Source organism: Columba livia, chromosome 2 (genome assembly GCF_036013475.1).
Source record: "Columba livia isolate bColLiv1 breed racing homer chromosome 2, bColLiv1.pat.W.v2, whole genome shotgun sequence".
Taxonomy (NCBI): domain Eukaryota; kingdom Metazoa; phylum Chordata; class Aves; order Columbiformes; family Columbidae; genus Columba; species Columba livia.
This window is the reverse complement of record NC_088603.1, coordinates 25,573,681-25,831,746: the sequence shown is the minus strand read 5'-3', so window position 1 is coordinate 25,831,746 and position 258,066 is coordinate 25,573,681. Positions and strand designations below refer to the sequence as shown.

Genomic DNA, 258,066 nt, shown 5'->3' with positions numbered 1-258,066 from the left:
ATGGTGTTACGTGATTATCACACATTCAACTATTTCATTAAACACATTATTTTAAACCATTTTAGTTTGTTTTGTTTTGTTTTATTTTGTTTTTTAATGATCCTTGCACAGTTTTAAAACTAAATATAAATCCTGTGACAAACTGGACAACAGGCTCTTCCACATATGAAAGAAATCCAAAAATATCTGCAAAGCTAACGAGCAAGAAGTTTAGCCAGCTTTTATATACAAGCACTGACAGCTCACAGCTTTTCTGAGAGCAGCACTGTTTGTAACTTAGGTTTCCTTTTTAGTCCAAATGAAGATAAATTTACATCATCTCCTTCTTCTCTCATACACACAGTTTCTCTCAGATCAAGCATTAACCGTTTCACAAATTTCTGCTCCACCAGCTGCTGTAGAGCAGTGAGGATGCAAACCCTCGCCCAGCATGTCAGCACAGGGTTTGTGCTGCAGATTACACTGGCTCAGCCTTCCCTTACTGCTACCCTATAGCAGGTGCTCCCATACATTATCATTGCTAATGTATGAACAGCTTGAAATATTTGTACTGAAAAAGCAGCAATGCGGCATGCTATATTAGCCATTATATTCTTTATGGCTCAAACCTGTCTTATATATTTAAAACTAGAGATCTTACGCATACTAAAAATTCAGTCAAATATCAAAGTGTTACAAACATGCCCACAGAGCTGTCAATCAATAAGGTTGAAGAACTATTTTACTTTTGTATTTAGAATTGCTGGGGTTTTTATATATTTGCAATGGTGTTCGTTAAATAAAAGAAAAGCAGCATTGTGGACAACTGCTATACATATATCTATGTACATATATATATATATATATATATGTTCTTTCCTAGATGTGTATGAAGACACAGGAACAGGAAATCAAAGCATCTGAAAATACCAATGTGATTTGGTTTTCTTTATTATATATTGAAAGGAAAAGCCAACAACTCCAAGAATGGCAAAGGCTTATGTCAGCTTTTCTTGAAATAGCAATTTCTCTTCAGACTGACAATCCCTTTCCTTTGGGTGCTACAACTTGCCCTTTTTTTTCTTCTTTTTATTAATAGTTTCTTGGAAAATATGGCAGTTTTTCCATCCCTTATGTTGTTTTACCTATTTGTGAATACAAAAGACAAAGGGACAGCTTAAAAATTGCCATATAAAATGGGTGGGAAGCACAGGGAATAATCAGGCCCTAGATGCCTCCCACACTTGTTTTACTAAAAAATGGCAAAAAAAAAAAAGTTTATGGGAATTTTTTATTTGGGTTGACTTTTACAAGAGAACGTCTCAATTTAGGCATGAAAAGTAATAAATACAGTATGACAGACTGCAAAATAAATTTGGGGTTTAAAATAAAGTCAATGTTATATCCTTTGATTTACAAACTAGAAACTGATCTGTCAGGCAGTTAACTGTTTAAAAATGTACATACGTGTATTATTCAAAATAATGTATTCTATTAAATTCTGTTTCCTTTGTATTTGAACTGGTTTTTTATTTGCTGCCAAAGAGCCTGTTTCTCATTGACTAGAAGAGCAAGTAATATTCAAGTAATTTCTGCAAGCTGAAGAATGTTAAGGTTATTTTACATTACAATTCTCCAGTGCAAATGAAGCCAATCTTACTCTGTTAAAACAGACAGTGTGCTACAAGCTGCTTCACAAATAGAGGAATCCTCTTCCAGAAGCTCCTGTTAGCAGGTGTCTCAATCCTGAAGGAAAATTCACTATTATTACCACAAGGTCAGCTACTAGATGGCATCAGTTAGCTCCAGCCAGGGGAAAAAAGGCAATAATGAGTTGAACTAGAGCTAGGATAAAGTAAATAGCAAAAAGGATACTTCACTAACAGCTGATTGTGTGGAAAATCATTAAGGTGATTAAAGAGAAAGTATATAGTGCATCCACCCTTTAAGACAGTCTGTCTGGGATTATATAAAGCACTCTGTATTACGAAAAATAATTTGCATTTATTTAAAATACCTCCCTGATCTGTTTACTAAACATTCTTCCCACCTCCTTCTTTCAAAGACAAGGAAAAATAATGTGGGTTTCAGTGAATATCCTGATCTTGTGATGCTGTAAAAAATGGAGAAGGACAGCTTCACTGTTGTGTGTGAGAAGAAGACATAGCACTTCACAGAGGCAGTTGGTGCTGCCCAGATTTGGTGTAAGTACTGAGGTGATCTGAAAAATAATGCAGTCACCAGATTTTCTCCTAGTAAATAACCCTCTGAAATGAAGGCGTCAGGCAGGGGCTGTAAGTAGAAACATTTGGGCAGAACTCTGAAGTACCGAAGTTGTCCTGGTGGATTGAGAGGCTCAGGAACCATCCCCACAAATTCCTGCATCATTCATTCAAGGCTGACGTCATTTGTGTGTTTCAAATTGGAACAGCCCTTTGGGATGTGCAAAGTCTGATTTTTGCCCTCTTTCCTCCTCCTCTTCTTGGCTGGAGTGGATATTTTAATTGCTCAGAAATCAGCATGCAGATTTCTGAAGTGCTTGACACCATTCCATCTTACCACACTTGATGTCACTGCAGGGCCACAGGGCAAAAAATGCAGATGAATTTACAGAAATAATTGTTTCTCCACCTCTGGAGCCTCTGTATTTAAAACTGCCAGTAGTATGCATTGTTCTAAGTATTTTCACGACAAACTTAAATAAATCAGCTCAGTATTGGTTTCCTTCTTTGTTCTTTTATGCTCACTGTAGGCACATTTTGCCTGTGCCAAAGTGCATTATAAGACTCCTGAAACATTTTGTTTCAGAATCTGTACTCATGTCTTGATAATAGATCAGCAAGCCATTTCAAATGATGCCATCTGTCAATAATGTGAGATGATTCAGCAATCTAAGACAGAAGTCCATCCTAACAGTCTCTTAAACTGCAAAATACCTGTACAACATTTTAATAAAACAATCTTATTTACGTAGCATGTAATATCTAATAGTTATTTGGGTCCAGGTATGGCTGTGCATTTTTACTGGAAAGGATGTGTATCATTAGATTTATAAATAAGGAAAATATCTGCCCATTGCTCTGGGAAGGTGAAGTAAAAGGTCCCCTGGATGCTGCCTCTGTTCCCCAGCCCCACCACCTCCCTGGGCTTCCTCTCTGCATCTGGCTACAACCCCTCTGTAAAATGCGGATGTGTATGCAGGTCATGGCAGCCACATTCCTCTTCCCCACTTACAAGTGACATTTACTGAAAAAAACTCAGCTGACAGGGAAAGTTATTCTGCTGTAGGAAGCAGAAAAGCTCATTGTCTGGCTTAAATAATTATTCCAGCTACAACAACACAACTAGCTCTGCAAACAGAAATATGTTATTGCAATGGACAGAGATCAAACACAGGCAAGTTGCCTTCCGCTTGTATTATGTTGTTCTCATCTATTTTTGTTTTGCCACATCTTGTATATTACTGACTGTTAAACAAAAACACACTAGTGGTTTAAATTCCTATTCAAACTATACTGATTCTTCATGATTTTTCCAAAATTTACACAGTGCATTTAGCTGCTTTTGGTGCATAAATCTGTTTGGTGGTGGTAGAAAAACAATAAACTGTGGTGAAAAAAACAGCTGTGAAACATCAGAGAATTTTAATAGGTGAAAAAGAAAACATTTTCATATTGGAATCTTGGCCTTTTCTCACTTGTGCTATGATATTCAAAAGAGATATTGCGAAGCTTTTCTCTATTGATGTAAGATCTATTCCAGATCTTACCAAAACCAATGGAGAGTTTTTCCATTAAATTAGATGATATATACATCAGGCTGTTCAAATGTGAGATGGGGATAATGAGAATGTAGCATTTCTTCAAAACTTGAAATAAGGGGAGGAAAATAGAAAAAGGTCTGTTACATTTTCTTCTCATTCGCTTTTGTGGAGGCTTTTGCCACTTCATTCGTCCACCGATGAGGGTGAGGAATGGCTTTCTTTGATGAATTGAGGCTGTGGACTTGAGGTAAGGAAGATGAACTGTACCTGGAAGCAGAGTGTAGGAAGAGCAACAGCGGTATGAGCAACTCCGGGCACTTGTACCAAATCACAAGGTGGTATGTACTATTTGGTCTTTTTCTACTATGTAGCTTAAAGGGAATTCGTAAGAATACTGAAGAATGTCACTTTGGACATTCACCACTCCTTATATGAGAATACTCCATTTTACACCTTGTTATGGCTTTGAAACATTAACCCCTTCTTTCAGGGCAACAGGCTAATATTCCACAATCCTATTAAGACTACAGCAGGACCAAGAGGGCCTATTGTATCCTGGGTGGCATTAGGAGAAGCATTGTCAGCAGGTTTAGGCAGGTAACCCCTCCCCTCTACTCAGCACTGGTGAGACACATCTGGGGTGCTGGGTCCAGTGCTGTGCTCCCCAGTACAAGACATGGACACATTGGAGTGAATCCAGCAAAGGCCCACGAAAATGGTGAAGGATCATCAGACATACAAGGGTGAACTGAGAGAGCTGGGACTGTTCAGCCTGAAGAAGCGAAGACTCAGAGGGATCTTAATGTTTATAAATACATGAAAAGGGGGTGAAAAGAAGACAGAGTAAGGCTCTTTTCAGTGGTGCCCAGCGACATGACAAGAGACAATGGGCACGAACTGAAACACAATAAATTCTATATAAATATAAGAAAAAGCTTTTTTACTGTCAAAGTGGTCACACACTGGAACTGCCTGTCCAGAGAGGCTGTGGAGTCTCCATCCTTGGAGATATTGTAAACCCAACTGGACAGCCAGTCCAAACTGGCTGTAGCTGAACCTTGTTAAGAAAATTTGCAACTGGCCTGTGCTGACTAAAGAGAAAGGCTAGGATGCAAAGCTTAGAGTTATAAGAGAAATTATTTTATTCATGCACGAGAAGTGTCCCATTCAAATTAGGGCACCCCAAATGCAGTTTTACAAGTGTTTCAAGCATTCAGGTGCAACATGATTTGGTTAACTGCTACTTAACAAACACGCGCTACCATTTACAAATCACAGTAAAACTTTGCAAAGCAACTGTATTTCTATGGTGTTATCATCCACCTGCTTCTCTATTGATCAGATGGCCCTGGAGTCAGTCTTGCTATAATTACTCATCTATGATGACAGACAGTGTTGGGAGGGTTTCAAAGGTATCTCACAGGGGCTGGAACGCTGGCCTTATCTTGGTTGTCCAGGCCTATCTTTTATCCTTCATGGACAGCTTTTAATATTCTGAGAAGCAAAGTGCTTATCTTGGGGGCTAGGCTGTTCTTCCCTTTATGATAAGCTGGGGTCTTTTAGTTTGCTTGCTTAGGCTTGGCTATTCAGTATACAATGTAAAATACATATATTTTTTAAAGAAAGTTAATACAATTTTATAGTATAAAGATTAACTGGTATAATAGTTAGGGAAAGAGATTTTTCTAACACCCTGCTTTCAGCAGGATTTGGACTAAATGATGTCCAGAGACACTTTCCAGCCTCAGCCATGCTGTGATTCTGTAAATAGGGGAAGGGACATGATTAGTAGGTAGTTCTCAGCAAAAATGACACTAGCAGTTATAATACAATGAGTTCATGGTAATGTAAAGATAATGTATGCTTCCATTAACCACCCCCATTAACCAAATGTATGGCCAACTAAGCTAGATATGAAGACAAAATCAATCACAGCTCTGTAAATGTACCTTCATGCTTTACCTGTAGAAAGCTGATTCTTGAAAAGGAAAGAGCTCATTGTTCAATAATCTCAGGTTAAAAAAACTCTTTGTTTTAAGTAGTTTAATTATTTTTTAATTTCTTTTTGCCTTAGATAAAATACGATCACATATTTTCTCTGGGCTTTCTTCAGTACTAGCATAACTCCTTTGGAAATCAGTCACCACATGGCTATCAATGCATCTGTATCATACGTCTTTCTGGGAGCTAGAGGGCAATGGCTTCTCACAGGAGATGGTAGGAGGTTCTGGGACACTGTGCTTGGGACAGGGAGAAGGAGAAAGGGAAAAGAGCTATATGCTAAAAAACAGTAACTTTTTCTGACTGTCATGTGTATTGAGTATGTCCCAAATGACTTGTACATTTGAAAGGGGACTGGTTCCTCAATCCTGCCTCCTATAAGAGGCTTCCTCATGTATAACAGCTGCTTTCTAGGGAGCTAAGTGGCTGCATTGACAATATTTTTGCAGCAACTATAGACTTTTTTTTTAATGCCATTGTATTAGAATGCCGTTGAACAGTAAGTCATGCTGTATTTTGAATGTATTATCTCCTCACACATGAAAAACTGCAGAATGCTGTTCATATCCATATCTTACACGTATCAAAGTGCAGGATCCAATCTTTGTCACTGGCTGAGAATTTAACAGTCTGTGTCAGTCTATACAGAAATGTTTGCTCAACAAGTAGTTCTTCATGAAGACTCCTAAGCATAAGAAATGAGCCCAGCTCCTATAGAGTAGAAGCCCTGCTCCCTTACTGCATTTCTATGGAAGCCATAAGGCTTTTCTAGAGAGCAAGAGAATTGCAGCAGAAGTTTCCAAACACTTCAGAGGCAGATAAAAAAGTATGACATTATAAGCAATGAAACTGATGCATCCTTGAGAGGGAAAGTGACAGTTGTGCTGTGTCATCAAGATAATGAGGAAAAAAGCAAAGGATCATTTCTTCATTAGAATCTGTGGTAAATAAACAATAGACAAAGAACGTAGAAGACAAATAAAAGATTAGGCATCTAAGGAGTCTGTTCAAGTATAAATTTGCATCACAGTTCAGTCAAACGTGCAATGCAAATACCAGTGTGTTGGAAATCCTGCTCCACCTAAAAAGATAACATGTATGTGTCTCTTCAGGCTATGTGCTGCATTCCAGGGCAAAGTACAAAGCTGCTGGTCACAGTGGATCTCATAACTCAGATAGAATTTAGTGTAGAAATATCAGGGCAGGTTTTCCAAACGAGAACCTCTCTATAGAGTAGCATATTCTGACCACAAATTAATACATGTTCTTATTTAGAAAAGAACTAATGTCATCACTGAGGTTTTCATCAAGGTACATCTTTTGTATTTCCTGTAGTTCTAAAAGCTAGCTTCTATATAACTATTTTTTTTCCATTTTAATAGTAAATGAAAAAGATTGTTTTGCTAAGTCAAAATAAAAGCTTACCTGGGAGAAAACCAAAATTGTGTTCGACACCATTCATGCATTTTCCTTAGAGCTACACTTTCCTCTCTAACTGCAACTTGCTGATTTTTTATATTTATCAAAACATATTCAATTAGAAACAGAAAATTCCAAATACATTCCAACATGCCAGATCACTATTCTAAACAGGAGGATAGAACAGTTAGAAAACTCTGTTCCATCTGAAATTCCTTTCAGATGTGTCTGAAAGATACAGTCAAAAGGTGGAAGCCTTTGATAAGCAACCTAAATGAGAAAAAAGGGCTTAGAAAAGGCCTAAAAAAGTGTTTTATGTTGGTGGGAAATGATACCAAGAAAGATGAGACAAGTCATCTTGTATGTAGAAAAAGAGACTGTGATCACTTTTCCTCCATTTCTAAGAGGACAAGGAAAATGAAAGACCTACTTAATATACATAGGAGGGCAACAAAGCTGGTGAAAGGGCTGGAAGGAAAGTCCCATAAGGAGCAGCTGAGGACTTTGAGCTTGTCTAGTTTGGAGAAAAGGAGTCTGAGGGGTGACTTCATTGGATGGGATGTGGGAAGGGAGGTGCTGAGCTCTTCTGGTATCCAGTAACAGGACACGTGGCGATGGTTCAAAGCTGTACAAGGAGAGGTTTAGACTGGACATTACAAAGCATTTCTTTACCGAAAAGGTGATTAAACACCAGAACAGGCTTCCCAGAGAGGTGGTCAATGCCCCAAGCCTGTCAGTGTTTAAGAGGCATTTTGGACAATGTCCTTAATAACATGCTTTAGCTTTTGGTCAGCCTTGAATTGGTCAGGCAGTTGAACTAGGTGATTGTTGTAGGTCCCTTCCAGCTGAAATTATTCTATTCTATTCTATTCTATTCTATTCTATTCTATTCTGTTCTGTTCTGTTCTGTTCTGTTCTGTTCTAATAGCTTGGGTCCTGCCTCTGAGAGGTTTGTTTCCTTGAGACACCTGGTAGCCTGGCTTCCTCCAATTCTCTGACTCCCCAAGTGCCTCAGACATAGGTGTTCAGTGCTGGCCACACATTTGAGGAGTAGTCTGAGTAACACACTGTCCTGCTTTTGGCTAGGATGGGGTTAATTTTCTTCCTGGTAGCTGGTATAGTGCTGTGTTTTGGATTTAATATGACGTTAATGTTGGTAACACACTGATATTTTAGTTGTTGCTAAGTAGTGCTTATTCTAAATCAAGGACTTTCCAGCCTCCCATGCTATGCCAGTGGGGGGGTGCACAAGAAGCTTGTTGGGAGCAAAGCCAGGACAGTTGACCCAAGCTGGCCCAAGAGATATTCCATACCACATGATGTCTTGTTTGGTGTATGAACTGAGGGGAGTTGGCTAGGGGGCTGGGATCACTGCTTGGGAAAGGGCTGAACATCAGTCAATAGGCAGTGAGCAATTGCACTCTGCAATACTTGTTTTGTATGTTCTATTCTGTGATTATAATTATCTCTCATTTTATGCCCTATTAAACTATCCATATCTTAATCCACTAATTTTACTTTTTTTTTTATTCTCCTCCCCATCCCACTGGCGCAAGAGGGAGTGAGAAAGCAGCAGTTTGGTGCTTGATCACCAGCTGGGGTTAAACCATGACAGTTCTTTTTGGCACCCTATGTGGGGCTTGAAGCGTTTGAGATTGTAACAGATAAACTAGAGCATATAATGGGATTTATATCTGTCAACAGTTGTGGGTCACAATATTTACTCATCTGTTCTTGATATTAGTATACCTGATCTGCACCATGCTCTTGCTTTTGTTGTACATGTTAAAGATTGGTGTTGGCTTTTGCAGTTTAGTGTGCTCTGCAATTATTAATTATGTTTTACATGGGACATCTTTTATTATAACACTGACCTTGAGCTTAATCTGGTATTTGAGCTTTGTACCAAAGCCATTACTGTACTTCGGGTACCACCTCATGGAGACAATTAGCAATTATACTTCTTCCTCTGAGATATTTTTTTATGGAGGAAATACAGAAGGGTACCTTCACTACCTTCTTCTGCAATGTTTCCTATGTCATTACAATAACTTTTTAGTATCATAAACATCTTTTGGTAGTTAAAATACTTCTATTGGTATTTCTTGGGAATATTGTTTCCATTTTGTCTATACTTAGCAAGCAATTTAAGAATAGAGATCTTAAGAAAAGAGATCTGCCCTGAGGCTGGATAGTATGAGTGACAGGGTGTGTGCGATAGCACGGGCAAATGTCTAGGGTGGTGCCCACCTCCAGTATTTTGGAATTTCACTCCTAAACAAGTGCAAAATCTTGATTAACTAGAAGAATATTTGGAGGAAGCATGCTGTCACCCTGGCAGTTCCAGGGAGATACAAATCACTGCAATGTGCTGAGGCCTGGCCCATGCCTACAAACCCCTCTTCAACACTATTCAATACCCTCAAAGGGAAGAGAGGGTCTCTGGATCTGACAACAACATGACAGGTACTGCATCTCTCCAGTCCTGGTGACAGGCACTGCAGTTACCCCAAGCCTCACAACAGGCGCTGTGACTACTCAAACCCCTGTGACAGACACTGTGGCTACTCAGACCCCTGTGACAGGCACTGCAGCTGAACCAGAGAACCAACCAATGTCAGCATCAGTCACCCCTATACATTAGAAGAGATCTTGGAAATGAAAATAAGATCATTTATTAAAGGATAAAGAAGTTTCTCCTAAGAGGGCACAGGAGGAAGAAGCATACCAAACCACCAGCAAGAAGGCATACTACTCTGAAGTAGGAAAAGAACAGGAGAAGGAAGAAGAAGGGGGAGAAAAACTCACGAGGAGGGTTCCTCCTCTTCCTCAGAATGGCAGCAGGGCTCCTCCTCTTCCTCAGAGGGAGAGGAAGAACTTACAAACACGGTAATAACCATCTGATCTCTATCCCTGAGTGAGCTACTAGATATGTGAAAGGATTTCAGCCATCGTCCAAGTGAACACGTTGTCACCTGGCTGCTCTGATGCTGGGGTGAGAGGGCCAGTAGCCTGGAATCAGGGGGTAGGGAAGCCAAGCAGCTGGGATCCCTTTCCAGGGAAAGGGACACTGACATAGCAATTGGAAAATGGGCACAAGTCCTCAGCCTCTGGAAGCAACTCCTGTCAGGTGTGAAGGAAAGGTACCCCCTCAAGGAAGACGTTATATGTCACCCAGGCAAGTGGACCACCATGGAGAGAGGTATCCAGTACCTGAGGGAATTAGCCATGCTGGAGGTAATTTATGATGACCTGAACAATGACCGATTATCCAAAGATCCAGATAAAGTCAAGTGCACTTGACCCATGTGGCAGAAGTTTGTATGGTGCGCATGATCGTCATATGCAAACTCATCGGCAGTAACAGCTTGGAAAGACAGGAAAAAATGGTGGATCGCCTGATGGCTGGCTGGCCAACTCTGGCAACACAAGGAAGTCTCCCTCCCTACAGGCCTGTGCCTCAGCTGTGGAGAAACTGTCTCAGCAGGTCCAGCAAATCAAAGAGGATATGTTGAGCTCCCTGCCTGTACGGACCAGTATCTCAGCTATTAGGAGTGAGTGTTCCCTGGCTCAAGAAAGAGGATATAGTGAGTACACACCATGGGCACTCTGTGGTGTTACCTTTGTGACCATGCAGAGTACATAAGGAAGTGCGATGGAAAACATAGTTCAACCATAGATGAACAGGTATGCCAGTTGCAAGGAAATAAATTACAAAAGGGGGTTCTTCCAGGACCTGGGTGTACTTGGTAGGTAATGCAGAAGAATGGGGAAGTCAAATGTGTACCTCAAGAAGATTAGGATTGGGTGAGAAAAGCCAGTTAATTAAATTGCATGATGTTGATTGCTGTATAACCCTGCCAATGTATATCATCACTACTATAGTTGCTATATGCCATATCAATGGTATTACAATAACAATCACCCAGATTAATAAAGAATGAACTTTGATGAAACCAAGAAAAGTGCAGTGGTGATGGAATCAGAGCTGGCTTCAGCGACTTCCTTTTGACATCTTCAATCCACAGGCCAGGGGAATGGGCTGCACCAGATACACCAGCTAAAAGCTCCGGGTGCAGTATGAAACAATCCACCATCACACACCATCTCCTGCCCTGAAAGACCATCTTGACAGATCCCAAAGTCACAGACTAAATGAAGTCAACAGACATTTTAGAGGGATGAGCCATAGACAAAGGGAATGATATCTGTGTGTGTATATCAAAAGACTGGAAAAGTGGTGGTGATTAATTGGAAAGTATTGGAAAGTGAAAGACCTGGGCATGATGTAGATCGTATAGAATAAGGGCTGGATACTGTCCTGGTTTTGGCTGGGATAGGGCTAATTTTCTTCCTGGTAGCCGGTATAGTGCTGTGTTTTGGATTTAATATGATGTTAATGTTGATAACACACTGATATTTTAGTTGTTGCTAAGTAGTACTTATTCTAAATAAAAGGAGTTTTCAGCCTCCCGTGCTCTGCCAGAAGGGAAGTGCAGAAGAAGCTTGGAGGGAGCAAAGCCAGGACAGGTGACCCAAGCTGGCCAAAGGGATATTCCATACCATATGATGTCATGCTCAGTATATACACTGAGGTGAGTTGGCCAGTGGGCTGGGATTGCTTCTCAGGGATGGGCTACTCATTGGTCAATGGTTAATGAGCAATTGCACTGTGCATCACTCATTTTGTTGTTTTTTTGGTGTTTTTTTTAATTATTATTATTAATTATTCTCTCTTCCTTTGCTGTCCTATTAAACTATCTTTATCTCAACCATGAGTTTTACTTTTTTTCACTGATGGGTAAGGAGGAATAAGCAAGCAGCTGTGTGGTGTTTAGTTGCCTGGTGAGGTTAAATCACAATGCACAGGTTGGGGTCCAGCCCCTTAAGAGTGTTTGCTGCTTGTCTGCACTGCTGCCAGCACTCAAGCTGGCTAATTCAGCTAGGTTTGCACAACTTGCAGTCCTGGCAGCATGTATCCTCTACTTAGTAGTTCCACCACAAGGAATATGAATAAAGGCTGTGATGTATCATTTTATGACAAAAAACATAAACAAAGAGGGAAATTGTGAGGGTTGGAAGGAAGCTGTGTATTTCCTAGAGCGGCAGCTAACCAGGTAACAGCAGTGTTTCAGATAACAAGCCCCAGGACTTTTAAGCAGGCAGTTACCTTACAAAAGATAACAGCAAAGAACAAGGCAAGTCAGGAGCAATTTGAGCCATTTCGCAACTACTTGTTAGGGACTTCCTGCACTTTGACTGACATTGCAGAACACGAACACACATACCAGTTTCAGTTGTTTGTGTAGATTTTGGTAACCTGCAAATGCACATATCCATATAAGTATGTGGTTTTACAGCACATTCCCCTCTGCCCACTGGTATGGTTTGGCCCATGCTAGTAAGGAGCTCAAGCAACCTTACAAAAAGCTGAACAGATCTGATCAGTCCACAGACTAAGCTAACATATAACACAGTGCTTCAGATCCTTGGACCAGCTCATCACACAATCATACAGTGCAAGAAAAGAGGCCAGACCTGGGAGAAGGATGGTGCTGCTTCAAACCCCACTGAGATCCCAAGCTGCCGGGGAGTATCAGGTTAAAAGCCACCTGTTGGAACATTGGTGCAGGGAAGGAATGGTTGTCACATCAACCCATACAACACAGCTCAGGGAAACACAGTACCACACCATACAATTAGCAAACAGTCAGCAGTTTAAGGAAATGAAACCACTACCCACAGCGTGGCTCAACAGATAACTGGCCTGCAATAATCAAAGGACTACAGCTGCTCTGCATTAAGATTATGTAGTTACAGGCTTATGCCTGTGGAGATTCCTTCAGACTGTGAGCTCGTCAGATCACACAATCAAGCAAGGCTGGTGTGAGTTTTGTAAAAGATCATGAAAATGTTTTTTTCACTAATAAGAAGAGCTCAAGGAGCTGATTGGATTATTTCAGGTGTTGGTACACGATATGACAGAAGGAATTATGAAAGTAAAAGAAACACAGTGAGATAATAATCATGGAATATAGGTGTCAAAAGATAAAGGTTGAAATGGCGGAATAATATTGTATGCATAATGATTTGACAAATATAAAGAAATTTGAGGAAACAGTAGGAATCAATATAATTCTAGAAACTCGCATAGCTGAAACTTGAGAACGGCTGGCAGTCTGATCTACAGATCACTCAGTGATTTTTAAGTTCAAGAGAAAAGAAAAAGGCAGAAGTAATGGTATCATTATGGGAATTTCTAATATACATTAGAGAACAAATCCTGTGAGTTACAGCAGGGAACAGGATTCAGGATTTCAGTAGTGAGTTTCCACACCAGTCACTGAGAAACAAGGTAGTATTTTTGACTCACTTTTGCTGGATAATGAGACTACAGGGAAAGACCTGATGTATAATAAAATCTTTTATTTTAATAAATAATGAAGTCATCCTAGAAGAGTTGATATTATACTGGAGAACCACATCAACATACTTCATGCTTAAATGTCTGCATCTGAAGGGAAAGAACATGTGAGAAAGCCATGCTGCTGATGGACAAACAGGTAAGGCATACCATACCAAAACAGTTAATGGAAATAGCTAACACACACAAAAAAAAAAAGCTAAAGCCTTGTGAAAACAGTGGATGAACAACTTAAGTCAAAGCACAGAGAGTAGAGCACCTAAGGAGATATCTGCCTCACAAGGCTGGTAGGACTGAAGCTGACTAGTGATAATGACAGATGAGAAAACACAGCTAGTCAGGTGTACCAGCAATGGTCTGGTTAATAGAAAGATATATTGCCTGCTCAACCTCCAAGCAGCAGCCCCAAACATAGGGTGGGTAACCTAGAACACCAGGCAAGTCCCCCTAACTGGCAGCAGAACTGTGACCCTATAAACTGGGATGAAGCCAGGAAAACTCCACAGCCCCTCTGAGGCAACAGCTCAATTTTGGCATTGCTTGGATTCCTACAGATGAGGGGTAACCAGCTGTCTCAGCCAGCACACACAGCTACAGGGAGAAAACTGCAGTGTTCTCCAGGGAAGCAGGCGATGCCTCTATAAACCCCAGGCAGAAGGGTGCCACAGAGGTTCACATCCACAGTGCTCATGATCAGTGGCATCTAAAGAAGATGCTGCACTTCACGGCACTTGGCCTACTCCAAGTCCCATGTGCTGAGTCAAAAACAGTATTATTATTTCTTATAATGTTTCATACCAGAATGCTTAAAATTATGTCAGACTTGCACCATAGCCTGGAAAGGTGTTTTTATTGCATCGCATCAAGCATTAGTTCTTATCCCTTTGCCCTGACATGAGAATATACAGGAGTGTTTCATATACAGCCATACTATTCTATCTGCTGTGGATGCATTACTGAAAAGTGCAGCAATTAGGGATTAAACAGGTAGTAATGTATTTTTGCAATAGCAGACGGTTGTATGCCAGGACATAAGAAATACACAGAGCTAAAGTACACAGGGAAGCATATAATGATAGAAAGCCCTGTAGGATCAGCATCAACAACTGGAAGAGATGCTGGCTTTTCCACAGCTGGCTTTGTGGCATCTGGAGATGCTGTTTGCTCTCTAAAACTTGCAGTATCCTGGTGACATCACCCAGCTGTTCTCAGAAGAGATATCATTCGGAAGGATTGTAGTCGGTTGACCTTTGCCAGCTGCCAGATGCCCACCCAGCCACCCTCTCACTCCCCCTCCTCAGCAGGAAAGAAGAAAATAAGATGCTAAAGCTCCTGCATCAAGAAAAAGACAGGGAGACAACTTACCAGTTACCATTATGGGAAAAACAGACTTGATTTGGAAAAAATTGATTTAATTAATTGCCAATTAAAATAGAGTCGGATGGTGAGAAACAAGGAAAAAACCTGCAACTTCCCCCCACCCTACTCCATTTTCCCAGGCTCAACTTCACTCCTTCTTTCCCAACTCTTCAACTTCCTCGCTCCTACACCCAAAGTGGTGCAGGGGGCTGAGGAATGGGCAACTGTCATTGGTTCATAAGTTTAGTCAATCCATAGCTGTTCCTCTCTGCTGCTCTTTCCCTCTCACACTTTTCCCCTGTCCCACCTTGAGTCCTTCCCACAGGCTGCAGTCCTTCATGAACTGCTCCAGTGTGGGTCCTTATACCCAACACAAGGATTTTCAATCTCTTCATCTGTGGGACTGGACACACAACTGTTAGTGTGAGCACTCTTGCTGCTACCCTTCTAAACAAAAGTATTTTTATGGTCGTCATTATCTTCCTTAGATGCCTACTGCTTATCATGATCAAGACAGTCAAGCACAAAGGATGAAAGAACAGGGTAATGGCAATGGTCAGTGGAGTAGGGTATGGTAAGATCAGTGTCGGTACTGTGAAACATTGGAAGTAGCAGCAGTCAACAGTGGAGTATTACAACATAAAGCTTGTTCCCTGCACATTGGAGGATGGTAGAGTGCAAGATGAGCACACTGCCTGAGAGAAAACATTTCTGAGTAAACTATCCACAGAGCTAAAACTAAGCTACACTGCAAATCAAACTAGCTAGTTGCTGCAAGGAAGGAGACCAAGAATAAACTAACATGCTTGCAGTGTGGGAAATCAAGCAACCCTGAGGAGCAAGTCAGTAAGCCTGACTACTCAAAAGTGCATATGTTGAAGAATACTCACACTTCTCAAAAGCATGTTCTGTACTACCTTCCTTTTCCTCCCCTCATTCCAGAAAAGTTCTGCTGGTTTAAGACCATATGTCTAATTAATTGCATTTTATTAGCCAAGTATTGCTCAGGTGGTGCTTCCTAATTGCTCAAGCTTCTGGAGAGCTGCTCAAGACAGTGCTGTGAAAGTGTTTTAATAAAAGTATCCTAGAACAGAATTCTTTCATTATTTTCCTAAAAGAAAAATGGTTTCCCAGGCAGAACATCATGAAGAGGGAAACCAGAAGCAACTTTGATTGGTTAAAGAGCCAGAGAAAGGGGAGGAGAGCGATAGAACCTCCCAAACACCCTGCAAGTATTTCCTCCTATTTCTCTGCAACACCCAAGTTTTGAATTGCCCAGTCCACAGCATTTAGACACAGTTTTGGAACGATCAGTTAGAAGCATGCAAGAAAGAGGTAAGGAACAATATTCTCTAACAGGCACTGCCATTTATTTCCTCTAGTGGTGTGTATTCACCACAGGGAAAAACTAACCATATGTCTATGGATGCTCTTTCCTTCCTACTATTTCTGACTCCAGACTTCTGTTAGAAGTTTATAAACTCATTTTAGTTTTGTTGTTTTTTCCCTCCCCATACTTTAGAAGAACAATTCAGCTGAATTTTAGCTGTTGGGTTTCCTGCTTGAACAAAATACATGTCTTGAGCAACTATAGGAAAAAACCTACAGAACAATTACAGTAAGTACCTGCATATTTACTTCTAGGATGGAATATTTTACGAAGACATGATGGCTTAGTCTCATACCTTTTTTTTTTCCTTTGAGACATTAATTCAAATCTGTTAAATGTCCATACATGAAAAGTGGTTGTTATGAGTTTGCAGTGAAATAATCTGAAAGAATATGCCCTCAAATTATTCTGCAGAAATAATACAATGGAGTTGTTTAATGTTGGAAAAAGGACATCTTTGAATATTTCAGTCAGCCAGAATCATTAACTCGCCAGCAAGATGAAACAGAGAAACACTGTGTCAAACCTAGAAAATGAAAGTATCCCATTCTGAAGCTTTATCCCATTAGGGGCGTTCTAAACACTAAAACATGGACTAAATGTTTTAAGGACCTAAACATGTTTGCCTTTGTATTAGGAGTAAGTTGTGCATCTATTAAAAAGTATAAGTTTGGTGGTGATTAAAACTGTACTTTTGCATTGCTGGGTTGAACATTGTCTCCGAGCAAAGTGCTTTAGTTTCAGTTTCTTTTCCCAGCTTTTAGATAATCTGGGCGGAGTTACTGGTGAATACGATAGCTACTTCTATCACAGAGAAAAACATTGAGCTTATTTCACCCTGCACTCCCATTTTTTCACAATATGTGCCTACTAGAAGGGAGGGTCTGTGAAGACAAAATGCAACTGCAGCTCCACTTTTTGCTCTGCTCTCATGGTTCCTTGGTTAAGTCAGGAGGCAGCTTGGTCAAAGGTTTTCCTGCATTAGCTATAAGAGATTTTTACTGTTGCTTCTCATTACAGTTTACAGTTTAGAAAATAAAGCAAAATAACAGATTGAGGAAAGCTTAGATAACCAAGTGTTTCTTCACAAAGAAAAATTTCACTGAAGAAAAATCTAAGAAGTTATTTTGTCTCAGGAACACCTGCTCTGAATAAGAAAAGGTGCATGGAGGAGACTGTTCCCACTAATGCAACAACTGTAGCTGAGTGCAATTCCATAGAGTAAAAATTTCAGATGAATTAATGTAATTCTCTCAAAGGGAGTAAGAAGACAAAGTAAATCAAACACTACTAAGGGTAAGTGTATTATTGTGTTTCTTTCTTTAAAGCTTTTGCAAATGGTCCGCATTTACTAAGACCAAGTGGATTGTAAGATGCTCTTCTTCTTGTCACTTATCTCCACAAATGCTGCTGAACTTTAATTTGAGAAACCTTAGTGAAGACAGAAGGTACTGAAAAAGTAATATGGAAAAAAAATTCCTTTCTTTTGCAATAGCAACAGCTAAGTAATCACAGCAGTATCTTTCCACCCCAACATCCCTTTGCAGTGTTACTCAAGCAAATTGTGTACCTAACCACATCTAGGATAAAAAAAAAAAAAAAAGACTGGATTTCTATGTGCAGTTGGTTTTGCTTCTTCAAACTGGAAACTTAATGAGAACCATTTGTGACATGTACACAACAGAATGGCTGAACAATTGGCTGAAGGTTTGGACTTAAAGCATTATTGTGACTTGTAGAATCACATAATTGTTTTGCTTGGAAAAGACCTATAATATCATTGAGTCCAACTGTTAATCTAACACTGCCAAGTCCACCTCTAAACCATGTCCCTAAGAACCTTGTCTAAACACCTTTTAAACTTCTCCAGGGATGGTGACTCCACCACTGCCCTGGGCAGCCTGTTCCAATGCCTGACAGCCCTTTCCAGGAAGAAATTTTTCCTAATATCCAATCTAAACCTCCTCTGATGCATGTTGAGGCCATTTCCTCTGGTGCTATCACTTGCTACTTGGGAGAAGAGACCAACACCCTCCATTCTACAAGCTCCTTTCAGGTAGTTGTAGACAGTGATAAGGTCTCGCCCCAGCCTCCTTTTCTCCAGGCTAAACAGTCACAGTTCCTTCAGCAACTCCTCATCAGACTTGTGCTCCAGACCACTCACCAGCTTTGTTGTCCTTCTCTGAACTCTCTCCAGCACCTCAATGTTGTTCTTGTAGTGAGGGGCCCAAAACCGAACAGAGGATTCAAGGTGGGGCCTCACCAGTGCTGAGTACAGGGGGTCGATCACTTCCCCCGTCCTGCTGGCCACACTATTCCTGGTACAAGCCAAGATGCTGTTGGCCTTTTTGGCCACCTGGGCACACTGCTGGCTCATGTTCAGCCAGCTGTCAATCAACACCCTCAGGTCCCTTTCTGCCGGCAGCTTTCCACAGAGTAATATCTGGCTGGTGGTCAGTCGCTAGTGGTGTACTCCAGGGCTCAGTTTTAGGGTTAGTTCTTTTCAGTGTTTTCATCAAAGACCCAGACACAGGAGCTGGGTACACACTAAGCTAGTTTTCCAATAATACTAAATTAGGAGGAGCCATTGATTGAGAGGCTTTACAGAGAGATCTTGATAGATTAGAGTGCTGTGCAGTCACCAACTATATGAAATTTAATGAGGACAAATGTCAGATTCTGCACCTGGAATAGTGTAATCCTGGATTTACATATAGATTGGAGGATAAGAGGCTGGAGTGCAGCTCTGCAGAATGGGATCTGGGGGTTTTGGTTGATGATAAATGCAATAAGAGTCAACACTGTGCCAAAAAGGCCAATCACATCCTCGAGTGTGTCAGGCACAATATAGCAAACTGGCAAAAAGAAGTGATTGTCCCACTGTAGTCAGCAGTGATGTGGCCTCACCTCAAGTACCACGTGCAGTTTTGGGCTCCACAATATAAAAATATAAAATATTAAAATGCATCCAAAGGAGGAGGAAAAAGATGGTGAAAGGACTAGAGGGCTTGACTTAAGAGGAGCATCTGAGGATACTAGGTTTGTTGAGCTTAGAAAAGGGGAGACTGAGAGGTGACCTTGTTGCTGACTGCAAACTCCTCATGAGAGGGAGCAGAGAGGAAGGTACTGATCTCTTCTGTCTAGTGTCCAGCAATAGGACACAAGGGAATGGCTTAAAGCTGTATCTGGAGAAGTTCACAATGAATATTAGGAAAAAGTTATTCACTGAGAGGTTGGTCAAGTACCGGAACCAGCTCCCCAGGGAAGTGGTCATGGCTCCAAGCCTGACAGTGTCCAAGAAGTGTTTGGACAACGCTCTTAGATACATGGTTTAACTTTTAGGTTGTCCTATGTGGAGTCCAGAGTTGGACCTGATGATCCTCATGTGTCTCCTGCAACTCAAGATCTTCTGTGATTCTATGACTATTTTTTTAATCATTGGATGGCCCATACAAACACGAATAGGTGTCCAAAAGACCACAAATAGGTATCAGTCACAATTTTCATGTAGTGTCCGCTACACAAGTGGTTTTAAACCAAATAAAATCATTCTGTCATAAAACTGTCTCTTGTGAGTAGCTACTGCCTTAAATATGATCTTACTTCACATTCCCATGATGTCCCCTAATTGAACTGTTGTATTTCATGTGACAGATCACACTGCTGAATAAATAAATGCTTAGCAAGGAAATATGTATTAATAGGCTATTATAAATCACTTGTTTAGTAATTGTTTTGTTTTTCCTTAAAGAATGGAAAATACAAACACTGAAAAAAATGAGAAATCACATTCATATCAGCCTATTGAAGAGTGGACAAAAGAGGAAGTCAAACACTGGGCAACTGAAGTTGTTAAGATTGACCAGAAATATGCAGAAATCCTGTTTAACCAAGAAGTGACTGGTTTTACTTTGAAACTGATGACTAAAGCAGATTTTGTGGATATGGGCATACCTCATGGGCCTGCTCTTCAAATAATGCATTTCCGGGAAAAGCATGACATTGTAGCTAAAGGTTCAAACCAGGCTGTGGAACAAGAAGGCACGGAGCAGAGTCTGGATGGAGAAGGAGAAGATGGAGACATTGCAAAGACAGAGTGCAAGAAGCAACATGGCTCATTTAATTCCAGTATACTGCAGGATTCTAAAACAGAGCCCACAGAAGACAAAAAAGCAATGGAGTCAGCTGACAAAGAGAATGGATCAGACACACCACTGCTGAGCAGCCAGCACCCAACTGGAAAAATGTGTATGCCATATCCTTTTGATAATTTCAGTGATGGTAGTCGATACACACAGCACAATATTCTTAATGTCCCTGAAACAGGGCCACTTAATCTCATTGATCCAGCACATGAATTCAAATTATTTACCAACACAGACAAGGCACAAGAAGAGGATATAATGATGAAATTTAGCAATGAAGTCTTTAAATTTGCTGCAGCCTGCATGAACTCCCGCACAAATGGCACTATTCATTTTGGAGTATGTGACAATCCACATGGGGAAATTGAAGGTGTAGAAGTTACCAAGAAAGAAGCATACATTGACCATTTTAAAAAATCCATCGAAAAGTACTTTTCTGAGCCATACACCAGCATCGCAAAAGCTTGCATTAGAGAACCTAGATTTGTGGAAGTATTATTACAAAATGGAAGTCCATCACATAGGTTTGTCATTGAAATAGATGTGGTTCCTAAACACTGCCTTTGTGATACAAAATATTTCTGTACAAACACATATGAATATATGAGTAAGAGTGAGAAAAAAGCTGTCTTCATCCGGGATGGAGCTAGTTCCAGAAATATTCTAAATACAAAAGATTTTGAAACTTTTAAAGGTAACTTGACATCTTTAGCAGATTCTCGTAAAAGAGCAGAGGAAGAATATAAACTGAAGCAAAAGAGGTCAATGAATGAAGGTCTAAAGCTAGTTAGTCTGCTCACAGGTAACAAGGACACACTGGATAGCTCTTATTATGACTACTACATTTTGGTAACAAACAAGTGCCACCCAAGTCAAACTTCACACTTAGACTTTTTACAAGAAATAAAATTGTTTGCTGTGCTTGACTTCGATTTTGAATCAGAAACGAATGGTGTGTTCAAGACTTACAAAGAAAATCGAAATGCCAAACTTTACTTCCCAGATCATTATGACAACAAGGTGGGTTCAGTTTCTGAACACGCTGAGAAGCTGAAACTTCATCAGGAAACCAACTGGATTTTCTGCAATGGTGGATCAGACTTCAAAGGCAATAGCGAACTGCCATTAGATCCCACTTCATGGCAACGAGAAAGAGCTGCTGGTGTCAGAAAAATGATTTCATTTCTTTTACACAAAGATGTCAAGCAAAATGGAAAGTTTTTAATAATATTTCTTTTGCTTTCCACAGTGGAAAATCCAGGGGATCCCCTTGCTGAGACTTTTGTGACATTTTACCAAGAATTAAAGGGATTAGAATACATAGTCAGCATTTGCATTGGTGCAGGTACATACCAGCGATGGAAAGATATTCTGCATGCTAGAAGCATTAGTGAGGAAGACATTTCAAACAAATGTGTTTCTAATTTAACCCTGCAAATGGTAAACGGTACCATTACAAAGTTAAAATCAGTGACACAGTCTTCTGAAAGACTTCTGCCCTCTGTTGGTCACTCTACTGTTCTTCTAAAGAAGCAAGAAGACTCGATGGCAGCATTGGAAATACTTTGTGAAAATGAATGCAAAGACACAGGAATAGAGAAGGATGAAGATAAATTTAGAAATTTCCTGAAAAAGCGGGAAGAAGATTTTTATCGAGGTGGTAAAGTATCGTGGTGGAATTTCTATTTTTCTTCTGAAAATTATACTTCAGATTTTATCAGAAGGGACAGTTATGAAAAGCTTGAGAACCTAATTGTGTCTTCATCTAACAGTCCTCATCAATCACCGGTAAAAATTATCAACCTTTACCACCACCCAGGCTGTGGTGGGACAACATTAGCTATGCATATCCTTTGGGATCTCCGGAAGCGATTCAGATGTGCTGTTCTGAAAAACAAGTCAAGTGATTTTGGAACACAGCTGACAGCCTTACTCACCTGTGGAGCAGACAACAGCACAGGATATTTACCAGTGTTACTTCTTGTGGATGATTTTGAAGAGCAAGAAAATGTCTATTTTCTGCAGAAAGAAATTCAGGCAGCTATAACCGAAAAATGCATCCACTATGTAACTCCATTAGTGATCATTCTAAACTGTATGAGATCTCAAAATCCTGATGAAAGTTCAACAATCAGTCCCTTGAATAGTATTTCCTTAAAACAGATGCTTTCTATAAAAGAGCAAAGGGCCTTTGATCAGAAACTAAAACATATTGAAGAGAAGCATTCAAATCCTGACAATTTTTATTCATTTATGATTATGAAGAGAAACTTTGATCCACAATACATAGAAAATGTGGTAAAAAATACCTTGCATAACTTGAATACCACCTCTAAACCAGCACAACTTTTTTGCTTTCTAACACTGTTGAACTCATATGTGGGAACATCTACAGTTTCAATATCATTATGTGAAGAATTCTTAGGAATTAATTCTCAAGAGATTGGCTACGGTAAAGATAAATTGATAGAAAATATGGGAATTTGTTCCAATATTCTAATATATGACCAGGTCCATGAATACAGGAGTTACAAAGGTCTTCGTATCATTCACCGATTGATAGCATCTCACTGCCTAACAGAACTGAAACTAACCTATGGCTTGCCTAAAAGTGAACTTACGTTGCAGTTACTGAAAGAAGATTTATTTTATAAGACTTCATTAAAGCAAGACAAACTTATTTGTGATATACGAACCCTGCTGATTACTAGACAGCACAGGGAACACGGCGATGAGTCAGACACATTGTTTTCCCCCTTAATTGAAGCCATTCATAAGGAAGAGAAACGTGGTAAAGTGGAATGTGTGTTAAAACAAGCATGTGCCAGATTTGACCAAGATGGCTACATTTGCCAAGCCTTAGCAAGATACTTGTACATTAAAGAAAGGAATTTTGACTCTGCATTATACTGGGCCAAAGCAGCCAAACAAAAAGCACAACACAATTCATTCATATCAGATACACTTGGTCAGGTCTTCAAAAGTGAGCTAAGATACCACATAGAGCACAAAGCAAAGACTGCAGACCTGACGGCTGAGCAATTGAAATTTTTGCTAGAGCTTGCTGAGAATGCTGCACAGGCTTTCAGAGAATCTCAGCAGCAAGCTGAAAATGCAGACAATGAGCGATATTTGCAGCATCAGAAGTTTAAAAGAAAGTTTCAAACATACAATACTGCTGGTTATTGGGGAGAGATAGAAACTGGTCTTCATGTTATTGATATCCTTTGGCGTGTTCCATTTTTCAGCAAAAAGGACTTATGCTGTAGAAAAATTATGACAAAGTATCTATCAGGAAATAGTGTTTTGAATGTAGATAACCTTAACAAAGAGAGTGAAATGTTCAAGGCTGTTAAATGTTATTCCAAGTTTTTATGTAGTTTACGATCACGGTTGAAAAGGGCATTTGACTTTTTTGAAGACTATTTTGTGTTTTTCAAAACACAGATGTGTGAAAAAGAAGTTGTAGAAGCCAAACTGTATGAGAAGCTTCAAGAACGTTTTACCAAATATACAGAAATATTTTGTGATTTCAGTTTTGAGCAGCTGAAAAGTAAACAGGTCTCAAACTGGCCAATGTCTCAGCATATAGAAGCATACAGGGACACTTTGGAGGCTTCCAAAGCAGGCTCATTTTCTGGCATTTTGGAGTACCTTCACAGAAATCATGGAAATGCTGGCAGAGAAATCGAAGACATAGTAGAGGCGTATACTTTTTTGTGTGAGGAGAATGCACAAGCAACTCTGAAAGACAGACAGAATTTGATTTTGGCAAATATTGTTCTGAACTGTATTAAACCCAAATCCAGTCATTTACATCGTTCTAAGAAGCTGAGAAGTCTGCTTCTAAGTGTTTTAGAAGAACTGAAACCAACTTCGCAGTGTGTAGAGCCTTTCTTCCTAGCCTCTCTGTTGTTCTGGCCCCAAAATACAGAACAACTAAATGAAGATTCCAGGAAAATGGAAACCTTTATTAGACGCTTAAGTGAGTCTTCCAAAGAGCTCTATGGAACCCTCCATCGTTCCAGGCAGCCTCTGGCTCTTTTCTATCTGGCTAGAGGCAGTGGCCTGGACAGATTTGTTCACAAAGGAAAAATAGATCAGCTTTTTAGTTCACTTTCAGAACAGGAATTGAATTCTCTCTGGCAGAATGGTAAGATCTGGAAGGAACAGGCTGTTCAAGATCTTTTGCTTCCTTTGCATGGAAGAGCTGAGGGTAAGGTTATCTACATAGACTATGGCAGCAATGAAACCTTTAGGATACCAGTGCAGCCTGACTCCTTATGCCTATGGAAAAATGGCCCAAACATAGAAAGAGTGTCTTTTTACCTTGCATTTTCCATTGCTGGTCTCCTGGCATTCAACATACAAAGTCTGTCATTAAAACAATAGGTATTGCAGTTTCTCACCTATGAGGCTTTTTTTGGTTTGGTGTTGGGGATTTTTTGGTCAACAATTGCAAATGACAACTTGAGGCCATTCATTTTATTTCCTTCCTCACTATGTTAGTCTTTCATTCCCAAACAGAATTGTCTCCCTACTGTCATAACTATTGTTTGGACAGTGAGGCAAACTGAAATGTTGGTGCAGTTAGTCCTGTACACTGGTCACTACTACTCGGAGTTCTTCAGTCGATAACAACAGGAGAAATTAAAAAAAAAAAAAAAAAAAAAAGAAGAAGAAAAAATATATATATAACTATAAAAAGAATATTTTGAAAATGTTATCTTTAAATGCCATCACTTTTAAGAACCCTACTCTCTTGCTTGCTCTTTTGCCATTGCTTATAATGATGGATGTCTCACCACAATTTTCCTACTCTTGTATAAGTAATGCATGAACAAGGATTGTATGTTAGAAAACATGTATTATGTAATGTTTCCTGATACTCCATTGTATCTGGTGTCATCTTGGCACAAGGGTAACATGAAAGGCCATTCAGTTACAAAGTGGCATTTTTTCTCTGTTATTATTGTACATGCTTGAATAATGTAATGCATTTGTATATGGGCCTGTATTAATAGCCAAGCTGTACACTCTGTGGGAGGACAGAAGCACTGGTCTTTCACATTCCCAGGGCATTTCTAAATATGTGATTATTAAAGATACCACTATTTTCTGATGTACGGTAAAAGCACACACCAGTTGATATTTTATGTTCATATTAAATAGATTTTATTCTTTTCTGGTGAGTCTGCTTCTGCTTTACATAAAATTGATCCAATTTTGTCATTCCTTTCCTTATAAATTCCATTAGTTTCTTCCAGTGATAGATTTCTTGTCAACTTTTTTTCCTTGCAAAAATAGGCAATTTAAATTCTTAAAGTGGTCATTCGTTGCATTAGCTTCCTCATATGTATAAAACTGCTATGTTCAGACACAAGTAATATTCCAAAAAGGGAAAATGCATTGGTGCAAAGCACCAGAAACAAGAGGTTGCTACTGTCCAAAGGGTGCGAAGTGTTGTACTTTGCACTATGTGCATACGATTCATGAAAACCAGAGGAGTTCAATGCAATTAACTGTCTGCAGGATGGCTCATCACCCCACAAGTCCCCTTTGCTCTCTGCGTCAGGCAAGGAGGCAGGCAAAAATAGCTGACATCTCAACAGATTAGTCAAAAAAATTGGCAAAAAGGAAAAGAACAAAGCAGCAGACCATTCTGCTCTAGTGCAGCTCTTCTTTTAGTTGTAAATACAGACAAGGAGTTTTATTATATAATCTGTGCTGCTTTTTAACTCTAGCCAAAATATATTTCTCTTGGAAAGAATGCACACTTCATTTTAACCTGTATCCATTTGTTTCTAACATTATACTTTTATTTCAGATAGGGTGCTGTAGGATCAATTTTCATGATCATTCATTATTTGTTCTGATTAGTCCTCAGGATATCACCATACAATTTATCAGTAACTAAAGCACCTACCCTTCCAAAAAATTGTTTACAACAAATAACTTGCCATGTCCTCATGGCAACTGAAGCCTTCAGTCTTCATCTTAGTCACATCTAAGAATGGCAAGTATTTTAATGTGCCCAAACTCAGCAGAGCTGTATGGGGTGGCACATTGGGCAGAGGGGCAGGGTATGGTGGTGGGGGCTGTGGTGTGCCCCATGGCAGGAAGCCAGGAGCTGCCCTGCGCTGGTCGCAGCCAATTCCAGCACCCCATCACTTGCCAAACTGCCACCATTCAGGGGAGCCCATGGCAATCAGGTAAGTTTAACAAAGAGCAGCAGCTGTGAGGGGCAGGAGAAATGGTAGAGGATGTGGTTGGAGACACGTGGAAGGGGACATTGTTAAGGCTTGGCCGAAGACACACTTCTGGCAAGGGGAAACCCACACCAGGGCAGGGACAGCCATGAGCAAACCATAGCAAGGCAGAGGAAACAAGAAGGAATGAGCAACAGAGAAGCTGAATCATAGAATCATTTTGGATGGAAGAGAGCCCCAGGATCATTGAGTCCAACCATAGCCTAACTCTGTCACTAAACCGTGTCCCTAAGAGCCTCATCTAAGTGCCTTTTAAACACCTCCAGGGATGGTGACTCCACCACTTCCCTGAGGAGCCTGTTCCAATGCCTGACAAACCCTTCCAGGAAGAATTTTTCTCCTATTATCCAATCTAAACCTCCCCTGGCGCAACATAAGGCCATTTCCTCTTGTCCTACTTGGGAGAAGAGACCAACACCCTCCATGCTACAATCTCCTTTTGAGTGGTTATAGAAAGTGATAAGGTCTCCCCTCAGCTTTCTTTTCTCCAGGCTAAACAGTCCCAGCTCCCTCAGTTGCTCCTCATCAGACTTGTGCTCCAGGTCCCCACCAGCTTCTTCACCCTCCTCTGCACTCTCTCTAGTACTTCAATAGAATCAGAAGCAAGGAGCGACAAAAATATACCAGTACACACTGAGATCAACCTGCTCTGCTGCAGTCCTGTCGCCTTGGCAGGGGGATTGGCAAGGACTGAGAATTGGTGAAAAGAAGGCAAGGAGTTGGACTGAAGCTGAACATGGGAAAAGGAGAAGAAAGGCATCTCCCTAAGTGTTTGTTTAGTTGTTTGTCTTCTGAGTTTCCTAATGTCCCAATCAGTAACTAAACATTTGTGTTCATTGGCAATAAATTAATTAAAACTCCCCAAGTTGAGACTGTTTTGTGTGTAACAAGTGTACGTGTACTAATAAGCCTTGGGATGTGGCACAGTGTATTACACACTAGACACTGCACAACATAACTATGTGAATTTATAGAAATACAGATTTTATTTTTTGTATATATCATGCTGTTTCTTGTAAAACTGTTTGGTTTTTTGTTGGTTGATTTTTTTTACCAGCAGTAACTCAGATTGTTGATAACATCCATAATTGCTCAGTGTGGAACTGTATTTGATGTTCTATATCACACACAAAGGCTGACATACTTGTTTCTTACAAGTATTTCCTATTTTATCTTACTTTGTAAAACCATTTTTTCATGGCTCATAACTTTGTTAATCTTTGTCTTTTGAAAATTAAGCTCTACCATGCCAAATATCTACCTCAGATGTATTTTGTGCTATTTAAAGCCAAAGGGCTCAATAGCTTCCAAGTGTGATGTCAAGAAAAAAAATGTCTTATAGCCTATGTTAAACAACTCTACCAGCTTTTCTCCAGCATGCTCAGGAATTCTTTGGAGCGGTGTTTAACAAAAGGCTTACTCTGGTAGGAGGAAAAAGGTAGAAGTGAGGACACATTTGCCTGCACAAGCCTAATTTTATCAAGTCTCAAGGCCTGAAAAGACTGCCATTTATATATGGGCATATGCAAACATGTTATAACAGCAGAGTCTATACACAGACAGCCCCAGATGTTGCAGGTCTGGGCTGCAATGGGCGAAGTCAAAGCTAAGAGCTCAGCCCTGCACTGTCCCTGCCAAGCCTAGAAACCTGGAGGAGACAACCTGATACAACTTGATTGTACAGGACCCAAAGCTGGGTCTGCTGAAGGAGGAGGGGTGAGGAGGCCCAGGAGGCTGTTTGACTTTCACGAACCATTGCAATGCTACCTCAGCAGCTGACGGAGCAACCAGGGTCCCTGCTGTGCCCATGCAGCGGTTGTGGACTGTGAACTCCTGCGTAGGAACAGGAGCTGAGGAACCCTCTGCTGAAGGAATGCAAGGTTTGTAAAAATCAATTTAGGGGGTGGAAGTTAGGAGTACTGTACATCCTTCTCTGCCTAAAATCAGAACTAGAAGTACAGAACATGGAGGAGGCTTCACAACTGGTAACAGACAGGAAAATTTCCGCTAAGAAGACCTTAGGAGAAACAGAGTGGAGCACGGCTGCTAAGATTTGGGGTAGGAACAGTGGCAGAGTCTAGACTAGGCAAAAGGGAACAAGAACTGAGAAACAGATATCAGAAGGTGATGAGACAAGAGGCAGATATGGAGGGCCATGATGCTCAAGAGAAAGAAGCTCAATGGAATAAAAAAAACACGCAAGGGGTCAGAGTGGGGCAGGACAGAGAAGAACAAGGTCAGCTACTGGCATGCAGACTAGCAATCATGATAGCTGATTGAGCCACAGAAACAATGTACAAAGTCCCTCAGCTCTGTGTCTGAAGGGGATTGTACCTCCTACAGGAAAACTTCCTGGGCTGAAGACTCTCAGAATGTGCCACCAGCTCAGGGACTGTTGGACAGACCAAAGAGATTGTCTGGAAAAGTGAATATGGAGGAGGACATGCTGTCTTCTAATAGATAAAAGGCTGCTGCAAAGAAGCTGATAAAAAGGAAGGTAGTAAAATGTTCTCTGGGCTTGATGTGGGTACGAAGTGAGGGTGAAAAGATACTGAGGCATAGGGAGCAGTTTAGCTGTATTTATATAATGCCGCAAGCAAATATTTTCCAAAGGAATTTTCGAACTTGGGACCAGCCCCACATGACCATATCCATAACCAAACACGCAACAAAAAGTGGAGTGACCGTACCCTACACACACACACGAGATGTGACATTGCTCCTGCACTATAGACAAGTACAAACGAATCATGTTAATTTGAGGGATTATGGCATGGAGGAGGTAGTTTGGTCTGGAAACCACACAGGCTGTACCAAAGCTGCTCAGCAAGGACTGCCTTCACCTTCTGTCTCTTTCTCTTCTTGGCTTTCTTCTGTTGCATCTCTGACTGTGAAATAACCAGATGCTTTCTTCCCACTCATTCCTCCAAAATCTGGGATCTGTTCAAATCTCCTGCCTCGATGCCACTCACAGTAGATGCAGTATAGAGGAGACTGAGAGCTGGCAAACCAAGTGTGTCAAATCATCTGTGCCATGTTGCATCCCTGGAGGCCCCCTGACAGTAATGACCATGCTCAGCTGGTCACAGAGCTTCCTGGATCCTTGACACAGGGCTAAGACAACTTTAGCATCATGCCATCCCAAATGTGTTCCTGGGAAAAGCAACCACAGAGGACATCTCCTGGATACTCAACATCAGAGTAGATTCCATCCACGTCTCAGAGACAGAGATGAAGATTGCTTTGGTGGTCCTGTCTTCTCTGCAGTTCTGCCATCTCCTGCTGATGCCATAGTCCTATCCCTAGATATTCAAAGACAAAGGTTAAGTAGCTCTATTGCCACACTCCTCTCCTTTGCCTATGCAAAGAATGTGTCTATCAAAATGAAAGATTTTCCTCTTTTCACTGTACAGTCTATAAGTAATTCAGTGTCAAAGTATGTGGCAACAGCATATCTTTCTTCATTGTGATGACAGACCATGCCAGTCTTGTCATCAGCACCTCTTTAACTCCAGCCATCCACTTGGAGATTTGAGCATATCTCTGTAAGAGTATATGATACATGTAAAAAAATATGATTCACACTCTTTTTGTTGATATTTATTTATAATTAATGTCTACTCAATAGGAAAAAACACTTTTTTCACAAATTTGAGGTGGGCAGACACATGCACCACATGTGTTATCTGGCAATGTCTGAACTGAAATCTCAAGTCTGTTGTTTATTTCCCATGTGACATAAGGTAAGCACATTTTTGCCAGTAGTTCTATCTGTAAAATGTAACATATTAATATGTACTCAGAGTAACAGTGTAATAATAACTTCATATTTGTGTGTTAAAATTTAACAAACTCTCGCTGTCCAGTCCTCCTCCCGCCTCTGTTGGACAGAAAGAGCAGTGTTTCCATCACTCACACCTCACACTTTTATTTCAAACTGAAACTGTGTGGCTCGGGGCTTTCTACAGAACAAATACACTTCTATTTATTTCCGTGTTGTTGGATTTTTTTTCCTCACACAAATATGCGTGAGGCTTAAAAGACTCAGGGCTGAAATAAACTGAAGTATCTGTGGAATGGCAAATTAAGGCATGAGGAATTTATCAGAAACGAGCGGCAGGCATTTCAGCACGGCCGATGCCGCAGGTGATGATGCGGCCTTGCGCGGCGGGAGCCAACCCAGGTGACTCACATAAAGACGCGGCCACGAGGTTGGCGCTGGGCCCGCGGGAGCAGCCCCGGCCCGGGGGAGCGGCTGTTCCCCGGCAGCCGCCGCACGCTCCACCCCGCGGGTGCTGGACGAGAGGCGCACATGGCGGCTTTAGGGACGCGCGGAGACCCGCGTTTCCACTGAACGCAAACAGACAGAGCACGCCGGGGATATCCAGTTCTCGGCCGCAGAACTGAAACAGGGTCAGGCACCGGCCCGTGCGGGCTCCGGACACAAAATGGCAGGAGCGGCGGGAGCTGCGGCCCGCGCGCGCCTCGGGCTCCCCGCCGCGGACAGCAGGCGGCGCTGTTGATCCGCGCGCGGCGCTGCCGCCCTCCCCGCGTGAGGTCCGCGTGGGCCGCGCGCCACGGGCACGCGCGTACCCGCGAGACGCCAGCGGCCACGGGGAAGGAGCGAGGGAACAGAAGAGGCTGGGTCTCCGCGGCAAGAAACCGCTCGTCCTGCGTGAGAGGGATAAGGAATATATTGCCCACTCGTTGCGGGGGGGGGCACCTCAGAGGAAGTCCCACAGCTCTGTGGGGGAATTTCTTTAGGAGCTGCACAAGCGCAATCACAAGGAAAACCCACCTGAAGTGAGGCAGTGCCTTCCCCTTCCCCAACACCTCGCTCCCGCCTCACAACCCCCACGAGGGGAACCCTGGGCGCTGTGGTGAGGGAACCGAGCCTGTCCCAGGGTGTCCCCAGGGCCGGGGCAGTGCCGGTCCCCCTCCATCGGTGCCGCGGTTTTGGCAGATGCTGAGCAGAAGGACCAGAGACAGAAGGGGCTGCAATGAGCCACCTGGACTATGTCTGACGGCAAAACACCTGAGCCAGGATGCTACACACAGGGTCCAACCCAGGTGGCTGTGTGGCAGGAACAAGTGCGTCCTGAGTGAAAAAGATGAGAGGAGGGTGGCTGGGCTCAGCTGGACGGACTTAACCTTGATCAAGGGGAGCGAGGAGAGCCAGAACCACATGAAGTTTCTTACTTTAGGTTGATCCCAGCTTGAAGCACAACCCACCTTCCAGTGAGGGGAGTGTTGGGTGGGACAAATCAGTATTGCTTTGAGGATATTTTGCCGCTGAAAGTTTCTTCTAGTTTCCTTTTGCCTATTGGAACCACAAACCTTCAGTTTATGTAACCCATCACAAGACAACTTCTGACTTCCTCTTTGTAGGCACTTGCTTGTTCCTGGATGTTGCTTAAAAGCTCAGAGTGAAAAATATGCTCTTTCCTACTCAGCATCTATGTTCCCTGACAGGAGCTTACAGGTCCATCACTCCTTGCTGAGACAGTGCTTTAGATGCTGTGTCTAAACACAGACTGAGCCAAACTGTAGCACCAGCTTCAGTGCAGCGATGGCTGCATTGGGAGACTTCACAGCAGATGTGGGACTGAAGGAGAAAGTTGCAATAGCAGGGAATACAATAACAGTTATTAATTACTAATGAAAGTAATGAGAAGGAGTGAAAAAGAAGAAAAAGACCTGCCCTCATGCTACCTTCCTGCCTTCTTCAATGATAAATCCTGTATGTTAAGTCTTGTACCTCAGGGAACTGGTGAAAGAGCACAAACTGACTTTTTTAGTTCAGGCAGTCAAGATGGATCCATCTTATGCGTATGATGGGATGTGTGTGTTCCAATGAAACTAAACGTAGGAAGAGTCACACAAAATGCCCCAGACATGCTCAATACTATGAATACGATGTTGCATGAGTTACCACCTCATGATAGACTGATCAGTGGACTGCACAGCAGAGAAATGTAACAATTCAGATCTTTTGTAAAACTCCCATTGGCAACAGCACGTAGGAGATTTCCAGATCATAGAATCATAGGTGTATAACAATGATCAGTGTGACCACAGGAATCATTTGGGAGTTACATGTGGTATATGGTTGTGGTTTCCCAAAAGGCCAAATAGAAGGCGAATATGGAGCAGGAATAAGAGTCTTGTTAAAAGGAGAAACAAAATGGCTTTTTAAGGTCCTGCCTGATTAAGATGTTTGTAACGATCCTGCAAGTAGGGTTTCTACAAAAGAACAAGATAATTCAACTCATCTTTATGGTTAAACTTCTTCAGCCTGAAGTTGTCACGACAAGGTAAGTATCAAAAGAAAAAAAAAAATCAGCATAATAGCAAAGAGAAGTCGTATTTCTTGAGAATGACAAGGATTCTCATTCTTGAGAAGGATTTAGGGTCTATAGTGTCCTGATAAGACACATCGATGTGTGAACTTACCCTCCCAGAGCCATCCATCTCTATTATCACTGCCAGGAGATGGTCCTGTGTCAACTTTGCATCTGCATCAGTAACTCATTCTGTTCAGCCATCTGTTCCACAGACATCAAACTGTTAAGAAGCCCCAGTACAGCACAATCTAGCCCAGTAACATAGAAACAGAAAAGATCTCATTACCATTTGAATTCACAAGCTCTCCTGTGATACACATACAGTATTTTTAATATTGACATGAACATGGTAATTTGGTGAGTAAATTCCTGGTTATAACAAAGGGATTAAAATCAAACACTTCAGATGCAACAGCTATGTTCAGAGGCAAATATATTATTGAGTTAAACTAGGTTGTAAAGTTACTCACTTTGCACTCTTTAACTGAGTTAAGAAAACATTCCTGTTAACTAGGATGACTATTACATCTTGCCATTTTAACTGCTGAAGAGTTCACCACTAATTTATAGTCTGTGATAGGCATTTAAAAGCCAAGCTCTCAGAAGAAAACTATGAGAGCAGATTGTTGACAGGTTTCTGGTGCAACTTGAGGTTTCTTGTTTTGTTTTTATTTACTCAAGTCCCTATATGATAGAAACTTGGGATTTTTTATTTCAGTTGGCCATGTGTCTTTCTCAATTAATATGTCCCAAGAGCTTATAAAGTTATATCCGCCTAATTCAGTGGCTTTTGATTTTTTTTTTTTTCCTAGGTTTTGTAGCACTATAGAGCTAGGATAATTAACGGCCAGAGAACTGGCCTGTAAATCTTCAGCAGAACTGGTGCTGAAGTTTCAATAACAAAATCATTATTGTGAATGATTACTGAGCCAGAGAAAACCATTGATTGACATTCAGATTCTTAACTGAATCTGCAGATGCTGCAAAGGAAGATTTGGTGGGAGGTCTGCAAGAGGCATTGAGATGGGATCTTTCCATCACATTTTTAGAGAGCTCTCCTTTAGAGAAGCACTGCACCCCAGCATTGCTTTTGGACTTGGGGAGACAGGGAATGCAGGAACATGCAGGAGCAACATGCTCAAGCTTCGTTCAAAGAAAAGCAAATGCTGTGTTTAAAATAAAAATCCCTTTGGCTAATTAACGTGGGATCTGATTGGTAAATTACACTGTATGAAGATTTTGCTAGCACAGCTCAAGTATTTTCAGTACCTAAGGGCTTTTATTTTTTGAAGGTAACTCTCCCAAGTGGGAGCCAAAGATTCTGCTTATACATTGGCCTCATATATTCTTCACACATTATTAAATGTAATAATCTGTTGTGACATAATCTTCAGCGAAGAGCGCTGGATATACAGCCTGATGCAGTCTGCAACTGTGTAGTATGCATCCCGTTATATATACCATACTCTAAGCCAGGTATTCAATTCTATTATATTCTAAAGGTTCAATAAAATCTTTCTGTTTTTACGTGATGCTCTGACGTGCTAACTCATTAGTAGTACACAAAGCCTGTCTTTGGAGCTGAGTCTTGCTCAGCCTTGTTGCATGTCTTTCATTTTACCACTATCTTTGTTTTATATAACTCTCCCCACACTGTCTCTTGGAAAGATATACACCAGACTTGTGTCCCCCAACAGAGCTGTGGTCTCTAAGGAAACTCGTGCATTAATTAAGGAGTAGTATAATTGGTATGGTTTTGTTTTGTTAACCAGTGCCCCAAAGAGCATCGTTTCACTTATATAAGCATTTTACCCCTCCCTCCACCAACAAATATCAGCGTATTTCTGTTAACTGTCATGTGGGTATGTTCAAAACAATACTTATGAGATAAAATTTTGTCTTTTGAAATAGCAAGCTAATTGGCACATGAATGTAATTTCTGTAGTAACTTGGCGCTGTCTTCTCTGGTTACTGGTTGTTGGCCTCCCCCTCAAAATGTTCTAGTATTGAAGCCAACACCCCTGGCCACACACTGGGTGTGCTTGGCAGCTGCAGGGCCCAGATGCCAACCACTGGAATGCATTTCATGTACCAGTGTCTCTGCCTGTGGCTTGGCTTCCTGGCCAGCCTTTAGCAAAGTCTCTGCTCTGGAGTCCTCTGGCTCCAGCGGTTGCTGTTCTTGCAGCTGTGGAACTGAAGCAAAAGCAATTTACAGATGAGCTGTCTCACCGTTCCAGGAACTGCTTGCCTGCACCAGCTCCTAGCAAGATACATACACTGAGTCTTTTTAGCATGTGAAATAGTGATCTCCCACTTGCCTGGATTCATTGTGGAGGACTGAGTGCGAGGACTGACACGAGCCTGAAATGGCAGAACACCCTGAGAAACCCGACAGTTGCCACTGAAAGGTACTTCTAGATGTCAGACATGGAAACCACTGTCCACAGAAGTCCCAAGAGAGGAAAACCTGCAAGAGACTCCAGTTGCTCTGTCAAGTGTCTATTTCAAATTCCTTTCAGCTAAGGCCCCTGAAAAGAACAATATTGGCTCAGCACCAGATATTTTGCATATATGGGCTTGTACCAGTCTCTTCAGTAATTAGAGTGGTGATGTAGGCATGGATTTATCTTTACTATTCTACAAGATTAAAAAAAAAAAAAAAAAAGAAGAAAGAAAATGAAAAAAAAAAAAAAGACACCTGGCAAGGAAGGTGTCTCATTGTCTGGATGTATTTAAAAAGTATGAGAGAAGAGTGTATTCCCACAGAAGAGCAGTTAGTGTAGCATGCAAAAATACAGCTTATAACCATATGTTATTTACTGGGTAGCTGTTTGTAGTACAATTATTAATGTTTTATATTTTGCAGTGCTTCCGATCTTAACCCTTTCATTGTAGCATTCCACTGTGGTTGCTCTGCTACAGTACCCTCCAGACTTTTACATTTGCATGGAAAGCTGGCAGCTCACTAAAGAGATGCCAAGCATAACACTGGAGGTGTGTTTTGCTACATGCCTTCAGTACAGTAATTGACATAGCTGCAGTTACATGCATCTAACTCTGCTAGAGAATCATACCCAGCTTCTGTTAAGAAGCTACAGTAAGAAAATGTTGATCTATCAGATACTGAAACACTCACCAAGCTGAGACTGAATTGCAGCCGTTGCCTGAAATACTTCCCAATGTCCACAACACTGCAGGGATTAATTTTACACCCTTTACTTGTACTTGCTTAGGTGTGCAGAAGGGTAAATCCATCGCAGGGTAATCTCTCAACTTCCCAGGTTGTAAGAATGGCTGTAAACTGAGAAAGTGCACAGTTAGATAACCTTCTCAGCTTCTGGACTGTATTTAAGAACAATCATGTTCACAATAGAAGACAACACATCCAGCACATACACTTTTGGACAACATATACACACATGGGAATGAAAAAGTGTACGATATATTACTTCATGCTCATCTGGAAGGTGTCCTTTAGAAAAAAAGTAACAATTTATGTTATATTCTTTGAATAATAGTATGGAAAAGTATAACCAAAGATTATGGAACTTATTATTTTCTGCCTTAGCACTGATACAGCTATGTCTAGTAACAATATTTACTTCAGTGCTGGCATTGATACCAGTGGGAGCACCATTATCTACCAGCATTCTAAGTAATCTTTGTGGAGATCTGTCAGTACACTTTTTTTTGGTGAGAGTTCCTCTCCTGATGTTTAACCTGGGAAAAAAAAAAAAAGAAAAAAAGGTCTTAAAAAAGGTCTTACAGATCCGTACAAGTGTTGATAGAAGATTGATAGAAGAGGGAAAATGTGTAGCAAAATGTCAAGAGGTTGAAAAATCTTCAAGAGTAGATAACAAAATGTGGAAACATGTTGACATATAGAATTCAGTGTAGATAAATCAAGGAAATCAAACTAGTTGTGCATGTTGATGTGCTATAAATCAGCTGGGGAAACCTATGCATTATTATAAACTAAAAAATCCAGTCCATTTATAGCACTCATTGAAAAGCAAGCAAGAAATTAAGTCATTCTTAGAAAAACATTGAGAATAATAGTATAAACATTTGAATGCCATGCAGGAACAGTTTTGCTTTCTCTAACCTGAGTGTTAAGATCACACAAGCTCAAAAAACAATATGATGTTATTTTTATTCTCTCATTAATACTTAGTAGGGCAGAGAAAGATTTCAGCACAAAGGCAGACTAAAACTTTTGAGGCAATTCAGTTTAGGGAGAAAGGATATGAGAAGACAAGGTGAAACATAGAAAATTATGGTGTAGACAAAACCATCTAGGCTTCTTTACTTTGCTTCTTATATCCCAAAGAGTATATCCAGTGAAATTAGTGATAAGGAATGAGTATCAGTGAGTGATTTTTTCTACATTATCAATGTCTGAAGCATGCTAATGGAATATCCACCAAGACAGAAAGGTTTGCAGTATTTTTTTACAAAATTATTCAGATAGTTGTTTGCATCATGTTTTCTATAAGGTTAAGCAAGACAAATTCTGTCAGAAATATCCACCTTCAGTTCATAAGGATGACATAAGCTTGCTATAGCATACATTCATGTGAAAGGCCTGTTGCAACACAGCTCTCAATGATGAGTGTTCCCTTTCTCCAGTTTTTTATTTTCACTACATTTAAGATTATGGCAATTATTCTGAACCTGTTTATCACAATTTACATCACATTTTCTCTTCATTCATTTAAATGCCTGAAAAGAAAAAGGTTGGTCTACATTAATATGTTTCTTTCCACCGGGTAAAAGTGAGCTCAATATAAAGTTATTCATGAAGGCATTAACTCTGCTTTTAACTTGTGCAAATTGATCACACAATCATTTGCATTTTGTCAGGAAGGATAAAATAAATAGAAAGCCCAACAAAACTTTAAACAGCCTCAGGGAACTTTGTTGAATGATCTCCCAGAGACAGAAGAGTCAAACCTTTCATTAAATAATATTGCTGTGGTTCGACAAGCACAGGATCCTTCTCAATTTGATATTTGATCTATTCTTTGAGCCCAATTGCACCTTCACATGCATAGAGGCAATTGGCACATGGGTCCAGTACTTTAAGCAGCAGGTGGGAAATGAAGTAGAAAAGTTATGGAGAAAAGGTGGGATTAAATAACAGGCATATTCTCTTGGCTTCTAATATTAAGAGAGCTCATCTCATAAGCAGGCCTACTTAGTATTTTAAATATAAACCTCTGAGGAACTGATATTCATGTTTGAGTGAGTGATACCCTGATATCATAGATCACAGAATCACAGAATGTTAGGGATTGGAAGGGCCCTCAAAAGATCATCTAGTCCAACCCCCTGCAGGAACACCTAGATGAGGCTACACAGGAACATGTCCAGGCGGACTCACTCATGCCATGAGTGAGTTGGAAAACAGTTTCTTTGCTGATGAGAGACACTGCAGTGTTCACTGTGACATTTTCTGACTGGCATATAAAACAGAGGTCTAGACTTCTATAGCAATCCTAGCAATACAGTGGTTCAACCAGTTCAAAAGGGCTGATCTCCAGTTCCAGTTACATCTTAACATTTCCTTACGTACAGTCTTAATTTCAGTAAAATGAAGTAGTCCTTCCATTCACACATTTGAAAGAATAGAACAAAGCCCTATCAGTATGAAATGGTAGAATGGAGACTCCAGGGTCTTCTTGCACTAGTTTTACCTCTGTGTGTTTGCATTACTTCAGTGGAAGCAATCATGGATTCATGCTAGATATCCTAATCTGAACTAGTAAGATCAGAAAAAACAGGCAGCATACTTCAAAGATATACAGCTGCTTTTCAAGTGTGAAGAAACAGTCCTCTTTATGTGCCACATACAGTAAAACTCAAAGTAGGTAAATCTCTTTTTCATATCTATTTTTCATATGAATTATGGGAACATACGCCAACAACTTTGAAGGTGAAAAGTTCATTCTGTTTATTCCGAATGGACATGAAGGATCCCAGGTCACCTTCTATTAAAGTAAAATTTGCTCAAAATCCCTGACTAAATTCTCCTTCCCTATTAAACACCACAGCTATCCCTTAGCAGTTGTATATACGTGCAATGTATATGTGTATGTTCATGGATATTGTATATGTAATGTACCTACGCATACAATTTTACACTATGTGGATAGATACTGTGTGTACATACAGTATTATCTTCATAGAAGTGTGTACAATATCTTGGTGCTATTAGTAAGGACAAACCATATTTTGTAAGTTGTGTAATGAAGGGATGGTATTGCATGGCGAATATGAAATCTGTCAGACTTCCAGCAAAGCCAGTTGCAGCAGGACAGCTTGCATCCATCTATTGTTTCTCAGAGGCAGCAACAACGGTGTGAGAGAATCTTCTAACAAGTCTCAGTAGACAAAGATTCTGTTCCCATTCTTCCTGCCTCATCCCCACAGATTCTTCTTCAGACTACTTTTACAAATTATTATAATACTTTTCCCTTTACATTGTCACTTCACCCAGTCCAGCCCTGAACCTTTACTGGTTTTCCATCTTCTCTAACGTTCTAAACCCTGGAACTTTCTGCTGAGTGTGCATGTGTACACATAGGTCTGCACATGTGCAACCATCGGAAATGGTCTTTTATATTTTTTATGTTATTGAACCTTTGAGATAAAATGAATGTTAAAAAGAAGGGGTCTCATCTAAACGCAGTCTTTCAGAGGCCACCATGGGTTTTACAGCTCACAGAAACATGCAGTCTGCCTGTATTTTTCTTCTTTTGTGAGAGAATATTGCATAGCAATTGGTTTGTGTTTGCTAGAGTTCACATTTCAGGAAGCAGTTCAAAACAAAATGCAAAAGAAACTAATGTGTTACCAGAGAGAAGAATACAGAGAAATTAAATAGTTAATTTTTAGTAGGCACAAATCACATTTCCATCAAGTGCAAACAGTCAGCTGTTATTGTAGGTCACTAAGATACAATGAATTATTTTCTGCAGTTCGTGGAAAACATTAGGCAGCTGTAATAAAGTCAATGGTATTTCCTTCCTTACTGAAACATTACTTCAGCAAATCCCCCTGTTTTGTTAAAACACCATTTCATGCTTGATAAAATTTCATTGATTTCTTCTTTTTGTATTTTATTTTATTTATTGATTGCTGCAGATAGAGAAAACACTGAAGGAGAAATATCAGAAGTGGCTTTTCATGTTCAGATGTATGATGATTGACCTAAACTTGAAAACCTATAAGTAGAAGGGGGAAGGGAGAACTTCAGTGGCCTTTATATAACATAGATATTCAGTCCAGGAAACATACCACAACATAAATGTCTTTTTAAGACATTAAAACTCAGCTTAAACAAAAGCTAGATTATTTTATAACATAGTTCTTCACTTTTATTTTTCCTTATGTATTTATCCATAGTTACCTGTAGTCACATACCAATTTACTGTTTTCAAAGTTTATCTTACATTATAAACATCTATTTAAATCCCACATAAAGTATCTTTAATAAATCCCTTTAGGTGAGACAGTAATACCTCTTTTACTCTTGTTTTCTTTTAAGGTCTGATGAGCATGAAGAATTTAAATGTGCCTGGGAATTCTGAGTGAGATGGTAAGTTCTCTTTTAGGACACGAATCAGTGGTGAATCTCTCGGAACTCTGTGAAATGAAGGACAATAGACCTTGACTGTACATATGCAAAAACTGTTTAGCCAACTGGTTGTGTATTATCAGGGCAGAACTTTTACTTTCTAGAGGGAAACAGCAGCTTCAGTGTTTCAAAACTATGCACAGTCCTATGGATTGGCTCACAAACAGTAGCAGCTGGACCTCAAGTTAGGTACCCACACTTTAGTAAGCAAACTGACATTATAGCAAGGAATGAGAAAAATGTAGAAATTAGTAAGGGTTAGAGGGGCATGTTTGGATGGGAGGTTACAGCATTTTCACTAGCTGGACAGGGATACAGCTTGGATAAAACCTGCAAAAGCTTTCATAAATGCTGCATTAACAGTTGGCATGCTCACTTTTTTTTAACATTGTTAGCCCAATATTAATAAGATGGAGTTTCCTTCCCCTCCTCCCTTTCAAACTACTGTAGCTACTTTACATGTATATTCAACTGAATATGAGTTGGAAATGCCAGATCCTGGAGAGAATCCTGGTGTGAATCAAGAGTGGCCAGAAGGACTAGGGAAGTGATCGTCCCCCTGTACTCAGGACTGGTGAGGCCCCACCTTGAATCCTATGTTCAGTTTTGGGCCCCTCATTACAGGAAAGACATTGAGGTGCTGGAGAGAGTTCAGAGAAGGGCAACGAAGCCGGTGATGGGTCTGGAGCACATGTCTGATGAGGAGCAGCTGAGGGAACTGGGGCTGTTTATCCTGGAGAAAAGGAGGCTGAGGGGAGACCTTATTGCTGTCTACAACTACCTGAAAGGAAGCTGTAGTGAGGTGTGTGTTGGTCTCTTCTCCCAAGTAACATGTGATAGGATGAGAGGAACTGTCCTCAAGTTGTGCCGGGGAAGGTTTAAATTGGATATTAGGAAAAATTTCTTCCTGGAAAGGGTTGTCAGGCATTGGAACAGGCTGCCCAGGGGAGCAGTTGAGTCACCATCCCTGGAGGTGTTTAGAAGACATGTAGATGTATTGCTTAGGGACATGGTTTAGTGGTGGACTTGGCAGTATTAGGTTAATGGTGGGACTCAATCTTAAAGGACTTTTTCAACCTAAATGATTTTATGATTCTGTTCTATAGAAGGGGTTATTAGTATCTCTCTCTAAAAAAATGTGTTGTGTTTGTGCCTAGGAAATAAACTGCCTAGCCTAGAACCTGGCTCTTTGCCACCTGTTTACACCATCACAGCATGGTGGCTTTCAGGAGAAGGTTTCCCTGACAGGGAGGAGCTCGTGTTTTGAGGAATTAATTCATTTGGCATTATACTTATTTCTGGTTAATAATGCGTGTGGCTGTTAATGCTCTGTCATTCCCAAACTAGTAGGACAAGGCAACTGGTGAAAATTGTAGAAACTGTGAGAAATACACCTTCTCATTCTGCTACCTCAGAGACTTCTTGGGTTTCTGCTAACCTGAAGCTGTGGATGTGAAACTGGCAGATGAGGAACTCAGATTCTAGTGTAATCACCAAGATAGAAGTGCCTAGTCAGCTACAGCATTTTTTAAACTCTTACTACAAATCTACTTGAGACTCTGAAGTATTTTGAATATCAGCACTCAGCTTCTTCCCTCACCCTAGTGAAGCAAGACCTTCCAACTCACATCCCACCTTTAGTCCATTTCAGCTACATTGTCTATTGCCATCTCTTTGAAGAAGAACTTCTCTTCCTTAGTGTATCTATGCAGCATATAACATCCACCCTGGGTAGTGAGCTCTTTTACATCCATTATCAGGTCTCCATTTGGCAACTACTTAACATCAGGAATGCTGAATAGAGCCATAGTCGTTCACACACAAGAAAAACTCTAAGCTGCATGACTGCAGAGAAGGGTTAGCATGGCCTGAAAGGGAACAGTATGAAGCAAAAAGGGTGGGTTACTTAAGCTAGTAAAACAGTGGTTGACACTTACTCCATATAAGAAAATATAGAATACAAGACTGAGGGCTGGGAAAAAATTGTGGAATCTGAAGACAGTGCAACTTGCTTTTGGAAACTTTTATTTTCTGACTATGTCTTTTATTTTCATTCAACTTTATATTTTAGAGTGGGATTGATGAATATAGAAATTAAAAAAACTGTGAATTGTGCTGTGAATTCTGGACTAGATATGTATCAGGAACAGCAGTGAATTAAGGGTAAATCAGTGTATATATCACGTTCAGATATGTTCTCTTCTGCTTTTTGTACTCACTGCTGAAATGCTTGTTCCCTATTGCCAGAGTTCTCTTTAAGTTTCTAGCAAGTGGCAGTGGCAAGTGACGAACTCTATGTCCATGCTACTTTGTGTGCAGATCCTAATCTGTTGTCTATTTTACAGGACCATGTGTAATGTAATGAAGTTAACAAAGGCAAACATACTACTGCAAAACTATTCTGCTCTTTTTTTCCTATCTACCATAACATTTCTTACTATCTTATTGAGCATTATGGATATGAACACCGCTTGCTGCAGTCTCTTAGAAAGAGCTGTTCCTTAGGAGGTTCATCTACCAGTAAAGCAACCAACTGAACTGAATTGCCCCATTTTACAGCTGGTGACATAACAGGAACAAACTTCAGCCCAATATGGAGCTCTGAAGGGACATGCACATACTGTCCTGAACCATAAGGCGAGCCTCAAGAGGTACAGCTGCAGCAATCTAGGCACACTTGACAGGGGTGTGCCTTGGTAATGTATTATTTGGTGCATAAATAACACAGAAGACTGCTTATCTTTAGCCAAACATTTCCATAATATAGGCAAGGAATTACTAGTTATAACTATTTATCAGACCAATATGGGAGTTATCAGCCTTTCATTATTACTTGTCTTCCACCTGCATTCTAAAATACTCATATAATATTTTTTTGTTCTGTTTGGTCCCTATCATAAAACCCTGTTTGTGCCATAGCTTTAGCACCTTGCAGACCCACAAAAAGCTGTGAAATTTGACTCTATTGAAAAAGCCAAATGGTGTTAACTAATGTGTAATAAACTTGCAATCACATTTTAAAAGTCACAAATTTGCAGCTTGTCTTGACCATTTGCCAATAAATATGTGTCCATTCTTATACTGAGAACATTTCTACATCAGACCCTTATCTTTCCTGCAGTAAAACTGAGCAACTCATTGTCTCGTCAAGGTTAAGATCACAAGAGATCATTAGACCATCCAGTCTAATCAGTACATCAGGGGCCATCTCTTCTCACTGATTCACTGCTGTATTCTACCCTGTCTTCAGCTAAATCATGTATTCTAAGAAGATATACTGTTGTTCTTCAAACAAGAGGTTTCTCCATTTCCCTGTGGTAGTTTGCCCCCTGTTCAGCTACCACCAATTAATACTTTTGTTATTCTGTTTCCTCTTTATTCTAAGCAAGTAATTTTTCATTCTTTTGATAACATAAACAATTGTGGAATCCTCTTCTTCTATGTGATTCTGAGGCAACCTGGAATAACTTTGTATGCTTTCCAGTTTCATTTCCATTAACTATGAAAGCCATCTAGAGATTAACATATGCAGAAGTTGATGTTTTGAACATCTGTGATTAAAAGAGACAAATTCCACCGCAGAACTCTGTGTAGTATCATAATGTTGGCCACATCAACATGATTCACAGAGGTGCCATCATCCCTCTTGTCCTGCTTAATACTCCAAATAAATGTATCCAAGTATGTATATATCACACTAGGTGTTCATGTGAGACATTATCGTCAGCACGACCTGTAACTTCTGAGAGCTTCTGCTTGAATAGACATTGTAGCTTTGCAATCCTGATTTAGTTAAGGATATGAGCAAGATAAGAAACAAGGACAAGTATTGTCTTTTTATTAGGACAGCTGAACTAACCTTTTTCCATGACAAATTTTCTTTGCTGTTCCCCAGTCAGAAGGTGGTGGTGTCATTCCTTCTTCTTCTATGTATGTCACCTATTTAGCTGTATTAAAATGCATTTTGCTGGGATGGGATCATCTTATTACTTAATCTGGTTCCTCTGCATTATTTCAGCAACCATTTCTTTGTCTGCTATCTTTAGCACAAGTGGTTTCATATTTACCTCCAGATCACTTACAAAACTGCTGAACAGCATGAGGCATAATAATGACAAAATGAAACTCCAGGGAAAAATGGTTCTGATTTGTCAGTTACTTTTTAAAACTCTTGTTAAACTTGTCTATAAACTGTTTTAACACATGATGCACTGAACAGTAGCAATACCCAGCAGAGTGCCAGGTAAGACTTAAACATCCTATGAATTACACTGTTCAAACTGCCCAGTTACCTTTACGAAGCAAATTTGGAATTTTGTTTAAAAATGGCAACAGTTTAAAATCCTTAATTTAAAGAACATAGAGCTTTACTGAAAAGTATTAATTCCATTCACTCTATTTACTGAATTGCACACCCTGCTTCCTATTATTCTGTTTGGGCCTGATGTCACAGCAGCATAATTATTTAGGTCTTCCTTTATGTCCTTTTTAATATTAGACCAATGTCAGCTCATTTCCATTCTTCTAGACCTTTATCATTATTCTAGGATTTATTAAAGAAAACATTGGCATACTGGACTCCTCAACCAACTCTTTAAGGGAATTTTGTGTGCTAGTTATCTAGCTTGCTGATTTAACATCCTCCATAGTTACTAATGGGCTGCAAACTACTCAGTCATCAATGCACGTGAAATGTGTAATCTTGCTTCTTTCCAGATACAGGGCAGAAATTTTTGTTGAGTATTTCTGAATTTTGCCCTATGTGCATCAATAATTTTGCTCATCTTTTAGAACTGAATCATAGAATTAAACTGCTCAAAGAGTTCTGAATTTTCAATAGCTCCTTATTGCCACTTTTTTAGCATAGCATTTCTTTATATATATTTATAAATGTGTATATGTGGCGTAACTGAACTCTCTAAAATGACAGCTACAGAGGGCATGCATTCTTTTAGTAGCTATCTATAGTGGTATTCACATCAAATATCTTAGAAGCTATCCTTATGTCTGGTTTTGGGTTCATGTGTAAGCAAATGGTGAAAGTAAATTTGCACCATATTTAAAATTATCCTATATCAAATACTGTGTTTAGAGTCATAAATGTGAAACAAGCCTTCATATATATATGTTAGATACCTAATTTTATATCTTCCCTTGGGAAAAAAACAAAACACACATCCACAAACACACACGCTGCCTTATGCTCCCACGCAAAATGCTCCATCACTGTTTCCTCATGGCAGTCAGCCTGGAGCAGTTTCTTCAGTCTCTATGCCTATAGGAAGAGCTATATCACAATAGTGCTGTTTTAGTAATGGGTAAGCAGTGATAGCTCTAACTGCACAAAACACCCTTAAAAGGATTTTAGTATAAAACTTAATCACACAAGATCACCACACACCGTAACAAATAGTAATTTTTCAGGAGTTCACCCACAGAAGTCAGCTGACAGCATGGAGGCCCCAGTACTTCACCTCACACATGATGGGGAGGTTAGATTTTAAATTGTCCAGTGTCAGTTGTTTGGGTACCTGGCTGGTCTCCCAGGACACCCTGGTCAATTGTGAAGAGACACTGGCTCCCTCAGTCAAAGCATATATTTCAGTCAGTGTCCTGTTGTGATCAGCTTCTAAATCCTCTCCTCTCATCTAGTTCTTGCTTATGACAAGAAAAACACAGATCTGTGGTGAGAAGCCTGAGCACTGGCTTTGACAAGGTTGTCATTGTCCTGCAGGTGAAGCAGTCACAGCTCCACACTGTCACATCAGGGCAGATCTGATACTGGTGTAGCTGGGAACGGACTGTCCTCTGGAAAGCTCTAGAAAGAGAAAATGACAAAAGTCAGCCTTGGTATTTGTGGCCAGTACTCCTTCGGGAGTTTTGTTTTCAGCAGTATAAGGTTGTTTAGTCTAACAGGTTATTTTGGTGATTATTTAAATGAAAGAAAATAGCACATCCCTGATTAGGTACAGACCATGTAAACAATGTGTTTTGTTAGAATCCATGCACACTTGCACACACACACATAACTCTGCAGTCAACTCTACAGGTATCAGAAGGCCTGTCAGCCAGGATAAATGCATTCATCAAATCTAAAGAGAAGGTGACCATCATCCAAAAGCAATAACAAAGACCTAAGAACCTCTGGAGAGCCAGAAAGCCTTTGTTATTTCAGAATCACTTGTTCCTAGAACAGGGTGTTAACTGTCCAACAAAAGGGTGAGATATACTTTTTTTCCAAACAAACAAGGTTAAAATTATGCCTGATTAAGAAGCAGATTTTTTTTTTTTAGTAGTCCTAAAATTGAACAGTTTACTGTGGCAATCTTTGAGAGGTATGTAGTAGCCCAGATGTGTAAATGTTAGTCAGGCTGCACTAGAAGAACCTGTTTGCACCTGAAAAGAAGCTAATACAGATTTGCATGTTCTTTGACAGTTCCATCTTCTGTGCAAACATTTTTCCCACCATTTTTCCTTTCTAAAAAAAGTTTATATAGAGGGAAAATAGTCTCAGATGTCTGCAGGTAGAATAAGTACTTCAGTATAACAAACCATGCTGATCTCATTAGTCCTAAGAGGGCTCAGGTTAAAAAAGGAAATGTTCACAAAGAGCATAAGAAAATATATATACCACATTAACATTTTTGTGTCCTAAAACTAAGTATCAATCATGCCTCTTGGCTGAGGGCTTAATCTTGAGTATAGGCCCCAGCAGATGGTTTAACTTTTGGATGCTTTCCTTTTGAGAGAAAGGCAGATTTTGACTGTTGTTACATGAGATCCTTCACAAACACAGGGAGTTCTTTTCTTTCTTCCTGAAATCTTACAGGTTCACTTACACAGCTTGCACACAACGTCCACTTAATTTATGGCTGTAGGAAATATCGGATCGTTTGATACAATTTTACAGTTGATGTTTGTAGAAAGCAAGGCCACTCTTTTCACACAAAGGGAACTTTAAATTAGTTTAATTTTAAGGTGGTCTTGTAACCCATTTCTGAGTGTCACAGTCTTTGGCATGTTTCACCAGTGAATGTGCGAAGGGGCAAGATGAGCCCTTTGTCCACCAAAGGGGTGTTTGTCAAAGGGAATTCTACCTGCAAAATGCTTATCAAGTCATGTTCAGAATACTTTTGCCTTTCAGTTTGTTTTTATATGAAGAATAATAAATCTCAGACAGTGCTGATTAGTTCAATGTCAAAACCATGTTTTGAGTGGTTCCTTTTCCTTCTGTGCCAGTGTGATTGCCCTGAAAACAGTATGTATTAAAAGGCTGTGTGTTTCTGAATGATGTGAAGCATGCATCCAAACAGTGTTGAGATAAAAGGTGCTATAGTGTAGTGTTTAGGGAATGGGATTTCTAAGGAACTGGTAAATAATCACTTTGGGATCCTAGATTCATATAATCAGACTGGCTTTGTCTAGATGTCATTCTAGCATCTGGATCCTAAAAGACTGAAGGCATTGAAAACCGTAACCTCGATAGTGCAAGGCACAGGATCAAGCCCTTACCTTGCAGACTCACTGTAGAGAAACTACCCTGCAATGCATGAAGTAATCTACAACTGTACATAGTAATGATCAGTGCCAATTCTGCACCATGAGCTTTACACCCATTTGCAAATAGTAGGTGCTAGATAGCATGAAATCAGTGTCAAGGTTACATTTTCTCTACAGATCTTTTTACATTGACTTAAGAGAGAGAGCAGCATAGGGGAAAGGGACCTGGGGGTTCTGGTGAACAGCAGGATGACCATGAGCCAGCACTGTGCCCTTGTGGCCAAGAAGGCCAATGGCATCCTGGGGTGTATTAGAAGGGGTTGGTCAGTAGGTCGAGAGGGGTTCTCCTCCCCCTCTACTCTGCCCTGGTGAGACCGCATCTGGAATATTGTGTTCAGTTCTGGGCCCCTCAGTTCAAAAAGGACAGGGAACTGCACAGGGCAGTCCAGCACAGGGCAACAAAGATGATGAAGGGAGTGGAGCATCTCCCATAGGAGGAAAGGCTGAGGAAGCTGGGTCTCTTTAGCTTGGAGGAGACTGAGGAGTGACCTCATTAACGTTTATGAATATGTAAAGGGTCAGTGTCACAAGGATGGAGCCAGGCTCTTCTTGGTGACAACCCATGATAGGACAAGGGGCAAAGGATACAAACTGGAACACAGAAGGTTCCACTTAAATATGAGAAGAAACTTCTTCTCAGTGAGGGTGACAGAACACTGGAACAGGCTGCCCAGGGAGGTTGTGGAGTCTCCTTCTCTGGAGACATTCAAAACCTGCCTGGCCATCTCCCTGTGTAACCTCATCTAGGTGTTCCTGCTCCGGCAGGGGGATTGGACTGGATGATCTTTCAAGGTCCCTTCCAATCCCTGACATTCTGTGATTCTGTGAATACATTTTTAGTCAACTGAAGAAACATACAATTTTATCACACTTAGCAAGCTTCCCATCCACTCAGTATTTTTCCAAGCTCTAGGGATTTTTAGGTTACCTTAACCTGCTCTCCAAAGGAAATTTTTAAAAAAGCATTTGAAACTTTAAACAAGCATCTGCAGAACATATCTACCTAGAGGAATACAGACAACTGCATGGTCATTTCCCCTTTGCTCTGAACTGCCTCGGGAAAAGGCAGCTCTGATCCAGAGGCCTTGTAATTACATTTCTCTAGCTTTGAATCAGACCTCATTTAATGGGATCTCAGCATCACAGTAATTGTTATAGGATCAGAGCTACTTTGTGTTTGGTTGACCTAGAGCAACTACCCAGTTATCTGTTGCTAGCTGAATAGCTAATGAATTCACTGCACCATGGAACTAGTAGATAAAAATGTTCACACATAACTCACACAAACACCATTCTCAGATGTTAGCTTTCCTCAGCCAGGGTCCATCATTTGGTGCTGTGTCTGTATAAAAGCATATACTTGTTCACCATTGGCTTCCAGGTGTTACCTTGATACATGGAAACAAATCCATGTAAGTTACATTCTAAACGTAAAAGTACCTTCACCATCCACTTTCCTAAGAGTGTAGCAGATGTTTTCAGTGATATTTGCTCAAGTAGCCTATATGATCTTTTAAGATCTAACTTTCTGAGGTGTTGTGCATCCACAACTAGTGCTGACTTTAGGAAAAGCTGACCTAAGCACCTTGCAATATCTGGCACTGAGCACAGGCAATTCCGCGGGGCATCCTGACCACTTTTGTGGTCAGTATGTTGCACAGAGATTTCTGTTTGAGTGATTTGCCTATTTTAATAAGTTGGCAGGTTAAACTGTCTTTATAGTCAACAGCAACTTATAGAGTAATTCAGAGCAGGCCCCCTAGGAGAGTATCTTCACTGATCAGCCATAAAAGGCCCATTCTTCTTTTTCCTCTCACTTGAGGACTATGTTTGTCAGAACCAAAAAAGATATTGACTCTGAAGCGAATTCTGTTTTATTCTGTTTCTTAGGTTCCCCTCACTGTTGCAGATGCCTTTCAGATGTACAAGAAACATTTTGGCTAGCTTTTGGCACATATGAACAAGTGAAGGTCAAAAACAGGACTTATCTGAAATGATAATACTAAGACAAAATATTGATATTTAAAATACTTGAAACTCTCCAGTCACACTGGTACTTTGATTTTAGCTTAATTGAATTTGTCCCTTTCCCAGTATTAGTAATTTCTGAATTGTTTCCATCAAGCTTCTTTATTTCCCCAATTGCAGTTTTTAAAAAATGCAGTATTAAAAGATTAAGAGAACAAGAAAGAGATCTTTTCATATAAAGTGCTGGGTGCTTCTTTGACAACTGCAATCAGGGAAAAAGATGCTTTTGAAAGGTCTGTTACCTCTGTACTCTTTGTTCATAAATTCTACTTCACATTGTTCAGAAAAATTTTCAGAGTGCAGATTGTTTTTATAAAGATGCACTTCTCTCCACAGTATTTCTAGATCTGGCAATTATTTGATCAGTAAGCTGCTTTGTTTAAGATCTTTGCATAGATGTCAGTTTCTACAAGATTTTAGTAGCCTGGGGAACATAAAATGATAGAATGGGTTTATGTTCAAAGAAGAAGGACAAGCAGCTAATTTATATCAGTTCACTTTCAGTCACACTTTTTAAGTGATATGTACTTTGTGCATGTTACAGATGCTGCGTTTTTTCTTCTAATGAACGTAATGCTTTCAGCAGAAGAAAATGCTATGTCTGCCTTTCTCTCACTAGCTGAACTGCCTTCATGATGCTCTTTCTGCTCCTGTAAAACTGGAATGCGATAACATTAGTTTATGGCACTGGATTTGCATTTGAGATCCAAGGACTGCGGGTGTACACAGCAATAGCACAACTAAGCTTGAAATAAATCTTGGATTTAAACACAATTTTAACTTTCACAAATGTTATATTACATTCTGTTCTGTTTCTTTCTTCTCTCTTCCCTTTTCTCAGTATCCCCTTCCCTATTTTCTGACTAATTTTTTCTGATGCTGTTTTCTTTCTCCTTTTATTGTTGTATCTTAATTCCTTTTATTCTTCTCTTAGTTATTTTCTTTTTCTCTCTTGTCACTTGTCTCTTGTCACTTTTTATTTCCCTTTCTCTGCTACTAGTTTTATGTCGATTGAAGGATCAAAACATTTTGCCAGAAAAAACTTACCTTTGCCCAGATCAGAGAGACAGCAGCAGTACCATACAAAGGTCTGATTTTCAGCTGTTAGGGGTTGTGTAGAGACTTGGCCAATACCAGCTTGCTCTCACCCTCTACTTCTGGCACAATTTTCTTTATTTGGCAGAGTGTATTCAGTGACAAAGTTACTGTGTTTCTCTCCATACATATATCTGAGGCCCAAAGTGGTGTGACCAGGAGTGGTAAGGAAAGAGCACCTGGAAAATGTTGGTGTAAATGTGTAGCATTAGCTACTGTGCTGTTCTACGCTGATACACGGTGCTGCCAAAGTCCTTCCACTAGTGCATGCTGGAAGAACAGAAGCAGCAAGTCAGATCCTCTGTTAACAAGCTAAACTTCCCACTTCTTCTGCCAGTAGATGCTTGTGTTACTGGAATCGTTTCTCTGCAGCAGTCCTAAGCCTTGCTCAAAGTGAAAACCATAAACTTACTTCAGCTCTCATGTGGCTGCAGCAACATACTACCTTGTTCTGCCTCTGCCTCATAACTTCTACACAAACCTAATTATCACTATTATTCTGACTTTTCATGAAACATATGTTGCATGGCATGTGGATGGACTCATAACACAGATGTGTCTTTCACTCTTAGACTGTAGATGACGTGATGACTTTCATTCTGTTCAGTTGTATAAATTGTGATTTGCTGCAGTACACTACTGTGCATTACTACGGGCCTGAAAAGGAGCACCGAACAAGATAATCCTGCACCACAGTGAAATCAAAAGGGAAAAATACATTATCCCATTTATATACTAACTGAGATTTGAAAGTTTGGAAGATGTTGTGTATCTAGGCAATGAAAGAGAAAGCTGTGTTTCTGATCCAGTGTGGCATGGGGACTTCAGCTTTATTAATAGTCTAATTCAGGAGGTTTCAACATGTCGAGGTTTAGATTGTGGGGTGACAATAAAACCCTGGCAGATGTATTGTTAACCTCCTCTCTCCCACTTCCACCTTCAGCTTCTCCCTCTCCCCCCTTCCCACTAAGGACTGAGAAGGAAAGAAGGACAGAGAGAAGAGAGTTGGAAAAATTAAAAAAGTGTTTTACCAATACTACTAATAAGAATAATAATACTACTAATAAGAATAGAGAAAATAATACAAAATATACAAAACCAATCTTGAAAGTCCCAGCAACAGCAGAGCCAGCACCCGAAGTCCTGAATTGGACTCTGCAGCCAATCGGAGCTGGATTCAGTCTCTCACTAGGCCTCAGTTCACAGGGATGACTAGCAAGGTCCTCTCCTAATGTTGGCCATAAGGAAAAGGGATGAGATCCTCATGATCTCCCACTTTTATATGAAGTATTCATGTGAACGGGATGTTATACTCTGTTGGTCAGTTTCTTGGTCACCTGTTTCTCGTTGCCCCTCTTGGGAGATGTGCATCAGTCCTTATCATAACCTCACATTCCATTGCTATGTTTACCAAAACATGTATCTGGTTTTCCAGGAAAATGCAGCTAATATGAAGGCTTTAGCTGACAGGCAAATTCACTAAAATTTTAACAAATTCACACCAATTTTAACAAAACCAGGACACAACCTTATTCTTACTGAAACTTTGTCAGTCCCTTAAAACTTCCTTCTTTTGATATTATTGAAAGAGCACAACACACAGTACTTTTAAGGGTTGCAATTCACCATCAAATACTATACACTTCAGCATTTCCAATTCCTTAATTTTTTTGAAATCTTCGTGCCGCCTTCTCTTTCCATGCATCTTCAAGCAGTTCCATCTGGACAGTCAAAGTCAAGGCAAAAGTTTTCATATAAAACTGCAGCACATCAGTAGAAAAATTCTAGTTTTATGATGTCTTACATCTGTATATGATTCACTACTACTATGAGGATTAGAAAACATACACAGAGGTTGTATAATATTTTGCTGTGGCTTTCCATTGCAGGTGTAATACCAGCACTTCTACAAGAGTAGCAATGCACCATTTTATTTGTACATGAGCAGTGTATATGAAACAAGATTAAAATAAGGAATCAGTAGAATGGGTGCAGTAAAAGGAGACAGGTATATGTGGGGCGGACTGTAACACAGGGGTAAAGAGAAAAAAAATGTTTGTTAAACTGGAATGTAGAACTGAGCTGGCAGATACGTCTTTGTGACTCCCACATACCGCACTAGGACAGCTAGCCTTGTACCCTGCTCACCAACTCAGACCTCATCATGAGATCTGAATATGTTTTTCTTCTTCTGTGTCGGAAGAAATGTACTGTTTCTATTTAATAACTTCACTTCTCACAATTCAGCGACACCTGTCTAAGTTAGTGCTTCATAAGAGGGAAGAAGCACTGGGGATTTGTGAGGGGAAGTCACAGCTCTACTACTGAAGAGAACAGGTTTGAGATTATTCTCTTGTTCTGATGCATATTTAAGCCACAAGGTTAAATGTGCATCATTTAAGCAAACAGAGTTAGCTATTTGTTCATGCATCTTATTTCTCCTTTGTCCAGCACAAGGTGGGCACATCTGAACTGTCTGCTACAGACAGTCACTATTACAGTGAATCACAGTGCATATCAAATGCCTTTCCCGGGCACTGGCTGAGGAGTTGCTGAATAGCACAAACCAAAACCAATATAACAGTATGGAAAATTGGGGATCCTGCCTCTGCTTAGATTAGTATAGGCAGAGCGAAAAGTACCAATAGCAGACTGTATGTAGACAGAACCAACCAGCACTATTTCTGAAGACAAAACTGTTGAGGCCTATGAAGCACTGGAGCAGGTTGTCTGGAGAGGCTGCAAAATCTTCAACCTCAGAGATATGCAAAACTTATCTTAAAAAACCCTATGCAACCTGATTGCATTTTGATATTCACCTTGCTCAAGCAGAGACTGCTCAGGACAACAGTGGTCGCTTTGAATTGGTTCTTCACTGCAAGATACTCACCAGCCCATAAAGTCAGGAGGGGCGATGGAGAAGCAGCCACACTATGCCTGGTGGATATCTTGGGTATTACAGTACGTTACTGAAAGAACAGATTATTCTGTGGCTTGCCATTATTAATTAAAACCAGTCAGGCATGGATATGCTACAGATCTAAAACTGCACTTCACTGTAAACATTATAATTATTGCTTCCAACATTTGGCCTTCATTAAAGACAGAAAAGTCTTTTAAAATTGTTTTTTATAGGACAAATACTGGTAACCCGGCTCTTGCAATAGTATTTTTTTTTTTTTTTAACTCTGTTAACTTTTTGGCTAGAGTTTTTCTGGGGGTTTGTTTGGTTGGTTTTTAAAAGTGTCAGAATAGTCTTTTTGCCTGTCCGTTTCTAAAGCTCTAAACCAGTGCATGGATTTGGGAGGAAAGGATCACAGAGCCACAGAAGAATTCAGATTGGAAGGGACAACTGAATCACACCTTGTAGATTTAGATGTCCTCCAGTGCTCAGGCACTTAGGTCAGGTTGCTTAGACCTTGTCTGGTTGAGTTTTGAATATCTTGAATGCTGGAGATTCCACATCACCCCTATTCCAGTATTTAACCACTGTCATAAGATTTTTTTTTTCTCCCCTTCTATCTTGTCAGAGTTTCCATGCTCCAGCTGATTTCTGTTGTCTCCTAGTACTGTCTCTACTCCTGCATTTTCTCTAAACCCTTCCATTGGGTAGGTGAAGATAATAAAATCCCCCTTAGATTTCTATTCTTAATGTGAAAACAAAACAGTTCTCTCAGCTTTCTCTTGAAATGGTGTGTTTCAGCCTCCGAACAGCTTCACAACCCACCACCAGATCCATGTTAGTACATCACTGACTTTCTGGTACTGAGGAGCCCTCAAACTGAACACAGTTCTACAAATGTGGTCTCACAAGTGCTGAACAGAAGAGAACAACTTACGTCAACTTGCCAGCTGCGCTCCTGCACAGGCCAATGGGCAGGTGACTTTCCTCACCTGAAGATCAACCCAAGTGTTCACACTCAACTTGTGTACTAGGGTTCCTAGGGCACCAAAGCTTTCTGTAGAGCTGCTTTCCAGCCTGTTGTCACTCATCCTGTCCTGCTGTGTCACTGCCTCCATTGAAGGTGCAGGACTCTGCCCTTAAGCATGAGATTCCTGTCAGTGCATTTCTCCAGATGCTCTAAATAGCAGAACTGCCTTTCACTGTATCTCACCTCACTTCCCTCAATCTATGGATCACAGAATCACAGAATCACAGAATGGTTGGGGTTGGAATGGACCTCTGGAGATCATCTAGTCCAACCCACCTGCTAAAGCAGGTACACCTAGAGCAGATAGCACAGGAATGTGTCCAGGAGGGTCTTGAATGTCTCCAGAGAAGGAGAGTCCGCAACCTCTCTGGGCAGCCTGTTCCAGTTCTCTGGCACCCTCAAAGTAAAGAAGTTTCTCCTCATATTCAGATAGAATCTTCTGTGCTTCAGTCTGTGCCCGATGAAGCACCTAGAGGTGCATTGCATGCCAACACGCAGGTCTTTATTAGACACTAAATAATATTGCCTTCAGTATCAGATTGTTCTCTGAAGATTATCACTAGTAACCAGCCACTGTTTGAACTTTGATCACAATGCTTTGAGCCTAGCAATCTAATCAGTGTTACAAATATCTTTTGTCCAACTAACCAAACAATATCTCATTGATTTGATTTTAGGAGGCCACACTGAAAGCCTTGCTGAAGTCAAGGTGAACATCATCCACTACTGTCCCTCTGTCCACAAAGCCAGTCATCTCATCATAGAAAGCAATCAGATTGGTCAGATTTATTTTGCCCATGCTGGCTGCTTCCAGTCACCCTCTTGTCTTTCATGTGCCCAGAAATGGCATTCAGGAGGATTTGTTTCATAGTCATTCTGGTATCAGAGGGGAAGCTGACTGGCCTATAAATCATCTTTTTTTTCAGTCATTAGAAATACCTATATTGCTTATTACCATCACGTTTGAAATAGAGCATTAAAGCCACTAGGTTGTGGTGACATAAACCAGCTTGTCAGGTTGACACAGTATCAAGATCCTTAGGAGAAAAACAGTAAAAGTATAAAATATGCTGATTGGTAGTAAGCTCAAGTATTTTTTCTTTTTCTTACTTAACATACAGATAATACTTCAGGCCTGTCTTACCTTTTATCTATCAGTCTCTGCATGTCTTTTTTTTTTTTTGGCTTCTCTAATAACAGTTTGAAATATTGAGCAGGCCATTTGTAAAAGTGGAAGATTGGAGCATTAGCTGATGATGAAAGTGAACCAACGTAGCGTGAACACCAGTGCTCAACACTATTCATATTTTTACAGTTTCTAAGACTGGACACTTGAGAACACCCTGAGAAGGGTTCGAGCACTGAGGGCAAGGAGGAAGAGTGGTAAACTGAGAAACTTGTTGGGAACAAAGTTAAGGAAAATTGATACTAATTTAGGGATGCACAGCTTAAAAAAACGTGGTCCTTCTTGCTTAAATTGTCTCACTGTTTTGTTCAGCTGATATAAGTAGTTCATGTATTTATTTCTGAAGTACAATTCACAAGGGTAACATTAAGCTAACAGATCTGTCTGGGGGGAAATCTGTATGCTCATTACTCATCTGAGTCAGGCCAAAGAAATGTCTTTAACTGTTCTTTTCACTTTTGATATTAGCTTTAGTTTTTGAATACAATGTGTTTGTTAGTTGGGGGAAGTCCAGCAATCTGAAGACAAATTGAAATGTACTACGCAAGAGCCAACTAGAGGTGAAACAATGCTATACCTAATAGTTGGAAATGAGGCAAGCATAACAAACTGGAGAGTTTGTTACATTCTGTGTAGCAGTCTTTGTTGCCTACTGTGAGCCAGAGGAGCCTCGCCTTGCTTTACACCCCTGTGAGTCAGAGGAAAATCCACTAATATCATTGAAATGACAAATGCAAAACCTACATGTGTTAAACCAGAATCTGACCTAAGAGGAAAGCACTTAGGCTTGAAAAACTTGATTGAGATTTATATAGATTGTATATCATAAAAGACATTGATATTTGTAAACAGATTCTGGAATGGTATTGAGAAGGTAAAGGAAATTTTTTGGATTTCAGTAATGCATGGGAATTCCATGGTTGGTCACTGAATTGGCACAGGTGGGGATTATACAAACTCTGAATCCAGTCACATACAATGGAAACCACCACGCCACATCAGAGCAAATGAGGAAAAATAGTAGGGTACTTTTAAATTATTAGAGAACTTGGGAAGAATAGATTTTGAGAATTACTTTTCTAGTTTCAGAAAAATACTGAAGGAAGAAAGTGAAGACACAAAAGAAAACAGTAAAGAGATGATAATAGAAGACAAATCACCAGATTAGAGGAAAAACTGGAAGATCAGAAAGATACATCTAAATCAGTGTAAAGTCAGTAAAACAAAAAAGAAAAACACTCATAAGTGGAAATTATTTATGATGGTAAAAATACAATGACTCAACTCAGTATTTTTAGGAAGCAGATCAATATCTGTTGAGAAGAGGCAGTTTTAGATATAGTGGGCGTGAGGCTGGAAAGTGGTGGATTGTGCAAACCAGAAGATTATAGGCACTAAAGAAAGAAAAATCATTAAGGACTAATAATGTCTATCTAAATATTCTAAATGAAATTATCAGGGAAGACTTGTACTTTTGACTATGGCAGGAAAATGACTGAAGGGGAACTGGCATGGAAATACATGAAAGTCTAAAATGAAAAATGTGAAAAATCACTGGAATCAGGACAAGTTCCTGGAAACTACATTATTTTTATCAATACATGCTTCCAAACCTTGAAAAGATAAACCAGGACACTGTAGATCAAGTGACTTAACTACATATGAGCATGTGAGAAAATCTTGGAAACAATCTGAAAAGATATTGTATGGCAGCAGGTGGAAAGTACATTTTATTGTCTCAGGCAGATGCTTAACAGTTTCACAGAACCCTGAAGGCACAGCCTCCTGCACTGAATGGGTGCAGTGACAGCAAATGTGCAAAAAAGCACTTGACAGAGCCCAAACCAGTGTCGATATTGAATGAACAAGGCATGAGCTAGAATAACAAACTATATGCTTAAATAAGAAGCAATCAGGCAGAAGATGAGGAAGAAGCAGGTCTGAAGAAAAGGTACCAAGAGCAATCACAAGTAGGACTGGAGCCTCACACCGTGGCCAGGACACTCTGCCATATAGTCCTGGCACAAACGGATTACTGTGGAAAAATCAGTCCACACCAAGCCTTTATGTGGCAGTAGGGTAAAAGAAGCTATGAAGAAGGAGAAATATTCATTTAAAATACTTGCTAGTAAGGTGAATTTAGATTTTTTTCACTGAAACAGTTTTGGGTTTAAAGCACCAGATGACACTTCAGCAAAAAGAGGTAACCAATGATTTTGTCAGATCCAAAGACCAGTTTGCCTGTGTTCACTGGAAAGTAAAATGTCTAAACAAATGCATACCCATGTGCCCATAGCAATGACTAAAGTTTTGTAACCCAGCTGGTAAAACAAAATATATCCTCAATCTGACAGGCCTTGAATAACTTGCACACAATGAAAGAATACCAAATATGTCTCTGCTGTTGAGGAGAAAGACATATTTCCTGGTCCTCATTGGATGTGAGTATTGGATATTTTCCCATGTATATTTGTCATCGGTATTCTGAATGGACAACAGGGCAAGATAACACACTGCACTCAGACATCACCCTCGCTTTAATAAAAGAAGCTTGCACTCTGCTGGCCACTGGAGACTCTTTTTCCTTACCTTTTTCTTTGCATTTTTGATATTTTTCTGCTAGATGTGATCATGTGTGATCAGCAGTGATCCCAAGTTGGTGAACAGGTAAGTTAATTGTATTTTTAGCCTACTGATAGTCATTCTGCCTACAACCTTCTGCTGAAGAGAGATTTGGGGTTCAAAGTGCAGTATTTGGGGAGCAGAGAAACAAATCATGCATTAAAACAGTGAGGATCCCATGATTGCAGCATTGACCTGGTGCAAGAAGATGGACTGTCTAGAGCTAAGAGTGTGAACTGAAAAGTACTTCTCCCAGCTGCAGTCTGGCACCACGACTCTTGAACAAACTACGAAAACTACCTCCCTTCTGCTCTGTACTGAGGTATGCTGCATGAATTCTCACACTTTTTTGTCTTACTTGTGCCTGTAAAGAGAAACTGATGCCTAAGTTGTACTCATGCAGCTTGGGTAACTCACGAGCCACTGTCTCAGATGGGGTGTTCAAAAATCACCCAGAGCTGTGGAGTTTGCCAAAATCTATGCTTGCATTCCTTTTGGTCAGTCCCAAACAACAAAAGTCTCCACCTGTGCCTTCCAGTTTACTCCTACAGAAACCAGCTAAGCATTCAGATTCTCATACGTGATGTTACTAGAGCTGTAAAAGTAAAATGCAAAAGCTTAAACTGAAGTTCTGCAGAGGTGGGTTACCACAGCTGGTACCTTCTGTGCACTGGGTTGAAAGTTTTTTTATTTTGGATTTGCAGAAGCATTTAAGCAACAAGAAATAAAAGGCTTTTGCACAGGCTTTTGCATAGTTGTGCACCTTACTTAGATCTTCGTTAGGTGTGAGGAAATATCAGATTCTTAGAAAATTTAATAAAAAACTGAGAACTTGTAACTGTACAGAGGTCACTGCTTCCTTACTCCAATTAGAGAACAGTTTGTACCATCTGGCAAAAAATACACGCTAATCAAGGTATCTTACGTTAAACACTGACACCAAACAGTGATTCCTTTAACAGACTGACCATGTTCTTTCACCATGGCAATTTTAAAACTTCCTCATAAATATTTATCATCCTTCCAATCTGAATCTCTGGAATAACTGCTGCAAACAAACTTGTTGGTCTTGCTTGTCAAGTCCACAGTCTTTGGACTACTTTGCCTCTTTTTATGTCACCTCATCACTCCATATGGTGCATCAAAGATGCCAGCCTTTGTTTTCCATTTATCTGCCTTGCTCAAATCTGTTTTGCATGCTTTCCTCCCTGGTGTTTCCTATGCGTAATCTTCATAAGCTTTGTCCTCAGCTGGGTCACAGGACTTTTATTTTTTGCACTGTAACTTCTCAAGACCTGTTTTCAGAAAAATATTTTATATCTACAATAAACTAAATGATTGAAAACAGCAAACCTGAGAGACAGTTTTGAAGTCACTTTTAGTTTTAGAGAAATATTCTCAAAATTGAAATTATATTTGGTTACTATATGGCAACTTTACTTGTACTTTGGTTTTTTCTCCTTCAATCTACCCAGGCAGTATTTACAATAGGACAAATTCTCCGGTGTTTGTATAGTATCCATGAAAACAAATGATGACTTGTTTTAGTAAATAGCTATGAAAAATGGAGAAATACTCAACTGTAATAACCCTAGAAAAATGCAAGCTCAGTCATTTCTATGGAAGTCATAGAAAGAATAGTAATTCAAAGCATTCAATTCCAAATGTGGTTTTACAGACTTCCTGTATTACAATTTGTTCTGGAAGAGCCCTGAGCACCACACTGGGTCTGAATTTTACTTGAAATCAATGTGACAAATTTATCTCTGGCCAATTTTGTGAGTGGAGTTAGGCCAGATAGAGAGTTGGCTCTGTGTCTGTAGTCCTAGCCTGCCTGGAACAAAAGTTAGACACCATAACAATTTCTGTTTAAAGGTCTTGGATTTGTCCTAGACATGTTCAAAAGCATCGAGAGGCAGTTATTTGTCTGAAATAACAAATAACTGAAATCACTGTTAACATTTATTCCTTCCAAATATAGGCACAGTGTAAGGATTTTGTGGATTTTATGCCTGTTAATTCCGCTGAATTCTATAAATGACATGATTTTAAAAATCATCACAGTAACTATTACTGTGAAGTTATAATAAATACTCCATTGTACCAAAATTTCTTTGAGATACCTATATTACCAGGTGACTTACTCCATATGTTATGGAGTATGCCAATTGTTGACATTTTTAGCAGTAAATTTGAATATTTTTGCATATAATTGCATTTGAAAATGTGCACATTTTCTGTCTTTCTCCATACCCCCTAAAGAGCTTTTTGCTGTCACAGAACCAATACTTTGTCTGAGATGTAACAATGCTAGTTTTTCATACTTGATTTTTAACACAAAAATCAACTACAGTTTAAATTTAAAAAAAAAAAAAAAAAAGGTATCTTACATCTTACATTGCAATTTAGGAAAGAAGCTGAGAAATATGGCTGTAGCCAGCTCTCTGCAACAGTGTTAACTGATCTTTTATTTGACAATGCAAATGCAGTTGAGAAAACTGTCCTCAAAAATCCGATGCCATGACAGCAGCTGAATTTAAGGAACCATCCGTTAACTGACTCTAGTGAAACCCATTTCTCTAAAGTTCTGTGGACATCGTTCTTCTAGTCATAGACAAATAAATGAAAATATTCTCTATTTTATTCTCACGTCAATATTGATCTGAAAGTGAATATGTGTCTTTTGTGGTTGCTATGAAATTGTACACATTAGAATTGTGTTGGGATTATATTTTAGTTATTTGCATTCATTCACAAGAACTTCATTTTTCAATGTTCAGTTCAGAAGCAGATAACCCTGACTTTTCCAGGTAGAGTAGTATGGTTTTAAATACAGATTGAACTACATTAGTTTCTTCTGTGCTAGCCAGTTTCTTTAAAATGTAGCTTTTTAATTTGTTTTTGAACAAAAATTCAGCCAACATGTCTGTTAACACAGGAATCTCCTAGCAAAGAATTTAGCAGTAGAAACTCAGCACAGATACAGCATCATGTTTAGGGACCATTCAGTTTAGCAGCACTTTGAGCTTAGTACACTGATACAGGGTTCTCAGTCTGCACATGCTGCACAGGTGTTTGCACCTTTCTCAGGCCATTTTTAGGCAGCACTGGTCCATATTATGGTAAACTGAACTTGAAGCACATTGTCAAACGGTGAGCTGAACCACAGAAGCTGTGATACAACCTTTTGTCACATTTTTGGCTTCAAATGTTAGCACGATTATACATGATAAAGAAGAACATGATCAAAACCTTATCACACAGATGGGCATTTTAAACAACCATTCACAGATCAACCACTGAGACATTAAGCATGTCCATCCTACTTCTGTGGATGATCTTCAGGGTCATTCACGTTCATAGTCATCATTGACAATAGTCACTACCTGGTACTGTTACAGAAGTGCTATGTATCTTTAGTTTTTTTGCTCTGCAATTGGATGTAAACCCAAATTATTTTAAAAAAACAAACATCACTCAGCTCTGCATAACCTTGTACCACTTCTCTCATACACAAAAACACACTGGTCTTCTACAAAATTACCATCCTTGTCCCCTTTCCATTTGATGTATCCTCTTGTGTCCCCTTCATAGGCCTGTGTCCATCTGCATCACTTTCTCTAATCTGTCTTAAATCAATCAGGTCAGGTAAAGCAGAATAACCAGAAATGGCAGGCTGACCACCACATGCTAGTTTATCAGCAGAAAGCTCTCACATGGTGAAAAACACCAGACTATTCTCTCAGAATAGGTTCCTATTTCCCTGCTGAAGAAAAAGTCAAATTATATTACCCAATCTATACATTCAGAGTAACTCGAGGGAGTCATATTCAGGATTTGCATCAGGATGGCCAATGTCAGAATGAGGTTTTTGCTGCCATCTTCATAGTAATTCTAGTCCTAGAATGGCAGGCAGTTTCCAGCGGGAAGATGGCTTCTTCTCCAAAACCAGTTTCTTCTGCAGCAACCCACCCAGCTGTGGGGGGAGATCTGCCAGCCAAAGTTCACAGATTTTACTCATATGTGACACAGAGGAATTCTGAGCGCAGTTGTGTGATTGGTCCTGTGCTTTAAAATTAGTAATAAGCAAACAATAGGACACGAATCAGTTACCACTGAGATAGGGACTGGAGAGAAAAAGAAAACACTGAGTGACAACACTGTAATATAACGCCAAATCACAAAATGGAGAGATGACACTTCTCTTCCATAGAGTTCAACATCTAGTTTTCAGATTCTTGCTTCCAAAACTTCTGGGTCTGATTCTTTGATTTGATTTAATAGCAGGCAAAGAGAAAGCATACAAGTTCATAGATACAATTTAATTTATAATTGAATACACATTTGTTATTTGTGTCTAGATTTTGAACCAAAAAGCCCAAGTGAACATGTATTGCTACCATCCTGGTCACTGGATTCTTCCTAAATCATGGAGAGGAAAAATAAGTGGTTATTGTTGGATTCTCTGCAGTACAATGTGTCCAAAACTGCACTGAGATGATGTCAGAAAATACTACATTTTTTCCCAATTATGAAATGAATTATGGGGCGCTAGTGCACTACAGCCAGAATTGTTAAAACAGCTATTTTGGCTGATACACTGTTGTCCAGCCAGAAAACACAGGTGCCTTGTTTTTGAGGTGGGTTTTGTTTTGTTTTGTTTTTTCAAATGCCGTGTTTCAGGGTTACATTGATCATCTCTTTCTCACTCTCTTCAGAATTTAAACAGTAAAAGTCCCATATGTTGAGAAATATCTGAAGAATTCAATCTTCTGCTATTTTCTGTTCTGAAAACAGATGAAAGGAAAAGCTACAGTGCTCAAGCAAGTATAAAATCCATGGTGGCCGGGGTAAATTTCTGTCTGACTTGTTTAGAAGGGAGTACAGTGTTATTTAATCATTTTTTACCTATTCAGCTTTTTAGTGGGAGATAGGAGGTGTATTTCCTCCAGTTTGACTTATGAGTTCATTAAATGTGTGACCTTTGTCTAACCACTCTCAGCTGTATTTAGGCCACTGTAATTCCAGAGAATTAAGAGCTCGAGTTATGTTAGAGGTGATGAACTCTGAACTAAGTGTTCATTCAGATGGTTTCAGATCAGCAAATTCAACTGGTTTCCTAAAAAGTTTTGTGCATATTTATTAAGTCAATTCAAATCTTCAGAATTCCTTGTTTGTTTTTTGTTGTTGTTTAAGGGGCTTTTTTTAAAGACATTTTCATTTTTCATTAGCTTTAAATCATCCTTAAACGAGACAGCTGGGTTAGGCTGATCCATTTTAGGAATTTGGTTATCTCACCCAGCTATGTCATCCTGAATGACATGTTAGTAGAATATTCAAGGAATTAAATTATTTTGTTTTCAACAAGGAGGCAAGTATCTCATGGTGCCTCCCTAGGTAAGGAGCGCTGGGCCAAGTCATCTACTGCTGTAGTACCTTCTCCCTTCTTATCATTATCAATCACGCCAAATATCACAAGAAGAACACAGACAGGGAGTTGTTATCTCTACTAGCAGGCGGTAACTGCCTAGAATGTAGGCCTCAGTCTGAGATGCCATTCTCCTGCCTCACAGGGAATAAGACACTTTAATGCCTACAGATGCAATAAAGGAAAGGCTAAACCTCCAGTTTCGGCACTCTTCTACCCTATCTTTATTCTCTGTTTATGAAATGTGAAGATGCCTTCATAAAAAATTTCTATGATCCATAGTTGCTCCTCCAAAGAAAATCCTGTCCTTGCTGAGCAATGCATAGGATTAAATTCTACTGCACCCAGAGAGGAAACAGTGTCCTGGTCAATTAAAAGATACTGGGTTGAGGTGAGGCTGGGTTTTGGTTGTTATCTTCTACAGCCTTGCTTTAAAAAAATAGTGAATCATCTGGTTAGTTTTTAGCCTTGTTTCCATTTTTTTTCTCATCTTCCGGTGACTCCAACTGGGCTGTACATTTTCCTGAAACTGTGCCATTAGTAGGAATAACATGTAAAACTTGTGGCCATCTTCTCTCCATCTGCCCAGACCTTCCTGATTCCCGTTTTACGCTGTGTAAGTGGCAACCCCCACCATATTTGCTCCAACTCTCCCATTCCATTACAGTGAGAAACATGTGGAGTCCAGCACCAGCCATGTAGCCAACAAAAAATATGTGTGGAGAGGAGAGAGCTTCTTGTCTAAATTGCACACTAACAATGAAATACTGATCTTAATAACATCTGTGAGAACTGAGAGTCTGAAGTCTGGGGTGTAAAGCTGGGAATTTGCACAAGCCATGAACACATTTGATCTCTGCTTGTAGATACATGCAGGATATTTTTTCTTATCTGCCTCAAAAAGAAAACCAGTATGGTCTTCTTTTAAAACAGGGACCTATGTATCTGAATCCTACCTCCTTGTGTTTTCCCTCTTCTGAACAGGCTGTTGTGTTCTAACCAACTAATACTGCAGTCAGTTGTGAAATAAACTAAAATTTGAGATTTTTCAGATCCCTCCCTGAAAAGATGATGGCTGAAATAGTCATTGGCAGTGTTCCTCAAGGGGGCATTCTAATACGTTATTTATACTGGATAAGAGAAAGCCATCAGGATATCTGTTCAAAACTCTGGTTTAAATTTAGAGTAATTTCTTTTTCTATTGATAGTGTAAATTAGTGGAAGGAAAATAAATATTAACGGAAAAACATAAACTTTCAATAAAATGCATCTGAGTCCGTACAAACCGTACAATCAAAGCCCAAATATTGTAATTGTGTTAGCAGAATTGGACTCTTTTTAGATTTTGTCAAAAAGAAAAAATATGTGAGTTACTGGACTATAGATGCACCCCTAATAAGGCTGAGTTGATCACATATAAGAAAACAATATTTAATTTTAAAAATATTTAAGACATTATCTGTGGAATCTACAGAAGAATATTGCTAAAGTGCAGAAAATTACAGTTTATTTAGTTTAGTAGAATGTTTATGTCTAAAAGGAGATAAAAAATACATTGTGAACTAGAGCATAGCAGAAAAAATAAGGGATGGAATTAAGTCCAAGAAAACTTCAGACTATATGAGATCTCAGAAAAAAAATTATCAGGCTTACAAACTGGTGTTAATGGCTGTTGTTAGACAAATAAGCAAATCAGTCTTGGATGATGCATCTTTATGAGTTAAATAAGAAAGAACTTCTTAAAATAATTCTAAATGCTGAATACTAGAGATATATGAGAGATATTTGCTTAAGAAAATATCCAATGCCATTAATAAATGCAGACTCCACCTACTGACAGATAATCTCACCGTTTTGAAATGGTCCCCAGGAACTTTGTTCATCTCAACCAAGAAGAATTAAATAATAGTAGATTGTTCTGTAGTACTTTGAAACAGATGTAAAAAAAAAAAAAAGGAAGGCATAACCCACAACTGATGTCTCTTGATCCTGAAGAGGCATTTGAATTAGTCAGCTTAAACTTTGTCTTCTATATTTCACAGTGGATCCAGCATCTTATGGTGACTAGTTTCTCACAAGAGCTTCTTTCATAGGACTGGACTTCTCTATAACAAGCATATTCATGTGTATCTGCAAAAGGAATAACACTGAACCCTTCAGTCCATATGGACGAACATGCCAAAAATATCACTTCCTCATTATCTTATTTTATATAGCCATCTTTTACATATGCATAAAATTATTGACTACAGGAAATTAGCAATACACTTATGGCTTTGATATAAAAAAGTCAATGTTAATATAAAGGGTGAGCACAGGCTAATGACACTTAAGAAAGTAGAACAAATGTTTCCCACAGCACTCACTGGTTACGAATTAATTGTGCTGTATTAGACATTTTAGCAGTCTCCAGTATATAAAAGATATGGATTTCAGCTCAGCTTGAAGTAGTTTAAGGTATCTGCTTTATCAAAAATGATAAATATTTTATAAACTAAGTTATTTTTAGGGGATTGCCATAAAAAGAATAGTATCTATTAAGGCAAAAGATATCATGAGGCAAATACTTCCTATAAAGGTGAATTCTCTTTCTGTTTTATGGGACTGAGTCCCATTTTTCATGAAATCCATGCCTGGCTAATTTATATTATCCTGAATAAGCTGAAATCCAATCTGCTTTCACACCTCTTTACAAGTTCTGCAGCATTATATGGGATAGGTTCCTCTGGAGAAAAATTAACCAGAAGCATTGAATGTGGCAGGTCCTCCATACGTAGGGTGACTATAAAAGGATCACACATTAATTTTACGGTAGTACTGTGCTTGCAAATAGTTAGGAAATGAAGGTGGACAGTCAGCACCTTTCATATGTTTACTTGAAGGGTTCCTAGGAAATAACTTCACAGAAACTAGCAATACTTCCAGAAAGTCTTCTGGCAACTCAGGAGTCCTTAAATTGTCCTTGGATGAACAGACTTCTTTTTTACTACTAAAATTTCTAATGATTTGGAAAAAAGTGAGCCAGATGTCGGTTGGATGTCCTGCACTACAAATTCGCAGCCATTCTTGAATTGGCAGCCATGCTCAGGGAGGACTCGCCTTTGAGGAACACCAGGACCAGAGCAAAACCAGCCTTAGAATTAAGCAGCTGCAAATGAATATAGCACTTGTACTTGCAGCTTTCATGTAAAAAGTCTACTCTTTGGTGAGATTTATGATGTGGTGTGGTTATTTTCTGGTAGCTTTCTGTTGTGATTTCAGAAGAAATGCTCAATAATTGACAGAAGTGGACTTTTTTTTCAGCAAACACAATCAGTATAACAGAGGTTTAAGATCATAACATTCTTCGGAGAAAGCAGTACTCCTGAAATCTAGAACTACGTTGCATCAGAAAAACTACCAGCCAGGTTCAGTCATGATTTGCTTTCCTAGCATGCCACAATGAGTGTGGTTAAGAAGTATCAACACAGTTTCATATATAAAGATAGGAACTGCACGCAAGGAGACTTTTCTTTTCAACTGGCCTTCTCACATAAACACTTTACATACAGTTACAATCATTTTAATCATGGACTTTGCCAATTTTAAATACCACTGTTCTTTTGCACAGTGTTTCATCTTAAACCCTGATGAAACACATCAGGCATGATAGGGTGGTAGCTGCTTTTGATTAATGCATGGACGAAGAACTCTTTCTTCTCTGATGCCTTTAGGCACACTTAGCAAACTGCATATCTATACTATACAGTGTAATGTTACCTAGGAATAAGGAATAAAAAGGATCACATGATTGGGAGCCATATAAAACTCTGGTGACTAGGCCACAGATTCCTCAACCTTGCTTCAGTCCAACAGACACACATTTACCTGGCTGGTGAGTAAAGATTTCCACGGACTGCATTTGGAGCCTGCTGTGGCAGGTAACATGTAGTACAGTTTCAGAGGATCATCATCAGTGATCCTAAATGGAGAAAGTAGTATACAACTATCGAAGAGTCTTTTTGGATGCTTTCAGAATACAGTGTGAAATACAACTACAGATTCTTGCAAGAGAGAACTTCACTGTCTCCACTAGAGTAACAGTTTTCTACATCTAAAACGGGGGCATCCAACTCATTTTCACAGAGGGCAACATCAGCCTTAAGGTTGCCTTTGAATGGCCGAATATAATTTTAGGGCTGTATAAATGTAGGAGTAGTAGGACTAGTTACATTTATAAATTACATGGATTTTGCTCTAGACCTGTGAGCTAGAACTAAAAATGTTTGTATACAACTAGCAAAATATAGCAACTATATATATCTCAACTAGGAAGATAGAAGTTGTATTACTCTTTCTGGGCCTTATCGTATGATATATTTAGCTTAATGTCAGATCTTCAGAACCAATGGCAACAAAGGTAGCTTGTCATAATTACAAGAGAGCAAATAATAACTGTCATGTCTGGCTAGCCACCTCTTCATTTCAAAAGTGAGCCCATGGTCAAACTGCAGAGATCCAGTGGTGTGAGATACCCCAGCTTAGTTCTGCATGGAAAATGTCTCTTGTCCCAAAAACACAATAACTACATTCAGCAGAGCTTGCAAGACAAGTGATGAAGGAGATATAGCATTTAATGAGTGCAGAAAAGAGTGATATGCGTTTTAATAGAAGGTATGGAAATATTTGTTGGCTGTGTGGTTTTGACAGCTCTGCAGAAGTGGCTACCACTTCAAAATTCACACTGGTAAATTTGGTATTGAGCTCCATGTAGAAACTGCAGCATGATGTAATGCTGCATGACTCAACTGGTAGCTGAACTCAATGGGCTAATTGCTAAAAGCTTGTGAGACAAGGTCCGAAACTAGATGACCAGCTACAGACATTTGACTTGAAATGTTTGATGCCTTTATTTTATGTTTCTTTAACAAATATGTAGTTCCCTTATGACAAAACATTTTTCAGGAAGAATAATCTAGAAATGGTAAGACAGAGGGAAATTCAGAAGCAGGGTTTTTTAAGCTAGAACGTTGGACAACTGACGTAGTAACACCCAAAGACATCATAGCTACATGGACAGACTAGCTCATTTACACCTGTCAAGGGACTCAGACTGCTGACATGAAAAGTGTAACAGTGTTTGCTCTACTTGCAGAAAGTTGAAATAACAATGACAGAAGCCTCTATCTGGTATATCTCTGTCTAGGGTAGTTCAGCTTTTGCAGTTCTTATAGAATGAATCCAAGAAGTCCATCTCCCTGCCTGTGCTGAGAAAATTGTTGTGAAGAGCGAAAGAACGAAAAGAGGGGTGGAAAAAAATAAAGTCCGATGGAAATGGAAGAGCTGACTGCAGTCTCACAGGATTTTTTTTGCTTGCCCCTGAATCTATCACCATAGATTATGTGGTTTAGGAACCTGATCAGAGCAAACTGACACTTCCCTCCTACCCACATATTAGTTTCCTTTGCCTAGAAAGGAAAAACTGGTGCCTGTCTACACCTTGTCCTAATACAGATTTTGTGCACAATTACATCAGACACCCAAACTGAACAACACAGAAGTGCTCTAAGAGCCTCTGCTGGACATAGCCATCATGGTATTTTTGGTTTGGAGAAGTGGAAAAGTTTGTTGGAAACAAGAAAATATTCGTTTTTTCTATTTCTTTTAAATAATGTCCCTGAGTGTGCAATTTAGGCAAATGTTCATTTTATTTAATATTAACCAAAGTAAAATTCATCCAAACTAGTTATCAGGCATGAGTGTTCCCACATGCTTGAGACATCCTACTGAGGTGGAAGGAATTTCCTTCTGTAGGCTGTCACTCCTCTCCAGGGAGTTAAAGGGTGCTTTGAAGGTTCTCTTAAAATAGACACCTCACTTCAGATAGCCAAAATCAGGTTAAACAAAACCTACCCATGACAGTTGAGACACAAACCAGTGAATCCAAAAGAAATATTCATGAAAACTAATAAAGTCAGCAGGACTGCTTAAATTTAACCATCTGACATAAGTTTTCATGGTTAATTTTAAAGGCAAGGCTGTTCAGCACTTTGCAGAACCGTTACTTGTTTTACACCTAAATCATACATAAAATGTAAGTACATGAATATTTATGTGCTGAAGAAAGATCAGGTCATAAAGACTTACAAGAAGTGCTGCAACCCAGCTGTCAGAAACTCCTGCCGAGCTAACCATCTGTCTATAATCACACATCTATCAGTTTTCTGTCTGTAATTACTTGTGTCTGTCAATGGCCTCCTCAACCCAAATGTGGACTTCAAAGAATTCAGATTTTTTTCCTGAAAAATCAGATCTTTCCTCTGCTTCCTCCTTCTCCCCTTTTCCCCTCCTCATGTAGGTATTTATGTACCTTGATTAGTTCTGCAATTTTCTGCGGGGGGGAGGTGGAGAGTGATTACACTGACATCATACAAATGGAGAATCTGTATTTATTCTAGGGAAAAAAGAGTCTTTTGAAGATGCCAAGACAGCATTTATTAGTAAGTTGAGATTTTTGTGGACCAAATTGGATTCGCCTTCTGCTTACAAATAAACTGCTATGAAAGCAATTGCCTGTACACTGAATGTCAGATTTTAAACACTTCTGTAGGATTCTGTTACATTTTACTATTGCTTTATGAGCTCTCAGATTCAACTAGATAGAAATGTGAAGGTACTGAATTAGTGCAACACAAAGATGATCTAGGATGTGTACAGTTGTTAGTAATTCACATAATATATACCATTCCAGTGCTGACAGGGGGTTATACCTTATATGATTAGTATTAAGGGAAAGCATGGAAAGTAATAAAATAAAATACAACACACACTGATTTATTGTTACTTAAAATATACACTGTTTGGAGACAGGACCTTCCAGAGCCTTTTCCGTTTCCACCTGGTAATCCCCACCTTGCTCAGTCAGAGCAGGCTGCATGTCTCTCCAGTACATTAACAGAGCTCCCAGGGCCACAGAGAAGAGCTGAGCTTGCAGCCTCTACCATGTTTTCTCATTCTCTTGCCCAGCAGCAAGGAAGTGAGCTCAGGACTCAGTTTCAGGTCTCCCATAAGACTCCTGCTGGCTTGTCCAACATCTCTTGGCTCTTTAAAAGAAACTGAAATAAACTCTGTTTCCTAATGGTTTGTATTGGATTCATGCTGAGAAATCCCAGTTCTGTGTCTGCCACTTGGATTGGTTGCACTCTCCAAGAAACATAAAAAACATCCTTCTTTTCTCTGGTCTAGATCCACATTCTTCATTAGCTTCAGCCCTCTTTTTTAATGACCTCCATTAGCCCATGCATGAAATGGCTACAAACGTTTTTCTGTCTTCTTCAAGGATTATCTTCAGCTTGGATTTCTCCTTTCATGCTTCCCATTAGGGCCCCATACCACTTGTTTGTGCTAGAAGAGAATCTAGCACTGAAGCATAAGAAGCCAAATGAAAACTAGAATTGTATTTTGTTTAGAATTAAAATCTGGAGGAAGTACGGGTCAGAGCTTTAAAGTGTGGTAGTACGCTAAAAAACAATTATCTTTAAAGGTTATAGAGTGTTCATTCACTCTTGGAACTCTACAACTCTACATTCTTTCCTAGGAGATATGGGATACAAGTTTATGTTGTGTACAATTGAAAAGGTTCCTGTCCTTCTACTCATTCATTCTAGGAGAGAAATAGAAGAGATTATTCCATTGTTTATTTGGAGCTTCTATTCAGCAATTTGAACAGGGAGGTGCAAATGATTGTTCCAAGTGACTTCTACATTTACCCCACTGATATGTTAAAAAGAAACTTTTTAGAGCTAATCACTGAAAATCCAGTGTGTGGATTGAAAATCTTTTAGCCTCATGCAGGAGGGACCCTATACCCTCCACAACTGAATAACAATTCATTTTTTTCATGATGAAGCTACAAAATCTGTCCCTGATATTGATGCAAAATAGAGAAGGAAAGGTTGGTGAAAACGCTGTGTATGAGTAACAGCACCTCTGTAGCAGGACCTTTTGGTTCCTGGAGTACCTCTTCATCCTCCCGGTATCCCTGCCTCTTATAGGATGTGAGGATTACACAGTAACATTACAAAAAATGATAGAGACAAGTAAAGTCCAAGCTCTAAGAACATTTGTTTGAAGAAGACAGTGGATCATATCCTGATGATCCTATGTATTAAAACTCTCAGACACTGGGATTGTTTGGGATATTGATTTAGATAAAGAAGGCATCCTTTTGTGTGTGCATGTGGTCATGAATCACCAAACGACAAACTTACCGTCACTCCCCACAAAACAGGGAATAATAGTAGCCATATTTATGAATTGTCCTTATTGACTCTTTGTGAAACTACCAAATGATCACCTTAACCCCAGATAACTGGTTTAGGTTTGGTTTGCATCAATTTTTTTAAATCAGAAGGATAGTAAGTGGAATGATCTTGTTTGATTACATTTGTCTGGGTGGTTAGGATTCATCACATCTACATTTAGTCACCTAAAAGTTAAGTGTCTAGTCTAAGTTCATCCTCAACACTTTCTCTACAGTGAGTGGAGGAAAAGAAGAACCCTAAGACCCCTGGAGCACAAGTCTGATGAGGAGCAGTTGAGGGAACTGGGGCAGTTTGTCCTGGAGAAAAGGAGGCTGAGGGGAGACCTTATCACTGTCTACAACTGCCTGAAAGGATGTTGTAGCATGGAAGGTGTTGGTCTCTTCTCCCACGTAGCAAGTGAAAGGACAAGAGGAAATGGCCTCAAGTTGCACCACAGAGGTTTAGATTGGGTATTAGGAAAAAATTCTTCATAGAAAGGGTTGTCAGACATTGGAACAGGCTGCCCAGGGCAGTGAGGAGTCACCATCCCTGGAGGTGTTTAAAAGGTGTTTAGATGAGGTTCTTAGGGACATGGTTTATTGCTAGAGTTAGGTTACGGTTGGACTCAATGATCCTGAGGGTCTTTTCCAACTGACATGATTCTACGATTCTAAGATAGTTGTGTAAGGTAGGTAGGATGAACCACATTCTGGAGTTAGCCATATACTTGCGTTAATTGTGGAAGGACTCTAGATGCCTGGCTACAGTCAGGTACAACTCTGTAATGGCTGAATCAATCTCTGCATCAATCTCTGCATGAGAGCTCAAATTCATGACCGCTGCTCAGTGGGAGGAGGCTCACCTCATGTTTTGCAATTTTATTTTATGACAATTAGCCATTTTGACCCTACTCCTCCTACCCAGAAGAGAAACAAACAGACAAAACCCTCAAAAGTTCCTGCATAGCAGTACGAATAAAGAGGTATTCAGAATGTAAAGGGCTCTGCACAAATACTCCTTGCAGTATTCACTTGGCTCCGCTGATGTCTATGTATATATAAACTGACTTCATGAACCAGTAAACTTTTCCATATTATGTTGTTCACATCCCTCAAGCCTGAAAGGTTGGGCTATCTCTGAGGAGTAAAACCAGCTAAATTTCCATGCCTGTTTCTTGGTTTTTGACACAGAGAGGATTGCCAGCAAATGTGTGGTGGTTGTGGTTTTTGTGATGTGGACGCTTGGACTGACACACGTATTTCACTTTGATGCTGTATGCTCCTTAGATAGCAATAACTTTCCATTGGTGTTACACTGTTCTACACACAAATCTGTGACCTGGACCAGGAAGTCTTCACAGTCTTCACTGACTGCCGGAGTGTTGCCATCTTCCTGTCTGTGATCACTTGTCATTAAAAGGGTTGATCTGGGCGCAGAATGGATCTTAAGAAAAAGAAACTAAAAAACTGCATGTGTTTATTTGCAAGATTGTGTGTTTTCACTTAATTGCACTACTACTGCTTTGGCATCAAATCAAATTACTAATCTTTGACTAGCCAGCCATCTGTATTTTTGTCACAAATGGATGGAAGATGCAAACCACATAAAAATGAGACTCTGACAGCTTTAATCTCCATCTCCAGATTAACCAGAAGAAATGTGCTTTGTCACTTACAAAATACACTGTAGTTCAGTTTGGGTTGGTGGAGAAACTATTGTTTTCCAAAAGAGTAAAGGAAGAGGACCAAGGCCCAAAAAGCATGACATTGTTATTAATTGGATACTTTCTTAGAATGGTTTGTTTTTCTGAACCTTGATGGTCCCAGATCTGTTTTGCATTTCACCTCATTCCTTGCCCTCTCTATGCATGGAAAAACCTCAAAAGTTTTAAATTAGTTGGTTCAGACAGTTGGGTGGAGAAGAATGAGCTGTTCTGAATTGCTCTCTGAGCTTTGCTCTTCTTGGAGCAGCTGCTAACAAACAGAAAACCGGTCTCCTTTGTAACTTCATTTTACTGTATGTCAAACCTCAACTGCAAATATTTTTTTTTAAATAATCAAGTGCAATCTGATATGCCTGAACAGCAGCACTTTATTGCCATTTTATCAGCCAGAGTTCCTTTGAAGAGATGCTGGTGACCAAGAAAATTTGCCAGATCAAAATGGTTATAATTGTGCACTTATTCAATCAAGTACTGAAACAATGCATGTAATTGTATTGCTAGTGATATATTATTAACAAAACATTTTGTTGCTATGCAGTTCTTCCTTATTGATGGTTCTTTTCTATCTCAGATTAGCAATAAGCCGTACAAGTAAATCTTACTTGCATGGATCAAGAAATTTAAAAGCATGAATTGCCTATTTGCTTTATTAGACATAGTAAATCTACTCGACAGAGACATCTTCCTTGCTTTTATGCGTTTCTTGTTGACAGCCTTTTCCAGTGTAGGTCTCTCAGAGCCACCATATCATATTACAGGTAGGTCATCATGAGCTTTTGCAGAAGGTTCCAGGCAGCAGTGGACATTCTGGTTTTGCTTCCCCCTGTGATTTGACTGTTATATTGCAGAGTTTCTATTGTAAGCATGACAACGATAAAAGTGTGCGGTTTTTTCTCTAAAATTTGGAACTGTTGGAATATCTGAAAGAAAAGTCTGACCAGCCTGAGAGCAGTCAGAAACCCCCAAAGCACAGGTCATGCAGCTTCCCCTCCAGCACAGCTATCTAGGCTTCTTCTCTGCAGTTTCAAGTCACATTCCCCAGCACTTCAGAAAAGGGAGAAGGAGCCCATCACAATATAAATGAAATATGTATTTTTCATTAATCCTGTCACTGGAAAGTGCCAACAATAACTGAGGGATTTACAAAGAAGAAAATCAGGTCCTTGTCCAGAGCGGTCAGCAGTCTGGAGTAGGTGTTTGTATATGCTGGAGATTACAGGCAAGCGAGTTACGTGAACATTGAATCACCAAAAGAGGGAGAATTAAATGGCACAGTTCATTAATTCTGCAGTCTTTAACTTTACTGTTAGTTTTGTCTCACTGGTTGTTAACAAGTCTGTCTGGAGAACATGCAGGCTGGCATGGAGAAGCCCTCTGCTAAGGCTACGTTTTGAGAAAGGTTCAAGCATGGAGAACGTGGCTTTATAGAAGGATGTCTAAAGACAAAAAATAAAGAGAAGGATTAAATAATAGATTTCAGACAGAAATCTGGAAAAAAAATCTGATTTAAGGGAGTTAAAAAAATCTAACTTAAGGGAAGTTAAAAAATCTGAACTTACGGAAACGCCAATGTAGACCATCCTGGGAAGTGTGAAATCACTGTTGTGGAAGGAAATAACAGGTTGGAAAACATCTGGTAGTGACGAGACAAGTCTATCTGATACTGCTTTGAGGAATGATTCTTTTTATGATTCTTTGCTAAATACTTCACAATGACAAAGTGGTCTGGATGTGGGACTGGTTTTAGCCTGGATCCATCTCAGTCCTGGCTTTGTAATGGAAGAAGTCAATGAAAGTTTTTGTTGTATTTAATGTAAAAATATTTCTTGCCCTAGAGCTGTCCAGGTTTAATTTTAAGAGTTCATATATAAATAAGATCATTTTGGAGATTCACAAATGCAGGCAATTCAAGAGGCTGCCCACCCTTAAGCAAAAATTTGTACTGTGTCCAAACCGCTGCTCATATCCACCTCTGAATCTGCTCTGACCTCCCTTCATACTGCTTTGGGAGAGGCATAGCAGAAAGCAGGCAGAATATTTTTCTGACCCTTTTTTGGTATTGCTTTGTTTTTCCACTACCTAGAGAATGGCATTCACATTGTGAGTGTCTAGAACTCTGTTCAGTGTTGGGAAAATGGGAAGAATTGGTTCAGTGTTCAGATTCATTCTGAAAGTTCATTCTGTGTGTTCAATTGCACTTGTTCATGACTATCCAAAATCTGCGTGTGATTTCAACCCACTGCTTCTCAGTGGTGCTCATTGCTGAATTTTGAAGCCTGTACAAAGACAACAGAGTAGGCTGTCAATTCTTATTATGATTCATGCCATTCTAACTGATTAATTTAGTGAAACATGGCATAATCACACCAGGCTAGACATATGTCAGCAAAACAACATTTGTGAAAAACACAGGACAGCCCCAGCGTTAGCCTGTTTTGGTGACTTTGTTTTTGAAGGGGCCTGAGGGAGCTTTCCTACCTTGACTACTTTCCTGGTCCTCTTTCCCCAAAATAGGAAGAAAATTAGATTCTCTCCGTAGTGATGACTTTAATGAAAAATAGTGGTTTCTTGCATACAGCAAATTTGCTTTTAGCTGTTTTTACCTCCTTCTCAAGGCAGGTACAGGGTACTCCTTTTCTCAAAGCAAACATTGAACAAGGATAAAAGCAAAGAGATCTCAGCAGCCTGATAGACTCCTTTTCCACATTCACCTTTCCTTCTTGTGCACAGCTCACCCAGGGAAGATGTCAAAAGTGACAGCTACTGGAATTTCGTAATTAAATATTTGTAAGAAAGTACCATTTCTTTCATTTCCAAGCTAGAAAATGACCACTTTGTTCCAAAATTCAGGATTCAAAAGATAATGGTGGCTTCTTTTTTTTTTTTTTTTTTACAGTGCAAGGGAAAATATTTATTTTTGGACACATGTTTTTATTATGAGCTGTGTCCTGTTGGCCTCTGTCTATGGTAGACATCCAGCACAACTAAACACAAGGGCTGAGCATTTGTTTCTGAGAGAAAAGATGAGTAAAGTGCAGACTTTACTCATGAGAAGAATTTCAAGTCATCAAGAGTTACTCTGAATCTTTCTCCTATCCCCTTAGATGTATTTTTCTATTTTTTAAAGAGGAAAAAATAGTTGGTATGTTAACAGTAATGGTAAGCATTTACAAAAAAAGAGACAAGGGAGAAACCTATGAATATATGAGGGAGAAAAAAAAAAAAGGTCTGTGTGAGGTTATTTGAAGTAACATAAAAGGGAGAGTACCTAACTAGTTCTTAATGAAATAACACAATGAAGCTTCAGACGTTTTTTATCTTCAGTAGAATAAAAGAGAAAAATGGGTAGATTTTTTTGTTCCATATCTTCATTGGTTGAATCACACTTAAAATAAAGAACTATCCTGGACATACAAAAAAAAATCATTAGAAGTCTTAAAAGTATCCATTAGCTATAAAATAAAATGACAATTTAGCTTATGAAATCCTTTCAGAATCTCAGCTAAAGCTTCTTGCCATGATATTTTGAAAGGCATGAACCTCAAAGCTGAGACCTCATTACCCTTCTGTTCTTTAGTCTTCCCAAAGACTAAAATTCCTATTCAGTATTATGACAACAAAAGTCTTTCCGTACTTCTCATGACCAGCTTCTCACACGGCCTCGGCTGAAACAAATCTATCTATTACATCTTGCTGTTGTCTCTTTATAAAATGTGTGCAGTCATGCATAGGGGTGCAGAGGAATGGGAGAGAAAATGGAAAAAGGAAATGCTATCATAAAAAAAAAAAACAACAAGAAGAAGAATACTCAAATACTCGTTGACCTCAGGCTAGGCTATCAACTACAACTTTCAAGATAAAACTATCCCGTGGTCTAACGATGCAGTGCATTAAGGGTGCCCAGGATGCTTCAACAACTGTGAAAGAAAAGTTCTCTGACTTCTAGAAGCAGCAAGAACTTCAGCAGAAGAGAGAGAAAGACTCTGGTCCAGGCCCTTTATTTCCTACCCAGGAGATGCAACAGCACTCACAAGTGAGGATATACGGGGCTTTGCCGCTTCCGAAGGGCATCCAGCTGGCAGAGGAAGGGCTGTGCGCTGTGAGGGGCCAGGACCCTGACAAAGGGCTCTCTTTTCTTAACACAGGCCAGGTGGACCAACATTTATGTAACATATTTAGCCTGCATTCAAACTATCCAACTTTTGACACATAACTGAAACAACCGAATTACAAGCTTAATTATTCTTGTTTAATCTTGGTTCTCACCTCTGGAGGCAATTCTGTTCATCTAACATCTAAATTGCCTTCTAGAAATTTCTAAGTCTTTCTGGGACAAGGAGTTTTGTCTCTTCCCCTAGCTTAATTCTAAGGTTAGGTCTGGAAAGTCCAGTCAGAAGCCACAGAGATTCAATTTTCTCCATGGAAAATAATGCAGAAATTACAGATCATTTGCTGTTGTACTATATACCAAGAGCTATAGACACAGTTTGTTCTTCTTTTTCTCTCCTTTTGTTTCTCTCCTTTCAAATTTCTTTTTAAAATGTGACCTTTTTTCACTCATAGTGCTTGCTTTGTTAAGTAAAAAGTTTAAAACATTTGACAGTAATTTGTCCTGTGTATACCATAAAGGGCAGACAAACTGTGCTGTGCAGCAGTTAACATACTCATGGCACTTAGGATATGAAACACCACAATGAATCCTGAACAATTCCTGCTTATCTTTCTGGTATGTAAACTAAAGCCATGCTTTATTTCTTTTGGAGTTTTGTTTTAGCAGGTGTATGTTCCTTATTTGAGCAAAGAACATTTTTCCAATCATTTTTATGATTGCTTCTTTGAAGGTAACTTCCTGGAGATAGACCCAATTGCAAAAACCACTCATGGGGTCCTTGTCAATCACTAAAAATTGAAGTTACTGATAGAAAACTGATGTGGTCAGAAGATGAAAGAGCTGTTTCTTCATTTTCCTGGGATCTCCAGATCCTTTGCTTTTCCTGAGCCCTTGGATCCTTTTATTCCTGCTTACATCTCAGGATTATAAACCTGAGAACAGATTGTTACTTTTTCAAATATAATCTTATTTAAGCAAAAAATAACCCCTGGGCAACATTTTCAAAAGCATGTCATTCACTTTGGAGCCTAAAAGCAAGGATGTTAAAGGCTCACGAAATGTGGTAAATAATTCTCATTAACTTTCAGTGGTCAACAGGCACATAACTAACATCTGTGCCTTCAAAAATACAAATTAGTCCCATCTTTAATAGTGCAAGGGGCAAAGGTAAAAGCCTGCTGGAACATTATGTTTGTATATTGACCTACACAGTGTTCCCTGTTCATGGTCGCAAGTATTTTCAGTTTAAACTTCCTGAGGGACTCTGGGTAAACTTGTACCAATAGTTTAGCTACTCAGAATCTAGAATTTTGCAGCTAAACCTTTTGGTGACTTCTGCTCCCAAAATTTTAATCTCTGACTTAGGAAACTGCTTAGACTAAAATCAATTTTTGAGTTTAACAAATTTTAAAACCTGCAAAAATAAATTTTAATTCTGCATCTTAGCCACTCTTCAGAAACATTTACATTCTAACCTTTATTTTCAGGGAAAGTTTGCAGGCTCCAAGTTGGGTCAGATTTTGACATATGCTAAGTTTGTACAATTTAACTTTGTGAAAGAAAAAATTACAGTTTGAACTCTAGTCTGTTAGGTTTTAGTAGATATTGAACCCTAGCAGTTGAACATCATAGACAAAAAGAAATCCACAGATTTCAAATACAGGTCTTAACTAATTTCAAACATTTCAATATCTGGAAAGTAACTCATGCTTCCTGCTGAGGTGCTGGACATTGTGGCAGCAGATCTATGTCACCATCAATGCAATCGGGGGGGAGGGAGAAAAATAAGAAAAGAAAGCTAAGTTTCAGTGCATGACAGTGAATGTAATAAAGGAAAGAAGGGTTTGATTTATGAGGGAAAATTTTTGAATAAATAGAGCAGGAAGGATGAACTTTGTGTAAACCAAAATTGAATCAAGCTGCTGACACTAAAAATAGAAAAGGTCATATGGAATTTTTTTAAGTTTGAAGGAAATCTGGCAGGTGAGGAAGATTCTGGGATGCTGCATCCTCTAGATATGAAGTTATAAAACCCTGTATCCTTGAACAAAATATACATCATGAGTTTATACAACTGAAGAAGGAAACAGTGAAGAACAGGTTCAAGTAAAGTCTTGTTGTCAAGGCTTGATTGCGGGGTGACAATACAACCATGGCAGATGTATTGTTAACCCCCTCTCCCCCTGCTCTCCCCCTTCAGCCCCTCCCTCTCCCCCCTTCCCACTCAGGACAGGTGATTGGGAGGGAAAGGAGGACAGAGAGAAGAGAGCTGGAAAAATTAAAAATGTTTTACTAATGCTACCAATTAAATAGAGAAAATAATACAAAATATATGAAACCAATCTTGAAATTCCTAGCAGCTGCAGAGCCGGCACCCAAAGTCCTGGATTGGACTCTCCAGCCAGTCGGAACTGGATTCAGCCTGTCACTAGGCCTCAGTTCGCAGGGGCGACTAGCAAGGTGCTCTCCCAATGTTGGCCATAAGGAAAAGGGACAAGATCCTCATGATCTCCCGCTTTTATTTGAAGTATCATGTGAATGGGATGGAATATTTCAGTTGGTCAGTGTTTGGTCACCTGTTTCTCGTTGCCCCTCTTGCGAGATATACATCCAGACTTATCAGTTTAGCGACCTTGCATACCATTGCTATGTCTGCCAAAGAATGTATCTGGCTTTCCAGGAAAGTGCAGCTAATATGAAAGCTTTAGCTGACAGGCAAATTCACTAAAAGAGAAGCTTGTTTTTAACAAAACCAGGACATTTGTTTAATCTGACAAAAAACAGACAAGCAGGCTGACAAGAAACTTCTATGTATTTCAACATATATGATACTAGTCTAAGAATAGCTGCATGAACTGGAATACTAGATAATAAATTAAGATATTAAAATGGCAGTTAGTAGGCAGACATTGGCAAAAGCGATGAGCCGGTGAAATATTGAGGTTGTAACATCAGGGCTATTCCACCAGCCACCCAGCTTGGAGAGTGACAATGGCTGTGACAGGCCAAGGGAGACAAGAGAGCCAACTGGGCAAAAAATACAGCAATAACTGGAGGGTTTGTTTATCCCCGTGTAAACTGAATAAATATCTTGGAAGGTTACAGTGCAGAGAACAAATTTTTACTGCCCTCCTCGACCAACTAGTTAGTGAATCGTAAAAGAAAAGGCAACTCTAGATGTAGTCCTAAGCAGAGCAAGGGGAGAGTGATGAAGAAGCCACAGGGTAGAAGAGACAACAACGTTTTTAGTTCAGGATCCTTGCAACAGCAAGAGTCAAAGTATGCTACCCTCTTCAGTAACATTTCATATCATTAAACTGAGAGCAGTTTTAAAAATGAAACTAAAATTTAATCTAAAAGGGTAAAAGGTTTGCATGTGGGATGGACATTGTTTACTGGCGTCACGTTATAATCTCAGGGTGAATTAACAATACCAATCCAAAGAGATACTTAAACAGTAACACAAAAAAGCCTGATCGACCCTTCCCCAAAAATTCAATGTATTTAAACAGTACAGGAGACTATTAGAAATTTAAAGAGAGTAGTTGGTCCTTCATAAAGTAGAAGTTGCATTTAGGTAGGGAAAATCTTGGAGTACATAAGAGTCAGCAAGTTAGCTGTAAAGCCATAATAAAACAAGCCTGATAATATTCTGAGGAATAACTAGCAGCTAGGATAATCACTACTAATGAAAACTTTTTCAGACGTCTCAGAAGTGGGAAGGTTGTCAAACTCTTCTAAATAGGTGATCACAATTTAAAAGAAGCTCTTGAGAAAGATATAGCCATAACAAAGTTAGTAAATGTGTTATTGTATTGGTATTCATCACAAAGAGCCTGAGGGAGAATCCACACAGGCTTTCTTCAGAAGTGAAGAGTTTGAGACACTGTATCAAATTGACATGTCAGCAGAAGAGGTTTCAAACAAATCTATCCAATAAACAGGAAGAAATCACTAGAACCAGATGTTCTCAAGGAACTCAGATTTAAAGTTGCTGAACTCTCAGATGTGCTATTTAGCAATGTCATCATTTAAGTTCAACCAATATCAAACTAAATTAAAGGAACTAAAGCTGCTCAATATACTTCAAGTTTTAAAGGGATTTCAATAAAGGTTTGAAGAACTGTTCCTTCTGTACTGGAAAAATGCTATAAAAATATAAAAATGTTGAATTAAAAGATATTAGAAGACACTACAAGAAGCTTCAACACACCTTTTGTAGAAAAAAAACATTGTAGAAAAAACCTTGCGGCCATTGAAGATTTTTGCAGGACTACGTTTTAGAAAAGCACTGATGGTTTATACTGCTTCAATGGATTTCCAAAAAGACTTTCACAATGCTCCTCAACAGAAATTATATAAATGCCATTGGAGGAAGATAATTCCATGAATCAAAAAGTAGTTAGCGATGAGGGACAAAGGTATGAGTAAATAGTTGGTCTTCACAAACTGCAGAGTCTCTAGGGATTTGTACTGCAAAGAGGAAAAGAGAAGGCTTTCATGATACCACTTGATAAAGTACATATGCACTAAAAATGGCACTGAAAAGAGAAATCTTGGGCTCATTTTGGTTACTTCCCTGAAGACATTGGTTCCATGCCTAAGACTGCTCAAAAAGAGAAAACACATATTGGGAAAGAAAGCAAGAATAGAGTGGGAAAACAACTTTATGCGACTTTATTATCATCTTCTGCCAAGAAAACTGAGCATTGTTTACTGTTCTGGGAAGCCTTTTCTAAACATTTATGAAAGAACTAGAAGAGGCACAGGGATACAATCTTGATAATCAGTGGTAGAGAAATACTTCAATGAATAGAGAGATGGCACAGGTTAGGACTTTTAGAACTACAGAAGAACAATTTAAGGAAGACAGAATAGAAATTCAAAGGGTGGTGAAAGAAGAGAATTACTAGAAGGAGTAATTTGCTCATTTACACCTATCTCAAGAATAAGTAATGACCAGATAAAGTTCTCACACAGCAGATTTAAAACAAACAAGAGGAATACAAAGCACATCATTTCATCACACAGCTCATTGTCCAAGGACAATTTAAGTACCAAAAGTATAAATGCCTTCAAAAAGCATTTACAGACAGTCTGATGAAAAGGCACCATGTAGTTCAGCAATTTCCCAAAGTACAGATTTCCAAATGCAACACTCCCAGGAACGGTATCTTCCCATATTCACCTCTTGTTCTACTATTTTCCACAGTCATTTACCTTTGGCCATGGGTTTAGTGAGACCATTGATTAACCCAGTGTCCTTATGATTTTTCTGAGGGATCTCCACACACCAGAGCCAAGGTATATATATTCTTCATTGCCGTATGTCTTTCAGGTGACACTTTCTCACTAGTGACTCTCTATGCAGCCTATAAATCCACAAGTGGGTTTACATGTTATCTTGGTGGAAGACAAGAAAAAGTCTCTGAAGCTGCTGGCTGCATTTTCCAAATTAAATAAATGCTTCCATTATAAGTTGGTCACATAAGATCTTTGGAGCAAAGGTCACTTTCTGCTGCTTTCTGTTTCCTTCATGTAGGGGACCTAATTTTGAGAAAGGAGAAGGCATCAATGTAATATCTCAAAGTTCAGAGGGAGATGTCTCTGATCCTCCAGCTCCCAAATAGCTCTGCAGTTACAAGTACAGATGTCCAGGCCTTAGATCAGAACTGTCTGTCTTCCTGTGCCGTGGCCATACTGCTCAGTGACTCCAGATGTTGCCGCAGATTCAGAAATACGTAGCAACAAATCTAAAATCAAACACTGTTGAGCATTAGGTTTTGTAAATCTGACATGAGCTTTTCTTCTTTTAACCAATCTAATCTGCCTCCAAGGGAGTATATTACTCTGTTTTACTTTTGGCCTTCTTTCGCTGGCTGACCTCCCCCTAATTAAGCCAACCCATTGGAGGGCCAGCATCTTACAGCTCCTAAGACATGCACGGCCAGAAAGTCATGTGTCTTTTCTGCTTGATCTGACCTTAAAATGAGAAGAAAAGGATTAAAAACAAGCAAATGACTCTCCGAAGAGAGAAGGGAGAAAATCCAGCTGCTGGCAGGCACAGAGCAGCAGCAGAGCAGGAGCGCTCTCCCCCTCGTCCTGGGCCCCCGAGTGAACACTCAGGGTGGTCCCTGGGGAGCTTGCATGGACACCACAGTCCATCTCACAGGACTGACTGCAGACGCACAGCAACAGCCTCATGATGTTACATGAATAGCTGCTATGTTACGTGATCATGATTTTTATGACTGTCAAGAGAAATAGTTCAAATAATTTAATTAAGCCATGCAGCACTGAGAACAGCTGAAATTACAGGACACCAGGTTTCCTATTGGCACTTCTGCCAGCATGTGTTGGAGAGAAAGCACTTCCAGCTACCTCCATATGAAGAAATCTCCAAATATAGCCACAGCACTTTTGACTTAAATGTGTTGTCTTTGATTGATCTGTTTAAGTCGAGGAAGTGATATTAAATCTGCAAGTCAAAGTACCATTTTTGCTAGAAGATTTTGCCAGTATCATGGTCTGGGTATGTCCACATTTCAATGTGGATCTGTCAAATAGGCCTTTGGTATTGTACTTTTAATCAGTTCTTCCAGAAAAAACAGACACAGAAAAAAAGCTTGTTTCATATAGATGCACCTACTTGAATGAATGATGACTTTGTTCCATTATTTTATCTCTACACTTATCTTTATTGCAACAAAGAAAAAATTATTGGAGAACAAAGTAAATTATTAAATGACTATGCACTTACAGTGCATAAAACCACTGAGAAATTTACCTACTGATTACCCAAGGCACATACTTCAATACTTCTCTAAATACAAGAGGCTAAGATAGAATATAGCTTTTACTTGAAATAAGACATCCAATGTTTCAGGCTGTTTCAAAACTATATTTCTTCTCCAGCAACAACGTGCTTTTGTGCCAACTCCTAAATAACCATAAATTTCTTTTTTATAAACCTTAATGAATACTTGGACAAGATGCTGTAACTATTGGCTTGTACCTTTAAGCAGAAATGGAAAAAAAGTGTACACTGAGTAAAACGGAAAAAAGATCACAGCAAGCCCAATGTTGCATTTCGCGTTTAACGTGAAGGAAGCCTTGTTTTCGTGGTGTTGCAGTTTTCAGTGTTTTTAATCTTAAAGTGGCTGATCAGTTTAAGGTAAGTGGCAGACTTTTGGCCTAGTTCCCAGGGTCTGCTTTCCTCCAAGAAAAGAAAGGATTCAGTCAGACACACAGACAAGGGGCATCATCGGTGGCTCTAACATTCCAAGCATTTTAGCACAGATTAAGTTGGAATGGTTTTACTGTTTACTGAAATCTCCTAGGTGTTGCATTTTATCCCCCTCTGGCTGTGGTTATCCAGGTTGAGCGTCTCAGGTCAGGACCTCCATAAGAAAAATGGCTTGTAGAGCCTTGAAGGGAAATACACAGCACAGGTCAAGACTCCTTATTAAAATGCAATTTCAGCAGCTTATTGCAAAATGTAAGTCCCCAGACAACAGGTAATTTAGCAGCGAACTTTTTCCTAAAGCTTGCAGCAAAGCAAGAGCTGTTTTACATGCATTCCAGAGGAAAAAGCGAAGATAATCTTCTTAACAAGGACAAAACCTCAGCACTTTGTGTGTCTGGAAATAACCAGCAGATAATTAAGTGTTATTTTTAGCCTTTTTGTTTTCGTTTTAGGTGCAATAAAGTATAGATTTCAATGTCTAATAACAAATTTATATTTGGCTTTATTATGTACTTGTGAAAATTTAATAGGTCCCTCTATGAGTTTGTGTCTTCGAACAACAATTTTTTATAAGTTATATGTTTCAATATTCTCACCCATTTTGCTGACACTCAGGGCCAGATTTTTGGAGATTTTAGGGTGAAAGATTAGCTCAGGCTTCCCGGAATTGCCCATGCACCAAGGGCACTGTGTGGGGGAGTTTGCACTATTGACGTTCATGGGAGTTATCAGATGTGAGACTGTTTGCTGTTTTGGGATCAGATGGATGAGTGTGAGGTTATGACAGTTGTTGGCTGTTTTCTTACTGATAGCTTTATCACAAAAAACCAAAACAAAACAAAACATTTCCTACTCTTTATTCAGTTAGTTATGCCTTTAAAACTAAATTGATCACCATATTGAAATGCCCAGCATTTTCCACCCGAAAGTGAATTGGTGGCTTTGAACATTTAAGCAGAATCAGAGCATGATAAAATAGGGGTGGGGCACTTTTTTTTAGAAGAGGAGACATTTCTCAGATATATGGTCTAGCAAATTTATAAACAGTTTCCTTTGAAAATGTCAGTCTTTCCACAGCTTGGTTTTTAATGACCCCTAATAACACATTTGAAGATATTCTGTTCCTTGAATGATATATTGAAGAATAATGTCCCAGATGTATACACGAGCATGCATATGCATGTCAGTGATTTGACTGAACTGAGCTGACCCTGTCGGGTACCTCTGGAGTCACGGCCTCCCAGAAACATTCTGGGAGGTATCAACACATTGCAACCAGGTGCCAGTGCCTTTCTGGAAAGCATCATTACATAGTCAAAGCCTCTGTCATCAATGCCTTTTTTCCCCAGTTCAGTCTTTAAAAAGCAAGGAGTACATTCAACCGGAAAAGGTGCTTGTTTAACCGAGCAAGTTAAATTATGGGGGCATACACTTGTAGTCTTTAGCTATGAAATGGTGAAGTGGTGGTGCAGTGGGAGGCCGTGCAGGCTCAGGTAGCCATCACAAGCAGGTAGGGCTGAGGAGCAGGAGGAGATGAGCAGAGTCCAGGCAGCCCAAGGCAGAGCAGGAGTTAACTGCAGCCCGAGGAGGGGCAGGAAGCCGACCAGCTGTGTGCAATTGCAGCTGCTGCTATAAAAAAAGCTTTGCCTCAGAGGATAAGGAGTCACACTAGAAGGAAAGGAAATTCTTCTTGTGAACTTAGTTCAGTTTTGAAACGGAAGGAAGTGGGTTCCTGATGGTTGGGTCTGGGGTCTCTGAAATTCGGAAGATCTTGCAAGTATCTGGTGGTTAGAGTGAATTTGTTTGTTTAGTCAACGGCTCTTGCTATTAAGGTTGTCTAGTCAATGTGTGTCTTGAGCTTTCTCGTCTGTTCCTGTTTAGCAGAAAATTGTTGAATATTGTATTGAACACTGTATCTCAGACTGATTTTACTGCTGTGCAGATGCCCAGTGCTGTCCCTTCTGTAAGGGGACATTGTTTTCTTATGGGACTGTTTTCATGAGGTCAGTGAAAGAGAACCAAGTTTAGGTAGGTCAGGAAGGGGTGTAAGATGCTGACCGGGTAAACTTGTAGCAACACTCTCCCAGAACAAGGCTACCCTTGATAGCATGTTCAGATGTAAAGGGAAGGAAGCATCTTCCTGTCAATTCTTGAGGAAATGACTTAACCCTTAAGAGAACAGAGGAAAAGGGTTGCTTTATATAGCCTGATAAATACTCTCATGCATACAGAAAAGTTTAGAAAAAAAACAGGGTTTTGACTTAACATTGATTTATTCCATGTGTTGCTGTCCTCTTCCTCCTCCCATAAATACTTCTGTGAGGGACAAAATCAGCTGAACCTATCCTAGTAGTAAAATTAGGGGGATTTTTTTCTACTCCAATAAAATATATTGGTGTGTTATCAGAAAGTATAGGTGGGATTCTTCCATCTCTGTTTTTAATTAGAAGGTATATATGCAGGTCAAGCAAACAGAAGAGCTGCAGGTAAATAAAAATAATTTCAAACCGTGATCACGCATTTCAGTTGCTGGAAGGCTGCAGGTATAGCACATGGCACACAAAGCCCTTCGCCATTCTTGGACACCAGCTTTCCTCTGCTGGCTCTACAGGCTGGCTGGCTCTTACTTTCCTTTGGCTAGTCTGTGGAAAACAGAGAGGGTTTTATTAACCAAGATTGCACTGCTCAGGAATGGTTTGTAGCTTGCCAAACTAATCACAGCAAAGTGTCGCAAGATTAGATTTGTCCTGGCTGACTAACCAAGACTCCTGTGAGACAGAAGGAAAAAAGTAGCAGAAAAGGACAAATAAGATCTAAATAGGAACTAGGGCTAGTTGTGCTGTGGGGTGCAAAAGAAACAGTGAGGCTGATTCCCATTTGTATTTGAGATCTTCTGATACCAGTAGAGTATAAACGAGTGCAGTATAAATGAGATGCTGATGTTTGCCTCTCAAATAGCTTGGGTTGTGAGTGGTCATGTCAGACACAGCTGTCTCAGAGAGAGCTAAAGAAGTCTGAGCTCCTTTCTTTTCCACTGCATGTGACTGGTCAGCAGGTAATTGTACCTCTAGCGTCGCATGAAATTTCCATGGCTGAACCTGCTTGTATCAAGGCATAGCATAATGGTAAAACCAACTCCAGACTCACAGTGTGTAGTGGAAATCACAATCTTACAGGCACCATGAATGGCATGTCTCATGGTGGCTATTATTTAAGGAGATGGAAGTCAGCAGATGACTGGCAGTTTTAGTTCCTTTGTTTTTCTAGCCCAGGTCTTCAGATAGGGCCCATTCAAAAGCGGTTTTTAAAGAAGGCTGCTCTTAGTTTGCTCAGGGTTTTTTTTTACACAGAGCTATGCTGTGCCTAAATCACTGTATGACGACCCTTGTGTAGTACAAGCGTGTAACTAAGATATCATGGATATAAAGGTATTACTGATCAGCTAAACTGCCACACAACCCACATGAATATTCTTTACCTATCCTGTATAGAGTATATGACTTACTATATTTTCTTAATTTTATTGTGTTCAATCATAAGTTTAATTATGGGCATACAAAGAGTTGTTCTGGTTAAACATCTGTTCAAATGGCAAGAATATGAGGAAAAATGACTTTGTCTTTAATTCACATCCTACTTTAATCTAAAGTAATATTCAACTGTGGACAACCTTGAGAACATTTGCCTAATGTTCTTATACTATTGAATAATTGCACTTAAAAAAAAGGAGTTAGGAGGAGAGGCCTAAACTCTCTTAAAGTGGTTTATTTATGTTGTTGGTGTTTTCTAACTTACTCAAGCAGGCTATGCTGAGTCACCCGGCTGTCTCTTACAGACCACATCTGAAGTTATAGAATGGTGAATGATATCAAAAAAACAAACATTAGATCAGACAGATGCTTTAATGGTTTGGTTGACAGAATAGCAGAAGAACAGCAGCCAAAAGACCTTCATTTAATCCCCAGTTAGGTCATTTATTATTATTTATTTCTCAAAAGAACATCATGATTAAAGAGGAGACTCATCATTTGGATTATACGGTTTAGTCACTTATTTGAAGAAAGCCAAAAAATAGGGTTGTTGATTGCTAATAACTGAGCTAATCTCCCAAGCTGTTGGCATGACAGGCAGTATTCTTTCTACTTCAGCCCAAATGTTCAACAGGGAAATCCTATGAAAGTTCTTTTTCTTCTGAGACCTTGGTAGGAGCAACGCTCTGCAGACATCTGGACTGCAATCATTAAGTCGGAAGGTCACTTACAACTTTACCAAGCTCCTGTATTATTTCAAATTAGTGTGTGGTATCCCCTTCAAAGGTATGATGGAATATAATATACTGTGTTTGAAATCTACACCCATGTACTTGTTTAATAACCTAAAACAATATTTTAACTATTGCATTCACTCTCAGAAAGTCTCTGTGATTGGTCACAAATAATTATATCCATATTTAAACCTACATTTTGGAACATAGGTCTCTCTTACAGGCAGTTTTCCATTAAGTTTGTTTTAAGTCTATAAAGCCTGACATTTCTCATGCTTCAGGTCACAATGCACACTTTCATAGGGATCTATAAAATGTATGGATAAGATTGCTTTTAGAAACATATGTTGACTTTCTGAGTACACAATGATTATGTTTTTTCTTAAAAAAAAAAAAAAAAAAAAGGTATCCTATTAGAAGGATCTTTGGGTGAATAGCAGGAAGTGCTTTAAATGCTCAGATGTTTGAAAGTAAGTCAAATAGTCCAGGATATTTGTTAATTAACTTCCCTGTCAAAAAGCTGGGAGAGTAACTGTGGAATTCAGATGTTAGCTTTGCTTTACTGTAACCATACCACACATTGCATCAACTTTTCCAGACAAAATTTAGAAGCTGAATGTTAAGACTCATACAGTTAGCTAAATCATCCAATGGAGAACTTGCAAGTAAATTTTTAATCTACAAAAAAAAAAAAATTTCATAAAATCTGTGGATCCCACCTCTGTTTGTACATCCTCTGTTCTTTTTTCTTTCTTCTTTTTTTTCTGTTTATTTCTTACAGTGAACGAGTTTTTACAGTTTTCAGGCCTCTAGCTTAATATTAAGGGGGGTGGGGAGAGAGAGAGAAAAAAATAAAGGAAGGAAAAAAAAAGAGAAAAAGAAAAGTACTCTGGCATGCAATTGTTAAGGTAGCTGATATGATAAACCCCACTTTTTCAACAATTTTATTTAATGAATCCAGTTCATCCTTTATCTATTTCAATTGACATTCAGTTCACAAAGGATTAAGTTATTATTGAGTGCCATAAAATGACCTTGCTGAAGTTCTTTCACAGACCAGTTTAATATTATTTCCTTACTGTTTATGCAGCAAACATAATGTTATCTTTATGTTTAAAGTTCTTGGAAGAAGGCAGCTAGCTTCTTGTTTGTTCCCACATCTATCTGCAATAAATTACAGATGCAACTGATGTCATCTGGGTATCTATCTGACTCAATGGTAGATGCCTAAATCTAGAAATTAGGCAATTACTTCTTCCCCCTTTTCTCCCCCGCTTTCCCCCCCCTTTTCTCTTTGCCTCCCCTCTTCAGAATTGTCATTTGTTGTTTTTTCTGTAAGTGACATTTTACTGATTTTTTTGAAAGCGGATCATCATTTGTTGTGCAGTGCTGGGATTTATCCAGCTGGTTGATCTTAGTCAGACAGTCTTGAAAGGCAATGGAGAAAAGAAAAAAGAAAGAGGCCAAGAAGCGATGCGCAACATAGATGAGCAAAAACTTCAGTTCATGAATGCAGGTAGAAAGCTTTAGGACAGCCTGTTAGCTTAACTACTTCATGGCACTGTCTGTGAGATCATGGGTTAACCTTGTGCAAAAGAAATAATTGATGTATCAAAATAAAGATTAGAAGTTTTAATGAAAATTACCATACAGTCAAAACCAAGGTATTAAGTCTGGCACAGGCTGAGTGACACAGACTGTGATGAAGGTAGTGAGAGTAAAAATATATGACTTGTGCTATATCAGAGGTCAAACAAAATCTCTCTGCCTCCTTCAGTTCTTAAAATTTGTCTGGAAATAGAGAACAGTCAGAATACAGGACATTGGTCCCAGTCAGAGCTTGGCTAAAAAAATGAGGTTGTTGTAACCTGACTTTTACAAGATGTCATAGGATTAATGGGCAAGATGTCTACTTACCTCTTATTCAAAATGCAGCATGTTTCCCTTAGTATTATCCCAAGCATAAACCAAGAGAGTAGAGAAACCTCCCACTGAAATATCTGTCCTTTAGCACCGTCGCTTGTTGTCTCACATCCCAGTGTTATCCTAGCTTAACTCTAGACCTAGAAGATGTCAACAGGTATAAATTAACCAAACTGATAAGTCAGTTAAAATATTTTGTATGAATATCAGAGCAGAAACTTCTAGACTATTACTATTGCAAAAACACATAGACTAATAATCTGAGTACATTTCATTCTGGAAGATATTCTGAAGCAACCTAAATTTAGGTGATATTACTCAATGGGGCAGGCAAGCATTGGCAATCTTAAGAAATTAAGTTGTGAAAAAGCTGAGATTTTAACATTATAAATTATATACTCTTCAGAGTAGAAGTCATATCTAGAATCTGAAAACTGCTGTTTTAATGTTATTGTATCAGTATGCATGTTAAAAAAAAAATTTAAGTATTTTGGAACAACAGGGCTACTCAACTGCAAAGTGCAAGTAAACATGATATAAACTGACAGAATTTGGTTAGGTTATAAATCTGTAGATAAAAACAACCTGGGAGATGTAATTTACATGAATTTCAAAAAGTTTTGGTAAGAAATTAATAAGGTAGTCAAATAATCATGGATCGTTGGACAAACAGCTTGTCTGGATTAAAAATTTGTTAAATGATAAAATCAAAGCAGTAATGAACCAGTGCTCTTCAGAGTGCTAACAAATAAGAGCAAGGTATGCCAGTTGCTGCTATGGGTGATGGTGTTATTTGATACGCTTAGAACTCATACCATGAAAGAGGAAGTAAATTTTCATTTTGAAAAGGTATTGCAATCAAAGTTAAACAACAGCTGGAAGAATGGGAGATATAGTTGGCTATTTTGAAAGCCTGTTGGCTTTGAAAAGGATTTTATAAAACCTGAAAAACGAAAGAAAATAAGCTGGTTTTCTAAGACATTTTTTCATTAGAACAAGATAAAAATGCGTATTACGGGGAGTGGCAAAGAAAAGGAAATCTTTTGTCAGCAGCGTTCAGTCAGACTAGAATTCAACACTTGCAGCAAGACTGCTGCAGTTGGATTTTTATGGCAGGATTGTGCATTAGTTGTTAGTTAGTTCAAGTTTGCAGCTACACAAGCCAACCCTGTGATAAGAGTGTGCAAACTTCCCACCTGAGGGCATAGGAAATCAATACTAAACCTTCCTGCATACAAAAGCAAGCAATGCCTCATTGGAAAGATTCTCAAACTACTAAATTTAGTGGCAGCTTTCAAATCTGATACTATACAACCTTGGAACCTGCTCTTGAGGGCAGACCACATGTGTGAATAGTTGCAGCAGCAGTTTTCAGGGTTCCCAGAGCTGGACTCACTGTGAGTCTGACCTGAGCCACTGACACAGTCAGCTTAAAGTTCAGTTCTCAGAGCAATTCCACAGAGAAGGGAATGTCTCTGTAAATGGATATTCAGTGGAGGTGGGAGAGGAAGATCTAATAATCAAACAGTGTGGTGTCTGCTAGGGTTGCTATCAGCTGCTTCAACATTCAAAGGCTCCTGAAATCACCATAATATACTTTTACCTCTTCTCTCTCTTTCAGTTGTCCAATCTGACCTGTTCCTCCAGGTACTAACTGTTGTCCTTATTCCCATGTTAAAACACATCTCCTCTTTCCACTTTCTAAACCTTCCACCCATGCCTTTGATACACAAAACCAGTGCCCTTTTTCATCAGTTATCACATCCCTATTTCCTGTGCTTTGTTTCCTGTTCACATCCTCTTCATTCCCCACAGAAGCTCTCTTCAGGCTATTTTCTTCATAATCTTAAACATCACTGTCAAAGGACTTTTCCCACTTTCTCTGTTCAGCTTGCCTCATTCCTGGGCATGAAAATGTGTATACCTGGTGTGGGAAATTATACCAAAGACCTAGTTTTCTAGAGTACTTCTTACACTCCATCATCTTCTAATAGCTCAGAAAAAGGTGTGACACTTGGTTTATTGCCTAGACAAGAAGTTGTCCAGGCATCTTTTTGCCTTTTAATCAGTTCTACATCTATAGGTTTACACTTCCTACCATGAACTTAATTGCATTTGTTTTGATACTGTGCCTATTGGGAATAATTCAAGGAGTGTTGCTCGAGATCACTATTCACCTGTTATATTCTTCTAGCTCCTTCTCATTTCCAGCATTTAAATCATGTTAAAATGCACGGAAGACATAAACTGGTTTGGCATTTTTTATTTCCTGTGAACAACATGGAGTGCTGAGCACAGGGCAAAGCATCCATATGTTAACCCCTCACTTTAGAGATGCCCATACTAATAAAGCAAACATCCCCATACAGAAAAAAAAATAGTTTGTGGCTCAGAAAAGCAGCTGAGAAGAATCAAGTGAAACTTGATCACACCAGGCAGCCCCAGCCACATTCAAATCTCTGATGAGTCACAAAATATTGTTATCAGTTTAGAGCCTTCTGTAAGAACTGAACTGCTTTGCAATTGTTCTGCATAATAGTTTACTTCTGTGTGTCCTGTACATTTTAAGCCTTTCATAGCAGGATCTGTGTTAACTTATGGCATTCCATAAGTGATTATGTCCCCAACAACATCTGGAGATGTACATGAACGGAGAGTTAGTAGGGACAAAACTGGCAGAGCAGAGTAGCTCATGCCCAGGTAAAAGTTGTCTCTAGGGTCTGTGCTCTTTAAATGTCCTAGAGCTTGGATGAAACTGTAAGTTTGAGGAAAAGATTTCATGGCAGAGTTGCATGTAAACAAAGCTAATATTGTTAATAGTTTGTGTTCTGTGGGATTCCACAAGTCTGGAAGTGCATAACATCACAGTTGCATCAAAAAATGTGAAAATACTACATTACATGCATGTTCTGCCTGCATGTAAGTGGAGATACAACAAACAATTGCAGAACAAAGCCAAAATATCTTTCCTTGCTCCTGCTTAGTGGATGTATTTGTTGAACTAACTTACTATAACGTTATATTCCCAGAAATTTCTATGCATTTCTCTGGAATACATTGTGGAATTCAGGTGAGTAGTTCATATACAACCTTACAGAATAAACTCTGCTGTTGAATACAGTTGTACTGGATCATCCCAGAGGTATTTCCAGCAACAGCACTGTGCTGTGGGCTGCACCACGACTTTGAGAGAGAGAGAAGAAAATCATCACAATATACTCAATTTAAACAAAGTGCAGTTAAATATAGCGCTGGCATGTTTTAGCAAGGCGACTGTTGGCTGACAGGAGCTCTGTCCCTTACACAAAACACAGCAGGCTTTATCTCTAGGAACAGCCCCTTTGACCAGGTATGCCAGTACAGATTTCTCAGATTTGTTGAGACGCTACAGCAAAGCCTCAAGACGGTATTGACAATCCAAAGGAATGCGAATCCTTCTGCAGGTTCTCCAGTCCTAGGTTAACAAGCCATCAGCATGAAAGTACAGTGAAAATTCATTCAGTAAAGTGAAAAAAAGATCCAGAATGAATGGTGCCTTGGGTCACTTTGACGAGGAAAAGAGGAGAAGAGAAGGAGAAGGATTTGTTTAGCATGTCCCATCTTGAATATTTGTTCTGGGTGCTAAGAGGTTGGCCAAGTGCACATTCAGCATTAGCAGATCTCAGGGAACTCTGGTGCGGAGCCAAAACTAAGTTGTGCCATCTGAAATACAGAAAAGGTCAGGATTTTTGACATCTTACAATTTGCCTAGTTTTGACCAGATCTGCATAGTTCCCACAAATAGCATTTTCTTGACTCAAGACTTTACCACTGCCAAATTCAAAACCTATTTGAAAACCATGGAGATATGGAAACTTTTCAAACAAAAGTAATGATATTTTAATGTAGCTGAAAGCATTAGGCATCCTACAGATAAGGGAAACTCTCACTGTCCCTGTGATATAGTTGAACCATTTATAAAACAACACAGCAGAGATCCTTAGAGAGCAAAGTTAGCCTTCCTCTTCATAGGCATTGTATAACTTTTTTTTTCAGAGCTGCTGTAATCCAGAAATAAAAAATCTATTATTACATCCCTGTTATATGTTATGATAGACTTGTTCATGTATAGCTGCGTGGAGCAGTGGAAAGTACAGGTTGAAGGGACAGGTAAAAAGATGGATACTTCTACTGTTTAAAGCCCAGGGATGAAACTCATTTAAGTCAAGAACACTTTGCTCTCAGATAGCTAATAGCAAGCAAATCAGGCAATGCAGAGGGAATTTGCAATGAAAAGGATCCCCTTCAGTCTATATTTCATGGTTCCCTTTAAGGAGGGGTACCCTCTTTTCTTTCATTTTTAAATCAATGTCTTTTACAGCAGTCATTGTGCTCCCTGTCCCCCCCCACTGCAACGACAGGATGGGTTTCAGTTCATCCCAGTGGGAGACCAGCAGCCTGGAAGCCAAGTAGTGGGATATCTTTGTAACTGCTTGACAATTCCAATCAGGACAAAAGTTCTCCAGCAGGTTAGAAGATGGATGCAACAACTATAGGGTCAAAACAAACTGCAAAACATTGGCCAAATTAAGCCTTTGGTATAACCAATTTCTTGAATCTGGTACCTGATGTCTGGCAGTTCTGTCTCAAGAGAATTCTAACCTAATTTTCAGAGGTACCCACGTCTCCTGCCGACATTTGCGGGAGCGCTAATCATTCAGCCCTCCTAAAAACCTGGCTAGTGATTAGCTGTAAATTTTCCCACAGTATAAGATGACTTCTAAAATGCTTTCTAAGGCACTTTTTTGAATTCTTTAAGATGTATCAAATCTGGAAAGGACTTTTGGGGAGGGGGGGAGCTGCATGCTTGTTCATTTAATTGCTGTGTTAACTGGAAAAATTGAACAGAAAACCAAAACAGTATACTACCCCTGAAGTCTCTAGCTCTTTCTGTACACGTATCAAGTACTTTTTTTTGGGGGGGTGGAAACACCAGACTCAAAACTTAGTTTTTCCTCAAGCAACTGCCCGTTCTCTGTTTTCCATGAAAATGTATTGGTATGCCCTGAGCTAGACATGCACCTGTGATTTGCTGCAGCTCTGTGCCATTACCTCATGGATAGAACCAGGTCTTTAGTTGGGATTATATTTGTCAAGGAAAATACATTTATTCCTGAACTAAAAGAGCAGATTTACATCCTCTAGGCTTTAAGACAGTTTGTTATGGTCTACTGAAGACACTGTGGAAAAAGCTGTATTTAAGCTACAGAAATATTTCAGTCCCAGGACAACTGTTATTGACAAATGAGTCACAGAAGCTGTAGAGGGATATTGGTTTTTTCATTTACTGGATCTAATGCATTACAGCTAAAACATTAATCATATTTAACATACAGCGTATTGTACATTTACTAATAACTAGTAGAGTACTTTTGTGCTTTTTAAGTTCCCTTTGTAACCGCACCTTAAAAATGCTAAACTTTTCAGGGCATACCGATTCAGTTCTTCCCTTGGACAAGAGTGGACTCTCTCCTATTTCCCCAATATTTCCCCTTTATTTCTTTGTGCACTGAAGCCATCATTCAGTTAACAGAAATGAATATGGTTCCAGGAGCAGTACTAATTTGAAAACTCTAGTCCAGAGCCAGAAGAGGGAGCCTAGAGAGCAAAACATTGTTATGATTTGTTTGCCACCAACTTCAAGGTTGAGGGGTTTTTGTTGTTTTCTAATAACTGTTCCCCAGTAGATCTCCATGGTGGCATATAAATGGGAATAATAAGAATTGTCCTCCTCAAGTTTCACTGTTATGCAAAATACCATCCAACACTAGAATGCATTGACTTTTGATCATCAGATTTGGAGAAGACACACAGATACCACAGCGTGAAGCTCAGCCTTCTGTTTTGGATCTCAAATGCTCCACTCACCATACTCTCACCTTCTTTTGCAGATGTTGGCAAGGAATAAAAAGAATTTCTATCCATAATCTTCATTTTCCCCAGTCTCACCTTCAAATTCTTATTGGAGTGTGTTTGTTGTTTTTTTTTTCTCCTTCATTGTCCTTTTCCTTATTTTGGCCACTTAAATAAATGAGGAAGGGTCCTCCCTGGTGCCACATTTGCTCAGCTGTCCCTGTCCTGTTTTATATGGGTCACAGGACTCACGCTTGTAACAAGCATAGTTCTCCTGCAGTCCCCAGCCACAGAGATTAATTCCCCCAGCTTCTCTAGATTCCATCAGAGCCACACACAATGGCCTGAAGCTGTATTTGCAGCTCCAGAGCCACAGACTCAGTATTATTTTGTGTGATGGAAGCCAAAGCTCCCTCTTAAGAAACAAATATCTTTAGACTAGATGTGAAGTTCACTAAAACCAGTTTTCCCTGTGTCTTGGGACCATCAGGTCATCAATATAAATCAAGCGTGAAGAAGCAGCAGAGGGAAAGAAACAGCTGATGAAATCCATCCTGAATCCTTGATTCACAAAAGTGAGGTGTATTTTTGTAATTCTTGGCAGAAACCAAGAACAGTGTGTTTCTTTTTGTTCATTTCTTTTCATCAGCAAATGCTACAGGTTGCCTGAAGAGGTCGTGGAGTTTCCATCCATGGAGATATTCACAGGTCATCTGGACATGATCCTCGGCAGCTAGCTCTACCATGCTTGAGCAGGGGGGTTGGAACAGGTGACCTCCAAATGTACCTTTCAACCTCAACCATTCCATGATTCTGTGGATATAATAAGAATCAACTTCAGTTTGTAGATAAAATTTAAATTTACTTGAAACTGAAAGGCAATTCTTGTTATTCTCAACCTAGGTTGGTTTATGGTTTTCACTATCTTGAAAAATGTGTTCAGCCTTCTCTTTCCTTCTCTTTAGTTTTAGCTTCTCTGCTTCTTAGTTGCCTTAGATATGAGATCTTGAAATGCCACAGGAACAATTCTCTGATGGGATTTCTGACCCAACTGAAAATGTAAAACATCTAGAAATCTCTTTTTTTTCCACGTTGCAGGGGGATTTCTAGATCAAGGGAGCTGAGAAGGAGTCTGGCCCAACTATAAAGCAAGACTCACCTGGAAAATAGCTTCTTTCCCAAGCTGATCACAGAATGTGATACCAACTTCAACAGTAATTCAGATGCCTGAAGAAACTGTCCACATGGTTTAATACAATTTTTTTTTTACATTTCCTAAGCCATGTGTTTTAAATTACTACAGTGCTTTGCAATACCATCAAATTTTGCAAGGTTGTCTCTCATGACCCACCATAACACTGTAAGTTCACCAAAAAGAAAAAAGAACAAACCTGATTCCTTCAATCAGGTTTCAGGAATCACATCAGGAATCACACTTATGAAAATCTGGTTTCTACACAGCTGACAAAAGGCTTGAACTGTAGGGTCCTGTTGTTTAAAGGCTAAATTATGCTAAACCTAATTGACCTAGGTTATTGTAATTCACAGTTTTCATGGGAATAGGTATAAATCACAAGAGGTTCCCTTCTAATATTAAATGGAGTCAACTTTTGAGTTGTACTCCTTCCACCTCTTATTGCAGCCAGTGGGTCTACCTAAAACGTAGTCGGTACAGATGTTTGCCCATAGAGTGCTAGTATTCAGCTACCTTTTTTGGAACACTTTGAGGCAAAGTATTTTTTCCCATTTTCTAACATTAATCTCTCATCCTTGGACAAACCAAACAAATTCAAGAAGATCGAAGAGTCCTGGCATCCATTGCAAAAGGTAGTTAGTGGAACTAGGAGCTAAAAGCAAGCCTTTGATAAGAAACAAACCATGCTGATTTAAAAGAATGATTAATATTTCCCAGAATTTGTAATCCCTACTTCCTTGAGTCTGAAGTACTCCTTTACATTTTATAATTCTCATTCTCCCTTCTGGGGTTCATGAAAGAAGATATCTTGTATAATTATTTCCCTTTAATTAAAATCAGAAACAGCCCAGAATTGAGAGATGCCTGAAAGGGCAAGGGAACAGAACACTATGGAAAACTGTGGGCACAGGTTCCTAGAGGCTACTCTGAATAACTTAATTTTAGGCATTTCAAAAAATCTATTTGGTTTTTGGAGTTGTGATCAGGCACCATTATTTCAAGCAACTGAAAGATTTTCAGACTGAAGCCATTAGTAACTTTCTGTTTGCATTGGAATAAGGATAAGTCTCTTTTAATTTTTTGATCTTTAAAAATTCCCAGAGGTTCAATTTTCCCTTAAAACTCCTAAGCACAGTCTTATTACCAATACCTCAGGTAATAGTCCTGGTAATAGAGTCCAGCATTTGAGGGTAAGTTTCTAAAGTTGAACTGCTCAGGTTAGTTTCCCCATCTTAAATGCTACAGTTTACCCACGCCCAAAAAAAATGACCAGTCAATTTTCACCCCCCTGACTTGGAGGGCACAGAGCATATATCGTATTTTTGGGCTTGGTGCAGTTCCTTTAAGGAAAGGCACAACAACAAAAGGGGCATTCATCTCACCTACATGTGGTGATCTCAAAGATAGGTGTTCAGTTTAGAAAGAGATAGATACTCCTAGCATGAGTCATCTTGCCTTAAAATAGATAGTGAACAGCAGGAGTATGAATAATTCTCTGGAAGTGCCCGGCCTCTGGTAACTACGGAGGGAAACAAGCTAGTTTGTTTAGAGTAGCTGCCTGAATTTCAGATAGCTAGAATTTGGGAAAATGGACCTCATTGTCATATCTGACTATTGCATGCTTTTCAGAATAGCTACATAAGCAGACAACTCCTATCAGAAAAAGGTCTGCAGCTACAGGAATGACACTTTGAAGGTGCTTTTTCCTGATGAAAATAGTCTTTGCTGGTGTGGCAGGGAGCTGGTACCTTTGCAGAACCATGGCAAATTCCTTGTTAACTTGTGTATCTGCTGTGCTAGAATACATCTTAGAGATCTGGTTTTACCCCTTTATATGCCAAAATGCTTATTTATTTAATAATAATATTTACTTATATGGTGTTTTCAATCCAGGGACCTTAAAACACAAATGGGGAAACTGAGGCTTAATGAAAATAAGTTCACACTTTTTCCTCAATTTCTGTTATTTTTATGCACTCCCCACACCTACTTTGATTAATTAGGACTGCCATATATTTCTGAGGCAACAAGAAAGGTCTAGCCTTTGACTTCAGTGGACTCCAACAGACCTGTTTACCTCATGGGATCTTGACTATCCAGATCCATTTTTTTCTCATATGTTTACCCATGGATTCAGCTCTGGCAGTTACAGGCTTTTAAACAGTACGATACAGATCTCCAGTGATGATGTTTCCAATCGGAAGATAGATAGTAATTAGCTTCTACATTCTGAGTGCCTGAACTGGTATGGATATACTGCGGGTGTCTTTTTTAGGCTTCTTCAGCTGCCAAGCCAGATGTTGAATTCATAGTAACTTTGTTCATTTACTTTAAAATTATAATTTTACAGACATATTGCAATGTGTAAACTTAGCAACAACTCACATGAACTCCATCTTTTTCCAGAATAATGTATATTACCCTTTCTGCTAAAAAATTGAACAACTAAATAAAAATCAGTTTCCAAATAGCCAAAGTCCAGTGCACGGGAAGACAGAGGCACTTCACATCAATAATGAAACTTTGCAGTTTTATTTTAAGTTTGTACATTGGTTATTACCCTGCAATAAAAGGCAGTTATATGATTAATCTGACGTGTGCGACACAGACAGCTTACTTTGCTGAGTCAAATTTCTTGTGTAGCTGATAAGCGATAACCACAGTTACTGGTTTCATTCCTATGTTTTTCTGTGCCGAATCATTAAGAGTTGATATAACACCGCTGAACAACGAGTCTGTTGCCGCAGTCTTAAATTTGTTCTTTTGGATGATGAGCACCAGAAGTTTCATTGATGGATGAGTGAAATTAGTCCATAATCTTTACCCTCAGACCTCTTTCTTTTGCTGCTTGAATAAGTCCCCAACCCATTATGGAGATATAAAACATGACTTTGGAAGCAGGAGCCTCAAGTTAGACATCTAAATAATAGACCTGGTTTTTTAAATCTTTAGAGTCCTTGAAAGCCTCTGAGTTCCCAGCAGCTCCCCTGGAAGCTCTTGCAAGCTGCTGGATGGACTTTTGAAAACCAGGCATCCCATTTGCATGCTTTTCTCCCTCAAACTTTAAATAGTTTTTTTAGAGGAGCTGTCACATCCGATACAAAAAGCTGTCGCTTTTGATGCATCCCAGTGTCTGTAGATTTCCAGCTAGCCCTGTGCCTTCTTCCCTCGTTACAGTGGCTCCTACTTTAATTAAAAAAAAAAAAAAAAAGAAAATAAAAGAAAAATAAAAAGAAAAAAAAAAGAGAAACATTTAAAAATCATAACCATATATGCAAATTGCCCCGTTAATTAACTGGGCACTGAGCTTCTTTTGGAGGCGCAAGAGCCTTAAACTTTCTTTGCTTTCGGTGAATGGGAGATCAGCTCCTCCTTGCAGTCCCCTGAGCACAATTTTGTGGCAGCCTGAACCCTAACTCTTCAAGAATGATTCCTTTTACTCTAGTGCATCAATGCTGGTTGCTGTGTAAGGTGAAAGAGGCTTTGACACACACAAGTGCTCTTTCCCTTTCTCTCCATCACTCAGAAAGCAGCTCTGCTTGTCACTATACTGTAGTTTCAAGGAGCTGAGTGTACAGCAAAATGGGAAAAAGTGGGACACAAGGCGAGGAAGGGTGCAGGAAAATGTCTGTGCTCCTGCTGCTAGCTTTGCCTGTGCCAGAAGACGGGGACAACCACTGGCAGGAAGGGGTGCGATGGCTGGTAGCCGTGCTGGGCCAGCTGGTCCCCAAGCCCTGCAAGTCTTTCCCTCCCATCCCACAGCAGCAGCTGGATCCAGCTCAGCTCTGCAGGCTCCTGTTCCAGCCCATCCCTCAGCCCTGCTGCTCACAGCCTGCTCACAGACCAAGGCGGCAAAATTCAGTTTTTCCTCCGCTGTCTCTGCCTTGCACTAGTCTTTCTTTACTCCATTTTCCTATCCATTAGTTTAATGCATTATCTTTACTGAGTTTTGCAGGGCTTCACAGTGTCTTTACAGAGTACACTGAGGTTAGGTATGAATGATCATTGCCTGGCCCTCAAAACTCACTGCATGTCTACCTAAAACACCAAATTAAGAGTTTTCAGGTGTTTTCCAGTTTTCTCTAATTCAGGGGTCTATCTCAATTTTTTCAGTAACACTGCAGGGGAACATTGATCTCCTACTGTTTTCTCCAGTGAAGTATGGCCAAAAGAAGAGGCCAGGGGATGCATTCTTTGGTGATGCAAAGCACAGTAAGAAAAACACCTGTCATACAATCCAAACTTTTCATACTGTTTTTAGAACAGCAAAGAAAAAAAAAAATCACATTTTCCTAAGGAGACCGAAGCTGATAGATGGAACCTTGACAGAAGCAGTATTTTCTGTGATGTCACATTACTATTTTTCCTTTAGGCATGGTTTCAAAAGAAAAGGCAGACCTATGTAGTGTGTTTGTATTTTAGCCACCGTGTGTTCACGCAATAAAAAAGTGAAAACTGCAATAAGATTCTTATCTTGCAATAAAATCCTTTAGATAATTAGTCTCTAAAAAACAGTGGTTTAAGTATTAAAAAGTACTCTAACTAAACAATAAATGTGAGAACACCTTTAGTTTTTAACTGCAACAATCTGGTTTTCTCTGAATGGCAGGTGTTACGGCAAAGCTGTTACTCGTAACCGTTAAGAGCTTTCAAGGACTGTGGAAACAATATGTAAACGTATACTTGGAAAGAAACCAGTCGAACTTCTGACTTCAGATAGACTTATGAGAAGCCTATTGTTCTTCGCAGTTTTTTAAAATTACAGTCTTACTGGCTTTTGTACTACGTTACTCTTGGACATTCTGGAAATAGCTGTATCCTCAAATGCAGAAACATGAGTTACTGAATTGGGTGGACTTCAGTTTAGGCAGTAGGAGAGTGGGAGTTTTGGGGACTGTGATTATAAATCTGCACATTCAAATTCCTCGCAAGTTACATTTTGATGCATTAGTCTTTCCTGGAATCGAGCTGTATATAGGAATAAACTGAAACATTCAGACATAGAATTAGTATGGAGAGGTTCACTTCTGAACTGTGCCAAAGGAGAGATCTGTTCGATGTTTTCAGTTGTGACATAAAAACAGATCAGGGAAGTTTAACCAGTGAAGCAGAGAGACTTAGAAAGAGTCCGGTAAGAGCTTCTCTTACACCAATAATGGACAGGCTGGATGAATCCGGCTGTATACATCTATCTCCTTTATTGGTTTCTGTTCTTACTTCTGGTTTGTCTTGTTGTTGTTGTTTTTTGTTTTGTTGGTTGGGTTTTTTGGGGGGTTGGTTTTATTTTTTGGTTTGGTTGGGGGGGGTTGTTTGTTGAGTTTTTTTGGTGTTGTTTTTACACGAGTACTTAGAAAATATGCGTAGTAAATTTTGAACATGGCAAAGATTTTAAGAAATAAAAAAGTAATAAAATAGCTGTGTTAGTCAGCTGTTAGAAATCTCAGAAGTACATCTAAGTTGATCTGCAGTGAGGAACTGCAGTAAGTCCCTGGTTCTGTTTCTCCATCCTGGCGGGAAGGTGCCGCAGGTCCCGTCCAGCCCAGAAATCTGGGTTTACTTTCTGCGGAAAGTGGGACATAGACAGTGGGGAAAGGAGGAGGAAGAGGGAGTTGTACACACCCTGGTCTTGCCCTGACATGGAGTACTGCAGCACTCCCAGGTCTCACAGTTTAGAAGGAACTCAAGTATTCAATAAAATTTTGTCTGTAATTTTGTTATTTATTAAATCTGATTTCAACATATTTACGTTATCACAAAATATGCAATTATACAGTTTAACTCTCAGGTAATTATTTTGCCATTTCATGTCATCTCTTTTTAACACCTGGTGAGGGTTTTGTAGCAATGTTAGATCTTGTTCAGTGCAGAATATTTGAGCTGTGTGTGTACATGCATGTGTGCCTATGTACACCCACGCTTAAAGGTGATGCAATTCCCCATTAAAGTTTGGGATATTCTTAGCTAGGAAGAGATAAATAAAGTTTTTACTTCACTGTCGTAAATAATGACAGTGCTCCCTTGTGTAGGAACCTTCACAGTCTTCACCCTGTGAAACAGGGATAAGGGAATCACATTAGCAATGGCTGGGCTGGTGCACACACTATTTCTTATTTGCTCAGCTTTATGTACTAATAGCAGAGGCAAGGCTAGGAACCTGAACTTTAGGGGTTTAATCCCTAGTTCTAGGTATCAGACAATTTCCTTTATCTTGAAAGAGTAATAGTAGAGCAGGGAACCAACAGTACTACACTTCAACTCTTCTCCTAGGCATACATTATTAAGCTCTGTCAGAGACTGCCCTACAGACATCTTTGTTCTGACCCATTGTAGCTGTTCATATATATATATATATATATATAAAAATATATATGTATATATTTCAATTGGCGGTTGCTATTATCTGGGACCTGAAATCCAATGTTTACCTCCTCTGCTTGGTGTAGAAATTAGAAGTGTGACATCCTGACCTAAATACTGGCTTTTAATAACTACTACACATTGCTTGCACCAGGCATGAAAACAATAAATTAATTTTCTAAAGCAGCTTAAGGAGAGTATCTCCTGATGAAGGCCAGACTGCATACTCAGAACTGACCATCCTATAATAGTGGTTGTACAAGTGGGGAATATTGGCAGGCATCCCTTGTACATAACCTACTGCATAATTATATTTCAGAGAAGCTTTCTGGTATGTGTGGATAGTAACCAGGTCATGTACTTATGAATCTGGAATGTTCCTAAAATGAGTTAGTACATGCTCTACATCAGTTTCCCAAGCCTTCTTCATACTCTAGTATTATGTTACATTTACAAACAGATTAAGCTAGATTGCAGCCTTAAGGGATACATTATTCCTGTGGACAAGCAAGGGCATTTATGCAAGTAACATTGATTGATTTTAATAGAAGTTATGCATGTAAATCTGTGTGCAATGAGATCACATTATCTTCTACAGAATACTGTCAGAAATGCTTTAACCTGAAAACATACCTGCCCACTATTTGCAAGATCTCATTTTCTTTTAAAACAGTGGACAGCAACATTTTATAGTTGCTGTTATCTACGTGACTCCAGCATACAATGCATTTTGTGCCTGCTGTAGAAATATTGAGGTATACACAAATGTGTAGCATAATAAAATAAATAAGTGACAATTTGGATTCAATAGCACCGTGTTCCTAAGCCTATGTCATGGGCAATGTTAAAGAATTGTTTACCAGAAGCCATCAGTCCCTACCTTATGGCACTATGGTGAAATGAAAGATCCACAACAGCCTCCACATCACTCGAACAGGCTACTATTCCTTCAGCATTACATGGATATAACTTCATAGAGATAAGAATAATATAGCCAATTTTGTAGGCAGTGTAATATATATAACATATAAATGTATCTCTTTAATAGAATTTCTAACTTAAATTGCATGAGTATTTTAGATGATGTGATAGGTAAGTTTATTGACATCATTTACCAAGATTTACAGCATTGTGCTTGTCATTTATAACAGTTTACACGTAAGTGGCATCACTGAATGCCAAATACAGGTAAATTATACCAGCTGGTAGTTTGTTGTCATTACTACTAATTTGAGTTGCTCTTAAAGTTTGCCTTCCTTCTTATCCCAGCTTTCTAATCCATGGAATTGGATAAAACAGACCAAGTTTTTCCCTTTCCAAATCATTGCTATATATTTACCAGCTAACTGGGAAGAAACGGATGGGTGCACTGATCAGACACTGTAGAGAGAGTGATCAGTATCAAACACTTGATATTAAATGCCAGAGAGCAGTTAGCTACAGAGTTTCCATATTCCCAGTGCTTTTCCACAATATATGAAAGGACTTTCTTATCCAAAATGCTATGCATTCTGTGACAGCTGTTGTTGATCCTTATACACTATTACTGTCTTTGTACTCAGGAATGGTACATAATCAGAAATGCATATGGCTGGATGAGAGATGATCTCAGAATGACCCAGTCCATCCTAGTTCTCTGGACCAGAATTAGATCATTCCCAAAAGATGTTTGCCTCTTGTGGGTGCCTGACCCTGTGCTTGAATACTTGTACTTAACTATATGCTTGTCTTCAGAAAATGTGCTTAATGCCTAAAATAGATCTGTGCTGTAAATTAAGCCAATTGTTTCTTGCTATAGGTCAATAAACAGCCTAGATCTGATAGACCCATATAAGTTAATTGATGATACAATGTAACGCTGAGTTATTTCTGCATAACAAAGCATAGCTCCCTATTACAGCTGCTGAATGTCAGCCATTCCTAACCCCCTCCATCACTTGACTGATATGGTGCAATGCCACTTTGGTGCTTTGCAGCAGCAGTTTCTCACCAGCTCCCAGCAGTTTTACACTATTCATATTTTTTTCTGCAATCAAATTCTGCATAATTTCAACTTAATTTTCATTACATTTATTTTTACTCAACCACACCAGAGACTGTATGTGGTCCTATTTCTATGTAATTTACTGGCTAAATGTTCATTAACTTACAGTGATATCATACTTTGGGTATGTTCGTATCTCATACACCAGTTTTTCTAGCATGCAATGACAAACGTTACTGCATTTGTCATTGAGCAGGAACAAATATGCAATTTCTCTCCAAAATGTGACTATACATATGGCACGCTGGGGTTCTGGGTCAACTGGCAATTTCCTGATCAAATTTACTTAGTTCTCAAGTGCAGCATAAAAAAAGGCTTACTGGCCACCCACCAGATAAACGCTCGGTGGGCTCTGGGACAAGGTAGGTTCTTTTTGCATTACAGAAGGAAACGCACAACTGGAACTTGGTCCATGCATTACCTGCATTCAAAGTCTGCGCCCTTTCTGTGAACCACTAAGAGAAGAAAAAATGATAAAATTTTGTATTAGTCTCACTGTTACCAACAGATATGTCTATGTTTTCTTGGGTTCAGATCAGCCAAGTAAAGTCCTGTTTTCTGTGGCAAACTTTCCGGATCACAGCTACACTCTAAAATAAGTCATATTGTGAGTCATTTTTTAAGACCTGACTGACACAAAAAGTTTAGGATTATGGTGTACAACTTAAACAGCGTTCTCTTTGAAAGCTTCCACAAACAACACCCATTTTCACAGCTAAAGATCTGTCTCTGCTTCTCTCCTACACTGAATGGAAAACAGAGATTAAGAATAAGCATTCTACAAAAGATGTGAAGAAATAAAAAATACAGCCATTCACTGAATATATATGCACAGATGTAAATACACAGATGTAAAAGCCACAGAAACAAATAAAGAGAGCAGAAAGGAAGAGGGAAGAATGTTACCCATGCTAAATATTGCTAAAAAAGTGTAGAATATAACACCAATGAGCAATTACTACAAATTAAGGAAAACACTTGGAAGAAAACAAAACAGACTGCTCTCTGCTATGTCCCTCAATCACCGGCTATTGCCAACTTCAGGGTGGCAGATATTTCTGCCCCTATGAGCCCCATTCAAAAAAAAACTTAATCTTGAGGCCAAGACAGACACTCCTGGGCTCAGCACTGAGCTGAGCGGGAGAGTGCCAGCAAGAGACCGCAGATGGGAGATGGCACCAGCTCCTCGGGAGCCCCGCTCGTCCCGGGATGAGCTGGCAGTGCCCGCCTGCAGCAGGTGTGCCACAGTCCATCTACCCCTCTGCTAGATCGTGGGATCAGAGCTCCAGAAATTTCCATCCTCTTGTTCTAGTTTTCCCCTACTGATCCGCAGTGTGATTTTCAGCAAATCTTTCCCCTTCTCTGTCTTTCCATTTCCCTGGCTCTGGCTGCAAGCAATTTAGTGCAAACTGCCATTCAGTGAGATGCCGCATGGCATGGAGTGCAAGAGTGGACCTGGTTCCTCACTAAAGCTTTGAAGGAACGATGCAAATACAAACAGCAAGCTGTTTTCTTGACAGCAGGTACACATTTTGCCCTTGATCTTCCATTGCATAATAATCCCCAAAAGTCAACTTTCTGAAGAAAGCCACTGCAGTTTGCTGGCTCTTGCCCTAAGAGCTGGGTAAGAAAATAGGGCTGGTGGATTCACTGAAGTGTGTTCTTTGGAGTGCCCAGAGACGGCTGGAGCAGACAGGCTTGCCTTGGGTGCAGGCACGCTTCTCACATGGCACGGTTCTTGGCCACTCCTGTGACTGGTAATTACTAAAGCATACACAAACAAATACGGGGAAAAATGTGTATGCTTAAATGCCTAACGTTATGTTATGGTTCTTTGTACTAAGGAACAACAGCCCCACAGTATAGTTTATTACTGTAATAACAGAAAGGTGCAACTTGTAAAACAAAATTATCTGATATAAACAAAGGCTCTGATTGAAAGAAAAATAAACTAAACAATCATACTATAATTGGCTTAGATGCCTTAAACACTGCCAATTACACAGTGGCTGCATATATTTTACATGAATTAGACAGTATTTTCTCTCACTTGAATTAGATAAATCATTATGTGAATGTTAATGAATTATTTTGCTCTAAACATGATTTAGATTTCTTTTGTGTTCTCGTTGCACTATCCAAGAAGGTACATGTGGAAAATATTTTGATATGTCACATTGGAATTAATTCTTAATGTTCAGCTACATCACATTACTCATAATACCCATGCTTCATTAAAAGTAGCTTTAAAATATTTGGTATATATTTATAGTTCATTTTCACACACATACAACACAGCTAATGACAGGTGAAAATAATTCTTTCTCAAGTTCGGTATGAGATGTAGTATCTGAAATACGTTTTCAGGAATAATTTCCTAGGCAGTATAAATATTAATTGTTTTGTTTATAAAACCTCTCTTGGCTTGCTAAAAGGAACTTCTAAAAAGCCATGATTTATGCTACCATTTTAAAACGAATTCTGGCTGCTGCAAGTTCTAAATATTCATATTCACAAGAGTTGACTAATGTCTCTACTACAACAATAGTTGGTCTCTGAGCAGTTCAGGTGTTTTCTTGAGGATAAGTCCCCAGAAAAAGTGGTTAAAAACCATATTAACTGAGGCTGAAGATGCAAGTTCACAACGAAAGCCTGGCAATGACACCCTAATCAAAGCAAACTATTTTCCAAAAGCTGTATGAAAATCTGTACTTTGAAAAGGAAGTTTCAAGCTGTTTAGCAGAACGCTTCTTGTAAGATCAAACTGTGAATCCCCAGCAGAAACTCAGCTGTTCCCAAAACACAGATAAAATACACAAAGCAAAACAATACCCTGTGTCTCATCCTTTCTGAAAGTACCGGTCTATTCATCACACTTCTTGGTACTGCCCACCACTACCAGCTTATTTTAATCAACTGCTTTATACTCATTCTGGTAACTGCTTGTTATCTATTTCCATGCCACTGGCTTATTCATTATTTCCAGCAAAATGTTACAGACCTCATTTTATGAAAATGATTTATATACAGCATATAACATAATTTCTTTTTAGTGTCAAATGAGTTTGATTGCAATTTAATTCCAATTCAAATAATACATTAGAATTTTTCCTTTTAAATGCATTTCAGCGTAAGTTGTTCCACTTTTTCACTGTGGTTAAAAAAAAATACTAGTATTAAAAATACTGGGGTGAAGATTTATTGAAAAACATATTTTCATGAAGAAAAGCTGATGGAAAATCAGCAAAAAGCAATGTAGAAAGAAGTTTCTTTTCTTCATATTTCGATACATATTCTCAAATGTTTGTTTTACCAAAACAAAAAATACTTTAGAATTAAATTAAATAAGTTAAATAAGTTAAAAATTAGCAACAAATAGTATTCAGAATTAATTTCATAACAATATTTAATAAGCTTCTTAAAATACTAATTTCTCAAAATAGCTGTGAATTTCTAAAAATTAAGATATTTTCGATTTTAAAATAAAGAAGGGATTTACTACCTTCTCTGTGGAGAAACCCCCATTGACAAAAAATAAATGCATACTTTCCTACTCTAAATCAAAAAGGTTAAAAGTACCATATTGCTTTCATGAAAACAAAAGATTACATGTTTTTAAGGTTGTTACAAAAAAACCTTTCTTTAAAATGTATTTTTGATGATTTATAACCATCTTTAAGTGTATATTATCTGAAACATCTTCAGAACTTTAAAACAAATGTAGTAGATCGTATTTCCAAATAACTCTGACAATTCAGGTAACTAATTTCAGCCTCTACAACAAATTATTTATAATATCACCCACTTTAGCTGATGTTTATATTTAATCATGTGTGGAAATTTCTTCCTGAAATCACTTAACTTTTACATAAAGAAAATTGAGAAAATTGGTTTAGGTCATTTTAGAGGTTTGTACATCTTCTTTGAACTCTGTACTCTGGGAGACAAACTAGTTTGATTACCTGATCTTCAGGTGGAGAGAAAGAAAAAAATAGTCACATGATTTTTTGGAAAAAGTCCCCGAAAAACAATTGAGGATCATATAAAGCCATATTAACTGTGTGGTACTTCTATGGTTTAAATTCATTGTTTGATAACATGAGCATTATCATCTCCCATGGCAATCTCTACTGACATCACCACACAGAAAGGCAGATGAAATGCTTCTGAAGGACAGAACCACTACATCTATTCCCTTCCAAATATTAGGAAAATATGGGATGAAAGGGTGAGGTTGTGTTGAAGACTGCTTATTAGTAGAATGAAAAATCAGCACATTTGAGCACAGAGCTAGATGCCAGGGGACTGCAGGAATCTTCCTTCCATGTTCATCCTGAATGTGAAGCTGCACATTTACCCGGCCAAAGGACGCGGTGCCCCTCTGTCCCTTCTTGCAAACAGAGCCCAACTGGAACTAAAAGGTCCAGAAATCTTCAGGGGGAGACAGCAAAATTGAAGACTTTTGCATGTCAAGTAAGACACCTAATGATCCTGAAACCTGAGGAGGGTTTTCTGTATCAAGCTTGATACAGCTGTCTAAATTTTAGGTTAGAAAAGAAAGCAAGGAAAGCAAGAAGGAAAGTGGAAAAGCAGGAAGGAAAGCAGAAAGAGAGGGAAGGAAGGGAAGGAAGGGAAGGAAGGGAAGAAAGGGAAGGAAGGGAGGAAGGGAAGAAGGGAGGAAGGAAGGAAGGAAGGAGGGAAGGAAGGAAGGAAGGAAGGAAGGAAGGAAGGAAGGAAGGAAGGAAGGAAGGAAGGAAGGAAGGAAGGAAGGAAGGAAGGAAGGAAGGAAGGAAGGAAGGAAGGAAGGAAGGAAGGAAGGAAGGAAGGAAAGAAGGAAGGAAGGAAGGAAGGAAGGAAGGAGGGAAGGAAAAGAGAGAAAGAAAGAAAGAAAGAGAAAACAGACACATTTAAGAAAATAAAAAATGTTGCACAAATAGAAGGAGGTAGTATATGTACATGTGAAACAAATAACATGATGTGATTTTTTCACATCCTTTTTTTTTTTTTTTTAATCTGTATATTTGAATCTTTGATACTTTCATATTGAGAGGTTTATGGGGTTTGCCATTCACTTCAGCATCTTTTTTCTGATAAATCGTGGGCTTCAGAGGTTGTTGAGGAATTTCTGCAATTTAAACTAAAATGTATTATGAGCATAAATTAAGTTCTTATAAAGTATGCAAGGTCTCCTGCGAACATCCACATGCCAGTGGCCGTTTCCTTGAAGGTGTGAATGGTACCATCTCCCTTTTCTCCAAGAGAAATGAGATGTCTCTCTCTGCTCTCAGCCACTGTCCCATCACCAGCCCATCGGGTGAAGGGCATGTGGAATTGCTGGGGCCGATTTTGAAGGAAGGAAAAGAAATTTTATTTAAGCTATAGGATTTCATCTATGCTTGCTAGCACTGCGAGTCCAGATAAAGCATTTACATTATATCCTGCTGATATTAATTCTTTTAATTTGTACAGTACTATAGCCTTTTTTTAGTTATTCCAAACCAGCATATGATACCAAGTTCTTGACACACACTTTTTGAGTTACAAATCCACTTAGTTATATTACACTTTCCATTGTAAGAGGGGATCTGGGTCCACTCTCTGACAGTTAAACCACCATAAGAGCTCTTTCTGGAGCTCAACTGTAATCACCCTTGAGGTCCTGGAAAGCATGTGCTGGAGGGTCCCAGGTAGGAGAACTGGGAATTAGGCACTCCAGGTGTGTTTTACACGGAGCAGATTGGCAACTGTCTTGTGATTTATTTTTTTTCTTTTCTGCGGTGAATTTCAGTGTTTGTAGGAATCGGGTCCATACAAAATGTTGTCCACGCCACAGAACGGGCAGACGACGTGCCCAGCTTCCCCGCACACCCTGCCCTCCTCGCCCCCGTGCCCCAGGCACCTCCAGCTGCAAGCCTGTCGGGGCAAAGACTTCGCGGGGGGGGGGGGGGTGGAGGGGTGGGTGTTCTTCAGCAACGAAGTTTCTTGAGGCTTCCTGAAAGCATTCATGGGCGCTTACTTCCTGTCGGAGCTCTGCGCCCTGTGAATGGAGAGTTGGAAAAAAAAAAAAAAAAAAAAAAAAAGGAACAGAAAAATCCGCGTTTTCCTGGAGGAAAAAAAAATCATTATTTCCCTGGAAGGGAAAAAAAAAATCACACCAGCTCCCCCCACCCCCAAAGAAAAAAGAAAAGAGGGGGTTATTTCCCAGCGCCGTGCACACTAAGCCCTAGGAATGAGTCAGGCTTCTCAGTGCTGCCGCAGCCGGCTGAGCCCGCGGCCGTGCAGCGCCGAGCAGGGCGGCGGGGCCGGGGCCGGGGCCGGGGCCGGGCCCTGCCGGGACCCCCCGGGGCGCCTCGCCCCGGGCCCTGCCTGGCCGCGGCGCTCGCGGCGACCCTTGCGGTATGCGGCTGCCTTTGGCAGAGGCACATGAAGGATTTCATTGAGTGTGAAGACAGAGAGCAGAGACAGAAAGCAGAAGGAGGCGGCTGCAGCCTTTGTAGTCGGAGAGGAATGCGGAAATGTTGAAGCACTGTGTCAAACTTTTTTGAAACGGGGTCAAGTCACATTCAGCCAGCGTGGGAAAGCAAGGGGAAAAAAAAAGTTGAGGAGAGGGAAAAAAAAAAAAAAGGCAGCAAGCTGCTGCTGCTCCCAGGCTGAACAGAGGCCGAGGGAGAGAGCGAGGAGAGGCACCGCAGCGCCGGGGGCGGCGGCGGAGCAGCGGCAGCGCCGAGGGCCGGTGCCCGAGCCCCGCACCGGCAGGCTGCAGCCGGCGGGGCTGCGGTCGCGGCGCTGCTGCTCCCCAGGGGCCGCCGGCCGCGATTTTTATTTCGCGTTTTCATTTTCCCCGGACAGGGTGGGGGCGGGAGGAACGGGCTGGGAGACGAGTGCGAGCTGCCTTCTGCGCCAAGGTGCAGCCCGGCGGCGGCAGGAGGATGCGAGCCGAGAGCGGCCGAGCCGCGGAGCAGCTACCTGTGTGGCCCGGGCGGCCGCTGCCGGGACCTGCCGGAGACATCGCCATGTGAATGGGCAGACCCCGGGCCGGCTCTCCACCCCGCCTTGCTCAATGGGAGGTTTGTTTTAGGGAGGACTCACCCCCTCCTTTCCCAACCCCCCCCCCCCCCCCCCCCCGGGGCTGAGGATTATTTGGGGATCTGGTGGCGGTGGAGGCGGCCGTGGCGCACACCAGGTAACGCGGGGCGCCCATGTGCTCCGCGCACCCGGCCCAGCGGCGTGGCCCATACGCTGCTCCCCGCCTGGCCCGGGGAGCCCACGCCGCGCACTCCCCGGAGGACGGCACCGCGGACGCGTCCCTCCGGCGGCCGGGGCCGGGGCAGATCGCCCCGCGGTGCCGCCGCACCCCCCTCGGTGTCGGCGTGGGGGCGCCCCCCGTGCCGGTGGCCGCAGGGAGGGGGCTGCCCTCCCGGGGAGCCGCCGCGGGGATTCCCTCAGCGCCCTACCGGAGCAGCCGAGCCGGGTCCCCCCCCACCCCGTACCCTGAAGGGGAAGCGGGGGAACGCGGTTCCCCGCGTGTCCCCCGCCGCCACCCCACGCCGCGTGCGAGGTGCCCGCGGAGGGGATGTCGGTGCCGAGGCGGGGGGTGGGGGCCGGGGTCTGCCTCCGCTATCCTGCCGTGCCTGGGGAGGGCGAGCGGTAACTTTCCGCCCGGTGCAGCTGCCGCGCCGAGCCAGGCCCGCCACCCCCGCGGCCACGCACAGCCGCCTCGCCACTGCCCGCCGCCGGGGGGCGCCCTCCGCAGCGGCGTGGGGCGGTGCGGGCCGGGCCGGGGCGGAGCGGGGCGGCCGGGGCTTCGGGGCAGGTGCCCCCGCGGCGGCGGGCGAGGCGCGGCCGCCCGGTGATGCTGCGGGCGCGGCGGGGGGCGCGGGGTCCCCCGCTGGATGGGGCGGGGCGGTGGCAGCTCTGGAGGTGGCAGCTGAAAGCGGTGGGGCAGGGTGGTGCCTCCGGCTGAAGCCGGGGAAAAGTGATGAGCAGCGGGTACAGTTTTCCTTCAGGCTGCTTTTCATCTGCAGCCGAAATGTAAGATCAGCATAAATGTAAAGAACTACCTCTGGCTTTATGCGTGGGTTGGAGTTGGGGGCCCCCGACTGAGCTATCTGGGGGAATTTAATCCTAGCATGGTAAAAATATGGTGTGGAAGAGCGTTACAGTCCTGGAGGTCACAATATCATTGCAGTAAAAAGGGGCAAGGGGAAAGGAGAGGATTCATATGGACTTTTGTGAGGGGGGGGGGGGTATCCACAGTCCTGCAGAAAGTGTGGATGAAACTGGATGCAGAACATAACACTTTTGCTCTCCAGCCTCATGCACTACACAGCAGAGCATGTTGTTCCTTGAAGACCATCTTTCCTCATGCAGCTCTGCAAGGAACTGCCAGTCACACATCCAGTGGTAGCAGTGCCTGCAGCCAAAAACCCATGCATGTTCATATGTTTGCTAAAGTCTGCATTTCTGAATCTATCTCTAGCACACAATGCTCGGTAACACTATTATTGTCATTTAAAGACGTATATATTTCTCCTCCCTACAGGTGCTTTGAGGCAGGATCTTGTCTCTTGCAATGCATTCATGCAGGGCTTAGTACAGAGGAGAGCAGACCAAGGCTGAAACCTCCAAATGCTGTCATTTGCAAATAAGTAACACTAGTAAAGCATGGGACATATTTCCAAGACAACCTTCGAGTCCTTTAATTCTGACATAAGCTCCTGGACATAACTTCCTCTCACACATGCATGGTTAGTTCTACCACCCCCAACATCTCACAGGGCTGTCGTGTTCAGCCCATTACTTGCTAAAATCCCACAGCACGCAGTTGCCCTATAGCTGTGTATTGTAGCCTTCTGTGCAGACCATGATAACTACATAGTGTTGTATCAGCCATGCAGGGTCGTTGATACATCTGTCACCCCGGTCGTTCATGTCTTTCTTTGCACCAGGTTTTTGCCTTGCATGTAGTTCTCTACTATATTAGCCTAATTTTCTCAGTTTTCAAATGATGCAAAGTAACACAGTAAACTGAACTTACTTTTCTTGCTTGGTTTGTCCTCCAGATCTAATTGGCTTTATACAGACAATGCTCCCAAAGACTGTATGATAATTCCTGGTGGCTGAGAGAGGAGGCACATTGGGGCCCATACAGAAGAAGAACGGGAACAGGAGGGTGAGAGCATCCTGCTGGCCCTCTGGCAGAGGTGCCAACTTTGCGGTGTATCTGCAACGCACACAAACTACTAGTTTTCAGAAAGCGAGCAAGACTGAGAGCTGCCCCGAGGCACTTGGAGTAAGAGGAGTGGTGCCAGCATGGATAAGGACAGCACAAACCTGGCTGACCAGCAGTATGAATGTGTGGCTGAGATTGGGGAAGGAGCCTATGGGAAGGTGTTCAAAGCCCGAGACTTGAAGAACGGAGGTCGCTTTGTTGCACTGAAGCGGGTGCGGGTGCAGACCAGCGAGGAGGGGATGCCGCTGTCCACCATCCGAGAGGTGGCAGTTTTGAGGCACCTGGAGACGTTCGAGCACCCCAACGTGGTCAGGTGAGGAAGTGGGGCAGGCATTCCAATCAGTGGGGTCCCGATTTTAGTACATGAATTGGGCTAGCAAGAGTTTGGGAACTGAAATGGACTGGACACCAGTCTGGGTTTGTGGATGAAGTGAGCACTAAACTGTGTACATGAAGTGTGGTTTGAGGTTTCAGCAGGCCATAGTGCTGCCTGCCAGACCTCACCTCATCCCTGTGCATTGCCTCCCACACACACAAACACCCATCTCCAGAGGCATAGGTGTGTGATTTAAGTGTTTGAGTGGATGGGCAAGGAGCCATATATACACCTTCCTCAGGCATGAGAGAGAATGAAAAAACACTAACAACTCCCTGGTTTTGTCTCTGGTATTAGTTTTACCAGCTGCAGCTGATTTTTAGCAGCTCTATTCATTATTAGAATGGCAAAGATTATGAAAGCAGTAGTAGAATGTGCGATCTACCTTTTTACATGCTTTTCTACATAGTTATAGATTATTGTGTTAAAGAGAAGTAACAGCTTACGACTTTAAGCTTTGCAGGCGGCCTCATGGTTGAATACTGTTTGACTGGTACTAACTTCTCTGCTAGCTGATAGTTGTGCTGCCGAGAGTGCAGCAGTACAGACATCAGGCCTTGCTTGCAAAATGTTGGCAGTGGCCGCAGGATGTCCTTTCTGTCGTGTCAGCAGCGTAAACCCTAGATAAATGATGTGTTCTTGAACATTCTCTCAATGGTAAGGCTGGCCCTACTGCGACCTCTTACATTTTTCTGAAGCTGGAAACCTCCAGCAGTCTGTGAGTGTCTTTTATTAATATCATGAACTTGAAGAAGTAAGCCTCACTTTGCAGACACCCAGGTAGGCAACAATTTGAAATGGGTCAGCATCTTGCTGATGGTGCTGTAATAACAAGAATATTTCCTGTTATTTCTGTTCTTGTACACACAAATTGCATAGCAGAAAGAAAATATTTAATACTTTGCTAACACCAAGCCCCATTCAGTCCTTGAGAAATAGACACTCTGAAGGCAGAGGTGACCTTCAGAATGGCTTGTAGCTGTGATCCTCCTGCTTTAGGGTCTGAGATGAGGGGTGTATAGCAGGTGCAAGAGGAAAGCTGAGACAGGGAATAATATTTAAAATACAAAAGTGAATAGCTAGAGAGAAATTAGTTTTTCTTCATCTCAAGGCAGTGTAATACCACAGTGTCATTTCTGCTTCAGCTGAACAGGTGAAGCATGCGTATTCTGTAATACTGATCATGGAGTCCATGTTGGTAGAATGTCATCAGTCTCTCTGCAGTCAGCAATGGGGTGCAGGCTGAAGCTCACACTTTTCCATTGCAGATCAAGCAAATCCACAATTTGGTTAATAACCGTTATTTTGACTGGCACCTCGTAGTGCCAAAGGTTTAGTCTATAAATTTAAGAAGTGGGGCATCTTAGTGTGGACAACATCTTAGTTTGATCACTGAATTAAGTGCCTTGGTTTACAGAGGAGCACACACAAGATTCTTCTTTGGCAGTAGAGATAACAGAGAGTTTTCAAAATCTCTGAAGTCCAGCCCAATAATTTATGACAGTAAATAAGAATTTAGGTGTTCAGGTTTAGATATTTATGTATTTGAGAATTGTGATCCTTGTTTGGGAATAATTCAGCATAACGGTACTTATTATTTTTTTTTCTGCCATTTAGATCTTTCCCTGTGAGGTAAAAAATTTATTTAAGAGCTTTCTAATCCTGAATTCAGCAAAATAATGAAAAGCAAAATTCTTGTCTATTTTATGATCTGACTATGTAGCTGCAGGCTTGTTTTGCTTGGTTTTAAGTGCAGTACAATCTTGACGTAGTGTTGCATAAATATATTGAAGCTTAAAATATTTTTTTAAAGTTTGAATGAAAATTCATTGTCTGCAAGCAGTAAGTATGTCAATCAGCAACATGAGAATGTAGTTTCAACATAAAAATATTTGAAAGTGTGTTCCAGGTCCTCATAGTGGTATTGTGAAGCCTGTACCTTTTGCCATAGGCAGCATTTCAGATGTGAGGGATTGGACTGTGATCTCTCAGGATGCTGGGGGCTGCAGCTGCACATCTTTCTCCATAAGCAGGCAGGGGAATATAAGACCAATTTCAAACACTATATTTTCTGAAATGAGAGGAATGATATTTAAAAGCTCAGCTCTGTTTTGCATGTTTTTAATCTGTAGAGCAGATGAAGCTATAAGTAGCACTTTGGAGTGACTGAAATCATACCCTTATAATGAAAGATTACTTGAAAATATTTAAATGCCCCAGTTCCGTTACAAAATACCGTAGAAGAGTTTGTAATTTATTGAAATTGAAGGTCTATTTTTGTGTTATGTAAATATACACAGAAAAGGAAATACCGTAACAGAAGATCTGCAATTTTAAGCAACTGATCTAGCTGTTCTTCATTATTGAACATATGATGCTCACTTATATGTTCATTGTTTGGGCATGCATTCTGGAAACTGGTATTATATGGCCAGGCCAGCGAATAAAGTTAATGGCAAATGCATTGTCTACAGATCGGATTGAAATGTCCATCATTTTGAGAGCACTGGGATAACAACACAAATATTTGAAATCAATGTGTTTTTATTTTGAGGGGACGTCTAGCTTTTTCTGTGAATAAAACAGGCAACTACCTTGAGAGAAATAATGAGAACTGCAGATATAATGCTGAATCTGTTACCTCTGAGTAATGGCGTGTGTGATCCATGAGTTGCTCAATGCAAACCGACAGTCAGTCTGTGAGTCAAAATTTAGACAGACTTCAGAGAGAGGAGCGGCGCACGCCCTGTGCTCGGCTGTGGCACTCTCACGTCAGCTGGCGGCAGGAGCAGAAGTCACAGGCCACACCTCATCGTGCTGGACTCAAATGGTGGATCTGGGCCTCTCCAGAGGGTGCAGTAAGGAGCTCAGCAGGCCAGGGCTTCTCTGTCTCCTAGAAGTGGTGCTGAACACAGGAATCATAGAATCACAGAATGTTAAGGATTGGAAGGAACCTTGAAAGATCATCTAGTCCAATCCCCCTGCCGGAGCAGGAACACACAGTTGCGTAAGGAAAAGACCCAGTACTTGCTAGGTAGGTAGAGCTCCATGGCTTTGTTGGCCACGGAGCCACGGTGCAGGACCAGCATTGCTACTGCAGCCCAGGGGTGTCAGAGCGGTTGTAGAGTCCCTTCCCCTTCAGTCCTGAGAGACACTTAAAGCCAAAACTGGTTGCCAGTGCTTGGCATTGGAGATGGAAGATGATTTTCTCCATAAAATGGAAATGTATAAATAGCATAGAGTAATTTTAAACAAAATATTTATCATATTTTTTCATGCTACTGCCTCCTGGTTGAGAGAGCTTTGTTTCGCATTTCCTCTGTCCAAGTCTATGGGTTCCATATTCGTACAATGAAGGGATTAATTTTTCACAGCACAGTTGCTTCTACAATGACAGATAATGAAGTTAGACAAGACTTCCCTGCAGGATAAAGCAAACTGAGGTGCAAGATAAGAAGTAAAAGGAAGTCTAATCTTCCTCAGAAAAGTAGAAGTCTCTGAACTATTGATTACAATGGAAATAAGGCCTGTAGGATTGTAAAATTTTGTAAGGCTGTCAAAAGTAGTATACAGAAAGGCATGGAAAAAATACAGTTTAAAGCATGACTGCTATGTCCTTAAAATATTATCCTGTTCACATTTGCTCTTATATAGTGTTTCTCTCCATCAGGACACCTTATTCTATTCTACTTATCTTCACAAAACAAAGCGAAAAGTAGAATCTTCAGGAGTAAGTCTTACTATGAATTGCTCGAAAATTAGCTACGTTGTAGGCTTTGGAATGTCTTTTGTAGCTGGTAGTGTGATCAAGGTGCTCCTCTAGCTCACTTTTCAGACACTAAGATGTAGTGATTTACTAGAGCTTTATTATATACAGTAGTTAAATTCGGCAACGTTGGTCTGGCACTTATGTGACTTAGTACTGTTCTGTTTGGGAAAAATAAAATATATGTAGACAAAAGACAGACTTTGCCAGGAATAAATGAAATATTAGATTCAGGAAATTCCTGTGTGTAAAACTGAGAGTATTCCCTGCTGCGATATATCTGTAAAAATTCTTCTTATTATTATAATGCTAAATTCAGTAATATATTGTGTTAATTTTATCTCTCTCCTGCTGGTAATCAGATGAATAATTTTCCCTTAATGTTAATCATCCATCAGACTGTGAATTTGCACTTGGGGAAGGTGAGGTACAAGACAGAATACTGTAGTTCTTGCTGTGCTTGCTTGCTAACATATATTTAACAGTTTTAATAGTGTTAAACCTTAAGCAAAAAGAGAAAACCTGCAAAGCTGGTTGTTTTTGCTTCCTGACCTGTACTTTTTTGATAAATACAGCTTTTTTGGTATTTTCATGGGTTAGTAAGTCTTCAACTTTAAAATAACCAAAATTATATTGAATATAATCTATTACAACATAACCTAGTCTATTTTTCCAAAGATACGTGTCAGAAATCTTGCCATTCAAGGTCATCATTACCATATCATAAGAAATTCAAAGTCTTAGTTCTCCCTTTCCTGTTCACTTGCAGAATAGGTGCCCCAGCTGATTGACTGAGGTTCAACAGAACAATCCACGTAGCTGGAAGTGTTGCTTTGTGCCTCAGTCTCTTTGGTATATGGATCAGTGCAGGGGAAACCCAGTAATTAGGAGTATTTGCACCATTATGCCATGTTCAAGGTTTTATTTTATTTTATATCCATTGAAATATAAATGATGCTGTAAACTGTCCTCTGTGGTACAGCAGTACTGTTTTTCCCTGCTTTTGCAGTCCAGTGGGCCATGCTCCTGTCTTGTGGTTTGCACTTGAGAACTTGATGGAGCCCATCAACTGGTTCCCTTGGCACGGCCACCTGCGTGTGGGGGAAGTGACTCTCCCATCCCATCATGCTCTGACATAATGACCAGTGCTTGACTCTGCTCAAATGTCCCAGAAGTGTATAATGGCTTGGTGCTTAAAATTGTGTTATACTAAGATACAAGATGTCTTTTTATAAGGGCCTTAAAATTCCCCCTTTAACCTGGTAGAGAGCACTCAGAACGTATCTGTAGCAGCTTGTCAATACACAGCTAACCTTTTGCAAGTCAATTTGAACTTGAGGTTGTTTTGCTTTGTTCTGTTTGATAAACTGAAATGATACGGGAACATACAGAGGGAAAATAATTTCAAAATGCAGTAGCTAATTTTGCTTCTCTTTACAGTTTGTGGTGACGCTGGTGGCTTTATTACTGCACTGTTAATAAGTTTAAAGGATAATCTTCTCTAAAGCACTAAGATGTTCCATCCCGTCAAGTGAAATATTTCTATTTTAGGGGGTGTTTTTCTCCAGTGAATTCTGCTTCCTTTCTCACTTCCCTTTTCTGCCAAGCTCATGTTAAACTTCTAGTGTGTGACGTTATCCTTACAGATCAGCAGTGTGCTGTATTGTGCGAGACAATTTATTTTTGTTTAGCCCCGCTCACATCTGTCAGGTCCCTGGAGAGAAAGAAATGGTTACCTCTGCTTTGCCAGGTACGGGGACTGTCTTGTACGTGGAAAGAGTAAAACCAGATGCAGAGGTGGAGTGAATCAGAAGAAACTGAACTTGAAACTTGCCAAGGTTAAAGGGATTACTGTGGCAGATGGGTCTCAGCTGAGGCAGAAGAGGTGGATGAGTAACGGGAAGGAAAAACTGAATGAACTTCAGAGTTGATTTGAGTCTAACACAAACAGGATGGTCTTCAAGGCAGATGTGAAGACGGGAAGTGCCTTGGCGGGAGAGGCATTTCCAGGCTGGGGAGCAGTGGTTGGAGTGGAAGGGAGATGGTCCCTGCTCTGACCAGCTACCGTGAGGAGAACAGTCTTGGGGAACAGAGAGAGAGGCTGTCTACCTGGATTATGACTTCTCTGATGGCAAGAGGACAAAGGAGAATGATGTAGCTGAACAGGGTTTGACAGTAGGAGGGATTTGGAGAAGTTTGTTAGGTTTGCAGAGGATGTTGTGAAGTGACTGCACATGAATTTCTGGCCTGTTGTCATCCGCCTGCAATCCTACAGCACACAGAATAAGCACATACAGGGAAAATAAGTGATATCCTTCTTGTCCTTATGACTGTTTATTAGTAATGGATGCGATGATTTAGTTTGAATACATGGTTTGCCAAAAACAGGACAAGATAAGAGCATGTCAGGAAGGAAGGGTTGAATATGGAATAGCCTTCTGAGCTTTAGGAAATTCAGTTTTTGGAGTGAGTACAAGCTTTCTTCAGAAAGTATTTTATCTTATTATGAATCTAAGCTTTTTACAAAAAAAAAAAAAGGTGTGTGCATAGATGTTAGTCATTTTAGATTCTGTCCAGTGCTCCCTTCCTTCTTTATGTGTGTGGGTTGTTGTCTCTGTGCTGTTCTTGGAGAGATCTAGTCTTGCTGGGTCCTGCCCACAATGGAAAACCAACTCATTTTGCCACAACCATTTCTGGTGACAGCCTATGACTGCCAGGCAAAGCGTCAGCAGCTCCTGGGTTAAGGGACTAGGGTCCAGGATTCAGAACTGAGCCTTGTAAAGGAGAGTGGATGCTCCATCCCAGCAAACAGGGGCCAGGGCAGATTCTTTGGGACTTTCCAGTTTGCTTCATGGTACCTACTGCCATCCAAGTGTGGAGCAAAGCAGGAGAAGGAAAGTTGTGACTTCCCAGGTGTTTGGAAGAGAGCAGGTTGGAGGCTGTGACTTAGCAAAACCCCAAGTGAGTCCCTCAGGTACACTCAGTTGGATTTAAGTCGTTGTTTGAGGTTTAGCACAGATATAAGTGCATTATCAAATATAAATAGTTATTATATTAAGTGTGCACTGGATTTTAAAATGCTTTTCTGAATAGAGTTCAGGGACAATATACCAAAGAATATGAATCACAGATATTGATTCTTATTCATGTATTGCATTAACTGAAGCCTTATTTCTAGAGACTTTTTCTATTAAAAGTTAAAATAAATCATGCAGAATAAATAATATCACTATCCTGATATAAAAGTAATGTGAATTTAGCATCAAGAGTGGTTATATGTCTTTGTAGTAATTCTTAGTTGACTTAATTTAGTTCTGAAGTTTTAAAATTATTTTATAAAGTTCCATAACACTAAATAAAATAGAAGTTGCCATTCATTCTAAAACTTTGTAGCTGTATATAGAGCATTTGGTTTTTACTCTGTATGAAATCTAGTTGTTTTCTAGTTTTGCTGAACAGGTTGATTCTTGATTATCTAAAGAATTATCAAAAGATAACTATGCCTATATACATACATAACTAAGCTGTATTTTTTCGTTCAAAAGAGAGGAAATTTCTCCTCCTATATCAGGTCTTCATATAGTTTTCCTATACGCCCCAAAATATTTTAAATTACGCATGCATGATTATTTAACAGCTGTACCTTTAAACACTTTATAAAGTGTTTGCATTTAATAAACAAACTACTTTAGAATTTTCCAGGGAGTGTCTTTTTCCATCATCTACTTTGACATTTTCCATTTGGGAAACCTCCATTTGGGAAGCTTTTGATGAGATGATCATCAAAGAGTGGAAACGTGACGATTTCCAAACTGTTTTAAAATACCTCATTACGTCCAAATTATTGCATTGATTTTCCTATTTATTTATTTACACTTCGCCTTTGAAAATGCATCCCATCCTTAGAAAATGTTCACAAGGAAATTTTCTGCTAAATAATAAATTTAAAATCAGGCCTTAAAATTCTAATAACACAATTGTGTTTTCTTTAGGCAGAACAAATCATGTTTTATATGAGTAATAAGAAACTCCTCAATATGATGCTTTAGGTTTCTTTCTGGGATTTTAGAAGAAGGTTGGTCTCTAGCCTAAGAAGCATCGCACATGATTTTAGGACCACGTGTTGATTTCAGATACCTAAACAGGGAGTGTAGTGGCCTGTGCCAATTTGCAGGTATTGGTAGAGTTGCCCTGGGGTAGATTTCCCATGACATACCCAGCCAACAATTTCCAAACTTAGCAAAAAGTTGCATACTGTTTTAAAGCATTCATAAAAACACTGGCTGGTTATCACTCTGGATTATCATTAACAGGTCTCTGATCTTTTCTTAGTAAAAGAAAATTAAAAAAAACAACTCGCATGTGAATTCATCTTTGCAGGAATTTCCCATGTTTAATGACTGAAAATTCCGTTCTGGTGCAGATGAATCATACAGAGTTTAGATGAAACCTGTTGAGTTTGGACTTTTGCAGCATTAGCCAGTGCAAAATGTTAGGTGTTTTGATAGGAACAGAGAAAGGAAGTGAGAAATAGAATGGAAAAGCCTATGTGATTTTTTTTGTCTCTTTTATGTGAAGCTCTGGCTAGTCTTTTAATATCTATTTGAAATACAGTCACTATAATAAATAACGTAAGGTGTCTGTTTCTGTTTAACGATGTCAGAGAATTCCCTGCTCCATTAAATAAATTAATTATAAACTTGAAATTCCAGTACTTTGTTCACTGTTCCTTAAGTTAGCATATTTCCAGGAGCTTTCTGTGAACGTAATTCCTGCTGCATTGGTGCTTTTGTTTCTCTTCATCTGTGGAGCTGGGGCTCTACTGTAAGGATAGAATTCTGTCAGTATTTTTGTTTCTTTTTTCACATTTGATGTGGTATTTTGCATACAGCTGCAGAGTAGACAGTTACCTTTGAAAAGAACATTTGGCTGGTTTAATTTGATTAGAGCAAACCACCTCAGTCATTTCTGAACGAAGACGGTTTTCATTTTAACTTGGCAGTCGGAGTCGGGAATGTCCTGACTGTGCTTAGATGTTTGGGGGAGGACTCGTTGGGACACAGAGCTACCGCCAAAGTGGAACAACCTTAGAGGACTTTGCTCACTCTTCTCCTTCCCCATAAAGAGGGATGGCTGCGAAGCCATTGAATGTCACATTTAACTTTTGCTCTTTACAACAAGGAATTGGCCTCCTTGGGAGTGTTTCTACAAAAAAATTGGAAACTTCTAATGCATAGAAATACGTTTTTAAAAACCCTCATGATATTAAAAACAGACATAGGAAATGACAGTCTTTTATTTACAACAAACTAAACATCCCTAGCAACAGCCATTTTGAATAAAATTATAATAAAATCCAGCATATAAATAGAAATATGGTGAGTTTCTCATGGATATATTCTATCAATGTTTAAATTGTATCCCTTTTAGTAAGTCTCAGTGAGATTGTCATTCTCCCAGCTTTGACTTTCTACACCCTTCCTCATATAAATATCTTCTGATGTTTTTTTATATTGCATATTAAAGATGAAATTAGATTCTTCAGATTTACGGTACTATGTATTATATGTGATTTTTGCTTTTCAGTTGCCCTCGCTGGTGATCAAATAATTTTCCTAGAAAAAGTCTTGTGGCTGTCTAGAATATCAGTATGTCTCTTAATAGATGACAGCCCTTCAATAAATTATAGCTGGGTGGCTCCAGAAAAGATGGTTCTGATCTTTAAGTGCTCTGACTTTGCACTAGTGGATCATCACATATACAGTATATTAACCAGAAGATTACAGTTGAAGGAAGATCTTCTGGTTATTCTTGTATTAAGCTCTGGAAAACAATATGCACAGTTATTTGTTCATCTATGTGAGCAGCCTAACATTTGCAACTAATTTGGGAATTGCATCCATGTCTGCCAGCTAATCCAGGAATGCAATTGTAAATTTAAGGCTTTAGTTTCTGCTGGTGTAGTTGAAGTCTGTAGAGCTACACTGATCAAACAGCTCTGGTTGTTCAACTCATAAATTCCTCATGTTAAAATGAACAAAAATGCATTAGGTCAGGCAGTCTGTGCAGAGGTGTCTCATCAAGCCTGCACATTTGAGACTTTTCCACTCAGATTTTAGATGCCGCAACTATTGAGTTTACCAAACTGGGTATAAATATAACTCTTTCATTTGGAGGCTTTTCACTGATAGTGAACTCAGAGCTTCTGTTGGCCTGTTTCACTCCTCCCAATTACATTCTCTTTTAGCACCACAAATAATTCTTCTCTACCTTAGTATATACCATCTGAACTCTTTACTGTCTACCTCTGTGTTGTCACCTGGTCAATTTATACAGTGCTGTGCTTACCCCCAAACTCCAGGTTGGGTCACAGTCATTTTGGTCCTATGTACAGGTCCCTACTTCAAGAGAAAATGCTTCTGTGGCTACAAGTAGAGACTTTCTGATTGTTGTACAGTACTGAAAGCTTATGTCTAACTTGTTATTCACTAGCACAGCACTAGAACCTGTGTTATTGATTTCCAGGTTTCTCCTGAACAGTGAAAGCTCATGACCTGTATTATTTTTCTCTGCTAGGAAGTAGGTTATAAGGTGAATCTGGTTTTGCTAATTTTATCTAACAGCATACTTTGTTTGTATTGGTGATCTTTATGACACAGAGATTGAGCAGCATCTGCACTTTTAATTAGTGTGCTGTTTATCCTTAGATAACCTTCTAGATTGTTAATGGAGATAGGCCTACCCACTGATTTTTGTGGTTTCGCTGCAGACATCTCTAATCAATTTGCTGCCTTAATGTTCATCTCTGCTTTTTAAGAAATGCTGAGCAACAAGTTTTGATCAAAGCACTAATACCGATATCTAGACAGGCTTGAATCAAAGACTAGATTCTGAAAATCGAAATTAAATGTCTCATTAAACTTCAGAGATTTGGCAGCCTGTATCTTTTCATTGCACGGGATCCTGTTTATCACATTGCCTTTACGTTTGTAACATCGTGTAAAAGAAAAAGAAAAAAGGAGAGTTACCTGGCATTACTTAATCCTATGCTGCTTATTATTCATCTTGTCTCTCTTCTTAAGAGATCAATAAGGTTTTATTACTTTTTAATTTTATTTGGTTAGATTAAAAACCATCATTTGGAGATGTCATTTATTTCAAAAGCAAATCTTTATGCAGTAGTGAAAAAATACAAACAGAAATGAGACTGGAACTGAAGACCACCGCAGTACTACAGCAATAGTTACGAGTTGCACAGAAGAGTCAAGTAACCCATCTGACTAAAAATGAAAGGTATTTGTGGCTATAGATAAAACCCAGATAGGTGAATAACAGTGATGAGGGAGTCTTATATTGGAATGTCCCAAATCAATAGGATATTGTGATGTCTGTAAGAAAATATATTTCAAAGACTGCTTGTTTTCCAGTAATCCAAAGCTGAGAGTGGACAAGTCCGTTCTGCAGAAACAAAGTGGAAGTCGTAAAAAGCAGATTTAAATCTTCTGCCATCCTCTAGATCAGAGAAAGGATGCTGAGCCCATAATTCTGGAAGAAGTAGGAAAGTCAGCTAAGTTTACTAAAATGCTAATAAAGGACAATTTAAGCCACTGTCCATAATGAAGTGGACAAATGAGACAAAGTTTAAAGACAAAACTTATAGACGCCGTCAAAGAAGCAGCTGTTCCTGGAGCACATGGAAAAGATATCACCCTCTGCATAGCCTGAAGTAACTTGCCATAGTTTAAAAAATTCTTACAGTCAAGACACATAGTCATAATGGCCACAATAATTAAATTTGATATATTTGGGAAAGGAGTGGTTCCCAAACTCGATGCAGTAACAATAGGCTTTAGAAAAGAAAGATTAAGAAACAGGAGGTAATAAAAAATTCAACAGTCAAAAGGAAGGATGGGAAAATGCTTAGGTTTAACATGGCAAGTACTTAAATAGAGATTTGCAGCAGCACATTTTGTCACTTGGGCCATACACCTTTCCCTGGAGTGATGCTTTGTCTGGTCACTGGAAGTCCTGGCTGTGCTTTGGATCTGTAGCCTCTTCCTGGGTGCTGTTTATAGCAGGACAATTTACATGTTGGTTCCCCAAACTCTCCGGAGGGGTGAGGAATGTGAAAGGGAGACAACAAACTTTCTCTACCCCTGTTATGGCTCTGCTCCAGTGCATCATGATGGACGCACAGAAGGTACACATAGCCGTGGATAAAAACATGAAACAGGAATGTAAGCTAGTTGTGAGCAGACAACTAACTGTAACCAACTGCATGTTAAAAGTATACTCCATCCTAGTCATTTAGAGTCTCCCCATAGTGAGTGCAGAGAGAGGATGCGCTTTCTGAGAATAATTCAACCCACACATCCTCCATACCCACCAAGGAGCAGAAGGAATTGTCCTCTGGAAGCTCCTGCCTGTCTCTTTTTGGCTGCAGAGAGAGCCCAGGTGGTTGGTGCAGAGGGGACACCCAACTGGAGCCTCCTGCAGCTGCGGGGGGTGAATGCCCGTCGCTCTGCTTCAAGCTTCAAGGCAGAAAGTGGAAACACTAGTAAGGAGATTGTACAGCAAATAAGAGAAATTACAAAGGCAAATAGGAAATTGTTTTGAGGGCAGGGAAACAAAAAGCTAGTCTTGAAATAAGGAGGCACTTCAACTATGAGAAATTAGAGGAGGTAATCAAATAACAAATTAGTATTGTAGGAGAACTTCTTTTTTTTACGAAGTCTGTAGTATAGGGGTTGTTGAAGGTAAGGGCTTATACAAGGCACTTTTGTTTTCATCAGCTACCAAAAATGATGTATTCTTCCCAATAAAGTGTGGGTTTCTGTGAAAGCTACTGACTTCAGACAATCTTCTCCTAGTTTACACTTGGCATTGAAATCCTAAGGGAACAGGATGTAGCTGGACTGGTGGGCACTGCCTGGTTACCCTCTACCCAAATTTAAGAAGGCATTTGATCAAAACTTGTTAATCTTTTACAAGAGGAAGAGTAGCTGAAGATGTGTGTTGGAGATGGCCAGTCTTGCAGCCTACCAGTGGTTTGAGGCACCTTTCAAAGCTTTCTCAGATGTAATGTCTCGTGTGTATTTTTCTAATTTCCTTCCATTCTGCCATCCTGGTCTCATACAGGATTTATCACTAAGTTGGATACTTATCTCATTATTGATAAAATTCTGATGTTACACGTAGTTTCATTGCCTCCAATTCCTTTTGAGCAAGTTACTTGATTGCACAGTGGCAAATAGTTGGAAAATTCTGATGTCTGACTTGTATTCTACTCTAATTACCTGAGTGCTTGGAAAACAGTGGTACTGTACCTTTATCTCTTGGATACTTTTTTTTTTCAAATTTCAAGTTTTATTTTTCTGTAATCTCAAAACATGTCAGCCCACATTGCTCAGTAATAGCCTGCAAAATTCAGATCAGTCAATAACGCTAACAGATTCTGCTCCATCATTTCTTATGTTGATGTATGTTTGAGTTAGTTTTTGTATAGCTTGATTTACAAGCTCGAAAACAGGGTTTTTTATATGCATATTACTCATGTGTGTATATGTGAAAAAGCATGGAAATTTCAAAATTTGACTGCTTTTGTACCAGGAAGTTCAGAACTAGTATTTTATAACATGGATGAAGATTGTTAGACATGTAGGACTGTAATTAGTTTAAAGTCTGTGCCTTTAAAATGTTTGAACAGATTTCTTTTTTAAAGTTAAAAGTAAAAACCGAAAGGGAATGAGGGCAAGCCAGGGAAAAAAAAAAAAAAAAGCCAATTGTTTTTAAAAAGTTACATGACATTGAAAATTGGAAGTTGGAATTGAAATGCTGTCTCACTCCTAAGTATAGTAAAATAGTAAATTTTATTTAATGTATTCTGGAAAGAGTAAATTAAAATTATAAAGCCTGATGTGAGTGGCAAAGAGCCCAGGCAATATCCAGAAGAGTAAACTTCTAATGGCTTAACCTAACTGGGGCACAGTCCACTGGAGCAGGCAATTGGACAGGAGATGTCAATGTTTAAAAGTACCAGAACTAATTTTTGAAACACGTGGCTTTTTTTCCTCCTATGTGGAGTAGAAATACATATTTTTAAAGGCTTTATGGAATATTTAGATGACGGGATTATGTGTTGCCTTTTAACATCAGCCCTTTTTTAATATTGACCCTTTTAAAAAATCTTTTAAAATCTTGTACATTTAAGGTCACTTTCAATTCTTTTATTTCAAACATGAAATTACCATCTTTAAAGTGCATTATTCCCTCAGTTCCAGAACTCTTTCATCCCAGAGCACATCCTTTATAAAAAAATATCTCCATATCCTCTTTTCAGCTTTTAAATGGAGTCTGAAAAAGACTGTTGAGTTCTTCAAATAATTTAACTAAAATTTTCTGAGTGGACATGGTTATCATGGCATTTCTAATATATTGATTGCTATCATTTTCATAAGCCTGAAAAAGTATTCTTGTGCTTTGGAAAATCTAAATCCATGTCACTTCTCTGCCTTCTCGAGTGAAATCACGTGGACTGTACCGCACTTAGATCAATAGTCCTATACTGTAGGAGACTTGCATGCAGAGGCTTTCATGGAAATGAAGACTACTATATCTTTCTAGATTTAGCCAAAAAAAAGGCTCTGCTGTGCCTGTTTCTTCCAAACGGATTTGAGACAGTTATTTCTCAGTCAAATATTTTCTTAATCCAGACATAGACTCTTATTTCAGAACATATAGATACCAGTTGTGATGTTGAAAACCAAAACATGCCTGCATGAAAAGTAGGTAAGGGAAATCACCAGAAAGTTTGACTTTTTCTTCACTGAAAGTCACTTCAGTTCAGTGATAACTCAGAAAGCAGCTGAATGGACCTTTATAAAACATATGAACTAAGTCACTTCTAAGTGGAGGCAGCTGGGTTCTATTTAATATCCTGTGTAAAATGGTAGAGGTCAACTTCCTGGAATAACTTTGGAGTTTTATTTCACGAGTATCCTACTGCTGCAGGGACCTGGGGTGGTGGAGAGGTGCTGGAACTGAAACGGGCCATAAGGGAAAGCTCCAGGCCTGTAGCTCTCGTTGTAGCTCTCTGCATTTGGTGTGGGATGGTAGGAAGCATCTTGTGGCCTGAGGTATCTGCATGCACATCCTCCTAAATGTCTGTTGCGTGGGTGCTTATTAATGCAGGCAACTGGTCTCATTTTTTTCTTCCAATCCTATATTCTTATGATTTGGAAATCACGGCGAAGTGACACTTTGGACAACAAGCGATTCTCAAATGTACTGATGACCCTAAATACCTAGGTTATTTTGTAATCGCTTATCTTGACAGTTTTATGATGTCTTTTTTTCCCCTTGCAATTAATGCAGCCATATCTTTACTATTTAAGGTCATACATTTCCTTAATGTGTTCCCTGTATCTATTCAATTTAATTACTCTTGGCTCCTTGAGTTTGGAATCTTATTTTTATTTCTAACTCCTGTTATTCCATTATGTATTGGCCATGTGGTAAAAAAAAATGTATTTGTCTTTGTAGGCCAGTGCCACTGGTAAGTGTTCGCACATGCATGCTAAAGTTACACAACGTAGCAATTTATGTAATTGGTAGTCCAGTGACAGCTTAATTAAAAGCCTGTGGTGCAATAAGCATGAAAATTCATATGAAATGGTACATAAATAAAGATGTCCGGTATCATTAGATACATTTCACAGTGTGGAAATTTGGGTTTTCCCTGAGTATGTATTTAAATAAAAGACAAATGGAAGCTCTAAAGAAGAACTAAAAGGGGTAATTGTTGCTGTTAGATGGAAAAAAGGTGGAAACAAAACAAACAAGAATTTAGTAGTATGCCAGTGGAATAGGCAAGCTGACCACTGCTAGAAAAGGTTTTGTTAGACTGTGCTGATTCTGTGGGCCCTGCATGGTGTGTAGTGTTGCCTGTTTAGACAACTGTACAAATGCTTGAGATCATCAGCTATGGTATAAGTTTATGTGCTATTTCTCTGAACAGAAGTAAATAGCTTGATTGTAGGGGTTGGGGATGGATTAGAGAAAATAATGAGGAGCAGCTCCTTCAGCCCTCAATATCTTTTGACTTATTCTTGAAATAAAAATAATTACATTAATAAAACAATTCATATATGGCTTAGAAAGGGTTAGAACATTTTCCATCTCACCCAGGGTTTTTCTGAAGCAAAACAAGAGCAGATAGCTTAGGGAACGGTGTAAGAGCAGGACAGACTTGAAGTGATAATTCCTGGCAAATTAAGACCCGGGACAGTTTTGATGCTGACTTACTGTATGATCTTAATTAATCTTTATCAGCTGCCTTGGAAGTCCATGCAGCATTTCCAGGCAGGTGTACGCCAGCACAGCCGCATCCCCAGGCATATGCCCCCTCGCTGGGCCGGTGCTCGGAGCCCGCTGGTGGTGTCAGCTCTGCTGAGGCTCCGCCATCCCCTCCGCTGGCCATAGATCTTCCCGTGCTCAGCCTGAACCGACACCGTCTGCGTGGACGGCGCAGAGCGTGCTCGTCTGTGCTTCCAGAGCTTGGGTAGATGTACTTTGGTTTCATTTGCCTGGACGTAAACAAGTTTTAGCGCTCCAGGAACCAGGCCTTGTTTTGCAAGATTTGTTGTAGTTTGCTCCTTTCTTTCAGAAGTGTGAAAGACATTGTCACAAAACAAACAAAATACGGTTTGGTCATGTATTTACATCTGGCATACACTATCATTTACAAAATACTGAATTTATTTCAAAACTATCCATGCATTAAAATGCAAACCCTAATCTCACGCTGCTAAAAGACACCCCAAAAGAAATAGTTGCCTTTGCTCTGAAGCAATAAAACAGTCGAATAAAATTTATTGCCAGCTCAAAATGCTACTAACACCTCATTTTCATTGCCAAACTCTGCAAATAATCTTTAATTTGTTTTCTTTTACATATGTGTGCAAGAGCTTAAAGGAAATACTTAAGGAGCTGTACAGCCTGCAGAATACTTCACTCTGTGTGCATTAATCTTTAAATGGCTGGCTTGCAGTGCCATGTAAATGGGCTGGAAAAGGAGGTAACGTGTATTAGACATCTACCTGAAGAACTGGAGGATGAAAGCACCTGAGAATCTTGCAGAAATAGACTTTTTTTGTTTTCTTTACATGTGCCATGAATTAATGTAAAAAAAAAAATAGTAGAAGAAATTAGTAGAAGAAATGACATGACAGCCAAGGAGCTTGTGTGGCCCCATGTGAATGACTGTGAACTGGAAACAGAGCAGCCATGAAGTCCACATTTTTAAAAACTTGTAAGATGTAATGCTTCAAATTCTGATGAAATGTGTAAGGAATTTGCATACTAATGGAAACGAGGATCCCTTTTTATGTATCGAGTGCTTAAGGGCAATTGCCCCCTGGCTAAATTTATTAAGCCAGAAAAATCTTGTAAATTTCTGTTGAAGATTTATTAGTCCCATTTGTTTCTGTTCTGTACAACATTAATATTAAACTCAATCCTGCAAGTTTGTCACAGGTGAAACTCCCTTTCAAATTAAAGGAAATTCTGGACCTGAGCCAAAGCCAGTTAAATACATGTACTGACTTTGTGAGGCTTAGGTAAAGGCTTCTGTGTGCAGAGCTTTTTAGGATTGATCCTGGTCTGTGGGGGTTAAGTCAATAGGGCAGAGGTGGTTTTGGTGTCTTTTTTTTTTTTCTTTCAACTTCTCTCTCACTTTGTTTGAAGTTCCTCATGAGAAGAAATATTTTTAAATATCTTCAAGAGTCAATTGAACGTAATCTGGAATCTCACCAAGTAAAATTACTCGATTTTAGTCTTCCTGGGAAAGAGTCATCCTTCATAAATTCAGTTAAATTCAAGCATCTTCCATAGCACGCAGGGAGAGACAACCCCTGCCCCCAGAGTGAATCAGCTAACCTGCTTCTTTCCCTTGAATGTATGGAGACCTACCTTGCGCGTTCAAACCAACCACCAAACCCCAAAGCAGCTCCGTTACATGAGTGATATCTTCCACGGCAGCTGAGGAGAACTTTGCGCTCCACAAGCTCTGCCAGGCTGTTGTGTAGATGGATGGCATTTCATCTGTCTGATGATGCAATGATGTTCAATGGAGTTGGCATTTTTCATGCAAGCCTTAAACCTGCCTTCTGTATGTGCTGAATTTAAGTGGTACCTTAACTTTGTATTCCCTTGGGTTTTATCCCCTCACTGTGTTTTCTTTAATTTATAAGTTATATATTACTCTCCGCCACTCAGTTTTTCTTTTGGAATGCAATTTCTGAAGAGGAATGCAATGTTGAGATGCATAAATCTGACTACTTCCCAGAACCTGGCCAAATCTTGTGTGTTTTTCTTACCCATGTGAACAATTGCCTTTGCCTTTTGGTTTTTGGAAATCACAGGGTGCTATTTACTTTTGGGCAGGTGAGATGTGACTCGTAACACTTTGAGTGATGGTGATAGGACATGGCACAGCGCTGCTGGGTGGTTGGTTGAGTTCACTACGCTCCCTTCCAGGTTTTGCTGAAGTGAATGGAGGAATTCCTTTTGTCTTGAGTTAATGGTGCCCTTGGCATGACAGCACCTGTGCTTCTTGGGACTACATCTGACATCCAAGCCTGATCACGGTCATTCCCCAAATCAAGTGTAGCCAAAAAGCACTGTGAACTGTGTCTCTATTTTTATGTCTTTTAACCTCATGCAGGACAAGCATATGTGAAAATCACACAAAATGTGATAGACTTTTTGGATTTTCACTTGATCTGTTGCTGAATGTGGCAACTGCGTTCGCCACCCAACCACTGTGCTTGCATTGGAAGTGGGTGGACACGTCTGGTCCATTTTCAGGAAATTTTGAGCAGTTCCAGTGAATCAATAAACAGATTCTTTCAACAGACTGAGACACTTTTGAAAGTTGTTTTCATGTGGTTTAAATATCCAGTGTTAAACTGCTGTTTCCATTTGTAAGATAACAAGAACTGCTCCATTGCTATTTTCTAGACTCTCAGGAAATGACCAGGAAAGCAACAGTTCACAGTTTTGTTTATTTCGGAATTTAAGGAGAAAAAATATTCCAATGAACTCCTCTTTGGAATAAATCATGAACATGGTTTTCAGAGCTGCATGACCATGTTCAAGAATTAACTTGAGTCCGAAATTAATTAAAAAGTTAGGAATGAGAGACTGAGGTACAGGTGAGGACACGGAGGTATAAAAGGGGCCCCACACACAGGGCTCCAAGTTGCAGAGTTGTCACTGGGTAGGTAAGAGAAGCCAGACCAGGAACCACAAACATCATCTGTCATAGTAGATACAGGTCTACATGGCATATAGAGAGTTACATTTCTCTGCCCAGGTAATGACTGGCTGACTATAAGGATAACCAAAATTACCTTTTTTGGCCTTTTGTTTTTCATCCCATGTGCACAGACAATGAATTTTTTTTCTTCTCTGCTTTTATTTCTCAAAGATAGCAGACATGTAACAAAGCTTTAGATTATGTCTCCTTCCTTAGAAGTCACTTAGGTTACTTTCATGCTGGAAGTTAAGCTCAGCCGTAAATTCTTTGGTAGTGCAGGGCTAATGGCTCATGCAAGATGGAGATCTATGACAGGTACTCTTCCTTTTCTCTGCACACTACTGCCCTAACTCCAAAATTGCTCAAAGCTTGTGTTATGTCAACTGACCGTGCTGTCATAGCAATAAACAAACAGACTCTGTAAGAAGTCTGCACCTGATTTCCCAGAGCGGTGCTTGTTTCATTCTCTTACCAAGGATTTTCTTTTCTATATTGTCACATAGAGAGCCAAGAACATTGTATTTAAGAAAGTATACATAATAATAAACCCAAATAGAAAAAAATAGGCATGCCGGTGAACCATGCAATGTTTTACTGTGTTTTACTCCTATGTATACTGATGCTTTCTGTTTAATGCATGGATATGAAGCATGTTGCATTAAAAAGCCTACAGATTTCCTTAATAATTCCTTGAATACATTAGAACAACACAATTCAAAGGACTAAAAAGAACTAATTTGGTTTTCAAATTAACAGCTGTCTTTACTAATATATGTGCAATTTATTTATTTCGTGCGTATAAGTATTGTCAACTTTAGTGAATTTAGCCTCTTATTTTTCCTTAGATTGTTTTTTCTTCTGTTTTCCTATTTTGCTTTTGCTGTGGAGTTCACAGTATTGTTGAACCATGGAAGTTTTCCCTTTTCAAAAGTCAGCTCTCGATGCTTCTTTGAGAAATACAGACCATTTGGTCCCTTCTCTTCCTATGAAGCGTTGCAGAAATGTATTTTCTTTCAAGGCTTTAATGTGTCAGTGTCTCACAAATCACTACAATACTTTTTCTGAGGGTCTTAATCAAAGCTGTTGTTAATGCCAGTAAAAGTACCACAGCAAGACATTTTGCACCTGGTGCTCTCGTTACTCCCCTCATCACTGTAGTAGCTTTGGGTTTCATTCAGCTGCTGCCAGCACTGGCCCTTCTTCCTACAAAGTGGCTGCAGCATCCTCAGGGCTGGGGTGTTTTGCACCATTTAGCAAGCCCCCTTGCCTTGCTTGATCAGCGGCTCTGACCACTAGATTTGCTCCTCAGAAGTGCTATCAGTTAGGTTGTGGTTACTTGTGTTCCCGGGGACTTAGTGTATGCTGGAAGGTTTGTTCAGATTCCAACAGAACCCGTGTTTTGCGTACAGCCGCCATCCCCTGGTATAATTGTGACTCAGTTGATGGTAAGCATCAAAACAGTAGACCTCTTCTGTCATCTTCTGTAGTACCTGCTTCTTGTTTTTTTAGGTTTCCTCACGTGTCTCTAAAAAGCAAGAGCTTGGAATCGAATTTGCACTGGAAATACCACTTAAAAATGCTGAATTAAACACCTCGGGAACTGCTGTGATATTGTAAGGATTTTAAAAACTATATGAGATGATACAGAGTATCAAACAGGCCATTTGATATTTTGCTGTGAATACTTTTTATATGGAGTGGAGGCTTGTTATTTCCTTTGTTATTTTTGATGTTTTTGCATCGTTAAGTCCCAAGTGTAGATAGATTAGATTACTAAGCTGCTAAAGAATGAAGAACAATTTATAGTGTTGTAAAATCTTCTGAAGATGAGTTGCTAATTTTATTTAAATCTAGGAAAATGATCATCAAGTTACATTTAGATCCTGTAGGTTTGGCACAATCAAGAATTCAAACCGGAACTGAAATGTGGAGTCTGTACCAATCAGTTTGACTGTGAGCTACGCGTGAATAAAGATTGTATTTTGTTTATCCCATCTTGCACCAAGTACAGCTGGGAGTCCAGAATAACTTCTGTGCTCCTTTCATTTGCATTAAACAAAATCAATAATCAGACATAAGCTTTAGTTGCATGTTGAGCAAGTTAGGGAATGTTAAAAGAAATGCAGCTTTTCCTGAGGTAGGTGTTCTACAGAAAATCTGAAACACTTAATGAAGGATGCACATCCCCTACCAATGAATCAGAGCATCTTGAAATTGTACTCTGAACTGGAATCTTGTGGGAGCTTACTGGAAGCTCTCAGTACTGTACAACAGCAGTGTACGTGACTTTGAAAGGCAGTGTACATTTGCTTGCTCGAGGATCACATGAGAGCACTATGAATAGGTCAGACAGCTATTGCTGATCCTAAACAGTCTGTCAGCGACTGTCTTTGTAACAGGCCATGTTATTTTTCTGGTTTAGGGGTGACTTGGCCTTTCCCTTGCAAGGAGAATCTGACAGTCTGTTTGATACGGCAGCACACAGGAGTAAATGTAGGTGCCAGCAGGCTGGTATTTTCCCTCAATAATGGCAACTGCTCAGTGTGTGGCCAGTTTGGATTTAAAATCAATTGCAACAAGCTGTTAATAGACTGGTGAGGAGTTAAGTATTTAAAAAACTGGTGAACTTTAGAACGAGCCCTGAAAGTGAAGTTCTGCAAGGAAGGATGCTGTTTGAATTACTGAGCCTTACCAGATCAATTTCTGGTCCTTGCCTATTAAAAATAATCTCCCTTCACAAAGAAGGTGAACAAGAAATGGTAGCGTGAGAGCTAAAAAAGACAGCATGCTGCTATAAACAAAGAGAGGTGCAGAAAATGTCTTGTCAAGTGTATTTTTCCTTGAAGTAAAACTCTTTAACAACTGCATCTTTTAGTGACTTGGGTGGCACAGGGAGTAAATGTACTTGGTCTTTTCATCTTTTAGGCATGAATCTTGGCTTCTGTTGAAAACAAAAATTACTTTTGGTGGTTTCATCAGAGCAGACATTTGTCTGCATCACAAAACCATTCAGTCTGGCACCAGGGCCCGGCGTTGCTCAAGTGGGGCCCAGCGCAGGAGAGCCGGGGTGTTGCAGGTCAGGGCTGCAGGCAGTGCTGAGCGTTGAAAGCTTGCCCAGTCAGCCCACACTATCGGACTTTAGCCAGTGCTATTTACTTCACTTTCAAGAGCATCTATTTCTCTCTGTCACTTTCTGTGTCTCTCTTCCTCACACACACTTAAAGAACAAAAACATCTTTTATAGAGCTAAGCATTTTAAATAATTTTTCCAAGTCAGAAAGGGAGAGCGACTGGAAAAAATTACAGCACAAAGCTCAGCTTGCAGATGAACGATTGCCTTGTCATCCTAATATCCCCCTTCCTTCCCTTAAACCTCACTGGTGAGTGGGCTCTAAGTGAGAATATTGGCTGGGCTCTGCTGGAGCAGGTCTCCAGGACAGGACTTTCTGCTGCCTTGCTTTCACCATGCAATTACTTCTTCGCGGTACCTCTTTCTGCACTGTGCACAGCAGATAATGAATGAGTGGCTGCAGAGTTGAAAACATCTATCTGCAGAACATCTGCCTGTCCTAGATGAATTGATTTATTTTATCCGATTTTATGTTCTGCCCTGTTCTGCTATTTGCCTGAAAGAGGTTTCTTCTGAAGGCAAGAAGAGATCCTGTTACTCTTTCCTGGGAGGGTAGCAGGGCAAGGAAAATATTCAGAGACTCCAAGAACCGTGTAGAAACTTAGACGATAAGGATTTGAGACGTAAAGTTGCCATCAGCAGCGTAGAGATAAGCAGGCTTGTTTTAATTAATTGAGTTTGACTCAGCATCTGACTGCCAGTGGATGAAGCTCCCGGTGGGCTAGTTTGGGGTGCTGCGGGCAGAGTTGTGCTGTAGGGATTCAGTACCGAGGTGGGGTCAGTTGAGCGTGGTCTACGTGTCTTTGCGTTGTGTTGCAGTCTGCCGTGGAGGCATATCTGAAGTATCGATGCACATCGGTGCAGCTGCAGCAGGTGTGAGAAGCACATTGGGAAGCTCCTGAAGACCCATACACTTTTGAAAATGGAACTTAGGTCTTGCGTTGCTACGTGCTTTTACAAAGGTTATCCCAGAAAAAAAATGCACCTAAAATATGAGATAATTTGAATTTACAGGTCTGTTTATCTGCACATGTTCTTTTTTAATCTAAAAGTACTTCACTGAGGCTCCTTCCACTGAGAAGAATCTACATCTGAAATACCAGCTTTCAGAGCCATGGAGGAGTAGGTGATTGCTGATCAAGATGAGACAAAGCAGCATGTCCTGAACAAAGGGGAGGAGTTCTGTCATACATTTCAGAGTGTGAAGCTCCATTTCCTGTTTTGCTACATGGGACATGATTCTCCTAACATATATGTTCCACTCCACTTGCCCAGCTATTGTCTTCTTCTTCTGAAATATGACCCCTTTGTTAAAGTACATTGGGTATATGTGATGCCAAGTAGAGATTGCTTTCTGTTAGCAGAGACTTTTTTCTCTTCAAAAGCAAGAAAGGAGAAGGTATCTAATATTTAAAGTATGGGGAAAACTGTTTTTTCCAAGGAGTGCGTAGTTTAAGAAGTTGGGGTAAATGAAGGGCTTGCTGCTGAGTTGCTTCCAGAGAACAGAAAAGTCTAGGACCGCTGCTGAAATTTGGACTCAAATGATGCCTGACTACCATTTTTCAATGCTTTTAGCTATGAGAAGCCCAGTTTTATGTGTGCTTAAAAATTATGGACTCATAGGATTAACTGGAGCCAAAGGCAGTGAAAGCAGAAGCTATTCAAGCTCCCTGTCACGTATTTGTCAATAAAGCTCAATCATGACCTGTAACAGTCTTGGTATCCTAATCTTGTGGTGTTTGCATAAACACTGTCAATCATACATAAATTCTGTGCTGGTTTTCTGTCATGTGGATAAATGCCTTTCAGAGCTATAGTAGAGACTGCCAAACTCTTTCCGTCTGAGTCTTTGTCCAGACTTATGAAACCTTAAAACTGTAGCCACATTACTGTGCCACTGGCTACCACACCAAAGTCTTCTTTAACATTTCTCCTACTCATAAATTAACGGCTCCAGTTCTCTTTCTCTGTCATGCATAAGCTAGGAAGTAACTCTTCCTAGGATGACACTTCCCAAAAAGTTGAAGTAAGTTCATGTTCTTGAAAAACTTGTGAGGACAGGGACTGTTTTTTTGGTTAGTGATGTGAGTGACCAGCAAAGTAAATGAATCTGTGTTCGTCTTGCATTAGTCCTACTGCAATTCAAATAACAATAAGTCTTTGGATGCTCTGGCAACAAGTATCTAATTCTTTGATCTTCCCTTTGACTGTGCTTTGCGTCATTTTCCAGTGTACTTACTCATCTCTTTGACAATAGCCAAGAGAATGGATGTCCTACAGTTTTTCAGGTCTTATGGTCAGATCTGGTTTTTGGTATTTCTTGCAGGTGGCTTGAGCTGGTGGCTTTGAACTGCATTGCTGTTGTCTCAGTTTGCTCAGGAAAAAAAATGCTTATTCCACTTGAAAATGGGTAATGGCCAGTCAGTAGATGCAATAGTTTTCAAATTACTTGGCACAACTGTGTCTTTTCTCATAAAAGCATTAAGCATTCAGACTGTATATAGTAAAATGAAGATGAACTGATGTGCACTTGTCAGACTACATGTTGTAAGAAACTATAGACACTTCAAGAAGCATCATCTAGTTTTCTGCATTCAACAAACCTTAGGTATTTTTGCAGGAAGGCAGGTATTCTGCTAGGTTTTAGTAAGATCCACTGGGCAGTGGACTCATAAAACAGAGACATAGATTTGTAGCTTATAAGCTCTCTTTTTTTCTGTTTTAAGTGTAATTAACTCCAAAAATGTCTGCACTATAACACAGGTACTCCGTAAATGTCTGTTCAACAATGTTCCAGTTCAGATCAACACGTCAGGTGCTGTGTGACTCCAAGCCAAACATCTTGTTAAATACTTGCAGGATTTCCCATAGCGGATCTTACTTCAATCAAATAATTCAAACGTTTCTTTTTTAAGTACAATAGAAGGGCAGGGCTCATGTTTACAAAGTATTCAGTGTGGAAATCCTGTATTGATTGAGATACTTTACTTCATTTAAGACACTGTCCACAGAGTAACTCATTAAATAAAAGGCCTTTTACTGTTCCCTATTCCAGAGAGGCAATCACATGCAGAACTAACCCGTCACGTACAGATCATGAGAAACGTGCAGTGCAGACAGCAGAGATGTTCCTTGCTAGGGCAGACAACTCAATGGATTATTTTTTCACAGTGGATGTAAAATAATGTAATTTAGAAAAAGTAGTTTTATCTTTGTCGAAACTATCAAGTAATGAAGCTGTGTCTTTCTCAATCTATTTCCAAAATGCTTAGAACAGGCAATGCCGGATGTTGTTTTTTCATAATATTGTGGCTTCATATAAGCTGTGCTTTAATTTATTATCTTTCTAAGGCAGCAGCTGTATTTTCTGTGAGTAAACACAATGTGCTCCCACCCAGCCTGGTGCAGGATCTGGAGTTTTTATTATTAACAGTAAAGCATTTACAGTTTTACATAAGGGGTGTATAAAAGGGAAAGATAATATTATTACTCGGTGATAATATTATTACATGGTAATAGGTAACTAGAACTGCATTGCTCTGAATTCCTTATTTTGCTGTGCCAGAAAATGCCCACATCAAAACAAGCCACATGCAGAAGACTTAAACATAGAATCCACATTTCCCTCCACAGTGAGCTGGAAATTATGTGTTGCTTCTGTATTCTATACACTGAAATATTTTTTCCTTTTTTTTTTTTTTTCCCCTTGAATTATAACTCTGCTATAATTGAAAAGATAATTTTGCCAGTGTATTAAATACCTGGCAAAAAAAGGTGTTTTAGAACATTTTTAGGTAAATGTAGGTCAACACAAAGGAATCATACAGTTGGAAATATTTTCCAGTGTTTATGTTCAGATGTTCAGACCTGTCTGGCTCCTCTCTATTTGCATGTGTTGGGGTTATAGGCAGTCCAGCTACATTCCACATTGATTTATATAAATATATTGCAGATTATTAACCTCCAGCCAAATACCAGCAAATTTCACTTTTCCAGGAGGTTTGCAACTTTTCATAAAACTGATTTACTGCGTAGAGGGTATCTATCTTCCATGTGCACCCCATTAATGGAATCGTAAAGACAGCGGTATTTGTCTTTATGAGAAACGTGCTGAGACATTTGCTGCTACAGTCACCGTGTTCCCATAATAATTTAATTAAGATTTGTTCATATCACAATTACAGATTGAGTACAGATTGCATCCTTTTAGAAGACATAGGGTGACTGTCTGTCCATATTCTGTAACTCTGGTTCCTGAATTATTACTCACTGCAAAGCTTCTTTAAGCTAAAAGAAATGTGCGTGTATCCATTTTCAAAACATGGTGGCTAATAAGCAATTTTTAGGTGTCTGGCCAAAGATTATTTAGGAATGCTGTTAAAGTGGGACCAGACCCTTAACATGTTAAGTCTATATAATTTCAAGTGAAGCATACTGCTGTCTTAAACCTGGATTACAGTCGTCACAGATAGTTGTGCCAATTCTTCCTTTTGTGAAATATTCTGAGTTTTAAGGTAAAAAGTAAAAACTCAGTACAAAGTGTTTTCCAATTCTGTTTATCAAGTGGCTTCTTTGAAAAGCAGTGACCCCCAAGGCTTTGTGCGTGACCTGTTGTCTACAGATGCGGCATATAAAGCCTTTAGTCCCAGGACAAAGAACAAAAATATTACTTGATAATGTTATCAGAAATCCTGCACTTTGCGAAATAAGGAAGCAGTTATTTGAAGAGGATAAAAGGTACATGTAGTAAAACCATATAACTGCTGTGATGTTGACCAAATAAGCAGTAGCATCAATGCCACTTTTGGTTTATGGATGGTAGGTTCTTCACTTTATAGAATTTTTCTCAATAATTGTATTCATACATTTTTTTAAATCTACTATCAACTAATAAAAGTAGTAATGCTATCTTGCTTCAGAGAGAAAGGCAATCCGACATGTAAAATTTAAAACTAAATGAATGAAGGCATTAGTAAAGTATGTGAGCAGGGAACAAGCATCCTTCCATCTGTAAGACGGTTTCCTATTGTGATTTTGTAGAAGTGGGACTGGAGAAACAATAGTGAAAGTCACTGGTATGAGCAGAGATGTGAAGCATAGAAGCATGGGAAGACATTTGTGAAAATCCTAGTTAAAAATATAAAGAAATAGAGTAATCAGATAGGAATGTGACAGTAAGAAGAGCTTTGCAAATTAGTGTGAATATGATGTTGTGCAACAAGGTGAAACAATAAAGAAATTTAAGTAAAAGAATGACAGAAATGGATGAGAGAAGTGGGTTTTCTTAATTGCGGCATCTTGCGCGCAAAGTTTTTTCCAGACTGTGTCCTGACAATGAAGGGATTCCTTGTGTTCAGGAACTTGCAAGAGTAATCAGCACAAAAGTTCTGCTTCTGCTGAGGGAGATTTAATTCTAAAGCCATGTGGTGGTGAACATGAGAGTTATGTAGGTACACACTGAAGGTACATGCGAACACCTGGTATTTTTTATCTCAAAAATGTTACTCTTTCTTTTTTAGTGGTTACAGTAGATGCAGCATAGAATGTGGATACGTATCATTTTCTGTATTAAGTCTAGTTGTTCTGACCAAAAATTATTTTTTTTCCATGTAATTATTTTACTTTGAACAGCTGATGGATTCTTAATACTTTATCCTATTTCAGAATGCACACATGACACAGAGATATGATATTATTGATGTATCAGTAGTTATCTGATGAATCAAGAGCTCAAAGATTGCTCTACCTTTGGAAAGCTCTTTTTTCCATTCTATGTACTGTAAGAAATTTAAATAGACGTGTATGAGCTGCAAGGTACATGTGTCTGTAGTGGTTCCTGTATACTTACCTCCTCTTTTCCTCCTCTCAGATTGTTTGATGTGTGCACCGTGTCACGAACAGACAGAGAGACCAAGTTAACGTTAGTGTTTGAACACGTGGATCAAGACTTGACTACTTACTTGGATAAAGTTCCAGAGCCTGGAGTGCCTACTGAAACTATAAAGGTATTTAAGAAGATTTTGGCTATTATTTCAGAAAATATTACATACAAAGGGCAAGGAGATAAATCACAAAGACAAACTGCATTTTGATTCCGTGGGATTTTGTCATATCCAAATTGAGTAATGCCCAGGTTGGGACATGAACTGCAGCACAAAGATCTGTATTCACTGACAGATGTACTCTCTTTGTGGAAATGTTGCCTTTGTTTTTTTCCCTTTTAGGTTTATAAATCCTCTGAATCTCTACTGTTTTACCAAATGTAACATTCCAAATCATTAAGAAAGACCTTCTCTTGCATCTGTAGTGAGATTGTTCCAGTATTGTTTAATTGAAGACTATTTGAACCTTCCCTAGAAGGCATCTGGCAGGGTGCTGGTTATTGTTAGAATGGATAAGATAAATCCTGTGCTCCTATCCCCTTCCCTTTGCCTTTTTTTTCCCCAAGAGACTCCTCTCATTTCCCATCCCTCTTGCCAGAAAGGTTTCTAGATGTCCCAACAGCAGGAAATGGTCACCGTGGACCTGTGGTGAGCTCTGCAGAGGATGGCCTCAGGAAAGGGGGTAGCCATGACCAGTGGTTGTACAAGCTGGGAAGGGTCTTCTCTCAGGAAGTGGAATGATGATCACAAAGTTTTCCCATCATGTTATTTAATATTCTGCATCTGTAAGGGAGGACCTCTTCCCAGGATAGGACATGCTTGCATCATTGGTACTAAAATATGTACACCAGCTCCTTCTCTCCTGGGAATTTCACAGCAAAGTGCTACATTGAGGATCATAGCTTCAAATATTTGACAAAATATTTAATCTCGGAAAGAGAAGCAGAGGGATTGATGTTCTGACATTTTGACTGTGTCTGTTTAACATTTCTTTTGATTTTTCTTTTTCTCATGAGAACAAATAATTTATGCCTTCAGAGACAGATTATGTTGCATTTGTATAAGTACTTTCTGGAAGTATGTTGTGTCATTTTAGTCTGGCAAAAGTCCTGAGGGAGGAAACGAAAACATGAAACCTATCTGAAATTCTGTTGGTTTAATATTTTTTTTGTTAACAGCTTCAAACTTAGGAGTTGTTTGATCTTTCAGTGTAAAATTAGACATAAAACTGATAGAGATCCTTTCACTTGTATCAAAGTCACAAATGTATAACATCAGTGACTTCCAACAACTATGTTTTTTAAGCAAACTTAGTGGATAAAATATTATTTTCTTTTAAATGGATACAGCTTTGATTCGGTCCCAGCAGAAGCCTGGAATGTACCTCTTGCAGTTGAAGGACATTTATGATAAGGCTTCCAGGGTTCTACTTCCTTCTAGGGCTTTGAAGCCACCTAAGGGAACTGTACTTCAATGTAACTAACTGTGAAAATAACATACAAGGGGACTGATGTATTATCTAACTAAATATATTGAAATGGATGGGAACCGAATGGCCAAGCTTCTGAAATTTCAGTTTGAGATACCTTTCGAGCTATGTTTCATTTAAAGCAAGTAGAAGAGGTGAGCACTGGACTAAAACGTCTGTGATTTTTTTCTAAAAGCCCATTCTAATGTTTGCACTAGTAGATCGTAATATGTATGTGTGAACATACATGTCATCGAGCTTATATACTGATGAAGGAAATTATTGCATTTACTTTTGAAAAGCACTATTCTGTATACAAGGTTTACTGGTTCAGCCCTGTTGATATATCTGATAATTTGCAACAATAAAAGAGAAAAAACTAGCTGCACAGAAAGAAGGAGGAGCTATTCTGGTCTTTATATACAGCGCAAGTTCCATTGCAGCCAGTGAGATTAGTGAGTGTACAATTCAGCTTGTGGTATATACAGCTCTTTTTAAATGAGTGAGGAAAAATGTAAAATTGCTGTTTACTTGGTCACCTCTGTTATTTCAACATTTGCACACTAGCTGATGTCTTATTTCTTGAATTCTGTTTGGCACAGTAAAAAAAGAGAGATTTGGTTACCTTGAGTTGTACCCTGCTACTTCACTATTTGTGTGAAAACACCCAGTTTATGGAGGTACTTTTGCTGATAGTCAAGGTTGATCACATGAGAAAGAGTCTCCAGACTTGTTCCTAATGCATCTTGATACCTTTCTAATGGTATAGTTTTTCTGGATATTTCTGGAAGAAACAAAAGCAAAGCATAGTTCTCCTGCCTGCAGGGAAATATTGCCATTTTGCAACAACTGAACATTTAACCCAGAGCACATACGTAATTAAATGACTAATCTGACTTTTTATAGTTTGGCTTTTGAGGTTAATATGGATTTGTAGTTCATTTATTTTCCAGAATTGCAGACAATTTGTGTAGGGTATTTCCCCTCACTGCTAGCTAGGTACAAAACAACTGCCAGTATTGTAAGACCATCTGTTGAAGTTCTGCATGTGTCAGCAACACAGAGGTGCCAAATGGGCCAAGTAAGCTCTGGATAGCTTGAAGTTGAAGGATCTAATACACCTCTTTGGCATCGTGGTGTAAACTCAACAGTTGTTAGTGGAATTTGAATGACAGAATCACTGTGGGAGAAGTATCCGCCCCAAAAGATCTTTTCTGTGTTAATTAGCTGCCATCATTACACACCATTTGGGGGAGGGAGAGTCAGCGTTTGCTGGTTTGGGGCATGCTGGGGTTTTTAGTTACTAGCTGTCAAGGAATATAAGTGACACCAGTACCATTTTAAGAACTTCCTTTGTGTTTAGCAGATAGTAGTCAGACTGTAGCAGTTCAGAGAGGCTAACTGTAACAATAATTTAAACACAACTAAAGCTTTTGTCTTAATGCTGCTCAGTAATGTGCCTCTGATGTCTAAAGCCCTGCAGCATGATGCGCCCCAGAGTGTATTTTAGGAACATATCCACAGGTGCCCATAAAATGATAGGAGAGAGACAGTTTCCCTTTGAAGCATTGCCTGGTCATGGCAATACTTGCAGAGGATATAGGGCAGACATGCTCACTTCCCCTCCCTGTAGCAGGAGCTGGAATGCTGTAGCCCATTTCTGTGCCTACCAAGTTCTAGGTTATTCTGGGCAGAGGCATTTTAAATCTTCTCTCTTGAAGCAGTTCCATTATTTTTTAATGGAGTGTACGTCGGGCTAGATGGATGAAATTATTACAAATACTCATGGACATGGCATTCACCTTTTAATGAGAACTACGTTCAAGCCCTTAATCTAATTAGTATGTCTTTATAACTGCTGGATTATGGTCCTGCTCACCCTTCCTGGCTTCCTCTGACAGAGCTGATTATATATTTGTTCCATACAGGATGTGCCAGAATCAGCAATGACAACATCTTCCTTCTTTTCCTCTCTACCCATAGTCTCCTCCCTTCTTTTCTTCCTGGGATACTCTTTTAACTTCAGGGCAGTTTATTTGGAAGTGGAAGGTATGAGTTCAGTTTCCTTAGGACACAGCTGTTAGTCATGCACAGGTCTTTGGTAATGTTAATCATGTTAGTAGTTGAGCCTCCCAGAGACTTGGCTCATTAGGAACTTTTGTTAGTTGACATAAGGGTAGCGGTAACGGGAATGGTGCGTCTCTGCCACAGAATGATTTTTCAAAAACAAAAAGGTTAACGAGCCACTAAAGCATTTTGATGTGTTAGTCTTTGGGGCTGAAGCATGTTTAAGCTAAGCTGGTTAGTCACATTTTGATATGATACTTGTGAGACTTGCACACTGTTTGATCCTAAAGCATTTGGATATGGATATCATTTTTAGAATGCTAATTACCTTTTTAATATGGAAATCATGTGCATACAAACAAGTTGATGTTTATGGATTTAAGCTTGGTATACCTAAGCTATTGCAGCATATATAGAATATTTAATATATGCATGTGATGGCTTGGTATATAGAGCTCTAAAAGACGTGGTTTGGGAATGGCTCTTTGGAGTTCCCTCCAGTCATCTTGTTTTGCCAGGCCAAGGATTCTGTAAGAATGAGAGGGGATAATAAAGTGTTACTGAGATTCTTAAATTTTGTTATTGAACAAAATTGATTTTGTGAAGTAAAAGTAAACTTGCAGCTTCTTGCAGTGCTTTTCTTACAACAGATCAGAACTTCACCTACACAAGCTACATATGCTAACTGGGCTGTGTCTGTTTCAATCTGACAGTCAACAGAGGAGGGAACAGAACAAAGGGCTTCAGTATAGCAGGTGCATATGTTATCTATCATGGGATGTCAGAAGAGCTGGGAATGACCTTCTACCGACGTCTGTGATCTGTAAATCTTTGTGGTATTCCCCACAGCTTGGAACAGGGCAGCCAAATCACAGCAAGAGCAGGGTTTAAGGTATCTCCTTTTCTCTGCTGTTTCCTGATTCCTCACCCCAGTGAATGACTTCTGTGGATATTATTCCTTTTCTCTTTTGCATAGGAAGTCTAGATCTCTGATTCAAGGATCCAGATTTTTGCTCTTTAGATGCCTAAAATTTAGACAGTACAGCAGTGAACCTGATTTCCTTTTGTGGATTTATCTGATAGCAGCCCATAAATTGAATTTTAAAATATTACCTCCAGTCCTAGAATAAATGTTGCTGTTGCATCTCTGTGCATTTCCTGTAACTTACATTACCTGCTAGCAACCCAGGCAGCCTACTCACATCTTTGCAAGACTCTTAGAAAATTAATATGAAGATGTTGCTTCTCAGGAAGCAAACCAGTGTTCAGTGTTGTGAGGTGAGTCATCAGCCATCTGCTACGCTTGTACCTACTCAGTTGATCACGTATGAGATGTGGAGCAGATGTCACACAATCACGCAGTTCTGAAAACAACGCAAGATATTCCAGGAAAACAGATTCGCCAGTACTGAGAGTTTTCAGAGTGTGGCCATATTTAACAACATCAAAGTTAAAAGTCACTAAAAAAAGAGCCTACTCAAATTAATAAGAAAGATACTAGGAGATGAGCTGTTACTAACATTTTCCGGTTAGTACATTTGTGGTAAAGAAAGAAGCAAAACTTAGCGAGGAATTTAGAGTCCACAAATAATGGATCAAATCCCCATCTGATACTAAGAAGTGTAAATCCATTAGCTTCAGTAAAATGATGCCCGTTTACAGCTGCTAAGGATCTTGTTCTTTGTGGAGCATTTTGCGACGAATTTTGTTCTGAATCCACATTATGAATGAAAGAAGAGTTGCCACTGTAAATAAATGTAAAACAAAACGACTGAACTGATATATTTTTGTGAGATAAATATTTTATTTTTTTCTCTGTTATCCTACTACTGGGGTTTGGGCTGCTGTGTGGAAGGGCAGTGGTGCCCCACTTTAAAAAAAGGATATTCTCCAAAGAGGGGTGGTCCCTTTTGTTGCAGGTGTTGTCATTTCTTTCCCATACTGTGCTGCATGTAGAGACACAGCCGCATCTCCTTTGGTGCGGTGGTGCAGGTCATAACGTACAGTCTGAGCAAGGGGCTAGGAGGAGTCAGGATTTGAATGGAGACGCTGCTGAGCACAGGATGCCACAAAATATGTTGTATATATACAGTTACTTCTCTAGCTTGGACCTTTTTACAGTCAATGTTCAGCCACTGATTTTAATTACGGTGGCATTAAATATCTCCAAATCCCTACCATTTCCAAATTCAAATGCAAACATTTTCAAACTGGTGATAATATGGGTCCAGAGGAGGCCACAAAAATGATCAGAGGGATGGAACACCTCTCCTATGAAGACAGGCTGAGAGAGTTGGGGTTGTTCAGCCTGGAGAAGAGAAGGTTCCAGTGAGACCTTATTGTGGCCTTTCAGTACTTGAAAGGGGCCTATAAGAGAGATGGGGACAGACTTTTTAGTAGGGCTTGTTATGATAGGACAAGGGGTAATGGTTTTAAACTAAAGGAGGGGAGATTCAGGCTAGACATGAGGAAGACATTTTTTACAATGAAGTAGTAAAACACTGGCCCAGGTTGCCCAGAGAGGTCGTAGATGCCCCATCCCTGGAGACATTCAAGGCCAGGCTCTGAGCAACCTGATCTACTTGAAGATGTCCCTGCTCATTGCAGGGGGGTTGGGCTAGATGAGCTTTGAAGGTCCCTTCCAACACAAACTATTCTATGATTCTATGATTCTATAACATATAGTTGGGGTTTTTTGCAGTGCTGTAGCCCAGGACTGCCCAGATCACCATTGCTTGCAAACTGAGAGCTCGTAAAAATGCAAGGCACTCCAGTAATTTTAAATCACTCTGTCCTGACTAGGGTGATTTAAAATCATTGGAGCGCTTCACATTTTTTCAGTTGTTCCAGTTTGGAAAGCAGTCAAGCAACATTGTAGCATAATGCATGAAAGCAACCTGCCTGAAATAATAATTTTAGTCTTTCAAAACAATGACATTGAATTAGAAATGTCACTGTGAAAAGATGTCCATCAAGAACTCTCTAAATAGACGTCTCAACCTATTTTTCTTTTATGGCCCAAACTCTCAAGTCAGCAGTACAGCCCAGTAGGGCCCTAAGGGACATGTCCTTTTTGAAGTCAGAAGGAGGCTATTGTTTTCAATAGATGGAGAGCCAGAAATCATCTTTATTCAGAAAGTCAAAGGGAATTAAGAAACTGAAGAGATTCTGAATTGTGGGCAGGGATGGAGATTGAGCCTTTGGTAGAAGAGAATTTATGACTGAGTCATTGCAAAATTGCAGTGTTACAAACACTGGAAGCTAAATGTTGCTATCAGCTCATTTCATTTCCATTAATTCAGCAGAAGTGGACATTGATGTGATGCAAAAGAAAACTTATGGATCCTACTGCTCTGGATTCCCTTGAGATGCTCCTGGATTATTAGTGACACAAGGTTTTTGCTATTGGAACATCAATGTGGTAGCAATTGCTATGTGAAATGCTTTGATGCCACTGAAAGGGAGCACGTGGTAGGAATAATGCTCAAGCAGACGTAAAAGTGGGGCTGGACTGCCAGGCTGCATGTCAGAAACAGCGCCGGACTGTTCCGAAGTGAGCCAGTGGCAATTCCTCAGCATGGAGAGTATTTTTGAGATGCTTTCCTTTGTCTCATGGTGGTGGTGGTGTATAGTCGCAACCTGCTCTGCAAGTCAATCCTGCCTCAGTGACCAGCAGAAGCATCTCTCATGTTTTCAGAGTCTTTCTCTTCATCAAAGATGAAATGCCATGGTTAAAGCAATTAAGAGAAAGCTGTTGCAGCTCATGATGCACATAAAGCTGTGGCAGACAACAGATTGAAGTATTTGCATTTACTTTGCTTGCAAGCTATATGCTACTATTGAAAAGTAATTTGAAGTTCAGACTGCAGCAGATGAGAGATAAAGAGGAGACGTTCAAAAGAGCCATTCTTGGTTTTTATGGGGGCTGCCCGGGTTTAATCCCAGCCAACAGCTAGAACCACGCAGCTGCTCGTTCACACACCCCCGCCTTCCCCAAGAGGGATGGGGGAGGGAATCGAAAAGGAAAAAAATACTCATGGGTTGAGAGAAGAGCAGTTTAATAGGACAGCAAAGGAAGAGATAATAATAATAATAGAATATACAAAAAAAGTGATGCACAATGCAATTGCTCACCGCCCACGGCACTGATAGCCCATTCATTCCCGAACAGTGATATTTGCCCCCCCCCCCGACCAACTTCAGTTTATATACTGGACATGATGGAACATCCCCTTGGCCAGCTTGGGTCAGCTGTCCTGGCTTTGCTCCCTCCCAGCTTCTTGTGCACCTGATAGAGCATGGGAAGCCAAAAAGTCCTTGACTACCTGGCAACAACCAAAACAGCAGTGTATTATCAACATTCTTCTCATACTAAATCCAAAACACAGCTACTAGAAAGAAAATTAACTCTATCCCAGCCAAAACCAGGACAGGGGCAGGTAGGAATCACTTCCTTAATAGTAGTTTCTACACTGGAAGAAATCAGGCCCCTATGCCTCTGCATACCCACAAAGCTATATGCCACCCCAAAACAAGCACACAGAGTTGGGGAAGAGGAGACAGAATGACACAAATTGTGACAAGATACATACTTGGCAAACCTGGCCAACATATCTTTTCTTGTTGAACTTCAGATTCTAAGGATTGAACTCAGCTGATCTGGGACAAGAAGCACTGTGGCAGGATACTTTCCCATCTGAGCCAGCCCAAGTTATTGGAGCTCAGATTATCTATGCTAGAATATTCACAAAGTGTCCATATTTATTCACAGCAAAATACAACTGTAGTGTAAAATAATTCAAAAGTTGGCCACAGACAACTCATAGCTAATAGAAGATGACAGAGTAATCAAATAAGTCATTTTTTTATAAAATTGTCTTCTCTCCTCCACCCCAAGAGAAATATAATGCTCTTGCACTAGCTGCATGCACTGCTTTTATGCCAGTGAGTAAGCAGGTTATTGTATTCCACAGTAAAAATTAATTTGAAGCATGTTAGTTTAGTGGCACACTGATTTAATCAAGATATGTTGGTTTTGGTTTTTTTCCTCTGTAACAGATGCATTTACCTTATGCCAGAGAACAAATTCCAATAAAAATGAATAGGGGTGGAATTTTTTTGTATTGCGTGTTTTCATATGTAGAACTTAAAATTAGCTTTAAGAATTTTTACATTATTTATATATTTATAGACACATACACACACACACATATATATATGTAATTATTATGAAAGTCCTCTGACATATTTGCAGAAAAAAATGTTGCTATTTGAGCAAGGGAAAGGGAAACTTGATGATCATCACCCTACTGTCTATGAAGTTCATGATCTCAAAGTAGCTGTGGGCCAGAAGAGGCCAGAACTGGCAACTCAAAGAGTCAAAGGTACAAGAATACAGAAGGGGTAGCACCAGTTCTCCTCCTGTGAACGTGTATACATGTGAAAGCATACTACGCATACATCTACACGTGTGTGTATATATATATATATATATATATACACACATTTATATCTGCTGATTCAAAGAGTCCTTCCTGTAGGCTTATGTTTCAGCTCATCATCAGATAAAGCTAGGCTGGAATGAGGGCTCATACAGTCATAGGGAAGGAATAAAATGGGACCCAGCCAAGTCTGCTCCTTTCCTTCCTACTCAGTGTGTCAGATCAGAGACACATGGAGAGCTCCTGTCCCACCAGCCAAAACTTCTGAGAGTCAGGGAGCTTCCAGTGATTTCAACTCAATGTTCTCTGCCACTGCTAAGGCCATTTTTCCAGCCTTTTCTTCCTTCCATCCTTCCCTGCCACTTTCATTTTTTCTCTTGCCTTTCAATCTGTAGTTACAGTATATGGCACTCTTCTGTTCTTTCCCTCCCTCCAGAACTTTTTCTCCATCTCTTTACTTTCCATTTTTCTTATGCCCTTCTAATTGACTCAGCTCCCACAAAAAAGTCGTATTATGGAACTGTCACACTGTTTCTCCACCTGGGGTCTGTCTTGTCCATTTTATTTGTGAGCTTTTAGTGGAAGAGGCTGTGTGAAACCCCTTGACTGTATAGTGCCCACCATAATGCATCCTGCTTTTTGTCTGGACTTTACACAATACCTTGTTAAACATGAGTCATGATAATCAGATCCTCCAACAGCATTATTTGTCTAAAATAGTGCTTTTCCTCTGCTCTGCAGTTTCCTCAGCACAGCCACTTCACACATTTACACAACTGCTTCCTTTATATATCAGTGCTCTGTAATCAGCGTATGGTTCATGTGACAGGTTTCTCAGGTTGCAAAGTGAAATAACCTGAGCTTTCTTCCATTTTGAGAATCTCCTTCTGTTTAAGAAGTCCAAGCAAAGGCGCACATTATTAGTAAGTTCAAAAGCAACTGCCAGAAGACAGAAAATTTTGGAATGGAAACACAAGTGAAAGAACAGAAATACTGTTTGTTGTTTTTTCTTGGTGCAACAGCAAGGGAAAATATTTAGAAATTAAAATTATTAATTTCTTTCTAGTTTTAATAGAGTAGACGTGGTTTTGTAATATTTGCCAATATTGGTACTCCAGAGAACAGCTGTGGGTCAGATCCTTCTGTGGTGGTACTGTTGGCTTCTTAGGGTTCCTACAGGGGTGAGCGTGGTGCAATGCTATTAGCATCAGTTAGCAAGCAGTCTTTCATTTGTTTTCATGCAAAACCTGAACAGTTTGCAATTAAGAAAGAGCAAATTATAAAGGCTCAGGCTCCTAGCTCAAATCTGTCCTTAACTTGGGGGTTGGAAGCCTTACACAAAGACTCATAAATATCAGTATTTTAGGTTATTTTTACTTCTCTGTTATTGTTACAGCTATATATTACTATCGTTTATGTCAGTACACGTGAAATATTTAAACTCCTTCTGGAATATATACGCAAACCTTCTAGTTCGACTTCAGACTTTAAAGGAGAAACCCCAAAGGGAGCAGAGGCTCTGCTCCAGCAAAGTACTTAAGCTTCTGCTCAATTTTATGTAAACAGGTTGCTCCAGCTTTAGAAGCAGTGAGATTGAAAGACTGTGAATTAGAGGAGCTGACAGAGAAGAGTCAGTTGTTATCCTGTACTAGTGACCTGATGAATTCCAAGGTTAGAGCAAAGAAGAACTGAAACCGTTGTTTCCGTAGTCTCAGCTTAGTCATAAACATGCGTTTTCCTTGTGTTTAAACGCATGGTCAGAGAGAGGAAGTAGTCTTCCCTCAAAACTCATGTGTAAGCAATGTCTGTGCCTTTGGAACCAGACTCCTGGCGATTCACAGAAGTGTGTCATAGTTGGTCATCACAGCAAACCGACTCAGTAGTGGAAAAGGGTTCCAGAGGGTCACAGGTTTGACAGACTCGTTTGTTTCTTTCTCTTTTTTCATTAATATCATAACTGTTCTGGCCACAGAATTTATCCCATCTGCCTTTGAAAATCATGATCCTTGAGAATACCAGTTTAAAAGAAGCAGCTGTTTTTTACCATCATGACCAACTCATTAGAAGCCAGTACATTATGCATTTATTAATGTTGAGCAGTGCCTCATACCATAAAGGGCCCATAGAAATTAGTGGCTTAATTGCAAAGAAGGTTACTGCTCAACAGTTTTCACTGTTGCTAAATATGTGACTTTACAAACAGCCCCATAAAAATTCTAAGTATTTCTAAAATGTCCCACTTCTTTGGTCCATGCAATAGGAAGCATTGCACTGTAACTTTAAAATGCCAAAAATAATCAAGAAGACATGTTAACCATCTCTTAAGAGTGTTTCATTTCCAAGCCAATAAATTCAGCTGCTGAATTTTTGTCCTTTGTTTTGGGATGTGACAGTTCTGTTGCATAACTACAATTAAGGAATCTCAGAAGGCTCCAAAATGTTACAATATTCTGTGGATGCAAACGCAGAGTCATTTTTTGTTTAGTTTTACAGCAGGGAAGGGGCACTGGAATGGCAGCATGTTGCCTTTTTTTAACATCTAGTTTATGATTCATTCTAAAATATTCTTTCACTTGGAATTAGCTTCAGATATTCCTGTTCTGACAAGCAGAGTAAATATTTTAGCAAGGACTTTTTAGAGAGAAATTCTGACACTAACATACTCCTCCCTTAATGTTACAAAGGAACTACTTGCTATCCAAACCCAGAGTCGGCATTTTAGTGGAAATGGTTCCAAAGGCATACGTAGGATGTTACAAATGTAAAATGCATTTAATGAGAGAGTATACAGATGTCTTTCGTACATTTTAAATAAAAATGTCTAATTTGAGACTTGAGAAAGTCAACAGCGATCTCTGAGCCATATGCTTGTTATTACAATAGTATGTTGTGTGTAACTGTCATTCAGTGAGAAGCAACTCAGACCAAAAAGGATGTCTTTACATATAAAAACATGAAGTTAAAGGAGGAGAGACCATCTTACAAAGCATTTTTCATTATGTTTTACCTTCATTAGAAGGCTTTTCCTTTGCTCACATAATTCCTGCTCATGTCTATAGGGCTTATTGAAGACATAGGAAAAGGAGAATAGAGGCCAAGCTGTGTGGGCTCTAGTGAACCAAAACTGCAAAGAGATGCATACTTGACAGAGAGTTTAAAATAAAAATAAACCACAGTTTCTTTGCTTGGTTTCTGGAGCAGAAAGTCGCAAAACAAGCAGAAAACTTTTGGTTCTTGATGAAATGCTTAGTTTAGCTTCCTTACCTCAACTGCTCTGAGCATTTCAGACTTTAACCTTCATTTCAATGAAAAGAATTTAGACCTAATTTGACTTAGGTTTATGTTTGTGAAACTGGGGCCTTGGAAAATATTTCAGAAGTAGCTTTAGCCTTATGTTTGCATCTTGTTCTTTTGGAAATGTGGAGGTAACCTTGATTTGCTAGTTAGTGGAGTCATGCTTTATTGTGACAGAAAACTAAGAACAGTCCTTCAATGAAAATAACAAAGACCTACCCCATGGTGATTGATGAGAACGTTGTACGAGTGAAATGAGCTGGAAAGTCATCATCTTGTCTTTTCCTTTGCCATAGGAAAAGCATAACAGAGAGATTTCTTTTATTCTGGTCCTGATAAGGAATCTAACGAAGCATAAGGAGAGGTTACACAGCATGGAAATGCGTTAAACCCAGCTGCTCACTAGCTTCCAAAGCTGCAGTAAATAATACAGTTGCTATTTAATAAACGAAAGAAAACAGAAGTCCTTTGATAGTGATCCCTGGCCTCTCTCATTTGCCCTTCTGAAGATACAGTTTGTTTCTACTTAATTGACTGTCATTTTGGAATAACATAGAGTTTGATATTGTATCGCGTGATTTGTAATGTTTGGGTTTTTTTTTCTCTGACAGGGAAAACAAAGACTTGTCTTTCTAGGGCCTGATTCAGCAAAGCACAGATGTATGTGCTCCAAGTTGTCTAGATTGTGGCTACTTTTAGTCTCATAGGTTTTCCATGAATGGTTACAGTGAAGATACGCAAGAAGACATGTTTTATTTTCCACATTGGCTTACATGATCAATACCATGCTTTTTTGCTTGTCACAAGTTACCCTTTTGAGAAGCAACAATGCATTTGTCACAAGTTATATTTGTCACGTGCATCATTTGTGACACTTTACTTTCAAAAGCTACTTTTTCATGGAAGTAGTTTGTTCCACCGATTGGCTCTTTTTACAAGTTAACTTTTAACATACCTTTGCCTTTTTATTAAAAATCTCTGAAGAGGTTGTTTTGTTTAGCATATGGGGACCTGGGGGATGAGAGAGACTATTGTTCCTGTGAACTGTTGGAGGCAATCTTCTCCCCTTTCAAGAAGACGACCAACTCTCATGTTGTAACTTTCCCTCCATCCCCAAGCCTCACCCTCATGCCCAGAGCAGAGCTGGTATTTCTGTATCGTGCTAACATTAAGAAATAAGTAGGCTCATCACTCATTGTGTCACCACAACTTGAAGATGCCTTCTTTTTTAAGAACCAGTCAAGTGTTCAAAAGAAAACAAGGCAAGGTTTACACTAATTTACACTGGTGTAAATCAGTGTCATTTTACTCAGAACTGAAGGGGCTATGGCCCACGGCACTTCAGAGAGACTCGGCAGATGTGTGGGACCATATCCCACCACTGCAGCCACAGCAAACATCTCAAGCACATCTCTACCTGTTACAATCTGTTATATCTGAGATCCAGAGATGCCCTCCTGCGGCATGCCAATAGCTGGCATCTTCTACTGATCTACCTTGCTCGGTAATCACCTGGCCTGTGGGAGAAAGCAACCCAAAGAGATGGGCCACAGGTCCTGAGAGTGAATGTGGTGGGAGAGGAAGTACTTTAGTGGGCTGGGGTACAGTGAAGGCATGAAGAGAATGGCCAGAACTGGGGATGGGGCAGGAAAGGCCAACGGGGCATGTAAAGGGAGAAAAGAAGTAAAGGAAAAGGTAGGAAATCAGAAGAGGAAGGAGAAGTGGTAGACTGTAAGTGGAAGGGAATGCGCAGCCATTCTCCCCTAGTCTGGTGCTATGAGCAAACTTCTCATGCTTTCAGTGAAAATCAAAGACTTCGTGCAGTTGCCTGACTCCTCTTGCAAAATCTTTTCTCTGTGCCTTGTCTGTACGATAAAGTGTTTGCCTGTTCCCCTTGTAAAGCTGCTTGTTCAAGAGCTATTAGTTTTGAGAATAACTCAATCTGCTGAGTGCTTCCAAGAAACAATTCTTTTTTTCCACATCAGCAAGTTTCTCATCCTGAAGACCATTTTGATAGTTCATACAATGCTATAGCAGTGTTGCAAGGCTATATGTACAGTTCTTGGACTGGGGGTCCTGGCAAAGCTGATTGCAGTAGGCCACTGTCCCCTCTTGACTCCTCCTTGAAGATTGTTCCTATCCATAACTTATACGCAAGAAATCTTTCCTCTTGTATATATCCTTGGTTTTCTTGAATGCTTTTATGTCTGTCTAACTGAAAGCAAATTCTAAATCTTTGGAGTACTTAATAAACATTAACCAGTTAATCTTTGCAACACTCATGAAGTAGTTAACTGGTATCGCTGAATTTATAATACTCAGCAAGAGAGACAGCAAAGTTAAATGATCTCCTGTAACTGGAGCTCAGGTTGTAATTGACCCCAATGTTGAGCCATTGTACAGCACAGATGAACATCATGATACTTCTGTCATGCAACTACATTACAGGCAAAACAACTATTGAAAAGTGGCTTTTAGAAAGTGCACAACTGAGCTTTATTTATTATGTATTCTCTGGGGAGGTTAGGAAGGGATTGTCTTCTTACTATCCTCTGTGTTCACATCTTTAATAAAAGCTGTTAACTATTTACTACAAGAGTGTCTAGCTCTAGAGAATATCTGTATTTCGATGCCTGGTGTTGTGCTGTCACTTTTGTCTCACAGAAGGCTGGCTAGCTCTCGCTGAAGGTCCTGCTGGTTCCAGCAACTGTGGGAGGAGGATGGAAACATTAAAAAGTGGTGGGACGAGCTCAGGTCTTTGAAAATTGATGGATAGAGCCCCAGTGACTTCATCGGGCTTTGGTTGTGCCTAATATGAAGCCATCTTCTTCCTTGGCATGCAAGTGCTCTTCATGACTATGCTGAATTCCTAGACATTTTTGTGATGGAAGCAATCAAAATTAGTTATGCATAAAGTCCAAAATCTGCATTAACCCCAGTTTTTAATTCACAAAAGTGACTTCTTTATCCTGCCGACCTCTTTTACAGAGCCTTGAGCTCTAATGTGTCTCTATATGCCACAAAATATATTTCATTATCTATCAGGAAATGGAGCAGGCCTGTGTTATAGTAACTTTAAACAAGTTTTCTATTAAAAAAAAATTCTGGACTGAGTTCATAACTTTGAAGGAGCCATAGGAATTATGTGCCCAAGTCCTGTTGATTCTAAATGACGTTTGGGTTTCTAACCTGTCGGATTCTATTGACTGCTTTTTTCTCAGTTTTAAAAAAGCATAGCTTATTTTCTTGTTGCCATGCAGGTGTTTCATAAAAACCTCTTGCATTGTTAGTGGATACTGTTTAAAAAAACAGCTGAGAAATTAAAGGAACAGTTGTCTTGCGCCCTTTGTGTCTAGCCAAGGATTTGATGGTTTTCAAAAAAGTCTTGGCTGAAATGTTCAAAGCTTCCTTGGGTGTAGGAGATCTGCTCATCCAAATCCCCTGGGATACTTCTAAAATCTCACCCTTTGTTGTTATGTATCAGCATATAAACAAATCTCAGCCTTCTTGATGGCACATTGCAGACAAATCGAATGAGAATTTCTGCAGAAATGTCAGTAATGTTTCCAAGGTGTTAATAGACCTTTAGGAAAATAGTCTGTCATAAATCTCGACGTATTTACATAATTTAAATGCTCCTCTGGACCAAAATCCATGTGGCCTAAGCTGTTTGCACATGATTTTGAGCATGTTGTTAGCCTTTTTTCTGAGGTAAGCCCTTCTTGTGCTCAGGTGACAATGCAGGGCAGTCATCTTCCAGGGCCTTCCACACTATCTCTAATGTTAGCTTAAGTTAGCAGTCCCCAGCAGATAAATCTACAGATTTACTCTCCGAGAAGACTTTACCTCCTAAGTCTGAAGCTGTTTGTAAAGCATTTTTCTTGATGTATGTGCATAGCATTGTTTCAGCTTTCTAATCACTGACCAGCTGGCTTGTTAGCGAATAGAGCTGCGGGCCCCTTGCCACGTTTCATGTGAGGTCTTGGCTGGGTGGCCAAGCAGGCAGCCTGCAGCCAGTGTCAAAGCAATTCAAGAGGTATTGGCACAGCAGTGTCCCCATTAATTTCTGCTTGTCACATGCTGTCATGCAAGTTACACCAGAGAGGAAATGACCGTTAAAAAAAAAAAGTATGCTTGTGGCACTTGGTCCCCTCCAGACGTTATCCCCGAGGTTAAACAAGTGGATACAATTAGCTGCTATCCACAGACAGCTGCAGGGAAGGAGAAGCCGAGATCTGGGCCCCACAGCAACGTGTCTTTCCTGTTAGCGAGGAGTGTCACCATCAACATATGCCATATTTTTAACCCTTCACGGAATCTGAGTAAATTTGAAAGAGCTATTATGACCAGCGGTGTCACAAAGGTGCTGGTAAACACCTGTAGTGCTGACTGAGCAGCGTTCTCCTCTAGGGAAGGGGGTTTGTGGATACCATGTCTTGTAAGGACCAGCGTAAGCAGTGCTGGGTGAAAATCAGCTTGTCAGTAGCTGATAATTTACTTTGTAGATTATAGATTTTGTAGTTGGTAGATTCTGGCATTGAGTGAGAAAGTGATTTCCATGAACTCCTCTCAGAAGCATGCTGAAGTAGTTAAAGGGAGGCACATCCAGATTTGTGGATTTTCTGCATTGACTAATTTCTCTGATTACATCAGGAGAGCTTCCACAAGGGTTGCAATAAGTGATGATATGCTTAGGATGTCCAAAAATACAGCTTGGGAATGTAGAAGGAAAGTTTATGAAGAGGAAATGGCAATGATGTCCCACAATGAGAGAAGGAAATATATTAGAAACAATCAAAAATCTTATTTAAAAATTGAAAGCACTAAGCTCTACTGAGAGGTGATAGAGGAGCATACACAGTGCTCCAGAGCAGATTGACTTAGTCAAGTGAAAGTCTGTGTTTAGCCCAGAAGAAAGAGGCTCACAGCATCAGTTGAAAGAAGGATGACTTGCCTTGTTGAGGAACATGTCCGTTAAAGAAGCTGGAATTACATGAAAGTATACTCCAGAATTCACGCTGCAACTCTGCCCCAGCCATTCAGCTTGACCTGATGTGATGCTTAGATGCCAAATTTTGGCTGGTGTCGGTCCCCAGACGTGTGCTGGAGGGGCCTTCAGAGCCAACGTGTGCAAATCACAGATGCTGTTTCATGTCATCTGCATGGGGCTTATCAACCGGGTGAGCCAGTAAAGGTTTGGGGGATTTCTTGGTTCATCTTAGTCCTCATATCTTTTTCAGATGGTATGAGGAATATAAGAACAGAGTGGGTAACAACTGTCAAACCAGGATGTGCTGTGACTACTGTCTCCAATACAGTTTTATGAAAAACTTGTAATAAAAGAAAATATGTTTCCCAGAAAGTATTTGGGGAGGTACAGAACTGTGATGATATCATCCAGAGATACAGGGAAAAATCTGTTTGTTTGCTTATGTAGGCTCAGATCTATCAGAGCCTAGATAAGCAGATCTATCACAACCTTCTGTTGTGTTTTTCTGCTGGACACAGAGTGGAAAGGTTTGAGCAGTGAAAAAGATTGTTAATCATAAAGTTACACTTACCTGCTGTAAAAATTTCACAGTCAGAACAGGTCTTGGTAGCAGTGCTATATTTGCCAATTTGTGTCAAATTGTTAAAACAAAATTCCCCTCTTTTCTCATGTAATTTGCATGTATTTTCTTTTAAAAAATACCAGTAACCAGGTTGAAAATGTTATGTGTTTCATTTGCATGTCTGGTAGTTCCACTTTGATAGGAATTTTTGGTACAATGAATCACTGAAAATAAGTAAGTAGGACAATAATTGTATAGGTTTCCTTTCAGTCATGCAAATTCTTATCATCAAATACGAAAAGTAGCAGCTGATAAAGTAAAACTTGAAAGATCTGTATTGCAAACTGACTTGACAGATGTTGAGATACAAAATGAGAAATTGATGAGGAAAGACCTATAAACAAGTTAATATTGATCTGGCCAAAATTAATGCATCCATGTATGCTGATACATATGTATGTACATATGTATCCCACAGATGTTAAGTACATATTTCACAGACTGAATGTGGTCTTTGGTTCACAACTACTGACATTGGTATGAAAATCTGGTAGTGTTAAGATACTGGTAATACAGACATGTACTAAGACTGAAACTGTTAAAGACCTCTAAAATATTAATCCGGGTCTCTGTTTTATGGAAGGCAGATGGAAGGTTACTCAGAAGAGTTCCTTGAACACAATCAGGTGCATCTGTTTGCCTTAATCTAGTCTTATTTATGTCACCTCTGCTGCCGGTGAGCATTGGTGTTTGGGGAGTTTGGAGCAGTCCAAATTGTGCTTGGTCAGGATCTCCTCTGGCAATATAAATTCAGTGGTTCCTTTCTAACGTGGGACAGTTGGTGAGTTTAAGCAAAGGGATTAGAACATGTTAAACCTGCTGTGGTGGCTGTGAATTGAATACAGTCTACAGAGAGGAGCAAGACAATAAAAGGAAAATAATGCCTCAGTATATCGAAAGCTATTATATACATATGTAAAATTCAGTCATAAACTTAAGGCAATGTAATAGCATTGTCAAGCCTGAGACTTCTTCAAAGACTGCCATGGACCTTTATAATTCAGTTAAAATTTAGCATTCTTCCTGAATGTTATGCACAGTTGCTGTACTTTTGCTTGAGGCTGACATATAATGTCCATGATATACAGGCAGGTCCATGCATAATAGTGACATCGGCAAGTTGTACTAGATGCCAGACTATTAATTGATTGACTGATTATTGTATTCCACAGTAATTTATTTAGGACTTTCTAATCTTGTTTACCTTACTGCTTCTAAGAGCAACAAAAATAGTCTTCAAAACAGTGTTTTACAGACTCTAGTCCTTCAGGTATTGTATCTTTCAAATTGCTATGCAGACAATTATAGACATTAAAAATAAAAACAAAACACAACAAAAAACACAGAAACAAACAAATAAAAACAAACAAACAAAACCCAGTTATATTAATTTTGGTGTTTTTACTTTTGTAGTGGATTAGTATGGATAACATTACCTTCGACGAGATTATTCAAAACACTAAAATGCATGTATACATACACCCATACTTTTGTGAGTGAACATCTGTAGAGTTCTTCATCCTAACACCTGGATAATCCAGACTCCTCTGTCTGAGATGTGCTTTCTTTCTTATAAAAGTAGTTTAATGTAGATAAGAAACTGTTGATCAGAATATATTTTAAAATATCCATTAATCTACTCTAAGTGTGTTGAAGTATCTTTGATCTGATCAAAATCATTTTACAATTGAAAAAGAATTATGCAAATATTTTACTTCATATTTTAAAATATATAAGGGTTAATTAAGTTTCAAAAAATTGTTTACCTTTAGGGCAGCAACATACGAAACACAAACAATTATTAGACCAATTCCTTGTGTAAGCCTGGCATGTATTCGTTTCCTTCTGCTAATAATACACTAAATGAATTTGCTGTATTTTTCTCTTTGCACAGCATTTTATTCTATGACCAGAAAATGAACATTTTATGTTGTACAGTAAAGTTGATTAATACAACTAAGTGAACAGTCATTTGGATTTATTGTTCTCTTATCAAAACAGTGAACTTATTTAAATTGAACCTGCTGTGAAGTTCACGTTCTCTTGGTACCCTCTAGTTAATTCACAGGAATATCACAGCAGTCTTCTCTTCTGAGGGATGACCCTTACCCTGTGAATACTTTCCTGGAAAGCAACGGGTCTACTCTGAGATGATAAACTGTCACCCAATATAAGGAACAGTCAGAGCTCTCTGTCCTGGGTGTATATGGAATTGGATCACAGAATCACAGAATCGACTGGGTTGGAAAAGACCTCAGAGATCATCAAGTCCAACCCTTGGTCCACTCTAGTCCGTTTACTAGATCATGGCACTAAGTGCCATGTCCAATCTCAGTTTAAAAACCTCTAGGGACGGCGAGTCCACCACCTCCCTGGGCAGGCCATTCCAATGCCTGACCACTCTCTCTGTAAAGAATTTCTTTCTAATATCCAGCCTAAATTTCCCCTGGTAGAGTTTAAGCCCATGCCCCCTTGTCCTATTGCTAACTGCCTGGGAGAAGAGACCAATCCCCACCTGGCTATAACTTCCCTTCAGGTAGTTATAGAGAGTGATGAGGTCACCTCTAAGCCTTCTCTTCTCTAGACTAAACAACCCCAGCTCCCTCAGCCTCTCCCCATAGGTCTTATGTTCAAGTCCCTTCACCAGTCGTGTTGCTCTTCTCTGGACCCGCTCCAGCACTTCATGGGTGACTCCTGAGAGGCAAAGAACGCAGCCTCCTCCTCCTCCCTTTTATGAATGTCCTGCAGGGAGACGGATCAGAATAGCTTTCTCCTGAGAGAAGAAGGAAAAGGGTGCAGGGGCAGGGATGTATCTGCCTGTCACTGTGCCCCAGACGTAACACCCAGCAGCTGCATGGCGATCATCCTGCAGCTCCACAGGCTGGGGGCAAATTGGTTCTCTGCCCCCACCATCGCAGCCATGGCATTCTAGATAGACTGATGTGATGGGTTCCCAGCCCAGTGTGAGGACAAGATTTAAAAAAAAAGAAAAGAATCACTGCATTTAACAGGGAGTCACTACATTATTACTAATGCCTTTGGGATTCAGTGTAACAACATTAATCATGTCTTTTGCTATTCATGTATCTGTACTGCGTAATTCCTCAGGAATGCCATTGTTTTTTTGGCATTAATTAATGTTGACTGTTTGTTACGAAGTATAACCATAGAACTGCTGTAATTATTCTCCTTCAAAAATAGGCTCTAGAAAATGTGAAAACTCTTTAAACTTTCATTTCAGCATGTTTAAAGAACACTCTTTAAAATGAAAGCAATTTGATAAGTTCTGTAAAATCCTGTAGGATACAAAGGAAGCTTCATCCTTCTCTTTTGCTCAGAGGAGGTCCTGCTGTTCAGTGAGAGGCAGTGAGCCTTTTCATCAAACTAGCTTGACTGCTTTATTACACGTTGCTGTCTAAAATTCATCCCCTTTGTTTACACTCGTGGTTGTCTCTTACACAAACACTCCTACAGGAAATGTTCAGGATGAGTATCCCAACACCTGCCATCCAAAATAGGGACATTCCATTCTGCTTGGCAAAAAGAGGAAAACGAATTACAAACAAATAGAAAGTCTGGATGAAGGATGCAGGTTGTTGTACAGGTGCGTGAGGTGCTCCACAGAGGAGCAGCAGAAATGTTAGAGGATTCCAAAGGATTCTTGGGTTTTACCAAATTGAGCAGGAAGAGGAAAATAGCCAGGTAATTAAAATAAAATATATACTTTTTTTTTTAAAAAAGGCCATTAAACCGCTGTGCGTAAGTACAAATGTAGGGTCTGTTATAGCTGACAAGCATCTGTATTGTGTCACTTTTGTTTGGCGATATGACAGTATATTTGCGGGCTTCCACAGACTCATTTTCTCTGCTATTAGGAACTCCTATCACCATGACCAGCCAAGGGACACCTGGTTAAAGGTTTTTCTTTCTTTACATACTAGTCAAGGAAGAAAATATGTGAGCTTTGCATGAGGAGTAGCCATTCATATGTGCCTGTTACTGCTGAGTGCTGGTGTTCTCTGAAACACTATTCATAGTGTTTTCCTCCAGGTTGCATGACACTGTGCCCCTCTTTACAAAGACAAAATCTGGCATCTGTACCTTTACCAGGGTGGTGGGTTAGCCTAGCCCAACAGCCAAACTCCCACCCAGCTGCTCACTCACTTCCCCCACCTCAGTGGGATAGCTACAGAAAATAAAAGAGAACGAGGAAAAAGAAAGGTTGTGGCCTGAAATAAGACAGGGAGGTTGCTTACCATTTACCATCACGGGCAAAATAGACTCACCTTGGTTTAATGCCAATTAAGACAGATATTTAATTAGTAATTCAAGGGAGGTGGGGGGGAAGCAATCATTCAAAGGCAATCATTCAAAGAACTCCTTCCCCTGGCTTTTTCTAGGTTCCACATCACTCCTGACTCTCCCCACCCCAAGCAGCACAGGGACATGGGGTGTGGGAGGCTGTGATCTGTCCATGGCAGTTTCTCTCTGCCACTCCTTCCACCTCACACTTTCTGCCTGCTCCAATGTGGCTCCTCTTGACAGATACTTGAATTATTTGGTCGACAGCTGTGCTAGCCTCATTTGGATTAGGCAGGCAGAGTACCCCAGAGAATCTGGCTGGTCTTAAATGGTGAGTAAGTTACTGAAGACAATTGACAGATATTCTAGCTGTAAGTCAAGATGGTGGGTGACTTGTAAAGGATCAGAGTGGTATTTTGAAAACCAATGGCTTGGAAAGGATTTATGGATCAGAAGCTGGAGGGACGTTAAGAGGGGTCAGTGAAGCGTGGGGTCAAGAGGGGACGGGACAAGGAGGAGACAAAGGTCTGTAGGAGATCAAGGCTTTCGGTTCCTGCTGCCCCTCTGTTGTGAAGCGAGAGCCTCAAAGCCAACCTGCAGCAGAGGCAGCAACAGCTGCTCCTCAGCCGAACCCAAGCCTGTCCCCATCCTCGCTGACACTAAGGGCAGACTATGCAGTACATATTTCTGTGTGTTACTGAGACTCATGATATAATACGGTATTGCTTGAAAAGTTCATCATAATTTGGTCCTCACATTCAGTGCCGATAAACTCAACAAATACCAGACTGAGCAGTGCCATCAGCAGTACCACAGATGGTGGAACATGCAAAAGATGGAGCATTTCCATAAAAAGTTTTGCTCCTAACTGTTTCCATTACGAGGCTTTTATAAAACTAAAGGTATATTTGCCTCTAAGGAAAGTGTGTTTGTTCATTGCAACCCAAAATAGCTCAGTTTTCTATCGAGTTATGGATAAATATTATAGATTTGTGCATAGGCTGCACTGAAAATGTAGCCTGAAAAGGGAAAACATTGTAAAGCCATGATTGACTGAAAGTAATCACAGAGGAAAAATGCATATATTTTTAACTCAGGCAAAAATCATCATAGGTTTTGTGATATTAGAAGCATGGCAGAAATCTCTAATCTGGAACAACAGGTGCTATTCTTGTGTCTATGTATATAAACATAAAACATCAACGAACATCTAATAGATGTCTGTAGAGGTTTGATCACTACTCATTAGAGCTTGTTCCTCAAATCTGCTAAGGCGTGAATCCTCTTGTTGTTGAGTAGAATTGATCGTTTTTCAGTTAACTTTTGAAATATGCTGTTAACTGTAGTTCTAAAGTATGACATGCCTAGCTAGCACAGAAAATTTTTCAGGGAAAGGCAGACATGGAACAAATTAATCCTTGAAACACATGAAGACTCTTTTGCTGTTATTTCTAGATCTTGGTAATTGAGATTATGCTGTGTAATCATCACTAATAAAAATGGATGCATTTCTGTCAGATGAGTGGAATTATCTCAATTTAATTAGCTAATGACCTGACTTGTGCATGTTTACAGCCCTTATCCAATTTACGAGCAAAGGTTAGTGTCTTCTGATATTAGTTATGGTATCAAAGAAAACACGCAGCCAAGACTGGTTCTGATGTTGCTTGCAAGTGGCTGACTAAGAGTATGAAGTAATTTTCCAAAAGTGAGGCCTAATTGTTTTTGACTAGACTTACATACGGCACAAAATTAATCATTCAGTATGGATAAAAAATAATTTAAATGTTCTCTGCTTTGCTTTGATATTGAAAATCTATTAGTGCAAACAAATATCAAATTCTGAGCTGCACAATTTGATATTCTGTATTTAAGGTGCATAATAATAAGCGTATGTAATGGGATTCTGGTTTCTGCCCTTTTTTAACTGGCTGAGAATTTAAAAACAGGACAATAATGAATCACAAATAACAAATGGTCTTTTTACATCAACGTGCCCTTCTTTAAACACACAAATCTTTGGGCTGTTCTTCCAAGATAATATTGAACTGAAATCTGTTCACACATGTAATAGTAAGTAACAAGGGATAGCAGAAGAGCATAATCAACAGTTCAAAATGAATACTGGAGAATAGCCTGTGTGGACTAACTCTGAATTTGCTGGAAGAGGAAATATAGCACTTTTTTCCCTAGTCTTCCTTCTTCTTTCTAATACCTTTGAAATTTACACTTTCCTGGTATACTTTTTTGCTGCATATCTCATTTTTGTGTGTGTGAAGAGAACTTCAGTAAATGATATTAATCTTTTGAGTCCTGTGGGGGGACGGAGAGATGTAACAGTTTCCCTTTTCAAATGTTTTCTTTTTTATCCATGCCTGAAGAAGATTCTGAATTTAGAAACTGAAGACATTGCTTGCAACTTGCAACTGGCAGAGCAGAATTGCATTTGCTGAGCTTGAGGAAGAAAGTCGGAACAAAACCAGCATCAGTTGTAGGAAAAAAATACTCTTGATATGTTTGGTCACTGCAGGAATGAGTTTACGTACTTGACAAATGAGTAGGATGCAGAAATGTCACCAGAAAGGGACTCACCAGGGTCTACTGACTAATCCTTAAGTTCTTTAAATTGTTTTCTTATTTTCTGTGATAGTATGTCTACCTGGAATTTAAAAAAAAAAAAAAAGGCATGCTCTTAAATGTTCTTGGTGTGTTCTTTACATCTGGAAGACTGATCTAAAAACTGTTGGGATTTGATAGCACTGAGTGAGAAGATAGGATGTGTAGTAATTCTACTGATGACCGAAACCTGCATAGCTGCAGTCCTAGCTCTTCCACGTGTTTCTGAACTGCGAAGGGAAATTATATGAATATAAGAAGATTCAATACATTTTGTATATTTGTTTTAAAGAAGCAAACCATATTATACTAGTTATTGAAGTTATCAGACCTTAGTTTTTCCTGGGAAAGCAAAGGGAATAAAAGTCATGAGCTAGAAGGGGATGGGATTCTTGGTTTCTTCAGAGATGATAATAATTAAAAGCTGTCACAGCATCCATAGTTCCATGATAATATCTCCATCATCAGGGTCTTCAAATAAAAAGTGATTACTTTGTGAGGTATTTTTTGAGCTATTTTTAAACCCATTTTCAGATACCATTCCTTTTAATAGTGCGCCTTGAATATTTACTTGAAAAATGCCTAAGTCCATGGAGACAACAAAAGCAACTAATTTCAATTTGTCCTTTTTCCCTGTTCTCATATTTCATGCTGTCCACCTCTTCAAAATAATTTTGATTGCTAATGACAGGGCTGGCGGACCCTGTGCTGCGTGGCTTATGGAAAGGGCATATGTCACCAGCAAACACGGAGCTGGAGATTCATGAACTCAAGTCAAATGCATACAGAAAATAAACTTTTTCTTTATTTCTTTTATTTCATTTCTTACTTGTTACAGCACCTTCTCGTAACTGCCTGTTTTGCAAATACAATTTTCAAGTTGACAGTATCCTTCTAATAGGGAATTCAGGGGATTTCTAGTATTTAGTTCTGAGTCTGTTGGTTCATTCCTTTCACATTACTAAGATTAATATGAAAACATGAGTACAGATGAAATAGTTTCTTCAGCTGTGGAAATGTCATAGAAGATTGCATCACTATAACAAAACAGAAAGCAAAATGAGAACTGTTGCTTATGGTTATTACACTGATGTAGTGCTAAACTTTGTTCTAAAGGTGGTTTCTGTCCTATTCAGTAAATTCTATACAACAGGTTTTGCCAGCTAAACTTTTTCCCTCTATAACATTAAATTCTGACAAAGTTGTTGTTTAAAGAGCTTTTCCGATTGAAACAGATCCTTGTGCCTGTTGAAGTGAATGCCCACGGGGGCAGGACAAAGGATAAACTTGTAAGATGCAAACTGGTGTGTGGTTTAAAGTTAAGAGCAAAGAGCTGATACGTATTTCCCTTAATTAGAAAGCATTCTTTTGAAGTTGTCTGGGATTTACAGACATACTTTTGCTATTTCTTTCAAGTATGTTGACCAGTCTTTATACTTCTATCCATGACCTTCAAATAATTCAACTAGAACCAATACATCAACTTGATAAGTACACCGGTTTAAGTCAGCTGGTTCTAGCAACATTCTGTCCCTTTTATATTAGTAGGTGTTTTTATCTCCCGTGCACATATTTAAGTCAATATTTATTAAATTGGTTTTGCAGATTAAGACAGGGAGCTTGCTTGTTTGCCACCTTGTCTTGATAATTGCATATTGATTTCTTCTTTATATTTAGGATATGATGCTTCAGCTGTTTCGGGGACTGGATTTTCTGCATTCACATCGTGTCGTGCATCGGGACCTGAAACCCCAAAATATCCTTGTAACCAGCAGTGGGCAGATAAAGTTAGCTGACTTTGGCCTTGCACGGATCTACAGTTTTCAGATGGCTCTTACCTCAGTGGTAAGTTTCTGGAGGTTTTTGCTTTTCTTTCAGTGCAGCATTTCAATGTGCTTTGGTCTTGATGTTCCTGTTTTTTTATCCCATATTATAACACTGTTTCTAAAACCATCTCTGATATTGAAGTTATTTACATTGCCAAAAACAATTGCATTCCAGCTAGGATCGAAGTTGTGGGTATTTCATAAAAGTAATCAACTACAGATTACTGGTTTTAAAATAAATAATATCTGACTACTGAAGGATAGGTATGTGCTAGTTTTCTGAAACTCCATCAGTCTAGCTTCTGTTGTGATAGTGACTTGTTTTGTATGTGAAGCCATACAGGTAGGGTGAAAGTTTCTGAAGTACCTATTTAAAGATGATCCCCAGGCTCTTGCCTGAAAAATTACACAGATACTTGTGGAAATGTCACACTGCCACACCTCTGATTTGCCATCTCTCTGAATATGGGCTCAATGTTTGCTCCCATATCATTGAATGGTTTCAAACAGGGCTGTGCTGGAAGCAGCTCAAGTGGACGTGGCAGGCAAAATCACAGCCATTTCCCAAGCCGAGTGTTGAAGAGCACCTCCAGTATCGCCAGGCCCCCTGCTGTTGTTGCCCCTCTCCCAGGAGCTCTCTTGGTTGTCCTTGGCTCAGACACGAGCTTGTTCCCAGGAGGTCTGGCCCTCTTCTACATTAATGGTGGTAGGGAAGCCCTGCCAACTCCTCACTTTTTAGACCCCATTTCCACACCTACTGGCCCTGTCCTCAGAATCAGCCGCTGTTGGCTTGGAACAGCATCTCTGAAGTGCACTCCAGACTAACCATGCTGCACGCATGGTGGGTGTCATTTAGTTTTGTTGCCGGCACATGAACTTTTTTGTTTCCATTTTCTATTCTGAATATTACAACTGCTATGGCAGTATCACTTATGCTAAAGACAGGAAAGGGAGAACTGCTGAGAAAAGAAACTGAAAGGAGTCCACTTTGCATTTTACACCATACTATAGAAGTTAGCCTGGCTCACATTGATAAAAAACAATCTGTTGTTATTATTAGTTACTGTAAGAGTCTTCCCATTGTTGTGTGATGTAACTATGACATCCTGAGTTCTGACTTCAGTGTGAATGAAGGCAGGAAGCAACAGAAAATGATATCATCTTGCTAAACATAGGAAAATATCATCATCGCATAAAGCATATGTAAACTTGTGTTTTGAGGCCGGCTTTTTTCATTGTCTGTAAGATGTAGCCTGAATTCAAAGCTGATAGAATCTCCCTGCTGAGGTCAGTGAGGACTGGTCATGTTGTAACTCAAAATAGCTTTGAAGAGAAGGAAAGCATGTTCCTGAATTGCTGTGATTTTTCATTTCCCAGTAATCAGTCAGTAACAGCTTCAATGAGTATTTCTATGATCCATAAAATTCTTTAAGCTAAAATTGCAGAGTGTTGTAAAGCTGCCAACAAGGCGTTTTTTAAAAATTCTGTGTAAAAGTAGGAAAAAATAACTACAGAACTGAGCAGGAATTTGTCTGTGATCATGTAGCCTGTATAGGAAGGAAGGTGAAAAGACCCAGAAATAGAGTACATGTACTGAGGCAAAAACATAGCAAGAGCAGCTTGTAAGAGAGAACATTGCCAGAACTGCAATGTGAAGGATGTACATCTGCTCAAGTATCTAATACCTGTGTGCTAGAAACTGTGTTTCAAGACCCGTTAGCCCCTTAGCACTGCTGTGAACAAGAGTTTTTCAGACTAAGGCTTGTCCACATGCAGGTTAATACCATGTTCACACAGGTATTCAATTCTAGTTGCAGCTATGCTAAAGAGTATTAAAATAATTGAATTATTCAGTGACCGATGACAAATAAAATATATGCAGATAGGAGTGGATAATGTCTTTCAGAACTAGAACTTGCTGTATCATTATTTTCTTACTAAAATATAGCTATGAACATGAGTTTTTTTAAGTTAAAAATTGCTTGGTTTTAAAACAGTTTGTGTTTAACACCTTCAAAGTCAACTTTTGTCTGGGTATGTAGAAACCTAAATGGGAGTGTTACTCACAATGTGTTAATGGTTTTAAATGTCAGTCTTCATTGCTCCTACAGACTGACTGCTGGTTAGAAGCTTTTACTAAATGTGTACTAGCTGACACAGGCCATCAGTTTTCCTTTTCTGAATGTAACTTTTATCTTTGACTAGCTTTTTTGGTGTGCAAATTATTTTTAAACAAAACAACCTTCTGGGTTTTAAATGTGCAGATATTCTTGACTTTACTGTTCCCAAAATAGTCTAAATTGCAGTTCTTCAGCAGGCGGTGAGTAAACTTTCATTGATTTCAGCAGGACCAGCTTTGTTTTGAAGTGTTTGCAGCAAAAAAATGTTGTATTATAAAAGACAACATATATCTACACATATGTCAATTAATAAAAGCCCTAGCTTGTGAGGATTTCCTTTGGACTTATATTAAAAAGTGATAGTGCACACAGGCCAGTGATAAAAGGCACACTGCGTGCACTATCATTCTGATCAATACAAGGGCTTTGCAGCATTTCCTTCAAAAGAGAAGCTCGTTGCAAGATAAACTACAAGAATCATCTTTTGAAGCATCAGATCATTCCTAAGATATATCTTCATTCATTGCCCACAAAGAAACTCTTCAGATGGGACAAAAAAAGCTTACTGTGAAAGTAATCCAGTAAAAACCGATCCAGCCCTAGTACTCTGGGTGCTGCAAATGGTAACTTCAAAGCAATCGCTCTCTGATAGCCAGTTATTTGCACAATACTAAAGAATCCTTCTGGCAGATCAGTCACCTGGGCATATTGCTGTCATTTAAAGAAACCTCTTGATATTTCCGTCAGTGAATGAATAAAAGATTCAAAGTAATGTTACGCAGGCTTGAGGGGGGCAAGGTGGAGATCACTACTCCCAGCTTGGTCAGACTGAGAACTGATACAGATCTGAAATAACAGGACCAGAAAGAACAAGGTCGGGCAGGGGATCTCAGATGGTGGGTAACAGGGCACGCTTTTGGTTTCATACAAAGTTAGACTCTTTTTCAAGTGTTAGTCTTGGCCCTTGGGGAGATTTTGAATAGGCTTTGTGATAACAGAGGAGCTCTGTAGGACACAGGACGTAGACTGATGTGACTGTAATTTTAGAGTTTGATAGCAAAAGCTATTGAACTGCCGCTTTTTTTCTGGTGTAGAAAAAAGGGCGTGCAGTTCTAACTTTCTCTGAGCAAAGGAGCAAGTGGCTGTCTCGATGATCTGAAGAAATGAAAAGGAAATAAGGCATTTATCTATTTTTGTTGAGTTCTAACTGCCTTAAGGAAAGGAAATGAAGCTGAATCATGGCACACGAGAATGCTGAGATAAGCGCACGCAGCTGTGATCACAGCATCTAGGTGGAGCTGAGGCTGCCCAACTTTTAAAACCTCACCTGCATCAGGATCTCCGTGAAACTGGCAAAATGTGTTTGTAACACACTCATAATGCTTTCTTTGAAAACGTGTGCTTTACCTTAGATGGCAGCATTACCGATGGGGGTTTTTTTCCCCATGAAATGCAAATAAAATTGGTTTGTGTCTTCCTTTTAAAACAAACAAACAAACACAACTTGTTTTCAGATGTACTGAACATCAGAAGGGAAAACATGTTACTTTCTCTGCTGATGCTCTAAGTTGTTGAATATTAGACTCAGCTAAACTGATGATTAAAAGGCGAAGACACGAAAAATCCTGCAGTTACTGTCAGTGAATAATTTTAGCTTATACTAGCATTTTATTTTGGTGTTTCTTTGGGATAAAAACTTTCCATCCATTTCTGGCAGTCATTTCAGCACAAATGGTTTACATGTCACATCACGCAGGAACTTGGATTTCATTTTGTTGGTATAGTAGCAGGCGAGCATAAAATAATTTTCACTAACTGGGTTTACTTTGTAAAAATAAATATATAAATTAGTTGCAGCAACAAAAACAACAACAAAGTTAGAAAAACCCTCTTCCAAAGAGGAATGAGTACTTTCCTGTTTTCTGCCCACTGTTGCATTGTAATTTTTTAATAAATACCACCTGATGATAGTAAATATAGTGAATGTAAGTTCTTGTCTGAGCTAATAGAATAGTTGAGACCACAGTCAAAGAACTTTCTTTTGCTTTGCCTTGTTTGGGGGGTTTTCTCCCCCTTTTTTTTCTATGACCACCTCCTCCTGATACTATACTTCCCCAAATCCCCAGATTTATTTGTGTGTAATACATCCTGCAGAGTCCATTCCTGTGTTGGGTGTGTTCCAGCAGACCTGGAGTCTGTTGCAGTTCAGCTTTAACCTGAGGGGCTTTGGGTAACCCTAAAAGAGCCTGATTCAGCAATCGATTTAAAGCTTGCAGTTAATGTCAAACCGAAGATCAGACCTATGGAAATTAATCAAACACATCCTTCTGGTGAATCAAACTCAACAGCTGGGCTGTGTTAAGGAGTGGCCTAATGGAATCAGTACAGTGACACTAGTTTTTGTCTCTTACATAATTTGATAAGAGCATAAATCTTCCTCCCTCTGATGTAACATTGTGTCAGTATGCGCTGAGCCTTCAGTGTTGTGAAGAAGCTCGTCACCTTAGGTTTGAACCCCGATCTCCAGTTCTTTACTCACGGTGCCTTTCTCCAGTCCACCCAATGTCCCTGGAAAGGGAAATCAGTCACAGACAGACATCCAGAGGATCAAAGTATGTGTTGTTGAGCTTGTCAGTGCTGCTGCTGAAAGGCTATTTAGGAATGAAGTATGATTCAATAGGTTGCTTTATTTAAGGAAAATCTATCTTCCCTGCTAACCCAGAGCTCTGTGTAAAAAGTCCATGTATCCGGCTTTGTGAAGAAACGAGTGAATTTCTCTGATATTTTAACATCTGAATAGCTGAAGGAATCTTTATTGCATCCTCCCAAACACTCTATAGGAAAGTTTCCATTGCATAAAATGAGTCCTTTATCTCCAGAGCCATCGTAAGAGCAAGTATCATTATCAGCACATAGTAATGCATGCAGATGACTAAAAACATTTCAATATATGTTTATGTTGACTTCACTCAGATCTGATCTTCATGAAGAGGGGTCAGATTTATATGAAAATAACAGTGAAAAACCATAATGCATATTGTCACAATAGTATCCAAGGAAAATACAGAAATACCTGTTGGCAAAGTTAGGAAACTAGAATATAAGTTGATTTTATTCATCTGCATGATGATCATAGAAGATCATTTTCGAAACTGACTATTAATTTTTGTTGCCTGTCATAAAAAACTTTAAAGTTTTTAAGACTTGTCTGGAAGAGCAGTACTAACTGCTCTCATAGAAAGACAGAGCATTTATGGCAAGATTGTTAATTTTAGAAACACATCCTAGAGGTAATACTTTAAGGGTGCTGTTTCACAGTCAGCATAAGTAGATGTGACTCTGCTGCTGCTGCTGAAAGGATGGTCCTGCTTTTGACTACATGCTCCCATCGCTTCCCTTGCCTTGGCATTAATGGTCATGCCCTTCCAGTCCACCTGAAAATGAGCAAGCCCCGTAAAAAGAAGTTATTCATTCTCAGGTGGATTGGTGGATGCAAATCACTGCACGGCCACGACTGAAAGCACTGACACACGGGATGGGGGGTGAGCAGAAAGATGGGGTCATCCACTCCCTAGACACCACAGTCTTAGATTTGTTATTTGTTATGAAACCACATCTGAAGCGTTCAGCTGAGGACTCAAATAACTAAACTAATTCAAAGACGGAAATGTTTCTCAAAACCTCGCAACTCATGCTGACTTGCGCTGTTTTTAAGATGTTAGATGAACCAGTTACTGGTTCATTTAAGGCTATTACCATATCCAGCTTTAAGGAAACTTCTAAGGGTATCCGTATCAATGTTTGAAGTATTTTTTACCCCTCAATGCCAAGGCCTGGGTTCAGGGCTCCGTGCTGTTCCTCTGCAGCTGATGCCACAACTCACCCTTGAGTCCTGTCAGGAATGCAGGGAATGCAACCCTCTGCTCTGATTCAGGCCCAGGTTTATCATGAACCATAAAAAGCCTATCTTTTAATCTTTCAAAGAAAGTAAATTATTTCACAGTAAACAAGCAAATTGGCTCCACATGAGAATGTTTTCTTTGCCAGAAAACTCCTTTTCAGATCTGCAAACGTTAGAATGTACATCATACGATGACAGAATTTGTCCACAAGAGATGAGCATGTTTTGCAGACCTGCAGCTGCACCACTGCAACCTTGAAGAATAAATTTACCTTGTGCCGGTGGAAAAAGGGAAAAAAGGTGCAACCCCAAGCAGAGTTCATAGCAGAACCAAGGAATTTTCTGCTGGGCTGGACCAAAGGTTGACTGTGCTCACTATCAGAGGATAATGTTCAACAGAGGGTGCTTAGGAAGGAGAGTAAGAACCAACTTCCAGCAATCAGAAATTTAGCAGGAGATTGTATCTGGATCATTGTCTATAACAATTACTGAACTACCTATCCCCTATAAATTAATCTACTTACTTTTTGAACCATTTATACTATGGGTTGCAGTTAACTTCCTTACTGTAATTAAAGCTCTTTATTTTGTTTTAAATCTGATGCCTGATAACTTTACTTCATTTCCTCTTAATTCTGCTTTTGTGAGGCATTCCCTTCTCACCTCTGGGTCAAATTTGGTATAATTTTGCAGCAGTACAGTTCCATTGGTGCAGGAAAAATGTACTCAGTGCAAATAGGCCTTCACATGGTGCAAACAGGCCTTCACATGTTGATATGAAGAAAAAATGAAAAGATCCCTCCCCTCTCCCCTCCTCCTCCTCTCCTCCTCCTCTTTCACTTAAGAAGATACAGTAAATATTAGTAATGGTACAGTACTGACTTGCAGCTTTAATACAAATATCTGATGAAGGGACTTTAGGATGTAGAAGGACTGAATTTATAAGGGGCAAGCTGTAGTTAATCTACTAAAAATGGTGGGGGGAGATGTAAACAGGGGAAAGACAGAAAATCACTACTGTGTATTTTATCTCTACTATAAAAGATCATCCTGCTATTGTGTGACCTTACTTCTATCTTCTGTTTTCAGATATAAAAATATGTAGTGCCTTTCCCCCACCCAGTGATCTACATCTTCTTTGTACTATTTTTCTGTTGGTTTAAGCGGGTCTGTTTTTACATCTACTCCCAGAGATAATTGACTGGGTTGGATTGTAAAAACAATTTGATTGTTTGACAAGGTCTCTCCCTGTGTATTTCCAAAACTGTTCCCACATAATTTCAAACCATCCTGAAACACTGAAGCACGACCTCAGGTTATGCTCTTATCAGAGCACACAGGGTAAGCAGGCATGGGCCTGTTCCGTACTTGAATGTGAGATAGGAAAAGGAAGAAGAGCTGAGAAAATAGCCTTCCCTCCGTGGAGCTCGTGCTATTCCAGAGTGAAGACAGGCGTCTGTACACTCCTGACGGAAATGCTCTTAGGGCTTAATATATAATAAAAAAGAGTTGCTGACACATTTTTGCAGCGGCAGGGAAGTATCTTTAAATTTTCTCAGTGCACTGGCCCAAGTCCTGCTCTAGAAGGTATTTCTAGCTGAAAATTGCCTTGTACAGGTACACCTGAGGGAATTTCTCTTAGCCTACCAATATTTAATACTTGTTCAGTGTCGCTGGTATGAAATTCTAGAACACAAAAGCAGAAGAGACATGAAATCATCCAGTCCTTTACCAAATCAGGCAGGATTGTTCTATGTTATGTCACTTCTAATGTTTTGCTGATGTTAACTTTGAATGTGCCGAGAAATATGGATTCCATCGCTTCCCATGGGAGCCTGTTCCAAAACCTCTATATAGTCACTCTCAGAAAGTTTCCTTGATGTCCAGCCTTTAATTTCCCATTCTTAATTTAACTCCATTATATTCTTTGTTATTATATGCTGAATGGTAGCAGATGGCCAAGGCCTTGTAGTTGGCTTCCTGCATTAGAGAAATGAGTTAAATGTTGCTGTATACATTCACCTCTGCAAAACATGAAAAGATAATTAATTCAGTCAACAGTGGAAGTGTAATAATCCTTGATTATCTGGATTTCAGTAAATTATAGGGCACCAATGAATTAAACTGATTTCTCTAGACTTCCTATCTTCTAGAATTAGAGGAAAATATATTATGCTAAAAGAATTAGAGAGCTATAAGGTGAATTCCTCAGTTTTGGGAATCTTACAAATAGCCTGGTAAAAAGCTGCAAAGACCACAGGCAGGCTGTGAGTCACTGTTTAGATGCATGAAAAGAGCAAATGGAGCTGTTCTGCTTCTCTGGGGTTGAGAGATAATTTCAGGCAGGAACAGGCACAAGAAAGGACAAAATCCTGTTTAATAATCAGGGAAGGGGGGGACACTATTCTCTCCAAAGCAAGAAGAACCTGACATAATTTAACAAACTGAATCATGACAGTAGATACAGTTGATATGTAAAAATATCAGCAAGGAGCCAGAGCCGGAGAAAGTGAGATAAAAAAATAGTGGTGGCATGAGAACTAGTTAGTTTAAGCTGGGCTTAAATAACTTTAGACAGGAAGTTAGAAAGCAAGTAGTGAGATTCTGAGGTAGCGTACAGTAGGGCTAATACAGGCAAGAAATATAACTGATTTGGGGAGAGAGCTTGATGAATGTCTGTGGTGCAGTTGGCAAATCTCGATGACTGAGGCAGTCCATTCCTGTTCTATATCTCTGTATTTGCCCCTTAAAGATTTCGTGGGCATTATATAGTCAACTTTGATAAAGAGATGCACTTCAAGAGCTCTACCTTGAAAGGAAACAGCTTCAGCAGGTCAGAAGGATTGGCATAAATGTAAGAGCAAAATTCCAAAGAAAGAAATGGTGAGCTACTTGGCTTTATTAAGAGGAGATGAAGCAAATAGTGGAGATGGTCTCATAAACCAAAGGAGCCTGAAGTTAAAATAAAGGCTAGCATGAAAGTGCAAAGAATTAAAATGAGATATAAAACAGAGAGACACTTCACTAAAGAAGCTAAAAGACAACCTGGAAGTTTCCCAAATAGGGGTGAAGGATGATCTGAAGGCAAAAATTGAATCTTTGTTGGAACAGCAAGTTGAAAAAGTCCAGATGGAGTGGGAAGTCTGATTGCAACGTTCCCCATCTGGAAATGGGATTAATCTAGCAAGTCATACTAGTGAACAACAACCATCCTGACTGCTGAGAACCTGATCAGGAAGCTTTCCATGAACCAGAGGGTGCCAGAAAAGTGTGGATAATTTGGAATTGGCTAACAGAAATAACCTGCAACAGGCACTTGAGCTGAAAAATCAGCATGTGAAAGTAAGCAGAAGCAAGGGCTACTGTGGAAGTAAAGTGAATGCCTGGATGTAAAAATGAACTTGTTGGGAAACTGTTTTTTTGGTTGTTTTTTTTTTTTTTTTTACTTAGTGTGGGTCCTGCAAACTTACATTTTCCCAGCTTGAATAACAGAAACACTTACTGAAAATCCCAGGGCAACTGACTTCAGCATTGTACCCTAGATGAATGGTGAGGAAAAGGAGCACTTCTAGTCACCTTTCGAGGTAGCCCAGCTCTGATGGTGCTTCAGAATTTGTACTCGGACTCAGCTGTTCAGATCTGCTATAAGGCCATGATATATATGTCGAGGACAGCCATCCATGTGATTGGGCTTGGATACTACAAAAAGCTGGATAGGAGAAGAGAGGCACACCTGAGGACACTCGCGTTCTTACAACATGGAGATGCCACAGAGCCTGACAAGACACATTAGCAGTGATTGGGTTTTGTAGTCAAAGTAAAGGAAGCAAGCCAAAGGCATTCTGGGGATCTGTAAGATTTGCCATGGAAGTTGAATATTTTATTACTGAAAGGAGTCAGATGATAGAGCTACCACAGAATCTGCTTGTCTGAAACTCTAGGAGAGCAGTTCTATGTTTAATAGACAGTGGAAAAGGAGATTCTGATATGGTAACCGGTATTTGTAGGTAAAGAGAAAAAATACCATATTTGGTTTATAAACCAAGAACAAATTTATATCAATGCCAAGATTAAAAGACAATTCAGTTAAATGTAACTGTCATGAATGATAACTGCAGATTGGTTTTCAAAAGTAGAAAACCAGCCAGGATGTATTAGTATATATCAAAAACTCCCAATATAGTTTATGAAGTTCTTCCAGACTGAAAGTCAGACTTTGGAGGTACAAGCAGTGGTTTGAGTTTTTGTTTTCGTGAGACAGATGAGTAGCAGTAGCCAAAACTGGTTTATTAAAATGTGTAACTGTCTCTATGAAATGTGCAGAAAGGTCATAAATTAGTTACTGGATGAAACATGCTAAAAAAACTTAAGCAGGAGCTTTGGAAATAGAACTTCTAATTGTTCTGAAATGCACATGGAAGTTGTCTGTGGCAAAACTGGAAAAAATTAATTTGAAAATGGAGTCTCTAGAATTCAATTGCAAATCAGAACAGCTAAAGTAGCAGATAAACTAATGATTGCCTTGGATTTTGCTGTCTCTGTAATGAATGCAAGGCAAAGTTGTTTTACAGATACAGTCTATGAAAACACCCTTCAGACTCGTGATTGACATGGAAGAACTGATTTGTGGGCAGCTGGTTTGCAGACAGCAAGTTCTGCTCTCCAGGGCAACTATCATAATGGCGTAGACATCTTGTAGTAGCTTTACAGTAAAGAACAAAAAAAAGAGGAATGACTGCATACTATTTGAAGATTCTGTGCATTTTTGCTTTTAAAGTTCTGACTGATTTGAAAAAGGATCAGATTTTTGATCATTTGCTGAGCCTAAGTGACAAAAAGCAGATGATAAAAAGAAAAAAGAGAAAAAAAAAAAAAAAAAAGAAAAAAAACAACCCCAACCCTCCCATTACAAAACATGGGCAATGAATCTAGTAAGCATAGATACAGGAGAAAACTCTAATGCAAAAAAGGAAGGGAAAAAAAACACCTACAAGTTTGTGTTGATTTTATTCTAAGGTCATATTGTAGATTTATAGGAGAAATTACAAGAGCAGGGACTTTCTTCTTGTTATAGAATCATAGAATAGTTTGGGTTGAAAGGGACCTTCGAAGCTCATCTAGTCCAACCCCCTGCAATGGGCAGGGACATCTTCAACCAGATCAAGTTCTGCTTCTTAGAAAGAAGGAGGTATTCTTTTTTATAATTTAGTAGAGATAAGTTGTATAATACCATGTGGGCCCCATGCAAGATTGTAAGCACAGAAACCTGCCATCTAAACAGCCAGTTCATTGCTGACCAGCAGGAAAGAAGAAGTAAATTTTGAAGAAATATGTAGAGACAGAGATGTGCCTTCAGCTAGTTCTTGGGCTTTACCCTTGGCTGTGATGCAGAAGAAAATGACAGAACCATGTTTTGTATGGCTATTAACATCCAAAATCAATACCTTTAACTTAAAAGGAATTATTGTTTATTACAATGAATAAATAGCACCCTTAATGCTATAGTACTTGTTTTTCACCTTGACTGTTAGCAGTTGATAGTGTCAAGTGGGTCTGCAGGATGGGGGAAAGTACACTATCAAAAAAACTTTGGAGGCAATTCAGAGCAAGAGGTCTTTGGCTGGGAGAAGTTGAGTAGCTAGCAGAAAAGGCAGTCCACAGTATTTCTTTCTCCTATTCTGCACAGATTCATCTGCTGTGCTTAAGGTAAATGACCTGGTTTTGGAAGAAACTCAACATTTTTAACAGCCTTATTCCTAGCACAAATAATCTGAAAATGCATATATTCTGTTCTGCAGAACAGGAGGAAGAATGCCTAGTGGATCGTGAGTTGCTTCCAAAAGAGGTCTTTTACATTGCACACACAATCTATGAATGGCAGAGTTTCCACTATAGGCAAGAAACTTGTGGCTGTACAGAACTGTCAACTCAACAGCCACCCACCTGTGTTCCTAATACAGAAAGTTTATTTACGCACTGGAACAGGCTGCCCAGAGAAGTTGTCGATGCCCCATCCCTGGAAGTGTTCAAGGCCAGGCTGGATGGGGCTTTGAGCAACCTGGTACAGTGGAAGGTGTCCCAGCCCACAGCAGCAGGGTTGGAAGTAGATGATCTTTAAGGCCTCTTCCAACCCCAACCATTCTATGATTCTATAATTGACCAACATTGCAAAATCATTTCAGGTGAAAAGCTGTACAAGTGGACAAAAGACTGTTTAATTTTTGATTTTCGGTGTTGGAAATGGTTGTTACAAGTTCTTCTCCCTTCACCTATCCCTTTTCAAAACCCTTTTTGGCTCATACTGGGCACAAATTCTAGAACTTATGGTTCCATGCCAATGTTGACACCACAGACTTAGATGATGATGTCAGTAGTATGGAAAGAACTTACACCACTCAACAAAACCCAAACATTTAGAGATACTTAAGTATCTACAGTATCATCACTGTCATTTATATAAGAGAAAGTTTGAGGATGGGACAGATTGAGTGCCTTGGTAAAGTTCTGATTGCAAGCTCAGCCCTAAGTGGAACTGTGAAGAATATGTTAGCAAAAAAAATGTGTCCTCAGAAGATTTTTGTTTTCTCCTTTCATGTAGTTTACAGAAGGACAAATGTTTATGGCATATCCACTGGGACAACTGGAATGATCTCCAGTTCAGTTAAAAGCTTCCCGGACAAGAGCATCATGATATGTGAATTGAAAAGGTGTTTACCAGGTGGAATTTAGTGTCATCTTTGGATAACACAATGCTGGTAGCAGATAGTAGTAGCCTGAAAGTTAAAGATGAGATACAGGATCAACAAGGAGTGGGAAGAAACAGCAGGTGATTAACTAGAGGTATCAGTGAAAGAAAGATTCAGCTGTGCCAGTTAAACTGTTGCACATTTTGGGATTGGGAAATCCCTGCTCAAACTGAAGGAAGAAGTTTACTCATCATTGACAAAATGGAAAACAAGTGCAGGATATGCCATGGTTGTACGGCAAAGAATTTCTGCCTAGGAGAAAGGTGGATCCAGTTTGCTACAGCATCACTGAGAGCAGCAGTGAAGCACAGGGCTGCTCATGGGTTTGCACATCAGCATGGAGGAGAAGCTTATCAGTCACTATTAGCTGCTAGCAGTTGGCCATTTTTTGAGATGGCTGAGGATACACAAAACAAGGAACCAAGAGTCTTGACAGTAGCAAACACTGTAATGAATTCTTTACTAGGTACAGGATCCCATGCAAATTGCACAGAAACATAAGGGAAAAATTCTGTCAGGAATCTGCAATTTTGAAACTTTTCAGTCAAAGCTGGGGTTTAGCTATGTACCTTTGTAGAACACCACAAAAGGGACTGCAATCAGCATATAATATTCATTCTGATCGCATACAGAAGTCATTAAAGCTATAATGTGCCTCAGCATTCATTCAGTCCAGGTGTGAGCCAATGATCTACATTTATGTCATGCACACTGCATGGATCTGCATGGATCTTCTGACAGGAATCGAAGAGATTTGGACCACTTGATTGATGCAGTAACTGTCTTGATTTGAGGAGCTCACATCATTCTGAGGAAAAACTCATTATATTCTGTCATAAGTTAAAAATGCTTGATGGCTTATAACATGGGCAGAAGCTTTTAAGGGGGTGGGAGGGAGAGGGAGGAGGGAGTGTGATACTGTCCCAGAGGGTTAGGAGAAATTAGGGGGTAAAAAACAATGGTGAAGAAATTCAGAGAGTACTTCTGTCCAGTGCTGACCTGAAGAAATGGATTGGTGAACAAAGAAGCCAATGGACAGAAAGTTGAAAGGAAATTGGAAAAAGGAGGAAAAACCACAAGGGGAGTTTGAAAGTTGTTTGAATGTCTCCTGACATAGAAACACTGTAAGTGGGTTTTATCTGACCAAGTGCAGACATCTAACTCTAAGATAGTCCATTGAGTAAGTAGCCTAGTAGTAATCAAAGGAAATCTCCTAATCAGTATCATCAGTAAAGTGAAGAGTGAGTTATCTCAGCTAAAAGAAGACAGTTAACATAGGTCACATGAATCAGATCCTGAAAGAACCTACTTCTTTCCACTGACTGTCAAGGGTGGCAGGTTCAGATGTGAACGTCTCCATGCTATTCAGATGTGAAGTCAGCTGAGATGAATCCAGCCCAAGCCAGTCCTGGTACCGTTGCTGTTTGGGCTCTTGGTGAGTCATAAAGAACATCACTGTCAAGGATTCCGTCAAGGATTCTGTCGATGTATGGGCAGAGCAGAGACAGCTCCCAGTGAAATGCAGCCTAATTGGGGCATAAAAGCAGTGGTATGTTTTAGATAAATCTGTAAAAGCAATTAAGCACTTTTTCTGGAATATAGAGCTGAAATAATAAGAACCACCACACGAATTACACAACATATGCAAGGCCAGTTAGGAATCTAAGCTATGTGGGCAAGCAGGTTTGACTGAAATCTGAATGGAATTGTGGAAGAGCCAGTGGTGTTTGAGGAGATATCTGTGAGAGAAGTGATGGGGAGCAGCACAAATACTTACAGACAAACAAGACACACACCGATGTCAGTAGGAACATCCACAGCAAAATACTGAGAAAGCTAAGAGTTTCTGGTGGAGTATTTGGAATAAGTCCTAGAGGAAAACTATATCCTGTTTGATTTGTTCAGGGAAAGGGGATTTTCTACACCTTTTTATGAAGCAAAACAAAGAAATACATGACTTCCAGCATCACTTCATGTCTTCTTGCCCCTCCTCACCCAGCCTATAAAAATTAATACAACTACCCTATTATTAAATTTTTGGGCAAAAATCACTATAAACTAGTACATCCTGAGAAAGTCATGTCTGAAAAACATGGTTTTCTTCTACATATACATAGTTAGATACATAGCAGGAAGATTTTGGCTGTAATAAAATGCAAGGCCTAGGTCTGTGAGTATCTTGCTACCCCTAAAAGCAAGGGATGAGCTTGAAAGTTAAAGCTGTCAGGAAATGCCAGTGTATAATATCTTTGGGAGTATCATAAATCAATTGAGGCTTTCCAGAGTGGTATGAACATCTCATAATACTGTTTAGTGTTCAGATAATAATTAAGAAATATTTTTTAATCCACTTGGAATACCAATAACTGATATGGATGCAAACTAGGTGCTAGTTTGTGCTAGTACGACTTCTACCGACTGGCTCCATGGAACAGGCTAACTAGCCGTTTAGTTGACTCTGGCATAAAGCCTGGCACTTCTTAGGTGAGGGTGAACAAAAATTTTAGCTCTTTTACAGGGTTCACTATAAAGTGTGGAAAACGCATGCTTTTTCACAAAATGTTAAGACCGTTAATGGAAGCCCGGTTGTTTCTGGTTCTTTTGGAGTGCTTTTTGTTGAACAGGCTAACTGCATTCTTCATGTGCAAGAAAGGAGCATGGCATGGATTTCAGGTTAGAGAACATAGGGTCATGTTGAAGGCTTTGAAATTCCAGTAAAAAAACACAAGAACCTTTGAATATGTGTTAATTTGGAGGCAGGGGGATGCTTTTTCAGGTGTTCTGTTTGAATCAAAGTATAATCAAACAAAATTTTCCTGACTATTCTTTATTTTTGACCAGCTTCAATGTGAGTACTTGAGTAAATTTCATCTAATATTAACTACGAGTAATAGATATTTCTTATGCTCATTAGAGGCAGTACATTTTTGGCTACCTTGCAAATATATTATTGATCACTTCAAACAATATGCTTCCATAACTGATATTGTAATTTCAATGACAGTATATCTCAGGAAAAAAGAGCTGATGCTTTTTAACTCTGCTTTATTTGGCTATACATTTTTCACATGATTCTTACACGTGCTGCTTTTGCAAGGACAGAATCAATCAAGTAATTTTTAAAATGCAGAAGATGGCTGCTGGAAAATCTTAAAAACTTGGTGTGCAGTTTAATGTGCTGGGTTGATCTGAGTGCCGTGTTACATTAAGAAAAAAGTATCTCAAAACATGCTCAGGATAACATCTAAACAGAGAGGATCAGAGGTATATAAGTATCTTCTTAATGTAATGGTATTTTCCTTAATTTTGTTTACGTATTTATATTATGGCTCCATCAAATGAAAACCACCTTGGAAACATAGCTTAAAAATTGGAAGTGCTTTACTGGTTTACATTTTCTTACAGCTATCGCAGTAGGTTATAATAGCTCCATACTTCAGCTGGCAAAAATCAGCATGGCTTCATCAAACTAAGCCAATTTATAAGGCAAATAAGAGGATCTACCTTTAAATCAAAAGTTAATATTTTGCATTTGGTTTATTTGTATTTTATATTTAAATTTTTTACTTAATTGCCTTTTTGTTTCTCTTTTGCTGTCTGATGCTGCTCAGACGCTATTGCTTTGAAATGAATGGGGCTATTTAAGTTAATAAAGACACAGCTGCCTCTGTATAGATTCAGTGTTAGTAAGCTATGGATAGATTTAAGTGATTTGTGACACTAAAGACATCCTGCACCTTATGTAATTTAAACACCAGAAGAATTAAATAAGGAGGGGCCTGTGCATGATATCAGTTCTTGTGGGAAAATATGCTTCAGTGACTTACTGGCACTGGTTTTGGAATGTGGCATTTAAAAGTACCTTTTTACAGTGGGAAAGAATTTGGTCAAGAATAAACAGTCTGACCTTGTTAAATGGACCAATGTCTGTATGTAACCCAGTTCCAGAAAACTAGTTTTCACCAGCCTGTGAAAAAAATATCAGTTTATAAAAAATGCAATTGGATTTTGTAGAGGAAAAAAAAAATGTAGATGCAACAGAGTGAAAAATAAATTGTTATAACTGGCTATGAGCATTAATCATGTTTTGAACCATAACTTCAGAGGACATTAAAAGCAGACAGTGTCATACGCTGTAGCCAGATGAATTCGAGTCATATATGGGACAAGTGAGTAATTTTTCAACAGAAATCAAAGCCATTTGTATTACCATCAATATCCAAAAATGTAAAAACCGTGGGTTTGTAGTAAAACTGCATATATGTTATGATCTAAGATTTAAGCAGGAAGCTTGGCATCTCCAGACATAGTCATTTGAGTAGCAAGGATCTTTTGATACAAAGAAAAAAAATGCTGAACAAGGAAATCACTCCATTTGGGGTTTAGCTTCAAATTTTGCTGAAGGTGAACTGGCACACTATTAGTGAATCTCTATTGTATAAAATCCTAACTTCAATACAGTCAATGGAAAACATCCCTTTAACTTTATTGTGGCCAGGATCTTATTCCAGGTTTTGATATTCTAATTGAAAAATACAAACACTTTCTCTGAACGCGGCTTTGGAGGAGTGGAGTACACAGAGAACAGCAATGACCTTCTGAAAAGGTGTTGATGTAAGTGCCTGTCCAGTTCATGGGCTTTGGTCGTAGAACTCCCACAGGTACTTTGTAGAATACAGCCTCTTTTTTTAATTTTTTTTTAATTTATTTTTCTCCCTACTGTTAACGTAACAGTGTCGAAATAACATACTAAGCTTCTCAAGAGCTTGCAGGTGATCCATTTTTTTAATGCAAGAAGGAATAAAAAATCTTACGATGGTTCAGGAATATGAAGTAATATTGAAAGACATTGTTGAACAATACTTTGGGAACATAATTTAAAAACTACGGTAGCCGGTTGAGATCCAGCAACGCAACAGTCTTTGCTGCATAAAAATGAAAATGTATCCATAACTGCATTTATCAGCAAAACTACTGAAATAGTAACATTTCCATGCTATAAAATTAAATTTGAGGTAGGCAGTCATAGATGCAGCTGTTTAAAAAGCAGCATTAGAAAACACAAGTGAATCAAAGAACAAAACTATGTTTGCATCAAGTAAGTTCAGATTAAAAGTAAGAAAGTGTGTGCATTAGGTTTCGAGAAGTTTGGCTAAAGAATCTGTATTAAGCCAGGAAAGAAGAAAGCCTCTCTCAATGTAAATACTGTTTTTGGATTTTTATAGTCAATGTAAACATCTTCTGAATGTAGCCTGAGTTTCCTGAATTCTGTCTGGCTCTACTTTGTGTTTACAACATCAGCTATATATTTACCCTGCAGAGATTTCTTGAGGCCCTAAAAGGGGGTGGAGTTCCCATCCTGCTGAGAGGAGGCTCTGTGCATATGCTATGTATAGTCACATTTGACGCATTGACTCCTGCACTGCTCCAGTGTCAAATCGTCAGGTTCTCAAAATGGGAGGACAAAAACTACAGCTGTTCCTAGAATTTACTAGCAGTGATACTTTTTTTCCCCAAAATTTGATTTTTCTTTTTTTTTTCTTTTTTTTTTTTAACTTCATGTGCACACGTTCTCATTTCCCTTCTGAGTGATCCTGTTTGTCACTCAGATCTGCCTGATAGCTCCAGCCCTCACCTTTTTCAAGAAATTTTATTACCAAGAATGCATTCACCAGGAAGGGATTAAGGAGTTGCTATTTACCATTCTCTACATCATTAGTGTGCAGGATAGTGTGCAAACACCAGGTTGTCTGAGAGGGTAACTGCTGTGCTTATGCAGAACATACTGTTCCCGCAGCTGATACACCACAAATGTAATCTGACTTTTGCAGTCTTAGCAAGCAAAATGCATAGATCTTTCAAAAACTCTTGGATTCATACTGGACTGAGGAAACTGTCAGACTGATTGGAAATAAAGATACTTATTTTAAGTGGACACTAATTCTTATTCATATTGAGTATTCGGTGTCACTTCATGTATTATGTCACTACCTCCTGGGTACTCCACTAGTAAGTTTTTCTTATTATTGTTCACACAAAGGGGTAAAAAATAAAATAATAAAGTAAGAGAACTATGAACATCTTCCCTATTATGGGCACATACAATCAAAAGTACTCAACATATCTGAAGCTTTTTAAATAATTAAAAATCAAAGAAGTTTTTTTCCTCCATACCTTCAATAACATCACAAGCAGTGGCAGTAGGCTACAGTACACAGATAACTAGTATGAAAGAATGGAAGGCATTTCATCCTTATCCTGAAGAACAGCTGAAGGTGAAGGGAACCATGTATTTTGTATTTAATATGCATTGAAGTAGGCTCTCTGTCCACTTGCTGCTTTCTATGAAATTGAAATGAGTTAAGGTTTTAATACAGTTGATATCCTGGTTTTCATTTTCTTTTGCAGTGTTGCTAGTCAAATCATCATGACAGAGAATTTTTCACCTTGTACCTTGAATAGATTTACATTAGATTAATAACCTGAATAACTCAACAGACTGTAGCTGTAATGAAGCCCAGAAGTCTGAAAAGATGGCATGAGTATTGAACAGACAATCGTATCTGTTGGATCTAATATTTTCTTCTGAGTATTCCCTACATGTCCTTTAGGCTCTGGAAATGATTCGGAGATAAGAACACAAGCCTCTCAAAAATTCCTGGTGAGGTGCATGCTGAAATGGAGAAGAGAAGCCCCTTAATCTTGATTCAACATTCATTTCAGGACTGAAATGTCCTGCTCTGAACACTGCTTTGAGTATTTCCAAGAATTAATATGTCTATATAAACACCTTGTCCGAGTGAGGAGCTCAACAGAACTCTTCCTGTGTGCTTCCACCACAATCCTCAGGAAATCTCCGATTGCGTGACATGTATATGTATACACATATGTATGTGTATGTGTGTATGGATATGGATATGGATATGGATATGGATATGGATATGGATGGCATCGAGACAGTATTTACACTGTAAAGGATTCCAGATTTGGTCAGTAGAATTGAGGATGATGGGCTGTAAAATGAGGGAAGTTATAGGACTGTCCTGTCAGGCTAAACTCATTCGGGGAAGCTCTGGATTTATGTTCTGACGTCAGGAAAGAACTTGTCTACAGTTAAGCCTTTGCTGTCATAATTCCCTCAGCAGAAACGATTCCTTTTGACGCTTTTTCATCATAGAACAGAACATCTTTGTCCAAGAGCTGTAGAAATTTGAATCAAGATCTAGTTTTCTTTCATAGCCTTTTTGAAGACGTTTTATCATATTATATATTTATGGCCAAGCATTAATTTTTTTTTTGCTATGATAAATTTCTAGTTAATATATTAATTCTTTCTATTAGTCAAATAATTATTTTAATCAAGGATTTTAACAGTATCTCATATTCTGCAGAGGAAATAAGATTTCTTTCTGTGAGTGTACTACTCTGCTTTGATATTGATAAGCATCCATGTGTAGTTATGCATATTGCTCTTCATTCTCAGGGTTTTATCCTCAGGAATGTAATTTAAAATCAGGTAAATTAAGTTATTGAGTTTTCATATTAGTATTCAAGCTTATTTGATCAGGAAGTGAAATGGGAAAGAAGTTTGGGATTGTAGGAGGAGCTTGACCTCTGTTACATCTTTAATGACTTTTAATACTGTAATAATTGTTTAAATGGTAGTATTCTGGCTAGAATACAGCCAATCCCACCTCTTTGTTTGAATTCTGCTTAATACAATTCCTAACATCTTTGTTTCCTGCAAATATTGTATATTTGATGGCACGTCCCTAGCATTCTGCATAAAGTAAATAAAGGGAGCTGGGAGAAAAGAGGGCAAGAAGAAAGTGAGGAGGCATATAAAGACTGGGACAGTCATTGCATTGACAGGGAAAATGAGGCCATACTAAATACAATGACAAAGACTTTTTTTGTTGGTTTGTGTTTGGCTGAGTTTTTTTAACTTCTTGTTGCTTTAGGCCAAGGAGTGTTTGAATTCACTTTTATTTCCAGTTGCTGCTCTGCCTTCTGGACAGAAGATGCTACTTTTTTATTAAGCGAGCAGTTTAATTTGCCACATAGCTGAAATTCTTTCCAAGTGAATATTTGAAATATTATACCCTGAATTTGCAATTAATCTGACAAATGACACAGGTTTTGTTCTATTTCCTGCTAAAGGTGCTTCACAGACAGAATCATTCCAGCTCAATTAACTGCTATTTTAGAACTAAGTAAAAGCTATTCCAGAAACTTTTTAAGTCTTGCCCTCATCTAAAAACATCATGACTTGTTGCGTTATCTTTGTGCCCATGTCGCCACAATAGAAAATCTCTTGTTCTGCTTTCCATTCCTCTGATGGGTTGGTGCATGAACTAATAAAAACCACTAATGTGTGTTGATCACTTGCAGACTTAACATGACAGTACACCTATTTAATAAAAGAGTAAAGTTCAGTAACATTTCCTTAGTTGCTATAGAAACCATTGCATCTTATACAGGATACTTGACTGCTTTCGGAACCCCATCTTCTGATATACCAAGTGGCTTTCTTTGCGTCCTTAATGTCCTCATCGTCAGTTGAAACTGCAATCAAAATCAGGCAACAAGAACTTAAATGCTGCAACTTGAAGACAGGCAAATTCTATATTGGCTTTATCTACTCGAATGACAACCTACTACAATTGGATTCCTTGGGACATTCTGCAGCCACAAAGAGGTAAACTGCCCACAGGGCCCCAGTTCAGTGGGCTGAAATTAACTCAGACGATGGGACCTTACAGCACCAGGTGCTTTCCCTTGGCAATCAAATGCGTTTTCTGAGTTGGGGGGAGCTAACTTTTGCATCACGTTAGGAGGTTCAGCACTGATCTAACTTCAGCTGAAAAAAAATGGCACCGTTTTCTGGAAAAGCAGAACTGACAAAGCACTGCCTATGTACCTAAGCCTGCACAGTCAAAATCCCAGCTGACACAGTATTTTGCGTCATATGCTGACCTTAGTATGAAAGGGAACTTCAATTAGATGCCTATTGTGTTTTCAAATATAGAAGAATGGCTTTGTGTTCAATGGATTACCCCACTGAATAAGACAAGGAAGCAGATGCTGCAAGGGCATATAGAAGGCAAGGATTTAATTTCTCCCATTTTATTGTAGTTCAGAATCTATTCCATGTACCAGAGCAATTAATACATAAAGTAAAAGCCCACAAACATGTTAAGACCATGAGACTTTCCCAATAGAAGTACTGGTACCTATGTATAATGAAACACCCAGCACCTTCCATGTCCCAAAAAGAAAGGATGGGGGAGGGAGGAGAATCATGAAGGGAAGTCTTTTTATTTTCTTCTTTTCACATGAAGGTTTATAATTAAAGGGGAGAGTAAATTAATTACATGAATATTAAAAGGTTACTCTTCTATTCTAACATTTGGTCACAAGTTGTCTAATGAAAAGGAATGCAGGCTGGAGGGCTGCCATGCCTTTGCTTCTTTCTGCAGAGGGCCACAGGCTGAAGCAGTGATTGTGCGTGACAGATTCTGGGAACAATGAGCCTGCGCACAGATCATCCAGATGGAGCATGCTTTTCTAAATTACACCAACAACAGGGTGGCCCACAGGCAAACAAAATAGTTAAACAATACATAATAAAGTTTTTATTTGGTATTTCCTGTGAGCCTCTGCCAGTTGCCAGGGAGTGTACTGTATTTTTCTTTTTCTGTATTAATTGTTGACCACAACTGGCAAAGACCCAAACTAGCAGGGACAGATAAGGGGGGGAAAATGGCATCTGGACACTAAAGCCTCAAGTGTACTGGGAAAAAAAAAAGCACAAAAAATTACAGCATATATCTGGAATTTTCCAACTAACGATGTGCGGATGTGGTAGCGCTAGGGAAAAAGAGCCAAACTGAGCCTGCTTTGTTCACTAAGAGAGGCCCCCCTGTAACATTCCTTTTAGCTGTGCATATTTTGGCTTCAGTTGTGCAGTTTTAACTATATACGGTGTATGGAGCAGTTCAGTTGTTGCTGCATGAATCTAATGATTTTGTTACAAGAAATAAAATTATGTCAACGCACATGCATTTTTGCTGATGTGAGGTGTGTTTTAAATGTTAAATATAGGTGTTAAGTTTTCAGAGGGAAGAGGGAGAAAATTTCATTAAGTACAGCCCATCACAGCAACAGCTGCAAGGAGGAGACCCTCAGTAGCAGTGAATGCTGCCTTTTTAAAGTCATCAATGAAATCGGTCCTTACAGTTATCTGGTTTAGGGAAAAGCCCACAATATAGCATTTACACTTGGATAAAAACAGGAGGCTGCATAAACATGCTAGTTTGATACTGGTTTTCTGTTTTTCTGTATGAACAGTTACAGTATTCACATCTTTTTAAAGAAGTTTTATACTCCTGATTTACTATACGCAATGCAGTAAGTGATTTTGCTCCTACCGGTACGCAGCAAAGAAGAGAATAAACACGAACAGGTTGCTGTTATTTTTTTCTACAGGTAAAAGAGCCTTGCAGATAGTAGGCAGCCTCTCCAAAGAAGATGGAAGACAAGGTAGACAATGTAGACAATCAACTGAACTAGGCAGTGATAGGGTTTGCAGCTACAGCAGGTTTGTAGTTCAATTGATGGGGAAGAAATTATTGTTATGAGCTTAAATTGTCACATATTTCGATGGCATTTTGGGATGTACTTGGACTGTCTTCCAGTGACCAGTGCCCTTGTTGCCACAGACTTGTTTTCATTTCCCAACTCACATGCTCTTTCTGGCATTAAGTAGTTTTATTCCTTTGTTTGTGTTTTTGGTTTTAGGGCAGATTTTTTTGTGATTGGTTTTAGCTGCAAAATATGGAAGTCATCTATTCCATTATTTCTTTGTATATGTGCAGGTTTTTTTTCTGTAAGAAATGCAACGTATACCAAAAAAATGGTTCTTCACTTGGAATTATATTCATATATGCACACTGGTTATCAGCAGGACTGAACCTATGGATCAGTCACATAGATTTCTTCAGCTTGAGCTAGCAGAATATCTGGCTGAACTGGGTGTCTGTCATAAATAGCTGATTAAGCTAGGAGAAGGCAGGATGTGTTTGCAGTGGATTTCTCAGATTCCCACTGATCTACCAACACACAACTACTGCTGTTCCTTCCTCTCGGACCTGTATTCCTACCTCGTCTCCAGCCCAGACTCTCTACTAAATCTAGCTCGCACCCCAAATCCTCTGTGAAGTCTGCCCTCCCACTGGGCTGCAGACATGCCCCTCACCAACCTCAGAGTCTCCACTGCTTTCAGCTTCAGGCCTTGCTCAGCAGTACCCATCTCCTTTACAAGTTTTTGTCTGATCCCAGCGTCACACACCTTATGGTCATTTTTCCGTCTTGTTCCCTCCATAGCTCATAGTCTTCTTTCTCAGACAGTGTCAGTTACCCCAGTTCTCCACAGACGCTCCCACGACCCGTTGTTCTTCAGCCCCACAAGGGGATGTCTTAATCCCTTCTCCTAATCAGGCTTTCATACTCTTCTCCCAGTGCGTCCATGTATTTTCGTCTCTGTGGCTGAATTTGATGAATCTGACAGATTCCTCTGCAAACATGGGATAAACCATTTATAGAGTAGCAGGCTTTCTGTAGTCAAAAGCTTGAGATGCCTTGATGTCCTGCTGAGCCCCCCAGAGCTGGCCTGAAGCTTGCTCGTTGAAAACAAAACCTTCCAAAGTTCAATGATTATACACTAGTATAAATCCTTACTGAGCATGTGCTGGTTTTCAGATATATGACATGGCCAAATTTAGAGCGAAGTTTTACAAGGATGGCAAGAGGCACCTCCTTGACATAGAGGCCAAGTTCCACAGTCCTTCTTCCAAAACATGAGGGCACCAGAGCTTCTCAAAAAGAAGGTCACCAGAATTTAAGATAGGCAAAGCATATATTTTTCCCTGACCTCACTCATGGAAACCCCTGAATGGCTTCAGCAGAAACCTATTCCAATAAAACTGAGTATATTTCAGAGATATCCAGCATGGAAAATGTTATTGTAATCAGTGATATTTTGGTGAAGTTAACAACTGCTGAAAACAGAATCTTGTACAGATAACTTCAGTATCAGGCCATACTAGGAGCTTGAATGTATTATATATGTGCTGCTCCTGATGGTCGTCCCCTACCAGAAGGAATATGCAGAGTTCTGAGAGATTCTCAAAGGATTCTTTCTGTTTCCCTCAGTAAAAGCCAAGGTGCAAAATCACTCAGTTTTTACTAATATATGTGCTGTTTCCTATGCATGGATCCCTTCCTCATGCTCTTATAACCAACCATCGTGTATCCTACCACATGTGGAAACGGATTCTTATTCACGTTAAAGACCTTCTACACATTTCCAGTCCCTCATGGCGGCTATAAATGTAATTTATTCACAGTTAGGGACATCAGTAGGAAACAAGCTGTCAAAGTGGTGTAAAAACATTAAATGAAGAAAAGGGTCAGATCTCTAGTATTCAAGTTACTTATCACTGACAGGCATGAGACATCTTAAGTCCCACTGAAGTCAGTGAAGTTCAAGAGTAGACCTATGCTTAGCAACATAAATGTCCTAATACCAAAATTAGTTTCCAAATTACAGATTCAACTTTTTATGTCATGAACATGGAAAATCATATATTTGTAACCTGGTGAGCAACTATTAATTATAAAATATGTAAAACTTCGCTGGAAGTCAGATTAATTAAAATAGGCTTCATTTCCCATAAGAACACTAGGTTCTTCTCCAATCAAGGACAAGGCAAGTCTTTTAAATTTTGAATAAGAAGCTAATTTATAAATCACCTGTTATGGGAGTGGTAAGTAATCTACTTTGCACTTGACTAAGACATAATTGATTAAAATTACATTTGTGCCTCATGTGTGAACTACAATACGTGGTGTTCTTGTGTACAGCATTTCCCGGTCAACTGTCATTCATCCAAGGTCCTAGAGACAGGAGTGGCAGGGTAGTTAAGAGACGTCATCTGCAGCACCCACATTCTTTGTCGGACTGAATATTATACCCCAGGATTGTTTTAAGGAATACTGTGAGTCTCCACATAATTGATTGCAAGGTGTGTTGCCAAACTAACACTTCAATTATTTAAAAGAAGCACTAGAGGCCTCTTTTATTGCTGCTGATAACACCTTTTCAGTAACTGGAAAGGTTTAAAATCCCTTCTGTTTTTTTTTCTTTAGTTGTGCTGTTCCCTTCTGTTTTCTTTCTGCTGGATTAAGCTAATAGGTTATTTTAGTCTAGTTCCTACTTTGTTCCAAGCAAGTTTCATTTTCAGATTTTCTTGCAGTAGCCCAAAATAAAATGAAGTCTATCTGGTGTTCAAAGATGCTTTGTAAACAAAAAAGCTTAAGAAGGGGTAATTTAGACCCATGTTTTGTAAAAGCTTCATATTACAAAAGCTGACTTGGTCTAAATTCAGCCTGAGAGTATCCTTCTAAAAACAATCATACTGTTAGTAGCTCTTGAAAACACTTAGTTTTTGATCCCAGAATCATTCATTATTTTAAACAGCAGTAACATAACCTCATGATATTAACAAAAGAAGAAAAATGTTGTAATCTAAATAAGTTATTTGTTTGCTATCATTAAAAAATTCCTTTTGCTTGCAGACTGCCACTTTCCTAGAAAAAAAAAATAGATTGTATTTATTAGATGGAGTTGTATACACTCTAGAAAACATGGGTTATTTCTAATTTCATCTTTCTAAAACTACTTTTTAAAATAGTAACAACTAAAACCAAGGGTAGATCTAAATATAAATGATTCCATGGTCTTCCTCTAACCACCCAGAGCTTCCACTGAAATTTGTAGGAACTACATGCATATTTGGAGTTAGGCTGGAACTTTTTATGAGGTATCCAGTTGGCTTTTTTAACACAGATTAATAACATTAGCCTTTTCATGCATGGCATTTTTTCCTCAGGAGAACAGATGAGGCCCCATCAGCTTGTTCTTTACCTTCTCCACTTTTAGGTTTCAACTCTTAGACCATGCAGCAGCTTTAGGGACTGGTGATCTGTGTCTGTCCCAGAGCTGTTGGCACTTGGTCTTGACTTCTCTGCAGAAGCTCTAGCTTCTAGCACTGCTGCTCTCTTCCCTCCTCAGCATCCCCAGAGCCACCCATTGAAGGATTTCCTGACTGCGTGAGGATGTTATTTACGGGGCTTCCTCTGAAACTTGATGAAGTAGGATGTTGCTCTCCCTATGTGGCTGTAAGTGCTGTGAAAGTTTTCTGGAGGTGGCAGGCGTTCCCTTGTAGGGAGTGTTTAGAGGGATTTTTACATGGAACAGTCACTTCTGAGAACAGATCTTTGTGGGGAAAAGGCATGGATGAGCATCAGGATGATGATGATGTGGAAAACTGATTATTTCAAGGTCAACTGTTAGTAAGGTTGATGTTATTAGAAGAGCTCAAGAGACAACTAGAACATTTATACTAGTTCTTGAATATTGGTTCCCATTTGAATTATTCTCCCTTTTCAAGGGTGGATTGCATATTGTGATAAACATTTTAGAAGGCCTTTTTTGTATATCCGTTTTTATAAGGACTCTTCCTCAACAGTTAGGAGCCATGAGTGACTCACAGGGGGTGTGACACAGGAGGAGACCTCCTGAATATTGTATTTTTCATTGTCAGGCAGGAGAGGAGCAAAACCTTTCCCACATTGGGTGCTCCTTTGTGGTGTATCTCCATTGTGCCAATCACAGTTAAGCCGATCTTCTATTTCAAGTGTCATTCGTCTCCCAGGGAGACGAGGTATTGCCCCTACCAGCAAACAACATTGCTACTGATTGGCCAGAGAGAACTAAAATGTCTCTCTGTAAATTGGATGTTTCCTTCTCTCCTGGAGGCTCAGTATGTTGGGGTTTCACAACCCTGGTGCCTGTAAACTGATGTCCCTTGCCTGAAGCTGAGAACATTGACTTTGTAACACGCAGGAAACAGCTAAACCCAGCTCTAAACTGTTAAAAATACACCTCAGAGCAACAGCTCTGACAGCAAATGCGGAGTACATACACTAGCCCACTCTCCCTGAACTGCTGCTGAAATCAGCGTCTGTGAAACAGGTGCCTGGAAATGGATTTGAACTCTAAGATAAAGTGTTTCCTCTCTAAGGCCTCTATGCACGCAACATGCAAGGGGTTAACAAGGGAGCTCCTTTGAAAACAGAGGCAGAAGGTCATTGGCGGCAACAGCAAAGACTCCTACAGCCTGCCATGGAGAGCCTTTCACCCGGCATTTCCCACCCAGGGGATTGTAAACATTGGCTCAAAGCCATGGAGTCCTACAGAACTTCTCTTTACTTTGAGCATATACATTTACACGTGTTAATGGAAACTGAAGCACAGCAAGTTATTCCTGTATGTCCAGAAGAAGAGAGGGAGCTTCTGTTCAAGTTGAAGAGATGAGGGAAAGAGCTATTACTCATGCTGGAATTTGAAAACATAGAGATATGCTTGTTTAGTGATACTCCACATGTAACATAGCTGCTGTTCTCAGGCAAACTTTCTCAACTCACAGGAATGTGTAGAATGCTGTCACTTAATCAGAATCCAGAAGAGCTCTTTTATCTGCTATTTGTTAGTAACTAGCAATATTGTTCTTATCTCATTGTCCTTTAGCCTGATGCAGTGCCCTCAGACATGAGAACTTGTAACATGAAAGCACTCATTACCTTGAACATTCCTGTTAGTGTTGTCTTAAGCTATTATCACTTTAGCTTAATTAAGATGCCTTGTATCAATTTTGAGAGAGATGAGGTCGCCTGTAGAAACCACTTCTACAACATAATTCTCACAAATAGAAGATTTTCTATTTTTATAAGTCTATAACTACTCTGGAGTAGAGTCTTCAGTGATCTAGACTAATTCAGATCTTTTTCATCCAAGTAATGCAATAGGTTGTCTGTTATTAATTTCCCTTGGAAGTTGACTGCTTGAAAATAACATAAATTAGTCATACAAGCTTTAAAGTTAAAATTTGGATATAAAGCCTAGCAAGGTCAAGTATTGGACCAACTGTCACATTCTGGTTTTCTGCTAAATCTTCAGATACTTTGTGTCAGTTTAGAAAATCCTGTAGTGTTTATAAGTGGAGGAAATTTTCCTTTGGGTTCTTTAAAAATCTTGGGCTTCACTTTGCACTGTGAATCCTAAGTTTTAGCTAGTGAGTAGTGTAGGGCGGAGCTGTTGCTTCTTTCTCCACAGAATAAAAGAGAGTGCCATCTTCTAGAGTTTTTATGAGTCCCATCCATCAGAGCGAGAGAGATGGAATACAAGCTGCCTAGATCCAAAGTAGAATCCAGCCTGGTTAATGTAATTAATGCCTGCTTTTATTTTTATCCAGTGATGGTCTAATGTAAAATGCACACACATTCCAGAGAGCGGTATCCAGAAACTCGGCTCCTTGCCCCTTCCAGCTGATTGTTCTTAAGCACTCAGCTACTTTCAGACACAGTCTTGCCCCATGACTCATATACTCCTGGCAGAACAGTGACTTGGCTTCAGCAAAGGCAAGGAAAGAGCAGTTACCCAAAAAACCCCCAGTCTAGTGGTCAAAGTATTTGCTTGGATGTAAGAGGTGCCCAGATAAGTCCCCTTCAGGCTGAATTTCCACTTTGAGATTAATATAATAACATCTGTACAAGATGTTCATGTGGATGCAAACACATACTGCTTCCACCACCACTCTTAGTTACAAGTTTCACCAGGTGGGACTCCATATGGACTTCTGTTGAGAACATCCAGATATCCAGGGTATCTGTCTGCCTAAACATGCATCACATGCGGTAGAGCTTCAGCTGAAACGCTGATCCATGTTTCTCCAGGACAGGCCTTGCTAATGTGTGTGACCGTCTACACTTAAGACAAACAGACACTTTCAGACTAAAAAGAAGAATTTGATGAGTAAAGGTGCCTACAAAGCTCATAGTCAGTGGATTGTGCCTAGCATTTTGTTGGTCTTAAGCTCACAAAGCTACTTAAATGTGAGACTTAGACAGCCTGAAGACTCCCCTTAATCTTTTTGTCCTTTCTATGCAGTCCTTGTTTTTGCTATGAAATTACATGTCTATAGCAGGTCCTTGTCCTGCTGATATTTACTTCAAAACTCATCTAATTTCTAATTATCTGTGATATGTTTAAGTATGTATAAACACATGCAACTGTCCACATATTGCATCTCTATGTAGGGTGTTCATATTTTTCTTTTTTATCTAGAAACCTGTATATTTCAAAGCCTTATTTCTTATTTCCTTTTAGAAATAAAGATGTTTAATGAGGATTTTATTTCCCAAATGCAATTTTAAGGAGCCCTTGAAAAGCATTTCATAGGAGTTTCATCTCTATGATATCATTTACATCTTTATTCACTTGACTTTAAAGCCATACATTTATTTAAAGCCATAGTAAAATCTACTGCATTCCATTTCAAATGTAGAACAGATTTGCAGTGTTCAGAGTTGCCTAAATTCTTTGTGTCATAGGTGTAAGAAGTTTCAGTTTCATGTCAGACATCATGGTGATAATAAGATTGAAGTCTACACCTTGTGAAGTAGTGAGGGCAGGTACGTCCCAAGAGCTGCTGCTGCAGAGAAGCTCCTTTGTTCACAACCCTGGGTTTGCTATAATACAGGAGGTTTAACTGTAAGCTATTGCTTCACATGAGCATCACTGACAGATGTTGCTCCACCAGCCTTTTTATATACTATACCAGGCTATCAATGAAATTGGTACTTTGCCTCCAGGCCCCTATTCAAGCCTTGGTAGCATGTGTGTCACTAGGAGCACAAGTTTCTACTTCCAGCAGGGGCATCACAGGCTCAATCTGGTTTGGGGAAGGAGAGTCGTCTGGCTGCATAACACTCTATCGAGTACTGGGGGAGGTCCCGCCACACTGTGCCATGCTGCTGGGGAAAGGTTACAGCTCTTAGTGGCACTGGTAGTTGAGTGCTTCTCCTAGGAGCTGATGGGAAATAGAAGTGAGCCCAATAGAAGAGAGCCCAAAGTTACAACAAGAATTGTTAACAACTGTAACTAAAATGTAGTAGAGAGATGAAAATTCATGTACGTATCAGCTTTACAAGTTATCCAGACAATTATCTTAATAAAAACAATATCTTGTAGAAGTTGCTAGCACCGAGTTTCCCCAGTCCCAAGCTGAAAAACTTTAGTTTACTCATAGTAGTCTATAACAATTCAGGATCCTAACAGAATTCTCTGTTAAACTCTGAGCTGGTGTCTACACTTGCCCCCAAATAGCACAGAGTATTTCTTTTGAGAGCAACTCTTTTGTTCAGGTCAATGTTGATGGTCGTGTTCCATTGAAAACATTTTAATTTCATCTTCTTTATCATCTAGAAACAGCTGTAGAGTCCACAGTAAAGCCTCTCACCTACAGAATTGGCAGTATTTAATCAATTCTTTGAGGCAATATTTACTTTGTGCATTGTCTCCTTTTATTAAAGGTGGTTTGAAACAAAAGGGGCACAAGTTACGTGGGAGAGAGGTCTGTTGTGACCTTCATGGTTTTGCTTTATTTCGTTTTTTTCCATTCAGAACCAAAGTCTAACACAGCGCTCCAGGAAGCGGGGAGGCTTTTTTCTCTTAACCAGACTCTGGTTTTCTAGTAGCAATGGAAAACTGGTCTTCATTATAAAGCCAAACCCTAAGTGGTAAGTCTCAGATTTTCTAGTCTTATGAACTCAGGAAGAGACGAGGCAGCCACAAGGGCAGCTTCTGGTGATCTCAGCATGGAGCCAACTGTGGTTTGGTCCTTGGCGCAAGTTAGAGCTACATGTTCTCCTTCTCCCAGGGATGGGGCTTAAGTGATGTGAGAGACTGCACAAGAATTGGTGCCACCCAGGGGGAATATGTAGGGTGCTAGATGAGTCAGTTTTGTGGCTACCTAAAGACATAGGGTAGAGCAAAGCAACTAGAACAAGGCCCAAGACCTGATACTAGAAATTATGCCTGTTGTCCCAGCTACCTAATATCACCAGGTGACTAAGCCAGTAGAAACATGCCAGATTGCTGCAGCCAGTTCCAGAACAAGACCAGCATCCCAAGGCACAGTCACAGGCTGCCACATTTTTAAAGCTTTGCTTCTTTTGGTATTTTGGAAGGAATTCTCTCTTACAGTAGATGTTTGACTTGATCAGCATAAGAAGCCAACGGTGTTTATTTCTTTCTGCCTTTGTATTTTTTTCAGCTCTGAGATAGATTATTAGAATTTGCTGTTTCAGTCTACAAATTTTCTTTAAATATTGAATCTTGAAGCATGACTGAAGAATGGCTACTTTTTTAAAAAGCCTGTCACTCTTAGTGTTGTCAAGTTTCTCTATAGGTAAATACATCACAATATCAGCACAGGCCTCATTGCATGCAAAGCTGACCACCTCTATACAGAAACGAGCTGTCTCATATTCCACAGAAGGCTACTCTGCAGCTCAGAGGTTAGGGCATCAGGGTTTTGATTTTAATGCACAACAAACCCTGGCAAGTCTTTCTTTGACTTTCATGGGCTCTGGATCTGGTACAGCAGTGATGCTGATGTTATTTTTGATTCTTTCTCATCGTATAAAGATAAAACACTTTTCAAGTGAAGTTTCAGGTAGTCTCTCAGAATTGTTCTCTGTATGGTCTCAGTAGAGAATCCCGTGAAGTAGTCTGCTTAATAGAAACATATTTCCTTGTATTAGTTTTGAGGTAAGTTCTGAATTATCACTCATGGTTACAAATATTACCTCATCTTAAAAGCCAGTTTTCCTTTCTAGTAGGTGTTGCACACAGCTGCTTAGTGCACAGAGACTTTTGAGGTAAAAACCACTGAATGTAGGTAAAGTATCTTCCTCTAGTCTTTATATGCACGCACATGATGTGCAAACACAAACACACATGTGCACTCCTACTGATGACGGATGTACCTAGAAATGTTCTTCATCAGCACCGTCACACTGGGTTATGTGGTTCTTCCTAGAAACAAAAGAAGCAAAATTCTGATTAGTTTTGTGTGTCTAAACCATCAAAGAAATGAAGGACCTCTTTATTTATTAAGTTGTCTTACAGTAGATGCTAAATCTTGCTTTCTTCAAAGCACAAATGTTTTAGTATCCAAAAGAGATTGCTTTCTAAAATAACACCTTCATTGTGGGTGGTACTTGTGATCAGGATTTGTGTCTTCTATAAATAGATAATTTTTTACTTGATGATTTAACTAATGAGATAATAACAGCAACCCTTTCACTTTTCACAAAGCAGTTAATATGGCTTGTGCCTGAAACAGAGATGAATGTGAGTAAAGAGTTAAAATTGCTGTTAGCCTGTGCACTTCATGAGACCCATAGCACTTGAAAGGATGCCATTTTTATGTCTCTTAAACCTTTTGTCAGGAAATAAAGTGCTTTCTAAAAGCCAGCAGCATAGTTTGGTTCACTTTTTCTTCAAAAGAGAAACTATTTTAATGTTTCTATAAACAGACAAAATCTGATCATCTTTCTCTAAGAAAGAAAGGTTCTCTCCAGCCATACCTGTCTCTGCGATGGAACCGACAACAGTTGCATAATAGTGGAAGAACCACTACTCAAAAAAAGAACTGAAACAAATGTCATTACTCAAGCTGATATTATCCCTGGAAACTAAAGTACATTGTATAATGTAGTGATTATTACCTTCTCCATCACAGTTAGAAATAGTAATAGGTCTTGAGAGACAGATTAAAGAGAGTCCTAGGCTTGCTTTATAAACGCTGAATGATCAGTGAAAAATACAGTAAGACAGTCCCAAACAAGTAAAGCAAACACACCCCTCTTCCAAACCAGGGATGAAAAACACGTTGAAGTCATTGTACAAAGCCTAAAAACCCTATGCTACCATCACCTGCCTTAGCCTTATTACACCTTTTGGAAGAGGTGGAGGTTGCTGTACAAGGTATTGCAGGGTGGCATGAGACATTGTCCCTCTCTCCCTTCCTTACCTCCTCTCTCCTTGCTCCCTGCTTCCAGCACACCCCAGACTACCCTTTCCCTTGTCTCCTGGGACTCACACACAAAGTTTGCCTATATGGCATAGGCGTGCTCTTCTCCCGCAGGTCTTTGGAGTGTCCCTGGGTCATGGAGGTGGAAGGGGAGGTGGGGAACATCTGCACTGTGTGAGCGGAGCGGCTGGGGCCTCAGGAGAGGGCAGGAGGCAGCCACAGGTCTGCCCGCACAGCGCAGAGCTGTCTCAGCCGGCCCAGGGAGGCTCAGAGCAGCTTGCAAGGCAATCGTCAGAGCCCGTGATCCTGCAGAAATGCCATCACCTCATAACTTAGTGTCACTGCCTTCTGAATTGCCTCTTGTGCCCTGCTCAGCCCTGGTTGTCCATCAGTATTCCAAACTGCAGGTGGTGAAACACGACAAAGTTCTTCTTTTCCTAAGCGTTTTTTTAATATTACATTGACTTCATTTTGAGTAATGCTACACTGTCAGACCAGTGAGCCATTTTTTAAGCATATTCCTTTAAGAAATTACATTTCTTCTTTTCAGACTGTGGAGATTCAGTGCAGTGGTTCGAGCAAGTGAGAGGGAGGTATGTTAGTGACAGAGAGTCTCTTCACAGTGGAGACTGAAGCCTGGCTTCAATCAATACACAAGCCTGGATTTTTAGCCATCTATAGTTGTCCTCTGCAACTAGTCTGTGGTGAATGTGTCAGGCTTTGTCATACAGCTGAGGAGAAATTTTCTACAAAGTTTGAAGAAAATTGTGCAAGTCATTTTTGAGTCCCAGACCTGAAGAAGCAGCTCCACAGTGAAGTTGGAAAGATTCCACTTCAATATCCTCCTAAAGAGTTTAAAGCAATAGATTTTTTTTGTGAAGTTGAGAGACCACAAAGAAACACTAAATATCTATATTCTACATACTGCTGTATTCTATGGCTGTATTCCCTCATTTTTACTCAAGAAAAAAAAAAAATAGTCAAAAGGATGCCCCAAAGGCAATGTGAAATCCCTGCTGGTGAGATCTCTACAAAATACCTGAGCTTAAGAACCATTTTAGGGAAGTTAAAACATCTTTCATGAGGCTGAAATTCTTTATGCAATGAAATGAGCCAGTGTCTAATGGTGAATATAATTAATAAAATCAGCACCAAAAAGAGTACGGTAGAAACCACAATCACAAAAGCAAAATATTTCAAAGAAGAATTTTATTTGGATTCAAGGATACTTTGATTGTATTTAAGCATCTTGCTAATTGCTTTTGTGGCATGATTTTTATGAAAGCTAATGTTTTAAAGGGTTTATAGGCCTCTTCAGTGTTCCCTCAGAACTAATTAGAATAAAATTAATCTCCTTCAGCTTTAGATTTCTAAAAGGAAAATGTCTACATGTGGGCCAGTCAGTTCGATCCTCCTCACGAATAGTAAGCAGTTGCAGCATGCGTTCATCTGACCTGTACCACATACTTATGATAAGATCAATTGTTGGGTGAGATGAGGAGTAGCCTGTGCCGCCCCCACCGAATCACCCTCCTGTTGCCCCCTTGGATCAGCAGAGATGGGGGAAGCACAGCAAAACGCATTCTCTCCAGAGTGAAAGGAAGACCCAGGGCCACAGCGTGACTTGCTGGCTGGTAGATTAAAGAGTGCCAGGAAACATTTGTGGGCACTGCAGCTCAATTGTCTATACTGTTAAATTATTAGAATGGTTCCTGGCATGGTTTTGAGTTATGACAACGAACCTTTCCCCAGACAGTTCCTAAGCACAGTTAAGCATGGATCAAAGACCATTCCCAGTGAGCAGTTTGCATGTGGTCACCTTTTTGGGGAGGCTGAGAATTTAATAATATGGACATAGGCCACTCTGTGCCTGTTGGTCTTGGTGCCAAAGGGACATTTCCTGTCCCATTTAATTTCCTAGCACAGACGTAGCCACTGTGTTACAGTCTGATCCCTGCTTTGTTCCTGTAGCTGTGCAACTGGGCATTAGTCTGTACTTAAAGTCTGTGGCAAACCGAAATGTAGTCTTTTGTGTCTGCGTTACTCAACCCCATCCTTAAACCTCTGTTTGTCTTTGTCCTTTTTGAACTGTATGCTATTCAGACAGCAACTATATTTGGAAAGGGCTGTGTATTGTGCAGTTCCATTTAAATTAAGCAGTTATCCAAAAGTGAAAATCTGCTCTGTAAAGTAAATGGAAATCAAATGAGACTGACACAATGCCTAGACCTTGTGTTCGCATTGCTAGTAAGCAGATACTTAGCACTAATTGGATTTTTCATCAGAAACAGGTACCATGAAGTGCAGGATTGAAACTCCTGGGGCTAGATAGTCCCAGATGGCAACATCTGTCAGGTATAATAAGGCAGAAAGCTTTATTTCAGAACAAAGTTATCTTTCTTCTTCTGAGTCTAAATGCAGCTCTTCCCTTCCTTCTCACTAAGCACATTTCCTTCTTTAGAGGGTCAGACACAGCCTCAGTAGACTTTTGCAGATGTTCTTTTATTTTCTAATGCCTCTCAGATGATACACATTTCATGTATTTTCTTCCTGAAGTGCTGCCAGATCTATTGACGTTTGAATTGTTAGAAGCAGTGGTCTACTGATATCATACTTACGTGATATCATCCCATCTTATCTGGGTAGTGGAAGCATAAAACATGCACTGGACAAGGAAAACAGTTACTCCTTTCAGTATGTACTCCTTCCAGTGTATGAATTATTCTTGATCTTTCTTATGTAGCTTAATGTATGAAATACAGATGTCATAAGGTATTCTCAGGACAGGCAGAGTGGGCCAAGAAGCTAAAGGGGGAAAAGGAGCTAATTTGACCCTGGAGTATTTGGAGGCAGTTGGAAGAAGAGAGGACAGAGTGTGAAATTTGAGGGAGTCTGGGGTGTGACGGAGCAGATGGGGAACGTGAGGGTGGGCAGAGCACACAGGACATGGCGAGGCAGCAGGCCATGTCCACCTGGGCGTCTGCACTGGAGCAGCAGGGGGTTAGGGATGTTCGGTGACATTGTTGGGGGGCCATTGGCATATGGCAGAGAGTCAGAGGCAGGGGAGAGGAGCCTGGAGGTTGAGGGACAGCTGGGAGGAACTTGGCTGCTGTAAGAGAGGAGCTGGAGAGGCCAGGCAGGGTGAGGGAAAGCAACGAGGAGGCAAAGGAGGGAAGTTTTTTACATGAGAGGGTTAAAATGCAACATGGTCACTAAAGCCTACAGCCTCCAAAGTATTTAGGAGTCTTGCACTGAATTTAGTATCTCCATCAGCGTGTGACTGCAAACACCTTTTCCTACAGAGCAATCACCATGTCCCACATTACGTGTGTGTCAGATTTTCAGGACGGGCAGAATTTAAGCAAAATACGCTGATGCAGTTGCTTGCTTTTTTTCATCCTACAAATGGGACCTCATCAAGCAGCTCTTTATCAAGTGCTCTATCTCTCAGGGAGAGCCTGTCTCATGGTGGTGTGGCTTACCTCAGCAAAGCATTTTTTCATTCTAAGTCAGAACCGTGCTAAAGAGGAAGCGATGATCTAGTTGTTCAGCCTCACCATATCCTGTGTTCAGAATAATTTTCATTTCTACTTATCTGCAAATGTTAATGGAATGTCCACAAATATTTTCTTGGTTTCTATGGTAAGAAAAAGAGAGTGTGAAACTCTGTCAAAACCACTGCCTCATCTGCATCATCCTGTGCTTTTCAGGAGAAGACCCTGACCACTAGAGGAGTCATCTGTGGCATTACTTGTGTGCAAACTGACATTTAGTACATTTTGATCCCTTTCAGGTTCACATTTTGAAACACAGACTTGCATATTGCAAACCGTAAAGGTTATGTGGTCACTTTTATAATTACAGAGTAATAACAGAGTATATCGAAAGAGCTCAACACAGATTACTTCCTCTCTGACTACAAAACAATCAGGCATTTGCTGGAATTTAACTGTAAGACTGCTGAAATAATTTTTGTAAAGGTTTAAGTTTCCAAATTACTTAGAAGTAGCATCTCCCAGTCCCCTGCGTACACATGCAGGGAGCGTAGCAGGGTGCAAATAAATGCCTGGGGAACTGTGCCAGTTAGCGGTCACGTGGGAGAAGCAGCTAACGTGCTGCACGAAGCTTCCGCAGGCCCTGAACGCAGCGCTGTGCCCCTGAATGAGCACCCAGGGACCAGCCGTGTGCTGCGACACTGCTCGCAGGAGAGGAGCAGCTGTCCTGTGCCACATTGCCCTGGAAAAGGGACTTTAGTGTGGGGCACACGTTGTCAGAAGTGTTCAAACTGTCTGACAGCCATGAATTGCCCAGCCCTTTGCCTGTGAGAGTTCAGAGCCTTAGTGTGGCAGGGCTGGGGAGAATAAAGCCCCTTTCACTCTGCGTGAGAAGAGCTGTGTGGATCTCAAACCAGGAATCGGGGGGTTTGATGGTATTCCCACAGGTCAGAGATCACAGAGCTCTTGCTCCTGACACTGCACCCAGCCACTGACAAAAAATAATGGGTTGAAATTGTTATATCTATTTTTTCCAAGCAACATATATTCAACAAGCTTTTCCACAAATGTCCTGAGAGAAAAAAAGGTGCAGATCAGTTCAAGAAGTATTTCTGCATCAGGAAAAACATGTATGTGTTTTAGGAGGGATTCTGTCTCAGTCCGATAGGGCAGTTCCAGTAAAAATCTCTGACCTCCAGTTACATTAGTCTTCTTTCCCTGGAGTGGATCTCTGAATAAATTTTTCTGGTTTTTATAGAGAGAAATATTTCGGAAAAGCATCATTAGTATGGTGCCAGATCAGGAGCAAGACAAATGGAGTTAAGTAATGATCAAATTCCACACAGGAACCTGTTTCTGAGGACAGGTATCTGGAAGTCTAGCTTGCCAGTGCAGAACTTTGCACTGTATTATTGAACTGTTTCAAAGACAAATTTTATGAATAGAGATCAAAGTGTTTAAGAGGACTGTTAGCAAATATGACCACTTGTGCAAATATCCGTGAACCTCCCTGCAACAGCCTTTTGGTGGTTCCAAAAGCTGTCAGGGCATGTAATGATTGTAATAAATGTTGTATTTGCTTTTGTTTCAACTGGCTTTCACCAGCAAATTCAGCTGGTAACTTCCAATGTTATTTTTGCTTAGAAGATAATTATATTGTTATCGTTTAAAAAACCACTCTTCTTACACATTTCCTTGCACTGGTCTTGAAATTCTTATTTAACGATTTTTAAAGTTTTCATTCTTATCTTTGCACTTGTTCCTTGTCAGTGTTTTTACTTTGTTTCATGCTCCTCCTGAATGTTTGTTAAGGAGCAAACAAACCAATAATTGCTGAGACCCTCCCTGCTCCCAGATTTATAGTCAGAAGTTTAAATTATAGCACACACTAAGAAAATTTTGGTATTTAGCTGATGATCATGTGTTGTTATGGCTGGATTATAACTGCATTCAGGAGCAGGATACTCCCCTGGCTCTAAGATTATATTCTAGCAACATAAGAGCTCACGCAGGACTCTGAAGAAGCTCCTTGTGTTCTTCTGTAAATATGCTGAAGATACAGTGAGCCTCATTGCTATTTGGTCCACTTGTGGGAAAAGAAAGGATAAATATAAACTGTCCCATCTCTGTTGTGGGTCCAGTGTGCAGGACTCATCAAAGCACATCGACAAAGCAGTGCCAGTAAAATTCCCCCTGGGTCTCTACAACATGTTGTGACATGACCACTAGGACAAGAGCAGCCTAAAAGCAGATGCTTTATGTGGCATGTCCCTGGAAAAGGGAGTATCATACGGAGATAGATTGCGAGAGATGTTAGTGCTCGTCCAACCAGCAGCACATGGGCAGAGACAGTCACACAGCTATAAAGGTCATGAAAACTGACAGTATAAGGTACATCTGTGTGGGAGGAAACCACAGTGGACAGCACTGAATGCCTTTGTAAGGGACATCTTTGGGGAGGTTTTGACTTAATCTGTATCCAGCTGATGGGGGGGGGTGGGGGAATATATATATGTATATACATATAAGTATATAAATAATTTCTTCCTGACTCATCATCACTGCAGGTATCCATACTGAGACTTTCCATACAGGATCCTTTTCTATGCACTGACCAAACCAGTTTGTCCTAATGTGTGAGATTTTACAATTTGGATTAAATTAAATGGGATCTGTATACACAACACTTACGAGGTTGTAATCCTGTAGCTAAACGTGCTCTCCCTTATGTTCCTTTTTGTTTTACAGGTCGTTACTTTGTGGTATAGAGCTCCTGAAGTTTTGCTTCAGTCCAGCTATGCAACACCAGTTGATCTCTGGAGCGTTGGCTGCATATTTGCAGAAATGTTCCGTCGAAAGTAAGAAATACAGTTTTATTTTTTTCATGATTTTTCAAATGAAATTTGAAATAGATTCATTTTTCAAATGAAATTTGAAAAAATGTGCAGTAATGTCTGGTACAATACACTGGGTCACATTTATATTGGAAAGGCCTGATAGGATGTTTTATTTGCAGCGAAAAATGTAAATGCCTATTGTGAATTCATACTTCTTGCCATTTTGGAGTCTCTATTATTTGAGGGGAGTATGTCTCAGCTCTTGGTAAAGCCTGTATGAGCGTCATTGTATTCTTGTTACACACAAATCCAAATGCAGATAAAAGTAGGCTAGAGAGAGTGTTGATCAGTTTGAGTAAAGCTGCGGTCTAGAAAGGATTTACCATGAGGAAGACAGAGCATGTTGGTCAGCGGAGTCTTTTTGCTCTGCAGTTTGTGCATTGGAGCATCAGATGTTTGCTTGTAGCCCCTCTTGACATATTTGAGATCTCAGAAGTCACTGATTTCTAGAGATAGGAAACAGAGGTAGGATTTTTTTAAGAGAAGCTATTTAGCCTGAGTGAAGAGAGGTAATTAAATGTAGTCCAAAACCAAAACCCAATAAAATACTTTTTTGGGGGGGCTAATTCAATTTAATTGGCTATCAGAACTGTCTTGCTACAAAATATTATGAGTTGTGAATGCAAGAGGAACATTTGTGTACTGGTCTTTCCCCATGGAAGGATACTAATATGGAGGTTGTACCATATAGGGTACGAGGAGGAACAAATCCCCAAGAACCTTAACAAGGTAAATCTGTCTCAATATTAACCCAATCACCCGCATTTTGCTTGAGCTTACTGCAAAAAGTGCATGTTGTCATCACTGGGGTGATCTCCATGTAGAAACTGCATAGCATTTTGTAACGTTTTGTACTGTGAAATCAAATAATATACACAAAGAAAATGTGGAAGAAAATGATACACTGAGTGGCTTAAAAAACAAAATCAGCATCATTTACAAGGAGAAGCTGTACTGCAAGGGCAACAAGAAATAACTGATTTATACAAAGTGAAGTTTAAAATAATAGTTGAAGTCTTGCAAAATAACGTTGGGATTCTACTACTTATTAATGTTAGTATATGGAAAAATCATTTTTCTTGGGCGTCTTGCCTGGTCAAATGGCCTGGGTAGAATTATTATACTCCACCCTCTCTGTTTCTGACTCAGAAATGAGATCAGAAAATGACAAAAAGAAAAGCAAGTTGGTTTTAGGAGTGTCAATTAAACCCTCTATTGCAAACTTTTAAAGATTTAATCTTACCCCATATACAGCCAGGTTCACAATAGCATTAAGCCATTGATATTTCTTCTGATTTAAATAGCAGAGTCAACAACTTCATTTCAGCAATTGCAATGAGAGTGATACAGGACAAAAAACTGAGCACATGACTTTATTTCATGCTCGAAACTCTCATTTTATTCTCATTTAATTTGCGGTATTCTGACAGAGGAGAAATATTGCCATACACAAGCACTACCTATTTAATTTTCCCTTTTATAATGTACGAGCCTCACTTATTCTCTAAATCCAACACAGTAAATTAAATTAGAGACAGTTAAATTTTCTACTTGTTTACAAATGCAAATATTACATTAATATTACAAAATCAGAGATAGCTTTTTAAATGGAAATGAGATCTGGCTCGAAGCAGAGTTTGATAAAACCAGGACTTCTATTATTCTTGCCAACTGCAGGGTCAGTCTGACATTCTCGGTCCTAAATTTGGGAGACTGTCAAAAACTGTAGAGGTCAGGAATCTGCCAAGTCTGTATGTACTATGTTGTTTCATTGGAAACAGTACGACTTTCACATACTTCAGCACACAAGCGTGATTTGGAAGACTTATCTAAAGCCTCATTGCCATAAAGCTCCAATGAACAGCACCAAATGCTCTCTCCATGGACTGTTGCATTGGGTTAATGTTGCAATACGCTCCGCATGATATATGTTGTCTTTCTGATTCTCCTGATGGATTGCGAAAGAAAACCCATGTTACTGTGACCTCGGGTAGCAATAAACTGTAAAATTTTGCAAACCCCATGGATTATTTCCAAAAGATTGAATAAATACAACAGCTATTTCTGCTGGAAAATGGTAGCACCCTTGGGTAATCGCCCATCTCCGTTTCCACTGGTGTTGATAGGTTAAGGGTATGAGAGTGCAGCTAAAGCTTAGGGGTACATGTTGGTTTGACATTAAGACAACCTTTTCTTTTTACTGTCTTACTGGGTATGCCTTCTTTCCCCACACTCTTTTGATTTCACTTTGAAAGAGTTTAAAGGTCTAATTTTTAGGAAATATACTGAGACTCCTCTGGGCTTTTTTATATCACTAGAATGGGTTCAGAAATAAAACACTGCACAGCATCACAAAACATATCAGAATCCTGTTTATGCCAAGATGACATCTGACAGTTTGAGTTTGTTAAAATAGTTTTGTAGGCTGTTACAAACACAGTCAGCATGCTGTAGGCTTGGACAAGTATAGGAGAGAAGTGAGCTTTGTAGGAATGGTCCAGTCCCTACGTTACGGATTGCTGTGTCTCTAAGTGGAAGGCACCTCATTTAATTTAAATTGCCTTTATTCCAAAGCAATTTAAGACAAATGCAAAGTATTTGTTTAAGAAATAGATCAAAAATACACAAAACTGGGTAAAAGAATTCACAGACACACACACAAAAACCTCTATCTATATATGCCGAGAGTAAATCTGAACCTTTCTCTCATCTTGGCTCACTCAGGTAAACAAATGACATTTCTCAGCTAAGGACTATCGTCCTGTGATGTGAGGTTTGTATAAAGTCATAGCTATATTTAAAACATGCACATTTTAATTATGATGCCAATTTGTAGGCTTCTGCACACATGAATGCACAAAGGTTGTATCCTGAAGCTCCTCACACAGGTTCCCAAGGATCCTGCTGATCTACTTAGAGATCAGCAATAAATTGCTCAGTCATCAGGTGTGTGTGTTATGTATGCAGGAACTATCTGGCTTTGTGCATCTTTTTTTCTGTCCATGTGCACTGCTGATGAGAGCATCCCCAAATAAAGCATTACTTGAAAATTTCCATATATGTTAGTTTCAGTTTTTAAATTTCCTGCCTACTTAAATATGTTGCAGTGACTTCTAGACACATTTGGATGGACTGTCCTTATTTAACAAAAGCGTAAACATGTTTGTCAGAGTTACTGTTTTCTTTGTGATTTAAAAGCTATGGTGCATTGATAATAATAACCATTAAGGTGAATTGTAAACTGTGCTATGAGTTGCTATATCACAGAATATCTGTGATATGACTGCACATCACAGAATTCTACAGAGATACAGCTGGCAGGACTGACGGAGGCCAAATAGCACGGGGGCCATCCTTTGGCACAGCAAGCAGATTAGCATTTTTTGTTATGTTTAGGTAAAAAAAAAGCATTACTTATAAAAAGGGTTTCACTCCAAGGCCAAACATTTTCCTGGCCAGTAGGAAAGGGCCTTGTACCTCCTACTCAGTGAACAACTCATTAAAGAGAAAGGCAAAGATGGGAGTAGCATCCATGTCTGTGGATACATGAAAATCTTCCAGCTGGCTCAAGGGCTGCGGGCGGCTCCAAAGCAGGAAGTCATGACCAGTCCTTTGGGGGAAGAAAGGAACGTGTCTCTTCTTACTTGGATTAGGTAATGCTTAATCAGGTGAATGACTGAGAGGGGAAGAAGGCTGGAAGCTGAGTCTGGGTGAAATGATCTACAAAAGAAAGCAGGGATCACCGGTCTTAGACTCTCTTCCAAGTAGGCAGTCTTGAGAAAAAAAATGTGGAAATATTTCAATGCTTCATTGTTAGTGCATCTATATATGGCTGGTCTTCAAAAACCACAACCCTATATGATTTAAATCCTGTGCAGGGTAGGGTGGCAGTAGGTGTGTATGTGGGACTAATGAGTCAGATATCTATATAATAATTCAAGCTAGGCAAATTTTACCATAATATTGAACAAGCAATTGAGTTTATCTTTCTTTGTAGTAAATATCAGGCTAAAAATCACCAGAAGAGACCATCAGTTTTTGTAGTCTATGTTATATTCGTAGCTCAGTCAAGCTGAAAAAGTCATATGATTGAGAGTGGCCAGTGTTGTGACTGCATGTGAAATCTTCATAAACATTACAGGTAACAGTTCAAACCCAAAGCTTGAAACAATCCTCTCCCAAAAACCTTTTCCACCTCCCCAGACCAAAAGTAAGACAGTATTATCTCAGTGCACTAAGATTCTTCCAGCCAAGAGGGAAATTAATTCCATGCACATGGACTTCTTACTGAAGCCTTTCATGTGACAGTTCCATGGTGTTTTAGTCAGCCTGCTGTTGGTTAAGATCATCAGTCCCAGAATTTCATAAGCTTCAAGATTGTCACAAATACCATGAGGATATTAGTTATTCATTTTTAAGCATGAAATCATGCTTTTAACAGTTGTCTCATTTTTCAGTTTACACTGCCAAATCCTAATACAGGGGACAGTTATTGTATTACCAACCATGCTTGAAAACTGTAGCAACAGAAAAGAGACATGGGACTCTACTAAAATACCTGTGATGGAACAAGTTCCCTGATAGACACAAGTAACGCACATAGGGAAACAAGCTGTAGGCATATAAATCATCTTTCAGTGGTGTAAATTTGTCCAGTTAGAGGATGCATCATCATGTGTGGAAAAGCCATGAGTCCAGGACTTTGTTGCTCTACTAATGTATGCAGATGTGATAAAACCAAAGTTTAGAGCCTGATCTACTGAACAGGCTGTGATGTGAGCACTGGATTTGTGACCTACAGGCTGCCTTTAATCATAAAACATGTAACAGGTTTAAAAAGCTAACAATACACCCATATTAATTCTTAAATACAATGTCATACAGTATAGATTAATTGTGTAGCATCTTTCACACTAAAACATAGTAAAACTTTATTCCCCTTTCTAAACAAGCCATAGGTCATTAGAAGAGTTTGAAATGCAGCCATCAGATTCATTGAATGTACTTTTTCTGTGTCAACTCCAGAACCAGGTGGGAGGACAGTTCTGTGGAAGGAGATGGGCCATCCACCTGCCCCTGGATTCCACCTCTACTTGTGAGCTAGGGAAGAGCAGTCGGCTCTACGGCTTAAGTTTCAGTTAATGCTTTGTGGGATAAATATGGTCAAGTGATTGCAGAATAAAATAGCCAAGTGTAACAGGAACACCTGGTTTTAAGGTGTCTCTAAAAACTGAAGCTGGATAGGAAAGTCTGAACTCCTGAGTGGAAAGAATAACTCTTTTTAGATGGGTCATGTGGTAAAGTCTTTGCTTCACTGAAATCATTGTTGAAATGAACCCTGACTTCAAAGGGGATTGCAACCTCGCTAGAAACAATTCAGTGCGACAGAGTGGCACAAGGAGCGGTGCAGTTAATCTCTGTTAATGTGTGCAGTGCAGCCCTTGGAGTGATCTCTGTGAAAGGCAGTGTGGCAAACTGGCAAGGTGGAGAGGATATTGCAAAGTGTTGTCCCAGCTTCCATTCTTTTCTCTTCTTTCAGTGATCCTGTACAAGCTTCGCGTTACCTGTGAAATAAAACTCAACAGGAAACTCCCGGGGACTGTGAGACTTTCATTTAAAATAAAGGTTGGAATGTATGTGAGAGATAGGAAGAACTGTCAGTTGAAGAGCTGAGGCTGGAATTCACGATGTCTCTCATCTGTTCTTCATGAAACTGCACAGTGCGAGCAAAAGAGTGTGTTCAAGCTAAATTTGCAAGAGTTTAAGCCACTCTGCTAGTAAGATTGTTGTTGTTTGTCTGCCTAAAGATCACACATGCACAAAAAAGTAGTTTCAAAGGAAATCAGACACCGAGTGTGTGAGCTACTGTGTGCATGTCCTTATCCAGAGAAGGAGGTACATACTACCATTTGTTACCGGTAGGCAACTAAGTGATAACTCATAACAGAGCCTACAAGTCCTCTTGTGCTTTGAATGGGACAGGCAGCTTTTATCTCTTCTGAGATCTGTAGTCCAGTTCATCCTTGAGTTGTTCTTGTAACCAGCATCAGTTTCATCGTGCACTCATTTGGTCTGAATTAGCTTTTCCTATAGGTGCTAACCTCTCACGGATGTAGTCTTTCAAAAAAAATTTGAAAAAGTTAGGTATACATCTGGCAACGTATGTTCAACAGCAGAACCACAGGTTCTCAACTGCCTAGGCATGTTCTTTATCTGGAGAATGGAGAGGACCAGTGGGCTTTGGGAAAAGTGATTAAGAGAAATTCTGCTATGACAGAGAATTGCTTGGAAATTGGAAGTACTGTGTCCTCTACTCCAGACATATCCTGAGTTAGTCATTCCTTGTGATGAGTTGCTTTGCTGTTGAATGGTCTTGAGGAATCCGTAACTTTGCAAATGCATACCTGATGGGAGGATTTATATGTATTAAGTGACCCTCATTTCAAATTAAGTAACAGTATGTCATCACTTAAAATTGTTTTCCATTAATATTGTTCAATTCTCCAAAGCATTGGAGGGAGCAGAAACATTGGTTTGAAGCCTGTAATCAACAGTAAATACCATATACTGGAGCATCAGCAGCAAAATACTGTGCAACTTAATGTGCGGCTTGTTTCTCTAAGTACCATACATATTCTTGCCATAGCTTAAGTGCCTCAGTGCAGGCAAAGATGTGACTGAAGATAGTTTTGTTTGGATAGGACCAGAGGAGAGAGGCCACATATCATATGATACGCCATAAACAAAACTCTTTCTCAAATTGAAATAAATGGATAAACTTAGCATGATTTATGTAGGGTAGGAAATAATGGGAAAATCACCAGGATTTCTGTAGGGGAGGATTATATTCTTAGTCTTTTTAAAATTATATTTATTAAGAGTTGGTTTGCACACTGCTATGAATTGCCACCAAACTGGGTTTCTAACTTCTTGCTGTGTGTATGGGTATTACAGATGAAATCCTGATCACACAGAACACAAGAGAAAGGCAGGCAACTCTGACTGATAGTAGCGAAGACTTCAGTTTTAGTTTACACTCCTGCACATACAACACTAGTACCATGAACAGTGTCTGAAAGAGACTCTAAAGATAACAAAGAGAATCTAAAACATGGATTGTGCCATGCAAGGAATTGTGAGGCGTGCTTCTATGACACAGCTTTGTCTCATTTCAGATGTGTTTTCATTCTTTGTCAGTTATTTTGCTGTGCTTCAACATATCTGGTCATTTAGTCCTCACTGTTTTAAGTGGGCACTGTGGCTATGCAGCAGTAGGAATATTTTGCTTTGCTTACTAGATCCTTTATTTCTCCATACAGTGAAGTTTCTACCTTTATTCAGCTTTTAGCTTAACCCTCCCTTTTTGTGCTCTATTCTCTTATTTTCAACACATTTCTGAAATGCCTTTCAAAAAGGAAAAAGAAGAGAGATGTCATATATTTTCAGATCTTCTTTATGTTGGAAAGATGAGAGAAATAGAGGGAGCGAAAGAGGAGTTAATGAAAGAAACAAATGATATGTATAACTGGATATTGAGAGAGAAGGTAATAAAACCAAGATAATAGAGACATCTAGGCAAAACCAACTGAGTTAATACAGCCATAAATGCTGCTTTTAACTTCAGTTTTCTGTATTAACTGGCAAGTATCTTAAATGTGGTTAGAGAGAGAACTGTTCTCTTTATCATGCAGCAATTTCAAACACAGACTTTGCAATCATATTATCTGTTGTTTTCCAGTGAACCTTAAAACAACGTATCTAGTGGACCAAGAGCTCAAAACTGTAATCACTCACTTGTCTTCTTGCTCATGGTTATATTTTGGTAGCAGGGAAATTAAAACAACAACTTTTTTTTCCTTTTCTGTTTTGTCTTTAACAAGCAAACGTAAGTGTTGCAGCTTAGAACAGTAAAAGCTACACAGCCTGATTTGCAACATTTGAGCCAAGGTACTGTACAGTTCTGGCCTAAGTTTGTTTTTGCCATTTTTAGAAATTATCTTGTTTTGTTACAAGAGTGATTTAAGTTGCAAGTGCCATAAAAGTTCACCACGGTCCAGACCAACTGTACTGGGAGAAGGTTTGTTCCTTGGAAAGATCTTGTCAGCATTCAAAATTCTGTGCTTTGCACTTTTCCTCCTTTATTCTTCTGCCATTCATGTGCATATGGGCGTGTGGGAGGCTGATGATTTTTCCAAACCAGACCTAATAAAATGGGATTTTTTTCTTCCTTCCCAGATAGGTGGCCAACCTATTACAAAGATTTTTTTCAAGCATTTTTAAGTTGAACGGACCCAAGCCACAATTTAGCTTAGTGACCTTAGTGATCTGATGGAAAAACAATAACGTTTTGCTTCAGACTTAACTAACAAAGAAAGGCAGAAGACTGCACTTGTTCATGTTATTCCAGTTTTTGGAGAAGCAGGGTTGTTTCCTGTTAATCTGATCTCGGAGGTGGAACTCCCATTGGCTTTGGGCAGAGTACCAATGCACGTTAATGGGGACAAGGGCAAACAGTCAGCGTAACACCACGAGTTATTGAGTACAAAATTTTCTGAGACAGCATCATACCATTAAAAGTAGAATACCTTGTTGTTTTTCAGCTCACATATTCCCTCAAGCCTTTTCTAGCTGATATCTTTCTAGGTGTCTGCAGTTGGTCTGATTGATAGCCGTTAGTCAAATCCAGCAACTGTATCAGTCTGTGGTTGGAGGCGAGTGGTGAGTGAGTGCCAGGCCATTCACTTGTGGTTTTCCTTCTAGTTTCCAGCTGTGCCAGACGTTCAGTCAGAGGAATAGATCTGTTGGTAAGGGAAACCGTTGATAAACCATAGAAACCAAAAACTGTCACTACCCCTGACAAAAAAACAGAAGGGAACTTTGAGACAGGCGTAAGAAGACCTGCAGAAATGGTGTTAGCTGACCAAGTTTCATTTGACTGTTGGGCTGGGTTGGGCTGGGTGGCTCTGGGATGGCGGCTGGTGGCTCAGGAGAGAGCTCCCTCCCTGGAAAGCTTCCCGTAGCTTCAGCGTGTGCAGGTGGCACAGCACTGGTCTGAAATCCCCCAGAGCACGTTATCCTTACTAAAATATACATTCCTTAGGAGGGTGATATTGCAGTCTGTGACAATCTGAATTAGCCTGGCCAGAGGTCAGAGGAAAAGGCCTTGTGGCTAGGAGAAAGACCACAACATGTCAGTCATGATGTGGATATTTGTAAGTCCTTGGAATTAATGTTGTAGCATTTGTAATGGATATTTGGAAATGCAGCTGGCAGCAGCAAGGTCTGGCTCCCTCACGCTGAGCTGTGCTCGGCACAGCTATCGGCCGGTCAGTGTGAAGGTGCCACTACCTTTGTGTCTTCCAGAGCGTCTCAAAGACAAGTTCATTCCTTGGATAAGCCAGAGCAGCCTGAGGGCTCCTTGGATGGTATCCCCAGCTGCAGGTGTCTTTCAGCAGTCACTCCAGCAGCCAGAGAACAGGAGAGAAGCAGAGCAATGTTACTCGTACCCCTTCCTCTCTGGCCTGCAGAGGGACAGCCAGCTGTACACTGCCCAAAGACTTTCCTTTTGAAAGGGTCTCCTGGCTCTTGCACACAGCTTCCCTCTTCAGGAACTTGGCTGAGAGAGGCTTTGCTTTTCACCTAGAGCTTGGCCAGGGGAAGTTCTGTGTACTTTTGTTTGACTGCTAATGGAACTAAACATTGTTTTTATTTACTTTTCTCTTTCATAAGAAAATGGCTACTAAAAGGTATTTAAACTCTGAGTAGTGTACAGGATCCTTTCCTGGCCACTGGTGCACTCCAGGGAGGGGGCAGCAAGACTAGATTCTAACTGTCGCTCATGTTGCTGAGCTCCCAAGTGTGGGGTTTTTTCCAAACTGGGTGTCTAGTCAGAAATTTTGATCTGAACAGATTTACTGAGTTTTCTGTATGTGATTGTCCAGCAAAGAAATATAATAATTAGCTACCATTGATCAGTTGTGAAAACAGTATGTAACAGTTCATAAGTATTTAGGACAAATCTGTCTCACATTTGTGTCTTTTCTTTCTAACAGCTTCACACTAGCACTTCTCTGTATGTAGGTGGTCACCAAAGTGTTAGATGTCCTTTATGTCTAAAAAAATAAATCATAAATCTGCATGAGAGAAGTGGAAAGTGCACCTAAAGGGACAACAGCAGGACTTTAAGCACAGCTAAGGATAAGAGTACAAAACATAACAGCTTTCTGAAACGTCGTAGTACTTTGTACCAAGTAAGTGAACTGTCTGTGAGAGAAGAGCTCAAAATGTCAAAGTGAAAGCAAGAGGAAGTTTGATATTTAGATTTCTGGAAAGCCATTTCTGCAAGAGAACCGCAGTGCCCAGAGGCAGCTCCCCACTGTCTTTGCGGAAAGAAAAGCTTACCTACACCGTGGAGTTCAGACTGCTGCAGAGAGCTTGCCTGCTGGTCTGGGAGTCTGTGCTGTGGCTGAAGTTGCAGATGTCAAAGACCTAGATAGAGTCCTAATTTGGGGGGGAGGAGAGGTGGCCACAGCCTCTCCTGCATGTGCCTGACTCTCAGAGAGCAGCACGCGTGGTAACCACACATAGCTGGAGCCACCTTTGCCGTCAGTCCTCAGCGCCCCGGTGTTGTCTGGGTACTAAAAACCAGAGAAGAGGCATGGCAGGATACAGCTCACACTAGTTCCTGTCCTTTCTTCCTTTGAAGCCACGGTTCGCTTTGTGATGTGAATTCATGTTGTTGCCTTGCTTCTAGTTCTTGTTTGCACAGCGCCTGTAGCCCTGGCATCACATTCGCTTGTGTGCTCTGCCTGACCTGCCAGCACGCCGGCCCTGTGCAAATGAGTCTGTGCGAGGCACAGCCACCACGGTACGCTGACTCTGCTAGAGACAGAGCCAGGATTTGACAAGTCAAGAGCTCTGGATGTCAACATGTGACATGCCTGGCTGCCCTCTGAAGTGGCATACTTCATTTTCAGTCTTTGAGGAAATGGCGGTCTGGCTATGCATGGTCAAACCATATGACTCCTTCCAGAAACTCATGTATAATGTGCTCTGTTTTGCCTTTATAGATGCACTGAACACACACCATCCAGAAGAAACTTTAAGACAATCTCTGATGCAATATTTCTTATTTTATTTAAATATTATCCGTATTCGTAACTTCTCTCTTAATGGATCCAAGTTTGTCAGTAATAAGTGCTTTTGCAATATAGACATTTGTCAAATAAGAATTTCATCCAAGGGGTTACTTAATTTCCACTCATTCATTCTACTGAGCTGGAATAAATTGGCATGAAGATTCAGTTACTATTGATTTTGACTGTGTCTGAATCAGTTACCCAGGGATAAATGACTCAGTCAGCTATATCATCCAGAATTTGACCAAGTATAGTGAATTATCAGATCATTTTTTATTAGATTATGTCCGTGAAACAGGTTTTGTTATTACGTCGGTACAGCATACACACCGTTCTATACAATTAAATAATGTTTAAGTGCTCTTTATGTCCAAATAATTAGAGTGCAAGCTTTCAACATCTCAAGAAGTATAAGTAGCAAGAGATTTTTCAGTAATGCTCCTATCTGTAGCTGTTCAATTAAGCCTGTGTGGCACTAATGAATCATATTCTGTCGCTGTAAGAATGAAGATACTCAGTTACAAGTAGATCTCACTCCAGAAGAGGTTTCTGTTTTTTCAGTTCTGAGCAAATCAGATTTTTTTGCAGAAATGACAGCCAACTCCATCTGGATCTCAGGGAACTCCTTGTAGTGGACATGAAGGTGGTAAACAACATGGTGATCTGGGGACCGTAAAGTTCAAGATGTGGGGTGGTCCAAGGAGTTACAGACACTGAGTACTTCAGACACTGAGAAAACATTCATTCTGCAAAGGCAGAGTTGTATGCTATTGCCATTAAAATAATGTCAAAAGCCAATAGATTTGTTCCATGGACAACACAGAAGCAGGGCCATGGCTCAGTAATGGCAAAGCAGAGGTAACAGTGTAAAAGTTGTCCTAAAATTAATTTGGGAAGCTTTGAAATACACACATCTACAGCATAAAATGTGTTAATGCTGCCATTGCATAGAGGGGGGTGGCATCTGAGCAGTGTCATCACCTGGAAGTTCTTTTTTGTCTTTTCTCTTTAATATAAAAAATTAACTTACTCTTTTTTTTTGTCAGGATTCAAGTGGGGAAAATCAGATTTCATGTGAAATCACTAATAGCTGAACAGGATACATAACGAGAGAGGTCTCAGTAGATGAACTCCAATTACTATACACAGCCATGGGCCAGTGAATGTAAATTTTGCAGCTTCTCCAGCCTGACTAACAGAGTGTGTTGTGTGGGACAAAGTAGCACTTAGGACAAAATCATATCTAGTTTAAGTGGCCTTTGAAAACTACCAGTTTTCCTTGCATGGTTGCTGTACATACTTTCTACCTTATATGCTTGTCTCAAGTTTTTCTGCAGGTGTTTATTAATTCACTGTAAGCTGGCACAGCTGCCATAAATTAAAGTATTTTTTTCAGACCATCCTTCTAATCCACTTTCATGTCTTTTGACACTCAGACTCAGCAGCTGGAGAAAAAGTTTGAAGTTGAAATTTCACCTCTGCTCACGTAACAGTTTAGTATTTAGTACTGAAATGTTTTCCCTGCCTTTCTTGTCTGAAGCGTTGTAATCCCCTTTCAGAGATTTTTTTTCTGACCAAGAGTGTTTTATTACAGCTGAAGGTGATGAGACATATTAGTTGCGGGGGAGGTGAGGCAGGGGGTGCAGTTCTGATGTTTCAGGTTTATCTGATAATTTAGAGAGGCTTATGGCAACAGGTGCCATTAACACCCAATATGGGGACAACAGAAGGGATCATAGATCAAAACATTTACTCAATACCACACAGGAGCAGCTCAAGCTCAGTCAGAGAGAGAAAACCCAAGGATTCTCTCTCTTCGCTTGTAATGTTCTCCCAGAGGAAAAAAAAAAATATCCCTTTTTCTTATATTTTATTCTGTATTTAGAATTGTATGTTCTAGTTTGTATAGAACATTTTGCATTATATTTTTACCTTCAAATATGGAAATTTTACATCTGTTGGAGGTCTCTTGGCTGAGTTTGTCCATGTGCAGCCTCTGTTGCCCCATTATCACTCTGTCACTGTAGTACTGCAGATGACAGAAAATATTTTGTCTTTCAGATTTTTTTTCTGATGCTTTTATAATTGGATATTTGCTTTCCTGCCTTACTCTTCCGAGCTTTAGAACTTTAAAAGTTAGACAAGTAATTTGGTCAAATAGATTTACCATTTTACATGTAAATCATAATGATGGAACTGTAGCATCATTTATAACACTGTCCTTTATCATGTTTTTATGTTACATATTTAGAGTATAAGCTCTTTTATCTATAGAGTATACTTTAGTCTGTGAAGTTCCTTGCTCAGCATTATTGAGAAAGAAATAAAACCTTAGAAAACCTGGGAACATACACCTGGATGTTAATTTGCCAAGTATCTTTGGTCAGATTGAATGAACCAGTATGTATAGTGTATGTCTTCCTTTTACATTAACTTGCTTCTCCTTTGCTATAGAAGAATCAGAAGCAGGTTAAGAGTTTCCTTCAAGCAATAATTATGTGTGCATAGACTTTCAGCTGACACAAGAATGACAACACTTAGGCATTTGTTTAAAAAGTTTGTTCCAAGAGAAATCAACTTGAAGGCACAAAATCTTTCCGTTTAAAAGCATTGCTGGGAAAGCAATCTGTTTGAAAATATATTTAGTTTGTGGAACATGAATTGGATTTTAATTAGAAGGCCTCGGACTTGAAAATCTATTACATATCACTTTGATTAAAACCCGTTTCAGAATTAGAGGCACTGTCAGAGCAAAGTCCATTTTAAAAGTGTTTTTAGACCAGTTTACTGGTAAATGTAAAGGTAAATGTAAGGTAAATGTCAGCTGATGAGCTTTCTCAGAGTCATCTTGGTATTGTAAGAAAACTTGTGGAGCTATAAAAAAATAATTCTGTATCTCTGAAAATGGTATGTTGAATAGAATTTTGTGATGAAATTTGATACAGGATAAAGGACTAGATACTCCATGTGGAAGATTACTTTTATTTCATTTGCATAAATGATAAAGACAAGGATCAGACTTGAACTATTGCTTACCTTGAAGGTAGGTCCTTTGCTGTGATATAGGTGTTTTAAAACCACTTCTTTAAAATACAGCATCAAAGAGCAGCTTCACACTCTGACTAAAATGTGCCGTTTTGGAGTGCTGTCTGCTAGATTTTTAAGTGAGGAGTAAATTATGAGCTAAATGAGAGGAGAGGTGAAAAACAGCTCTGGCATGCTCTGGGAGGAGGATTTTAGATCTTTTCAAGGAAAATATGGGCAAACTTGTTCACGGGCACAAACACCTGGAGGTGCAGTTTTCCCTGAGCTCTGCACAGACACAGGGTGCCTGCGCACGGCATCCTGCACACTGACCTGCACCACTGCTCATGGGAGTGAACTGGAGAGGATACAGCCCTCTTGGCTCCTATCTATCTATCCACATAGGACAGCTTTTATCTAATCCATAGTTCAATTACTGCCTTCAAACCCTAAAACTGAATTGCACAGCAAGAACAAAGAAGCATAGCAGTTTTAGAGAGCAGAAGTTTAGAAAGGGGATGTGAAATAGATTCACGAGAGAGAAGAGAATAGAGAAAACTGAATCACTGATCACGGGAATAGCATGACTGTATGTATTTGTCATGCCACTGATTAGTTCAGGATGCTATAAAAATGCAGAAGCCTGCAGTTCAGTAGTATAATCAAACTGCTGACTGACAAGGGAGATGTAATTTAATGTGTGCGGTGATGGAGTGGGTGTTTAGCACACAAATGGTTAAATCATATTGCTGGTAGAACTGTCACAAGAAACAAGAGGAATGCTTCTTTTTCCACTCTGAGCCGAGACCATGCTTTTTTTTTTCCTCTTTCCAAGGTCAGTTGTGTGTGTATTTCCAGAACTTTCTTCAAATGTTGGGACAGTTTTCGAAATGCCACTGTAATATCATGCTCCCGGAGCTGAGATAATGACTCTTAAAGCCCTGGTGAAATAAACCTACAAATCTTCTGGAGAAGCAAATGTCCACAGATAACAGAACTGTGACGTGCGTGCTGAGGGAATAAGTGAAGGACATTCAACCTATCAAGGATTTCCATTTCAAAAAGTAGTATTGCATGATGGATGGTGAAACAGTTCTGCCCAGGAATCAATGAGATGTGTCCACATTAGAGCATATTCTGGTCAAAGACAATATCTGCACTTACCTTACTTTTTTAGTTTTATGCATGTATATGTGCGTCCTTCTGTTGAAGCACCTTTTTTCTTGTAAGAGGTTGTGAAACCAGATCTCACTTGGCTTGACCCTGCAGTCAGTGATGTCCATGATGCTTCCTTTTCTGTCAGTGGTGGGGTATGAGGCCCATCATTCTGCTCCAAGGCCACCTGGGACCTTGAAACGTGATGCTTACATAAAAAGTGACAAGAAAATGTTGAGCATCTAGGAAAAGATCTTCCTTTGCCCAGTTCTTAAGGGAGCTTTGAAGAGGCTTATATTTTCTCTCATTTATGCTCTTACTCTTGCTTTTTCCTGTATTTTTAATCAACAACTGAATCTGCACAGTAGGCTGGCCCTGCTTTGGCTGTAAAGCTGTGCACAGGGTCTCTGGTTTCCATTTGACTAACATTTCCCTTAAAGTTAAGCATGCAAAGGGGACATGCACATGCATCTGCAAATTTCTTGTGATGGCTCCACTTTACAGCTCTGGCTCTTCCCAGGCAACCAACTTGTGTGTTAAAAACCATCGGAAAGTCCAGCATCTCCGTGTAATACAATCATTTGCAGCAAAGCAGTGCAAACGTTTAGTGGTTAAAACCCACACTTGGAAACACTCATCTGATGAGCAATCTGAACCCCAAAGTGGATTGACAAAATGATGCCTAATAATTTTTAGTGTGTTCTCTCTCACTGTTAACATTCTTTTCTATTTTACCTTTTACCTTCTCTTGCACACTGTGGCCTGCAGCTTCCAGCTACATTTCTAGCAGCTTTGGACCTGCATATGAACAGTCTCCTGGAAGCTCACTGCGTCTTTCCCTTGCTGGCTTGTACCTACACACAGCTCAGAAACAACCTTGCTTTCTCAGTTCAGGCAGAAATCCCATGTGTTTCTTAGGAAATAAACTGTATGTGCATTTGGGGGTCAGAATATTATCTTTCATTTTAGAATTCATTTACTTCATTTTAAATAGCAATCGGGAGCAAATTTAACGCACTAGAGCACTGGACGATTGCAGTAGTTTTTCAGAAACTGCCTGTTTTCCTTTATCTGTTTCTGTCTACTGGGTGACATGAGAAACTCCAGAGAAAATCATAATTATTGTAATTATTTTGGTTCATTAGATCTGATTCTAAGAGTGGTTTAATACTGACACAGTCCCAATGGTCTTAGAGATGTTATTTATGATTGTGGTACTATCCTACTTGAAGAATGATAGATTTTGAGTAAAAAAAAATGAGCTGTTAAAGACTAAAATGGGAAACTCAAGGTGGCTGATCTGTTTTCTGTCAGATTTTTGCCGAAGAGTATTTCCTTAGTTGTAATGTTTAGCTATGTCATCTTTCTTATTTTACTTAGGAGAAGTTTCTTAAAACTTTTGAGCAGTTTGTGATCAAGTGTAATAAGCTGTACATGAAGTAACTTCTTTCTATGCTGTGTCTGGCACCCACCCACACAAAGATATTATTAAAGGGAAAGGAGAGGGAGAAGTATGAAAAATGTTATGTTTAAAATGAGAACTCTGAATTGCACAACAGCTGAGGCAAGTCACTTGTGACTGGAAGTGGGTAACTGTCCAGAGCATGCAATGTTGTCAGCTGTGGCCTGTTTTCTGAGTAGTTTTATACTGTATCATATTCATTTTACCTATCAGAGATGCCAATGGCCTTCATCTTTAAACAGTGAAACATTTTTTTTCCTTTTATCTTGCTTTAGTTTCTCTTTTCATGCCTGCAGAACGGACCTGTTCAGGGGATCTGTCAAAGAGAAGCAGTGGTGGGAACAAGAGTGAGAAATCAGCTCAGAAATAATCCCTCTGAATAAAGGTTTCCACAGATCCAGATCATGTTCTTTCTAGTAATCTCATAATTCTAATTCTCCTAGGTCTCCTTTGTTTTTAATTCTCAAAATGAAAATATTTTCTTCATAACAAGTAACTAAGAATCTGACAAAATTATTTGCCAGCGATTCACATTTTGTAATATATAAAAAAAAAAAAAATAAAACAAACCAAACACCATTTAAATATATCTCTGAGTCACAGACTATGTAGCTTGGCAAGTTTCCTATGGCACGATGCAGGATTCCTTGGCGAATGTTTCTTGGCTTTAGCTTTTTTAGTTTCTTCACTATAACCTTGTAGCTCATATACACACAGACATAGAAACGCCTAGACTTCACTACTACAACCTTACCGACTTCTAAAATTCCTTGTACCACTTCCATGAACTGCTGCTATATTCTGTCCCTGTACATTTTTCTCTCAACTATGTCAAATTATCATGGACTTTCAACACCTCTCCCATCTTGTGTAATGACTTCAAAGCAGCAGCTACCTGTTCTGAAACTGCTGCTCTTCTTCCCAACACTTCTGCTTGCCATCTCTTCAGCCAGACTGTTTAAGCCGTACTTGCCCACAAAGCAAGTTGTACCTTTCCCACCTATGCTGCTCTGTTCCTTTTAGGGAGTATTTGTATGATTTCCCTGAGTACATGTGGATTGCCAACATACAGACTTTTCACTGACAATGTTATGTATATATTCAAGTCAGTAATCAAGGGGTTATCCTTACTGTTTTTCCATGATAATAAGGAAGGGGATGGGATTTCCAACCGCTGTTGTCACCACGCTGAGCAAATGGACCAGCAGAAAGAATCCAGAGAGTTATTTTGGAAGGTTTTTTTACATAATTGGAAAGATACAAGGCTTGTGTAGCATTGGAGGCAATTGTATTCACAACTCTGAAATTGTCATGATAGCTCCATAATATGTTTTGGTTTGACAGATAATTTGTTGACTTTTTTTCCCTCTTCAGTGCTGTTTTTCTTTGCATAACCTTTCTGCCATGTATCCGTTTTACCTGTAGTTTAATAACCCAGCGTCAGAAATAGAAATATAATTTCCAATCAGAATGTCACTAATTGGTTCAAAATGTCAGCTGCTATCAAGAAACTGCAAGAATCTTTTCTTGTGCCTCAGCGCATGTGGTTTTATTAGACTATTTTCCTTGTGTCTGCACTGCAGCATAGCCTAGAGCAGTGCTTATCAATATCTTGAATTTCAATTTTTATGAAAATTCTAACATTTATTGTGAAAAGTTACAGATCCTCTTTGTTTTGTAGACCAAAGGCTGAAAGTAATGTCTAGAAGTAATGTGGCCAGATTACAGTTAAACCTCATTTATCTCTTGAGTGTCATTGCATTGTCATTGTATACAATACTTTTAGAGTTGCTTTGGCATGTCTGTGGAGTTGCACCAGGGTGAATTTTTTCATGGAGACTTGCTTAGGAAATGTTTATATCTCAGATTTTACTGAGTAGCACAGACATGAAACACAGTGTCTGTAAAAGAAGGTACTCAACCTTTCAGACACCAGTGTCCAGTTCAGATAGATAGACTATTCAGTGAAGGTGAAACTCAGCATGAAACAACAACACGAGCTCCTTTGGACAGGAAGAAAAAGCCTAAAGTTGATGAAAGGTGAAATCTGATGTTCAGCTATGTATAAGCATGAGAGTCTTTTGGCCAGAAGATTAATGGTGCAAGTCCTTCTAAATTATAAGCAGATGGTAACTTTTTCAGGGTTCGTGAGGTTTGACATTGCAAACATTGCAACCTTATGTTATGATCTGTATTTTTATTTCTGCATTATCGTAGAATCACAGAATGGCTGAGGTTGGAAGGGATCTCTGGAGGTCATCTAGTCCAAGCCCCCTGCTCAAGCAGGGCCACCTAGAACTGGTTGTTCAGGACCATGTTCAGATGGCTTTTGAATATCTCCAAGGTGGGAGACTCCACAGCCTCTTTGGGCAACTTGTGCTAGTGCTCTGTCACCCTCAAAGTTAAAAAAAAAAAAGTTTCCTTGTGTTCAGAGGGAACTTCCTATGCTTCTATTTGTGCCCATTGCCCTTGCCATTGGGCACCAGTGAAAAGAGTCTGGCTCCATCTTCTTTGCACTCTCCCTTCAGATATTTATATAAATTAATAAGATCCACCAGAGCTCTTCTCTCTTCTCTTCTCTTCTCTTCTCTTCTCTTCTCTTCTCTTCTCTTCTCTTCTCTTCTCTTCTCTTCTCTTCTCTTCTCTTCTCTTCTCTTCCCTTCCCTTCCCTTCCCTTCCCTTCCCTTCCCTTCCCTTCCCCTTCCCCTTCCCCTTCCCCTTCCCCTTCCCCTTCCCCTTCCCCTTCCCCTTCCCCTTCCCCTTCCCCTTCCCCTTCCCCTTCCCCTTCCCCTTCCCCTTCCCCTTCCCCTTCCCTTTTCTCTCTCTTCTCCTCTTCTCTTCCCAGCTCTCTCAGCCTTTCCTCATATATCCAGGTGTGGCCTCCCCAGTGCTGAGTGGAGGGGAAGGATCACCTCCCTCAACCTGCTGGAAACTCTGTTCCTCAAGCAGCCCAGGAGTTTTGTGTGTCTTTGTGTTGGACTGCCATATAGAAAGGTAGATAGATTTATCCTGTGAAAATAGTCACAGTGCAGACTCATAGCTAATATTCATTTAATTGTGCAGCTGCACATTTTGTACCTCAGGAACTAAGGTACATGCTTACTGCCACAGCAGGAGTTTATTTTAGCAGGACAGGGTAGTATTATGGTGTCTGCATCTCATCTTCATATTTGTAAGCTGAGGGCATTCTGGTCCTATATTAGATGTGAAAGGGTTGTTTCTCCATTCAGTGGGCACCATTCCAGAGGCAGTAGATAAAGATCTAGCTCTGAGGCCTGGAGAAGGAGTGATCAAACAAGATAGACACCTCTGGATTCCCTATAACGTTTTCCTCCTCCCCTCTCCCTAAAAAATCAAGGAAGCAACGAACAACAAAAGTAGGACATATGGGGTGCACAACAACATCTGAGACTTCTTGAGCAAAAGGGAAACTAAATGTCTTAGGTGCACTGTAATTCTCTGTGTTCCATCTTCTTTCCTACTCAAATATACATTTTGTAACAGCAATGGTGTTGGAGCCTTCAGAGCATGGATTTTGTAGTAAGCAAAGTCAGGGAAGGTTGAGAGGATCAAGGAACCACACAAAAGCCAAGCGTATCCTCATAGATAGCCCTTTCGTCTGTTGGAATATCCCTCTTTCCTGACACACCCATACACACAGATTTTAGGAGTTCTTTGAAGCCAGAGGACAGACTCTGATGTTCTGCCACAGGAGACAAATCCAGCTCCATGCCTTTCCTGAGGAAAAAGGAAGTTATTCTACAAAATCAGACTCACAGTTTAACCAGTCCTACACAGATTATCATCATAGAGAGGAGAACAAATCCCCAAGTAAGGACTTCTGGATTCAGCTTGCATAAATAAACCTCAGGGAGTGAATGGGTGAATGAGTCAAGTGCAAGATACCAAGAACAAAGCTGAAATGTTATGATTCTATGGCTCCTGAGTATGCTCCCACTTCAGTGGTACTTGGAGAACCAATGTCCATATTTATGAATAGAATGTAAGAAACAATTGTCTTGAGGTGAAGGTTTTTTGGGACTTGCAGCCCTGCCAAGTAATGAGTGCCAAAATGTGAGACGAGACCCTTGTATGGCTGTGGATCTACTTCCCCAATCATCTGTCCAATATTCCAATTGAACCTCCAGCAAAAACTCATAAGGCAAATTTCATTACATTAGCAGTTTCTAGCCTGGAGTTGGCATTCTGTTGTCATGATGGTGGGATGGATGGGAGGCTGAAAGATGAATTAATAACACTTCATTTTGATGAAATATCAAAGTATGTTGGAAGGTCACCTTGTGTTTTATAATTATATATTCAAAAGAATTTAAATTCTTGCTTCAGCCCTTAATGAATCTGAGACAGCAGCAGCGATGGGAAAAACCTCCCTTAAAAATCCCAAGAGTCATACTTGTTTTGGCATGATAATGCCTAAGGTGATTTGCGAACAAGGCTGACTTTGCCAGACTTTCACATTAACGCAAGGTTCAGCATACATTTTAAAACGTTAAATCAGCCTCCCATCTGCATAGATAGGATTATTTAATTGTGTAGATTCTGTTAGCTTAAAGGGTCCAAATATTCTAATGCTGGAGCCAAAATTAAATAAACGTAAGAAGTAACTGTATGTTAATAATTTTAAGAAGTCATTAAAAAAATGTTTAAGGTTGTCATGTTATCTGACTTTGGAAGATATGGAGTGTGTCTGCTGCCACAAACAGTAGTAGGCTGGCAGGTCCTAACCATTTTGAAAATCAGGCTCAAAATTTACGGCAGAAGTTGATGCTCCTGCCTGAGTGGAGTTAAGTATTGATTTTTTGTAGAAGTTGGTATTGCTGTATACTTTAAAGCCTAAAAAAACACAGAAACCAATGAGTTGAAACAGTCTTGTCAAAGAGGCTGCCGTTAGTAAATATCTGGGAAGTAGACCACACCATTATTTATGATTTATTGAGTCAAAATAAATAAAGCCCTTTATGGATAAGTAACAGACCACCACATTTTACCCCATCTGTTTCAAGATGCTGTCATATGGTTTCAAATCAGAGTTGATGAAATTGTTCACTCTATGTCCCTGCACAAAGCAGTTTGCAGTGTGAGTTGATATGACATGACCTGAATGGCAGCAAAGATGAAGGAGGCGAAATACAGTGTTTAGTTCTTCAGAGACAGTTAGCATGCCTTCTTGTTATTGCTCTGCTCCTTTTCTCGGTGGCACAGATTTCTGCAGAGATTATTATGTCTAACTGCTCTGGGTCGATGTGCTGTATTTGGTGTGGACCTGCAAGACAGGGAGTGACATGGAGCTCTACGGCTATGTGAGAGTGTCAAGATGTAAAGCACCGTTTTTCAGAATTAACTTATGGTTAGTAAAAGGACACCCAGATCCCAAACCTGCTCCTACATATGGGCAATGAGAGCAGAAGGACCTCCTTGAGTACTCGTCGTTCTCCCAGTGTAGATGGGAGAGGCCTTCTTTGAAGAGCAACAGTGAAGTCTTTGGCTATCACCTCTGTCAGACCAAGGAAAAAGAGTATGCAGAGAGACACAGGAGAAATGATATTTCTCCATAACCAAAGGCTGCCAGTGAAAACACGAGAACATGCGTTATTTGTCAAGTCACCAGGTCTCAGTTGAACAATTTTGGAAACTGTAACCTAAGTTCACAGCATGCAGTGTGCTCCAATAGCTGTGCTCCAGAAGAGAGGGGCAGCCTGGCTATCAGTTGACGCAAGTTAGCATCACAGTTTGCAGTGTGTTTGAATTGCATTTCTTGGAGTAATCTACCATTTGTTGAACAAAAATGGTGTGCAACATCTGGGCCCTGATCTCCACAGATGCTTCCCATTCTAGGCTGGATCCTTATTCATCCATCAGTGATCTACTGGAACCTCTTGGAGGTTTAAACATAAATTGCACTGTTGATTACCCCTTACCGAATTCAACACAGAGATGGCAATAGAGCCATACAGATCTGAATTTTATATTGTACTTAGGCACTCTGGGGTGATAGTATTTTATAAATGATGAGTGAAAAATATTTTAAATTGCACTTTGAAAAGAAAAAGTGTGTACCACTCTCTGAAAGTGTTTTTAGTCACTGTTTTTTCTGGAACCCTTTGGACATTCAGCCTATTAATTCGTTTCTTTCCTGAACATATCTTTATTTATGCAGCAGAAGTATTCCTCTCCTTCAAGGTAAATTCTGTACCGTTTCACACCCCATTCTTTACAGACCTTCATAAATCCATTATCATTTATTTGACTCCTTAAACGTAGGAGCACATTTCCAATATACAAGAAATTTAATTTTCAATTTATATCCATAATAAGTATTTTCTCATTTTATTATGTTTTAATGGATTGCATGAGACTCACTCGATTTTTATCTCTCTAAACAGCTATTTAAGTATGTTCTTTATAGTGAAAACTATTTTGTTAATGATATAATTTGTATAATAATATTAGTTGAGATAGAGAAGGTTATTTCATTCAAGAATGCAGTTAAATTTTCAAAAGTAGTATATTCAAAAATATGTCTCATCTGTCCCCTTTTTTATCAGTTTTAGTAGAAACTTGACTCACAGACTGGATAAAATGTGGAGGCAGAAGTGGGGTCTCAAAAAAATTAACGTTTTCACTCTATGTTGGCAGCTCTCAATGACAAATATAAATTCACAATAATTAAAGCAAGTCACATCCTAAAAATATTTCTTTATTCTTTCAGACCACTCTTCCGTGGAAATTCAGATGTTGATCAGCTAGGAAAAATCTTTGAGTAAGTAATAACTAGTTGCATTATGTCAATATCTGTTTAACATTTAAATACTGTGAGGTTTCTTTGCCATGTTTTTTATGCAATAATGTGACTAGAACAAAGTATTCCTAGAACATATTTCCTATTGCTACTGTATGCAACATGATATTTCCGTGTATTCTGTGTCAGAGTGGGAGGAGGAAGCAACATGGAATATAGTTCTGCAGAACTAACAGCCATCATCAGGAAGTTACGAGAGGCTTCTGTTTTGGGCTTTTTAAATCTCTTAAACATATTGTGCATTTACCATTCACACATATTCCTAAACAGTTAGATCCAAAACATTCTCTTCACATAAAAAAATGCAGAGGTTTCCTTTTTCAGTAATTTCTTTGTGTATTTCAGAAAACAACATAAGAATACTTTAAAATTGTTATTAAACTGTAATCTCTAAGATTATTACCAACAGCTTCTTCGCAGAAAATACTTCTGTACATAAGAAAATATTATAGCTTTTAAAATATACTGTGTAGCCTGGTAAAATGATTAACAGTCCATGTTTTGGTTGGGAAGGTAACTGTGGGAACAGAAGAAATATCAGTGTTTTAACATGTGCTTTGTCAGCGATTAACTAATTGGCTTTATTTTATAACCATTTTACAATTCTAGGAGTTTGTGTTTTGTTTCTTCAAATATACGAGATACGTTGAGGATATGGGGAGGCTCAAAACTCCCTGAGGTAGAATAGTTCTCTTCTGAAATAAGTTCTTAGTTGTTTTTTTTTAAAAAAAAAAGAGGCAGAAAATTAAGTTATTGATATTGCTGATATGGTAATTAAGTAGGATTATATCACTTTTTCTTGTAAAAGCTCTTCAGAGCAAGGAATGTTTCCGAATTTATAAGAACCGTGTAAAATTAAGATCTGATGCACGTACCATGTAATTAGGCAATCAAAGCCACATAGGGCTGGTCCCACTCCAGACAGTAAATGCCCATTTGCCCCTGCACCACTGTCTTCCCTTTTCAGACAGAGTGGCTGCAGGGATCCAGGGATCTGGATGAAATAAGAAATAGATAGACAAAGAGAGAGAGAGAGCAAGGCTGAAATATGGGGTATATCTTGAAGGTATTCCAAAGAGAAGATAGTAGAATTTCTAGGGAGAAGAGCTTAAACAGAACAAATAATGGCTTTCTCTGTTCAACCATTTTTCAAGTTCTGAAATCATAACAGATCTGTTTCCAAGCATTTTCATTATTTAATACAAGGTTCCTAAATTGCAGGTCTTGATTTCACACAGTTGACTTCCCTTTCCTGCATACCATACCAGTGTATGTGACTCACTTGCGTGGTTAATTTGTCATGCGCTGAATAGCTCTTCCTGCCCAATCCAGAAAATCAGTCCTTAAAGTTTACTTTTTCTTCTTCTGCCAAAGCTGCTCCTTTAGTACTACAATATTCTGCTTTATTAAATGAAGGCAGTTTTGATACATAGGAGATATTTTATAATTGAAGAAGACATAGCCGTGATTTTTTTTTTAAGGATTTTGATTCATTTATTGACACTTAAAGGGAAAAATCAAAATGAACTGGGCTAGGATTAAATGCATGGCTGGTAGCGGCAACCTCCGATAGGGATATTTCCATCCCTAGAGGCTGAGATTACCTGTGCAGAAAAGAATTCATTACAAAGAGAAAATGCCGTGCTAATTTTAGAAGAAATTCCTTATTATACATCAACTTAAAGAGAAAGTTTAGTTTTGCTTCTTTTGTGCCATTCTCCTTAAATAGTTCAAAAGTTTATTTCTTGGGTTCTGTGGGGGGTTATGCTAAATAGTGTTTATTTTGTGTTTTCACAGCTGGACAATCCCCTACAGTTAGGCATAGCTCTTCTTGTAGGAGGATTGATTCTTTCTACAGTAGTGACTCATTCTCCAGACTAATTTGGACAGAAAGTACTTTCAGGATATTCGTTCAATCTGGAATGATGCATTCTTTCAGATAATGGGGCTGTGGTCTACCTTTGCTTTACATGTGCCTTCTGATTTGCGTCAGGTAAAATTCCACCATGTTTGAGGGTAAATCCCTGAGAGGTGGCCCAAACCAATTTCCTGCTTTTCCAGGACAACATCAGCATGTGGGATATCCTCATAGATTTCAGGCTAAACACTGCAACAGTTTGAGCAGACTTGTCTCCCATTGTGATCAATGGGAGTGGGAAGTACTCGGCGTTTCTCAAGACCAGGCCTGAACCTTTGGCAGGAGGTGAAACTCATCCAAGATACTCCCAAACTTAGTCACTGAAATGGTAGTGCTACCAGACCAGAGTGAGGGCATCTCCTCAGACATTCATTATTAAGAGTTCTGAGTACTACGTGAGTGTGTAACTAAAAATATCTCACCTTTCCACTCTTGCAAGGTCTTGTCCACCCTACCTGCCTGATAGGCTGCCTCCTTTTTTCTTTTTGTTAGCTTTGCCTGTGCCTGTGCTTATTCTGCCTTTCTCATGCTCTCTCACGCAAAAGTTAAAAAAACTGGGACTAACCAAACACATTTGAATGGCAGCTTAAACTTTGTTGTTATTTAAAATATATAACTCCCACATCTTCTTACAGTGCTGTTTGTATTATATGTAATACAGGTCCAGATCCTCAAACAGCTAATCACGTGGTTTTAACCACTGTAGCCAAGGGAGTTGCCTCATAGCCCCACCATACCTGTGGTAATAAAAGTAAAATTCAGTTTTTCACACATTTAAGTTATGATTTCCCAAGAGCTGTGATGTCTTCAGATGCAGTAAAATGAAATTGTCCTGGGATTTTAATTGCTTTGCCCTTCTAGACATGCTGTGGTTATGAGGACATATTAACTTTTGGACATATTTTAGGTGAGCCAAATTGCAATCTAAAATCCACATAGGTAGATGTGGAGTAATTCCACTAACTTCACTGAGGTAACCTATGATTTACATCAAAGTGTTTGGCCCATGACCTCACCCTTGTCTTACTACCAGCCTTAGTAAGAAAGTCAATGCTGCTCCCTAGTGGCATTTGGCCTAGTGCAGACCCAAGTATTCAGTGAAGTTTTTCTTATGTTCCTTCTTGTCTTACCCCATCAGTGTTTCTATTTAAAATCTCGATTTTACAGGCTGTAAAAATTGATTTTCCCTGAAACTTGACATATGGTGTATGGTCTTTTCCAGAATTTCCATGAGAAACTGGCATCTCAACCCTACAAATATTAGTATCAGACTAAACCACAAAATGTATGAAACATGATCCAACATTGGAGGCTTACCTTCATTTATTTGGGTTTTAAACCTCAGCATCATTATTTAATAAGAATAAATATCTTCTAGAATGTAAATAATCAAGAAATAAATTATAAAAATAAGTTTAAATATTCTATTAAAGGGTAAAGAAGTACCAAAGTACAATTGAAAGTGAAAACATAAGGACACTCAAGTCCTATGCCACTACTGAACTGAGACTTTAAAACCTGCATTGTGAAGCAAATAAATTGTTTAAATTTGGGCAACAATTACTGCACATAGCTTTGAAGCATTATGAAACATCCCATTTATTGCCTTACCCTCGTCTTGACCCACAGTCTTCTCTCTGTCTCTATTCTTGTGAATAAAGATCCTTGCATGCAATTCCCCTTTGAAACTTACTGCTTTTAATCATCCTGGTGTGACATATGTTGCACCATCCAGTCAAGAGCTGAGGAACTTTCTTCCAAAGCACTCAGCCCTTTTTCAACAGAAAGGCTCAGAAAATGGAGACCTAGGCCAGAAAATCGTGCTGGCCACAGAATGATTTCTACCAAGCACACTGAGGACCTACAATCATCTCTTCACAGAGATCAATGCACTACTGTGCAATTAATCTCATTTAAACGAAAAGACTTTACTCATTAAGTAAACTGCCACTTAGCACAATCAACATAAAGGGGGTATTGCATAAATGTTCAGACCTAACATTACGTTTTTCCTTTCACAGTGTAATTGGACTCCCAGAAGAAGAGGACTGGCCTAATGACGTTGCCCTTCCAAGAAATGCTTTCGCTTCCAGACCCGCACAACCTATTGAAAAATTTGTACCAGATATTGATGAACTGGGCAAAGACTTGCTTCTTGTGAGTTTCTATTTGTTGTTCTCCAAGCTGCATGATTTATAGTTCCCACTGTGTATGCAACATGTCAAGAAACATTTATGTTTCCATTTAATGGAGTTAAACTCAAAAGTAGGTAGACAAATCAATTTAAATTTGTGAAACATCAACACAAAGACATCACCTTTGGCTCAACAGGTGTAAGAACTGAGACTAGTTAGAGACTAGGAAACTGTGTCAGGGACGTACGTTTGACCAGTCTTTAGACCTAGTTACTGATCACTGTTGTGCCACTGAGTCAGCCATTCTTATAGTACAAGCCTGATGTGAGTGCAAAAAAATGATCTGCTATTTTTCATGGTATAGTGGACCCAGTATAAAGCAAGAAATAGGTTGCGGAGGCAGATTCCATCTGCATGCCTCCTTCTGAATGCTGAAAACTTGAGACAGGGAATTAACCAGTTGTTGCCTCTTAAAAATGTCAGAATTGAACAGAAGCAAACACAAATTGTGCTGCTACAACTGGTAACACTGAATTCAATTTAATTATTTCCATCATTTTTATAGATATGTTATAAACCCCAGCCCTAAAGTTCAGTCTTCGAACAGAATATAGGGAAAAGTGTTGCCTCAGTTTGCCTTTTGCCATGCATGTTGAAATCTAGCTAAATTTGTTCACTGGAAGCCTTTAGAAGGTCTTTTATCATGTGAGCTTAATAGAGTCTTGAAAGACTTGCTGCATTCCTTCAAGAACCGCTATCTCCAACCACAGTTATCCCTACAAAACCACAGATCATCCTCCATCGTCCTTGTGACTGCAGCTCCCAGCTGTGGTAAGCTGGGCTACATCTGGACACTTGAAATGGTAGGGGAGAAACATATTTGTTGTGTTTGCAGGCAGCCTGGAAATGGAACCTAGACATGGGACAATAATTAGATTCTGGGAACAACAAGGAATAAAATATGGCAGAGAGCTCAGTGGGTGTGAGGCATGATGGGAGGGAAGAAGAAGACAAATATCTATGCCTAGAGGGTAAGGTGAGAAGGAAAGATGTTCCTCTCAAAGAGATGAGAACTGGGAGCCACAGATGAAAGGGGAGAGTAGGACTAGGAGTCACTGAATTTAATTTCAGAACTTAAATTACAGAAATTCTGATACAAGAAAAGAAAGTAGGAGTAGAAACTGGTTAGACAAGGACAATAGAGAAGAGATAGTAGAGAAAAATACTATTCGAATGTGAATGAAAGAAAATAGAAGAACAAGGTATAAAACACAAGGCTATGGGAGAGATTTCAGCGATGGCTGGAATAAGGATCTGGAAAGAAGGCAAGCTGGGAAGAAGAGTGAGAAACTGGACACAAAACATTAGCATAAGAAGGCTATAAAGACCCAACACCTATAAAAATACTGAGCCTAGGAATGAACATATACCTTATGATGCAGTCCACATTTGTATAACCACAAAAGAACAGTGCATTGAACACTGAGGGGATTCAAAAATTGTTCATGAATAGTTGCTCCCTGCAGTCTGTGAGATAGATGTCCTGTTCATGTGAATTCAAGAAAACCTGAACTCTGGGATTTCTAAACTATGAAAACTTGAATTTTCTAACTTCTTATTTTTTTATTTGCTTTGGGGATGCCATATTTATATACTATGACCCCACTGCTTGTTTTAATATGGATGGTCATCTTATTGTGCACCACCTACTGAGACTCTATTGTGTCTCATACTGATTATAAATTGAAGGTCGAGTGCATTTATGTATATATGCAATGTTAGCACTGTTAACTGTACATTTTAGTTACAAACAACTTCTTTTCATACTTACAGAAATGCTTAGCGTTCAATCCAGCCAAGAGAATATCTGCCTATGTTGCCCTCTCTCACCCCTATTTCCATGATCTGGAGAAATGCAAGGAGAATCTGGACTCTCATATGTCATCCAGCCAAAACTCCAGTGAGGTGAATGCATCATAATGCTGACTGAAGATGAACCATAAATGAACAAGATGTGTAGCTGACAAGGCCACTGTACCATACAAACCACATAGCTGTTCTAGCGAAGATCGTTATTTGGAGGTTTTATGCACTTATCTTTTATTTTGAGATTGTCATATGCTTATCTAAGGGAATCAATCTAGTTTACTTTCATCAGATCAACCCAAGGGCCAAGGCTTTGACCTGCTCCTGTTGCAGCTTTATGTTTGTTTTGGTTTTGTTTATCTACCTGGGAAAACTCCAGACGAAGAGAAGCTGCTGACCGGTTTTCCTGCCATTTTATCCTTTTAATATTGAATGCTGCCAGTGTGGAGTAGGATGATCGAGTCACTGCCAAAACATGATGCAATCTCTCTCTCTAGCTGCTGAAGCATGATTTGGTACTTTTATTATTATTATTATTATTATTATGTGATTTCTTACAGTGATATTTAAACAACGGCATTGAAATATCAGATCTCTGCAACCTGCAGTTAACTGGTATATGCATTAATACATCCAGCTACTGTTCATTCATAGCATATATGCAGGTGCTTCTCCACTTGAAGACTCGGATGGATTGTTTTATCATTTTATTGCTCTATAAAAATAACGGTGATGATGATGGTCATAATAAGTGTCTCAAATTTTAGTTTTTTTCATACACAAACAAGTTATTGTCTGGCTATGTTTGTGTGCATGCCACGAAAAACAAGTCTTTTAAAAAACTTCTGAAGTCCTGTTCTTAAAGACTCTTTCAGTTTCCTAATGGTCAGTTTGTGTTGAAATCCAGGCACGTTCTAGCCCATCACGTAACCCATCATTCCTCTCTGGAAACAGCTGCATGTACATTTTCTTTTATCTTGTTCCAAATTTCCTGATATGTAGCTCAAACACATGAGCAGAGCCAATGAAAATCAATACAGATTTTTGCCTTCAACCTGTTCTGATGATCAGCCAAAAAGGACAATAGAATAAAATCCTCTTCTGAAGCAGAGAATCCTATACCTGTAATAAGCACAGATACGTATTTGTGCTGAATTGTATGCTGTATACTGCGCTGCCTTACCTGCAACACACCACCATGCATCACAAGTTCATGAACATTACTGTCACGAAATCCCTCAGATGTCATTTATTAAGCAGACTTGTTTTCTATGCAGAAATGCATGAGCTTCTCTCCTAAACCACCATGTGGGTATACTGGCACATGCTTCTCCACTAGGGTTAATGTGCCATTATTGAATGTCAAAATAACCAAGCAATTCACATGCCTTTATAGCACAGTTATTTTAAATATTACATTAAATTTTTATATTTAGTATTTTTACCTTAACTAAAATATGTTTTCAGTATTTTAAAAAAGAAGCTTTTATTTTTTTAATACTGTACTGGTTAAAAAAAAGAAAAAAAAAAGAAAAAAAAAAAGAAATATTTTAAATCCATAAAAGCTGTTCCCTAGCATGATTTTAGTGCATTTACCTGGATATGACTTGGGGGAAAATATTGGTCCAACGAGTTAGCCCTTACCGTAAAACCATAAATATACACTATTGCAGTATATCTGATGATAAGTGAGGCAGCTAGCTTTGCTTACCTCTGTGACAGTCCCTTTGGCTTCTCTCTTCTTCATCTCTGTTTCATCTTGTCTAGCTAGTGAGCCAGCACTATATCCTCATTCAGAGCATGCTTGGCAGAAACAGGTCCTTAACACTGGGTTGAGCAATATAATTTTTCCAGCTGTGGCATGGGAACTTGTAGCCGTCTCCCTGGCAGGTTTCTCAGTACTGTGATAGACTGGCTGCTGTGGCAAACTTCACTGTTCACTCTCTTCCAGGTATCTGCGCTGTCTGGGACATGGCCCGTTGCTAGGATAGCGAGTGGGTCTTATCTGTCGCTTGGATAAAGCTTTTTGTTACTGTTAGACACATAGCTATGCTATATATGGTTAAATTTCATCTGGTTCAAATAAGCCAGATTTTAAAAGGATGACTTGCATGCATGCATGCAGCAGCCTGTGCTTTTCTTCATGCCCAGAATGATGCCTATGCAAAACTTACCAGCATGAACAGGCAAGTTGCAAATTAGGCCTGGCAAGAGCATGCACGAGGCACCCGCACACAGAGAGACTACAGATGCATAACACAAGAATTTTGGAAGCTCTGTGAGCAGCAAGCTGAAGGCCAGGGAGCAGCCACAGCAGCTAACCCTCTAATCTTGGCCTTGCCTCTGTCATTCTCGCTGTTTCGACCTCCAAGAGGAACTGCGAGCCCACCGCACTGGTGTTATCCCAGCCCTATTCCTCCATGGGTCAATAGACTGAGTGTCAACGGGTTTGAACTTCCGTAGAAAAGGATAGGCCAAAGTGAAATTTTTGCTAACCATTTTTAAACACTAATTAGAACAACAGAGCCAAAATTCAGAAGAATCTTGTGACAGTAACAAATAGAAGAGTTTTCTACACAGTTTAGCACTTGTAAAAACATTCCACATTTTACCTAGCACCCAGCTACCATACGTACGTTATCAAGGCGTTCAGCTGGTGTGGTTTCCAGCAGCTGCCAGGAAACTCTCCTAGAGTTCTCCAGCAACTCTCATCGGTGAAAACGTAGGGGAGGAGAGGATACTTTCAAATTAGGCTCAAAACTCTTAGGCGTGTGCATCTGTTCCATGTTAGAAGAGCTTTATGTATTAAGCTTAGCAAAGCAAAGGCTAGAAAGAACATTATTGCTGAATGTAGGTACATTATTAGGGTAAAGCAAAAAGGAGGGAAGAGAACACTTTAAGCCAAAGGTTAGTGTTGTCCCCAAAACTAATGAGAATACGAAAATTACAAGAAAGTTAATTACTGGAGCAGTGTGTCCCAATCTGTAGTATCAGAAGAAGAGCTCAGAGAGCAAGAGGGAAAAGGAGAGGTTGGTTTAAAGAGTCAGAAGCAGAGCTTCTGCAACATGGTGCTGTATGTTGCCTAATAAAGAATCAGGTTATAAATGAGGGTATTCAGGAGAACAGCTTGAGAAGGGCTACATTAATGCTTATGTTTTGGAACATCCTTCGAGTGGCACTGGCAGGAACAAAACAAGAAATCTATGTTGTGTCTTGGCAGGGTAAGGGAAAAGATTTATCTAATGGGGGTTCCTTGTGGTAGGAAGGGCCTAGATTCGAAGGATCAATGACTTTTCAAATGACCTCCTTTTCAAAGTCTCTTTAGGAAGAAATTCCATTTGACATGGCGTAGGCTTACTCTTGTTCCAGTCTTCCCTGCCAAACTGTGGGGCCTCACTTACACTAGTGAACTGAGAAAAAGCCTGTTTTCTGGCTGGGCAAGGTACTGGCACTGGCTAAAATCATGCCAGGAATCATGCTTATTGTTAGACAGTACAGACAGTTGTGGGAGTGTGCTCAAGCCCATGCCTTTGCTGTTTTTATTTTACTGGTATAGCTCTAGTATTTGAGTGCCTTTACTCATTACTGCTGTACATGCAGGTCATAGGAACTGTGCATATGAAAAGCAAGTGCTCCTTAAAACACATGTTCCAGACTGTGATGAAAACTCTTTGTACACCCTTTAAATAAGACTTCAGAGTGCAATTCTTCTTAGCAATAACTATGCCTGTATGCATTCTACAGGAGCAGTTGAACAGCAGTTAAAAACCACTAAATAACAAAAAAAAAAAAAGTTAAAAATAAGTATAGATGTTTAGCTCCTAGAGCACCCACAACTAGGCACTGGGCTCTTCTCAGCAGAGAACAGAGTGTTCTAAGTAATGGAAGGAGCATTTTCTATCTCCCACCAATCTTTTTTCTTAGTCACTACTACATAACTCTGCGGGAGAACCAGATAGCCAAGGAAAATATTCACCAAAGCCAGCTAGAGAAGTGCAAAGAGCTGAACAATAGCAATACATCTGCAGCAGCCCTTCTCTCTCCTCACCTGTCTCCACGCTCACTCTAGCTCTCTAGTTCTTCTTCAGCTCCCTTATGGAAACAGGTTTCAGAAACACTCACAGGTGCTATTTCCAACAAGATTCTTCCCAATTTTCAATAGCTACACAGTGTCAGTGTCCCCTACATCCCTGTTACCAAGTGGTGCTTCTTTTAGTCCAACAGCCCAGAACCGATGGTTAAAAAAGAATCGCTGTGGGCACCTCCTTGCTTACCCTTAGTTTTGCGTACACCTCTATTGCCTTCTGTGTGCCAAATAAAATTCTAAAAATAGGGTTTGTGCATATTTCTGTGTAGGCTATGCCCACACTCCAGGTTTTTTGCAGCCTTTTAATCCACAGTGGTAAAGGTCAGTGTATCTTTCTGTCAGAGTACTTCTCTTTCTGTTCTAAAATACGCCAAAAAATGAGGAAATCATGTTCGCAAAATATTGAAATTTGGTGCTATATGTACAGAGATTTTTACATGAAAGGTGTCAGTAAGTTGTAGCATTTGAGCATCTTCTGCGTGGGGGATGGTATCCAGTGTCGTAACTCTTATGTGGTTTTTACACGTGGTGGTTCTTTTGGTCAATAAGAAGAAAATACTGTGCCATGCTACTTTTCACAGATTCCCTCACTGTCTTTGAGAAGCATGTTTTTATACTTAAAATTCTCTCTGCTGTTAGGTATTAGGCCAACTTTAATATGGAAAATAGAGAGAAAACATGCTGTTCTGGTCTTTTAGCCAATAAACTTAGAGCACTTATCTGACTCACAACTGAAACCACATCAGTTGTCAAATATGTATATGAATCATAAACCACACAGTTTGGTTTAAAAGGCTACATAAATTAATTATGTTCCATGTATAAGACGCAGTTGAATAATGAGAATGTTTATTCTAAGAACTCTTTTTTATAGAACCACTTGGATAGTATTTTTCATATACAGTAGTTTCAGGAATAGATTGATTTTATCTATAATGTGAATTAGAAGATACTAGGTTATTAGAGTGATTTTGTTGTGTTATGCTTGAAGCTTGAATTGATCACAAGCTTAGGAACCTAACATATTTATTTTATCGCTACAAAACTGCCTCTAAATATCAAGATCTTTTTTTGATGTTAACAGGATTCCACAGTTCTCTTAGTGTGTAAATTATTTTCTTGAAATTCCTATAATAGAAAAAGCATTTTTCCAAACTGCAGTTGTGTGGGAAAATTTAAGAAATATATTTTTACTTTCACAGAGAATAATAACATGTTATATGCTGAAATCTTCAATAACTGACTGCTAATAAGCTATTGCTTTTACTTTTTTTTGATTACTAAGTATTGTAGTATACAGATTACTTTCTATGAAGAAAATATTCAGAAACAAGTAAATGGGATTTTATATGTTCAACCTCCCAAGTTACATTTTTATAGCCCTTTTTTTTGTGCAAGTACAGTTCGGGTGTGCAAAAACCCAAGTACTATTTTAACAGTCCAACAGGCTGTACAACTCAAATAGGAGTTTTATTTGTGATCTATTTATTTTATTACATACTTTTGCTTTGCGAATTGTTAGGTAATGGCTGTAATATAATTCTAGTTTCTGAACCAAACTCTGTAACCATAAAATCCCAGTAAGTTATGTAAAAAATAAGTAGCTTTCTCATCAATTTAAGTGAACTAGGCCTCTGAAAGAAGAAAGATGTGGACCTAAGAACTGACAAATATACTTTTGCTAAGTGTTATTTCTTCCCTTTAGTTTGAAGCTTAGCAAGAATTGTATATGAATATGCAATATATACACAATATAAGAACCATAAAAACCACTTAGGAGTAGTGTGCACAGATAATACAAAAAATAGCTCATTAGATTCTTACAGAAACCAACTAAAAATCATTATTTTATCTGTAACATTCAACATTTTGAACAGATATATTTTCCCACTTTAAAAAAATCCTGAAAATTATGTGTATGTTTTTAATGCAGACAGTGAAAGGCACCCAAACAGAACTGAATCAAATAGGAACTTGTTCTCACAATTGATTCTGCAAGGCCAAGTAGATACCATCAGTTCTGTATGTGTTCAGTGGAAGCTGAAATTAGCCAGCACCGTGCTTAGATGAGCCTGTTGATTTCTGGGCAGAAAAGCCCAAGGTTGCTGTGAGCAAGTTAGTGGAAAGTTTGCTTTGACTTAAATAAAGTCCTTTGAGAGCTTCTGCAATATTCGAATGTCCAGCCTTTATTGGAAGACTGTGAAAAACAGCTAAGATAAACCAAAACACCCTAACCGTATGGCATTATGTCCTTCAGATTAAATGTTTTATCTGCATTAGAATATATTGATGGGCTTCGTCCAGCCCAGTGTCAATGAGTCTTGTGCATGGCTAGAGAAAGTAAGAAGATTCTGCTATGGATATTTTGTTACTGGGAGATTGTAGTAGAATAGATTTTTTGTTTCAAAAAAAAATCAGACAAAAGATATTGCCTCCTTTTAAAACAAGCAACTGACATTTAGTAAAGATAAAAAATGAGATTTTAAGGAACCATTGGGAAAATATTGTTGGGATAAGGGAAAAGGAGCGTATTTACAATGTGAAAAATGTAAATTCAAGTAATGTGTATTAAATATGCATTGAAATGGACACTTTTTCACTGACCTTGATAGGGTTTTGTGGAAGAAAGGAACCCACGTATTGGATTTATTCTAACTACCATTTTAATGTTCATTTGCACTAAAGCAACCAATACTAGTTGACTGAAAAGAGAAGGGAAAACAGGTAGTATCTGTCTTGTGATTTACTTTGCTGATGCCTACATGGATATGCTGTAGAGCTCTCAAGCTCGCTGTGCATTTTTGAGTGAGCTAAACTTGCATCCATGCTATTTAGCTATCTGCACCTTAAACCCATCTACATGCCCAAAAAAAACACATTTCCTAGTGTTTACATGGATACTTGCTCCTATTGACATGCTCATGTTAAACTCAGGCAGAGAGCAGTGTCTCTGCCACTGAATGGAAAATTAATTTTCACAGACTGCCAGCTTCCTTGGTGCAATTACTGCTAAAGACTTTGTAGTTAATGTTCCACAATGTGCTGCCTTTCCTCTTATTCCATGTTTCATATGTATGTCATGTTATACAAATCCTCAGCCTTTAAAAAACAAACAAACAAAACAAAACAAACAAACAAAAAACCCAACAAAAACAAACAAACAACAACAAAAAACAACCAACCAAAAAAAAACACAAAAACAAAACCACCATTCTTGAGTGTTAGGATCAATTCTGAGTAGCTAGATGAGGGAAGAAAATTGTGAAGTGCTGCAAAGATAGCAAGAATGGGCAGAGATTATGACAGTTCGGATAATTTTGGTGAGTGAATCTGAATATGTGGAAAAGTTATGTATAAGCGTAGGGGGAAAACTTTTTTCCACGTTTTGCTTTCTCTTGTCATTCACTTCTATAAGCATGAGATGATAAAGCAAGACTCATGCATGGGACTTTAGTTCCAGGTTCTTATTATGCCAACTCAAATCACGAGTTTCAGAGCAGATTTTTTAACATAGCAACAGCTCTATTTTCAAGTCAGAGTTTGCAGAAGCTAGAGCTTTTTCTTTGCAGATATTAAAAAAAAAAGTCTTATGAGACAGCTTGAGAGCAGATTAAGCTGGCCACACAGACACTGCCTGTCGCTTGGCTGCAGACATGAGGAACATATAGCTCTAATGCAGGAGAGCCACTAACAGCGTCCATTAGTGTGCCGTGTCATTGTGCAATGCGAGATGACTCATGCCGCAAATTGAAAATCCTTGGCCAATCCAAAACGGCATGGTTTTGAGCACCTGGATTTTGATAAGATTATCCACATGCAGGTTTTGCTGGATCAGTCCACGTGGTTCATCATCTCAGAGGAGCAAGTCTGAGCAAATCTGCTGGTGTAAGTAATACTGCAGAACCATCTGCCATGGGAAAAAAAAGGCTTTTTGTAGGTTGTACAGCAGAAACTGAGCTTTCTGAGCTGCTGTGCCAACTTGAGAGCCACTGTTAACTATTGTTATGCCATCTCCAAAAATACAGAATATTATGGCTAAGTAGCATTTTGTTGTGTTTAGTCCATATGTGGAGGTGGCTGCATAAGTGTCGGCAGAGAGCAGCTAATTTCGATCCTAGCATTAAGTGAGCAACTAGGCTTGGCACAGAGACAAATTTCACTGTTCCAGGAGTGGGAAACCCCTAATTCTATACATAATGTGATAGGTCACCTGGCCACTCACGCTGTCGGTTCCTAATCCCAGATCATCCTACTGTGACACTGTTAAAGAAGCCCTGGGGAGTCTCCTCCTCAACAGTCTTGCAACACCCTGCTTCCTCTCGCTGCAGTGACTCCTAATTACCTGTCACTTGTATCTGACTTGTATCTCTATACAACAGTAGAATATGGCAAAGCATGTGCTACTTTTACGCCCTTTGGTTCAAGCAGAGATAAGCTAGAATAGAATAGATTGAACATAATGCATTTGATCAGCCGTAACAATTTGTGATACAGAAGACTATTTACTAAGTACAGAAGATCCCTGGACAACTGTCTTTGATGAACATGTTTACAAGAGCAGCCACTGATGCTTCTGTTGTACAGAAGTTTTTGGCAGATATGGACAAGACTAGCAGTGCCAACATCCTACTGCTCACCCCTCTTCCCTTCCCCTTCCCTGAGATCACTATTTCCAGGGAAGGGTTTCCTCCCAGCATGAAGCAGAACAACTACGAAACAGTTCTTCCTGATACGAAGGTCCCCAACTCTCAAGATTACTTGGGTGCATGGAGACAATCAAGCTCATCCCTTTGCTTTTTGCTTTGGCAGTTTTGAGTACAGAGCCCTGCCACGAGTACTAGGCACAGACAGGCCTTAACCCCCAACATATTCTCATGAGGAAAAGTCTTTCCAGGACCTAGAGGGGACGGTATGCTTACTGTTTCTAAGACAGTTGACTTTTTTGCATTTTAAAGAGCGGTGTTCTAAGAACTCTCCTAAGAAACCTCTCTCACTACACAAAAAGGATGACTGTGAATTCTGGACATGCTGTGGGAAAAGACAAAGTGTTTTCTAGGTGGATGATGATGTATCACAATCATCCTTCATTGGTGATAAAAGAAAAAAGAAAGGATTCAAACTATAGCCTGGGTCTGCAATGTACTTAAATAAGAACTTCTCAGTCTTTGTCCAGCGAGGTCCAAAATCCATCGTGATGTCTTGCAGGGACTTTATCTTGGAGTCCCTTGTAAAAAGGTGATTATAACCATGGGTTGCAACTACAACAGAAAGTACATCAGAAATGGGATGCTGACAAGAAGTTTGCAGATGCAGGGTTCTGCAAGGTGGTTTATATAAAGTTCAGTGGGTATGTGCTTGTCTGAAAGTATGGATTGACATGCACATTTTGAACTGAAGTTACCTGTCATGACAGAACTGCAGTGTCATGAGATTAGAGGCTGAAAAGACTACGAAGATTGATCCGTCATTTCCTTTTTCTCCCTAGATGTCTGGCAACCCGGTGGTTTTCCATCTTTGTTTTGATTTTATTTCGCCTCCACCACCACCATTCTCCTTCCTACTGTGCATAATAAACTGAGTAGAAAAGCTTAGCTCTAGTTTACCAGAGCAGGCCAGCACTGACTATAAATTCTGATCGCTCTCTGTTGGTCAGTATTAGGTGAATCAGTTGTCTCTGTTTAGAGTCCAACAGAATTCAATATCCATGGCACCTTCCTTGCATTCAGCACTGTCAAACCACCCTGCTGTCATTCTCTGCAAGGCTCAAAATCTCTTTTCCTGAAGACTGAATTCCTCTCTCCATCCCACCTAGAGTCACAGCAATGTGGGCAAAAGACATTTCCATTATGGCGGTGCTTTTCAGTAAGGAATGAGAGATGGTTCCAATTGAAATGAGGCCTGCAAGATTCTCGAGGACTCTTAGCCAGGCACCTTTCACAGGCAAGGCAGTCACTCTGTTAGAGTGAGAAACACATTTCAAAATGCTTATGATAGAGAAAATATAAATGTGATGTTTTTCTGATAGAATCTGTTTTCTACACAAAGCTGTATGATTTTGGCACTGAAACCAAGCCCACAGGCACCCGTTTATTCTTTCCTTTTAGTCTTTAATCTCCTTGTGAATTCTTTTCAAGCATTCAGATTAATGTATTTATGGTCTATTTTATTCCAGTTCATTTAAGTAGTCTGCCATTGACTCTCCTATGGGTTGTATTTTTAATGTAATATTTAGCTGGACTTTGAACAGCTTTAGAAGTGTAATGTCTTTGAATGCTCTAGTTAAAGAAAAATTATACCCTCAAAACAATGTCTTAGAAGTTGAACTGTCTACTTTGGAAATTATGTCTATATTATAATTCCCCAAAGCATCACAGGGTGCTTTCGTCTGTCTGTCTTCTACTTTCTGTGTAACAGTGTGTATTTGTATTTCCTCACTAGCTTGAAACTCTTCAGTCTGAAGGCCCAAGTATGCAAACCCATGAACGCTGTACCTCACCTGAGCAGCCCCACCAAGCTCAGAGGGGTTACTCCTGTGAGTATAATTGCTCACAGAAAGTATCTGCAGAAACAGGCTTTCCTTTAGTAATTGACTGTAGTTGTGAGGACACATGGTTAATAACAGCACCAAGACACCAATAAATGGGGTCAGTGTTTATTAAGATGTGGACACATTTATCTGCAAGTTATTTGACGTTAACCTAAATTATTGCTATTATAATGCAGTATGTTATTTCTTATGAAAACACACTAGTCCTGTGAAAGGGTAGTTGCCAAAAAATGTGTCAAGTCTTGCTGCTTTATTGTATATTTGCATTTAGTATACATTTTGGTTGTTGAAGTGAAGCTAGTTTCATAGAGAGGCAGAAAGCTAGATCAGTCAAAAACAAAAAGCTCCATACTGTACATTGAGTTTTGCAACTAGACTAGTATGTGTGTTCAGATGTAGTATTTTTTATGCTTTAGAGTATTTTTTGTTTAATATGTAAAGGAATAAGCCGATTACTTTGAAATGCTATTGTAGAGCTAATATTACACATAGTGGGGGAATGTTGTCTGAAAAATTAATATTAGAAAACATTACATAGGCTGCCTTTGGCTTTATGTTGTTTGGAGCAGGTCCAGCAGGTATCTGTCGACTCCAGATGCTTAAGCCAGTGGCCAACTTTGTGTGGCATCTTGTAACCGAAGAAGGTTTTTTCCAGTGATAAAGTTGTCTGTCTGTCTGGACTTTAAGTAAGATTGTTGGCTAAACAAAAGCATAAAGGCAGCAAACTTAGGTATTTTTTGTGCATGCACAATTGCATGAAATAGGATTGGAGCTTCAAAGTATTTTAAATCATTTAGCATAATTTACTGTTGTTGCAACTCCACTGACTACAGTTAAATTAAACCAAGAATTTGACCTGTAAGTCTACAAATTTCAGTGTCAGGCAGCTCAGGTCTATATAAAGATACCCAAGCTTAGTAAATCAGCAAGAATACTATATAAATGGTAATGTGTGATAAAAAACATTAACTCTAGTAACATTATTTCTCTCAAAATTTCTGTTCATTACTCTTTTATACAAAAGTTCAGAAGTGCACTTCTTAGTGGCATTAGGATATATGGAGAAAAGTGTGATGCTGGTACAGAAACGTATCAGAAATGAGATTTAGTTCTTACTGCTCTAGACACTCCATGTGTGCCTACCTTACACGTTACAAAATTCACGGAAGTCAACATAAGACATGGAGAAAGTTAAGCCTGTTTGTAACTCTCATGGATTACCGGTTTCAGAATCTGCAAGATAAGTTATGTTCTCAAAAGGCATTATGGAAACTTTTCAGGTTTACAGAATACTATGAACAGTAAGGACAGCTTCCAAGACACATCCAGAGTTTATTAATGGATATTATATCAGACCAACATCCATTAGCAAACCAAAATCTGTCTCAGTACCTTTGTTTCTGAGTATGATTTTACAAAAAACTAATATGAAAACATTAAAACAGCCTCTAATGCTGTTTGACTTTTTTTTCCCCCTTTTTTGTAATAAAATATCATTTGCTCTGGAGGTGTCTAGGATTTGATAATTCCAGGAAAACATGCAAAGCAGTTTCAAATTTATTATTATTATTATTCACCTTAGGGCATATACTTACTCAGCTGGTGAAAATCAGCATAGTCCTGTTGACTTCTGCAGCATTATATCAGCTTATACCAGTGAAAGAGCTGGCATGTCGAGTTTCAGCATTTCAAGTCACTTTACCTACATATGCAGTAGGACTTTCTTTTGCAAGGTGGAAAGTTACCTATGGTGCAAACTGTACTACCTAGACTACCATTGTTACCTGCTCACAGGACATGATTTCACTGTATCACTTCATACTTGAAATTCAAGATGTTATTTTAATCAGGGTACAAACATGAAAAGGTGCATGTGTTACTGTTTCTTTTAAAGGTGCATCGTTTTTTTTTTTTATTCTGTTGTGCTTAATAGTTACTATTCAGTGTTCTTTACATTCTTTGCTTTCAGCATTAAAATCACCTATTAGGGAAACACAGTATCACCTACAGAGGTACAGAAAAATGTAAGTGATTTCCTGAATTGTTACTCAAGTATACTGGTTGAACTTTTAGTCACCAGTATGACATCAAGGGGCTACAACATGCAAACTGTGGTATATAAAAGTATTGCACCATTGCTGTATGCGAAATCTTGCAGCCTCTCGCCTCTTCTTGCATAGCTGCTGATTACCATGTGCGCATTGGAAAAAAAATGGTGTTTGTGCTGTACAAAATGGCTGGGCAATAATGCAGACACTTCAGAAACTCTAGAGCTGCTTTTGCAAGCTTTCAAACCAAGCCCCTTGGCCTGACCGCCTGCCTGCTCCCCAGCCCAAATCTCACCCTGCGGGGCTTCCCACTTAAGAACACCCTCCGCTGGGGCTGCTTTACGTTGACTGCATTGAAGTTCATCGGAGCATGCACCTTACCATATAGCATATCCTTTCGTTTTTACAAGTCTGTAAAGATGGTTGACTGCAAAAATAATCATGTGTCAATACAGCAAATGAAATTAAGGCACACAGAAGGTGATCAATGTTGTATTATATCAGAATTACAGTCCTTTGGAACTGAACGTTTTGCTGCTGGCAGTGCAAGAAAAGCAAAGTTGTGTATTTATTGTTGGCTGCTGAGGGCTCAGTATGAAAATCGATATAATAAAAATGTTCACGGTGTCAAGCTCTTTTTAGTTGTTCCCAAATTATTGGAAAGTAAAAAGGCAAAAAAATAGTTTTGTATTTAAAACTTCTTTCCTGAGGTTTACTTCACCTTTCTAGCTATATTTTTCTTTTATCTAAAAATGTAAAATGAATACAAATGCAGTAAGTATTGTATATTAAATACGGAAAAATAGCAACATTGTTTTCTAGTTTTTATATTTGCAAGTGTTTGTCTCAACACCCTGGGTATTCCAGAAGATCAACAAACATACACACGACCAGACACAGAAACGTAAGCACATGCACACCCTTTCAAGCACCTTACAATATACCTTTAGTTTTACCAAAATCTAACCTCTTTTGTCCTAATTTCTCATCCCTAAACTACTTTATTGCTTCCCTTGGATGAACTCCATTTTAATAAAAAAAAGAAAATTTGAGGAATCGCTTTTTCTTTCAAAGGCATAAGATTGTTGCAATTGCTCTGAATGCTATATAGTTCAGCAGTAGTTTTTCTTCACTGAAATCTTCTTCATTTTGTTTTAGGCAAATTGTGATTTAATTCAGCCATAATGTCTGTCAGTCATTCATGAAATGGCGTATTTTCCTCAAATGTTACTTGATCCCACTGTTGCACTAATGTGCACGGTACCTGTGTGTTCCTAAAGATTCTGCTGCTTTCACCTTCCAAGAAGCTGAGCACACTTTGTTGATTGACTGGTTTTTCTTAATTGGCGATAAATATGTCCAGTAACATTTCTGGGTACATAGAAATGGTAAAAGTGCGTGTCTTGAGTCAAACACAATATGACACATCAGACTCTAAAAACAGATGCATATTTTCTGTCTTCACTCCTAATTGACTAAAAAATTCTCATCAAAACAACTCAAATAAAGCTTAAGCTTATTGTAAAGATCATTAAGTGCTCTTTAGAACAGGATACCCGTAGTTTTTACTGACAAGATCTCCAATGAGCCACCAGACATAGGAATCTAAAAATTGTAAGCTTGAGCATCCGAACAGATTGCAGCTTCTGGATGAAAGCTCTAGACAGGCATGACTGCAAAGCCAACCAGACCCCAAAGCCACAAAGGATTTTGTAACTTAGAACTAAAACTTTGTGCTGCCTCTAGAAATTATAAGGAACTATGAAAATCCTTTACAAAACATAGTTGCAGATGTGATGCAGCATTCAGTGAAAACAGCAGCTACCCTTACATTATGTGACATTCCGAGTTAGTCTTTAAGCACATTATGAGATTATGAGCAGCAGTCCAGTCAGGGACAGACACAAAATCAACTGCAATGAGGCTCGTGGCTGAGCAGAACACTCTGCGTCAGAAATAATACCCATATTAGCCATAGCTAATGCGTTGTGAAAAAGGGAAAAAATCAGGAAAATATTGAACAGATTAAATAAGAGCTACCATACAGATCTGGATACTGTCTGGTGTTTTACCTCTGACAGTGCTCGGGGCAAGATACCGCAGAAGAACATCTAACAGTCTGAAAACAATTATAGAACAAATTCTTCATATGAGAATTTTCTTCCTAGTTCTTATCTGTGAGAAGGTGACTTACACTCTGCATGAAGTTCATAAAACCCAATTATGGAAGAGAAAATTATATTTAAAAAGAAATAAATCCATTAAGCAGAATACAAAGGGCCTTGGAGAATAAGCACAAATGTCACTCTTCTCATTATTCACATAAATGTTCTCATCCTCTTCACCTCAAAATTATCTAATGACACTAGATGTCACATGCTTATTATCACCATAGAAACAAATACTAATTTTAAAATATTTAAATGCATTGTCTTTGTCTATCATGTGCCTGCCATTTACTGCTACAAGGAAGGCAAGGTTTACAGTGTTCATATTGTTCCTCATTTTACACCCATCAGTTGTGTTGCTTTTTTTCCCCCCATCAATAAATGAGGTCATCTTTGAGTCTCCTGTCACACAGAAGTCCTTTCTCTAAGTATTTTCATCCATTTTTAGACATCTGATTTAGCTGGCTGAATTTTCTGGCTGGACTCCCAAGCCTCATTCACAGCCAGGGAAGAAAAGCTAATGGAGGTTTAACTAAAACCTTGGGGGTGCCCAGTGCAGGACTCCCCGCTCCCACTGCCTGCACAGGGACGGAGGGACCCTGGGACCCCGCAGCCCCAGCTTCTTGCAGCATCATGTCTCTGCATTTCCAGGCACCAGACGCCAGCTCAAAGCCGCAGAGCGCAAAGCGCTGGGTGAATCAACTCTCTTGGTTCCAATGTGGTCAAAACATTCTGAATTCTGCCCCGGCAGACTCGACACAGCTTAGGTATTGTCTACACTGCTGCAGCTGAGCTGAAGCCCATGGAGACCTGCAGTGCTACCGCCACGTAAGCGTAAGGACAGACAGACTGCCATGCTCCCGTACGCCAAGGGCCGCAGCCCAAATCTGAAAATGTGTCCAGGAGGAGGAGACCACCATGCTTTACAAAAGGGGTATCATAATGCAATCAGTAATACTCCTAATCTTATTTTTATCTATTTTAATGCAGTTTGTTTCTTCTGTCTTCAATGTACTTCTCCAGCATCACCAGCAGCTCAGAGACAGCTTCAGCCTGATGTGTTTCCAAAGTAGCCATCCTTGGATTAGAACACACCAACTATTTTCTGAGGAACTAGTTATACCTTTCCTTAAGCACTAGCTTGCAATTTTCAAGAGTGAATTTTATTTTCAATTAAGCAAATTTTACTTTCAGTTGTGGTGTGGTCATCTTGGTTTTCTTCTAGTTCCTCACAGCCTGCTTTCAGCTTCACTAAATAGCTTGGTATAACAAATTCCCACGGACTCACCAATTTTTTCCAGCTATTGCTAAACATGATGAACGGGGCAATGCTATTTCAGAAACAAAAATCACTTGTGCTTTGTGTGATTAAAGTATTAATATGTAACTATTCTTCTCCATGTATACAAAGATAAAAACTGATGTGGAGTAATTTTTAACAGAAGTATTTTAAGAAAAGGAAGGCTGAAATCACGAGTTTGTTGATCCTGATAACTCACAGGCTTCTTTTAGCATTTGCATTAGCCAAACCCAATATTAACCTGGTCAATATCACAGTGTTCCTTATTTTGCAGTGCAGATAGCTAGCTA

At 39.6% G+C, this 258,066-nt stretch overlaps 2 protein-coding genes and 1 long non-coding RNA gene across 8 annotated transcripts; 2 read left to right on the top strand and 1 right to left on the bottom strand.

The window, feature by feature from the left end:
- Positions 1 to 16,128: 16,128 nt before the first annotated feature.
- Positions 16,129 to 25,664, top strand: LOC102098170 (sterile alpha motif domain-containing protein 9-like). 3 transcript variants are annotated; one of them, XM_065051075.1, is made up of 4 exons: positions 16,129 to 16,280; positions 16,468 to 16,563; positions 17,664 to 17,783; positions 20,087 to 25,664. In XM_065051075.1, exons 3-4 carry the CDS (start codon positions 17,740 to 17,742, stop codon positions 24,870 to 24,872), a joined length of 4,830 nt encoding a protein of 1,609 aa, XP_064907147.1. In that variant the 5' UTR covers positions 16,129 to 16,280; positions 16,468 to 16,563; positions 17,664 to 17,739; the 3' UTR covers positions 24,873 to 25,664. The 3 variants fall into 3 exon arrangements, with proteins under 3 accessions (XP_064907147.1, XP_064907148.1, XP_064907149.1); XM_065051076.1 differs by lacking the exon at positions 17,664 to 17,783 and adding an exon at positions 17,472 to 17,631; XM_065051077.1 differs by lacking the exon at positions 17,664 to 17,783.
- An 88,388-nt stretch (positions 25,665 to 114,052) lies between these two features.
- On the top strand, positions 114,053 to 255,117 carry CDK6 (cyclin dependent kinase 6). Of its 4 annotated transcripts, none has more exons than XR_010470013.1 (9): positions 114,053 to 114,687; positions 116,683 to 117,165; positions 145,310 to 145,445; positions 171,800 to 171,967; positions 211,960 to 212,069; positions 235,066 to 235,088; positions 235,618 to 235,668; positions 239,647 to 239,782; positions 241,594 to 241,611. XR_010470013.1 is itself a non-coding variant. In XM_065051073.1 (9 exons), exons 3-9 carry the CDS (start codon positions 116,933 to 116,935, stop codon positions 241,738 to 241,740), a joined length of 981 nt encoding a protein of 326 aa, XP_064907145.1. In that variant the 5' UTR covers positions 114,060 to 114,687; positions 116,163 to 116,367; positions 116,683 to 116,932; the 3' UTR covers positions 241,741 to 255,117. The 4 variants fall into 4 exon arrangements, 3 of the variants coding, with proteins under 3 accessions (XP_064907145.1, XP_064907144.1, XP_064907146.1); XM_065051073.1 differs by lacking the exon at positions 235,066 to 235,088 and adding an exon at positions 116,163 to 116,367 and having other exon boundaries at positions 114,060 to 114,687; positions 241,594 to 255,117; XM_065051072.1 differs by lacking the exon at positions 235,066 to 235,088 and having other exon boundaries at positions 114,060 to 114,687; positions 241,594 to 255,117.
- LOC110360503 (uncharacterized) lies at positions 219,110 to 223,022 on the bottom strand. The gene is made up of 2 exons (XR_002416424.2): positions 222,510 to 223,022; positions 219,110 to 220,906 (listed from the first exon to the last, which is right to left on the bottom strand). It is a non-coding gene; the product is annotated as an uncharacterized LOC110360503 (long non-coding RNA).
- Positions 255,118 to 258,066: the final 2,949 nt, after the last annotated feature.

Coding starts and splice junctions, on each gene's coding strand:
- LOC102098170 (XM_065051075.1), top strand. CDS start 17,740: ATGCTGCTGAACTTTAATTTGAGAAACCTTAGTGAAGACAGAAG. Junction 17,784..20,086: donor AACCTTAGTGAAGACAGAAG/GTACTGAAAAAG, acceptor TTTTCCTTAAAG/AATGGAAAATACAAACACTG.
- CDK6 (XM_065051072.1), top strand. CDS start 116,933: ATGGATAAGGACAGCACAAACCTGGCTGACCAGCAGTATGAATGTGTG. Junction 145,446..171,799: donor TGCCTACTGAAACTATAAAG/GTATTTAAGAAG, acceptor CTTTATATTTAG/GATATGATGCTTCAGCTGTT. Junction 212,070..235,617: donor GCAGAAATGTTCCGTCGAAA/GTAAGAAATACA, acceptor TTATTCTTTCAG/ACCACTCTTCCGTGGAAATT.